Source organism: Zalophus californianus, chromosome 11 (genome assembly GCF_009762305.2).
Source record: "Zalophus californianus isolate mZalCal1 chromosome 11, mZalCal1.pri.v2, whole genome shotgun sequence".
In the NCBI taxonomy this organism is placed as follows: Eukaryota; Metazoa; Chordata; class Mammalia; order Carnivora; family Otariidae; genus Zalophus; species Zalophus californianus.
In genome coordinates this window covers 105751603-105995075 of record NC_045605.1, presented here as the reverse complement: position 1 = coordinate 105995075, position 243473 = coordinate 105751603, and the positions used below count along the sequence as shown (strand labels likewise).

The 243473-nt window shown below is 56.3% G+C and overlaps 7 protein-coding genes, 2 long non-coding RNA genes and 1 other non-coding gene across 36 annotated transcripts in view; 7 read left to right on the top strand and 3 right to left on the bottom strand.

Moving 5' to 3' along the window:
* MAP4K2 (mitogen-activated protein kinase kinase kinase kinase 2) overlaps positions 1-13300 on the top strand; it is a 16575-nt gene extending 3275 nt beyond the window's left edge. The window contains exons 13-33 of one of the 3 annotated variants that reach the window (XR_004819432.1): positions 363-441; positions 1199-1257; positions 1716-1759; positions 2865-2903; positions 2997-3030; positions 3153-3258; positions 3338-3426; positions 3508-3549; positions 3650-3734; positions 3840-3919; positions 4008-4068; positions 4151-4268; positions 7738-7796; positions 7867-7970; positions 8069-8246; positions 8924-8992; positions 9127-9213; positions 9453-9523; positions 9605-9678; positions 9785-11111; positions 11713-13300. Coding sequence is in view for 2 of the 3 variants with exons in the window: in XM_035723035.1 (XP_035578928.1) it covers positions 363-441; positions 1199-1257; positions 1716-1759; positions 2865-2903; positions 2997-3030; positions 3153-3258; positions 3338-3426; positions 3508-3549; positions 3650-3734; positions 3840-3919; positions 4008-4068; positions 4151-4268; positions 7738-7796; positions 7867-7970; positions 8069-8246; positions 8924-8992; positions 9127-9213; positions 9453-9523; positions 9605-9678; positions 9785-9872 (1566 nt within the window). In the remaining variant the exon portion in view is untranslated. Of the gene's footprint in view, positions 1-362; positions 442-1198; positions 1258-1715; positions 1760-2864; positions 2904-2996; positions 3031-3152; positions 3259-3337; positions 3427-3507; positions 3550-3649; positions 3735-3839; positions 3920-4007; positions 4069-4150; positions 4269-7737; positions 7797-7866; positions 7971-8068; positions 8247-8923; positions 8993-9126; positions 9214-9452; positions 9524-9604; positions 9679-9784 lie in introns of all 3 variants that reach the window. The other 2 variants (XM_035723036.1, XM_035723035.1) reach the window with 2 other exon arrangements.
* An 8168-nt stretch (positions 13301-21468) lies between these two features.
* On the top strand, positions 21469-35616 carry SF1 (splicing factor 1). Of its 11 annotated transcripts, none has more exons than XM_027578452.2 (14): positions 21469-21865; positions 23532-23660; positions 26378-26453; positions 29478-29630; positions 29831-29920; positions 30265-30448; positions 30537-30652; positions 30767-30874; positions 31593-31773; positions 32040-32313; positions 32950-33009; positions 33126-33305; positions 34048-34252; positions 34689-35616. In XM_027578452.2, the coding sequence occupies exons 1-14, from the start codon at positions 21835-21837 to the stop codon at positions 34816-34818; spliced, it is 1917 nt and encodes a 638-aa protein (XP_027434253.1). In that variant the 5' UTR covers positions 21469-21834; the 3' UTR covers positions 34819-35616. The 11 variants fall into 11 exon arrangements, with proteins under 11 accessions (XP_027434253.1, XP_027434247.1, XP_027434251.1 ...); XM_035722709.1 differs by having other exon boundaries at positions 21483-22231; XM_027578446.2 differs by having other exon boundaries at positions 32061-32313; positions 34048-35616.
* Positions 35617-37578: 1962 nt separating this feature from the next.
* On the top strand, positions 37579-37651 carry TRNAE-CUC. The gene has a single exon. It is a non-coding gene; the product is annotated as a tRNA-Glu (tRNA).
* A 2394-nt stretch (positions 37652-40045) lies between these two features.
* Positions 40046-51586, top strand: PYGM (glycogen phosphorylase, muscle associated). Its single transcript, XM_027578950.1, has 20 exons — positions 40046-40300; positions 41329-41430; positions 41538-41616; positions 41704-41807; positions 42196-42327; positions 43625-43736; positions 43824-43906; positions 44466-44609; positions 44934-45026; positions 45263-45409; positions 45587-45750; positions 46162-46276; positions 46693-46794; positions 47128-47275; positions 47578-47636; positions 47765-47906; positions 48312-48519; positions 50631-50765; positions 50984-51050; positions 51164-51586. Exons 1-20 carry the CDS (start codon positions 40058-40060, stop codon positions 51311-51313), a joined length of 2529 nt encoding a protein of 842 aa, XP_027434751.1. The 5' UTR covers positions 40046-40057; the 3' UTR covers positions 51314-51586.
* A 671-nt stretch (positions 51587-52257) lies between these two features.
* RASGRP2 (RAS guanyl releasing protein 2) lies at positions 52258-67787 on the top strand. 7 transcript variants are annotated; one of them, XM_035722776.1, is made up of 17 exons: positions 52258-52516; positions 55114-55254; positions 55912-56014; positions 56576-56638; positions 56967-57101; positions 57887-58037; positions 58241-58414; positions 58581-58697; positions 59823-60104; positions 61233-61310; positions 61540-61662; positions 61989-62104; positions 65303-65444; positions 65754-65790; positions 66163-66339; positions 67337-67401; positions 67577-67787. In XM_035722776.1, exons 2-16 carry the CDS (start codon positions 55182-55184, stop codon positions 67393-67395), a joined length of 1830 nt encoding a protein of 609 aa, XP_035578669.1. In that variant the 5' UTR covers positions 52258-52516; positions 55114-55181; the 3' UTR covers positions 67396-67401; positions 67577-67787. The 7 variants fall into 7 exon arrangements, with proteins under 7 accessions (XP_035578669.1, XP_035578670.1, XP_035578667.1 ...); XM_035722777.1 differs by lacking the exon at positions 52258-52516 and adding an exon at positions 53118-53234 and having other exon boundaries at positions 56970-57101; XM_035722774.1 differs by lacking the exon at positions 52258-52516 and adding an exon at positions 53118-53234.
* Positions 67788-80947: 13160 nt separating this feature from the next.
* On the top strand, positions 80948-179610 carry NRXN2 (neurexin 2). 6 transcript variants are annotated; one of them, XM_027580348.2, is made up of 21 exons: positions 82343-82359; positions 92436-92453; positions 97249-97278; positions 104646-104947; positions 111323-111367; positions 119237-119398; positions 120175-120613; positions 124467-124853; positions 125032-125235; positions 131311-131337; positions 132876-133004; positions 133345-133726; positions 134358-134548; positions 136132-136305; positions 136651-136770; positions 149952-150133; positions 155806-155977; positions 160179-160268; positions 163506-163831; positions 166125-166203; positions 177614-179610. In XM_027580348.2, the coding sequence occupies exons 1-21, from the start codon at positions 82353-82355 to the stop codon at positions 178498-178500; spliced, it is 4353 nt and encodes a 1450-aa protein (XP_027436149.1). In that variant the 5' UTR covers positions 82343-82352; the 3' UTR covers positions 178501-179610. The 6 variants fall into 6 exon arrangements, with proteins under 6 accessions (XP_027436139.1, XP_027436149.1, XP_035578846.1 ...); XM_027580338.2 differs by lacking the exons at positions 82343-82359; positions 131311-131337; positions 160179-160268 and adding an exon at positions 80948-81683 and having other exon boundaries at positions 111323-111346; positions 132885-133004; XM_035722953.1 differs by lacking the exons at positions 82343-82359; positions 92436-92453; positions 97249-97278; ... (10 more) ...; positions 136132-136305; positions 136651-136770 and adding an exon at positions 141340-142377.
* On the bottom strand, positions 161714-170923 carry LOC113914797. 2 transcript variants are annotated; one of them, XR_003517529.1, is made up of 3 exons: positions 170798-170923; positions 162949-163173; positions 161714-161913 (listed from the first exon to the last, which is right to left on the bottom strand). It is a non-coding gene; the product is annotated as an uncharacterized LOC113914797 (long non-coding RNA). The 2 variants fall into 2 exon arrangements; XR_003517530.1 differs by lacking the exon at positions 161714-161913 and adding an exon at positions 162085-162269.
* Positions 179611-184052: 4442 nt separating the features above from the next.
* On the bottom strand, positions 184053-191414 carry SLC22A12 (solute carrier family 22 member 12). Of its 3 annotated transcripts, none has more exons than XM_027580592.2 (10): positions 191013-191414; positions 190234-190337; positions 189609-189763; positions 189366-189534; positions 186954-187077; positions 186700-186815; positions 185745-185959; positions 185139-185247; positions 184716-184919; positions 184053-184154 (listed from the first exon to the last, which is right to left on the bottom strand). In XM_027580592.2, exons 1-10 carry the CDS (start codon positions 191412-191414, stop codon positions 184091-184093), a joined length of 1662 nt encoding a protein of 553 aa, XP_027436393.2. In that variant the 3' UTR covers positions 184053-184090. The 3 variants fall into 3 exon arrangements, with proteins under 3 accessions (XP_027436393.2, XP_027436394.2, XP_027436395.2); XM_027580593.2 differs by having other exon boundaries at positions 189711-189763; XM_027580594.2 differs by lacking the exons at positions 189366-189534; positions 189609-189763.
* Positions 191415-206545: 15131 nt separating this feature from the next.
* On the bottom strand, positions 206546-221890 carry SLC22A11 (solute carrier family 22 member 11). Its single transcript, XM_027580073.1, has 10 exons — positions 221351-221890; positions 219939-220042; positions 216852-217006; positions 216579-216747; positions 214977-215100; positions 214119-214240; positions 211545-211759; positions 210336-210444; positions 209721-209927; positions 206546-208077 (listed from the first exon to the last, which is right to left on the bottom strand). The coding sequence occupies exons 1-10, from the start codon at positions 221750-221752 to the stop codon at positions 208014-208016; spliced, it is 1671 nt and encodes a 556-aa protein (XP_027435874.1). The 5' UTR covers positions 221753-221890; the 3' UTR covers positions 206546-208013.
* Positions 221891-232537: 10647 nt separating this feature from the next.
* On the top strand, positions 232538-235151 carry LOC113913873. Its single transcript, XR_003517288.1, has 3 exons — positions 232538-232608; positions 234609-234821; positions 235093-235151. It is a non-coding gene; the product is annotated as an uncharacterized LOC113913873 (long non-coding RNA).
* The last annotated feature ends 8322 nt before the right edge of the window (positions 235152-243473 follow it).

Here is a 243473-nt window from a genome sequence, read left to right as displayed (position 1 = left end):
GGTGATATGGATCAGGTTCCTTTAACTTGCGTATTTCCAGCACTGGGAGCTTCCCTCCAGGCGAGCCCACCCATTAGAGATCTTTCCTGGGCCCATCTTGCCCCGCCCCCACCGTACCCCTCACTTGGTAAATTCCTGTGCTTGGCTTAAGCTGACCTGACGCTAGCTTAGCTTTCTTCTGGTTTCTGTGTGATCTTTGGCCAGTTATTTGCTTCTCTGTGCTGGTTTTCTCATCTTTAATCTTAAAATAATCTCAGAGAGTTGTTGTAAAAACAAAATGTGGGTAAAGCACTTCCAGTGATACCTGGCGGAAGGCGAGTGCCGGGTGTGTGTCAACCGTTCGTGTTTGTGTTCTTTCCTAGACTTATGACATGTTTCCAGACACCATTCACTCCCGGGGACAGCACGGCCCGGCCGAGAGGACCCCCTCGGAGATCCAGTGTGAGTCTGCTCGGGAGGTTGTGTGTGTGTGTGGGGGGGGGGGGGCTGTGTGAGTATCTGGTGGGGGCAGTGCACGTGGATCTGGTGGCGGGCTGTGTATATGGACTTGGCTGGGGGTGCTGTGTGTGTGGATCCGGTGGGGGTGCTGTGTGTGTGGATCCGGTGGGGGGGGCTGTGTGTGTGGATTTGGTAGGGGGGGCTGTGTGTGTGGATCCGGTGGGGGCCTATGTGTGTGTATATGCATGTGTGTGTGTGTGTGTGTGTGTGTGTGTGTGTGTGTGTGTGTGGATTCGGTGGGTGGGGGCTGTGTGTGTGGATGTGGTTGGCGGGGTGCTGTGTGTGTGGATTTGATGGGCTGTGTGCGTGGATTTGGATTTGGTGGGGACTTGTGTGTTTGGTTATGGTTGGGGGCTGTGTAGATGAATTTGGTGGGGGGTGTGTGGACTTGATGGGGGTGCTGAGTGTGGATTTGGGGAGAGGCTGTATGTAGAGTGGGGGGCTGGTATTTGGATTTGGTGGGGGGTTGTGTGTGGATTTGGTAGCGTAGCTGTGTGGACTTGGGGGGCTATGTGTCGATTCGGGGGGCTGTGTATGTGGATTTGGTGGGGGGTGCTGTCGGGGGGGATCTGGTGGGAGGCTATGGCAGAGGCTGTGTGTGTCTGAATCTGGTGGAGGGGGCTAGGTGTGGGGATCTGGTGTGAGTATGGGGGTCAGTCGGAAGACCGCCTTGCTAACTCGTGTACCCTGGGCCCCCCAGTTCACCAGGTGAAATTTGGCGCCCCACGCAGGAAGGAAACAGACCCACTAAATGAGCTGGTGAGGGGGCTGGTGGTGCAGGAAGGGCGGTGTGCAAGGGCGGCCTAGGGAGCTGGACTAGAGATGGAGCGCCTCAGATCCCTGAGGCCCGTGACACTGAAAGGGGGGAGCTCCTTCCTGGGCATGGTGACCTCACCTTTCTAAAAAACGGGCCTATCATGGACTTGAGCCCCCATCCCACGCGCTCAGCACGGTTCTCTCTGCTGGCTCTGTGTCTTCGCCCAGTTGTCTGACCCACCAGCTCTGGCTCTTGCTGCCCGTCTGTCCCCTCTTGCCGTTTGTCTGTCCTCCTCTTTCATAGTTTCTTTGCCTCTTCTTGTCCCTCTCACAATTCTCTCGCTTGTTACCCTGTCATTTTTCATCTGTCTGTTCTCTCCCGCAGTCTCTCGATCACCCTCTTATGTGGCTTCTCTTCTCTCTGCTTCTCTTTTGGTCTTTCTGATTTGGTTTTTCTGCAGTGGGAGGAGGAGTGGACACTGCTGGGAAAGGAGGAGCTGAGTGGGTGAGTGAGGCAGAGGGAAGCTACAGGGGAGGGGTGAGGGAGGCTACAGGGTAGGGTGAGGGAGGGAGAGGGAGGCTACAGGGGAGGGTGAGGGAGGCAGAGGGAAGCTACAGGGGAGGGTGGGGGAGGGAGAGGGAAGCTACAGGGGAGGGTGAGGGAGGCAGAGGGAAGCTACAGGGGAGGGGTGAGGGAGGCAGAGGGAAGCTACAGGGGAGGGGTGAGGGAGGCAGAGGGAAGCTACAGGGGAGGGGTGAGGGAGGCAGAGGGAAGCTACAGGGGAGGGGTGAGGGAGGGAGAGGGAGGCTACAGGGGAGGGTGGGGGAGGGAGAGGGAGGCTACAGGGGAGGGTGGGGGAGGGAGAGGGAAGCTACAGGGGAGGGTGGGGGAGGGAGAGGGAGGCTACAGGGGAGGGTGGGGGAGGGAGAGGGAGGCTACAGGGGAGGGTGAGGGAGGCAGAGGGAGGCTACAGGGGAGGGTGAGGGAGGCAGAGGGAAGCTACAGGGGAGGGGTGAGGGAGGCAGAGGGAAGCTACAGGGGAGGGGTGAGGGAGGGAGAGGGAGGCTACAGGGGAGGGTGGGGGAGGGAGAGGGAAGCTACAGGGGAGGGTGGGGGAGGGAGAGGGAAGCTACAGGGGAGGGGTGAGGGAGGGAGAGGGAGGCTACAGGGGAGGGGTGAGGGAGGCAGAGGGAAGCTACAGGGGAGGGTGAGGGAGGCAGAGGGAGGCTACAGGGGAGGGTGGGGGAGGGAGAGGGAGGCTACAGGGGAGGGTGAGGGAGGGAGAGGGAGGCTACAGGGGAGGGTGAGGGAGGCAGAGGGAGGCTACAGGGGAGGGTGAGGGAGGCAGAGGGAAGCTACAGGGGAGGGTGGGGGAGGGAGAGGGAGGCTACAGGGGAGGGTGGGGGAGGCAGAGGGAAGCTACAGGGGAGGGTGGGGGAGGGAGAGGGAGGCTACAGGGGAGGGTGGGGGAGGGAGAGGGAGGCTACAGGGGAGGGTGGGGGAGGGAGAGGGAGGCTACAGGGGAGGGTGGGGGAGGGAGAGGGAGGCTACAGGGGAGGGTGGGAGCGGCAGAAGAGGCTGACCTCTGACCTCACCCCCTCCTGCCCAGGAGCCTGCTGCAGTCCGTTGAGGAGGCCCTGGAGGAAAGGTGACAGGCTGGGGCTGCAGGCGGTGGGCGGGCAGCCGGGCCTGGGGCCCGGTCACATCTCACACCTCGTGTTCCTCTGGTTTGTCCCCGCAGGAGCCTGACCATGCGGCCAGCCTCCGACCTCCAGGTGTGGAGTGCAGGGAAGTTGGAGCAGGGAGTGGGAGAGGGCTGCAGAGGCTGCGGTTGGGGTAGGGCCAGGCTCTGGGGTCCTGCTGACAGCCAGGCTCAGTCCCCTGACTCTCCTGCCAGGAGCTGGACTCTCCAGACGATACTATAGGAACCATCAAGCGGGCCCCATTCTTGGGGCTGTGCCCCCCTGAGCCTCCAGCTGAAGACCCTCTGTCCAGCCCCCTGGGTGAGTCCAGGCTTGGGGGACCAGGAGGCAGGAGCGGGTGGGGCTAGAGCTGGAATTCACAGCCTGTCTGTGCCCGCAGGAACCCCACCTCCACCTCCCCCAGGCCCTAACAGCCCCCCACTGCTCCCCACTGCCTGGGCCACCATGAAGCACAGGGAGGATCCTGAGGTGAGGGGTTGCTCCAGAGGGGCTGGGAAGTTGGGAGGCTGGGGGTGCCACCTCAGCCCTGACTCTTTCCCACCCTTCCAGAGATCGTCCTGTCACGGGCTTCCCCCAACCCCCAAAGTGCATGTAAGTGTTTGTCCCACAGCCCTGCCCTCCTGTTGCCCACCCCAGCCTACTGCCTTCCCCCGCCTCTGTCTTCCTCGCTGGCCTCTTGCCTTCTCCCCAGATGGGTGCCTGCTTCTCCAAGGTCTTCAATGGCTGCCCCCTGCGGATCCATGCTGCTGTCACCTGGATTCACCCTGTCACCCGGGGTAGGCGGGGCAGGGAGGAAGCAGGAGCCCGGAATCCCCAGCTTGGGCCAGGGGGTGTGACTGACCTCTGACCCCGTAAACCCCCCCACCCTCCCACCCCCGCAGACCAGTTCCTGGTGGTGGGGGCCGAGGAAGGCATCTACACCCTCAACCTGCATGAACTGCATGAAGATACACTGGAGAAGGTGAGGCCCGGCTGGCTTTGGAGTGGGGAGGGTCCTGGGGGGCTTGGTGTGCTGACTCCCTGTCCATCAACCACTCTGTGGCCTCCAGCTGATTTCACACCGCTGCACCTGGCTCTACTGCGTGAATAATGTGCTGCTGTCACTCTCAGGTACAGGTTGGGGCAGGCGGGGGGCCAGGGCCTGCATCCCACCGGCCCACACTCTCTGAGCCCCTCTCTCCCTCCCTGGCAGGGAAATCCACGCACATCTGGGCCCATGACCTCCCAGGCCTGTTTGAGCAGCGAAGACTCCAGCAACAGGTTCCCCTCTCCCTCCCCACCAACCGCCTCACGCAGCGCATCATCCCCAGGTCAGGGACCCTGGGGGAGCCTGGACGTGCAGCAGGGTGGGAAGGGGGGAGGCAGAGGGGCCAAGCCGGGGTTGGAATATGGCCTTGCCTGTGACTGGGCTTGTGATCTCAGACGTGGCTTTGACTCTCTGAACCTACTTTCCTCATCTGTCGGAGCTTTGGTAGCCCCCGCCCTGGGCCACGAGGCCCATAGGTAAGCGAGGAGACCGTAGTGAGGCAGTTTTGGTCGTGAGGGTACTGAGCGCTAGCTGTAGGCCTGGTCCTAAGCTGGGCTTGGAGACAGCAGATCAAATGCATCCTTGACAATCAGAACCTGGCCCTGAAGTGAGCCTGGGGGAGAGCAGGGGGTTCGGGGTGGGGGGGTGGGGCGCAGAGGCCTCTGAGAGGCTGGCCACCTGAGGGCGTGGAGTTGGCAAGTGCACAGTGGGCTTCCGGGCAGATGAATTTGGGGTTGGCATTCCAGCAAGGGGAAGAGCACCAGCAAATTCTTGTGGGTGATCTGGGGAGATGTAAGGCATTTGGCCTGGGGGAAGAGGGCGGAGCAGCCTGAGGGGAAGACGCATGAGTGGCAGAGCCCTTCCTTTGATGCCAGGCCCAGGATCTGGGTTTTGTTCAACTGGCAGCAGTGCTGGGTTATTTGACAGAGACGCATGGAGAGAGGGAACACAAGCAGGGGGAGTGGGAGAGGGAGAAGCAGGCTTCCCGCGGAGCAGGGAGCCCGATGCGGGGCTCGATCCCAGGACCCTGGGATCATGACCTGAGTCGAAGGCCGACACTTAACGACCGAGCCACCCAGGTGCCCCAGTGCTGGGAGCATTTTAGAAGGATCCCTCAGTATGTCAATCGGGACTCTTCCTATTGCAGGCGATGCAAGTGATTGACTAGCAGAAAAGGGAATTTAGTGGTTCGTGTAACTGCAAGTTCAGGAGTAGGGTTAGCTTTAGGCCCAGCTGGATCCAGGCTTAAATGGCTTCATCAGGAATCTCTTGGCTTTGCTTTCCCCTATCACCTTCGTTCTCAGGTAGGCTTTCCTGTCCAGGGAGGGAGGGCAGTGGTTCCAGGCCAGCGTTCCATTAGCTAACAGGCTTGTGGTACTAGAACCTCTGCTTCCAAGTAATTCCCACAAACCCCGGGGGCCATTTCTCACGGTCTAGCTTAAGTCCCTGCCCACTCTGAGCCTGTCACTGTGGTCACGGCATGAGGAGCTTGGTGGGGGCGGGGGCAGGCCTGGGTCACGTGCCCTCTCCTAGAGCTGGGGCGTCAAGAGAGACAGATGAAGACTAGAGGCATCTGCTGGCTGGCTGTGCTGAGAGTGGTCACAAAGACTTGGAGGGGGAGGCTGGTGAGCGGGCACCTGGGAAGGAGGCCAGTGTAGTGACCTGAAGCGGTGGGCGTTAAGCTACACGGTGGTGAGAGATGAACGGACTTGAGCCATATTCAGGAAGTGGGGTTGAGAGGATCTGGGGCCTGACCAGAGTGAGCAGGAGGGAGAAGGGAGGGACTGGGAGACCTTGGGGGAGCGGATCCCGTCGTGTGTTTTAGGAGGCGTCAGCGGGGAGGGGGGGAGTTGTCCAGATAGAGGCCCTTGTTCAGTCATTCAGAGAGTATCTCCTCAGTACCTAGTACGTGCCTGGGGGCCTCTGTGAACTAAAGAGTCCCTCGTAGTCTCCAGACTTTCTTGTCACGAGAGACAGACAACAACCAACATAAAAAGGGTATTCTGTGGTGAGGTGCCGAGGGGACCGTGGTACGTAAATTAAAGCGTGGGGAGAAGGACCAGGAGGGGTGGGGCCTGGATGGTGGTTTTAAACAAGGTGGTCAGGAAGGACCTTTCTGAGACGGTGCTGTTTGAGTAAAGACTTAGAGCAAGCCTTGTCGATATCCGGGGGGAAAGTGACATGGACTGAGGTTTTGAGGGGATCATCCCTGTCGCCTCTGTGTTGAGAACAGACTGAAAGGGTGAGGGGAAAGCAGGGAAACCTGTCAGGAGGTTCTTGTAACCATCAGGTGGGAGGTGATGGCGGCGTGGGCCAGGGTAGTAGTGAAGGAGATGAAAAGCAGCTGAATTCTGGTTTTCTTTTGCAAGTTGAACCAGTAGGATTTCCTGACAGTTGGTAGATGGGAGCGAAGGAGGAGTCGATGACTCCAGGGTTTTTGGCCTGGGCAGCAGGAAGGATAGATCTGTCATCAGGTATGGGTGGAGCAGAATTCAGTGTTGTCACATTGAGTCTGAGATGTGCAAGTGGGACCTCCATCGACCGTAGGCTAGGTGTGGCTGAATTCGAGGAGGGGTCTGGGCAGTAGGCTTAGATGTTGCCCTGCCCAGGGCGGTGGTGGGGGCTGGTAGGGGCGGTGGGAGGGGTCAGGCCAGTGGCTACCCCAGCTGGAGAGCTGTGGGCCCAGGCCCTTCCTGCGGCGGGCTCCTCATGTACCGCATCTGGAGCCCTGCAGCCCTGGGGCTTCCTGAGCTCGGTGCCCGAGCAAACCTCTGCTTTGTCCCAGGACCTGCAGGAAACAGGCCTGTCAGAGCCCCAGCTCGGGTGTGTGTTCGGAAAGTCACGGAGTCACGCTGTCCACCTTGCACATAAAAAGCAGAGAGCCAGAATTGTTTGGAGAAAAAAACAGATACAAAAATACCTGCTTCTGCCCCATCCAGAGGCCAATTGGGGGGGCGAGTGGACAAAACAAAGGGAGAGAGGAGATAGGGGCAGACGGCCCGGGTTGCGGGGAGGGGGTGGCAGGCCTCCGGACATGTAACCCTGCTCCCTAGAGGAGGAAACAGGCTCAGGAGGTCCCTTGAGGGCTTGGGGGACAGCCAGTAACCAAAGCAAGGACATTACCCACTTTCCCCCTGCCACCGAAGCCAGCCACCGGCCGGCTCCCTGTGGTGTCACTTCAGCGAGGGCAGGCCGTTTGTTCGTGGCTTTTTTGCAAGTCTTAATCTTCCTGGGCCCCGCCTGCCCTTCTGTGACGTGTGCCATGTGGCAGGCGGAGGGGGGGCTGCCGTGAGTGCTCGCGGGGCTGAAGCCGCTCCTGCCCCCTCCGTGCCCTTGTTTCTTCATTCACGTCTGCTTTTAGACTTTGCCTTTGCCTCAGAAGGATTTTCAGTGACGGACAGTAGGCGGGCAGCAATCATTCGGAATGGGAGAAGCTAGCCCTGCGTGAGTGCACGCAGCGTGCCGGGCTCTGCCGGAAGCCCTTCTCCTCACTACGGGGTCGGTGCCACGGTTGCCCCCATTCTCCAGATGAGGCAATTGAGGCAGGGGCAGGTTAAGTGAGCTGCCCAAAGTGGCACAGGTAAAGGTACTTCTGTGCCCACACCCCTGGGCCGCAGGCTGTGGAGGTGGGTGCTGGAGCCTCAGGCTCTCCCCCATCAGGCAGGGAAGGGGATAGTGCCCATCTCAGGGCTCTGTGGGGCCTTGACCATGGATGGCACCCATGACACGCGCCCCGGTCGTCACCCCTGCAGGCGCTTTGCCCTGTCCGCCAAGATTCCAGACACCAAAGGCTGCCTGCAGTGTCGTGTGGGTAAGAGCCGGGCGTGGGGGTGCTGGGGTCACGGGCGCGGCCAGGTCCCCACCGCCTGCCTCTCTTGCAGTGCGGAACCCCTACACGGGCAGCACCTTCCTGCTGGCTGCCCTGCCTGCCAGCCTGCTCCTGCTGCAGTGGTACGAGCCACTACAGAAGTTCCTGCTGCTGAAGGTGCGGGGTGGCCAGGGGCGGAGCCGGGGGGGGGCCCTGGATGGTGGCAGTGGGCCTGGGGGGAGAAATGGAGGCCTGAGCACCCCTGCTGCCCCCAGAACTTCTCCAGCCCCTTGCCCAGCCCCGCGGGGATGCTGGAGCCCCTGGTGCTGGACGGGAAGGAGCTGCCGCAGGTGTGCGTGGGGGCGGAGGGCCCCGAGGGGCCGGGCTGCCGAGTCCTATTCCACGTCCTGCCCCTGGAGGCTGGTCTTACGCCTGACGTCCTCATACCACCTGGTGAGCCAGAGGGCTGTGTGTGTGTGTGTGTGTGTGTGTGTGTGTGTGTCACAGAGAGGGGGAGGGCAGGGGACTGTGTTCACCACAGCTGTTGGCTCCCAGTCCCCCTTCAGCGGGGCTTCTCTAAAAGATTTTGTTAGGGTGCTGCAAACTGGACAGGGCGGGCCCGGGGGCCTTCATTCTGAGCAGGGAAGCAGGACACTGGGTCGGGACAGCTCGGGAGCAGAGCAAGTGGCCGTGGGTCAAGAAGGACGGGTGCGCTGGACTAAGGCCCAGCTGTGCCCCAGGCCCTGAGCCAGGGGCCTCCCACACAGGCCTTCATTCTTACTCCTCACGACAGCCGCGCAAGGTCGGCATCGTCCTGCCTGGGTTACACGTGAGGGAACTGAGGCTCAGAGCCTTGTGGTCACACAGTGGTGGAGTCGCACGTGGTGCTTCTCCCGGCTCCAGAAACCCTGCCCTCCCACGGCTCCCTGGGACTCACCTCTGCCTCTCTGTGCGCCTGCAGGCGGCTCACTCAGCCGCTCTGAGCCTCAGTCGCCCCAGCTGCGCTGTGCGGGAATCAGTCGGGCCGCTGTGGGGCTGAAAGGCGCTTGTGGGGACGGCTGGCTGTAGCCGTGCCCACAGGTCTTCCTCTCGGGGCTCAGCCAGGCCGTGTCTCCCTTGTCTGCCTGCAGAGGGGCTCCCGGGCACCGCCCAGCAGGTGATCCAGGTGGACAGGGACACAGTCCTAGTCTGCTTTGACCGTGAGTGCCCCTGAGGTCAGGGCTCAGGGCAGTGGAGGGGCTAAGGGGAGGCTGAGGGAAGCCATGTGCATGTGGGTCTGCCTCCCCAGAAGGGAACCACCCCATTTGCACCCACCAGCCCTCTCCCTGTACAGGCTGCGTGAGGATGGTCAACCTGCTGGGTGAGCCCACGGCCACACTGGCGCCCGTGCTGACCTTTGACTTTCCCATTGAGACTGTGGGTGAGTGAGCTGGATGGGGGGGGGGCGGGAAGGTCCCCAGCCCAGAGCATGTGATGTGGCCCGGGGCGGGGTGGGCAGTGGGACAAGGAGGCAGGTGCCCAGCCCCTCTCAAGAGGTGACACACCTGTCACCTGCGGTCTGTGAGGACCTCGTTGGCCCAGACCTGGGCCCAGGGTGTGGCTGCGGGCGCCAGCATCCTCAGGGCAGGTGCAGGGCTGAGGCAGCCTGATGCCTCCTAGTGTGTCTGCAAGACAGTGTGCTGGCCTTCTGGAGCCATGGGATGCAAGGCCGTAGCTTGGACACCAACGAGGTGAGTGGAACTCTGGACCCTCGCTGCCCCTGGCCTGGTGGGCGCCACCTCCTGGGAGAGGAGCCACTGGGGTGGCCTCAGTGCCCCTTTTCTTCCCAGGTGACCCAGGAGATCACAGACGAGACAAGGATCTTCCGAGTGCTTGGGGCCCACAGGTAGGACGCGGTGCCCCGACCGCCCCTTCAGAAGCCCCTGAGGCCATATGGATGTGCCCACAGGTCTTCCCTGCCCGCCTCACCTCCGGTTCTCTCTCCCCTCCAGGGATATCATCCTCGAGAGCATTCCCACTGACAACCCAGGGGCTCACAGCAACCTCTACATCCTCACAGGCCACCAGAGCAGTTACTGAGAGGGCCGGGCGTGGCCAGGGGCATCCCCCTCTACACTGCCCCCAGGCCTTAGCTGCATTCCCTTTTAGGCAAAAGGGGCCCCTCCCAGGTCAGAGGAGCCCAGGCTCTGCTGGTCTGAAGGGCAGAAATAATCCTGAGAAGAGTTTTGCAGGCTGGTGGTGGGGGGAAGCCCACCCCAGGCCCCCCACAAAACTGGACCAGAGGAAGCTGCTGTCACCTCCCCCTCCCCTGTGGGCAGCTCAGGCCCTGCGGCAAGGGTCCCCGGGCAGGGTGGGGGCAGGCCCAGGTGACCCATTCCATTTTGTTCCACATTTCCTTTCCATTCTTCCTGCCAAGAGCCTGCCCCTGCACCCTGTCCTGGGGAACGTGGTATTTAAAAGAGAGACTATATTGGTATTAAAAGCTGGTTTGATTTTACTCCACTGATCCCTCTTTGTCCGGGGGAGCTGAGCCCACTGTCTCATCTCCCTCCTTCCCTCCAGCACATCTCTCTGTGGCACCAGGGAAGGGGGGGGGCCCAGTGTTCAGGTGATGGGGGAGCCTGGCAGAGCTGATGGAGAGGCCCAAAGACATCTCAGGGGCACTGTCTTCCCGGGCTCTCCTGCTCAGGATGGGCCCTCAGCTTTGAAGTGTGAGGCTCTTTTGTGGCCAAGGAACCATGCAGATGGGGGGGGAGGCCAAGCTGAACAAAGGGACTCTCATCCAGGGCACCCCTGCCCTGTTCAGGGTCTCACCAGGCAGCCAGGGCCTAGGAGGGGCCAGCCACTGGCTGCGCCACCCACTGCCAGTGGGGCTTTGGTCTGTGGACACAGCCTGCTATGACCTGTGTCCCCTGCCCAAGCCTGGGGCTGCCTCCCTGCCTCCCAGCTGCTGCCTAGGTATCAGTGTGCTCCATCAGGCCAAGACGGCAGAGTATGGGCTCCGTCATCAGGCTAGACTCTGGGAAGATTAGCCTGTGTCCATTTAACAAGTATTCCCAGACAGCCTCCTCAGTGCCAGACCCTGGGCTCACAGAGGGGTCAGTACCAAGATGTGGACCAGCCCCCAGTGAAGGCAGCGATCCTTGCTGGAGCCTGCATCTCGAGGGTACATCTGTCTGCCCGCGGCTGACCTTTTGCTTTGCATTGTCATTCTTGCACTTTTCCCTCTTAGAGGGCTCCATATCCTCAGGCCAGGAAGCACCCCCTCCATTGCCCCAGGCACTGACCAGGCTGCTCTGGACCAGAGCCTTTGGGCAGGTGAGGCCAAAGAGGTAGGATGACTGCTAGCCTTGAAGGAGAGGTCAGGTGCACACACAGGTCGGGTGCACACACATGGCTGCATAGGGTGGGAAGGCCCTGGGTCTGGGGGAAGAGCTTGAGCAAAGGCCCAGGGGTCAGGTCTCGAATGTGGCCCAGTTACCTTTCTTCTGATATTCAAGGCAACTGTTTGAATTAAGAATTTCTCTCCACCTGGTGGGTTGTTGGTATTTGATAAATGGATGCAAATGGGTGGGTGGGTGGTGGACAGATGGCAGCTTAGGTGAAGAGCCTGCAGCGGCCCAGTCCCTACTGCCCCTGCCAGGGGCCCCGGCCATCCCCGGTTCTTCTGTTGTCCCCTTGTCTGCCGCCCCGCAGAGCCCTGACTGCTCTGACTCCTAAGGTTTTTTGGCTGAAATAGATTGTCAGACGGGGAGGGAGAGAGAGCTGTACATTGGCACTCACACCTGTCCTCTCCCTGAGACCCAAAAGAGGGTGACAGGCACCTCCCAAGTTCTCGAAGTCTGCACCTGCCTGGAGGACGTTTGATGGGCCAAATGGTGGAGTGACATGATATGATTCCTAACTTCCCATTTTCCAGATTTCCTGGTGGAGGTGTAGGACTAAGCTGAGGAGTGCCGGGGGCGGGGAGGTGAGCTCCCACTCAGAAGAGGCCCCTGACCCTCGCCCCAGGTGCCAGGGAGAGGACGACCTTCCCTCCTACAAAGCAGCGGCCCGCAAAGAGCGCCACCTTGTGGCAGGCTGCCCCCCTGCCCGTGGCTGCCACCCGGGTCGGCAAAGGGGCTTTGGGGGAGTTGAGAGTGTAACATGCCAAAAAGTGGGAGGTCGCGGGGCGGGGGGGGAAGCAAGGGCTTCTGATAAAATATTCACTGGCAGCACAGGCTGGCTACAAGCCAAAGAAAGACCAGGAAGCTGGGAATTTGCACTGAAAAGACTGAAAGTTATTTTATGTATTTTTAAATAGGTAGCCCTTGTCCAAGGTCTGCTATTTTTTAAAAGAATACAAAATGGATACAATGAAAAGTGTCCCACCTAGGTCTCAGTTACTTCTGAACCCTTCTGGAAGTATTTAAGCAGTTCCGTATGATTTATTCTTCTCCCCTTTTTAAATGTGCGGTAACACATTCCACTGTTCTGCTCTTACCCTTTTAAAATCTGTCCTGGAGAGCTTTCCATCATCAGTGCTCCCCTCCCCTTGTTTTCATAGCTAGTGGTGTTCCATTGTATAACTTTCCCACAACTCCTGTTCACTCACTGCGATTAGATCCCTACTGATGTAACTGTGTTTCTACGACTTTGATATTACGAGGGACACTGCAATAAATATCCTTGTGCAATAAATACCATGCCCATGCCACTCTGGCCATTCAAGTGTCCTGTAGGGTGACTTTCTGGAAGCGACATTGCTGCGTCAGAGTGGCCGTGTTTGTTCTTGTGAGAGCTACTGTCAAATGCTGAGCTGTGTTTTCCCCGTATAGCAAATCCTAAATCGGCCTGCAGGGCCATGGGGAGGATTGAAAATCCTGTAATATACAAAATGCAACAACACGGAGGAGCCTCAGAGATTGAATACTGAACTCAAAACAGCAAATCACATGAAACTACACACAGTACGGTCGCATTTTCAAAAGCTCAAAAAAACCAGCAAAAGGAAACCATTTATTGTCTGGTGAGACAGGCACATGTGATAAAACCCTATTCGATCAGGGGAAGAAAAAGAACAAAATTCAAGACGATGGTCTCGGAGAGGAGAGTGGAGGAGCGATGAGGAAGGACCCCAGGAGTTTGCAAGGGTTTTGGTCAAATCTTGGTTCTCAGGTTGGGTGGTGGGTTCGTGGGCATTCGAGGTATGACAGTCCCTAACTCAGACAAGGTGCCACACATCCTTTTGTATGTATCAAATACTATGTAATAAAATGTAAGTTTAAATATAATCACTCAAAAAATAAAACCTTGTAATGGGTTAAAAAAAAAGCCAGGATAATCCTTTCCTAGGTTATGAAATCAGCATTGTGAGTAGAACTACGGGCAGATCTCTCTCTCTAGTTTCTTCTGTTGTTTTTTAAGACCGCTTTATTGAGGGGGACTGGCTGGCTCAGTCAGAAGAGTATGCAACTCTTGATTTCAGGGTTGTGAGTTTGAGCCCCACATTGGGTGTAGAGATTACTTAAAAATAAAAACTGAGGTGCGCCTGGGTGGCTTAGTCAGTTAAGCATCTGCCTTCGGCTCAGGTCATGATCCCGGGGTCCTTGCTCAGGGGGGAGCCTGCTTCTCCCTCTGCCTGCCGCTCCCCCTGCTTGTGTGCTCTCTCTCTGGCAAATAAATCTTAAAAAAAAAAAAAAAGGACATTAGAAAAAAATTAAATCTTAAAAAGGGCACAACTATGGGTGGCATAGTTGGTTAAGCGTCGACTCCTGGTTTGGGCTCAGGTTGTGATCTCAGGGTCGTGAGACTGAGCCCTGGGTTGGGTCAGGCTCTGCTCAGCACGGAATCCGCTCGAGTTTCTCTCTCTTCCTCTCTGCCCCTCCCCTCTGCACGCATGAGCACACATTCTTTCTCTCTCACGGAAATAAATCTTTAATAAAAATGAAATCTTAAACAGCTTTATTGAAGGAAAATTGGCATCCAATACACTGCATGTGTTGAAAATGTACTGATGATGACACGTTACACATGGGAAACCACCCCCACCCCATTTCCCCTGCCCCTTTGTAATCATGCCCTCCTGCTCCTCATTAGTACCCACTGAACTGCTTTCCATCACTATAGATGAATTTGCATTTTTCAGAACTTATATAGAATCGTACAGTATGCACTTTTTCTCTGCCTCTCTGAGCAGATTATCTGAGATTCACCCATGTTGTTGCATGTATTCATAGCCGTTCTTTTTCATTTCCAAGTACTATTCCATTTCATAGATGTACCACAGTTTGTTTGGCTAGTCACCTGTTGGACATTTGGGCTATTTCCAGTTTTGGACTATTACAAATAAAACTGCTATGAACATTCATGTATGTGTGTCTTGTGTGTGGACATATACTTTCATTTCTCTTGGATAAATACTTCGGAGTACAAGGCCTGGATCGTGTGGTGAGTGTTGATGAACTTTTTAAGAACCTGTGAAACTGGGTGCCTGGGTGGCTCAGTCATTAGGTGGCTGCCTTCAGCTCAGGTCATGATCCCGGGGTCCTGGGATTGAGCCCCGCATCGGGCTCCCTGCTCCGCGGGAAGCCTGTCTCTCCCTCTCCCATTCCCCCTGCTTGTATTCCCTCTCTCCGTGTCTCGTCTCTGTGAAATAAGTAAAATCTTTTAAAAGAGAAAAAGAAACTGCAAAACTGTTCCAGAGTGGTTGTACCATTTTCATTTTGCATTCCCAGCAGCAAGATAGGGAGAGTTCTAACCTCTCCACTTCCTCGGCAACACTCAGTATGGTCGGTCTTGGTTCGTTTTAGCCCCTCAAACAGATGTGTAGTAGAATCTCATGGTGGGTTTTTTTTTTTTTTAAGATTTTATTTATTTATTTGACAGAGAGAGACACGGCGAGAGAGAGAGCACAAGCAAGGGGAGTAGGAGAGGGAGAAGCAGGCTTCCCACGGAGCAGGGAGCCCGATGCAGGACTCAATCCCAGGACCCTGGGCTCATGACCTGAGCTGAAGGCGGACGCTTAACGACTGAGCCACCCAGGCGCCCCTCATGGTGGTTTTCATTTGCATTTCATTCATGACTGATGTTGAGCATCTTTTCCTGTCCTTATTTACCATCTATAGGACTTCTTTGGAAGAGAGTCTGTTCAGGGGCGCCTGGCTGGCTCAGTTGGCAGAGCATGTGACTCTTGATCTCAGGGGTGTGAGTCTGAGCCCCACATTGGGTGTAGAGAGTACTTAAAAATAAAGTCTTTTTAAAAAAAGAAAGAAGAAAAAGAGAAGAGTGTTCAAATCTTTGGCTCCTTTTAAAGAAGTAAGGTTGTCTTCTTGTTGAGTTTTTGAGAGTCTGGATACAAGTCCTTTATCAGATAAGTGATCTGCACGTACCTATTATGCTGTTATTTCTAGTCTGTGCCTAAGGCACAAATTCCACTACCTATCTCCCCCCGGTTCAAATTACCTTTAATAATAGGAAGTGGTAAAGAAACCTCATTTTCCAGGAAAGACAAAATTATGAAAAGTTCTTAGTGCACAGTGAATCCCTCACTCCATGGTAGATATTATTCCTAATTCAGGTAATGGAATTGCAGGTGGGGCTCTCCAAAGGGTGGACACAGAGGCAAACAGCCATGGACTTGCTCCTTCTATAGTGTCAGCTAGCTACAAGATACTACCAATCAATCTCACCAAGGGCTGGGGTTTCTGAACTATAAGATACAGAGTTAAAAGACCGAAAACACCAAAGATTAGTACGAAGGGCTGGAACTTTTTACCTTTTACATTCCAGCGACAATTCTCTGACACCAACTGGACGTCCTACAATTCGATTCAATTCTGACACTAATTACCCCGAGTTGGTGAAGACACCACAGGTTAAGGAGTTCAGCCTTAAGTCCTGGGTCTCCATGTTACCCACACCTCTGTCCAACCTGGTTGCAAATTCAGGGTTCCCACAATGCCCCTTCAGGTTCAAATATTTGCCAGGAGGACACACACAACTCAGGAAAGCACTACATTTATGACTACTGTTTTATTGCAGAGAACACAAATGACTAGCTAGATGAAGAAATGCAATAAGGTGTGGAAGGGTCCTGAGCCCAAGAGCTTATTATGACCCTGCGGAGTCAGGGTATGTACCACCTCCTGTTACATCAGTATGTTGAAGAGAAGCTCTTCAAACCTCATTGCTCAGAGTTTTTATTTTTTTTTAAATATTTTATTTTTTTATTTGAGAGAGAGCACGAATGGGGGTAAGAGGCAGAGGGAAGTGGAGAAGCAGACTCTCCTGCTGAGTAGGGAGCCCAATGTGGGGTTTGATCCCAGGACCTTGAGATCATGACCTGAGCTAAAGGCAGATGCTTAACTGAGCCACCCCGGAGGTCCTGTTCAGAGTTTTTTTATTTTATTTTTTAAAATTTTATTTATTTGACAGAGAGAGACAGAGAGAGCAGGAACACAAGCAGTGCAGTGAGAGGGAGAAGCGGGCTTCCCGCCAAGCAGGGGAGTCCAATGTGGGGCTCGATCCCAGGTCCCCGGGATCATGACCTGAGCTGAAGGCAGACGCCTAACGACTGAGCCACCCAGGCGCCCCCCTGTTCAGAGTTTTAAATTGAGGTTTTATTATACAGTCATGGTTGATGAAATCACTGGCCATGTGACTGAATGCAATCTCCAGCCCCCTTCCCCTCCCCAGAAGTGGGGCTGAAAGTTGGCTGGTTTTTCTGATCAGCCAGCACCCTCAAGCTATCCCAGGGCTCTCGGAGATGGCAATGTGTCACCTGTTAGCTTAAAGTCCGGTATGGTCCAAAGGGGCCTGTTATGAATAAGGAAGGACAGTCTTTTTTTTTTTTAAGATTTTATTTGACAGAGAGAGCACAAGTAGGCAGAGCGGCAGACAGAGGCAGAGTGAGAAGCAGACTCCCTGGCTGAGCGGGGAGCCTGATGCAGGACTCGATCCCAGGACCCTGAGATCATGACCTGAGCCGAAGGCAGACACTTAACCGACTGAGCCACCCAGGCGCCCAAGGAAGGAGTGTCTTATCACTCAGGAAATCCTAAAGGTATTTGAAGCTCTGTGCCAGGATCTTGGGACAAAGCAATATATATTATTTTTTTATTGTACTGCAGCCTTGTAGAAAATCTGGAGGCATCTGTGTCTGAAATCTGTGTGTAGTTCTTGCCCCTGCAACTCAAGAGGTATCCTATTCAAACCAACAGTGCTCTCTGATCTCAGTGAAGGAGCACAGTACCCTGTAGGGGTAGTGTCAATGTCTGCACTCTGCAGACAAAGAAACTAAGGCATGGAGAGATTAAATTACTTCCCTAGTTGCCAGCTGGTGGATGGCTGGCCTGGGTCTGTAAGGCTCCAACTTGCCTCAAAACTGGGAAGAGTTAGCCTGATGGTCCTCGGCCAGAAAGTGGCGTGGACGGTATTCCAATCCCGTTCTGACCAAACAGGAGTCTTGGACTGGTAGACTATACTGGTAGACTGTGCGACCTTGGGCTGGTTGACTTAACCTCTCGGTGCCTGTTTTCTCATCTATAAATTAGAGATAATAACCATCTCCGAAGGTGGTTGTGAAGATGAAATAAACTACTACTCTATGTAGAAAACCCAAAACAGTGCCTGGAGTAGCCAACATCTAAACTCTTAGCTCTTAAATTTGCCCTTGGAACACATAAAAATTGATCACAGGGCACCTGGGTGGCTCAGGTGTTAAGCGTCTGCCTTTGGCTCAAGTAATGATCCCAGGGTCCTGGGATCAAGCCCCACATCAGGCTCCCTGCTCAGTGGGAGAGTCTGTTTCTCCCTCTCTCTCTTCCCCTCCCCCCTCCTTGTGCTCTCTCGCTCTCTTAAATAATTAAAATCTTAAAAAAAATAAAAGAGGAAATGCAACTGAAATGACTAGAGGGCAGTGAGAAGGACTGGCCCAGCAGACGTCAGACGGAGTTGTAGCCTTTACCAAGATCAGTATGGTAGCATCATTATTATTATTATTATTTTTTAAGATTTTATTTGACAGAGAGAGACACAGCAAGAGAGGGAACACAAGCAGGGGGGAGTGGAAGAGGGAGAAGCAGGCTTCCTGCGGAGCAGGGAGCTTGATGTGGGGCTTGATCCCAGGACCCTGGGTTCATGACCTGAGCCCAAGGCAGACGCTGAACAACTGAGCCACCCAGGCGCCCCAGGAGCATCATTATAATGCTGGCTTAGCCAGTAGAGCATGCGACTCTTGACCTTGGGGTTGTAGGTTTGAGCCCCATGAGGGTTGTAGAGATTACTTAAAAAAATAATCTTAAAAAAAATAGTACATTTTCGGGGCACCTGGGTGGTTCAGTTGGTTAAGCGACTGCCTTTGGCTCAGGTCATGATCCCGGTTCCACATTGGGCTCCCCCTTCTCTGTGGGGAGCCTGCTTCTCCCTCTGCCTCTGCCTGCCACTCCCCCTACTTGTGCTCACTCTCTCTCTCTCTGCGTCAAATAAATAAAATCTTAAAAAAAAAAAAGTACATTTTCATTTGTGCATTTGTCTTTCTCCTTTATTAGACTGATTTTCTGGAAGGCAGGAACTGTGTTTCATTTACTCTGGTATCCAACCTGTCTTGCACTCAACAGCTGCTCACACATGGAATGACTCTTTTCTCTCTTCCTCCAGAGAATTTGTATTTACTGAAGAAATTAACTTTCTTTCATTTTCAAACAGATGATTTAAACAGCTTATATTTTTTTTCTTGTCCATATTAGCTTCATTTTTATTAATACTTTCTCACTATAAGAAAATTAAAGTAGAATATAGAACATATAGAAATAGGAGAAAAAAAGTAGAAAATTAGCTGAGATCCCACCACCATTAGAAATTTGGTGATTTTTCTGGGGCACCAGGGTGGTGTAGTTGGTTAAGCATCCGACTCTTGATTTCCACTCAGGTCATGATCCCAGGGTCCTGGGATCGACCCCCATGTCGGGCTCCATACTATGTGGAGAGTCTGCTTCAGGATTCTCTCTCCCCCTCTGCTCCTCCCCCTGCTCACTCTTTCTCAAATAAATAAATCTTAAAAAAAAAAAATAAGAAATTTGGTGTTTTCCTATCAATGCATTTATGTTCATAGTTATATGTTTAAAAAATGGGATTGTCATAAATTTTTAAAAAGAATGAAGCAGTTTATTTTTATTGCAATGTTTTTTTCCAATTTTTAACTTAAATTCTAGTTAACATATAGTGTAATATTAGTTAAGATTTTTATTTATTTGTTTATTGAGAGTGAAAAACTTGTAAAGCAGGGGGAGGAGCAGAGGGAGAGAGAAGCCTCAAGCAGACTCCCTGCTGAGAGCAGAGCCCAGTGGGGGAGGGGCGGGGGGGTTTGATCGCATGGCCCTGAGATCATGACCTGAGCAGAAATCAAGAGTTGGACACGTAACCCACTGAGACACCCAGGTGCACCAAGATTTTATTAAAGTCTTTTTTTTTTTTTTTAAGATTTTATTTATTTGACAGTGAGAGAGGGAACACAAGCAGGGGGAGTGGGAGAGGGAAAAGCAGGCTTCCCGCGGAGCAGGGAGCCCGATGTGGGGCTCGATCCCAGGACCCTGGGACTATGACCTGAGCCAAAGGCAGACGCTTAATGACTGAGCCACCCAGGTGTCCCAAGAAGCATATATTTTTTTTAAAGAGAGACACGGTGAGAGAGGGAACACAAGCCGGGGGAGTGGGAGAGGGAGAAGCAGGTTTCCCGCTGAGCAGGGAGCCCAACGCGGGGCTCCATCCCAGGACCCTGGGATCATGACCTGAGCCGAAGGCAGACGCTTAACCAACTGAGCCACCCAGGTGCCCCCCATGAGGCATATTTTAAAAATACGTTGAGTTCTTGAAACGTATGGAACAATTTCCAGGTAACCTGTTTTCCTCTCCAATGTCTTCACTAGTAACATGCTGCGTATACCCTTCTATAGCTTTCTCTGTCCTCGCATAATCAAACGCGGACAGGCACATGCACACATGTACAGGGTTTTACAAAAACAAGATCATGTAATATCTCTCTGCTTTTCTTATTTAGTAACAGCACAGACGTCCTTCTAAATCAGTTGGTATGAATTAACTGATTTTCAAGTCTGCCTGTTAAAATAGGTTAGGGATTCCAGTTTATTGAACCCTTCACTTATTAAAAGAAACTCACTTTGTTTCCAGGTTTTCACTATTACAGACAGTGCTGCAGTAAATGCAGTAGAAGACCATGAACACATTACATTATATAATCACACGCCTTGCTTTGGGGCAGATTCCCAGGAGTGGGACTGATACATTAAAAAGGCTTATTTTTAATTTTTCTTGAAAGGGGTACAATTTTAAGAGATAACGAATGCTTTCCAAAAAATAAATTCTCAGTAGTGTTAGCACATTGGTTGTTTGCTATTTTGATGGTTATATAAAGAGATTCCTCCTTATCACCTTAATTTGCATTTTCCTGCAGAGGGTGGGTACTGGTGCCTTTTCCTTTTTTTTTTTTTTTTTTTGCTATTTGGATTTGCTCTTCTGAGACTTGCCTATTACAATCTTTGCTCATTTTCTATTGTTTTTGTCTTATTTTGTAATTAGTTTTTGAGACTTCTTTGCTTATTAGCTCTTTATCATGTCTGGCAAGTATATCTTCCTAATGTGTAACTGTCTGTTGACTTTCATCAGTTTTAATTTCTTTGGTGATCAACTGTATCTTTTATTGGTCTGAGTTTTTGTTTCCCTAAAAGTCTCTACCTTTAGATGACCGTGGTAGTCGCCTGTATTGTATTCTAGGTCTGTTTTATTGTTTAATTTAGGACCCTACACAATCTGTTAGCTAAATTTTTTCTTTACTGAGTCTACTTACATATGGGGAATCAATCTATTTCCAGTCTCTATTCTGTAGCACTAATCTGTCTTTCCTACAACAAAATCACTGTTTCATTACCCTGTCTTGTGTGCTGTTCCTATTGTCTGAAAAGCAAGTTCCTCTTCAACCTCGTTTTCAAGTTTCCCCACTATTTTCAAAATTATATTTTAAGATGATGTAATCGACCCCCAACCCAGTTGAGATTCTAATGGAAATGCAATGTGCTTGTAAATTAATCTTGGAATTGACTTTATATTGTTTTCCGCCTAAGATTACGTGTCCTTCCATACGCCCAGATACTGCTTTGATCCTTCAAAAAGACTATTTTATACGTTTTCTTTTTTTTTTTTTTTAAAGAAAACAGGAAGTCCCTTTTTACCTGAGGCGCGTCAACGGATCCGGTTTACGGGCGCGCGCCGGCCCCTTCCCCGTCCCTCGGTTCCGGGTTACCATGGGAATCGAGAATTGACGTCACTTAGGGCTTCCGCGCCGGACCCCGGGGTCGACCCTGAAGCGTAGGGCGGAGAGGTAGCTTTGCCCCGTCTACGCATGCGCGCTCCTGCTCCACTCCTCCCCGGCGGCAAATCTCGTTCAGCCGGGGTACAGCCGCGACCTCTCGCTTAATCCCAGCGAAGCTGCTCCCCGTGGGAGGGGAGTAGAAAAAGAATCGAACAAGCGACAGCCAATCCCACGACACTACGACGCAACTGAGAATGATTGACTCAACCAACTTCAACCAATGAGAAAGCCCTTTGCCCCTACGTCACAGAGTTTACCCCACCCTATCCCCTCCTTTCTGGACTCCGAGCTCAGCTCGCGCAGTAACAAATGAAGTGCGCGCTGCGACACCTCCCAGCTCGCCAGGCTCGGCCGCCATTTCTTCGCCTGGCCTAACGGTCCGGCCAATCCCAGCGTGCATCGAGGAGGGCTAAGGCTCCACCAATTGGAGGCCGCCGATTTCGACCCCCTTGCCTCGGCTCGGCCCAATCCAGGCCTCGGACCCGTCGCCCCCGGCCCGCCCCCGCGGCGCCCTCTCTCCTCCCTCTTTGTGCGTCTCGCGCCGCCGCCGCCCGCCGCGTGAGAGGACGCGCTCCGCGGCAGCGCAGTCGGGTCCCCTCCCCCCGGAAGGTTCGTGAAAAGGAAGCCGCCACCGCCGCCTAAAAGGAGCCGCCGGTGCCGGTCCCCGGGGGCGCCATGGCGACCGGAGCGAACGCCACGCCGCTGGGTAAGCTGGGCCCCCCCGGCCTTCCCCCCCTTTCCGGGCCCAAAGGGGGCTTCGAGCCGGGGCCGCCGCCTGCTCCCGGGCCTGGGGCGGGGCTCCTGGTGCCCGGGCCGCCGCCGCCCCCGCCCGTGGGCTCGGTGGGGGCCCTGACCGCGGCCTTCCCCTTCGCGGCGCTGCCGCCGCCGCCACCGCCGCCGCCCCCGCCTCCCCAGCAGCCGCCGCCGCCGCCGCCCTCCCCGGGCTCCTCGTACCCGCCGCCGCAGCCTCCCCCTCCGCCGCCGCTCTACCAGCGCGTGTCGCCGCCGCAGCCGCCGCCACCCCAACCGCCCCGTCAGGACCAGCAGCCGGGCCCGGCCGGCGGCGGAGGAGGTGAGTCGGGCCGAGAGAGCGCGAGAGGCGTCGCGCGGACGGGCCCGGCCGCCTGAGGGGCGCGCGGCGGCGGCGACGGAGGCTGCACGCGGCAGGGGCGCGCGCGCGCACGGGGAGGCCCCGGGCGGAGGCGCCACGGGGCGCGCGGCCCGGTTCTCGGGCCCCGAGTGCGCACGCGCGCTGGAAGGGTGGGGGGAGAGCGGAGGGTTGTTGTGCGCAGGCGCAGTGTGGCGGCCGGGCTTTGTGGCCCGACTATAATCTGGTCGGTGGGGGGGGGGGGGGTCTCTGTCGTATTCTAGACCCTGGTATAGGAGAGCGGTGTCGAGTAGGTTGATTTGGTGGACGGGGTATTGGGTGTGCATGTCAGGAGGGCATGAAAGGGTCAGCTGATAATGTGGAGCTCCTCCTTCCTGGTTCTAGAGAAGTTCAAAAGGCAGAAAAGTAGCAAGAGTAGTTTTTCTTTCCATAGTAGGGCGAGGTTTTCACTACAGTGAAAGAAGAGGTCAAAAATCCTTAGACTGTGGTTGGGTCTGGGAGGAAGGAATTTTTTCCTAATTTCCATTTATCTTAGAGAAGTCTGGTATGCCTCCTCTTAGTTATTGGGGCTTTCCCCTGGGAAGTAGAACTGACTTACGTGTACCAATGTGTATGGAGTTTATACCTTTGTATCAGAGGAGGAGGATTTGGCTGCTGTTGTATAGCTTTTTTTTTTTTTTGTCAGACTTTGATACACCCTCTAGGAGTTCAGATGTTAAGTGTCTAGTTGGCCAGGAAAATTGAATCCTTATCTTGGCTAAATTTCTGAAGAAAAAAGTGATCTTGTTGAAGAACTGGGCTTTTTCATTTAGTAAATTCTAGGTTTGGTTGTGTTCGGCCCATTTAGAAAGGTGACTGGTGGGGAGTGGAGGTGAGAAGAATCAGCAGTTTCCCCAATCTTGCCTTACCAAGGTATGATTATTCAGTATACCTTGTCTCCCCTGGGGCTTTTAAAACACTCATGGTTGATGTCGCATATCTGAAAGATGTGTTTGCTTGTTTACATACTTCACGGTTTTTTTGGATACGTATTATAAATGTGAAATGTTACCTTTTCGTATCCAGAGCCAGGTACCCTTGTGGTGGCCGTGTGTCTCTGAATTCTCGGGTTTGTGTTCATTTTTTTGCCATATACATTTTAGGTCGAGTTCTCAGTTTCCCAGTCTGCCGAGGTCGTGTCTAGTATCATAAGTATCCTGAACTGCCTGTTGGTAATTAGTTTGCTGGTTTATATTTGCATTTGATGGACTTTATCTGCCTTCAGACTTCCCAAGTAAGAAGCGGAAGAGGAGCCGCTGGAACCAGGATACAATGGAACAGAAGACGGTGATTCCGGGAATGCCTACGGTCATCCCCCCCGGACTGACGAGGGAGCAAGAGAGAGCGTATATAGGTAAATACACGTTCTGCATCCAAATACGTTGTTAGATTGATACGATTTATTCTGAGCAACATTTTACATGTTATAAGTTGAGACCTTAAAGTCTTGTTCGAGATGAGGTACGGTCAGGTGTACTTTCGTGACTTTGACGTAACCCATCAGTTTTTACTCTGTAAGTCTTGCATTTGAAGCTCCTTGTTTTGGTCTGTTTGTAACAGCAGTGTTCTCCATGAGTGCCAGGAAGGTAGAGGGACCCACTTAGGAGTGAGGGTAGTCCCAGTCCAGCACCCCACCCCACCCTTTTCAGCTGCTGTCATTGCCATTTGGTGAGGTGAGTGTCTTCTGCCTCTCTGGACACGGCCTCAGTGGAGAACACTGCAGGTATTATAAACTAAGTACCTTTTTCACAGCATGGCCTTTCACCATTTTCATATTTCTCCCTCCCCTTCAAATGTGGTCTTTTACTTTTTATAGGTACTTTCTGTAAAGAAAAACTCAGTTTAATCAAAGAGTGGTCCTGAAAGTGTTGAACAGTGCACCCCTTTTTACCATTTTGTTGAATTTAACCTTTCCTTCAGCATCTTTTCTGGTTTGGTCTTTGGAGAGCTGTCTTAAAACGAGGGCTCTTTTATTATTTACTATCAAAGAACTCTGCTGGGAAAGGGGTACTACTTGGATATGGAACGAGGTGGTAGGATAAAAGATCTTATCTGTGGGGAAATTTCAGGAATTAACAATAATTGTCCACAGTGTAAATGAAGTTAATCTCAAAATTACTTTTTTTTTAAATATAAGGTTTTTAATGCGAGTTTCACCTTTATTCATGTATCTGCAGCTGTCTCCAAAAAGTTCACTCGATGAACATTTCCTACTAACCAAATAAACATCCCCTTGGGAGTAAATTAGGGCAAAGGCCGCCTAGGCCTATGAGGCTGTACACAGAGCAAAAGCTTCAAGGCTGGCATGTGTTATTCTTGAGGATCGTTATATCTTACCTTTTTTAACTGCTGAGAGTTTTGAGGTGTTGGAATTGTACCTTGTTTTCACAGTACTAATATTTCTTCTTTCCCCACTGTTCAATTTACTTCCACCCACCCGCTTGTCTCATTAGATCGGCCTGGGTCTTTACAACGTTGTGGAAATGTCCTTAGTGGAATGACATTCCAAGGACACAAGCAGACTTAGAAAGAGGGGGAAACAGACTTACTCTCTACATCTCCAGTTCTCTTCCTGTGCAGGGAGTTAAGGCACTGAGCCCTGAGGGTATTTATAGCTCTAATGAAAATGGATAGAGCCAAAGCAGAGGCCAGTGTAGATCTCAGCTCCAAGAAAGATCACAAACTTCTGATGTAAGTTCCAGTTTTCCTCAGGTCAGACCCCACACCCCTACAGTTCAATTAGGAGGGCTGCCTGCCTCCATGAAGCTGACTTTCACCTTGAGTTCTTGAGCTAAATACTTGACTGTCAAGTCAGAAGTTTTCTGGCATAGAAGAGCTTAGGGAATCTATGTATCTTAATTCATCTTCTGTCTCTCAGGGTACACATTGCTTTGTACAATGCCCCCAATATCTTCTCTTGATGTGAATGTGGGTTTTCAGGTTGGAGTTGGAATGGGTATGTGGTATAGCCCTGTGGGGTGTATTTAAAATTAGAAGGTTATCTTGGGTTAAGACATGCATTAATCCTGTTTTGGAGCCAGCTCAACTTTAACCCAACCCACTAAGACTTGTCCTTATTAGAGATGCCTGCTCGCAACTCTCAGATGCCGCAAAGGTAAGAAACAGGTGGTTCTTCAGCACACTGAAGACCGTGATCTGGCTCTACAGTTGGCCCTTATCTTGAGAAGTCACCCGGGTAACATTTCCCTGGAATCATTGAACTTTTGTGAAACCTTCCTCTCCTTTTTATGTACAGCCTCATTTTGTCAAGATCTGAGGGCCACGCACATTCTCCTTGACCCACACTTTATATTTTCTACATCCCCTACTTTTACTCCCCTCATGAGGAGCAAGTCTGAGAACAGACTTCTTAACGTCTTATGGTTACTGGTTGATTAAGGTATATGGATTGTTACCTAAGACTTGAATAAAAGCAACAGGTTTTGGGAGATCCTTATTAGTACGGATCTGGTTGAGTATGTATAATGGGCTTTTTATGAGGTGTTGAATTGGTTATTAAATGTCTTACATGTTGAAGGAATTTTGAACCTGGTATCAATGAAAATGATCTTTGCTCAACTGGTATTTTTCCTTGTCCCATGTTAATTGGATTTCATTTTGGGCTATGCTTAATATTTAATGAAGAAAAATAAACTCTCAAGAGTCTTGCCCTCGAAGTAATTTGGTTGGGAACAGGGTATTGGTGATAACATAACATGGTTTGTTCTGGGTGCCAATTGTATAGCAAGCCTTGGAGGGGAGGGAGAGGTGAAACACCTAATAATTGCTTTGATGTTAGCCTTAGTGAACAGTCTATACTGCTAACCCCTCTTCCAACAAACTGTTTGCTTCCTTAAGTGATAACCATTTTGAAGTGAAAAATACCTATAGATGTAAATGGACTCCTGCCGATAGGTGGTTGGGGGTTTTTGCCTCAATGTGTTCACTGATCAATCGTCCCTTTCAAAGTCTCCGAGTTCTTCATGCTTGTTGTTGAGATTTGAGATGTTTTTTGGTAACATTGTCTTTTTTCCATCCTTTTTTTTTCTTTCCTAACCTGGTTTCTTCCAGTGCAACTGCAGATAGAAGACCTGACTCGTAAACTGCGCACAGGAGACCTGGGCATCCCCCCTAACCCTGAGGACAGGTTGGGAAACAGTTTTAACCAGCTGACAGTAACGCTTTTACCTTTTTCTCAATACGTTTTACTGGTGGCAACATATTGTGTCAGTTCAATGAAATCCTAGTAAGACGACTGTGATAATACTCTGACCATTTTGGGGCCTAGGGTTTAATTAGCAATCCGTATGGTCAGTCGTCGTCAGTTAGAAAATTGGAATGAAAATTACTAGCAGAATAAAAAGTTACGGGAAAATGGACATCTGGTTTCCAGTTGGTAAGCACGTAGATTTTAACCTGATTTACCCACCCGTAGGGACAGTGAGGTGGCCCGTTAACCAGCCTTTCAGTAACTGCTTTGGTTGAAAGCCGAGGGTGTAGAGCTTTTCTCACAGGTACACGGTGCAGGGATTAAGAATATTTTTGAGCATCACTGAATTTGAGCAGACCAGAAGCTCAGTCTGGTTAGCTCATTGCTGCAGTCTTCCTGCTCATGGTTTTGAGATGGTTTTAAAATAGATGAGATTTCTAACCAGCTTCCTTCACTGCCAGTGAATTTTCCGCCTTGGCCATTGCCTGGGGTTATTGGGAGGGGCCAGAATATTCTCGCCTGTTTTGGGAAGGCTAGCAACCAACCCTAAGTCACCTTTATTTTTTAAGAGTGTGGTCTTCAAACACCTGTGGTCATGTCCTTTCAGTTTACAATTTCTCTCACCTTTGAAAAGTAAAAAGTCTGAGGGAAATGAACTTTTTAACCAGGAATTTTATTGGCTGGTTGAACTTTGAACAGCTAAATCTGGTCCATTTAATAGAAGGGCAGTATGCCTCCCTCTCCGTGAAATTGCTCTTAGTGCATGCGGCATAGTTGAAAACACTTCACTTTAAAAAGTAGTGTTTTTAGCTTTTATTACCCAATTAATGGCTTGTTAAATCAGGAAGATGATGTAATGATTTTAGAAGCCACTCACTTACGCATCTTTCTGCTGCCCTTTGCCAGGGAACAAATTAACTTAATCTCTCCACATGGGCTCTTTAATTTTACTTAATGAAATTTATTATTTTTTTACCTGCAGATTTTGGTTGGAGGGTTGTGTTGTGTTTTATATATATACATATATATATATATATATATTTTTTTTTTTTTAAAGATTTGCATTGTAGGTTGTAGACCACAACTGTTGAGTGCTTTTTTGGCCTTTTTCCCTTTATAATACGTCTAACAGGTTACCAGGCAATTCCTCAAAAGGTTGAATTTTTAACAAACCTTTGCTTCCTGGAGAAATGGGATTAGAGTTTAGTTGATTTATACGATGCCTCTTTGAAGTGAAGAAGTTGGGCCAGTCTAATCTCTAGAATATTAGCTTTTGCCTTTTCACATCCACAATTTGGGAAGAGATTAAACTGTTGTGAGGCTTTTAAATGACCAATTTGGTACTGGTAAACCTTGTTTTGTTGATTAGCCAGAAACGCTTAATTCTAGACAGCTACGGGGTGGGAATTAGAAACGTCAAGCACGTTAGAAATAAAACCAGAGCAGTTTTTTCCTCCCTTGTATTCAGTTTGAAAGAGGGCCTAATGCCTGACTGGTTTTGCTTTTGAGCCCAGGTTGGAGGGAACTGCATGAGTTTCTTACCTTACTGAGGTTATTTCCTAAGAAGGTGTATTCTCAATATTAAGCCACTATGCTATTTTGATGTTGCTTAAGTTGCACACTTAAAAATGTTTTAAAAATCTCTTGTAGACTTAAATGTATAAGATGATAGTCTAATGAGCTGGGGTATGTTTGCTTTTGTTCATTATTACTGGATTGTGTTAACAGTTTATATAAACGCTAGAAACGGAGGTGTCATTTAGCCGTCATTAGCCATGAACAAACCTGACCTTTTATTCCATCGTGTGTGTAACGTGGTATGACATGGTTCCCTTTAGGCTGAAGACAGTGGGAGCAGCCGAGTTCAGTCCTTGCTCTCCAACTAGGCAAGGTTCTCTCAACTAAACCAAGGGTATAGGAGTCTTGACTACTTTCAGGATGTTTTTTTAATAACCTGATCCACATGGTCTCTTCCCTTCTTGCAGCTGCTACTAAATTTTCATTCAGAATATCAAGCTATGGTCCTTTTTGTAATCTCAACTCAGAATTCTAGGAGTGTAACTTCTCTTTTTTTATTACCGCAAAATCCAGCTGTGGTAAACTGACCATTTTATCATTACTATTTTTTACTTGTAGCAACAGCATTTTACTCCTTAAAAAAATGAGAGAGAGAAAATCTGCTTTCTGGACTTGTAAACTCTGGTGGAGAATCCTAGGTTTTCCCCTTGCCGTTTGCAGGTCCAGACCCTAGACAAGTACTTGACCAAATCTGCATTTGCAGCCTCTAGCAGAAGCTGCTTTAGCACGTTAACGTTTTTCTCTACCCAGACTCCCCAACCTCGAACAGCCAGAAAACAGGTTGACTCCTGGGCCTTGGACACAGCCAGCCAGGCCATTGAAGGAAAAGCAGAGACGAAGCCTTGAACCATCTCTCTCCATTGTGGGGCCAAGTAGCTGCAGCAGCCTTGAGTCCCAGTTGCATTGGGTTAAAGAGCTCATACTATGTGGCAGGGGTGCAGACACTCTTCCTGATAGGGCACGAGCTCTGCAAGAGTTCACATTTTACCTAAACTTTTGGGTTTCCGTGGTTCATAAAGTTGTAATAATGTACAGTTTTTTAAAATGAAAAATCCATATTTGGCAAGAAGACTCCAGAGGATGATACTGTCCTTGCCATTTACAGTCCAAAGATTTTCCCCCAGAAGGACAGACTTTTTTCTTCTCAACACTTAGAAGCAAGACCTTTTTTTTCTTTCTCACACACACCCCAGTCCCCCTAATGCTAAGCCAGCTTTCATCTCCCCATTCCACACGATCTTGAGTAGCACACGTTACGGTCGGTTCCTCCGAAGAGTGTTGTGTTAGGGTCTGAGAGGCAGAGGGGCTGGGGAAGACTAATTTTAGCCCATGTGGGATGAGAAGAGTGAAGGCAGAGCAGTAACGGTGATCTGTTTCCCACAGGTCCCCTTCCCCTGAGCCCATCTACAATAGCGAGGGGAAGCGGCTTAACACCCGCGAGTTCCGCACACGCAAAAAGCTTGAAGAGGAGCGGCATAACCTCATCACGGAGATGGTTGCCCTCAACCCTGATTTCAAGCCACCTGCAGATTACAAGTAAGCAGAGGGGCTAGGTTGTCCAGGCCAAGGACACGTACAGATCATGTGTGATCTGGTGGAACTATTTTGGTACTAACGTCATACCTCTTGTCCTGAAATCGTGTATAGTTAATACATGGTAGCAGGGTTAGTTCTAAAAGCTGTGGGTTGTGTCCTGTTCAGAAACATGCAGAGTCTATGAGTCTTTTCTTTTTTAGACCTCCAGCAACGCGCGTGAGCGATAAAGTAATGATTCCACAAGACGAGTATCCAGAAATCAACTTCGTGGGTCTGCTGATTGGGCCCAGGTGAGTAACTGCTACCCTGTGGGCTACAGGAGTGTTCCGAAACCGTGAGCCGTGTGGGTCTGAGGCCCAGCTGGGTGCCATTGATGGCTTCCCTTCCTGTTTTTGGTGGGAGTTCACACTTTTCTGTGAGAAAATCTCTTCAACCCCATTTTACTGCAGAGAACTCAAATCTTGTGGATTTGGTGTGGCTGCCCTTAACTCAAAAGAGATCATGGAGCTCTTGGTGGGAAAATCCAACTCTTGCACTCATGGTTTCCTGCCGGTGTGATCTGCCCACTCTGTCCCCTCTGGCACGGGAACTTGCCTATCAAATCTAATAATTCAACTTTTTCTGCCCCTGATAGAGGGAACACCTTGAAGAACATAGAGAAGGAATGTAATGCCAAGATTATGATCCGGGGGAAAGGGTCTGTTAAAGAAGGGAAAGTTGGCCGCAAAGATGGCCAGATGCTCCCTGGAGAGGATGAGCCACTTCATGCCCTAGTTACCGCCAACACCATGGAGAATGTGAAGAAAGCTGTGGAACAGGTGAGGCAGCCAGAAAGGAAGCTTCTTGCTAGAAATCTAGTGGTGGCCCCAGCGCTTTATGTAACTGTGCCCCTTGCATCTCCACTAGATAAGAAACATCCTGAAGCAGGGTATTGAGACCCCTGAGGACCAGAATGATCTACGGAAGATGCAGCTTCGGGAGTTGGCTCGCTTGAATGGGACCCTTCGGGAAGATGATAACAGGTCTGTGATCAGTTTAGAGTGGAAAGTGTGCAAAGCTGAAGAACCTGTGGAAGTAGGAAGCTTGGCCGTAGCCCTTAACGTGACTTTTTTTTTCCCCCCCTTGTTCCTCGACAGGATCTTAAGACCCTGGCAGAGCTCAGAGACACGCAGCATTACCAATACCACAGTGTGTACCAAATGTGGTGGGGCTGGACACATTGCTTCCGATTGCAAATTCCAAAGGTGAGGGCCTGGGATTATGGCTTCTTTGTAGCCGCGGTGTTCAAGACATTTCTTGAGTGTGTTGGTTGGTTGCTGTTAACCTTTGGACTCTAGAGAAGCTTCCTTTCTGTGAATGTGGTCTGTATTGGTGTGCTGTTAAAGCCTGGGATGATGAGAAGCAGCTTGTGCGAACGCCAGTATTTTGTGCCTCATCTTCAATTCAGGAAAACTAGAAATTTCCATCCTGAGTGTAAATGTTTCCACTGTGGCTCAGTATTAACTACTTTTTGCTGCTTAGGATCGGTTTCAGAAGCCATCTGGATTTTTGACCAGTTTTGAACCAGCACTTGATAGCAACATTTTTCTACTTTGTTCTCCTTTGGAAAACCTGGCAGGTGCTCTAGTCTTGCATAGGCCTTCCTTCCCTCAAACTGGGAATGTAGGATTTGATGAAGGTTTGCTCTTTGGAAGAGCCTGTGCTTTCCTGGCTCGTGTGGCTGGCTGGGTGCTCTCGATCTTTTCTGTTGTGGCAGAAATCCATGTGGTCTCCCAGATGCAGAGCTGGGCACAGAACTGAGGACTTGATGAGACTATTTTGAGGAACGGTTAGAAAGGATGATTGGTTTCCTCAAAAAACTCTTAAGTCAGTTCTTCTACAGGATAGAACTTTATTTCTTAATGAATTTTTTTCTCTCTTCTCTCTCTCTTTCTTTCTCTGTGTTCCTTATCCTGTCTTCAGGCCTGGTGACCCCCAGTCAGCTCAGGATAAAGCACGGATGGATAAAGAATATTTGTCTCTTATGGCTGAACTGGGCGAAGCACCGGTGCCGGCATCTGTGGGCTCCACCTCTGGGCCCGCCACCACGCCCCTGGCCAGTGCACCTCGACCTGCTGCTCCCGCCAACAACCCACCTCCACCGGTGAGTTTCAGGGGCTGGTTCTTGTGGTCTGGCCGCCCCCATTCTCTTCCTCAGAGACTGAGGGCTGTGACCAGGTGCTTTGGGTAGAGCACGTTGACAGACATGGCTGGCAACATTGTTCTTCCGGGTGTCAGGATGTTTGGGGATCTTTCACTTGAGGAAGGTCCTGTCCTCCTGTGTTTTTGGTCCTCTTGGCACAGCCGAAAGAACAGTGTTGCCACCAGGGGGAGCAGGCGGGGACGTTGGCGGGAAATGCTCTCACATAGTCTCTCATGTCTACCACCCAGAGCCGCCCACCTTGGATGAATTCTGGCCCTTCAGAGAGTCGGCCCTACCATGGCATGCATGGAGGTGGTCCTGGTGGGCCTGGAGGTGGCCCCCACAGCTTCCCACACCCATTACCCAGCCTGACAGGTGGGCATGGTGGACATCCCATGCAGCACAACCCTAACGGACCCCCACCCCCTTGGATGCAGCCGCCACCACCACCGATGAACCAGGGCCCCCACCCACCTGGGCATCATGGCCCTCCTCCAATGGGTAAGTAAGTGTCAGACCAGAAACCTTGGGGCTTTGGGATAAGCAAGGGTGACGTCAGGTTGCTGCGAACCAGAAGCAGCTCTCAAAAGTGGCTGGGTATTACATTGGGTCTCCTGCCAAGGCTGGGGCTCCAGAAGGAGCAAGACTTCATCCTGGTTTAGGAAGTGGTTTGTGTGTGGGGTAGACATAGACCTACGTCTTAAAGGCAAGGTTCCAGATTGCAGAACGGTTCTTTTTTTTTTTTTTCTTAAAATTTTTTATTGTTATGTTAATCACCATACATTAAATCATGAGCTTTTGACAGAACGTTTTTTTTTTTTAAGATTTTTATTTATTTATTTGAGAGAGAGAGAATGAGAGATAGCACTAGAGGGAAGAGGGTCAGAGGGAGAAGCAGACTCCCTGCTGAGCAAGGGAACCCGATGTGGGACTTGATCCCGGGACTCCGGGATCCCGGGATCATGACCTGAGCCGAAGGCAGTCACCCAACCAACTGAGCCACCCAGGCGCCCGACAGAATGGTTCTTACAAGGGTAGTGGTTGCGAGCTGTGTGAACCAAATAAGCTGTCGGTGGGGGCATCTTCCCTGGCCAGTTCAAATGTCCTGCTAAGTCCCTGCTCTTTCCTTCCATCAAGATCAGTACCTGGGAAGTACGCCTGTGGGCTCTGGGGTCTATCGCCTGCATCAAGGAAAAGGTAATACGGCCCGTCATCTGCTTACTCTGGGGTATGCCCTGGGCCTGGGAGTAGGGTCTCCGTCCCGAGTCCCTCTCCTCCCCTGAGGCCTCATCCTCGCGTCCGCCTTCCTGCAGGTATGATGCCGCCGCCGCCTATGGGCATGATGCCGCCGCCGCCGCCGCCGCCCAGTGGGCAGCCCCCGCCCCCTCCCTCTGGCCCTCTTCCCCCATGGCAGCAGCAGCAGCAGCAGCCTCCGCCACCCCCTCCGCCCAGCAGCAGTATGGCTTCCAGTACCCCCTTGCCATGGCAGCAAAGTGAGTGGACTATTTGGGGCTTGTGGGGGTGGGTGGGATGGGGAGGTGGGGCTCACAGAGGCAGGCAGACAGCCAGGGAGGAGACGCCGTTCTCTGCTGGGGGTGTAAGCAGAAAGGGCCTCGTGGCCCCTGGGGGTCTTGGGGAAGAGAGCTGATGTTTGGTGTGGTTGTGTCTGGGGAGCGGTTTTGGGGGACTTGGAGGGAACCTGCCATCGTAGGTAGGGTGCCAGAAATCCAGGCTGTCACGGGCTGGGCTGGGCTGCGAGAGCTGCCGGCTGCTGGCTGGCCCGAGCCTGTGTGTAAGGCTGGGGTGGGGAGGGTGCTTGCATGCTGCGCACAGGGACGTGATTGGGGCCTGAGAGACGGCAGGGCTGGGACCGGGCTGTGGGGAGAGTAGCTGTGGCCTTGAGGTTGAATGTGCCGTTCGGTGGTGGCGGCGGATGGGCGGAGGGATGTCAGAGCCGGTTCTTGTGTCTGGTACCTTCCCCTCAGCCCTTCTAGGGGCACTGGTGACAAAGGGCTTGCTCTGCTAAGCCCAGAGACCTCGAGGCTGACCCCAGGGTAGTCCTGCCCACCCCTCCACTCCCCATCGCCAGGACAGCCCCGCCCGCCCGCCCCCCACCACCGTACCGCATGCCAAGCAAGGAGCAGGCGCCCCTCGCCCCCCCATCCCAAGGCAGCAGCCGCAGAGAGCCGCGGTGTGCCCCCGCGCGTGTGACCTTGGGCTTCTTTACCACCCCAGATACGACGACTACCACCACGAGCGCTGGCACAGGGTCCATCCCGCCATGGCAACAGCAGCAGGCGGCTGCCGCAGCTTCTCCAGGAGCCCCTCAGATGCAAGGCAACCCCACTATGGTGCCCCTGCCCCCCGGGGTCCAGCCGCCTCTGCCGCCCGGGGCCCCTCCCCCTCCGCCGCCTCCGCCGCCTGGTTCCGCCGGCATGATGTATGCCCCGCCCCCTCCTCCTCCGCCTCCCATGGACCCTTCTAACTTTGTCACCATGATGGGCATGGGGGTGGCGGGCATGCCGCCCTTCGGGATGCCTCCAGCTCCCCCACCGCCTCCACCACAGAACTAGACTCGGTTTTTTTTAAGAAAATATATATTATAGAGAGAGAGAATTGGTCTCGTTTAAACACACGCCGAACCTCACCATATGGAGCCAGACATTGGGATGCACGCATGTGATTTGTGTGCACGCATGTGTGTGTGTGCACGCACCGGGCTGGGCCAAGCGACTGAGGACTCGCTTGGGAACGGGCAGGCGATAGTAGGGGCGCCAGCTTGGGCTCTCCTGGCGCCCCGTAGCATCGAGTGTCTTCTTTGTCTTCTTTCTCTCCTCACCCAACTCCCTTTGCCTCTCCCCAAACCGGGCCGCCAGGATCCCTCCCCGCGGCGGCGATGGCCCGAGCCATGAGAGTGAGGACTTTCCGCGCCCATTGGTGACCCTTCCAGGCAGACAGCCTCAGCAGCGCCCCTGGTGGACAGGATGGTTCGGCAAAGCAGCCTGAGTTATTTTTGTGGACGGAATCGGAACACGCTGGCTCCATATCGTGAAATTTTTATTAATTTTTTCTTTTTCCTTTGTTATTTCCGTATCTCTTCCTTTCTTCAGACTCCGTCCAAGGAGATGCTCTTCCCCGATCTTCTGCTGCAATTAGATTCCTTTCCTTTTTCTCCATTCCTTGTTCTTCTCTTCCCAAGGAGAGGAGGGAGCAAATGGTTTTAGGCGCAAACTTTGGCCATTGATGTCAGGCTATTTGGAAGGGGGGGTTACTTTTGGTTCTAAGATTTTCAAGGTTGCCATGACCACCCCAGTTTTGTTGTTTGTTTTTTTGTAGTGTGACATTTTGTTTTTGCCACCTTGGTAGAGTAGTAGTGGGTTAATTTCCAGATTCCGGGCCGACACCCATCCTGGCACCCCTGCCAGTGGTAGGTGGGGCCACCCAAGCTACCTTGGTCTTGTCTGCCACCCTGGAGAGTCCTTTCCTTGCTCCCTGAGCACCTGAGCTGCCTCAGATTCCATTTGTTCCTCTCCTTCCTGGAAGGTTTCCTTTCAAATTTTATTTTAATCCCAAACGTCTGAATGTTTTGCAGTGTCTAGGGGTTTAAGCCCCTTGTTTTTCATTCTACTTTTTTCTCCCCTTCCCCCTTCATGGAGTGATTATGTTGACAATAATGTATAATGCGCGTTCTCTTCACTGGTTTATCTGCAGAAATTTCTCTGGGCTTTTTTTTCGGTGTATGATTCAACACTGCGTTAAAAGGGGGATGTTCCATTGAATAAAAGAGCAGTGTGGTTTTCTGGGTCTGTTTCTTCATTTTTCTTTTCTCATCAAACCCCCTGTACCCTTAGCAGCAGCTCCAAAGTTACCTCACCTGCCCACGTTCAGCACTTGGCCCCAGCCATCCCATTCTCTCTGGGGAACCCCTGGGACCTTCATTAGGGAGCCTCTTGCCTGCATCCCTGTGTGGCTTTGCTGGTGGAAGCTGAGTATGTGGGTGGTCCCACCATCTCCCCCTTGTTTACTGGTTCACAGCTGAGAACCAGGTTCTTCACCACCACCCACCCCCATCACCCCTCAATCCCCTGGTCCCTGTTGTTTTGAAGGCCTTTCCCTGGGGCTTGGACCCCGATATTTGCTGAGCTCTGGTTGCGATCTCTGCCTGGAAGCTACCACCTGACGGAAGGCCCTGGGCCTAGGGAGGCATCAGCACTAAAGGTCAAGCTAACTAATCCTGCCTGTGAGGCACAGAGCAGCTAAAATTAAAACCGTCAAGTGGCTTTTTCTTTCTCTGCTGGTGACTTGCAGCCTGCCGGCACTGCAGGCTTTGGGGATGGCTGGGGGCAAAAAAAAAAATGCCGTCTTGTGCTTTGTAAGCACTTCGCAGCGGGGGTCTCAGGTTGTCTTGTTCTTTCACATCTGGGGCAGTGGGCAGTGCTGGTTGTGGCACCCGAAGAATCCACGTCAGGGCTCCACAAGGTATGAGGTCCTTACCCAGCTGTTGCCGTGCTGAGCCTGCCCTTCCCTGATTGCCTTTCCTTCCTTCGGGGAGGTTAAGGGACAGCACTCTTCTGCTGCCCCCAGCACCTGGCAGTGGGGACACCTCTGGCCTGGGCTGCTTTCTACCTTCAAGTTGGATCTGACCACAGCTCTTTGGAGCAGAAGCGGGTTGTGTGGGCCCCCTGTCCGGGATGTCTGGACTACTTGGCTATAGGCCAGTAGAGTTAACAAAGCCTCGGAAGCAAGGCAAGTTTAGTGGGTTTCCCTAACCAAGACTGAAACTTCACTTGACTAAAAGGAGAGAATGATCTTTTTTCTGTCCTTAACTGACAGAATGGGGGCAGGGCTTGGGGCCTAGCAACCCTCTTTGACCTTGGCTTCACCTCATTGCTTCCCCCACAAGGTTGGTTTCCCTGGTGGGCTCATTGGGCGGTTAATTAGCTCTTTGAAGCTCTGGAAGAGGCAAAGTGGCGCTATGTGGGTTTTAGAAATAAAATCAATAAATGACTTAACCGCAGCCTAGCTATCTCCTCCGTCTCCCCCCCCCCTCCCCCGGGGCCAGCTCCATTCCTGTGCTAGCTCCCTCCCGGCTCCCTGCTGTCAGCTTTTGTTAAGGTTTTGGAGAGGAACAAAGTGGCTAACTAAGGCATCGGGCTCAGGCCTTTCTCCAAGGAGCTCCAGACCTTGAGATGGAAGACAGCAGGAAGGCTTGGCCCTCAGAAGTGCAGGGAGCACCTGCCTTTGTGGCAGAGTGGGCAGAGAGGAGAAATGCTTTCCCACCCACCTTCAGACCACCTCGGGTGGAGGAAAAAACCTTAGCTCCACCAGGTCTGTTCCCGTCTGCACCGCCCCCCCTCCCCCCAGCTGGGTTGGTGAAAGGAATACCAGTTGGGAAAGGTCAGCGTTAGGGCTCTGGAGAAACCCAAGATTGGTCTGAAAAGGAGGCAGGATTTCTGGTTAGAAACCTAGTAAGACATAAACAACCTTGGGTTATTCAAGTTGATTAAGTGCTTCCAGGGTTCCAGCTTGATCTGCACCCGCAGCACGGGGGAGTGAGGAATTGCAGAGGACATTAGGACACGAAGTGGGTCAGTTTGAGCCTTCAAGGTCTCATGCTGGGCTGGGGCTTGCAAAATAAACGGAGGGGCCCCAGGGTGGGGTCACCCCTGGAAAAAGCCTGGAAACAGTTTGGGGGGGGCACAGACAGCAAAGATGGAAGGGACCCACAAGGAAGGAAGGTGGAGAAATCAAAAGTAATTTCTGGGTGCCTGGCTGGCTCAGTCGGTAGAGCGTGGGACTCTCGATCTCAGGGTTGTGAGTTCAAGTCCCACGTTGGGCACGGAGCCTACTTTAAAAAAGGAATTTGTTTCCTAGTAGAAACAGGCCAAGTCCCAGTTGAGCAAGTGCCTTGAGCCCCGAAGAAGGGCGAGCACAGCGCTGATGCAGAGCGGGGCATCAGAACCAGTCGGCTGGAAGAGCACTGGATTCAACTGGGGAGTAGGAGAATTTGGGAATGGTTTGGGAGCATGTCCTTAGTGGCAGGAAAAGAAACTGGTAGGCAACTAGGGGTCAGTAAAAGAGCTGTGTGGCCAGGACGCTGCCACAACAGGGGTGTGAGGTGACAGCACAGATAACGGGTGGCTTTCTCCAGGGAGCACTAAGCACCAAGGAGCCTTCTGAGCTTGACTCAGAGCAGCCTCTTGAGAGCAACCCCGGGCCCAGCAGCCCCAGATGCGAGCCAAGGCTGGAGACCAGGTTCTTGGAGGGTGGGTGACCCCTGCAGAGGCACAGCCCTGGCGGGGAGCCTTGGGGATGGGGGCTCAGAAGAGACCACGGAGCCACCAAGCACCCTATTGAACTAGAGCATACAAAAGACCAAAAGGAGAAACTGGAAAATACCGTGAAATGTAAGGAAGTTTTCTATATTCCCACTACATCTGTAGGCACATTTGGGTGTTTCCTGATCTTTTTTCTCACTTTGAAGCATGGCAGCTATGGGAGATCAACACCTTAATGCTGTTTGGGGGCAGGGGAGAGCAGGGCTCGGGAATTGGAAGACTCGGAGTTTAGACCCCACGCTAAGCTTGTACCTCCAGGCCTGGGTCTGCCGTGGCTCAGAATGTCCTCGAAGACAGCTCAGCCTTCCCCCAAACCAGGCTCTCAGTAGCACCCTGCAGCTGGTCCAGGCCTCTGACCTGCTTCCTTGGCCCTCAGACCAGAACACCCAGCCCCTCTCTACCAGCCCACTGCCCTGGGAGGCCCAGGCATCCTTTGAAATAGCACAAAGCCCTGGGCTCCTTTTGCTCAAAGAACAAAGCAGGATCCAAAGTTGCCTCCACAAGAGTAGGAGGCAGCAGCTGGAGGAGGCAGGAATTTATATTCTCATTTGAGAGTATAAACTGGATGAAGGAATTCAACGGCTCAGAAAAGTAAAGCAACCAGCTAAAGGTCGCACAGCAATCAGTGCTGGGGCCAGGGCATGAGCAGTGGATTGGGGACAGTCCCGTAGCTGCCCAGCCGTGAAGACGAGTGAGTGGTGTCCAGCTCTGGGTGCAGAGGCTCCCAGTTTACGGGTAAGGTCACAGCTGTGATCCCTGGGCCCACTGAATTCCGGTCCCGTATGTGGCCCGGGTGGGAGGAACAAAGGGGAGGAGGGCTCCAGTCACCTGGCAGCTGTGTCACAGGGAGACCTAATACCACTGGCCAGTACTATGAGTCAGTGGGGGATGCTTGTCTATTCCACCACTGTGGGCCCAGGACTACAGTTCCCAGAGGCCCCTGCTCTAGGCTGGCAGTCCCTAGCCAAAGCTGGCCTGTAATCTGACCACCATCCCTCTCAAAAGGTCACTTCAGAGCTCCTTGAAGGACAGCAACAGGGGGAACTCAGGGTGGCTCAGCTTTGGGGGGGGCAGTAGCCCTGCCTCAGGCGACCTCCTTCCTCCATACCACCCCCTGGAACCCAGAGTCCTGGTCCCCCTTTTCTCGGGCACCCAGTGTCCTTTGTTGGCTACACCTCTTCTGTTCAGCTGACCCTCGGCTCCTGGCCCTTAAGCCTGCATGGGGGTGTCCTGGCCCCTGTTGCCACAGCATATGACCTCCCCACCTAGGCCCAGTCCCCTGCCCCGTCCCCGGGGAGGGCCACCATGGAAGCTTGACCAGAGGTCTTCCAGCTGGTGGTTGGTGGTCTTTGGGCAAATGTCTAAAACAGAAGCCCAGCTGCTCTGATGAAGGCTGAGCCTCCTGACACCTGCCCCCTGACAGCCCTCCTTGGCTTCTCCAGGAGCCCTGAATGAGGCCAAAATCTGGCCCCACCCTTCATCCACAACCCCCAGGGAAAGGGCCCGGATCAGGGCAACCTCTTCGCCAAAGGCACAGCCCCTGAGCTCCAGTGAAGCCTCAGGCCTCTCAGGCAGCACTCGACGTGCCGGCATCTTGTCTCTGAGGCAGGCACAGAAGACCCCAGTGCGCGAGGCCTGGAGGAAGTGGGTCAGCCCCAGGCTGTGAATGAGCCAGGCTGGGCCTGCTCTCCCTGCCCCTCTCCCCTCTCCCCCTCCTCCTTTGCCCCCAAAATAGCTCCCTGAGCTGCCAGGCCAAGACCCTCCCATTGCAGGGGGAGGCGGGGCAAGCCGCCCGGAGCCAGGCTTTAAAACCCCAGGCAGCCAGGGGGGGAATCTCCACTCCCTGGCTAGAGGCACTGCTCGAGGCTGCTTGTCCACCCATCAGTCAGGCCTGCCCTCCCGCAGCCATGTCCCGGCCCCTGTCAGACCAGGAGAAGAGAAAGCAAATCAGCGTGCGTGGCCTGGCTGGCGTGGAGAATGTGACCGACCTCAAGAAGAACTTCAACCGGCACCTCCATTTCACACTCGTGAAGGACCGCAATGTGGCCACCCCGAGGGACTACTACTTTGCGCTGGCCCACACCGTGCGCGACCACCTCGTGGGTCGCTGGATCCGCACGCAGCAGCACTACTACGAGAAGGACCCCAAGGTGCTGCTTGGGGCGCCCCGGGTGGGAAATGGGCTGGGGCCCCCACCCGGGAGATCCTGACGAAGTGGCGGCCCTTCGTGGGGGGTCCTTCGAATAAAGGGTCCTTCCAGGTTGCTGAGGTTGGAGGAGCAGGAGTGCCAAGTGCAGCTGGGGCAGGGACAACCCCGGGCAGAGAAACCCGGGGGCAGGGTGGCGGGCAGGTTGCAGGGCTCAGATCAGGCAGGCTGGTTGCAAAGGCAAGTGCCCATTCAGAGAGCAGAGGGGCTTCTGGTGGTCGGGAAGACCCCTGCGGCCTGGGTTGGACCTGAAGTGGAAGGCCGGGTCATTCAATATGAGCGTGGTGTCTCCGTGGAGTGGGTGGTGCTGGTGTGCGGCCGGGACAGCTGGGGTAGTGGGATCAAGTGTCTGCTGGGGTCATGGTAAATGTCAGCAACCTGACACTCGTGGGCAGGGGAGGGGGAGGGGCAGGCGAGTGGGCCAGGGAGGGGAACCTAGGAAACCAGGAGGCCAGGTACCGTCAGCATCCTCTGTCCTCTTCTTGGGGCTGAGGCTTGAGGACCAAGGGGGACTGGGCACCACAAGGACAGGAGGTGGCCAACTCTAGCCGTGAGTCATGGTGACCTTGAGCAAATGACTGGTTTCTCCACTACCTTGGCCTTCCCCTCTGGGGGAGTACTTGGAGGGGCTTCTCCACGTCCTGACTCCCCGGTGGGCCGTCGGGAGGCTCGTGTGAGATGGCAGGGGTTCTCACCTCTCCTAAGCACCTCAATCCCCGAGGTAGATAGGGCAGCCCCATTTCCCAGATGTGGAGACTGAGGCCCAGAGAAGAAAAGCCATGTGTCCAAAGTCAGAGGAAATGCTGGGCCGGAACCTTCCCGATGGGTCCGGAAGCCTGAGATGGGGAGAAAATAAATGGAGACAGGGCTGGCACGTGCCGGGCCCGAGGAGTGGGACAGGAGGTGTGAGAGGCCTGGCCAAATGCTGCTGGGCAGCCCTGACCCCTCCCCTGCACTTGTCTCTCCGGCCAGAGGATCTACTACCTGTCTCTGGAGTTCTACATGGGACGGACACTACAAAACACCATGGTGAACCTGGCCTTGGAGAATGCTTGTGATGAGGCTACCTACCAGGTGTGGAGGGGGCTGGGAGCGGGGCAGGGAGTGGGGCAAGCTGAGGAATTGGGGGATTCACCTGCTGGCCCTTGGCCTTGACCACTGCCACACCCTCCCCCCTCCAGCTGGGCCTGGACATGGAGGAGCTGGAGGAGATCGAGGAGGATGCGGGGCTGGGCAACGGGGGCCTGGGTCGGCTGGCCGGTAAGTGGGCAGGGTGGCAGGGGTGGGGTGGGCAGTAGGGTTCCTTTCTGCCAGGTCCCTGACACCCACCTCCCTGCAAACCCCTAGCCTGCTTTCTGGACTCCATGGCAACACTGGGCCTGGCTGCCTATGGCTATGGGATCCGCTATGAATTTGGGATTTTTAACCAGAAGATCTGCGGGGGCTGGCAGGTGAGCAACCTTGGGCCCTGGCCTTGTGGGGACCCAGGCATGATGGAGAGGACCCCCATTGGGTCATCCACCTCTGGATAGATCCAGAACCAGCCTCAGCTTTGACAGAAAGCATCCTTGTCCCTTCCCCCGGCCCCAAAACCTGCTGGTCACTCTTGGAACAGGTGGTCCACGCCTATGGAACCTCTCAGACTCCCATACACATGCCATGTCCCATTGGATACCCCACCAGACCAGGGACCCACCCTAGGGCCCTTAAATTACACTCTAGAGAGGGCATACCAAGGCTCTGGCTCCTGCCCTACCCACTGCCCCCTGTGGTGTACGTCTGGGTCTGAGCCTGGGTCTGACGCTGCCTTCCTTTCTCCCCGCCCTGCCCTGGGCTCAGATGGAGGAGGCTGATGACTGGCTTCGCTATGGAAACCCCTGGGAGAAGGGCCGCCCCGAGTTCACGCTGCCGGTGCACTTCTATGGCCGAGTGGAACACACCAACCAGGGGGCCAAGTGGGTAGACACACAGGTGAGGGAGCTGGGGGAGCTGCCAGGGAGAGGGAAGTGGGGAGGCTCTGGAAGAAAACAAGGAGATACAGGGCAAGAGCCTGGAGGCTACTGGACCCAGGGCTACTTATAATGGAGGACACGGAGGCTCAAAGAGGTTAAGTGACTTACTCAAGGTCACACAGTTGGAGCCAGGAGAGGCTGGAGACAGGATCACAGAGGAGCCAGGCCAAAGCACAGAGCCCAGGAGGAGGAGAGAGGCCACCCTGCTCCACCAGTGCCCTTTCCCTGACCTGGTTCCTTTCCACCCCATTAGACTCAGCCAAGAATAATCACGGTGACTTGACTCCCCAGCACATCGAAACTGGCAGCTTGATGGGGAGCAAAGCAACAGCCCAGAAAGGGGGACAGGGAGAAAGTGAAAACCTTGAGAGAGGAACTGACTTGTTCAAGGTCACACGACAAGTTAGAGGGAGCCGAAAGCCAAACCAGGTGTCTGAATCCCAGCCCCGTCAGTTCTCTTGCTGTGGCTGCAGGTCATGGGCCTCCAGAGGGCTGCACAGAAACCTCTTGGCTTCCAGACTCAGGCATTGGTTCCGCTGCCATCGTGATAACGATTCCGCAGGGGCTCTGGCTGCCCACCAAGCTCTATGCTCCTGGGCCAGTCCCTTCCCTCTCTGAGATGCAGCTTCCACTCTGTTCCAGTCCGCGGCTCAGTGACTTAGTGTTGGGGAGAAAGGGTGCTGCCCCCTGGTGGGCGTGGATGTGCCCCCAGGTCCGTGGTAGCAGGAACCATTGGCGGCGATTTTTGACGTCTGCTCATTGCGGGAGGTGGGGCCTGCATTAGATACTGCCGATTAGCCCTGTGGTCAAGCGGGCATAAGCCCTTGGGATGGCCTTGACATCTGTGTCCCCTTCAGCAGGGCCCCAGGCTCCCCCCAGCCCTCTCATGCGCCCAGAGAATCCTCTAGGTTGCGCTCAGACCAGGTGGGCCAGCTCATCCCCATCCCTGCAGGGTGGCCACCAACAGAGAGCCCAGCTCCGGGCTCCGGGCTCATCACTGCCCCCTGTAATCCTCACAAGCATCCAGGCAAGGTGGGGTGGGGGGTGTGGGGAGGTCCTGGGGGGGGGGTCCTCTCTTTATGGACGAGGTCCAGAGAGGCTGAGAGGCTTGCTCATGGTCACCCAGAGTCGGCGCAGGAACCCAGGGCTGGGAACTGGCAAAGCACAGGGACAAAGGCTGGAATGCCAGCTCTCAGGGCCCCACGACTCATGTGGCAGATACCTAGCTCCTGACACCAAGCCCGACACCCCTGCAGGTGGTGCTGGCCATGCCCTACGACACGCCGGTACCCGGCTATCGCAACAACATCGTCAACACCATGCGCCTGTGGTCGGCCAAGGCCCCCAATGACTTCAACCTCAAGGACTGTGAGTCCAGCCCTGGCCACCAGCAGCCCCGCCCACCCCGCCCACACTCAGCCCCGGCCTGACGCTGTCCCCACTTTCACCCCTCAGTCAACGTCGGTGGCTACATCCAAGCTGTGCTGGATCGAAACCTCGCTGAGAACATCTCGCGTGTCCTGTACCCCAATGACAACGTATGTCACCTCCTGGGCTGGGGACAGGAAGCCTGAGGGCCTGGGAGAGGGCAAAGACTGGGAGGGACTGTCCCTGGGTGCCCTAGTCACACCCAGGACATAGTTTTTGTTTTTTAAGTTTATTTATTTTTTGGTAATCTCTACACCCAATGCAGGGCTTGAACTCACGACCCGGAGATTAAGAGTCACGTGCTTTTCTGACTGAGCCAGCCACGTGCCCTGCACCCAGGGACATACTGTTGGCTCCTGTGTGTCTTTGTTTTCCCCCCAAGTTCTTTAAAAGGACACCTAAGTCCTGGGGACAGCAAGCTAGGGCAGGGCACTTTGGATCTGCTGTTCCCTGGTGATGCTGACAATACCGGTCCTTGTGTGCCTCCCTCCTAACACCATCCCCCGCCACTACTTCTCGGTGGGCGAAAGACCCCTGGGCCCTGGAGGTGGGGCTTGTTCAGGGCTCAAGGGCCTCGGCGTGGGCAGGAGTCTCCTGGCCCCACCCGCAGCAGTGTTAGCCAACCCCCCCAACCTTGACTTGCTTAACCTTGCCTTGGACTGTTCCCAGTTCTTTGAGGGGAAGGAGCTGCGTCTGAAGCAGGAGTACTTTGTAGTGGCCGCCACCCTCCAGGACATCATCCGCCGCTTCAAGTCCTCCAAGTTCGGTTGCTGCGACCCTGTGCGCACGAGCTTCGATGCCTTTCCGGATAAGGTACCAGGGCCCAGGGAGGGCCCCTCTCCACACCTCCCATGACGTGTGTGCCGCCACCTCTCCCCTCCAGCCTCCGCCTGCCCCACTCATTTTATAGAGGAGGAAGTAGAGGCTGAGGGTACCCTGCTCAGGACCCTCAATCGATGGGCACATCACCTGGGGACTGCCCCCCTCCTCCTGCCCACAGCTGCCCCTCTGAGGACTTCTACCCCCAGCTCTGCCCTGGGGCCATGTGGGCCCTTGGAGGGGGCTCGAAGGGGCAAAGGACAGTGATCACAGCCGTGGTTTGGATCCCAGACTGACTCCCAGCCCCCCTCTCCACAGGTGGCCATCCAGCTAAATGATACCCACCCCTCCTTGGCCATCCCTGAGCTGATGAGGATCCTGGTGGACCTGGAGCGGCTTGACTGGGACAAGGTGAGCTTCAGGAGTGACTGACCCTCTTTCCGTCCCAGGGTTCCCTTCCCAGTGTGAGAAGCGGAAATATGGGAGTGCCGCCCCCGTGGAACAGACCGCAGTGTGAGGCCCAGAGGGCGAGTGTCCTCAAACCTGCTCCTCGGTGGCAGGGCCCAGGCTCCTGGCTGCATACTGTGCATGTAGAGAGCCCTGGCGGTTAGGCCCCAGGGTTCCTGACTCCCCATCCTGCCCATCAGGCCTGGGACTTGACAGTCAGGACCTGCGCCTACACCAACCACACTGTGCTGCCCGAGGCTCTGGAGCGCTGGCCCGTGCATCTTATTGAGACGCTGCTGCCCCGCCACCTCCAGATCATCTATGAGATCAACCAGCGCTTCCTGAATGTGAGCGGAGGAGCCCTGGGCTGGGGGCGTGGGCTGGGGAAGGCTGCTCGCAGTAGGCATCCTGACACTAGCGGGGGTGAGGGGGGGGGGGGGGCGCTATGCGCGGAGCTCTGGGGGTATGGGGCTGGGGACCTGGGTTACAGGTCCGTGCCTGAGCTCTGGGCTGTCGCCGCATAGCGGGTGGCAGCTGCGTTCCCAGGGGATGTAGACCGGTTGCGGCGCATGTCGCTGGTGGAGGAGGGCACAGTGAAGCGCATCAACATGGCCCACCTGTGCATCGCCGGGTCGCACGCGGTCAACGGCGTGGCTCGCATCCACTCAGAGATCCTCAAGAAGACCATGTGAGACACCTCCCTTTCCTCCCGCTGGCTCCGCCCCCTGCTGGTCCTGCCCCTCCCTCTGGCCCCTCCGTGAGACCCCTCCCACTGGCCCCGCCCCTCTCGCTGGCCCCGCCCCTGGCCCACCTCCTTGACATACAGGCCGGGGGCCGGGGGCCGGGGGCGGGGGGGGGGGCGGGGGGGGCGGGGGAGGGGCACTACCTGACCCCTGCTGGCCCTTTCCACAGGTAGCACGGCTTTTATAAGCATCGTGGCCCTGATGTCCAGAACACTTCTGTCCCCAGATGACCCCCTCTCACACACAACCACCCCCTCACCTCCAGGCCCCTCTCAGCAAGAAAGCAGGGTAAGGCCTCAGGGAGGAGGCCTTCATCCCACAGGGACGAGTACTGACCCTCCAACCCCATCCTGCAGCTTCAAGGACTTCTACGAGCTGGAGCCTCATAAGTTCCAGAATAAGACCAACGGCATCACCCCTCGTCGCTGGCTAGTTATGTGTAACCCTGGGCTGGCAGAGGTCATTGCTGAGGTGAGAGGTCACTGTATGGCCACTAGGAGTCAACACGGGTCACTACAGGGATCAGCTGTGTATGGATGTGGAGGTGGGTCACTGTAGGGGGCCCCCGGGTTCACAGTCTAATGGAGAGGGTCATCAGCAGGTCACATCAGAAGTGAGACCGGCAGGGGGCAGAGACTGTGAGCAGGGCTTCGGGGTCATTGCCTGTCTGAGGAAAAGGCCAGGAGGAAGGCCTGCTGGGGTCAGGTGGGGTCAGCCATCAGAGCTCAAGGTCCAGAGGGAAGATGGCTGTGCACACCCCACGCCTCTGCTGGAGGCTGGAGAAGGAGGGGCTGTCTGCTGGGGACAGGGCTTGGCTGACCTGGAAAGGGACCCCTCTGTGAGGGAGGACAGAAGAGGGACATAGGCCTGACCGCCATCTCCCGCAGCGCATTGGGGAGGACTACATCTCAGACCTGGACCAGCTGCGCAAACTGCTCTCCTTTGTGGATGATGAAGCCTTTATCCGGGATGTGGCTCAAGTGAAGCAGGTAGGCAGTGCGACAACTCGGGACCCTCGTGCCAAGCGTGGGAGGGAGCGTGCTGGAGGCGCCGGTTGCCTGCGTCCGGGAATGGCCAGGGGAGCCCGTCTCTCCTGCAACCTCAGGCCCCTGGTAGAAGTTGCCTGGAGTCCATGGCGAGAAGGCATCAGCTGATGGCCCTGGAAAAGTGCTGACATTGATTAGCAATGTCTGCTCTGGGGCAGGCGTGGAGGGGGCGGCAAGCGAGACTCCCATCCTCCACCTTTCTGGGAAAGAAATTACACTGTAGGATTTCTTGAGGCTGAGGCCTGTTGGTGAGCTCTTCTCCCTCCCTCCCTTCAGGAAAACAAGTTAAAGTTCGCTGCATACCTAGAGAAGGAATACAAAGTCCATATCAACCCCAACTCGCTCTTCGACATCCAGGTGAAGCGAATTCACGAATATAAACGCCAGCTCCTCAACTGCCTCCACATCATCACCCTGTACAACCGTGAGTGGCAGGGTTTCACTTGGTCTCTTGGGGCTCTCCTCTGTGTACTCCATACTTCCTAATCAATGTCTCTCCTTTGGCCTTGGGACAACTCTTGGGACATGGGATTATCCCCATTTCATAGACGGCAAACTGAGGCTCAGAGAGGGGGGGAAAATGGCAGATCTGAGGTCACATAGCAAGTGGTTGCCCAAATCAGGTCCACTGTCTCCTGGCCAAGGCCCTGGCTGGATGGGTGCTGTCAGGAGGGGTTACCCAGAGGGAAGACCTGGTCCACTGATCTCTGCTCTGTTTCTCTACAGGCATCAAGCAGGAACCCAATAGGTTTGTTGTGCCCCGAACTGTGATGATTGGAGGGAAGGTGAGAAGCCAGGACACAGACTGTGGCTCTGGTCCTTCGACACCCAGGTTGAGGTTGACCTGGCTGGGTTGCAGGATAGGGGGTAGGGGGCCGGGCTGTGGGGCTGACCCCAGACTCTGCCCCCACAGGCTGCCCCTGGATACCACATGGCCAAGATGATCATCAAACTCATCACGGCCATTGGGGATGTGGTTAACCATGACCCGGTGGTAGGAGACCGCCTCCGTGTGATCTTCCTGGAGAACTACCGAGTCTCGCTGGCAGAGAAAGGTGGGGTGCCACCAGAGAGAGGCTCTGATGAGTTCAGTGCCAGGAAGAGCTATTGGTTACCTGTTCCTAGCATGCTGGCACTTGGAAGCAGAATCTGGAGAGGACAATGCTCAAATCACGAGGATGTCCCCCTTTCATGGTGGAATTTCAGGCAGAAATGATAGGGAAGATTTGCCCTTCAAATCACACACACAGTGGGGCAGGGTTGGGGAGAGAGTCCAGGGTAGATCTCGGGTGTTCAAGGATCACCAAGCAGTGACAGGGGGCTGGTGATGAGAGGGAGACTCAGTGGGTGACTTCTGTAGGGTTGGGTGGAGGGCGTCTGAATCCGGTTAACTCCGCAGGTCCCCGGCTGGGGTGGGACTATTCCTGGAGCTGAGCTTGTCCCCTGCTGCTTCCCCACAGTGATCCCCGCCGCTGACCTCTCTGAGCAGATCTCCACAGCAGGCACTGAGGCCTCAGGCACGGGCAACATGAAGTTCATGCTCAATGGGGCTCTGACCATCGGCACCATGGACGGGGCCAATGTGGAGATGGCGGAAGAGGCGGGAGAAGAGAACTTCTTCATCTTCGGCATGCGGGTGGAGGATGTGGAAAAGCTTGACCAGAGAGGGTATGGGGGGCAAGGGCTCCAAAGTTCACAGTCCGTGGGCAGGAGGCACCGAGGTGTGGCTCCTGGAGGGTAGGGCTTGGGGGGCCAGAGGGCATGCCTGGAAAGGCTGGTCCAGCCTGTGTACGGTCTTAGTTTTGGCCCTCAGGATTCTGGAGAACTTTTGAGGTAACTTATAACACATGAGGTTAATGGCATAGGAAAAGAAAGAAGCCACACAGAACTCAAGGCAAAGGAAAAGAAAATTATATCAATCCTAGGACATGATATTATTTCTGGAATTCTGGAGTAAAATTAAATCCTGACCCCCTGGCAGCTGTGGCAAAAAGGGAAATATAAGTAGAGTATGTACAGCTGTGTTTGTGGTCGGAAATGCCATTTTTCAAGGTAGATATTTTCCTGGCTTTATGTTTCTTAAAATTTATTTTATTTTATTTTTTTTAAACTTTTTATTTATTTATTTATTCATGAGAGAGAGAGAGAGAGAGAGAGAGAGATAGGCAGAGGGAGAAGCAGGCTCCCAAGGAGCAGGGAGCCCGATGTGGGACTCGATCCCAGGACCCTGGGATCATGACCTGAACCGAAGGCAGACGCCCAACCATCTGAGCCATCCAGGCGCCCTTAAAATTTATTTTAAAATATATTTTTTTCCTTATCATAAAAGCAATACATGCTCCTGAATTGGAAACATACAAAACCACAAAGAATAAAATAACTGTCATTCATAATCTCATCAGCCATTTTTAAAGTCACAGCTCTTTTTCTACATACTTACCTATGTGTGTGTATCTGTAAAAGTTGGGACCAACACCTGTACAATTTTGATGCCTTCACACAATTTTGACTCCTGATATCATTAAACAGTTTTTAAATATTTATTTTATTTTTTTAAGATTTTTATTTATTCATTTGAGACACAGAGATACAGAGAGAGAGAGAATGAGCTGGGGGAGAGGCAGAGGGAGAGGGAGAAGCAGGTTCCCCGCTGAGCCAGGAGCCCGATGTGGGGCTCGATCCCAGGACCCCGGGATCATGACCTGAACTGAAGGCAGGTGCTTAACCATCTGGGCCACCCAGGCGCCCCAATCTTTAAAATATTTTAAATGTCTGCACGGGGTTCCATCAAAATGGAGGTGTCATAACTTATTGAACTAGTTCCATAGTGTTGGACATTAGGTTGATTTCTGCTGTTCGGCAGTGTAAATATCCCTGTGATGATCATCCTTTTACACCCATGTCTCCATCTTTATTTCCTTAAGATAATTAGTAGAGGGGATATATCTGAGTCAAATAAGGTATGAGTTCTTTTTTTCTTTTCTTTCTGTTTTTTTTTTTTAAAGTATGAGTTCTTAAGGCTCCTGATGCATGTTGCCAAATGGCCTTCCAGAAAGTTGGTACCAGTTTACGCTCCCCCCAACTGCTTCTGAGAGCTGGCATTAAATACTGAAAGGAAATTCTCCTGTTGGGCTTGACTAGGAAGTTCAGACTGTGTCCTTTGGACAGGAGGGAGATAGGACATGTTTTGAGCAAGATCCAACATGTTCAGAAGCAGGCTCCAGAAGGACGGTTTTGGCTGCGAGGTGGAGACTGGACTGCAGGGGAGGAGGAGGCAAAGTGCAGGTGGGGGCCCCAGTGTGTGGGCTGACACCGGAGTGCGAGGAGAGTGGCCTCCAGCGTCAGTGCTGGGGATCGGGGTGAGGGATGTCCTCTGGCTCCCTGCCCCCTCGTATTTGTGGATCCTGACCCACTGCACCCACTCCTTGGCCTGAGTGGCTGGATGGAGGTGGGGAGGGAAGGAAAGAGATGAGACTGGCCTTGGGGAGGGTTTTGAGCCCAGGCATTCCGGAAGGAAACATACTGGTTAGCAGAGGTAGCGGTGTGTGTGCAGAAGAGCACTTGGTTTGGGGCCTCAAGCACAGAAGGGGGTTGAAAAGCTGGGCAGAGAAGGGAGGGGGCCGCCAGGGAAGGACCGCCAGAGGTGGTGCAGCTGCTCCGGAGAGGGCAGCAGCAGGCTGGGCCTGGGTTTTGACCCTGGCGCTTAGGACTTCTCGGGTTTTCTTGGGAGGAGGAACCAGGAACTCCTTTCCATGGCGCTGACCGCTCTTTCCCCACAGGTACAACGCCCAGGAGTACTATGACCGAATTCCCGAGCTTCGGCAGATCATTGAGCAGCTGAGCAGTGGCTTCTTCTCCCCCAAACAGCCGGACCTGTTCAAGAACATCGTCAACATGCTCATGCACCACGACCGGTGAGCTGACTGGCCAGGGAACCGTGCAGGTGGGGCTGCTGGGCTGAACGGCTCAGGTGCGGTGTGGGGAGGCTGGGCAGCGGTCCTGGGCAGTTGGGGCCAGGCTCCTTTGCTCCTTTGGAAGCAGCTTTACTCTCCTGGCCCCCGGAAGACCACCAGGAGAGGACGGGCTTGGCCCTTGACTTCATGGAACTCCCTGCCTCTCTATTCCTTTCCAGGTTTAAAGTCTTTGCAGATTACGAAGACTACATTAGATGCCAGGAGAAAGTCAGTGCCTTGTACAAGGTGAGGCGTCCTGGGCCAGGGGTCAGCAAGGCTTTGGTGGCCCTGGCTGGGCTGTGGTGGATGTTGGGGATCCCACGGGCAGAATGAACCCAGAGCTGTCTTTTGGCCTGTAGAACCCAAGAGAGTGGACGCGGATGGTGATCCGCAACATAGCCGCATCAGGCAAGTTCTCTAGTGACAGAACCATTGCCCAGTACGCCCAGGATATCTGGGGCATAGAGCCTTCACGCACGCGCCTGCCAGCCCCTGACAAGACCATCTGAGCCTCCAGACCGGACCCCAAACTGGCCCCTGAGTTTGTTTGCAATCCCTTGGGTGGGCCAACCCCAGCTCTTCGTCCGGAGGGGGGTACTACAGTTAGATCTCTCAACCTTTTCCTGGAACCCCCCATTTTCCCCCGGCGTCAAGATCCTCGTGTCCAGCATGACTGAGGACGCTGCTCCCATCCTGTTCTCCGGCTCCCTGCCCCTCCTAGTATGGGTCTCACCGACTGCACCCACTCCCCAATAAATTGATTCTCCTTGGGAGCCTCCTTATTCCTCTGTCTGTTGGGAAATATTTTTAGCTCTGGGCAGGCCTAACAGCCGCCGCGCAGTCACCGTGCCCCACCCCTCCACCCGCAGGTGCGTCCCCTCGGAAGGAGGGGGCAGCCCATGGGGGCGGGGCCGAGACTCTCCAGCCTCCTTCAGGCGTCACCCTCCACGCCTCTCTTCCCAGAGCTGTGTCCATACTAGGTCAGCGGCCTGCCAGGCTGGCCGAGGGCGGGGCGTCTCCTGGGTGGAGCCCACCGGGGCCGGGAGCTGGGACTTGGGCAGAGGCCTCCGGGACTACCGAGGATCCACGCTGTCCCGGCCAGGACTTGGGAGGGGGAGGAGCCTGTGGGTGGTTGACGCCTTTTGGACTCCGCCCTTAGCCCCGCCCCACTGCGGCGTTTAAGGGTCTCTAAGCAGGTGGCTACGCTTGGTCTGAAGTCGGGGAGTTAGGGCGGGGGACACTCACAGACCGTCTAGGCTAGGCCAGTGTTGCCCCCTCCCACTTTGGGGAAACTGAGGACCAGAAACGGCCTGTTCCTGGGCCTCATATTATCAAGACTGAGGTGTAGGGGAGGTTCTGCCTCCCCAGCCCTGAGGCAGGAAAGGGCAAGCCTCCAAAGACAGGTTTGGGGCCCGTGGTTTCACAGTGAGTGTGTTTGAACCCAAACCGCCGGAAATGGTTACCGGCTCCCCTGGGCCTGTCTTGTGGGGACCCCAACTGCCTGTGGCTGCCCCTCCCAAGTTCCTCCCTGCCGGGGGTGGGGGGACCCGCACGCCGGTTTCCAGTCTCCAAGCTGCGCAGAACCCACCCGCGGCTTGCAGCTGCCCCTTCCCATCTGGCCCCGTGGGGAGCCAGGCTTCCGGATCCCGTCCCCACTGTATGAACTGGAGCCCCCCCGCCCCCATCCCCAGACACCGAGGCCACGTTTTCAGGTAGCCGCGTTTTCATTCCTCCCTCCCACAGGCCCCTGTCCCCAAATGTTCCTAGCCCCTGCTCCAGGCTATCACAAGGACCCGCTGTCCCCACGCCCCCCGATCTCTACCAGGTCTGTGCCCCCCTCTGCCCGCAGGAAGACGCCCGGCCCCGGGTCCGGTTAGCCCCGTGGGAACGGTTTGTCTTCGAAAACAGGAACCCGGGCCGGGGGCTGGGCGGGGCGCCCCTTCCCCACCGCAGTCCGCTTCCTGCCCCTCCCGGCTTCCTCTGCCCAACACCAGGCAGGGCGGGGGGCATAGGGGCGTCTGGGTGGGGAGAGAGAGCTCTCGGTTTAGTTCCCCCCCCTCCACGCCCCGCGAGGCCTGACCTCCGCTCGCCCACCCTCCGCGCGGCGGGTGGCGCAGCCCCAGCCCGCGGCCCTGGCCTCCCGGGCGGCGCGGCAGGGGAGGGGTTAAGTTGCCGCAGGGCCCGCCGCGTGCGGGGCGAGAGGGAGCCCCCGGTGGGGGGAGGCGCAGCCAGCGGTTCGGAGCCCCGCGCAGGGGCGGGAGGGGCGGGGAGGGGAGGGGGCGGCCGCGGCGCGGGGGCGGGGCGGCGGGAAGCGGGGCCGCGGCGCGGAGAGCGGGCGGGAGCCGCAGCCGCAGCGAGGCCGGCGGGCGGGAGCGCACGGAGGTGGCGCCGGCCCGGCCGGGTGCGGGCTCAGTGCCGCGGGTCCCGAGAGTGAGTGAGCGAGAGCGGGCGGGGCGCTGGGCAGAAGAGGGCCGGGCCCCTAGGGCTCCCCCTCCCCCCACCCCGGGCGACGCAGGCGGGCTGGGGGCAGCGGGTGGATTGGTGGGTGCAGAGTCTGCGGCCGGGTCCGGGGTGGGAGGGAGAGAGCTGAAGCGCCCTGGACAACCGCGGGAGGGGGCGGCATCCGCGGCACATCCGGCTCTTCCCAGCCACGTCTCAGCGGGACCTTCTCCCGCGGACCCCCCCATTTGACAGATAAGAAAATTGAGGCTCCGAGAGGCCAAGTGACTCTCAAGGTCACGCAGCGAGGCAGCAGCGGGGCTAGACGGGGTTGGCTATGGGTGGCTCCTAGGAAAAGTCGGCCAGAGAACTCAGGAGAGTAGCCCCCCTCCAGCCCGGGGGAGTTTGTGTAGGGGCGGGGTACCTTTTCGTGGGGCCAGGCCCTGCCAAAGTCCGGGAATGAGGGGTGGCAGGGCGTTGCGGCCGCAGAGCTTGTCCTGGACTGCGGATGAAGGGGGGGGGGGGCGGCGGAATGGGCGTGTGTGCGCACCCATGGGGGCGTGTGCGTGTGTGGGAGTGTGCATGCGTGTAGGTGCCCTGTCTTGTGTGTGTGCACACGTGTGCGATTCCAGCGCCTCTGTGGCTGCGGAACTCCAGGTTGGCCTGGCTCGAGTGAGCTGCAAGTCCGGGAACTGGCCCCATCAACGGGTTTGCGTTCTGGGCTGGAAGGCTGGGTATGTGTGCCGGAGGGTTCCTTCTTGCAGGTGTGTGCGGGGTGTGAGTGCCATTGTGTGTCTGAGACGGAGGATGGGAGGCAAGTGCCTGAGGCTCGGGTGTGTGTGTAGGGGGGCGGGTGTCTTACACCCCAATATGAGCCCCTGGCCTCGGGTATAGAATGAGTGTGTGTCCCTGCATGGGTGCGTCCGACCCTGCCAGTGACTGGAGTTGCTGGTGGATTCAGCCAGGCATTCTCCACCCCTCACGGCGCTAGCGCCCCCTTCTGGGCACCCTTCTCTGTGTGCTCGAACGTGGCCGGCCTCTGTGTGCGCTCCCAGTTCGACTGTGCAGTGTGGGGGCCTGGGTCAGGAACTCCGGCTGGGGAGGAAGACGGTCTGCTGAAGGGCTGAGGCCGGACCCCTGGGGCCTTCACTGAGGAGGTGGCTTGGGAGCGCGCGGTTCCCAGGCTCAGGCTTCCCGTTGACGCCTCCCGGCCGCCGCGGGCTCCCCCCCACCCCCACCCCGCCCGAGGAATGTTCTTCTCCACTCCAGCTCGCCTCCCCAGGGGCAGGCCCCTGGGGGCTGCCACAGCCCCGCCTCCCCTCCTAGGGAGCCCAGGAGGGGGCGATGCGGGCAGGACGCCTGGGTTCCTCCCTCCCTCCCATCCCAGGGAGAAATTCCTCCGAGGTCCCCTCAGGCTCCGGGTTCCCAAAATAACCCTGCGGGGGAAGGGAGGCTGTGGCAGGAGGGAAGCGGGAGGGGCGCGGAGCCGAGCCGCGGGGTGCTGCAGGTGCCTCTGGGGAGAGGACGCGAGGGGAAGAGGGCCCAACAGGGGCTGGGGCACAAACCAGTCCCCGGAGTCCTGGCTCGTCCCCATCCCCGGGGAGTCCCCCTCGGCCTTCCCGTGACTCCGAGGGTGAGCCGGAAGCCTCTCGGCCAGTCGGTTTCCCAACTGGTGGGTTGCACCATCCGCGGGCCAGACCGTTTAACCCCGGGAGTGGCCGCAGGGGACGACTCCGCCCCTGCCCAGCAGGGGGCGTGCCCGCCCCGCCCCGCCCCGCCCCGCCCCGCCTGGCGACTCGAACCCCCCCCCCCCCCCGCCCCGCCGCCCGCCGCGCCTCCGCAGACTCCCTCTCTGCTTCTCCCGGGACAGGGGTCCGGTCCGAGCCCCGTGGGAGGCTCCGGGGTGCAGCTTGGTCCAGCCTACCCGCTCCGGCAGCCATGGCGGGCACCCTAGACCTGGACAAGGGCTGCACAGTGGAGGAACTGCTCCGCGGCTGCATCGAAGCCTTCGGTGAGTGGCACGGGAGGGCACACCCAGCCTGAGCCCAGCCCCGAGCCTGAAGCGGGGTCCCTGCCTCCAAGGACAGACCCCCAGCCTAGACCCACCCAGTTCCGTATCCTGCAACCTTTTTAACGAAAGCCTGCTCTTCGTCACAGGGTAGAGAGATCCCTACGCTTCAGAAAGATTGTTTCCCTTCCCTAGTATGCCGGCTTTGAAGGGAGAGGGATGGGATCCCCAGACTCTGGCCCATGAGGAGCATTATCTGTCTCCCCGGAGGATCCGGAGGAACTCTCTATCTCCGGCCTGGGAGCTGTTTCCGGCTGATGGGGGGCAGCTTATCTGGTGAAGGGGTGCCCCTTCCCCCAAGCACTCAGGAAATGACCTCTGGGATTCCTGACCCTGGGGAACCCAGGCTTCTTCCGCCCCAGCTGGTTCCCCTCGGGACGATGGGCCGGGTCAGATGCTCCCCTCCTCCAGTTCTTCGGATCCTGCCTTATCCCTCTCCCACCCTACCTTTTCTCTCTCATCTGCCTGCTGGTTTCAGAGTCTGGGAAAGCAGGTGGTGGGCGGGGGGCCAGATATCCGGCGGGGCTGTGAGGTAGGCTTGAGGGACCGCAGCTACGGGACCAAGGGTCAACCCGCTTCTCTCTGACCCCTCGGAGTTAGATGACTCCGGGAAGGTGCGGGACCCTCAGCTGGTGCGCATGTTCCTCATGATGCACCCTTGGTACATCCCTTCCTCTCAGCTGGCGGCAAAACTGCTCCACATATATCCTTCGCAGGCCTCGCCATGGGCCCCGCAGTCCCAGTCCATGAGGGAGCCCGGCTGCCCAGCCCAGGCCAAGATTGGGCTTCGCGAGCCCCTCCTAGGACCTAGAATTCAGGCTTGGCCCAGCCTTTCTCCACGGCCTAGGCTCCACCCCTTTCCTCCTCTCGACTCAGGCCCCGCCCCCTCCCGCCCCCCCTCCCGCCCCCTCCCCCCCTCCCGCCCCCTCCCCAATCTGGGCTTTACTCTCCTGCTCCCTACAGTCTAGGACCTGTCCCTACTCCCAGTCCAGGTCCGTCCTCTGGCCTATCTACCAGGACCCAGGCCATGCTTTCAGCCACCCCCAGAACCTAGCCCCCTTCTCAGCCGTGCACCCTCCCAAAGCTCACCCCTCACCCCCCCAGCCTTCAGCCCCTTTCCGACAGGCCCCACCCCAGATCCCGCCCCCAGCATTTCTCCTAGGACCAGGCCGGGCCTTCAGCCTCCCGCCGGAACTCGGAACCCTTCCCCTGCCTCCCTTTCTAGAATTAGTCTCCATTCTCGATTTCCTTAACTCTCCTTCACCTACCAACAATCCCGGAAGGACAACTCCAATTCGCTGCAGGTGAAAACATGCCACCTGGTCAGGTAAGTCTTCCTTTTGGGGCTCTGTCCCCTCCTCTTGCTTCCTTCTCTCAGGCTTCAGACTGGCCTGAGGAGTGGAAAGGGCACGTTCTGGGAGTTGGTCGTGTGGGTTTGAGTCCTGGCTCTGTCCATGGTGGGTGTGCTGCTGCAGGCTTGCCCCTTGCTCGCATGGGCCTGGGTTTTTGGATCTGCACAGCGGGGGTGGGGAAAGAATGAGCCCCGAGGTGTGTGGGGGGGAATCACAGTTTGGGGCTCTTTCCCCCTCTCTGGGGAGCTCCGGTCTCCGGGGACGATGGGGGAAGGACTGCCTTGGGTGACTGGAAGCTTCTAGCAGGTACTGGATCTCAGCATTCCCAGCAGAGTTTGACTTGAACCCTGAGCTCGCTGAGCAGATCAAGGAGCTGAAGGCTCTGCTCGACCAAGAAGGGAACCGGCGGCACAGCAGCCTCATTGACATCGAGAGTGTGTGCGTGGGGCAAGCTAGAGGGCTGGGGAGGGCACTCAGCATCCCACGCCATCCGTGCTTAATAAATGTTTGTTGACTTGAATGAGTGAGGGTCATGTCACTCTCTTGCTTGAAAACCTATGGCTCCTTGTCACTTTCACAATGTCTCGGCCGGGGATTAAGGCCTTTGGTAGTCTCCGGCCAGCTTGGCATTCCTGCCTCATCTTCCACAGCCCACTCCCATCCCACGCCCTCCATACTGCAGCTGCGCGGTCTGCTCGCCATTCTCCAGCCTTACCTCCCTTCCCACCATGGTGCTCTGCTCATCTGAGTCCCCTTGCCTGCCTCTCTGTGTTGTGAAGACTCCGCTCAAGTGTGGAGTGTCTCTGGGCTCGGAGGGCTCGGAGGCCTCCCAGGGCAGAATTTGTCATTCCCTCCTGTGTTCCCCCACAGCACTGTGTGCAGACACCCCGCCCACCCCTGCCGGCCCGTGCAAAGACCTGTATATGTGCCATGCTGTTTTGTGACTGTTTTTGTGTCCGTCTCCCTCAGTAGACTGTGAGCTCCTCAAGGGCAGGAACTGTGTCTTGCTCATCTCTGTCGCCCCAGCGCCTAGCACAGTACTTGAGTGCATGACGAGGGGGAGATTGCAGGAGTTGCTGGGACGGGGGACCTCAGTGTCCGGTACAGTGCCTCAGATGGTATAGGTCCTCTGTCAGCTTGAGTGGTGTGTCTGCATGAGTGTGGGGCCGCACGAGATGGGGCGTCTCCAGCAAAGGGCTCACTGCCCCTGCCCCACCTCCCAGCCCCACCTACAAGTGGAAGAGGCAGGTGACCCAGCGGAACCCCGTAGGACAGAAAAAGCGAAAGATGTCCCTATTGTTCGACCACCTGGAGCCCATGGAGCTGGCAGAGCATCTCACCTACTTGGAGTATCGCTCCTTCTGCAAGATCCTGGTGCGGCGCAAGGGCCTCAGTCAGGGGGTGGAGTGTGGGCTGGGGAGAGGGTCCCAGGAGGAACGGGGTCGGTCCCTGGGGTAGGCAGGGTCCCGGGGTGCGTCGGGGGTTTCAGTGTAACCGATGACGGGCAGCTGGAGGGGGAGGAGTGGCCATCTGTGAGGGGAGGGGCCCGGCGGGGCTGAGGCCACTCCTGCCCCCAGTTTCAGGACTATCACAGTTTCGTGACCCACGGCTGCACCGTGGACAACCCGGTCCTGGAGCGATTCATCTCCCTCTTCAACAGTGTCTCACAGTGGGTGCAGCTCATGATCCTCAGCAAGCCCACGGCCCCTCAGCGAGCCCTGGTCATCACGCACTTCGTCCACGTGGCAGAGGTGCTTGCCTCTCCCCCTCTCCTAAGCTCCCAGGGGGCCAGGAGGGTGACTCCCTCCTTTCCACTCACCCACTGCCTCCTTTCCAGAAAAGCCGGGCCAAATCCTGGGCCTTGTTCAGTGACTCACTGCCTTGCCCCTCCTCGTTCTCCCCCCCCACCCCCCCCAGAAGCTGCTGCAGTTGCAGAATTTCAACACGCTGATGGCGGTGGTTGGAGGCCTGAGCCATAGCTCCATCTCCCGCCTCAAGGAGACCCACAGTCATGTTAGCCCTGAGACCATCAAGGTGCCTGGGACCCCGGGGGGGGGGGTGTCAGGGGAAGAGCCTCATCAAGCCTGTGGGGCCAGCCTTCCCGGGTCTGGCCTCACTGAGAACTCCCAGTAGTGTTGGGGGCTGGCCACTCCCGTCCCCATTTGACAGATACAGAAACTGAGGCTCGGAGGGATTCAATGCTCTTACTAGGTTACACAGTGAGAGTGGCAGAGTGAGGGCTCACAGGTCTGCCTGACCCCAAAGTTTGCGCTTTTCTCCTCTCCGTATATTTATCTTTTCACATATTGGGTGACGTCCGTATAGAGACGTACTGAAAGCATATGTGCGATTAAAGAAACATTATAAAGAAAACGCCTGTGTAACTACCACCCAGGTCAAGAAATAGAACATTGCCAGCCCCCCGAAGCTCCCAGCACCTTAAAGCATAGCCCCCTCCCCATCAGAGGGAACAGATGTCATGACTTTCGTAATGATGATGGGCTTGCTTTTCTTTATAACCCTACCACTTACGCACGAATCTCCAAACAATGCGGGGTTTTTGTCGCCTGTTTTTGGATTTTCTATGAATGGAATCCTGTTGTATGTTATTTTATGTCTTGCTTCTTTCATTCTTACATTCTGTTACTTGGAGCAGTTGTTCATTCGGTTCTGTTGCCATATGATATTTTCTTGTAAGTCTACCACAATGTATAGATCTACTCTCCTGTTGAACATCTGGGGGTCTTTCCAGTGTGGGCTGTCACAAACAACACAGCTAGGAACATTCTTCTGGATCTTTCTCCTGTGTGGTTTTCCTCCCTGAGCCTCAGTTTCTTCTCTTGTGAAGTGTTGTTGATAGTCCATGCCCAGGCCTGGTGCACAGGTGTGGTATTGGGCTGTGGGTGTTCCCTTGAGCTCATGACCTATGAACTCTGACACTCTGGGGCTAAAGGAGACACTGTCAGGGGACAGTGAGGGAGGATTTTTAACCTTTCACCCACCCCTGACTCTGACCCCTCACCCCTCCCATGTTTCCCGGGCTGGGGGGTGGGAGGGTAGTTGAGCCAATGGTTGTGTGTGTGTGTGTGTGTGTGTGTGTATGTGTGTGTGTGTGTGTGTGTGTGTGACCCTCTGTCTTCTGCCCACCCCCACCCCCAGCTCTGGGAAGGTCTGACAGAACTAGTGACGGCCACGGGCAACTATGGCAACTATCGGCGCCGGCTGGCGGCCTGTGTGGGCTTCCGCTTTCCCATCCTGGGCGTACACCTCAAGGACTTGGTGGCCCTGCAGCTAGCACTGCCTGACTGGCTGGACCCTGCCCGGACCCGACTTAATGGCGTCAAGATGAAGCAGCTCTTCAGCATCCTGGAGGAGCTGGCCATGGTGACCAGCCTTCGACCACCGGTGCAGGCCAACCCCGACCTGCTGAGCCTACTCACGGTGAGGTGTTGGGAGCAGGGATGCTGGGGGCCTGGGCACCAGGATTGACAACCACACCCGGTCTTGGGCTTGTGCAAGGTTGTGGACTTTACCTTGAGTTCGAGGTTCTGAGAGAGGGACTGAGATCCAGCCTGGGCTCTAGGGTTTGGAGTGGACTCTGAGATGAGTTCCAGGCTCTGAACGGGGCTATGGACGGAGGTCTGAGCTCAAGGCTGCCATGTGGGCTTTTTGTGCTGGGCCTTGAAGCAGGTCCTGGGTCCTGGGTTGAGTTCCTTGGAATGGGTTGTGTTCAAAGCTTGGGGCCCAGCTCTGGGTTCTGGGTGCAGGGGTGGTTTCTAAACATGGCCTTGAGCTCAAGCCCAGACTTGGACTTGGTTTTGGGGTCTAGGATGAGAGTGAGGTTTGAGTCTAGATCTGGATTAGGTTCTAGACATGGAGCTGGGGCTTGGGTTTTGGGTTTAGAGTGAATTCTTAGCTGTTTCTAGGCTCTGGACTGGGATCAGGATTGAAATCTGAGCTGGATTCTGGACGTTGGGTTGGGTTCTAGGTTGGGGCTTTATCTCAGAGCTCTTGGCTGTGTTCTGACCTGGATTCTTGGCTAGATTCTTGGCAGTGCATTGTGCTCCAGGTTTGGGCCAAGATGTGGGTTCTGGTCTGTGTGCTAGGCTGGCATGTGGTTGCTGGCTCAGTCTCATGACACTGAGATCACGACCTAAGGCGAAATCAAGCCTGAGCCACCCAGGCGCCCTGTTGCGGTGTGTTCTAAGCTGGCTTTTGTCCTGAGTCTAGCTTCTTTTTTTTTTTTTTTTAAGATTTTTTATTTATTTAACAGAGAGAGACACAGCAAGAGAGGGAACACAAGCAGGGGGAGTGGGAGAGGGAGAAGCAGGCTTCCCGCGGAGCAGGGAGCCCGATGCGGGGCTCGATCCCAGGACCCTGGGATCATGACCTGAGCCGAAGGCAGACGCTGAACGACTGAGCCACTCAGGTGCCCCATGAGTCTAGCTTCTGGACTGGGTTCCAGGCCGAGCTATGGCCTCTAGGTGGCCCTATGACCCTGGGCTCTGGACAGTGGGCTCCTGAGGGCAGCAGGGGCAGTGGGTATGATCAGACCTGTGTGTGTCCCAGGTATCTCTGGATCAGTATCAGACGGAGGATGAACTCTACCAGCTGTCCCTGCAGCGGGAGCCACGCTCCAAGTCCTCGGTGAGATAGGGAATCCCTGCTTCCCCACTCCGCCCGCCCTCTTTGTCTCCTACCTCTGCCCTTTCTGAAAATCCCAGGACATGAGGGCAAGCAGAGCTCTTAGAGGTTACCTCACCTCTCCAGCTTGTTGGGTGGGCTCCCTTCTCCCCAAGGCTTCCCCCCCGCTCTGCTCTCCTGGGCCCTGGGCTCCCTCGCTCTGGCCCTCACTCAGTCCTGACCATTCCCATAGCCAACCAGCCCCACAAGCTGCACCCCACCTCCCCGACCCCCAGTGCTGGATGAGTGGACCTCAGCTGCCAAACCCAAGCTGGATCAGGCACTCCTGGTGGAGCACATCGAGAAGATGGTGGAGGTGAGACTCTGTGGCCCCCTGCCCTGGCACCTGTGGGGCCGGGGGACAGGTCCGTAGGACAGGCCAATCAAGAGCGATTTTGCCAGGCCATTCCCCTTGGAGCCACACCAGTGCCATGTTCAAGGGCCAGTGCTCAGTCTCCAGAAGGCAAGTGGCATAGCCAGTGGGTGGGGTTGGGGTGGGGGTATGGAAGAGGGAGATAAAAGGGGAGAAGGAGAGTCACCCACATCTGAGACATCCTTCCTAATGTGGCCTGGGAATAGGGGCAGGATGGGGCTGATGCTTGTTTTATCTCCTGCCCTTGTGTGTCCCTCTGCGTGCTCCAGTCTGTGTTCCGGAACTTTGACGTCGATGGGGATGGCCACATCTCCCAGGAAGAGTTCCAGATCATCCGTGGGAACTTTCCTTACCTCAGCGCCTTTGGGGACCTCGACCAGAACCAGTGAGGAGGGCTGGGGGCTGGGAGAGAGGGAAGGCAGGCTCACTTCCCCTCCGGTTTCAGCTTCCTCCTGTGCAAGAGGAGGCCATTGAACCAGATGATCTCGGCAGAGGAAGCTACCAATGTGGGGAGGGGCTCTTATTGGTGTGTGTGTGGGGGGAGGCTGGCAGCTATGGCACTCATTCAGACAGATGGGGGGCTCCACCTGAATCTTGCAAAGACTGTGGCCTGGGGACATAGATGCCGCTTTATTTGTGGAGCTCACAGCTGGCAAAAAGTGTGGGCAAGTTCAACTCCTGGGTAGCCTGTTTTAATGAATAGAAAAGAAAGGCCTGTAATTAGCAGCACCCACTTGCTTATCAACAATTCACATCCTGACAATTTGGACAAACAGCTGGTTCTCTGAAGTAGGTTAAACATGCCCCCCTGCAACCATGTTCATATCCCTGTTTTGCTGAGCGGACAAAACTCCAGTCAAAATTTACAGTCCATCTCGGGCGGGGCGAGTTATATTTTAATGTTATTCATGTTTCAAAAAATCTGGTGGTTTTTTTTTTTTTTTTCATACTGCAACACTCCGTGGTGAAAAAGAAATCCAGGTAGTAAAATAGACTTAGAGTGAACAAAACCTATGAAGTAAGAAGTGAAAATTCCCTTCCTCTTTCCCCCTCTCTTTCCCATGGGAAGAGGTTATATTATCCTTAGTAACTTGTTAGCAATGTTACTGGTTTGGCAACAGAGTATCCTTCCAGTCTTTTTTCCCCATGTATGTGCAAATTGATACAGATTCTGTTTGTCTGGGTCCCTTCCATGGACAAACAGGGTTCTGGTACAAATCTGGCTCTGCCCATGGTGCTGGTTGTAGTTGCTTTGTTTCTGCTACCAGAACTGAGACCGAGTTCTAGGTTAGGTCCCTGGGTTGGTGGGTGGATTTTTTTCCAGGGCACACTTTCAGTGAGGGTGCAGTCCTTGGAGACCTTGGATATAGCTTCACACAGGGGTCTCAGCCTTCACTCCCCACCTTCTGCACGCCCCAAGCCTTATGCCCAGCACAGCTGGGTATCAAAACCCAGCACCTGGCTCACTGGGGCCACCCCCTCCTGGGGCAGCCTCAACATCTGGTCCCCACTTCCTGCGTCAGCTTGAAGCTCGCTCTTTGTTTCTGCAACTTGGGGATTTCCATTTCTTTCTCGAAAACTCACCTATGCCCTTAAAGCAAATGTGGATGTATTTTAACTAGGCTCTATGTATTTGTAGTAGTAGGATTTTCAGGTTTTTGTGTTGTTGTTGTTGTTGTTGTTGTTGTTTAATCGCTGTCTTGATGGAACTGCACATCTTGGTTTTTTGCTTTTGCTTTTGTTAGCCACCTAACCCTTTATCATGGACAGCTTTCCACGCTGCTTTATGCAGAACGACCTCATTCTTTAGAATAGCCGCAGCATAGCCCCACTGTGTAGCTGGGCCGTCATTGGCCTCACCACTCTCCTACTGACGGACATGTAGACTGTTCCCAGGTTTTTGCTATTAATATATGCCATGCTTCTGTGAACATCTTTGTACCCTTGCACTCAGGTCACTATTTCGGTAGGAGAAATTCCTAGAAGTGGGATAATTGCATCAAAAGATATGCACATTCTAAATTGGAAGAGAGACTGCCAAAGTGACCTCCGGCAAGGTTGTGTCAGCTTGCACCCCCATCAGCAGTGAGCAAGTGCCCATTTCCCAACTTCCCTGCCAACAGTGGACGCTATAATAAGCTTTACAATTTTGTCAGTCTAATTGGCAAATGGTGTCTTGGTTAAATTTGAATCTCTCCAATACCAGTGGGGGTAGGATATCTTTTCATATGTTTATTGGCCTCTTATATTTATTCTGTGGATTGCCTGTTCATATTCTTTCTCCATTATTCCACTGGGTTCGTTGGTCTTTTTCTCATCAATTTTCAGAATCTGTGTTAATGAATATTAACCCTTTGCTGTTGAATGTGTTCGCAAATATTTTCTCCCAGTCTGTCATTTATGTTGTCTTTTGCCATATAAAATTTTAAAAAAATGTCGTGTGCTCAATATGTCAGTCTTTTCCTTTATGGCTTCTCGGATTTGTGTTATGTGTAGAAAGGCCCTCATCTCCTGGAGATTACAAAGTTATTCTCTTACACCTTTTCAGATACTTTAATAATTTTTATGTTTTTACATTAGTGTTCTCAGTTTGATGAAGATTTAATGTTCATGCACAGTGTGGAGGTAGGAATCCAGGGTGATATTGTTTTCTAGATGGCCAGTGGCCCCCATGCCCCATTGAACTGAGGGGTCAGTCGCCTGGGTCAGGTCCCGGAGCCCCAGATATAATGGGCAGGAGCTTCCAACAAGGACCAACCCTGCCGGAAATAGCTCCTAGTGGCCCAGGACCTGCTAACTACACAGACACTGTTGTAAATGCTTCCTATGCACCTGCCTCACTGAATCCTCACACAAACCCTCTGAGGTGCAGGGATTATCACAGTCCCCATTTGTAGAAGCGGAAACTGAGGCACAGGGAGATTAACTAGCCCAAAGGTCACACAGCCAGGAAGTAGCCGACCGAAATTTGAACTGAGGTCTGTCTCCCAAGCACATGCTCACTCTTGTCCTACTTTACGTTGATGGGTGAGAAAAGCGTTCTGTGGGCAGCCCTGGATTATGTGGGGGAACCCTGACTGCAGGTGTCCTTCTGACACTCACATGAGAGTGAGGCACACGCGGCTTTTCCCCGATCTTACCCGGTCCCGCATCTCCTCACAAATCTCTTTTAACTCTCAGGGCTCCCCACTGGTGTTCCAAAGAGCTCACTTTGGAAAACAAAAGCTGATGATCTCGTGGGCAAGTGCACAGCCCTTTTAGTTAGTGTCTACCCCAAGTCTGTGAAGTGGCCGGGGCAGGAATTATGATCCCCATTTTTCGGCGGGAGGAAATCTGGGTGGGGGGGTGACTGGTAGTGGGGCAAGTGACTTGCCCAAGACCACACAAGTAGTTAGTAGCCGCCCGCGCATCTGCCTGACTCCAAGGCTAGCGTTGTCTTTCCTGCACCAGGAATCCAAATCCAAAATCAGGAGTTGGGTGAGGATCTTTACCTGGTAGGGAGCTTCCCAGTGGGATGGGTTAGGCCTGTTGGTGGGTGGTCCAGGGGAGGGCCCGACCTGAGGCGCTCCCCCTCCCCCGACAGGGATGGCTGCATCAGCAGGGAGGAGATGGTCTCCTACTTCCTGCGCTCCAGCTCCGTGCTGGGCGGCCGCATGGGCTTCGTGCACAACTTCCACGAGAACAGCTCCTTGCGCCCGGTTGCCTGCCGCCACTGCAAGGCCCTGGTGAGCCCCCGCCTAAGCCCCGCCTAAGCCCCGCCCAAGCCCCGCCTAAGCCCCGCCTAAGCCCCGCCTCTCCGGCCCTGGCCCCCTCCGCCCGCCTCGCGCGCCCCCTGGCCCCGCCCCTGCTGGAGGCTTCTCTGCCGGGGCAAACCGTATTAATCCCGACTGTCTCTCCTCTCGCTGTTCTGCGCCTAACTAGCCCTGAGAGGGGCCCAGAGAGGGTCAGTCCCAGTCCCTGCCCTTGAGAAGGAAGACGTAGAGTCATTAGCTCTAAAGACCTCTTCCCCAGCACGGCCCCCTCCTCTATTTCAGATCCTGGGCATCTACAAGCAGGGCCTCAAATGCCGAGGTGAGCAGGGCTGGTGGGCTGAATTTGGGGGGCGGGGGAAGAGTTACTCTCTGGGTAGGGATTCTTATTTTGGTGGGGCAATTGCCGAGCAGTGAAGAACCTTGCAGCCAGAGAGGCACGATGGTCATATTGAAGGGGTGGGGGGTAGCCTTCAAGTGGGTTTTGATTTTGGTGAGACAGCTGCCCAGGAACAGAATTTTGGAGAAGGCATGCACTGGCAAGTAGGATGAAGAAGGCACTTTGGAAGATTCTTATTTTGGTGGGGCAGCTGCTCAGGAGCAAAAGAAACTGGGGAGAGGTGGAGGCCTGGAGAACGGGATGAGGGTGTTCTGACAAATGGCCCTGGCTGGGCTCCCCATCTGCCTCCCCCAGCCTGTGGTGTGAACTGCCACAAGCAGTGTAAAGACCGTCTGTCAGTTGAGTGCCGGCGCCGGGCCCAGAGTGTGAGTCTGGAGGGGTCTGCACCCTCACCCTCACCCACACACACCCATCATCGGGCCTTCAGCTTCTCCCTGCCCCGCCCCGGTAGGCGAGGCTCCCGGCCTCCAGGTAAGAGGGGATCTCATTCTGTTTTGGTCTCTAAAGGGAGGAAGGCAGGGCCATTCTGGCAAAGTATTAACTTATCCAGGATGGAAACCGTTCCAGAGTTGGTAATTCTATTATTTTGGTGGGGCGATAAAGAAGGGTTGAACAGGTAAGGGGGCCAGGAGGGGGCTTGGGAACCCTTGATCTTCTGAAGCTAAGAGAGGCTAATACATAAAGAAGAGTAAAAGTGAGAGAGGTTTCAAGATTTCGGTCACAGGAGCACCTGGCTGGCTTAGTTGTAGAGCATGTGACTCTTGATCTCCGGGTAGCGAGTTCAAACCCTATGTTGGGCATAAAGTTTACTTAAAAAAAAAAAAATTCCAGTCACACTCTTATTTTGTTAGGGGGATTGACAATGGATTGTAGAGGGAGTTGTGTGAGCCATTTGCCTGTATTTCCCTTTTTGGCTGCTCTGGACACCATTCTGAGAAAAGTCCCTTGCCCTGAACATCTTTGGCGGCTCTCTTGGGGTCTCTGGTGGTACCTTTAGGGTCAGTTTGCTGAATGACAATTCCCCCAATGATTGTTTTGCTGAGAACAGTCTGAGCAACCATGTTAAAGGGGGGTCTAAGGCAGTTGACCGCAACCGTTTGGATTGGCATTAAGTCCTCAAAAATAGAGGCAGGCACCAGGCATAAGTCCTCAAAAATAGAAAAGATGAAACCATTTGCATTGAGCCTTCCAGAAGTGCTGGGGGTCTAAAATGTGAAACACACACAAAATTGACATTTTAAGCAAACTGCACTGACAAATCTGTGGCTGTGAAAAAGCTGCGGCGGAATGAAAACTTAGAGAAAGAGCCTCAAAAATGAGGCCAATTGGTCATTTGGTGAATTGATTTTTGTTGGATGGACCTGCTTCCGGGATGGGGTGGGGTGCCTCCTGTGAGTGGGGGAAGGGCTGCCAAAGGCATGAGGACCCAGGTGTTGTTCCTGTGACCCCCCCCCCCACTTCCCTGCAGAGATCCGAGAAGAGGAGGTGCAGAGAGTGGAGGATGGCGTATTCGACATCCACTTGTAATGGATGGTGAGTCGTCCCTTCACAGCCTGTGCCACTGACGGCTGGGGCATGGGGGCGGGGGGGGTGGGATCGGGATACAGGTGCTCTGTCCAAATGGCCCAGGCCAGGTGGACTCCTACTTTTTTGGGGAAGGTCTTCCTTACAACCTCTATTTTGTTGTTGTTGTTTTTTTCCTTCCCAGCTGTGACTGGATCAAGCACTCATATCTGCCTTGGAAAAAAGACTTGGACCAGAGCAGAAAGCCTGGGGTGCTGGGGCAGCAGGCTGGGGCTGGGGGGTGGGGTGTGAGGGTAGCATGCAACTGAGGGTTGGGCCAGGGCTGGCGTCCCTAAGGTTGTACAGACTCTTGTGAATATTTGTATTTTCCAGATGGAATAAAAAGGCCCGTGTAATTAACCTAGACCATCAGAGTCTAGAATCTTCACGGGGGCGGGGATGGGGTCGGGGGGCCGAGAACTGTAATCATAGGGACTAGAGTCTTGGAGTCTAGAACTCTGTAGTCAGAGAATCTTGGGAGGTCTGGAGTCTCATGTGTTGGGAATTGTAGGGGGACTAGAATTGGGAGCTAGAACTGTAGAACCAAAAAACCTTGGACTATAACAATTTGGGGAAGGGTCTACAATCTCCAGGAGTCCAGAATCTTGGGCGTCTAAAACTTGAAGCTTGTGCTTCTTTGCTCCCAGAATTGCTGGGGCCAATGGTCATGTATAACCATAGCCTTCAGCCCATAGCCAAAATTCCCTCGCTTGACAGGTGGCCTTTCAGCCCCAGCTTGAATCCTTCCAGCAATGGGGACCTCACGGCAGAGAATCATGGGGGAGAGAGGGCAGCCCAGAGTGCTGGCTGAGGGGGAGGGGAAGGGGTGGGGCCCTGGGCAGCCTAGGCCCCAGTAGCCCCTGCTGGGCTTGCATGCTTCAGGGTGGGGGGGTGTACTGCTTGAGCTTGCAGCCTCCTGGCCCCGTGCTGCTGCCAGCCCAGCCGGAAGGACGGCAACTTCCAGGGGAAATGCATATTGATCCTGCTCTCAGCCTCCTGTGGCCTCTCCCAGCCCAGCTCTTCCCTCCTGAGTTTGCAGCACGGAGGTTTTGGGGGTCACCGCTACCTGAGGAAGGCTAGCTAAGACCACTTCTAAGGCTGGTCTGGGTGAAGAGGGTGGACTGGGGGTCTTCTTAAAGATTCTGAAGCTGGGCCAGGCTCCAAGCAGCCCGCGGGAGAGTGGGGGAGTTACCTCCTCAGCCCCCAACCTGGGGTGTATCCTCCAGCAGCTGTGGATTGTCCTGGGGGTGGAGGCTTGAGCACCCCAATCCCTACCTGCAAAGCAATGGCCTCAGCACCTCCCTCAGGGTCCCCTGACCCCATGCCCACCTCTCCCCTTGAGACCCCACTCCTGGCCCACTCCTCATTGAGGTCACCTCCTCCCCCCATCCTGTTACATCTCAGCTGCAGCACCGCCCTCTGTCAGGCCCCCAGTCCTGTCCCCCATCGGGTCCCTCGCACTAGCGTCCTCAGCCCCCTCCTGCCCTTCCCCCTCTGAAGGCTGTAATATCCGTTTCACGATTTGGGGGCTGAGTTGCTATAACAACAGACGGCGATTGTGTTGTGAAGAGCAGCTCGCTCCCTGTGCCGCCCGCCTCCCGCGCTGCCTCCATCCCTGCAGCCTGGTCGGCTCTCCTCCCTGCAGACCTCAGCCCCAGCCGGGCCTCTTCCCAGTGTGTGTGTGTGTGAATGCAGATGTGGGCTCAGGTCTGCCCTGCCCCGGGAGTGTAATGTGGGACTGTCATTTCATGGTTGCCTGTGTGAATGTGGTGTACGAGCTTTCACATTGTGTGTGTGTGTGTGTGTGTGTTTGTGTGCACAGACACACATGCTCTATTTGCTGCCTTTTCCCCCTACCGTGTGTCCCCGCTGGACTGTGCCTGGGAGAAGGGCCACATTGAGTGGGTGCCTTTGGGGGTGGTTGTCTGGAGGTGGTGGGTCCCAACTACTATGGGTAGTCTGAACCTTGGACCTTGGGGGGAGACATTCCTGTAGCTGGGGGGAGGGGCAGGAGGTGCAGGAGCTGCCAGGTGACCTTTCCTGCCCTTGATGGGCAAAGGTGGCCGAGGGAGCTGCGGGTAGGGACAGGAGACAGATGCTCACTCTTACATCTCTCCCTGCCCCTGTCCTCCTGCTCTCCCTTTTTACACCCATCTGAAAGGGTCTGAGAGAATCTGTGAGTTACTGCACCTGTCTGCCTGTCTCTCCGTGCCCTGGTGTCTGGCTGGGCAAGTCTGTGTGTGTGTGTGTGTGTGTGTGTGTGTGTGTGTGTGTGTGAGCGGTGGGGGATGGGTGGGGCAGTGGCCTGTGGGGTCAGAGAGCCTATTTCACATCTACAGTCCCTGACTCAGCAGTTCCCATTCTCTGGCTCCTCTAGTGGCCTTGGTGGGGCCAGGCTGAGGGTCTTTCCAAGGTCAGAGTGGGCCTCGAGTCTGGGACCTGGCTTAGGGATCGCTCTTCCAGACCCCTAGGAAACGCCCCTTGCAGTCTGGGTCCCCTCCTCCCCCACACAGTCTGGAGAGGAAGACCACTTTGTGGGTGGGTATCCCCGCCCATCTACTCGGTAATTGGCCACTCCTGTGCAAAGTGCTTCACGGGGGCAGAATGACCCTGTGAGCAAGTCCTCTGTGTGCACCTATTCTCCTGGGCGTGCATTTACCTCTGAGTGTGCAGGCACTTGTATGCTCAAGTTTGTATGTGTAGGTGTATGTTCTTGGGCAAGCATGTGCTTCCTGTGGGTATCTTGCCCCAGTGGGGCATTTCTGCAACTGTCCCTGGGTGTCTCTTTGGGAATGCCTGTGTGCACATGGATAGGTGGGCATGGCTGTGAGGGTGTGCCCCTGGGTGCCCGTGCCTGCATTAGTAGTGGAACGTGAGTGTTCTTGCATGTTGCCTCTGGCTAAAGAAGCACCACCTGCTACGGGCTATGCAAATCGCGGACCCTGCGACAGAGATCAGGGTTCTGGGTGAGGTGGCAGAACGGTCTGGTACACACACACACACACACACACACAGCCTCATTCAGAAGCCCAGTGTCCAACTTTGTGGTACACACACTAGGTGCCAGGTCCATCTTTGATTGGCTGAGTGAGGGAAGCGGTGTCCCCTTCCTCCCACACTCATGCACGCGCACAGTTAGGGTGTCCTCACCGGGAAGGCCTCCACCCAGCGCCACGCTCACTCTGAAACTCCTGGTTGGGGAGGAGAACAGAGGACCGGATTCCTTAAGAGATCCAGGCAAAGTGCAACCTCACCTCTTCCCCCAGTCCTGCCCGGAACTCTGGACGGGGGGTAGGAGCAGGACTGCGAACCAGGCTTCAAACTCGGATTCCCATCAGGCAGGGCTGGGAAACCCCAAGCCCTTAGGTCTACCCCGCCGTCATCGCTGCCTTTCCCTCCCGCACTGCCTCCTTCCTTATCCCAGCTGAGACCCTCACGCCTCAGTTCTAGGGGAAGCCAGGGCGCCCTCGGGCGGTGGGAAGCGGAGGCCAGGCTAGGGGCTGGAAAAAGCCCCCCCGCGGCCTCGGGCAGGTCCTCCTTCCCTAGGCTCCCGGCAGCCCGGGCCCGTCCCTGGGAGTAACCAGTAGAGGGCGCTGCGGCCCGAGGCCCCTCACTTGGTCCTGCTCCCTCGGTGCCCCAAGTCGGGGCCCAGAGCCTCTCCTTGGGCACGTCCCAGTCCTGGGCGCTGCCACACGGGGCCGTTGGCCAAGGGATGCGGGACCCGAGAACCCGACCCAATACGGGAGAGGTTAGGGCGTCTGGGTTGCCGGAAAAGACATTGGGGGTGAGTTGGGGGTCTGCCTGGTTGGGAGCCTGGGCGCCAGGGCTAAGGACCGCGACAGGCGGGGCAGGGCTCGGATGCCCTGGGGCCGGGACGCCTGGGTCCCCGGCAGGGGAGGGAGGTGGGCCCGTGGAGCAGCGGGACTGGCGGCTTCTGCGCCTTCGCATTGGCTGCGCCGCTCGTCCGTTAGCGCAGCGTGGCCCAATGATCGTGTCTGGGGGGCGGGCACTGGTGCTGATGCTGCCGTCAGTCGGTGTTGCAGGGATGCGGCGGCGGGAGCAGCCGCCCTGACTCGCAGAGCATCCTCCTCCGAGCGGCACCGCGGCGGGGCGGGCGGGCGGACGAGCCGGCGGGCGGGGACGCGGCGGGGAGCGAGAGAGGCGCGAGGCGGCCGACTCCGCTGGCCCCGGCTCTGCCACCCGCTGGAGACGGGGCGGCCCTGGGGCTCTGATCCCCACCCTCCAGCTCCTGGCGCCCTCAGAACCAGGTACGGGGGGGGGGTGGCTGCGGCGGAGACGGGCGGGGGGCGGGAGCGGATCGGGGGAGGGGAGCGATCGGAGGGGCGGGGGAGGCAGGAAGGATGGATTGGGGGGCGGGGGCGCTGCCGCGCTGAGAGGGCTGGCTAGGTGACAGCGAGGAGGCTAAGTGGCTGGGGAGGGGGTTGGGGGTCGGAGGCTCCCTGTGGAAGGGGCACAGGTCCTGAGTAGGGGTGAATGGAGAAGGGTGGGAGGGAGGGTCGTTGGGGGAAGGGATGGACGGAGAAGGAGGGGCATCCGGAGGGCTGGGAGGGAGGCTCTGAAGGGGGGGTCCCCAGTCTGTGCTAGCCCCAAGGGCTGGAAGCAGTGTTCATCCAGAGGGGCTGGGAAGCTGTTGTGCTCTGAAGGGTCTGCAGGGGAGAAACCAGCGAGGAACTGGGCTTGGTGGGAGAAGGAGAGGGCGCTGGAGAGGGGAAAGAGAGAAGTGGAGAGGCAAGAAGGGAGGAGGGGCCAGGCCAAGGGCTTCATACTGGGGGCCACCACGGAGGACCAGGCTTTACTGGGGGATGGGAGCCAAGGGGAGAGGAGGTTATCGGGAGGGAGCAGAGGGGAAGGTGCCAAGGAGCTTGAGGCAGAGATGGGTTTGTGCTGGTGGAGAGCCGGGAAAGATAGGGGGCCTGAGGGAGAGGAGCGGAAGCTTGCGGGGGAAGGTTGGGGGCGATGGAGAGGGAGACTGGGAAATCAGTAGGAGGGGGCTGTGCTGGGGTGGGAATGCGCTGGGGGCAGCGACAGGGTTATGGTCAGAGAGTGCTGCAGGGAGAGGCAGCTGCAGGGCCCTGGGCTTGCTCCCCCACCCCCAAAGAGGAGGGGACCATTTCTCATGTCCCGGCCTTCCCCCCAGCTGAAGGAGCCATCTGCCCTGGGTTCTTTGGGCTAGGTGTGAGCCCTTGAACCCTCGATGGGCCCTTGGAGGCAAAATTGGCTTTTCGGGGGGTGGTTGTCTTCTTTACTCTCAACCTCTACCTGAGTCCTGGGTGAAGGCATTTGGTGCCTCACTGAATGAGCAAGGGCTGGGAAGGGATTGTTTCTTGGTGCCTGGAGGTGAAGGGGGTAGTCGTCCAGACCTGGAGGGATGGAATAAACCTTAGGGGGTGGGTCTTGGGCATCCAGTCCTCTCCACTGCCTTGGGGGTTTCCATACACCTCTGGTTTTGTGTGTGTTGGGGTTGGGGTTGGGGTGGGGTGGGGGAGGACCTTCCACTCGCTCCCGCCCCTCCTTCTGTCCACCTGCCTTGTGTCTGGGTATTCCTTCTGGGGGACTTTAGGGCTTTGCATTCTCTATCTTCTGCCAGAGAAGTAGAAAGAGAAAGGAGACAGAGGGAAGAAAGAGTGGAGGGAGGTCGGCTGGTCTGTTAATCGTGAGGCCTTCTGTTTTGTGGGTGCTTCATCCACTCCAGTCCCTAAGTCCTCCTGTCTCCAGGGATGCCTCTGGGGATGCTGGCATCTGAGGCTGGGTTGGATCTTCCTGAGGGCAGGGGAGAAGGGTCTAGCTGGGGGTTCCTTCATTCCTGCTGGAGGAAGTGTTCTCAGACCCATCCTGTCCTCAGATCCATGGGTGGGTGGGACTGACCGATTGGCAGGGGCCGGTGGTCACTGGGTGGCTGGGAAGCTCTCTCCAGGAGTCGGGGTTCTGTCCTGGCTTCTTGGCCTGGGCTGAATCCACACTAAGGGCTCCTGAGAGGCTGGGGCTGGGCTCTGGAGGGGCTGGCTGTTAGGGACCTCTCTGGGAAGCTCGCAGTCTCTGCCCGGGTCCAGCGGCTCCCTCCTGCCCGCCCTTGACAGTGACACAGACAACCTGACACTGATACATACACTCGGTGGCACCCACCCAGACACACACCTACACAGGCACACACACCTGCATACACAATACACCTCCCGGCAGCACACGCCTACACTCCCTGCCCGGAGACTGCCACCTCGCTGCCTGCCTCAGAGACCTCCCCCAGGTGCCCTGTGCTCATGTACGCGACACATGCATGGCCCCTACCTGCCCCCGGAGCCCCAGCCCCAGCTCTGCACTGTCAGCCCTCACCCTCACACACACACACACACACACACACACACACACACACACACACACACACACACACACACACAGCTCCCCACCCACCCATTCACTTCCCCAGGAACCAGGGTCAAGTCAGCACTCTTGCGCTCCTCCATACACACCCTCGCCTCCGGAACACACCCTCCCGGACACCCCCAGCCCCAGTCGGCATCACGATGTGTCATGGTACCACGCTGCCTCAGGCCTTTGTGTGTGTGTGCACCCTGGCACACGCTCGTGCTTGCTAACACCCTTTATGCCCTGGCTTACCCCCTAAGCTTCTCCCCCACTTTCATTCGCTCTCGTTCACTCTCATATCTTTGTGCCCTGCGAGAGCCCCCTCAAGCCCCAGGCCCTCCTACCCCTCCTGACCACAACCACAATCCCTCCCTGTCACTAGCTACACCTGGCCTTCCCCAGAAACTCCCATTTCTAGGCCCCCACCCTCGGCACTAATCCTTGGGGGCCCTACCCCTGCCTGACGCTGGAGCCACGCTGTCCATTCATCCCAGCTCCGAGCTCAGCCCCCAGGGGGACGCCAACCATGTGTCTCACACGCCACCTACCCTGCTGCTCCATCTGTCGGGGCGGCTCCCCGCCCGGCTCCATCCACACTGGCAGGCCCGTGGGGCTCAGAGACTCACTCAACAGATAATCCAGCATCTGCATGGCACCTGATCATTTACAAAGCCTTCTTGCCACCACCATGGGGGCGCCATGTGGGCTCAGCTCTGCCCCTCAGTGAGCCTCAGTTCCTCATCTGTAAAATGGGGGTCCTCGTACCTACCTCATGGGGTTCCTGCAAGGACTAGATGAGGTGTCAGTAATAATAACAATTGTATGCATCACGTTCCTATTGTGGGCCCGGCTCTGGGCTAAATGCTCTGAACTTTACCCTGTGTATTTGTCAGGAATGGAGCGAGCCTCCGGCAAGTGGCAACTCTTTTCATCGTGATCACATAACCTTCCACACACACGTGTGCACACACCTGTCATGGGTACCTTTAGGAACAGTCCCAGGTACCTCATGCTTACTCACAGGTCTGCCCCTGGAAACCATCTGTCCCCCTGCATCACTGGGGTGTGCCCACCCAGGTCGGCGTCCCCCAGCTGTGCACAGCTCAGAGATGGGCATAGGGGTGAGCTCACCACTTCCACTGTCTGCCCCCAAGCTCCTAGGCACCTGTGCTCCAGCCCCCACTTCGCCGAGTCATTCAACTGCACCTCCGTCCCCAGCCCACCCAACTCCTCAGCCCCACACCTGACAACAGCCTCGTCATGCACGCCTCGAGGCGCTGCCTCTTGTGCCCAGCCCCCTGCATGCTTCTCTCCATGTACACAGAGACCTGCTCAGGGGGCCGCCATGTACACACTCAGGTTGTCCTCACTTCTACCGGTGCTGCTATGGGACTCCCTCTGGTCTTTAGACCTTCTCCCACCTTCCTAGGCAGGAGGAGGTGCCCAGCAGAATCGGGGAGGGCCCGGGGGGCAAAATTTGAGTCCCAGCTCTGCAACCTCCAAGCTCTGTGACCTTGGGGGGGCCCCTTTTCCTCTCTGACTGTGTTTCCCCATCTGCAAAAGGGGGCAGTGATAAGACCTGCCTTGATTGCTTCTCCCACCGGGCCCTGGTGGAATCAAAGGAAACATGGGACATGTGGAATTTTGCAAATTGCAAGATGCTGAGATGAGGAGTTTTAAATGTAATCATTAACACAACACATACTTTAGGCTATGCCAGACACTGTTATAAAGTGCTTTACATATATTAACTCTTAATTTTGACGACGCCAGTATTACCTCTATTTTACACGTAAGGGAACTGAGGCCCAGAGGGGCTAAGTGACTTGCCCAAAGTCACACAGCCAGAAAGGGGTAGCTCTGGTATTTGAACCCAGGCTCTGGAGTTAGTGCCTCCGATCACTGCTTTGTTTTTGCCCACTGCTGAGGGGTGGCCAGATGCGGACATGCTCTAGGTCTCCCCAAAAAAGTCATCAGGGCTGGAAGGAGGGAGCAGAGGAGGGAGGTCAGAACTGTTTGTGGCCCACCAAGCCTGCCTGTGGTTTCACGGAGGAGAGGGGACCCTCCAAAAAAACACATTGGGACTGAAAGGGGCCTTAGGGCGCAAGTAGTGTGATGTCCCCTCCCATGGGATTCAAGAGGCCCCCTCCTGAGCTACTCTGAGCAGTAGTCATCCTGCTTCAGCTCACACACCTCCACAGAAGGGGAACTCACCCCCCTCCCCCGCCCGGAGGCAGCCTACTCCACTGTTGGAGGCTTTAAATTGCCAGCAAGCCTCTCTTTAGCTCAAGCCAAAATCTCCCTCCCCCTAACACGCACTTCTCCCACCTGTCCATGGGCTGCCTTCTGGGGCCACCAGAATGTGTGTAAACCCAGCTCTTCCTCGCCGGCGCCTGGGGGAGGCCCCTGCTGTCACACTCCCAGCTGGCTTGAGGCGAAGAGAGCCAGAGGGAGGCTGGCGCTCCCATGGCTGGAGGTGTGTGTGTGTGCACGCGCGCGTGCGGTATCAAGGTGGCCCGAGATGGGGGTGGGTGGATGTGGGGAGAAGGCCCCTGGCCAGGGGCTCTGCCAGAGTGGGCATGGACTAGCTCTCCTTCCGGAATTTGCATCTGTTCGCTCAGGTTGCCCCGAGGGTGTGGGGGCGCTGAGCCTTTTGGTCAGGCAGAGGGCCCAGGTCTGGAACGGTGGGTACAGGGGGAAGCATCTAGAATGGAAGGCCAGTGACCTTTGTTTGAGTCTTGCTCTGCCGTGTGGCCCTGGGTCAGTCACTGTCCCTCTCTGGGACTCAGTTTCCACCTCAGAAAAAGCAAGAGGGTTGAACTCCATGAGCTCTGAGTTCTGTGGTTTTCAGTTCCAGGGGCCGACTAAGTCTGGGTTGTCTGTAGAGGGCAGTGACCCCCTGTGATGGCCAGATCAGAGAAAGGTGGGCTCTGAGCTTGACACCTCCCTGTGGCCCGTGGCCCGGGCAAGGTGGCAGGAAGGCCATAGGTGTTGGAGCCAGCAGACCCCTTACCTGCACTCGTGCTTGGGCAAATGGGTTTATCATGCTAAGCTCAGGTTGCTTGTCTGTAAGCCTGGGGTGATGAGTGGGCTCATCAAACTCCTGAAACTGAGACAGTGCGTGTGGTGGTCCAGCCAGGCGCTGGGTGCGCACTGGGGAGCCCAGAAGTTTCAGTCCATGTGCCGCCGTGGCACTGTCCTGGCCTGGCCGCGGGAGACGAGAAGGCGGCTGTCAGCCTAGGAAGACCTAGAAAGAGTCTGTGGGAGAGGGCTCAGTGGGCGAGAGAGTAGGCCAGATCCTCAGAGTAGACGAGTCACCCCACACCCCCTCCCCATGCGGCTCCCCTCCCCATTGGCTCAAAGTTACAGAGGCCATCTGTGGGTAGGAGGCGCTAGGAGGCTGACTGGGTGCAGAGTCCTGGGGAACATGGGAGAGGTCAGGTCCCCCAGGAACAGTGGTCGGGGGACCAGCAGTGGCTGGCTGTGGGCAGTACACTGACGTCAGTCAGCAGACAGGATATCCCGAGGCTGCTCTGGCCAGTGTCCCTGCACTGACAGTGGGCACTGGAGAAGAAGAGTGGGTCTTGGGAAGCAGTGCCTGGACGGTGGGGGTAGGGGGCTTCCAGTGTACAACTCCAGGGGAACCATTTACTTGATGTAGTTGTGCAAGGCAATGGGCCTGGCCCATGGCAAGGAGATTGAGCCCGGAGAGCTGTGTGCCAGGAGTAGAGGAAGGTTAGTGGGTCCTAGGTTTGCAGGAACCCCCTGCGTCCTGGGAGGAAGGGTGGGCTGGAGGCTGGGTCAGCAGAAGCTTAGTCCTGGGGAGGGGAAGAGCAGCAGGTTTCCCCGGGAACTGTGGGGTGGGGTGGGGTGGGGTGGAAGGGACCCAGGTGTCCACTTAGCACACAGTCTTCTTGAGGCCATCTCTGTCTCACAAGCCTGCAGCTGCCCCAAGGGTCTCTGGGTCCCTGGAGAGAGGACTGGGGGAGGGTTGGGGCTTCCTCCTGGCCAGGCCGGCAGCCCCTGTGCTCGGCACCGAGCCAGGCTGGCCTGGGCTGCGGAGCTGTGGGCTGTGGGGAGAATGAGTAATGAGCCTTGAGGGGCCCTGGTTCCCAGACCCTGCCCTCGCCCCTCCCCGGAGACACCGCACAAGCCCAGTCTCTGCCCCCACAGCTGCCTCCCAGCACAGTACCCGTTCCCTTCCCACACTCTCCCTCCACAGCTTGGCACACACCGCCCTGTGGAGTCATCCGCTCCTGGACTCTCACGCACTTTGCCTCCCCCACCCCCACTGGCCTCCAGGTAAATGCCTTCTGGCTCCTAGGACCCAGGCATCTACCTCCCAGCCTCTGGAGGCCTCCTCACCAACCTTCACTTGATCTGTGCTCTGCCAGCCTCCCAAACAAGGGAGACCCAGCCCCGAGGCTTTTTCAGTAAGAAGCCCTCTGCCGGCTCCCTCCAGGGTGGGGGATGTGAGTATGACAGAGGGATTGGGTTCGGGGTGGGGCAGGAGAACTAATCCCCTCCCTCTCCTGAGCTGAGGGGTGAGTGGACAGCAGCACAAAATCCTATTCCCTCTGCTAGTGGAAATCGATAGCTAATTAATTCCCTCCCCAAAATGTGTCCAGAGGTGGGGGTGGGGTTTGGGAGAGAGGCAAAGAGAGGCTGGGCCAGTCGGAGACTGAGACCCCAGTCGGGGAGGGAGGAAGGACGTCACTTTTCTGGTCTTCCGGCCTGTGCCTCCACTGGGGGTCTCCCTGCCCCTTCTGGAGAAGAGGGGGCTTGGCCTTTCCCTCCCCCAAGCCTGAGGGTCCCCCTCCCCTGCCCTGGGCTGGGGTGGGGGTGCATGTGTGTGGGGGTAAGGGCGTCAATCAGCCTGGGAGCAGGTGCTGCATTTAATTTGATTGGCTAATTAGCCCGCGCATGTTAATTATCTCCATTACCCAATGAGGAGAGGCAGTGGTAAAGCTATATATAACCCGGACAGTGTTTGGAGGGAGAGGGGGCTGTCTGCCTGCTCTGTCCCCTGTTCAGGAAGGGGCAGCCCTTGGAGGGGCAGTGAGGCAGGACACTTGAGTCCCCATTGATGCCTGTGGGCCTGGGAGAGGGGGTTGGTGGGGGGGGGGGCAACAGTCAGAAGAAGCCAGATGGAAGGACCTGAGAACTGGGCTTTGAGGGTCTCTTGGAGATGGCTCCCCAAACTCTCCCGCTGTTCTCCTGGGACCTTCTCTGGCCCTTCTTCCTTCGACACACATGTCACCCTAACCATCCCTGCCTTCCTTCAACTCTTCTCCCTCCCCTGCTGTGTTTTTTTTAGGGGGCCCCTAGCTTTCTCTCTCTCCCTTCATACCCCAGCTTTCTCCCACGTAGAAAGGAACTGTACCCCTCCGACCTCTCTCGCCTCTTCTCTCCTTTTGGTTCCCACTGCCCTGAGCTACACCTGTGTCTGCCCTACCCTTTGTATCCTTTGTGGAGAGACTGGAGTCTGACACCTGTGGATCTAAGTCCCAGTTCCCTGCTGATGGGCTGTGTGACCTTGGGCAAGTCCCTAGACTTTCTATGAGGGCTTCCCCAGTGCTTAATGGGAACAGCAGGACTTCTCAGAGTGATTAAGTAAAATGCCATTTGTAAAAATGCCCAGCATCCAGGGCTTTGACAAATGCTGTTTGGATTAATTTTCTCTATCGTCTCTTTCCTCTTCTCCCCGCCAGGCCACCTTTCTCCTCCATTACTCTTCTGTCTCTGTCACTTTTCCTGTGCTCCACCTCCCCCCCCAACAACTTCAATCTTTCCCTGTCTCTTCCTAAACTTTGGCCCCTCCCTGCTTCTCTCCAGGGTTCTCCCCACCTCCTTCCCTTCCTCCCTCCCCAAAATAAAATCAATGCAATATTCAGGAGGGTTGTTGGATATAAATAATTACGACTCGGAGTTTAACGAGATGCAAATTCCCCTCCCCGGTGTGGGGTATAAATTGCTCTCTGACAGCCCGTTACAAGGGTAATCATTTCAGAAAGGCAATTTTATGTAAATAAGCCTGCCTGCCTCCTGGTGGCTCCCCCAGCCCTGGATGGGGAGGGGGTGGAACTGAAGGGTGAAGAGAACCCAGGTATTGGGCCAGGACTGAGGGTGAGGACTGGGAATTGGAGGTTGAGGGTAACAGACATTTAAGTTTAGGAAGGATCTGGCCTTCCAGTGAGCAGTGGGGTTGGGGCCCATGGAGGGGTGAGTGTTGTTTAGGGGGACTTGGAGATGAGTGTCCTTGCATGGATGGAGAGGGTTTGGGGCCTGGATGCCTGGGTCCTAGCTGGCTTCTCTCCCTTGCCCCCTTCTCAGCCAGGTTACCCAGTGATCCCATTGACGAATTGGCATTTAATTAATCCCAATGAATTATTTAGCAACTTCATTATCCAGCATCAGGAGCTGATGAGAGAGCGGCGACTAGCTGGCTGGTGGTGGGAGCATCACACAGAGGTTGCGTGGCTCAGAGAGGAAGGGGCTGGGTCACCAGCTGGTGGAGAGTCTCCAGGCCTCACCCACAGGAGCTGGCCCTGGTCCTGACGGGGGCGGGGGGAGGCACGAGGGTGAGGGCGCCCGGGTTGGGCTCCTACCGAACTTTAAGATGCTACTCCCACCCGCCCACATCTCAAATTAATAACTACCCTAATGAGTGCTATCTCTCTGCAAGTGCTGGGCCCCCAGTCCTACCATCCGTGGTGGTGTCTCTTGCTCTGGGACCCTCTCCGGGTCAGGGCCGGCTCCTCAAGTCCTAAAGGGGAACAACTGGGTGCCTCCTGGTGTGACGGGGGAGTCAGCACCGATGATCCCCTCCTTAACCCTCTCCCCTCCTCCGAATCCCTCATTAACCCTTTCCTCTCTGTTTCCCCGCAGGCATCCCTCCCCCATCTTTCGTCGGAGCCCGCAGCGGGGGAGGGGCGCCTCCGCCGCCGCCGCCCGGGGAAGCCGGTACCTGGGCCTCTGCGCCTCGCCCCACGGCCGGGCCCATGGCACTGTGAGCCGGCGAGGGAGCCCCGCTCGGCGCGGGGGGCGCCCGGCCCCCTCCCCGCCCCATGCGCCCGCGGCTCTGAAGCCTGAGCGGGGCCGGGGGCCGGGCGGGGCCGGGGCCGCCGGAGGCATGGCGGCCGGGAGCCCGTGGCGGCCGCCGTCGCCGTCGCCGCGGTTGCTGCTGCTGCTGCTGCTGGCGCTGGCGGCGGGCGCGGGCAGCCTGGAGTTCGGCGGCGGCCCCGGGCAGTGGGCTCGCTACGCGCGCTGGGCGGGCGCGGCGAGCAGCGGCGAGCTCAGCTTCAGCCTGCGCACCAACGCCACGCGCGCGCTGCTGCTCTACCTGGACGACGGTGGCGACTGCGACTTCCTGGAGCTGCTGCTGGTGGACGGGCGCCTGCGGCTGCGCTTCACGCTCTCGTGCGCCGAGCCGGCCACGCTGCAGCTGGACACGCCGGTGGCCGACGACCGCTGGCACATGGTGCTGCTGACCCGCGATGCGCGCCGCACGGCGCTGGCGGTGGACGGCGAGGCCCGCGCGGCCGAGGTGCGCTCGAAGCGGCGTGAGATGCAAGTGGCCAGCGACCTGTTCGTGGGCGGCATCCCGCCCGACGTGCGACTCTCGGCGCTCACACTCAGCACCGTCAAGTACGAGCCGCCCTTCCGCGGCCTTCTGGCCAACCTGAAGCTGGGCGAGCGGCCCCCGGCGCTCCTGGGCAGCCAGGGCCTGCGCGGCGCCGCTGCCGACCCACTGTGCGCGCCCGCGCGCAACCCCTGTGCCAACGGCGGCCTCTGCACCGTGCTGGCCCCGGGCGAGGTGGGCTGCGACTGCAGCCACACGGGCTTCGGCGGCAAGTTCTGCAGCGAAGGTGAGCCCGGGGTGGCGGGGGGGTGGGTGGGGGTGGGGAGCCGCCGCTGGGCGCCTGGGCTTGGGAGTGAGGGGCTGCCTGCGCCGGGTCCCGGGGTCGCGGCCTGAGGGGGAGCCGGTGGCCCGCGGGCTCGGGCGCGAGGCCGTGTGAGAGCGTGCACCAGCACGCGAGGGTCGTGAGGCGTGTCCTTGCGAGGGGCGGGTGAGGACGCCTGTCCCGAGGAGAGGGGGCGCGTGGCTAGCCAGTGACCTGTGTGGACTTGGCCTGTGCGGGGCCACCTGAGGGTAGTACTGTATCGTCTGGTCCGGCGAGGGGCTGGCGGGAGGACGAGGGTCCCGGCGCTTGAGGGCCTGTGGGTCGGGCGTGTGAGGGGGTGTGTGAGGGAGTGTGCGGACTCGATCTGTGCGGGGGTCGGCTCATGTGGGCGGGGACTATGCGGGCGCCAAGTCTGGGGCCTGGGAGGAGTCCTGACGGTGTGTGCGGCCTGGAAGGCCGGGCGGTGTGCAGGGCCGGGAGTGGGAGGGGTCTGCCCGGGGGGCGGGGGCTGCGGGTGGGGCCGGGGTGGGCGGGGCCTGCGAGGCGGGCGCGCAGCGGGCGGAGGCGGGCGGAGCAGGTGCTCCCAGCTGCGGGAGGCGATCTGAGAGTTTGTGAGAGGGAAGCGCGGGAAGTATGGCTGGTGAGACCGGGGCACGACGGGAGGAAGGGGCCCTGGGCGTGAGGAGAAGGGCACGCAGCGAGGGCAGGTGAAGGAGAGTGGGGATGGCAAGGTTGTGCCTGGAAAGGGAGGTTTCAGGGAGGGAGAGCTTCCACCAGCTCCCCAGCTTCCAGAGGCGGAGCTGAGTGAAACGAGGGGAAAGGTCGCGCGGGTGGCGCCAGACCCCGGTCCCTGCGGGCTGTGGTTCAGGGGGACGGGAAAGGAGGGGCTTGAAGGCGCCTGTTGTACCTTGGTCTGGCGGGGGGCGGGGAGACGTTCCCCGTCAGTTTGGGGGCGAGGGTGGGCATCTCCTTCGACCCTGGTCTGTGGCGGCAGGCATGCTTTCCTCTGCCCCAGACCCCTAGAAGCTGTGGGCCACCCCGCTGCTGTGTGTGTGCCTGCCCCCTCCCCCGAGAGGTAGAGTCTCTTGGGGAGTGTGTGCGTGTGCATGTGTGTGCCCTCAGACTAGTGCGGCCCTAGGACCGCTTTGGGGATGGGTGTCCTCCCGGCTGTCAGCATGTGGACAGCCATGGGAGGAGCCGAGTCTGCAGTTGTGGCCCTGGGTTTGGGATGCACGGTATATTGACTGTGTATCTGCAGTTGTGGTAGAGGAATCCTTAAGGAACGTGTTTGGATTGCTTTTGTGGGGTTATTTGTACAAGGTTGTGGGATATATCTTCAGGAACTGGGTGTATTAAGTTAACCTGACACCTTCTCACCTTTTCTCCAAGGAGTTCAGGTGCTCCCTAAACTGTGAAAGTGTGTGTCTGTGTGTGTTTGCCTGCACGCAGAGGCTGTGAGTCTGGCACTGTGTGCATTATGTGTGAATGGTCTGCTTGAATAGAGTCGTGTTTACAGATGGGAGTGCAGTGCTTAAGGGAGTGAATAGTATACAAGTGTAAGGGCGTGTGCTCATATGTAGGTACCCGCGTGCATGTGTCTTAATGTGAGACCTCAGTAAGACACTGGAACTCCATAAGGAATTTTTCTTCCCATGACTTTGAACTTGATTCTCTGATCTCTATGACCTTTCCCCTCCAAGCCTTTCTAAGAAAATAGGATGAACCACCCTTCTAACTTGATGGAAAGGGAATCTGAGCTTCGGGGAGGTTATAGTAGCTGGTCCATGGGCTTACTGGCAGAATTGGGCCTGAGTGTATGAAAAATGCAGCCAGCAGCACATTGGTCAACCAGACCCTTGTGTCCATTCCCTGAAAGGATTTATTGGCCAGAGGCTCCCAGTGAGCCACATAAGGTGTATGCTTCTGAATACGGGTTGTGTGGTTGTGTGTCTGAGATGTGTTGGAGTACCTGTGTGTGGGAGGGACAGTTTGTGTATCATATGCGTGTGTTGGATGTGTGAGGTGAAAGTTTGTGTTAGCTGTGTTGGAGCTAGGAGGGACGGTTCCTTATCTGACCCATTGTGCGTGCGTGCGTGCGTGTGTGTGTGTGTGTGTGTGTGTGTGATTCATGAAGAAGAGGGAAAGGGGCTATTAGGTGGGTGTCAGACAGTTGTTGGGGCAGGATTGCCTCTGTGTGTATGTGTGTGTTTGTGTTGGTAGCTGTTGAGGGAGAGGTGGTGCTTTGTCTGATAAAAGGGCAGAGATAGGGGCACCTGGGTGGCTCAGTTGTTAAGCGTCTGCCTTCGGCTCAGGTCATGATCCCAGGGTCCTGGGATCGAGCCCCGCATCGGGCTTCCTGCTCGGCGGGAAGCTTGCTTCTCCCTCTCCCACTCCCCCTGCTTGTGTTCCCTCTCTCGTGGTGTCTCTCTGTCAAATAAATAAACAAAATCTTTAAAAAAAAAAAAGGGCAGAGATATTCCTCTCTGTATTCCTTGTACCTAATATAGTACCAGGCACTTAGTGGGTGTTTGATAAAAATTTGTAGAATGAATTAAGAGATGTTAATACGTATTTGGGAGAATACAGGCTTGGGTAAGGCTGTGTGTGTATATGAAAATATGTGTATATTTTCAGATATGTGCTGTGGGTGGGCACGGGGTTGTAAACACTGATCGTATCTGGAGGTGACAGGCACAGTGACAGCCCTACTCATTTGTCTCCCTCTCCCCACCCCATGACCTCATTCCCTCTCCTTATATTTGTTCCTATTTCCTGGGCAGCTTTGGTAGTATCCTATGCTCATTACACTTCTTATACATTCTCTCCAGCCGAGGAGGAGAGGAATGCAGCCCCACCCTTGGGTGTGTGGGTTGAGGAGGAAAACTTTAAGGGGAATAGGCCTGGCTCCTCATCCCTGAGACAGATCTGAGGGCCAGAGTCCGCAGGTTTCCCCCCGAAGTTACTGTCATTTCATTATTATCTGCTTTGAGTGAGGCTCAACTTTTTTTGAGATTGTGGGCATTTAAAAAAGTCAGTAATTCATAGTACCCTTTCCAAATAGGAGTTATTTTTATATCTGTCCGTTGTGAAAAGGGACAACACAAAGCTACTATGAATTCAGGAAAGCTTTTAGATGACTTCGATGTTACCTTTGCCATTGTGGTTAGTCAAATATACATTAGAAAAAAGTTTTTTAGCCTTATAGGCAAGACATATCAATGTGCCTTCAGTATCTGGTGTGCATATGGATTTGTGGGTGCTTTGGAATCCCCCCCAGGCCTTCCTGGGTCTGGGCCTACCCATTGACTGAGAACCTCCCTGTTAGGAAATATGCTTCTTTTTCCTCTGGGACGGCGGGGGGGGGGGGTGGTGTGTGGAGAGTCTGGCCACAGGTAACTGAAGAGAGAGCTAAGTATGAGTAACTGAGTGGGTGTACCCAGTGCTGATTATCTGCCCAAGCGGGGACGGAGTCCACGGGGATGGTGCAGTGACTTGCATGGGAACTCATCCTGTCCCTCACGTGTGAAGATAAAGGGCTGAAAAGTGATCAGGGGAGAGGGTGTGCAAGTGTGTGTAGGAGACCTTGAGTGGAATGGGGGCACAGATGTATAGGATGGAGTGGTAGGGGTACACCTAGCTTGGGAGAGGAGTATGAAGCTAGTAGGCAGGGAGTTAGATGCATGTTATTCATACGTATGCTTCTTAGGTTCGTTGGTGATTGAATTCAGTAAGTAGTTTTCAAGGCCTCCTTTTTGCGAGGCCTCGTGTTGAGGGCTGAAGAGGGGTCAGAAATGATTAAGATGCTGCTCTGGGCATTGACTGTTTAATCGGGGAAGCAGATAAAAAAGCAGTCCAGTCCATGGTAAAGAGCACAGATTCTGCAGACGGGCTGCCTGGGCAGTGACCTTGGACTTCAGCTCTCTCCATCCTGGTTTCCTTTTCTGGAAAATGGGGGCAATAATAGTACCTACCTTACGGAGTTGTTATGGGAGCTAAATCAGCTAATTTGTGTCAAATGCTTAGAATAGCGTCTGGCACATAGACAATGCTCAATAAACACCAGCAAAAGAACAAGACACAAAATAGTATGGTACAGGGACACCTGGGTGGCTCAGTCGGTTAAGCATCTGCCTTCAGACCAGTTCATGATCTCAGGGTCCTGGGATTGAACCCCACATTGGGCTCCCTGCTCAGCGGGGAGCCTGCTTCTCCCTCTCCCTCTGCTGCTCCCCCAGCTTGTGCGTGCTCTCTCTCTCTCTCTCTCGGACAAATAAATAAATAAAATCTTTTAAAAAATGGTGTGGTATATACCCAGAGATGTAGCAAGGCAGTGCAGCTTAGTGATCAGACCCCAGACTCCAGAGTCTCAGGTCTGTGTTTCAATCTGACTTCTGCACTCACTAGGCCCGTGCCATCAGGTGGGTGCCTAAAGCTTCAGACGAATTTTTCCTTACCTGTAAATGGGGATAAGCATGCCTGTCTCACAGGTCTGTTGTGGGAATTAAATGAATGTCTGGTACATAATAAGTGGTGAGTAGATGGTAGTTACTATTACCAGCAGAGTGCTATTGGTGTTTTGAGGAAGGGATAGTTTTACAAGTTGAGGGGGGATTGATAATAAAAGGCATGCTATTGAAGATTGACCTTGCCCATGGATGAATAAGCATGGTCTGAGGAGGCCGCTGCACAGGCACTGGTAAGAGCAAAGGCATGGGAGGGAGGGACATGTATGTCCCGTCCATAGGGGACGCCAAGAATATAAGGAAACTAGTGGAATCTAATGCAGGAGAAGTAGGTTGAAGCCAGCTCTTGGAGTTTTGACTTAAATCATTCAACCAACATTTATTGGATGCTGTGTCCTGAGTATTGGCAAATGTAGCCACAGAGGAATTTTGAGCAGATATATGAATAATAAGAGCTATGTATCAGAAGCCAGGTGTCTGGTGTAGAAGGATTATGGGCAGCAGAGTTATGCAGTGGAGAAACCACTTAGGAGATAGTTCACGAGAGAGATTTTGGGGCCCTGAATCTTGCTGGTCTTTGGGAGTGGCGAGGAAGGGTGGTGGCCTTTGTCACAGCAGGAGAAGCAGCTACTCGGGAGCTGATGCTGGAATGGAAGCCCTAGGACTCTGCCTGTTGCGTGGGGGGGAGGTGGGCAGCGAGGAGGCAGAGGTGATGAGGTTTCAGGTTGGTGTGGAAGGACGGTGGTGGCGGGCCATGGCAGCAGAGGGGTGAAGGGAAATGGAGGGCGGTGGGAGGGGAGCAGTGTTGGGCCACAGATCATGCATGTGTTGAAATGTGGTGTCCCTTGGTGTTCTTAGACAGAGGCGCCCGGGCTGTTGGAAATGCAAGACCAGAGCTTTGCATTGAAGGCGAGGCTGGGGATGGAGACCTGGGTGCTCCAGGGGGCGTGTGTGGAGAGAGAATATTTGAAGCTCTGGAATTGGATGAAGTGGCCAAGGAGAAGGTGAAGAGACTTCAGAGGAGCCCACAGTTGGAGAGGAGTGGCCTCAGACATAGCGAAGGAGCAGTGAGAACAAAAAGAGACCAGATCACACAGTCAAGGGCGGAGAGCCTGGGGCCTCCCAGCTAGTGAGCGTTTGCTGTGCCTTGGACGTTTTCTCTCATTTCATTCTCATGCCACCACCTGAGGTGGAAGAGCTGGGATCTGAACCCCGAGCTGACTCCGGGGCTGGTTGTCCCCCACCTTTGTCCATGCTGCCTCCCAAAGCTCAGGCAGTCGGTCAGCTGTGTCCGTGCATTACTTGCATGTGGTTTATTGGGGTGTTTAGGAACAGCGTTTCATCAGAAGCCAGTAGCCACCCCCAATTCTTTGGGTCACAACTTCTCCCTTCAGCCAGTGTGCCATGAGGGTGTTCCTTTGTCTGCCAGCCAGCTGTCCCAGCACCGGGAGAGGGCAGTGGAAATTGATCAGTAAAATCTCAGTCTTCCAGAGCCCTTGGGGAGAAACTCACCCTGGAAAGTGGAGCATTATCCCATTAAAATACACAACTCACCAACACTGAAAGCATTTCAGATGGAAATCTTTCTGAGATATGTTGCACACCTCTCTGCCTCCCTAAGCATAATATTTTGAAAGTGATTTAACCTTTTCTGGATGACTCAGGATGTCGTGATTCCCCTTAGGTATTGGACTGCTGTCACACAGTGGTTCCTTCACTGAGATTTGTCCCTGCCTGAAATGATGCCTGACTGCTGCATTTGGAGTTCTTCTATTAGCTTTTCATGAGTTTTCCCACCTCTGTCCTTAGGACGAGTTGTCGGGTGGCAGCCCACATCTCTCCCCCCGGCCTCCCCTCTCTGTTGGCGAACTTGGAAATCAGCATTCCCAAGCATGTTGTGTTGTGGGTCGCCACCAGTATGTGGGTTCTGGGTAAGGTCTGAGAGGTTCTCCTATGAGGAGATAACAGTTTTTATTGTTTTTTTAAGATTTTATTTATTTATTTGACAGAGAGAGACACAGCGAGAGAGGGAACACAAGCAGGGGGAGTGGGAGAGGGAGAAGCAGGCTTCCCGCGGAGCAGGGAGCCCGATGTGGGGCCCCGCTGGTGGGGCAGATAAGACCTCTGTGTGTGAAAGTTGAGTAAATGAGGTCATGTATGTGGCACCACTCTGTCAGCTGTAACATCCGATACCTGTGGTCCTGACAAAAATTCTGCTGCGAGAGAGGTGGCTCTGGGCTCAAGAGAGCAGTTCAGGGAGTGGCTGGTGTGAGAACCCAGAGATGAGACAGATACTCACAAGGAAAGCCTCAAACGGCAGCGTGGTTAAGAGCAAGGGCTGCCCGGGGTCCAATCTGAGTTTGTGACTTGCTGTGTGTCAACTTGGGCAATTTACTTAATCATTTTGTTCTTCAATGTCCTACTCTGCAACATGGAGTTTAAAATGTTGTTGCAAGGACTCAATGAGTTATGTGGAAATCCTTTACAATGGGCCAGGCACTATTCTAAATGATCAATAAAGGCGACTATGATCATTAACCCTGGTGGTCAGAGAAGGCTGCAAGGAGGACGTGGGACTTGGCTAGATCTTGAATGAGGGCTAAGTGAGATTTGTGGAAGGAACAGGCGGGGCTTTCCCTCCAGGAAAACAGCCTAAACTCGCTGTCTAGGAGATGTGAGTCGGGTGTGTGTGTGTTGGGGTGGGGGGACGGGTGAGGAGACCAACATGGTTGTGCTTTGGGGGAGATAAGATCAGAACTATAGAGTCAGGTCAGCTTCTAAAATTCTTGACTTCTGGCCAAGAGTGCAGGCCATGGGACGTTTTAAAGCCAGACAGATTTGGGTTCAGATTTTGACTCTGTCCCTCACCGGCAGTGTGACACAGGACAAGTTTCTCCCACTTTATGAGGCTTAGTTTCCCCATCTCTACAAGAGAGTGATGGCAGCATCCATTGACAAGGTAGTAGTTGCAAGGGATGGAAACAATGCATGGAAAGAGCCAGGCACCCTCGAAGTACTCAGTATGTGAGAAGTGTTTTTGATTATTCATTCAACAAACATAGGCATGCCTTTTTCTGAGCCAGGAACTGTGCAGGCAGCTGGAGGTAGAGATGAATGAGACATTGTCCTTGCTCTTGGATATCACACAGTCCAGCCAGGAAGCAGACATGGAAATGCAATTCGCGTTGGAGATACAATAAAGCGAAATGATGATACAATGTGCATATTGAGAGCGGGCACAGAGGAGGGGCGGCTAGCCCTGCCTGGGAGGCCAGTTGGGAACACAAACAGAGGTATACTGACCTGATCTTAAAACAAGAGCTGGCTTTCTTAGGGAGCTGAGGGTGGGAGGAGTGGAAATAGGGAAAGGTGTTTCAAGCCAAGGGAACGGTATTTGCAGAAATGTGGGTCATTAGGGAAATGGACAGCAGTTGGGTGTGGCTGGAGCCTGGATTGTTGCAGGAAAGGAGGTTGGAGGGAGGCATGGCCAAATTTGTGTGAGTGCGTGTGTGTTGATCACAGTAGTATTTTGTCACGTATATCTGGCACCTGTGCCAAGAGAGCTTGGTTGGGGATGGGCAGGGAGAACAACCAGGAGGAGGCTCTTGCAGAAAAACCAGAGGTGAAGGGTGGGGGCGTGGTCAAAGTCTAGTGGTGATTTTGTGCTGCTGGGCAAGTTTCCTTCCCTGCCCACAGGAAGTAGGTAATACCACCAAGCTCATGATGTTGCTGGGAGGGTCATGCGTGAGACGCCTATTGAGGGTCGGTAGGGTGCTGGCCACTTGGCTAACCAAAGGCATCTCGAGCCTGGCAGAGTGGGGGGTACCTCGTGGGTGCTCAAGAAGTGTGGGTTGAAAGCAGTGCCCTTGCCCAATGCAGGGCAATGGGCCCTTGGTTGCAGGGGTTGAGATTAGCATGGCTTTAGTGGTGGAGTTTGGATGTCAGGGAAGCTGTCCGAGTAATTGCTGAGCAGCCAGATGGGGATACACAACTGGTACCCGGGGAAGGGAAGAGGTTCAGTCTACAAACACAGGTCGGGGAGTCCTTTTTTATTTTTTTAAGATTTTATTTATTTATTTGACACAGAGAGACACAGCGAGAGAGGGAACACAAGCAGGGGGAGTGGGAGAGGGAGAAGCAGGCTTCTTGCTGAGCAGGGAGCCCGATGCGGGGCTCGATCCCAGGACCCTGGGATCATGACCTGAGCCCAAGGCAGACGCTCAATGACTGAGCCACCCAGGTGCCCCATGGTCGGGCAGTCCTTAAGCCACGGAAGTGAGCTATCGTCAAAGGAGGGCACGGAGAAGGAAGGAGTGTGGAGGGCATAGGACCGAGCCTGGAGGGGTCCGTGATGGCAGGTTTGGGACACAGGTGAATCAGCAGAAAGCAAAGAGCAGCAGAGAAGGAGAGGTCAATGAGTCTCTAGGAGCTGTGTCTCGGAAGCCAGGAGAGGGAAGGCTCATGCAGCCAGCAAATCAAGCTTGCTTGTTGCACCTTCCTGAGTATAGTGTGGCCCGCGTTTGTGGCAGGTGGGCATACTTTTTGAAATACCAGCCATGTTGGATTATTTAGAAATCACCATGCCTGTTTGTTTGTACAGGTGCTGGAGAGATGATTGTGCAGACCGCCTTTGCACACTGGGGCCAAAGAGGTCCTGACGTGAGGCTCCTCGAGAGAGCCCAGGGGTTTTCCTGAGGGCCCCTTTCTAGTCCGCATAGCAACCCCTGCCCTAAATGCAATGCGATTCAGTTTATTTAAGAACATCCTTGTAGACACAGCTTTGGGGGATGCAGCTGATAGGTAAAGGCTTGCGTGAAATGCAGATAGATGGTCGACAGACAGAAAGAAAGGGGGCTATGTTCATCACAGGGCAGGAGTCTTCAGCCAGTCGAGGGAGAGTGGGGTGTGGTGGTGGTGTATGCATCTAATATTAGGTATTAGATCACTGTGTGGGTATTGATTCTGCATTCAGCCTGTGTGTGTGTATTAAGGAGGTGGGATAAGGTCTGATAAATGACAGTGTGTGTGTTTCTGGAGTAGAGCTAACCCCCTAAGAGCCCCTGAGTCAATAACACAAAATGATGCTGGAGGTAGAGACAGTGCGTGCATGCGGGCGTGAGTGTGTGCCGAACGGCTGTTTGTGTGTGTATGTGTGTATCCTGGGGCCTGCAGGCCCATGTGCGTGTGCATGCGTGTGCGTGTTTCCCCATTGGGTCTGTGCGTTTGTAGGTTGCACTGTTTCTCTGCCCCCCTTGTTTGCTTCCTCTAAAGTCTCCCAGTAGGTGGGCGTGTGAGAAATGTTCGGGGAAGGGGGTGACCCGGTCCTCTGCCAGGGCAGACCAGAGCTTGGGTTGTTGTAGCTTCTTTGAAGGAACTGTCTCCATCCTCTCTTGACCCACTGGGGTCAAGACCCATTGAGGTCAAGACCGAGGCCCAGGCCGAGCCCCGCCTAGGGGAGGGCTGGCTACCGAAAGGCTGTGGCGGGACTTAGGGGTGGCCCCAGTGTGGCCACCTGCAGCTGGGGGGGCGGTGCTCCACCTCCCCCAACTGCTTGTCCTAGAATCACAGAACCAGAGCCAGAGGGGCCTGGGAAACATTCGAGTCTGCCTGTCTCATTTTTACAGAGGAGGGACTGGTGGCTCAGAGAGGTCAAGTGACTGGGATGGGATGCGAGTCACATGGCACTTTGAGGCAGAACTGTGCTTTCTGACCTGACCGCATTTGGACGGCTTTTCTCCCCTGGGGCCGGGAGGGGGCGGTGGTTGCGTCTGTGTGTGCAAAAGCTTCGAGTGTGGGTTGCGTGAGAGATGACATGTGTCTCCGGATCGCTGAGTGCCTATGTGTGTCAGTGTGTCACCGAGTGTGAGTGTGTCTCGGGTAAGCCCTGTGTGAGCGTGTCCCCATCTGTCTCCGAGGCACCGTGGAATGCAGGGGAGGAGCGTGCCTGGGAGAGGCAACCCTGCCTGCCTGCCACTCCGGGCTTTGCCTCCCATTCTCCATGTGACCTTGAGGGTCACTTCCCTGCCCTGGGCCTCAGTTTCCTGAAATGTAACATGAGACGGGGAGGGGGGGGCTCCTGGACTGTGTGACCCTGTGTGTGTGGCCTTGACTCAGGTGGCCGCCCGGCCTGGGTGGGCTCAGGGACCTTGAACTCCTCACCCCCCTGGGAACCTGTCCTTGGTACGTGCACTAACCAGCCCTCCTTTCTTCTCTCTCTCTGCCTTGCCCTTTCCTGAACCTTGCTGGCCTGCAGAGGAGCACCCCATGGAAGGTGAGTGATGCTTTTTTGTCATTGGGGTGGTAGATCAATCACCACAGGGTCCTGTGTGAGGGGGTGTCATTGGCCACCTAAGGGCTCCCTCTCCTGCCCATGCCTGGGGGCCCCCTAGGGGAAGGATATCTGGGGGTCCTCTTGGCTCTCTCGGCCTCACCTCTCGCCTGTTCCCTCCTTATTGGTTTGCTGGAGAGAACTGGCGGGCAGAGGGCAGGCCTTTCCACGGGCCAGTCTGCCGCCCAGCATGTCTTCTTCTTTAGGGAGGAGACCGGAGTGAGGGCGAAGGGATGGGGTTGGAGGATCTGAAGTGCCCAGAAGTGAGTGAGGAGACACCCTTTGGCCCAGCCCAGTGGAGGGAGCTTAAGAGGGCCATGCAGCCGGGGGCTGGGGGCTGCTTGGGTGAATCTGCTCTGGGTCTGAAGGATGCAGGCAGAGGGTGGGGGGGCCGTGTCACCGGGTCCTTGGGTGTAGGTGGGTGGCAACTTCTCTGCTCTGACTGACACGTGCGCTGGGAGGTAGGGGCCGTCTGCTTCTTCTTTGGGCCCTGGCCGAGGGCCAGCACTAGGGCAGGAACCTGCCTCTCTTTGGAGTCCCTCTGTCCATTCCTTCCCTGTCTTCTGTTTCGTCTGCCTTTTCTCTCTCTCTCTGGTTTCTGTCTTTACCTTTCTTTTTCTCCAGGGCTCTGTCTCTGGACCTTTTTCTGTCTCTGTCTTTCCCCAGGCTCTCTCTGGGCTCCTGTCATTCTCCGAACCTTCCCCTCTTGCTTTGGTGTGCCCTGCTCCTTTTCCTTCTCTGGGGCTGGACGAGATGGGGGAGATGGGAAAGCTGGGAAGACTCGGTGGGCTGGTCCAGGCATGGAGGCTGGGCTGCAGGGGAGCTCGTGCGGCCACCGGGCAGAAGGCAGGGAGCAAGGTGGGTGGGAGGTAGGATACCATCCCCGAACCTGTCCCGTGTTCTTTTCCTGGAGAAGCAAGAAGAGGGTAGGAGTGGGAGGGATGCAGCAAGCCTAGGCTGGGTGCTCCCCAGGCCCGGGCCTGAGAGGGGCAGGGGACAGCACCCAGGGTGGGGGAGTCCTGGATGAGAAAGGAGGGGAGGGCTTTTGGCTGGAATCCGATTTTCCTTGTGGTGTCCATGGTTTGGCTTGTCTCTTACTGATGTCTCTTCTCCTTGGGTGGCTTCAGTGTGTGTGTGAGAGAGAGAGAGAGAGTGTGTATCTGTGTGCACACGTGTTCCTCAGGCTCTGCTGCTCGGTTGTGTCCGTGTGCCTTTGTGCACGTCCGTACCTCCAAGCTTGTGGGCTTGTGCCTGAGCGCGTGTGGAGGGGTGTGCACGTCTGTCCTCATGTCTTCCGTGGCGTGGCCCACATCTCTGTGTGCCTCTGTAGGAGCGCCTACATCTGTGTCTGCATCTCTGTATGTCAGTGTTTACCTCTGTGTGCGTGAGAGGGTCTGTGTGTCTGCATGGACGCAGCCTTCTGAGGGCTGGAGATAAGATTTAGTGCTGATGTGACTTTTACTTGCTCTTGATGTCATGTCTCCTCTGGAACAAAGGGAGAGATGGAGGGAGGGAGAGGGGAGGGGAATGGGCCTGAAGGGAGAGAGGCTTGTGGCGAGGCGGAAGGGGGCAGAGAGACAGGAGGAAGGAGGGGGGTAAGTAGAGGCAGGAAGAAGAAGTGGAGGGAAGGACAGAAGGGAGAGAACTCAGGGAGGGGAAAGAGCCAGGCCGCAGAAGAAAGCAGGAGGGCTGTCGGGGAGAGGTGGCTGAGCCAGGAGGGGAGGGGAGAGGGTCCATCAGTGCCTTCCCAAGCAAGCAGGGTAGCCGGGGACAGGAAGGGAAGCCGGGCTTGGGGACACGTGGGGAATGAGCCCCTCTGGACGCCGCTGAGCCATTTCTTGGGGGTGGCGCGGTAGCCTGCTGGTTTGGAGGGGCAGTGCCTGTGCCTGTATGTCGGCGCGTGTGTGTAACACACCCAGGGGTGTGACACATCTGTGCGTCTCTCTGTGACGTGTCTGCTCGTGTGCCTGTCAATCTTGTCTCCTGTCACCAACTTCCTTCTTTCGGTGCTGGTCCTTTTGGGCTTCTGGTAGAAGGGCAGGGACTGAGACTGGGGGTGGTTTCGGGGCGGGTGGGACTGGGGCCTCCTCTGTGGCACGACGCTCTGGACTCTGCAGTTGAGATCTTGGAGTCCTCTGTGCCGCCTTCACCCTCTTTGCCCAACCCTCAGCGCTGTGCCTCAGGCCTAGCTTTCTCCCAGGAACCCGGCCATCCTGCTCCCTAGCCCCTGACAACATCTCCTTTTGGGGATTCTGGTTGCACCTCCTCCTTTCTCCCTAGCCTCTTGTAGCAGGGAGAGAAGACCCAGAAGCAGCCAGATAAAGTGCCCGAGGAAAGGACCCTTGGTAATGCCATCCGTCACTGCCAACCTCTTCTCCAGGGGGTGGGAAGGAGGGGCCGATGCCACAGGTGGACGTGCGGAGGGCTTCCCCAGGCTGGTTGGGCACAAGGAAGGAGCAGAGATTTCAGGCCCGGGGGATGGGGGTGGGGCGTGGGGGGGCGTAGGCTTTAGGGGGTACACCGCAGGCCAGGCTGGCCTGAGCCATGGGTAGACAGGGCAGGGAACCGACCTCCCTGTCACCAAGATGGCTGGTGCTGTCACGCCTGAGGGCGCTGAGCAGCTGGTTGCCGTGGTGACAGAGGGAGAGTGCCGCATGCTAATGAGGCTGCCTGGGAGCTGGGCAGTGGAAGGGTCTGCGAGGGGAGAGATTTGGCTCCGTCCCTACCCCACGCAGCTGCACAGGCCTGTGGGGGACAGAGCGCCAGTCCTAGGGCCGCCAGCTCCTGGGCCTGGATTTCCAAGGCTGGAGACTACAGGCGAGGCTATTTCTGCCTGGAAGAGTTAGGTGAAGGTTTAGGGCTCTAGGTCTGCCTCCTGGATTTAGGGGGTTTGGAAGAAGATGCTGGTAGACCTTGGGGGAAAGTTTGTGGGGGGCATTCAGAGCCAAGAGTAAGATTCAGTCCAAATGCTTGGTCCTCCCCTGTTTTGTGGATAAAACCTTTGTCTTCCCAAGAGCTGTTCGATCCTGATGCAGCTGCCGTCCCCTCCCCCAACTGGCCTGAGACACAGAGGTGGCGGGAGACGCATGCCTTTCCCCCAGGAGAGGAGTAGGGGGCGAGGTGAACCGCTGCCCCACATCTTGCACAGGGTCCAGGCCTTTGGCCCCTGGCCACTCGCTTCCTGACCTCCCGGAGCACAGGCATCCTGGCCTCTGCTTTGTCTCAGAGGCACCTGGAGTCCTTTACCTTGATAATCCCACTCTGGCCTGGTCTTTTGTCCCTAGGGCCACCCTCTCATTGCCACGGCACTGGGATGGTTTCCAGGGGCTGTTCCTTGCCCACCCTTTTGGCTAGAGACCTGGGATGCAGGGTGGGGGGAGAGGGAGGGCCTGGCTGGTCATGTCAGGGAGCCCTGGGGGCCTCAGCTTTGCTGGGGACCTGGTGCTGCCAGCCTCTCTGGGGGAAGGCTTTCTGTGGCTGGTGTTCTCTGGGAACTAGGGTGCTGGTCCATTGGGCCAGAGTCTTTCCCCCTAAGGTTTAGGAAGGCCCGGCTCAGGGCTGACGAGGCTTTTTCAAGGGGCCGAGGTAACCCTGGAAAAAAAATCTCAGCCCATCATGCCCTGAGTCTTGGAGATAGGACTTCTGTTCTCCATTTTCAAAATTCAGCTTTTGGCTCATCTCAGAGAGGGCCAGACCAGAGAAAGGGGGTCCGTAGAGAACCTCTGACCTCTCAGAGAGCCAGACCTCTTGCCCACGGGCCTTGGCCGTCCTCTTTGGTTCTTGCTCTCCCAGAGTGTGGGCCCTAGTCTCCTAGTCCTCCCTGTGGAAGGATCCAAGCTCGGGATCTCTGCTCCAGCATTTCCCGGCCTCCTTTCTGCTTCTGCTCTAACTTTGTCCTCCCGAGAGCCCCGCTTTCCTCATAGAGTCCAGGAGCTCGGCAATCCGAATGGAGGTTGTTGGGGAGGTGGGCAGCTGGAAGGACTGGGGCTGGACAGATGCCTTTCCAAAGCCCACTTTGGTGGGAGATTCCTTCTAGGCCCAGGCCCCGCACACCCCCCTCCACCTTCTCTGCCAGCCTCACAGGGGTGAGGGCGAGGGGTGGGGAGTGGGGTCGGACGTCCCCCCTGCCACTTAATCCTGCGCTAACAGGACACTCTCTCTCTCTCCAGGTGGCTTTGATTTTTGTGTCGTGTTTTATTTTTCTCCTCCATCCGAACCGTTTTTTCTCGTTGACTGTTTTTTTTTTCTCTCCGCCTCCCGGAAGAAAAAAAAAAAAGAAAAAAAGAAAAAGGAAAAAGCAGCCCTCCCAGCCTCATGCTTCTCCTCCTTTTCCTTTTTTTTTTCCGGCAAGAAGAAAAAAAAGAAACCAAAATCTCCTCTCCCCCCTTGCAGTGGCTCCCCGCCCCAGCCCTTCCTCGGTTCTGCCTGTACCCCTCACCCCCTCTGGCCCCCCCTTACTCTCTCTCTCTCTCTCTCTCTCTCTGTCCCCCCCTTGTGCCCTCCTCCCTGTTTCTGGCATCGGGGCCCCTCTCCTCAGCTTCCGGGGCTGGGGGCTTTCCCCTCGATGCCTGTCACAAGTTAAAAAGGGTTTTTAAATTGTGGCAGCAAAAGCTTTTTTCTCCCCTCTCTCTGGCTGATTTTGATGACTCGTGTTTTCTTTGTTTCTTTCCCCTTTTCTTTCTCTTTTCTCCTTTTTTTTTTTTTCCCTTTCTTTCTTTCTCCCCTTCCCCTTTCCAAGGTCCGGCTCACCTGACGTTAAACAGCGAAGGTATGGTTTGAAGTTCTGGTTTGGACTGGATTGGATTGGATTGCCCCCAACCTGCGACTGGATTTTCTGTTCCTCTCCCTGCCCCCTCTCCCTGCCTCCACCTGTCCCACTGCCTTCCTGCCCTTCCTGCCCTTCCTGCCCTTCCTGCCCGCTGCCTCTGTCGTCTCTCCGTGTTCCGGGACTGGGGTGCTGGGGCGGGGGCGGGGCCGGCCCCCCCATCTGTGCTCTCCCCTCCCCCGCCCTCCCTGCCGCGCTCCATCCGCGCTCATGTCACCTTGGTTTCTGACATCAAGAGATGTTGCAACTCCTGCCGCTGTCTCCAAGTCACCCTTTTGCGTTTTCCTGGTAGTGTATCTTCTTTTCCCCTTCTCATGGTGGTGTTTTATTTCCTTCCACTCATTCTGATCATTCTTTCTTTTCTATGGACCCAAGTACAAAGAGAAAAGCATGGGCTGGAGGAAGAGGCTTCTAGGCAGCCTCGCCACCCTCCCCCTGCTGCTGCGGGGTGTCCCCTCTGTCCACAGCGGCAGCGAAGCAGGGAGAGGCAGGGGATTGGGGTGCAGGATGCCCCCTTTGCACAGCTGTCCCACCGTCCGCCCTCACCAACATCTCTTGACCCTGTTTGACAGATGAGGACATTCAGGTCCAGAGAGATGAGGTGACTCGTTAGTGATTATATGGCCTTTAGTCGGTGGTACCATTGGGGCTGCTTCTCTATTTTTAGCCTCCCTTCAACCAAGTCCCTACCATCTTTAAAAGCCCGGTGTTGAGCAGACCTGACAGCCCAGGGATCCTGACTGTGATCCCACCCCAGCGCTGAGCTCTCCCTGGCCTCCCCATCCCTGATTCTTGAGCTCAGCTATTCTGGACCCTTAGGCACTGCTCCCCAAGCCCAGGGCAGTCCTCTGTCAGGGCTCATTGTCTGTAGAGGGGGGGGGGTCTTTAGCCTGTAGGCAGGAGAGGCCTAGGGGACGAAGACTGGGCTGTGGGGAGAGACTCAGATCTGGAATTTGGGATGGATTTAGGTCTGGGAAGGTGGGGCCCTGGGCTTCTTCCAGGGATGTGAAATCATGGCAGAAACTGGGGGGAAAGGAGGCGTTCTGAGGGGGTGCAGGACAGGGTTGGTTCACTCACCTCCTTCTTGCCTCTCAATGCCTGGTTCTGGGGGTGTTGGTGGTGGCACACCTTTGTCATAGATGAAGACCCAAAGGATCCAGAGCCCCGCTTCCCCCTCCCCTGAAAGGTCCACAGCTCAGGTGTGATTCTAGCTTTACTGGTGGGGATTTGGGATTGAGGTGGAATAAGGGCCCAGACATGGACGTTTAAACTCCATTCTCAAGCCATCCTGTGGGGTCTAGCAATAGGTGTGGGGGCCCGGGAGCCAGGCGCTGGGTGCACGAGTCACTGTCGGGGGTGGGGGGTGTGGAGAGCTCAAGCCAGCCTGGAAGCCAGTGCGATAACATGTGTCTGTGGGGGCTTTGGAGAGGAGGCCGGAGGGTTGATGAGCTGTGTGTTGGGGGGGGTGGGGGGAGGTGGGAAGTGGGAAGTCAGCCCTGAGAAAGGCCTTCCCCACATACATGACGAGCTCCAGTCAGGCAGAACCTCTCTCTTGGTATGCATAGCCCTGCTGAAGGCGCAAAGAACAGACACAAACCATGGCCCTGGCCCTGGGAAGCCCCATGATCTGATCTAACTGGCAAAGCAGGGAACAGAGGTGACAGTAAGAACACTCACTACTGAGTGAACCAGGTGTAGATGGAGAATCAGGTTTGCCTTGAGGACAGGCCAAGAACACAAGAGGCCTTTGGTGTGTGAATCAGGAAGGTCTGGGAGGAGGGGTGCCTGTGTCAGGCTTTTGGAGAAGTTGAAAAGCATGAACTCCCGCCCTGCAGAGAAGGTGCGAGAAGATGCAGAGTGAGGAGGAGAGTGAGCTGAGAATCTGGAAGTAGAAGCTTAGGGGCCTGCAGGTCCCCAGGGCTGGCCTATTTGCATGTTCTTGGGAAGAAGGAGCTCCTGAACCAGCAGGGAGCCCCCTGCAGTCTCCCCACCCCTGGGCTGAGGGCAGAAGTTGGTGGCTTGAGTCTCACGGGGTCTGTAGGCCTGTTGGGTTTGTCATCTGGCTCCTTCCCCAGAGGCCCCGAAGCAAGTGAGCCCCCAGAAGAGCACCCCTGTGCCCCACCTGTACCTCCAAGCAGGACTTCTACCCTGGAGAGGGCCTTCCATCACCTCAAGGCTGGGGTGGGACTGGCTGGGTAGCCCCCTGTGCCTGACTCCCCAATTCTGCTTCTCCAGTAGGGTCCTTACTGTTCTCCGAGGGGGGGGGCCGGGAGAGGAGGAGCCGGCGATGTGCACCAGCCAACGAAAGGTCAGTGACCCCACAGTCCCCAGAGAGCCCAGCCCTCACCCCTTGCAGGCTAAATGCACTTCCTTGGGGGGGGCAGCTGAGTCAACAGAGGTGTGCCCCTTTGTCCCCCCTCCGAGGTCCATGGAGACTGCCGGGCCTGCATCCCTGGGACCTACCCTGGTGTGAAGGGCCACAAACCTCCATTTCTTTCCCAAATCCCAGTTGTCCTAATGACCTTTTTCTAGAACACAGACGACTTTTGGGGGCAGATGTTCAGGCCTGTCCTTAGAAAGTATCTGGGAAGCAGGGTACCTTCCCCATTTAACCATCAAATTCTGGAAGCCTGCTATGCCAGGTACCAGCAGCCCCGGGGGATTCTGGTTAGGAGATGAGGCCTGTATGATAGGTATGCCTCCCCTAAATGAGCCTTCACCACCCTTTGTGGAAGGCCTCGTTGCCCTGGGTTTACAGATGGGGAAACTGACACTTGCCTGAGCCCCCGCAGCTGGCTTTCGGTCTGTCTCAGGCCCCTGTAGGTTCTCAGCGACTTTTTCTGCACTCAGGCTGCTTCTCTTAAGAGAATCTCTTTCCGGGGCGCCTGGGTGGCTCAGTCGGTTAAGCGTCTGCCTTCGACTCAGGTCATGATCCCGGGGTCCTGGGATCGAGCCCCACATCGGGCTCCCTGCTCCGCGGGAAGCCTGCTTCTCCCTCTCCCACTCCCCCTGCTTGTGTTCCCTCTTTTGATGTCTCCCTCTCTGTCGAATAAATAAATAAAATCTTAAAAAAAAATAAAAAAACAAAAAACAAAACAAAAAGAGAATCTCTTTCCTAAGGAGTTCAGGGGGGCAGTTTGGCAACCCTCAAGGAGCTCAGTGGGTGCCAAGCCCTGGGGCTACTGCGTCCCGAGTCCCGTCTTTGCTCCCTAGTACGTGCTGGGCTGTTGGCTTGGCCTTCCGCCATCCCTGCCTTCTTCCCAACCATTCGGTGTCTCTCTCAGCCCACTCTTGAGAAAGCGGCCAGGCCCTCTACCCTGGAAGTCTCCCCTGAACTCTGCAAGCAAACCCATACGCTGCTCACTGTCGCCTTTGTCTACGCGTCGATTTTATCCCTCACCGCCGTTATCCTGCATCGTTACTGTCACTCCCCTGTTTGCCTCCTCCTCCCCCCAGACCGAGCTCCCTGAGGGCAGGGGTGGGGTGTTGTCATTTGTCCACCCCCAGTGCTTTACACAGCTCCTGGCACCAATGTGGGCATGTGCTTGACAACTTTATTTTAAAGATTTTATTTATTTATTTGACAGAGAGAGACACAGCGAGAGAGGGAACACAAGCAGGGGGAGTGGGAGAGGGAGAAGGAGGCTTCCCGCCGAGCAGGGAGCCCGACGCGGGGCTCGATCCCAGGACCCTGGGACCATGACCCGAGCCGAAGGCAGATGCCCAACGACTGAGCCACGCAGGCGCCCTCGGCAAACTTTATTTATTTATTTATTTATTTATTTATTTATTAAAGATTTTATTTATTTTTCAACAGAGAGAGAGAGAGACAGCGAGAGAGGGAACACAAGCAGGGGGAGTGGGAGAGGGAGAAGCAGGCTTCCCGTGGAGCAGGGAGCCCGATGTGGGACTCGATCCTAGGACCCTGGGATCATGACCTGAGCCGAAGGCAGACACTTAATGACTGAGCCACCCAGGCGCCCTTGGCAACTTTATTTTATATGGGTGAATGGTCTCTGTTCTCAAGGGGCTCACTGACATTCTAACAAATAACTACAAGAAAGCGTGGTCCGTGCAAAGTGTATGAAAAGTGCAGACTTGGTCCAAGAGGAGTTAACTTATTCATTCATTTAGAGAGAGAGGCCACACGTACACACACACACACACACACACACACACACACACACAGTTACACACCAGTGCGAGAGTCATTTATTAGTGGCATGGTTTACAGTTTACAAAGCTCCATCCCATCTGTTCTACTTCCAGATGGCACAGCAACCTGTGAGGTAGGTCAACGGTCAGCCCCTTTGTCCAGCGGAGAAAGCTGGGGCTTAGAGATTTGCCTCTTGGTCAAGGTCAGGTCTTCTTTCTCACACCACACTTCCTCTCCAGGGAGCAGTACAAGATGTTACTAGGCAGTAAGTGCCAAATGAGCAGAACAGACAGCTGGAGTGCTTGAGAGTAGGGAGGGGCGACGGAGGGCTGGAGACCTTCCCAGAGGAGGGCTTTGAGCTGGGCCCAGAAAGGAGGCCACTGCTCTGTCCCTCACGGCTCTGTGACAACTGGTCTCTAGCCACATTCAGCTTGACTGGGGACACTTGTGGGGCTCCCCACTCCCTGACCGTGGGAGGTGAACAAGAATCAGCCCTGACCCCCTTTCCTGTGCGGGGGTGGGGTGGGGGGTGGGCACCAGGAGCTGAGATTGTTGCTCAAGCACTGCGGGGAGTTGTAGTCCCGGGGGGTCTGTGCGCAATGGTGGCTGACAGCGCCCCTTGGTGCTTTGAGTCTGGCTCCTCCCAGGTCTGGTTTGCGGCCCCCTGAACACCCTGGGTGGGCATCCTTATGACCACAGAGGCCCCCATCAATCCCTTGAGGTCCTGCTGCCCTCGTCCCCATTCGGGGTCTGTCTCTGTCCTTCCCACCATCTTTGGGTTGTCTTGTTCACATTTGCTCACCTCCATTCTGTCCCTCTCTTCCAATTCTTTCCCACCCTGTCTCGCTGCTCCAAGCCCCTGTCCATCTCTGGGCCTATCCGGGTCGCTGGTGCAATTGGAGAACGTGTAGACTCCTCCGACTCCATGGCTGGCTTTGCCTCCTCTCCTAGGAGATCCGAGGCAGGGCCTAGAGGAATCGAGGAATGGCCGTGTTTCTTCATTTCACCTTGGCAGCTGTGGTCCAGCCCCTGGCCCTCCTCTCTGGTCTCTTTTGTTCTGGCCCCATCGCTTCTTCACGTGATTGCTTTATTCTTTCTTTCTGTTTGACTGTGCCTTTAATGATAGTTCCTTTGACTGCAGTGAAGGTGAGGGAACGGGAGGGGAGGCCTGGCTTCTGGGAAGGACTAGTACGTGTGGCAAACCCAAGGTCAAACGCGTCCCCTTCCCTGGTCCTTGAGCCCCCTTGGCTCTGCCAGGACTTGGGCAGCAGGCCTAGTTGCTATGGAAACGGCCAGGCCCCGAGAAAGCCTTGGCTTCCATTCCCTAGAGGCCCCTGTCCCCCTTTCCTTGCTGGCCCCGTTCCGTCCCCCCTTTCCTGTCCCCCCTCGGCTCGCTGCTTGCCTTTAACCAGACTGCTTCGCTCTGTCACCTCTTGCTCCATCCGTGCTCTGAGCCGGCTCCATGTCCCTTCTGCCTCTGATGGCCATCTTTCCCCCTCTCTGTGGCCCCCCTCTGCGTGGCCCTTCTTCCTCACGTCCCCTTCCCATCTCAGCCTCTCTCCCCTATGTTTTCTGGCCCTTCTCGCTGGAGCCCGAGGGTAGGCAGAGTGGGGTTCCGACTGTCCCCTTGTTGCTCCCGCCCCCACCAGCCTCACGGCCCCGTGGCCTCAGGAAACCGGGCCTTGCCAGCTGCAGTGGGTGCGGTGCCAGGCTCTGGGGCAGCAGCTGGTGCCTTGGCACCCGGAGGCAGTGAGGATGGAGTCTATGGGCAGCGTGCCCGGAGGGAGAGAAGCAGGGCTGTTGTGTGCCGGGGAGGGGCCTCTGCGGGAAGCGCACCTGGGTCGCGGCCGCTCCCACACATGGCGCTTGCTACTGTGGCTGGGCTCACAGGGGCACAGGTGTCTTCAGAGGGCTGTGCGTGTGCCCCGGCATTGCGCCCTGCTCCTTCCTGGGCCTGGTGGCCTAGACTGAGAACCCCTGCGCTCCATGAGGGCCTGAGGCCGGCCATCCCTGCCCTCATCCACCCTGTGAGGTGGGCGGGATGAGCCATTGCAGCGCTGTGTGCTGGGTTGAAGTGAGTCCCTGTCACCGCCACGTCCTCTGCTGTGCCCTGACTCTGTGTCCCGTTCTCTTCCTCCTGTGTGTGCTCTAGCTTGCGGAGGTGTGGGGCTGGGACCCCAACGTGCCTCCGCACAGCTGTTGTCCTGTCACTTGTCACCCACTTACAGACGCTGCAAATCCCTAGGGTCTCCCAGTCTTTTTTTGCTTCTGCTTGAAAAGTGCCCTTGGAGGGAGCCCTGTGCCAGGTGCTTACACACACACACGCACGCACGTGCGCACAAGACCCACAGCCGTCTGCTGGCACTCAGAGGTCCTACCCCTGCCCTCTGGGGCCCTTGAGAGGCTCTCCGCCTAGGGCCCGTCTGCACTCGCCTCTCAGGTTGGAGTAGAAGATGGGGCTGGGGATGGTAGCTGGCCTGCGGTCATCTGTATAAGCCTCACCCGGTGGCCCACAGCTCCCCAGTGCATATCGCTGTCACCTGCATTGTCCTCCCGTGTGTCTTCCCGATGCCTTACCCCACCCCACCGCTCCCCATCCTCCTCTACTGCTCCCTGCCGCCTAACAGGCCTGCTCCCATCCCCCCACAAGAGGCCTGAAACGGCCCCGGGCACTGAGAATGACCATCGCCAGAGAAGGGGCAGGGGTGGAAGGCGGGCTGCGCTCAGGAGACCCTCGGTGCCCCCAGCCTTAGGGGAGGCACTCCAGGGAGAAGGCAGGTGGAGGCTCTTCCGCATCCCTTTGTTCAGGGGAGTGGCCGATGGAGGGTTGGCCGGGGAGGAGAGAGTGCAAACGTCCTCTTTTCCTGGTCCCGTGGCAGCTAAATTGTCAGTTGTCAGTGTGAGAGCCACTTAACAGCCTCCTGCTTTGGAAATGGACACGGGCGGAGTGGACTTCTGACAGTCAAGACGTCCGGGTCCAGAGAGGAGGGTGGACGGGCGGGGGAATGGAAGAAGGCCTGAAGCTTGCAGAGGGGGCTGTGGGGCTCCCGCCGGTGCCCAGGACCCACGCCCCGGGCCGTTGGAGGGGCCGCGGGAAGTCTGGCGTGCCCAGCCCCACTCAGCCTCTCCTGTTTCCCCACACCGCGGCATCCAGGCAAGGAGGAGTTTGTGGCGACCTTCAAAGGCAACGAGTTCTTCTGCTACGACCTGTCGCACAACCCGATCCAGAGCAGCACGGACGAGATCACGCTGGCTTTCCGCACGCTGCAGCGCAATGGGCTGATGCTGCACACGGGCAAGTCGGCCGACTATGTCAACCTGTCCCTCAAGTCTGGGGCTGTCTGGCTGGTCATCAACCTGGGCTCAGGAGCCTTCGAGGCCCTCGTGGAACCCGTCAACGGCAAGTTCAACGACAACGCCTGGCACGACGTCCGGGTCACCCGAAACCTGCGCCAGGTAGGGGGAGCAAGAAAGAGGTGGGGGGTGGGGTGGGGGTGGGCAGCTGTACTGGGGCGGATGGGAGCGCTGCGAGGGGGCAGCCTGCGCTGTGGGTGTGAGGACTCAGGGCCTGGCCCATGAGGTGTGGTTCTGGAGAAGTTCCAGGCTTGGGGTGTGAGGGCCCAGGAGCGCGGGGCCGCGGGCAGGCTGCAAGCAACAGGAAGCCCAGTGGAGAGGAGACTGTAGAGCGGCCCGGGGCGGGGGCCTGAGGGAAGGGAAAGGGCCTGGCTCGCACTGGTGGCCGCTGCTAGGCTTTCAAGGGCCCCAGGCTAAGAAGTCAGGTGACCTGGCAGGAGGGCAATTTGGGAGACGGGAGGAGGGCAGTAGAGCCTGGGTGGGTGGGCCCTGGGAGCCTGTGGAAAGGCTCTGGCCTGGCATAGTAGCTGTGGGTACCCTGATTCTAGGGCGGAAGGGCGCAGATGTACACGTGGGGACAGAGTGCGGCCTGCCCTCAGGTGGGGCCTTTCCAGAGCAGAAGCAGGGATGGGGTCCGGGCAGGGTCGAGGTCCTGCAGGTGTGAGGGAGAGCAGGACTGCAGGGTGTGCTCGGCCCCGCCTCTCCTCAGGGCGGCACACTTCCTTCTCCTTGCTCTTCCCAGAGGGCCCAGCAGCCCATGGCAATCTTTCCGTGGCCCTCGGGCCCCTTGCAGGAGCCCAGAGGAGGCCCTTGGGCCAGCCCCTGCAGGAAGGACGAGATTCTCTGCAGTGGCTCCTCAGCTCTGGCTCCCAGATGGACCACCTGGAGAGGGTATCAGCTCTACCATCTTCGTGGTGGCCTCCGTGCCACTTATAAGGACCAGGGTGGCTACGGTGGGTGAGGCCATCTCTCTGGCCAGGCTTCTGCTTGACACCACCCCCCCCCAACCCCCCGGTTCCGATCCTGCAAGCTCCTGCCTCAAGCAGAGTCCCAGCCAGACCCTTCTTCAAACCAGCGCGGCCACTGTGCATCCAGTGATGCTTGTCTCCACCTCCTGACTCCTTTTTCTGTTCCCTCAGGCAGGAGCCAGGGGCCTGGGCTTCTGCTGGTCCTTTTCTCTTGGATGCACTGCTCTCTCTTGCAGCGAGTGGCCGGGAAGCTCATCCAGCTCCATTTCCAGCGGGCTGAGTGCCGCCAGGAACGCGGACCGTCTCTGTCCCAGGAGGCACTTAACCGCTGCTGGGTTAGGCCTCCTCTTGCTAGTTCCCTTCCCTGTACTTCCGAGTTCTAGCTGTGCGACAGCTAGCCTTCCGCTGCCTCTCCTCCTCATGGTCCTCACCGTGCTCCTTCTCCGGCCCCCGTCCTCCCTGACGGGCTCCTCCGTGGGAGTGGGGATCCCGGCTGACCTCACACTCTTCCTCCCTGTTCTTCACCACCCCTGGGGGATGGTCGAATGGGGAATCCACCTCCTTTGGCGCCTTCCCCCTTGCTGGGAGGCCTCCGTGACGAATCCTGCTGCTCTTTCCTGAGCCTGCTACTTGCCGTGGTTGTGGGGCTCCTACCTCTGGGCCTGTTCTCTGTGCTCCCCGTCCTCCACGGGGTACCAAGCCCGGTGCCCTGCCTTGCTTCCCGTCACATCATTCTCTGACCAGAGGTCGGTCCTGTGTTGTCTCTATTGTCTGAGCACACCTGAGTGTGTCCCGTACATTCGTTCCACTTGTAGGTGCCATGCACACGGTGCCCGCTGGGGGCCGGAGGGCTTGTTTTGGTACTTCTTGCTGGTTTTCCCTCCGCAGGACCGGTGCTGTCACCCGGTACCGACCTCTGGCAACACGCTGCAAGCCCAGGGTCCCCATCCACGTGTTGTTGGTCAACAAACGTATTGTGCATCCACACTGGGTACAGAGGGAAAAAAGGCAGTCCACGCCCTCCCAGCCCTTTGGCTCCCGAGGAGACAGGAGGAGTCTGTTAAAAGTGAGCAGAGCAAAACTACACAAGTGCCAAGGGAGCAGCAGGGACCCTAAAAGTCCTAGGAGCTTGAGAGTCACCAAGAGGAGACTAGGGGGGGCGGATGAGGTCTGGCCTCAGCAGTACTGAGTGTAGACAGTGACCCACGGTGGCCTCTTCCTCAGCTCCCAGAGTCGGGGGTTCAGGCTGGTAACTGCTGAAAATCACTTCCCCCTGGCCTTTTTTCTTTTTCTTTTTTTTTTTTTTTAGATTTATTTATTTATTTGAGAGAGCGAGCGCACGCCTGAGTGGGAGGAGGAGCAGAGGGAGAGGGGGAGAAATCTCAAGCAGACTCCCAGCTGAGCACAGATCCCAACGTGGGGCTCGATCTCAGGATCATGACCTGAGCTGAAATCAAGAGTCGGACGCTTAACCGACTGAGCCACCCAGGCGCCCCCTCCCCCCGCCCCGGTCTCTTACGACGGGTCAGAGCAGAGTCCGGTCATGGTGACCCCAACACAGGCCTCCAGGGCCAAAGAGGGTGTCTGCCCAAAGACTTTGATTGCAAGTGCGGTTTGGGAAGGGTTTCTGGAGGGATCCACATCCATACATGCGAGGTGCAGTCCTGGTTTCGTCACTGTGACGATCCCCGAGAAGGTCAGCCCCGGGCTTGCGCTCTGGACTCACTGTCCCCACTCAAGGCCCAGCCTGTGGCTGAGTCCATCCTTACCAGGCCCTTCGAGTCCCTGGCTTTTTTGGGGGGTGCTCCTGTCATCCCTAGAGCTGTGGTTCTCAACCAAGGACAACGTGTCCCCTCAGACCCCCTGCGGAGACACTGCCGATGAGACAATGCGTTCCAGCCCTGTCATCACATTCCTTCTGCGTGGTCGATATTCGTGTTCATTTCTTCTCTCTACCAGGTGGTCCCACGCTTGAGGGCTTAGAACCAGCAGCTAGTGCGCATTTGTAGCTGTTTTTCAAGTGTTTTTTCTGGTTCGTTTAGGTGCTTTCTTGAAGCTGGTTGGTGAGATTTTGGACATGAAGACCCAGCCGATCTATTTCACCCCAATATCACACTGTCTCTGATGCCCTGGGAACAACTCCTCTTCCCTTACAAACCAGAGGAAAGCAAGCCTCTCCCTCCACCCCTCTGAAGTGTCTCAGGACTGTGTTCTTTCTTTTTACAGCGTTTCTCGGAAGACACTGACAATCTCTTTTCTTTTTGTATCTCACCTAATTTTCATGAACCATCCTGTGCAGTGGGACATACTCCCATTTTATCAATGAGCAAATTGAGACTTCACAGGTTAGAGAGCTTGCCCCCCCCAACGCCCCCCCCTTATCCGCTTAGGAAAGGGTAGGACTGGAAGTCAGAAGTCGGTCTGACTTCGAAGCTACGCCCATTTTCCTGCCTCCCAGGGAGAGCCTGGTTGTTGTCGCTGGTGCAAAGTGCAAAGGCTGCTCGAATTCGTAATTTGTCTTGTGGATCTGCCATTCTTGGATGTTCCCGAATCTCGAAACCATCTGAGCGTTCTGAATACCTCTCTGAAAAATGGGTCCCTGTGATCCCTGAGTAGAGTGAGCACCTCTTCTCTGTCCTGAGCTGCTCTTCCTCAAGCTCTGCGAAGGTTGCCTTCATCCAGAGTTCTGTGATTTATGATTTGTGTGTAGAGTCCCCGTCTTGACTTTCTTGAGGGGTTAGAGCTACAGCCAGAGTTCAAGGTAGGGAGGGGGCTAAGTTGCCCCTGGATATAATGGCTGAGCCCCACCCCCACCCCCATGACTTGATGCCTTCTTCCTTCCTCCTTCGCTATCATTCTTGTGCTCTTGGACTCCAGGAGTCCTCTGTTCCTAGAGTGCGGAAGAGCCTTTACCACTCATGTGCTAGTGGGAAGCCTTAGTCTTCCGCATCCTGACATTCGGGAAGGCACGGGCTGCTCCGTGGACCCCTTCCTTGTGCTGTGTCACAAGCCACCAGGAATGGCTTCCAGTACCCTCTCCACTCTAGTTAATTTGGCCACAGTCGCCTTGGGTTTTGGGTTCTGGACCTGCCACTGCCTCACCTACTCCAACCTTGCTATTTTTCAGAGGAGGCCGGGATGTCCTGACATTAGTGGCAGGCCCAGGCTTTGAACTCACATCTCTTTCCTCTCAATCCTGCTTCTGAATTTGCTGTTCTACTTGTTAAAAATTAAAGTTGTCCAAGAAAGTTGAAAACGTTTTTTTTTTTTAATTTTAGTCTCTGCAACCAGTTCTAGTTCAAAAAGAATAATAGTAGTTGGATTTTTACCTCTGATCCCCAACCACCCCCCCCCCGCCCCCCGCCACGCCTTTTTTTTCTGCATTGCTAAACTAGTCAGGGATATCAGACAACTCTTCCTTTTGGGGTGCAATTGGTTTAGCTGCCCTGGAACTAATTGTCCCTTGTCCTGACTGGTTGGCCTCTTCACTTCGCAACAGCCCCACCGGCAGTATAATTCTCGAATCCTGGGTTAGCGCCTCGCACTGGTCACTGCATCTGACATTCGACTCTTGCCTTCCCGTTATGTAAACTGCTTCTGCATCACTAATAATTGATATTGGTTATCTGGCACTTCTTCTAGCTGCTATATGTAGAATTCTGTTATTTTTCATTATACGAGGCCCTTATTAATTGTCTTTCTGAATTAGTCCTGTGCCCACCGGTGATAATAATGCTGTAACTAATGGATCTGTCCCTAGAATCCTTCTTGAAATTGCGCTCTCGGGTGTGCAGTTTAGTGTTTAATGGCTATCGAGCAATGGTATCCCACCATTTCTGATACCCTCTGTGAAGCTGCCTCAGTCCCTTTGATTTCTCCTCCACAAGGACAGGGTTATTGGGAAGGTGATTGTTGCCTCTGCCTTTGGCCTTGAGAAGAGAAAATAAACAGGGCCACATGGGGGTGCGGACTCTAGAGACTGGGAAAGAAGAAGCTGGCTTATGGCTTAGGGAGGAGTGAGGGGTTTTAGAGGTGGGTGGGCCTCTGCGTTCCTTTTTATGGTGTGGTGTGTGGGGGATATGGATTTCTGGTGCTGGCTGGGGGGAGTGGAGGCTCAGGGGTCTGTGGGTGTGCATGGAAGGAGGCTGGGCTGCTGGGAAAGCCTTACCAATTCCAGGGACTTGCAGGGGTGGTGGTGGGGGCACTTTATTCCAGGATGGGTGGCTGCCCAGAGGAGCATAAGGGACCGAGGGTGGGGTGTTTGAAGAACCTGGGGAACTTTGGGGGGGGGGAATGGGCTCTGGAAAGTCAAATTAGGCAGGAAGGAGGGATCAGTGATGAGTAGGAGAGAGGAAGGAGAGGAATGAGATATGCCGTGAACATGAACCCTCTGCCAGCCCACGGAGGGCAAAGTTTCCTTTTCCCTGTTCTGGTGGCGACTCTCTCTCTCTTCTTTTCTCAAGGAAGAGAAACAATAAAAGAGAAGGTGCCCCCTTCCCTCCAATACTCCCTGGATCGATTTGCCTATCCTCCATGCCCAGGAAAAGCAGACCCCTATATCCCTTCCTATGCTCCTTGGGAACCTCTTCCCTTTGCCTCCAAATGAAATTGCCTCTCATTCTAGCCAGTCCTGTGATTCTCTAGGGGCGTTGGGCACCCTTCTCCCGGCCTGACAGCCAGCTGGCCCATCACCAACCAGTTAACCCATTAACTCAATATGGTCACTGGTCAGCCAGTTGGCCAGTTCTCTAGAAGGCCATCTGGTTGACCAGTTAGCCAACAACCCATTGTCCATTACCCGAGTCAATAGCCCATCCCTTCTCACATCCCTTGTTCCCCCCCTTCCTTCCCCTCAACTCCCTAACATTTCAGCTGAAAGGACTTACTAATACTGCATAACTGGGTCTGCTTCTTAACCCCCTGCCTTCCCTCTCTCACCCTCTGTTGGAAAACCCCGTTGCCGACTCTGTGTGTGTTACTAACACGCTTATAACCCAGGGGACCAAGGGATGGCAGGGACAGGTGGGGTGAGGTATGAGTGAAAAACCGAACTAACCTTTCTGTCTCATTGCGGAATGTCGGCCATCTTTAAGTCTTTGCTTTCCTGGTCCAGTTCTTTTGTTGTTTTCTTCTCTACTAACCAAGGTCTTTAACTGTTCCCCTTCTCTGCAGCCGGCTCTTCCGGGAGGGGTTGCGGGGGTAGAGGAATCCAGAGGAGGGGTTGGGAGGGGGGATTGGGAGAAGAAGGGATTTAATTTTTTTGTGTGTTTTATTTCTCCCTCCCATTATAATTTAATTTTCTTTAAACAGAATGCTTTAGCTGAGCCTAAGGTGGGAGGGTCTGAACCACCAACCAAATATATATGGAAATATATTTTTCCTCCTTCCTTGAGTTTCACAGTTGGTCATTTTATTTTTCTTTTCTTTTCGTTCTGTTCTTTCGTTGTTGTCTTTGTTGTTGTTGTTTTTTTTTGACCCCCCCCACCCCTCCCCCATATCTCCGGTGAAGCACGCAGGGATTGGACACGCTATGGTAAACAAACTGCATTATCTGGTAGATATCACTCTAATTGTCTTACCGTTTGGTTTGCCGTGGGTTTTTTTAACTGTTCGATTCTCCCTCTTTTGTTGGTTCCTTTCCCCGTTTGGTTTTGGTTGTTTTGCTCTTCCGATTGTTTTTGGCGTCCTGGACAATCTTTAGATTTTGCTTCTCTCTTTTAGTTTTCCTCTTTCCCTTTTCTTTCTTTTTTGGCCCAAACTCAAATCCAAAAGACAAATGGAAATCGAGGAATTTGGCCTGTCCTTGCTCTAACCCTGAGTCCTGAATTCAGATTCCTGGCCAGAGAGACTTGGGGGCAGGCCCCATGTTCATTGGCTCTGGTTAGACCAGCCCCAATGCCAGGCTGCTGATTTCTATTGCTTTATTTTGTTCCTTTTCCCCCACACCCCCCACTCCCTCGTTTTTTCTCTTTGATTTAGTTTCTTTCTTGGTCTCCTGAAAATCCATGGAAAACACCATCCCATGACATGCTACGCTCTGGTCACTGTCAGCTCCTGGACAGGCCCCTCCAGTTGGGAGTGGGGGGCTGGGGCTGAGCCTCCAGTGGCAGCCAGCTGGGCAGGTTCTGTAGGGGGGGCGGGGATGGCCCTGGGAGATGTGGAGCGGCCCGGGACCAGTTCACACCAGTTTGGGTGCTGTTCTATGCTGGCTGCCAGGGAAGAGGTGACATCCCCTCCCTCCCTCCTCAACCTTGAGGGTTCGTGGTTCCGTCTCCCCCAACATTTGCATGGCATGAATGGTCTTTTCCCCCCAGGAGGGATAGCGGCCAGTTCCCCCCACCGCTCTGCTGTTCGGACTAACACTGTGTTTCACACTGTCTTCCTTCCCCCCCGCCCCCCGCCCCATCTCCCCTGACCTCCGTCCCCCTGCCTGTCCCGCATGGCCTCTGACGGGGTGGTTACCTTCCCTCGTGAGGGGACGAGAGGAGGAGGTGCAGGAGGGGTGAAGTGGGGCCCCCTGTTGCCAAACTCCTCTGTTTGGGTTGGGCTCGGTCCCGGTGAGTGTTGGTGTGGGTGTCTGTGTAAACGCAGCTGGTGTGTGTTGGTGTGTGGGTGCGACTGTGGGTAAATGTTGGTGTGACATTTAGGGGGTGTTAGTGGGAGACTGTGCTGTGTGTCTGTGGGCTTCTGCTGGTGACTCCACACGTGTGAACGCTGGTGTGAGCTGCGGGCTGTGGGATGGTGCGGAGGTTTGACCCTGGGCAGGGCTCTGCGGGGAGGCGAGCAGTGGGGGCCGGCCCTCAAGTCTTGGGCTGTGATGGGCAGGAGCAGGGCAGGAGCAGGGCAGGAGCTGGGGCTGGCCCTTTGCTCCTCGCCTCGCCTCAGCGCGTGTGCCTGCTGGCTGTGCTGGTGCCATCCCCTGGGATTCCCTCGTGCCTGCCCGTCCCGGCTCTGCAGCGCCAGGCAGTTAGTCATCGCCTATTAATAATGCAGAGTGATTGAGCACCAGGCTGGGGACCCCGCAGATGGACGTGTCTGCTCCCGTGGGGCCCATGCTGCTTGGGGCAGCTGCCTGGCCTTCCCAGCCTCCCTGATCTGTGAGGCTGCCTGGCTGGCCACGAAGGAAGCTTGCTGGCTGGAGCTCCCAGGCAGAGCAGCTCCTCGGCCTCCCCAGGGGCTCGACCTGTGAGGCTATGTCTGGCCTGTCCTGATGTTTTCACAGGCTGTGTTTCCCTTTTACCCACAGACCCGTGGTGGCCCTGTCCTCTGCCCGGTCCCCGAGGCAGTGCCCACAGCCGCAGTCATCATCCCAGCCCTTCCCCATCCGAGACCTCTTCTGGTCACTCCAGGCATCCTGGCGTTCCAGTAGAGCCAGTTGGTGGTCCCGGCGCCATGCCACCCACAGGCTCTGCTCTCCAGCGGCTGCTTCTAGAAGTTAGCTTCGGTCCACCCCTCCAGCCAGGCCAGGAGCTGGGCATTTGGAACTCTTTCTTTGCAGAGCCCCCCTGGACAGCCAAGCTGTGACTTTGGGGACAGAAAGGAGGCAAGATAAACCCATGTGGCACACCCCAAACACCAGGGCAAAACCATCTGAGCATAAGGACTCCGTAGACCTTCCTTCTGGTCTTGGCTCAGTTAAAAATTGACCACATGGGCTTGGGCCAAAGCTCAGTTTCCTCATCTACTGCACAGCTGATGATATACATTGGCTGTTTCATGGGGTCAGTGTGAAGATCAAGCAGGGTAATGGAAGGGAAAGCATCTGTACTCTGTAAAGGAAATTATAATTTTATTCATCCTTATAACATATTAACTGATTATCCATCTCAGTGTTTCCAGGGTGAGGGTGTGTTGTAAAGAAGTGATTCCCTTCCCATAGCAGACCCTGGAGAATACAGCATCTCGGGCCCCACAGGAGATCCTATTACCATCCCTTCTTAGGAATCAGTCTCAAAATAACTGCATGAAACCCCAGAATGCCTCAGGAATTGGCCTGGGGAGGAGGAGGAAAGATGGAGGAATGTGGTTAAGTTGGTTAAGAGGCAAACAGCCTTGTGCGGTTTCAGCCCTGGCAAGGAACGTTCCTGCTAAATTCTACGTTTTTAAAGTCTACGGTGTGAGCATCACTGCTTGATGATCAGGGCTGATTGCCTCCTGGTGGCCTGAGGAGCCTCATAAACCCTCGAAAACCTGTCCCTGGGATCAGCCTTTTCAGGGCAAGACTAGACTCAGAGCATGGGGCCCCAAAAGAGATGGGGTTCACCCTGTTGTTACTCCCGGGCATTCCTCAGCCCCAGTTCCAGTTGGCTTTGAATTTATTTTTACTAACTCATTTTTATAAGGTCTCTTTTCTTGTTATTGGAGGGCTTCTCGTTGGGGGAGGGGGTGGATACAGACCAAAAAGGCCAGTACGTTGAGAGGTTTGGGTCAGGTGTGGTCAGGATGATGGACGTTTTCTTGTAAAAATAGTAATAGTTTTCTTGTAATAATAATCAAAGACACACACTGGGGTCTCTGATTCTTTTAAATAGCTCTCACATCCTGCATATAATTTAAACTTGACAAATGCCTAGGTTGAGGCATCAGGCAGAGACTGTTGTCAGTTAACCGAAGGGGAAACTGAGGCCCAGAGACAGCTGGGGGGGGACACATAGCAGTTATGGAGGGTCCGGTGCCTTCACTTCTGTTATCTCAGTCGATCCACATCATCAGCCTGGAGTACGAGTGATGGAGGTAGTTACACCCCTTTTACAGATGAGAGGCAGAGATTGTTCTGGAAAATGGGAAAGGCGAGAGGAACTCAAGGTTTCTGACCTGAAGTCTTTCCCCTCTAGCCCCAAACTTTATCAAATCCAGATGTCAGGAGTTGCTGTAGGGCTATAACTGCTGGCCAAATCATTTTCCTGGGAGTCTTTTCAACCTGATTCTCCTTTTAGCTTCTCCCTGCCCCAAACAGATCGCTGAACTTGAGCAGGTAGCAGGCCTGCACGACCTCCCTCAGCCATCCTGTCTTCATGCCCTACTCCACCCACTTAATCTTTTTTTTTTTTTAAGATTTTATTTATATATTTGACAGAGGAGACACAGCGAGAGAGGGAACACAAGCAGGGGGAGTGGGAGAGGGAGAAGCAGGCTTCCCGCTGAGCCAGGAGCCCAATGCAGGGCCCGATCCCAGGACCCTGGGATCATGACCTGAGCCGAAGGCAAACGCTTAACGACTGAGCCACCCAGGCGCCCCCACCCCACTTAATCTTATGGGGAGGCCCGGGCCTTCTTCCTAAACTAGTTGTTCTTAACCACCTTTGGCTTCTGGAACCCTTTGAGAATTTGATGACAGTAATGGACAAATGAGACAATTTTGCATACAATGTCGATGGCCTTCAAAATCCCAGAAACCCTTCTAGCCCATCCACAAGTCAAAAACATCAGCCCTCCATCTTATTCTCCCCTGAATAGTCCCCCTCCCAAGGAGGTCAGTGACCCTGTGATCCTAGTAGGCAGCTGGGAAAGGCGCTGGATGGTGCCAGAGGGGCTTTCCCTCTTCCTCAGCCTTTCTTCCTGGGTCAGGACAGGCATGGAGTGTGCCTGTGGGGACAGGCATGGCCAGGACCCGGTTTCACATCCCACCAGCCTGCCTACGAGCAGACAGGCAGAGCAGAGCGGAAGAGAGGGGGGCCCAGCAGGGAGGGTTGAGACCCCGCCCAGGTCAGAGGCTGCCTCTTGCAGCCACCTCCAGCCACACTCCATGCTCCTGGGACGTGGAGGGAGGCTGGGCTCCCGTGTCTTCGGTGCGTCACCCCTTCTTCCCCGGCTGCGCATGGCTGTTCCAGGGCAGAGCTATGGCTCATTCCCGTTGGCGTCCTCAGTCCTCACTCAGGGCCCTGGCGCGGTCCGGGTTGATGTGTTGGTGTGGGTTGGGTGCTGAGTGTCTGCTGTGTCTCGGGTGCTAGCCGTGGTCCTGGTGACCGAAAGGAGGATGCTTGGAAATGAGCCGGTCAGGACTTCCTCCCACTGCCTCCAGCAGGATGTGGTGTGTGAGCAGGTGTGTCTGGGTCAGTGATCAGTAGTGAATGGGTGGTGGGAATGAGCGTCTGAGTCACCCTCTGGTGAGGAAGATCTGAGCCTCGTGTCCCTTCCGTTTCTTTCTCAACCCATAAATGTCTCTGTCCTAGCGGTGGCTCCTCTCTCCTCCTCCGTTGGAAGGAAGCTTCTCCTTCCTGCACCCACAGCTTCCTCGCCTCCATCTCTGCTCTTCCCCATCTCCCCTGACCCTGCATGCCCTCTCACCTGCGGCTGCCTCTCTCTCCTCTCCTGCTGGGCCTGGCTCCCAACCCTGGCCCTCTAACCTGCATGTGTCCCAGCTGCAAAGGCTGTTCAGTCGCACGGCCCCCCTGCCCTCCTCCCCCGCCGGCCCCACCCCTTCCAGAAGCTGCGCGGGGAGAGGGGGTTGGGGGGCAGGGGCATCACGAACCCCTGGGGTGGAGGGGGACGGGGGAATTATGCCCCTGTTTCCTGCTTTTACTAACGAACCTGCCATTTTTGTGTCTGGACTTTGATTTGTCTGAGGGAACAGTCGGGTTTTACTAATCTCTGTCATCTCCCTCCTTGCCTTCCCCAGAGACTGTCCTCCATTCCCCCTACTCTTGGCTTCCTTTCCACCCAGTGCCCGTCTCCCCCTTTCTCCCTCTACTTCCTCCACCCCCAGGCTGACCCCCCCCTTCCTCCGTGCACCTCCGTATGTCACCCTGTCTCCTGCGACCCTCTCCCTCAGCCCCTGGGCCAGGGCTGCTCTAAAAAATAGTTGTGAATTTGGGGGACAGATAAGAAGGTGATTAAGGCAGCCCTTTTCCAAAAGGGGCACCACATGGCAGGGATTTGCATAAAGCCGTTGAGGGCAAGGTCAGATTCACGCCCAGTCTGAAGGGGAATCGAGGAGGGTGCTGCCCACAGGTCAGGTCCTTCTAACTGTAGAATGGCAAAGGCAGGTGAGCTCACTGCATGGACTGGGCCAAAGAGAACCCATAGGGTGAGGAACGTGTCTATAGCTGGTGCCCTGGCTGCTGGGGCCGAGGGGGGAGGACACAGCTGAGTGGCTCAGGGGGGCTGGAAGCCTGAGGAGGCCAGGGAAGCCTCTTCCTGAGGAACTTGGGGGCCAGCGGGGCCCTCCGGCTGCACCGAAGCAAGGGCACCTGATTAGAGCAGTCTCAGAGGATGGAGGCTCTGTCCGCTCAAGGCTCCTGAGGTGCTGGGCTTATAGATGGGACATAGGCAGTGAGAGCCCAGTGTCTCTCCGGGTCGCGAGGTGACTTGATGTTCGCCTTTAATGACCATGATGTGTCCCTGGATTGTGCTGGGATTAATGTGGTTGCAGGGACATGTCAGGCCAGATACCTGCCCTTCAGGAGCTGACCGTCTAGGTGGCGTGGCCAGTCACAGGCTCAGGAACTAATTAGTGGCCCATCTCCAGGTCTTGGTGTGGGATCAAGAGCGGAGCTGCAGGGTGGGACGGGACGGAATTTGCCCTAGGGAGACCCCTTCACCTACCGCCCCTCCCTGTCTTATCCCACCCCTTCACCCCAGTCCCCTTCTTCCCGTTCCCCAGCCTCTTTCTGCCCACATCCTAATCTCGTATGCATGTTTTTGTGACTAATACTTTGACCCTTCCCTTTTCCACCCTGATCCCTACTTCCCAACCTCAGGTGGGTTGAGGGAAGAAGAAATAAACAATAATGACCAGCCCTCTCCTCAAAATAAGACTCAAAAGCCTTCAAACTGCCCCCTCCCACACAGACCTTCTGTCCTTGAACCTGATCCCCCCAGCACAAGGTTTGATGGTTCCCAGGAGGGGACCCCTTCAGCCCTCACTCTGCTCAGCTGTACCCCCACTCACTGTGAGTGAGGAGGACTCGAGGGCCCTGTGGGGGAAGCTCCCTTTGCCTCGTTGTGCCCACGTTCTTTCGGAGTTCCTAACATCCTCCTCCTGCCCCATGACAATGGAGCCCTGGAGACCAGGCTCAGGAAGATGGCTGGTGGCATGTGCGTATGGGCTGGTGTGGGTGGGGACATCACAGGATGTGACTGGAAGGCCCAAATCTCCAGACGGTGCCTGAAAAGAGGGTCCTGAAGCATCTTTGGGGACTGGGAAGTGGGGGTGAGCTGTGGTCTGCGGAAGCACAGTGTTGGGTTCACTGCGAGCCAGCTTCCTGATGGCTCCCGTAGGAGCCTGCCTGCTCTTCCCAGGTGACCATCCTAAGCCACAGCTTCCCTACAGTGGGGCGCTCATGGTCCCGAAGCCCTTGGTTCTTCCCCCACAGTCTTGTTGGGTCTCTGGAGCCCTTGCGGGCTGCTCCTATGGCTAAACTTTTCAGGGGCCAAGTGGGCATTTGTCTGGGGAGGGCGTAGACAGAGAGTTCCTTGCATCTGTCACTCCTCCCCAAGGTCACTTCTGCCTTCCCCAGGTCACGGCTGAGCCCCTGTCCTCTCCTTGGAACATCGGGTACTCCCCCGCTCCTTACCCACGTTGCTTTCTTAGCTGACTTTTCAGCCCAGGGTTAAGGTGTTGTGAAATTAGCCCACACCCCCTGTTCCCTAACCTGAGTAATGATGGCGGTGTTAGTAGGGAAGACAACGAAGAAAAGAAGGCAGGCTGATAAATAAAGGGCTACCCTCTCCTTGGGAGACAGGAGAACCACCGGCATACAGGGGGACCTGGGGAACAAAGAGACAGACTCAGGAAGAAGGCAAGGACCAGTGGGAACCCTTGATGTTAGGGTGGTGGTGGTGGGAGTCAGCCCCGAGGGCGTTCTGTGTCCCCCAGGAAGTTCCAATGCTCCCCAGTAGTGTCTGAGTTCCTGTTCCGCATGCCCTCGCTATCTCCCATTTCCCTGTTGGTCTAAGACTGAGAGGACTCCCCAGTGCCCTGAGGGGACAGCCTCAGGTGAGGCAAAGCCACCAAGATCCAAGGAGAACTGGTATTCTCTACCTCCTTTATGAAAGATGCTCTGAAATCACATGAGGGTCCAGAAAGCACCTCAAGAGGAGGGAAGTGAGGATGCCATTTCCATCCCCCCATAATGGGGCCTTGTCCTGAGGTCGCTACTCCTGTTTGGAGCCATTTCCAGGAACTGCTTCTTGCTGTTCTTCATGGTGGGCCCTCCAAGTACCCTTCGGGCCTCTGCCTGCTGAGTTGGGGGCTGTGGGGCAGGCCTTAGCCCACCCTGAAACCATCAAATCTTGTGCTACCTCCTTTCCTGCCTTCCCTCTCTGCCCCCCACTGTTCCTCTTCCAAGACAAGCAGACATAAAAATGGGGGTCCCCCTCCCCCTGGCCCCCTGGCCCCTCCCTTGCCCAGCCCGTGGCTTTTCCCAGGGAGTTGATGCCGGTTGTCTCCTTGTCTCTCTCCCTCCCTCCCTGGGCTGGGCAGGTGACCATCTCAGTGGACGGGATCCTGACCACCACAGGCTACACGCAGGAGGATTACACCATGCTGGGCTCGGATGACTTCTTCTACATTGGGGGCAGTCCCAACACGGCTGACCTGCCGGGCTCACCCGTCAGCAACAACTTTATGGGCTGCCTCAAGGACGTGAGTAAGGCTAGGAAGGGTCTGGGGTCAGCCAGGAAACCCTTTGGTCCCTGTCTTCAGTGTGATTTAGTCGGAGCTGGCCAACGGCCTGGTTCCTCTGTTCCTTCCAAGGTGCAGGGAGACTTCCCCTCTTCAAAACCTAAGCCCCATTGATTTCATCAAGAAGCTTCTCCTCTCTCATTTCCTTGAGCCCCCAAAGTCCCCCATCCTCTCTAGGACCCTTGAGGACCCTTGAGGGTGGCAGTGGTGCAGAGGAAAGAATGTTGGATGTGAAGACTAAAGACCTGTGTTTGGTCCTGGCTCTTTCACCCACTAGCTCTGTGACCCTAAGGTCAAGTCCGTCGGCCTGTCTAATTCTTAGTTTCCTCAGCTGGAAAATGAGTAGTCAGTACCTACTTCTCAAGGTGGGTGTGAGGGGCAGATGAGAGGGTAAATAAAAATACTTTGTCAGTTGGAAGATGTCCACTAGATGTGAGCAGTGATTCTCTTGTCATTATTATCAACCCCGATTCAGCAGGTACTGAGGGCCGCCCGGCTAGGCTGGGCCAGAGGACAGAGCACAGACCCTAAGTGGGGCAAGGGAGGTGTTCGTTCACAGCCTCTGTGCATGAAGTTCTAGAACAGAGGTCCAAGCCAGTGATCCAGTGGCACTGAGCAGGCTCCCCCCCCACCCCCCTTGGCAGGGTCCCATGGTGGCTTCTGCTGCTGCTGAGCAGGAGTGGCCAGGCCCTGAGCTGCTTTTGCTTCTTCATCCCTGACCCCACCCCTTCCTGCAGGTGGTCTATAAGAATAATGACTTCAAGCTGGAACTATCCCGCCTGGCAAAGGAAGGGGACCCCAAGATGAAGCTGCAGGGGGACCTATCATTCCGCTGCGAGGATGTGGCTGCCCTCGACCCCGTGACCTTTGAGAGTCCTGAGGCTTTCGTGGCACTGCCCCGCTGGAGTGCCAAACGCACTGGCTCCATCTCCCTGGACTTCCGCACCACTGAGCCCAACGGGCTCCTGCTCTTCAGCCAGGGCCGGCGGGCTGGGGCCGGGGTCGGCAGCCATAGCTCTGCCCAGCGGGCTGACTACTTTGCCATGGAGCTGTTGGACGGCTACCTCTACCTCCTGCTGGACATGGGCTCTGGGGGCATCAAGCTGCGGGCGTCTAGCCGCAAGGTCAATGACGGAGAGTGGTGCCATGTGGACTTCCAAAGGGACGGGCGCAAAGGTCAGGAGGCCTGGGGGTTGGGGGTCTCCTTCCACCCTCCCCCTGCCTGACTTCCTTTCCAGGCCCCTCCCACTCTCCTCCTGGCCTCTCCCCCATCTGTTCTAGGCCCCTCCCACTCTCCTCCTGGCCTCTCCCCCATCTGTTCTAGGCCCCTCCCACTCTCCTCCTGGCCCCTCCCCCATCTGTTCTAGGCCCCTCCCACTCTCCTCCTGGCCCCTCCCCATCCTTTCCAGGCCCCTCCCATTGCTGTCCTTCCCTTCCTCCCATCCGGTCAGCCCCTTCGTTGCCCCTCCTGTCATGGTACATTGACAAGAGGAGTGTAGTGTTTCGAGTCAGCAGAGCTGGCTTCACACCTCAGCTCTCCCACTTACCATGTGTGTGACTTTAGGCCCTTACTCAGCCCCCTGAAGCCCAGTTTCATTATCTATAAAAGGAACCATTGCACTGGGGTCCTTGAGAGGAGAAAATAAGAGAATATCTGTAAAAGCATAGCACAGTGCCCAACACAGAGTAGATATCCCATTCTCCTTTAAACAAACAAACAAAAATCTTCCCAACCCTGCCTTCCTTCTAGCTAGGTCCACGCAACTTTCTTTTATTAACTCACTTAACAAGTACTTACGGAGTACCTACCGTGTGCCAGGTGCTGTCCAAGGTGCTGGGTTAGGGTTGGTGGTGGACGAAACAGTCTTCGCTGTATGGAGCTCGTGCTCTGGTTGGGGGGGGTGGGGGACACAGGAGCACCCGACACTCTCACCGGGTGAGGTTTCTAGCACAATAAAACAGCAGGGCAGAGAGTGCTCGGGCCAGGCAGGTGCTATTTCTTGAAACTTCTGTTGCTTCCAACCACCCTTTCCTCTACTCTTCCTTTTTGGTCTTCTTTTCTGCCCAATTCTCTCTTTGCTCTTCTCCATTTGTTGACCACGAGAGAATGGATTGATGTAAAGGAGAACTGACACAATGTCCAACATAAGCACTTACCAACATCAGCTAAATTGTTGTGCCCCCCCCCCCCGCAGTTGTCCCTGCACCAGGCCTTTGAGACTGGGTGAAGGGGCTGTTTCCCCCCCACACACAGGGAGCAAGGAGGCACTGTGGCTCCCGGAAACATCCACCTCTCGTGGCTGGCTGTTTCTTCCCTTCTCTTCCCCAGAGAAGTGTCGCCTTCCCCAGGCTTTATAGTACATGGGTTCATCCCTTGGTTTTGTCTCATGATGGCACCTGGGGGTCTTCACAGAGCACTCGCTGCCTCCCAGGGTTTCCCCGTAGGTGACTAGTGACTCTCTAGGTTGGAAGTCTGCTCAGGCCTTGCAGAGAACCCCAGGGCCTTCTCTTCTTTCCCTTCATGCAGTGGTCTCATTAGCCTCCCACAGATCTCCAGAGCTCACACACCAGGTCTGGCTGGTCCTTGGGTCACTGTTTGACCAGCTCTGGCCATTTCTGATGTCCCAAGTTCATTTGTGCACTTAATCCCACGCTTGGGGCAGTCATCCCAACAAAGCTCTCCTTGACCTTTTCCGTGGTTTTTTTTTTTTTTTAGTTGTGTTAAATTACACATAACATTACCATTTTAACCATTTTTAAAGTGCACAGTTCGGTGGCATTAAGGATCTTCACACTGTTGTACAACTGTTACCACCATCCACCTCCAGAACTTTTCTTCTTCCCAAGCTGAAACTCTGTCCCCATGAAACACTAACTCCCTGTTCCCCTCCCTCAGCCTCTGGCAGCCACCATCATACTTTCTGTTTCTAGGGATTGACTACCCTAGGGACCGCCTGTAAATGGAATCATATAGTAATTGTCCTTTTGTGTCTGGCTGACTTCACTGAATGTGTTTTCAGGTTCATCCCCATGTTGTAGCGGGTGTCAGCCTTTCCTTCCTTTTCATGGCCGAATATTATTCCATTGTATGTAAATACCACCACCTTTTGTTTGTCCATTTATCTGTCAATGGACACTTGGTTTGTTCCATTTCCATGTTTTGGGGCAAGGATCTGGAGCAAGGCCTGTACTCACTTTAATTTCCTTTTGTTGACTCTCCATTATACATTCTTTCCCCACCTCTTCCTTCTCCCCCGTTTGGTTCATTTACTGAGAGTCCAGCTGGGCAGCGTCCATGTCCAGGAGGCCCCACAGCAGGTGGGTAGAGCAGGCATCTGGGGACTCTGCTACCAACAGGGATATGGGTGATCAGAGGGCCATATATGGGGGCCTGGTCGGGGAGTGGGTTTTAGCAGCGAGACCCTGGAGCATCTGACACCTTGTCAGGAGAGACAAGCTAGGGCCATGTTATTAAAATGGGACACAGGGGAGTGACTTCTCTGGCTTAGGAGAGGCTTTGAGCAGAGGAGAACGTGCTCCAGATTAGGAGTCCCATCCATAGAAGAGGCCCTAATTCTGCTTCTTGAATTTGACACCCTGTACTCAGGCTTTGATCTCCTACTGCACCCCCTCCCCTATCCAAGATCTTTGCCCAGTCAGGCCTAATGTAGACCAGACCCTCCTTACCTCTCTTTAACCCCGTGGAGATAGGCAGACTTTTTAAAAAAAAATTTATTTATTGGGGCGCCTGGGTGGCTCAGTCGTTAAGCGTCTGCCTTCGGCTCAGGTCATCATCCCAGGGTCCTGGGATTGAGCCCCGCATTGGGCTCCCTGCTCAGCGGGAAGCCTGCTTCTTCCTCTACCACTGCCCCCTGCCTGTGTTCCCTCTCTTGCTGTCTCTGTCTCTGTCAAAAAATAAATAAAATCTTTAAAAAAATTTATTTATTTATGAGAGAGAGAGAGAGAAAGCAAGTGCACTAGTGGATGGGTTGGGGGGGTGGGAGGGAGGGGCAGAGGCAGAGGGAGAAGCAGACTCCTCGCTGAGCGGGGAGCCTGATGCGGGGCTTGATCCCAGGACGCTGGGGTCATGACCTGAGCTGAAGGCAGACACTTAACTGACTGAGCCACGCAGGTGCCCAAAGACTTTTTTTTTTTCCTTAAGAATTCTTGAGAAAGGACAGAAGAAGGAAAAAGTATAGAAAAAACTGTAAACAGAATAGTTTCTAATGTATAGGCTTCTGCTTCTTAAAGATCTCAGTAAAGGTTTTGAAGCTCCCACTTGATCCCAAATCTTTTTTCTAAGGTAACCAGCCTTTCTTTCCAAAGAAGTCTTACGACTCAGGAGCTCTGTGCCTGGCCACCCCTCTCCTGACTGTCATCCTGTGTCGGGCTCTGGGAGCGGATCTGCCTGCCCATTTTGTCCACCAGGCAGAGGGTTGGACCAGCAGGCTCTGGATGGCACTCTGCCTCTGCTCCTTACCCTCTGGGGTGCTTTGGGCAGGTTCCCCAATCTCCCTAAGCTTCACCTGCTGCTTCGAATGGGATCATAAAGGGCTATTTTCATAGGGTTACCTTGAGACTCTGACATAAGAGAAGTGCCGAGTGCCTGACATAAAAGTTCAGTAAATGTTAGTAGGAAGAAAACACTTTGGATTCAAACTTTTCAGCCTCCTTAGGGTTCTCTGCCTCTGGTTTCTGGTCTAAGGCACTGGCCGGGGGGATGACCCATGAGTGATCCAGCCCTTTGGGGCATGTCCAACTGCTGTGCATGCCCTGAGGACTCACTCGGGTGCAGAGGGAGGAGTGTGGACAGAGGCCCACCGCACACCACAGCTGGGCTGGGGCTGGCTCACCTGAGCTCCTGAACTTGAAATCTTTGTCAAGTAGTATCTGCAGCTGCAAATAAGACTGAGTTTCCGGCCCAGGGCTGCTGTAGGGTGCGGGGTGGGAGGTCAGGGGTCCCTTTCTGGCCCGTGTTGACTCTCAGTCCTGCCTTCGTCCCTGAGGCCCACTCTCCCTTGATTCTTAGGCTCCATCTCAGTGAACAGCCGCAGCACACCGTTCTTGGCCACCGGGGAGAGTGAGATTCTGGACCTGGAGAGTGAGCTGTACCTGGGTGGTCTCCCTGAGGGAGGACGGGTGGACCTGCCTCTGCCCCCGGAGGTGTGGACGGCGGCGCTCCGGGCTGGCTACGTGGGCTGTGTGCGAGACCTCTTCATCGATGGGCGCAGCCGAGACCTTCGGGGCCTGGCCGAGGCTCAGGGGGCGGTGGGCATCGCCCCCTTCTGCTCCCGGGAGACACTGAAGCAGTGTACCTCTGCCCCCTGTCGCAACGGGGGCATCTGTCGAGAGGGCTGGAACCGCTTCGTCTGTGACTGCATCGGGACCGGATTTCTGGGGCGGGTCTGTGAGAGAGGTGAGGCTGGTTTTCATTCCCGGTGTCCCCGCTGCCCATCCCTGGGCCCCTGCCTCCTCAGGGTGCCCCTCCCAGGCCAGCCCTGGGCCTGTCATCCTTGTAACGATCCTCTTGGTCTCTCTCCCTCCACTGGCCTTCACCTGTACCTCGATTCCCTCTCCCCCCACTTCTGGGGCAGAGGCCACGGTCCTGAGCTATGATGGCTCCATGTACATGAAGATCATGCTGCCGAATGCCATGCACACGGAGGCGGAGGATGTGTCTCTGCGCTTCATGTCCCAGCGGGCCTACGGGCTAATGATGGCTACCACCTCCAGGGAGTCCGCCGACACCCTGCGCCTCGAGCTGGATGGGGGCCAGATGAAGCTCACGGTCAACCTCGGTAACCACCCCACCCTGTGTTCTGGTCCCTTCCCTGTCCTTGCCTCTGACCACACCCCCTCTGTCTGGAGAAGCTGGTGGTGGCGCCACCGAGAGTGGGAAATGGGGAGGTGCCAACCCTGGGTCAGCGCCTCTGAGAGCTCCGTCTCTAGCAAGGATGCACAGGGTAGGGGATGCTCCATGTTTGGCAGCACCGGGTATGGGGTACCCCCAGCATGGCCGTGCCATCCATCCAAGTGTGTCTCGGTGTGACAGCTGCTCTCCCGGGACACTCATTTGGGTTTGGTGGCTTCTGTCCTGTATCCACACGTAACAACATAGCTCCTTCTTGGTTGTCGGCTCATCCACTTACTCTTTCACTGGTTCATTCATTTCGGAAGGACTCACGGATGCCTATAGTGGTGCTAAGCCTGAGCTCAGCGCAGCTCATCTGGAGATGAGGAGGACCTGGCCATGTACATAGCCACACTCACCTGCTCTGAGTTTAAAAAGCCATGTCTGTCTGTGTCATAGGTGCGCAGGTGACGCTGGACAACTCGGGACATGTCTTCCCTTGTCTACTTTCACGTTTGAGTCCCTTGGCTGCCCTGTGAAGCCACAAGATCACCTGCTGGGCTTTGCTTTGCCTGCTTTATAGATTGTGAAATTCACATACTGACTCATCCAACATCACAAAGCCAGCAGTGGTTGGGGAAGGAGCCCAGACTCAAACCCAGGTCATTTGCCCTAAAGTACAGTGTTTTCCCATTGCCTCTAACAGACTGGGGAGTGGAGGGCATCAGGGACCCTCACCATCAGATGGCTTGCCATCTCGGCTCCTGCCCAGAACATACCTCACCGGGCCATCCCCAGGGTGTCTGTTTGGATGGGACCATCAGTCCTGTTGGGGCAGGAAGAAAGCAGCAGGTGCACTCATTTAGCTTATATTTATGGGACACTTTGTAAGCGCCAGTGTCTTCTGCCCCTGGCCTACAACAGTAGGGAAGACGCGGATCCCGCCTTGGTGGGGCTTTCAGTCAGGGGAACACTGGAAGTTGGAGGTCCTCAGCCATCCAGGCTGGGCTCATGACTGTCCATTTCATACTAGACTTGCTAAGCACATAGAAGTATAGCACCCAAGGGCCTGCCATATAGGAAGATTCAGGCCACGAGGCTCACTTGTTGTGTCCTGGGCAGGAAGAGAGGTAGGATTCTTCTGAGCAGATTAGGAGTCTCAACTGGAAAGAACACAGAGCTTTGAGCTTTTAAATCTTGATCTGGAGTTTCACCCTAACTTTGGTCTCTAGGCCACTTGTGGGACAGACTGTGGCCTTTTGGGGATCCACTGCCTCATTAATAAATTTATACGATGTCTTTCCCTTTCCCCTTTTGGCCACTTGGTCTTTGTCCTCCTAGGACAAGGATTTGCCGAGCAGGGCAGGGGCTGGAGGCAGGGAGATGTGTAGGCGGCTGGGGCCACAGAGTTGGGGAACATGAGGGCTCTGTGAAGCTCTGCTTTGGGCCATCATCACAGCCCACAGAGTGGGTGCTGGGTGTCAGTGCTGCAGGGGGGAAAGTGGGAAGGGAGGCTGCCTTTGGCCAATGTCTCATGGTCTGTACAACATCCCTGGCCCCTCTGAAATGGTCACGGGAGGAAGGCACCAGCCCAGGACCCCATGGGTGGCCCCGTGCTTCCTCAGACATTCCTGGTCTGTGTACCCAGACCCAGTGTGACAAACGCCTTCGCCCTGGGAGGCGTGTGTTCTCTGCACAGTAGCACATGGTTCTGTGTGCTGGGGAGTGAGACGGTAGGGAACATCTCTGGCCTTCTGTTTGCAGGGAAGGCAGATGCTGTTTCCTCACCTGGGCTGTCTTAGGTGCCTGGGGAAAAAGCTTGGGTTCCTTTTAGATTAGACAGGAGGCAGTGTCCTCAGCCAGGAAAATGCTCTCTGGTGGGTCCTCAGGACCTTTCACCCTTAGGATCGACCCTCTCCTTCCCGTCGGTATGCTTTTCTGTCTGTGCCTCATAAGTACTTAGAAGGCAGAGAAGAAGGTGGCCCTCAGGATGCCAGCCAGCAAGACAGTCCTCCTACCTCTCACCTGTCCCTGCCTCTCACCCCTGCCTGTGCCGGGCCCCATGTCCCTGCCTCTCACCCCTGCCTGTGCCGGGCCCCATGCAGAGGTGCCATCTCTGATATGGCTCAGGACAAGCCGTGACCAAATGCTTGGTGCAGATGCATCTGTCCACAATACCAAGGGACATGTGTACAGGGAGGCGTGTGGTTGCTGTGTGATCTGCACCCAGCCATGCAGCCTCAGGCTCTGATGGGAAGAGCACTTCCCATCATAGGGCCAGGAGATCTGGGTTTCAGACCCGGTCTCTTTGACTGCTGGGCAGGTCATTCCCCTCTGCTGGGCCTCTGTTTTATCTGTAAAATGAAGTTAAGGATCCTCGCTCTGTTTACCTTCTATGGTGGTTTTGAGGCTCAGATGGAATAACGGGAATGAAGGCATTACACAGATGCAGGACACATATGTAGGGACTCACCCAGCCTTCTCGAAGGAAAATCTTACTGGGGTGGGGACGTAAGCTTCGAGCCAGGCCTGGAGGCTTGCTTCCACACTACATGACCCAGTCTGACTCCTGCTTCCCCAATCTGCTTGCTACCCAGGGCCTGTGGGGCCTCACAGGCGGGGAACACCACCAAGGCTGGTCCTGGGCTGGACTTACTGCTGGGGACCAGAGAGAAGCCTGAGAAGCCTTGCTCTCTGGCCTCGAGGTCTCATCTTGTAGGGAAGGAAGGCAGCTCTGCAACCTGTCAGATGCTCGGTGGAAGGACGCAGACTTGGTGCTGGGTCCTAAAGAGGAAAGTGAGGCTGCCGGTGGCCACTTGGTGGGGCAGCTGGGAGGAGGTCCTCAGTGCCAGCTTCAGGAGGCGGGGCGTTTGCTGGGCCACGAAGGGCCAACCAGGAGTCGCTACGTCCTTCCTGGCAGAGGACGCTAGAGACACTGGACTGTGCCTCCTGGCTGTCCCTTGGCCTGCAGACACTGAGCAAGTACCCAAAGCTCTGCTGTCTGCAGCCTCTGAGCAGGTGATTGATTTCTGTCCCCAGAGAACATTAGAGTCCCCTGGATTCTTCACCCTGTTCCACTGTGACCTGTGTTCCTGGGTCCTTTTGCCCTTGGTATGACCTCTTGGGCCATTGCCCAGCCTGGCCTGTCGCTGTTGCCCACCACCAGGCGTGCCCCTGAAGATCCAGCTGTCCGTGAGGCTGACGTGAAGGGCATATTGTAATAGGAGAATCTCCAAGCTGGAGCTACCCTTAGAAGTTATCTCCTCCAGCCAGCGTGCCCCGTCCCCTCCCCGGCCCATGTGTGAATTACCATTAGCTCCTCCATCTCTGCTCAGATGCCCATGTCAGGAGCTCCCCGCCTCTGATGGCCACTCTAATCATTGGGTCATTTTTCCTTCATGTCAACCGCCCCTTCTGAAGTTCCCACTTGTGGACCTAGTTCTGCCCTCTCAGGCCATACAGAGTAAGCCTAACTCGTTCTTGTCGTAAATGAGGCTGAATACACATTACGTTCCAAAGCCTGTTAATCCCCGAGGCCATGGAAGGGTGCTTCGTTCCCATGGTGGGGCGGGGGCTGTCAGTGGTTCTCAAACTCCTCCCATAGCCTGGGCTGCCGGGGAGATTGCTCTGAACAAGAACTGCAGGCTGCTGCTCTTTGATGTCACTTCTGAGATGAGCTTCTGGCCAGTGGGCTCCTGAGGCTCCTTGCCTGGGAGCCTTGGGCCCACCATCTACAATCTGTGGGATCTGTGTGGTCTGGGTGGGGCAGGGGATCAGGTGGCGTGTGGATGGAAAGCCTAGGTTCTTTACCCTGGGTTCCTTAACATGCAGGTGACCTTTCTCACCTGTTTCCTCACACGCTCATCCCCTCATCCTGGTCTCTGTGTCCAGCCAGGACCTTGGTGGGTCTGCACAGACCTGTCACTTCCATTCCTTCCCAGAACCTGAGGCACAGGTCACTAGCTAACAAGTCGCTCGCTGGTGCTGCCTGAGCTGGGCTCCGGGCGGGTGGGCGCACAGAAGGCTGGTGCCCTCTCTCACCCCCACTTTCTGCCCGCCTCTGGGATGGTGCTGGCTCCTTCCCGCAGTACCCATCTTCACAGGGTGTTTGCTGTCCTCAAAGCCCACTGGAGCGGGGCTTCTGAGGGTGGGGTCCTTGCAGGGGGTGGACCTGGAGCCAACACCTCTTCTCTGGACAGATGGACCCCCATTCCTGGCACTCCCCTGCTGGGGAGGGGAAGAACTGAGCTTTTCCCAACAGGGGATCGGCCTGCCCTTCCAGCCCCTTTTTTCTTTTTTGGACCCTTCATTGGTGAAGGCTCTGCTGGCCCAAAGAGAGCCCCCGTGACCCGACTCCAGGCCTGGCACCCTCCCACCCTCACCCCGACATTCTTCCCCTCCCTCCATCTAGCTTCTCCTTCCCTCAGCTCCCCCTTCCTTCCTCTTTTCTCTCTGCACCCTCTCGACCTTCTTCTCACTGGGCCTCTGACTTTCCCCTGAATCTGCTCCTTGGCCTTCCTCTGCTTCCTCTTCCCTCCCTTGGTGCCAGGCAGTGGCTCAGGGTCCCGGCTGCTCCCCCCACTCTTCTGTTGCGGTTGACAACGCGTGTGGAGCTCAGCCGTACTGCCCGAGGGGCCCATGCCCCCAGAGCCACAGGGGAATCTGTTCACCTCCACTGCAGGAACCTTCAGGGGTCCAAGGGATGCCAGATGCCCCCGCCTTTGTTTCCTGGGTGTAGGGCTGTGGGCAGAGCCTGCTCTGGGAGGAGCCATAGGATGCCAGGATATTGCTGGAAACTGCCCCTTTTCTGAAAGACAAGGTCCCGCTCCGCTGAACCCCTCTTTCTTGTTCTCAGCTCACAGGGAGGAAAGCTGAGGCTCAGAGAAAGGAGATTTGCCCACAGCCACATAATGAGATTAGGACCCAGCTCCTCTGCCTCAGGGTGTAGGACTTCTGCAGTCCTAGGCTGTCTGGGTCCGATGGTGTGGTGCAGGTGTCCAAAGGGCCCTAATTCCCGACTTCGTAAGATCCTAGTGTTCCATTCCCTCTGTAAGGCTGGCTGACTAACGGTGTGGATAATGTGTCCCATCGAGGGGGGGTGGGGGTTGGCCCAAGGCCCTGGGGCCCTGGGCTGCAATTCTGTGTAGATAGCGTGCTTTCTGGCCACACGGGGCCCGCTGACCCTAGAGTCATAGGATAGCAATGCTGGGGCTGGAGCAGGGGCAGGAGACTTAGCCTATGGTGCCTGCCTGTCCCTGACTCGCTGGGTGTCCTCTGGAATCATACTGTGGGGGCCTTGGTATCCCCACCTGTGAGGCCCTGGCCCCTCCTTTGGAGAACAGATTGATGCTAGTTGCTCTTCAGGGTGCGAGATCACTCCAGTCCCCAGTGGCAGCCTGGCATCCTCCGTGTTAGGAAGGGTAGAAGGAAGGTTCCTGGAGGGGTGGTGCTGGCCCCCTGAGACTTTGGGAGGTGGATGGCCTCGGGAAGGGAGCCCTGGGGCAGACCCCTCCATTTAGCTCAGAGCCCAGGGGGCATGGGGAGTGACGTGTCACAACTTGGGCTCTGAGCCAGGGAGTCGTCCCAGAGCAGGGGATGCAGGGATTCTGGCCTTCCCCATCCATCTCCCGGAGATGTGGAGCTATGGGGTTGGTCAAGCCTGCAGCCCCACTATGATCCCCTGTACGACTGGGATCCCCAAGGTGCCCATCTCCCTCAGACATGAGAGGCCTGGGCCCCTCTAAGGGAGACGCAAGCCCTCTTCCCATCACCTGACTGCCCTGCCTCCCAGCTCTGGGGAGGGTTGGAGCCCTCTTGGGGGCAGGAGGGACAGGGGTCCAACTGAGGAAGGGGAGAGGGCACCTGGGCACGCGTGGTCCCCGGAAAGTGGTCCTGGGGGGAACCCCCGCCCGCAGACACCCCTGCCTGTGAAGGATGTAAAAAAAAAAAAAACAAAAAAACAAAAAACTTGTTCTGCCTTTTTGTCTTCCCTCCCCCTCTGCCCGCCCCATGGCCCCCCCAGACTGCCTGCGCGTCGGCTGCGCACCCAGTAAGTGGCTTCCCTCTTCTTCTGCAGAGCCCCCAGGGGCCTGGGATGCTGGACGCTGGGATCTGGGGAGGGGTAGCGGGGAGCTAGCTTGTGTGGGGGTTGGGTAGTGGGTGTGGGGAGGGGAGCAGGCATGAGGGTGGGTGGGGATGGAGTGGCTGTGGAGGGCAGAACGGGCCCAGTGACGCTGAACCAGGAAGAGTTGGTGGAGGACCGTGGGTCAGCATGCTCCCTAGGTCTGAGCAAAGGAAGGCCAGGAAGCCTCGTCATCTCAAGTCCTCAGGAGGGTGGGGCAAAGCCTTGGTGGCACCTCCCGCAGGAAGGCCCACAGCCCGCAGGACGTTCCCACCGCCCTACCCTACGGCCAGAAGAAGCCCTCGAGGAGCGGGGACATTCCACTGCAGCTCCAGAGGTGGCCACAAGGGGGAGGGCGAGGCACACAAGAAATAAGATGAGGCTAGGGGAACAGGGTCAGGGCTTCAAAGTTCAGCCCTCCACAGCTCCTGTGGCGGGTGGGGGCTGAGCTCCTGCCAAGCTTGGGGTGCATTCAGAGGGGACGGGGAAGCTCTCGGCTGGGGTGAGATGGAGAGCAGGTGTGGACATTCTGAGCATTCCAGTGTGCTGGGCTCAATGTTCCATCTCCGAGAGAGTGTTTCTGCATGGTGTGCCCTGATGTCACGCAAGAGAGCCCAGGGGCACGGCAGATGCAGGCAGAGGGGCTGTGTGTGCTCAGCGTGTCTCTGTGGGTGTTTGGTCCCTGTGTGCGCATGCCTGGTGAGCCCGGTCCCCGCTGGCCTGAGCCCTGGGGGGCCTGGTGGTGATCTGGGTGTGTAGCGCGGTGTAGCATCATTCTACAGAAACATATATTTCATCCTAGACTTGGGACCGGATAATCCTGGTCTTGAAGAAATGGTCATGATTCCTAAGAAAGGTTCCCCTCTCTGGCCATGTTGGCTGCGCTGTGTGTGTGGTCGCATGTCCAGGTGTGTGGAGTTAACCAGTTGTATACAGAAGGGTCCCACGGGGTCCCTCCGGAGATGGGGGGGCTGCGTGTCTGTACGAAGGTTTCACTGCCAGCAACGGAGCTGTGGGTGCAGACTCACACGTGGGGGCATGGTAATGCTCTGTATTTTTGAAAATTATAGGTCTATGCCTATATGCTGGGAATCTCACTGCTGGCTACACACACTGACATTGAAGTTCCTTAGAAGACTTGGAAGGAAAATATTGGTTGTAGGTATGAGTGTCTGTGTGCAGGGCCTCAGGGCACCAGTCTAGAGGCACCTTTCCCATCAGACTCTATTCCAATGACACCCTTGGAAGTCGCACAAAGTGGCAGTACTGCTATCTGGATTTATGACGGGGTGTGGAACCACCGTGCGAGCGTGTGTCCTTGTGTGTGTGGGTGCGTGGCACGGCTGAAGAGGTGCCGCAAGCTCTGTGTGTGCACCTGTGTGCACGGGGGCGAGACTGTGCGTGCTCGGGGCGGCACAGGAAGCCATATGCGGGCGTGTGGGAGTGCCGTGCTCACTCCCCCCTTGGTGCCGCAGGTAAAGGCCCTGAGACGCTTTTTGCGGGCCACAAGCTCAACGACAACGAGTGGCACACGGTGAGGGTGGTGCGGCGTGGCAAGAGCTTGCAGCTGTCTGTGGACAATGTCACTGTCGAGGGTAAGTGCTCTGAGACCAGGGAGTGGCTACATCTCCAGTGGCCTGTGGATGGCTCTCTTCTTGGTGAAAACTGCCTGGGCCTCCCTCCCTGGGGCAGCATTCTACGGCTGCCATTTCTCCCCGAGGAGTGGTATATTAGGGGGGGCTCCTTGCAGGCAGCACGGCCCCGGATGCCCGTGAGTGCTGGATCAGAGGGTCGGCCGGCTTCTCCAAGGCCCAGCTGCCGGCACCCCTGCCCCCGAGGCCCTTGTGTGGAGGGGAGGCTCCTGGGGGACCCGAGGCCCAGCCCCGGAAATGCTCCCCATCTGCCCACCTCATCTCTGTGTCTGGCCCCGAGCAGGACAGATGGCAGGAGCCCATACGCGGCTAGAGTTCCACAACATCGAGACGGGCATCATGACGGAGCGACGCTTCATCTCCGTGGTGCCCTCCAACTTCATCGGGCACCTGAGCGGGCTGGTGTTCAACGGCCAACCCTACATGGACCAGTGTAAGGATGGTGACATCACCTACTGCGAGCTCAACGCTCGCTTCGGCCTACGGGCCATTGTGGCCGATCCGGTCACCTTCAAGAGTCGCAGCAGCTACCTGGCGCTCGCCACGCTCCAAGCCTACGCTTCCATGCACCTCTTCTTCCAGTTCAAGACCACAGCCCCTGACGGGCTTCTCCTGTTCAACTCGGGCAACGGCAATGACTTCATTGTCATCGAGCTGGTCAAGGGGTGAGGTGCTGGGCCCGGCACCGCTGGCGAGGAAGGGATCCCCTTCCCCTACTGACCACGATCTGGCCCCCAGCCGCTGGCTGAGATATCCAGTCCCCTTGAACCACAGCTCAAGGTGCAGGTCCCCAGCCGCCAGCCAAGGTGGAAAAGCAGCACCCCCTTCTTCCACCCTGGTGACTCCCCAGTTACAGGCTCGCCAGGATTCTCCCAGTTACAGCTGTCCTACGTTCACTGTCTGGGCTCAGGCAGGCCCTTTCTACAGGCAGAAGGCAGGGCCCGGCCCCTGTGGCCTCTCTTGCCTGAGAGGACCCCATCCTAGAGCAGCTCTGTCCTGCCCCCGCCCCCAGAGGGCCCTGCTGTCCCCACAGACCTCTCCCCAGACCAGCTCCTCTTCTGAGCCTGTCTCAGGAGCCGGCTCCTCTGTGGCCCTCCAACCCCACGTTCCCTCCGTGATGGGACTTCACACCAGAGTCCTCTTGCCATTGGGCTGGTCCCTCCACTCTGGGGTCTCCCTCTCCATCCCTTTGTCCTGTGGTACCTGGGACCCCTTGTGAGCCATTGCTCCTCTTTACCCTGCCCTCCCAACTTCGCCCCCGCCTTGACCCAGTGTCTCCTCCCTACTGTGGGGCAGGTACATCCACTACGTGTTTGACCTGGGGAATGGCCCGTCCTTGATGAAGGGGAACTCAGACAAACCAGTCAATGACAACCAGTGGCACAACGTGGTGGTGTCCAGGGACCCGGGCAATGTGCACACGCTCAAGATCGACTCCCGCACGGTCACGCAGCACTCCAATGGCGCCCGAAACCTCGATCTCAAAGGTGGGGCCTGGGGCCTGTGGAGAAGGCCTGGCCTAACCCAGACACCGCCCCCCCCCTCCGCCCCCGGCCGCAGCACGCTCTCCCCTGGCCCTGGGGTCCTCTCTCTCCACCGCCACCACATTCCGATTCTCTGCTGCGTCCAGCCTGATGTTTTCTCTTCAGCTCTCCTGTGAGGCTGCCCTCAACAGGGGAAGCCTGGCCACAAGATGTGCCTTGCGGGGAGCTTGGCGGCCTCGCTCCGGAGCTAGGAGTAGGCAGCCCAGGGCTGCTGAAGGCCTCTTGGGCCTCCAAGCCGGAGAAGCCTGCCTTGGCTGAGGGCTTGAAAGAGAATGGGGAGCTCAGCGTCCTGGCAGGTGCCTCCCCCGGGTGGGGTGGGAGGGGGCAGTTGATAAGGGGAGGAGGGAGTAGCAGTCGTGGACTCCCTGTCTGCTGCCCTAGTTTGGGCATTGGCTAGGCTGACTTGGGGGGTTCTTTTGGACCCGGGCTCCCCTGTAGGCTCTGTGTCACACCAGGGTCACGCATTCCCCAGGGCCTCTGGGGAAGCTCTCAAAGTCACCAACGCCTGCCCTCAGAATGGGTGCTTGAGAGAGCAGGGAAGGAGCCTAGAGCCCGGGCGTTGGACCAGGAGTGAAGACGAGCCCTGCAGCTTCTCCGGAGCCCACCGGGGCAGCATGAGCAGCCTCCACTCGCCCCAGGCAGGCCTCAGGCCCATGGGGACCCCTGCGTGTCAGTGTGACTCAGACTGTGTGGACTTGGGGAGGGTCCTCAGAGACCCTCTTGAATTCACCCCCGTCTTGGAGAGGAGAAAATGGGAGCTTCAGAGGCCAGTGAGCTGGAGGCAGAGTTGGAGCTAGAAGCTGGGTCTGGTGCCGTCAGAGTGCTGCCAGTCCCCCCAGCTCCCAGAAGGGGGCAGTGTGTCACAGAGAATCCGGGGCGGCAAACCCGAGGCGGGGGTCTGGGCTCCTCTGTGTTTTGAGGAGCCAGTGGCCGAGACTGTGTCTTGCCGAAGCTCTGCGATGGGCTGGCCAAGATTTCCAGGGAGTTGGGTGTGATGTGGCCAGGCAGCGGGGCGTGGGGTCAAGTGTCCCTGAGGAGAACTGCTTTCTGGAGTCGCTCACAGTCCCCAGGTCCAGCCCCAGCTGTTGGGGAAAGGGAGCTGGGTTAGAGCACCCGGGAGGGAAGTGAGAACTGGCTGGGAGAGGCCTGAAGAAGCCCTGGGAACAGGGAGAAGGAGGGAGTGGGAGGGGCCCAGGGAGGGCATCACGTCTCTGAAAGGCCCTGATTACAGGCCGGAACTGGAATCAGATGTGTGGGAGAGCTCACGGAACCCGTTCTTCCAGCTGCTCCCCCCGCCCCCAAGCAAGCCTGCCCTGGGCATCTGGGCTTCTCTGGGAGGGGAGCAGACAGATGGCAAAGTGGAGAAAGAAGGAGGAAGAGGTGGGGTGGGTCGTGGGATCTCTGTATGGAAACTGGCGCCTGGGAGGGGATGCTGCAGGCTGGGAGGACTTGTCAACCAGGGGCTGGTGTCCTGGGAAGGGACCGGGGGCCAGGATGCTGAGGTTTTGACCCTCCCCCCTTTACAGGGGAGCTGTACATTGGTGGTCTGAGCAAGAACATGTTCAGCAACCTGCCCAAGCTGGTGGCCTCCCGGGATGGCTTTCAGGGCTGCCTGGCCTCAGTGGACCTCAACGGACGCCTCCCAGACCTCATCGCTGACGCCCTGCACCGCATCGGGCAGGTGGAGAGGGGCTGCGACGGTGAGTGGAGGGTGGAGGAGTTAGGGGTGATTCTGCAGGCTGCAGGAGGGCCAAGCTGCAAGGGGTGCATCGGGGCGGCTCTGGGGCAGGGGTGCAGGGGGTGAAGGGTTGTTTGCCCTTCCTGTTGCCTCTCACCCTGGCCCCTTATCATAGTTCAAGGCCCAGCCTAGCAGTCCCTGAGCACCCGTCCGCTCCCTGCCCCCCATGCCCCTGTCAGGATTTGGCCCTTCCAATCTGGCAGGGTTGAGAGCAGGACCTCCCGCCTGGCTCTGAAGCTTCCACACCTCCTGGGGAGGGAAGGGGCTTGGCTGAGCGGGGGGTGTTCCTTCCTCCTGCCTCTTCCAGGCCCCAGCACCACCTGCACCGAAGAGTCCTGTGCCAACCAGGGCGTTTGCCTGCAGCAGTGGGACGGCTTCACCTGTGACTGCACCATGACTTCCTATGGAGGCCCTGTCTGCAACGACCGTGAGTGCCCGGGGAGGGGGGGGGTCCTGGCCTATGCCCAGCTATGGGGACTTTCTGGGAGCGGGGGGGAGTCTCTGAGAGCCACGCCACTTGCTTCCTTCTTATCCCTTCCTGCCACGAGAGCCAGGGGTGCTGCTGGCTACGGTCCACTCTGGAGTCTTTTCTTTTGGGCCTGTGCAGGATTGCTGCTGCTGAGTCCCTGGGGCGATCTGTTGACAGATGGCCTCCTCTCCTCGGTCGGAGCTGGTTGGACACTGCTCCCTTCACCTATAACCAAAGGCATCAGCCTCTGTTGCTATTCCTGTGAGATTTGGTTGATAGTCTTCCGTGTCTTATTTGTAGCTCCACATACACGCTATGGTGCAGGATAGGGGGCAGGCATTGACCTGCACCCCCTTTCCTCTGGTGCCCTCCAAAGTGTGCAGTGGAAGTCTCTTATTTCTTGCCCAGAGTGGGCCCACTCCCAAGGGGGCAGGCTCAGGCTCAGTTACCGGGAGGCCAGGCCCAGCTGGCTTCCCTAGACCCCGGCTGTGCAGGTCCCTTGTCCCCCCTGCCCCCTGGAAAATCTCTGCAGGTTGTCCCTTGGGGCCACAAGGACACTCCTCCGTGTTCTTGTCTGGTTCTTCTCCTCCCCGTCTGGGCATCTGTCTGCCAACTTGCATGTTGTTTAAGGCCCCTCCCTGGAGAGGGCAGGGTGAGCAGCAGTCTCCACTCCCTCGTGGTTGGTGGCCAGCAGCTGGGGAGAGCTTGGGGCAGGCAGTGGAGAGAGGTGACCTCCTGTCGGAGGGGGGCTGTGGCGTTTCTCTTGGTTGATTGGGCTGGGACAGCAGCTGGGGAGAGGGCAGCCTTCTCAGGCATCACCTGAATGGTCTTCCTTGGGGTAGCCCTGCTGAGAGACCAGGGATGTGACAAGTCAGAGGCCTGCAGAAAGATACACACACACACACACACGCACACACACACACACACACACACACACACACACACACCACAATGCAGCACTGGGCTTCTTCATTTTACAAAGATGGAAACCGAAGCCCGGAGGGGTGGGTGGATTTCTGGGGGGTAGTTAATAGTAGATCTGGGCTAAGAACTGGGGTTGCTGCCTTGCCTCCGTGACAGACCTTGGAGCCTTCGTCGTCTGGGCTCGAGTCCTGAGTCCAGGATCAACCTGCCTGTTTGGGGGCTTGGGCTCTTGGGCAGGCCTTGGTTTTATCCTTCTCCTCTGGAAGTATGTCCCGCCTGTCCCCCTCAGCGTTGTCCCGGTGCTCTCAGGCATGGCCCAGCCTTGAGAACCTCCACATCCCCCTCTTATCTCCAGGATTTTCTCGTCTGACCTGCTACCCTCTGTTCCTTCCAAAGCCCCCAGACGAGGGCCACCTCAGGGACACTCGAGCCCTGGCTGCTGGGGAATAAAGACAGGGCTGGGCCTCTTTCTACCCAGCTTGGTTGCTATACACAGGAGATCTGGAGATGGTGGTAACTTTGCTGCTTAATAGTAGCAATGTCCGCTGATTGTTTAGTGTTTGGCAGCTTACAGGGCCCTTTGAATTTGTTCCTCAATGAAGTCAGGGGATGGAGACCAACCGTCCTGTTTAACTGATGAAGACCACGAGGCCACATGCCCTAAGTCCTAGGGTGCTGGGGGCAGAGTGCGGCTAGGCCCTAGGAGCTGCTGCCTCTGTTACCTCCTGCTGCTCATTTAGGCCCGGGTGCTGGGGTTGCTAATAGTGGGCATTTCTTGCCTGCGGTGCAAGGGATCACAGTCAAGAAATGCCACTGCCCATTGTCACTACTACAGCCCCCACACACTGGAGCCTTCTGGAAGCCAGCATAGTGATTGGTGGGGGTTTAGGGAGTCGCGCCATCTTTTAGCAAGGGTGGGAAGAGAGGCTGGAACAGCTTTTCCAGGTTCCAGGCAGGTGGGAGGCAGGGGTAATCGGGGCTGGGGAGCAGGGCACGTCTCGGGAAGAATCACCATCCCCTAGCATTGGTCTGTGTGTCTGGTGGAGAGCCTGAGCAAAACCATGCAGGTAAAGACAAGGTGGGTGCAGCCTGGCAGCCGGCGGGATTCTGCCTGCTGTTTCTCCAAATGCCAGCCCGGGGGGACCTTCTGAGAAGGGCAGGGTGGGAATCTGGGGCTGGGGGCTCTGCCGTTGCTCCCCAAACCATACTTCCCTCTTCTCTGGGGGTTGTGTCTCCTAAGTCTCCACACTCGGCTATTTCTTGTTCATGCTGTCTCTCTATGGCTGGTCTTGTCGGGGCCCGATTGAGGCACAAGGCCAAGCAGGAACCTGGCCGAGAGGCCTGTTCAGTTCACTCTACCCATGGGCACCAAGGAGCTCTGTGCCTGAAGATAGGGAGGAGGGTGGGCCTGGCCAGGGTGTCTTCAGAGGGTTGGGGTTGTCTCGTGGGGGAGAGACCGGGATGAGGAGAGGTCTGACCTTCATTCAGGACAGCCTTTCCCAACTTGTGGCCTCAGTTTCTCCATCTGTGACATGGGGTGTGAAGGACCTCTGTGTCCCTTTAAGGCTCATTAGTCTGCTCTGAGAAGGCAGGAGATTTAACAGGAGGGAGCCCATCTCTGCCCTGAGAGAGAGGAAAGTGGAGAGAGAATGAAAAAGAGAATATGAAGCGAGAGAGGAAGGGAAGAGAGAAGGAGGGACACTCCCTGCCATGGGGCTGGGGTTCAGGACCCAGGCACTCTGGTTCGGGACGCAGGCACTCCCATCAGTTCTGCTCCGGGGTTCTGTCTTCCAGAGCCCGCCCCTCGCAGGCAGGCAGGTCTGCCCCTGTCTCTGTTTCCCAGCTCATCCTCTTGCTCTGTCCCTCTCTGCAGCCTCTATTGATCTCTTGCACACCTCTCTTCTTTTGTACCCTCTGTCTCTCCCCTCGCTCCCCAGCGTCACCCCCTCCAACTCTCTCCACTTCCCACTCACTGATATTGATTGGCCTCTAGGCGGTTTCCCTTCCTCTCCTCTCACTGCCACAGGCCCCTCCCTCCCTCCCTCGGGGACCATACATTTTCTGCCTGCTCAGAGCTTTGTCAGTCTCTATTCCGGAGCCAGGGGCGTAAGAATGGGATGGAGAGGGCCGGAGGACAAGGCTTTGGGGGACCCCAGCCCTGCTTCGCAGGCTGCCGTCTCTCCTCCCTCCTGAAGCCCTGTAGCACCTTGTAGCCTTCTCTTCTGAGGAACCCCTTCTTCACTTCTGGAGGGCCTGAGGCCAAATGGGAGCCCCTGTCAGCTCAAGAGGTTGGGGAGGTGGCAGTGGCAACAGAGGAGCTGTCCCGGGTGCTGACTGCATTCGGGAGCCGCTTGAAGCACGTGCGCGGCTCTTGGTGACAGTTTTTGCTCCAAGATGGAATTCAGAATGGATAAGCAGGAGCCAGCCCTCTCCTCCCTGGGTGCCCCCATTCTCTCTCCCCTTTCTCACATCACCTCCCCCTTCCTTTTGCCCTTTCTTCACCACCTCTCCTCCCCACTCTACCCCACTATTTCTTTGGCTCCTTCCAGGTCCGTGTCCACCTCCCTCCCTTTTCCTTTCTCTACCCTCTGGCTCCCCCCCACATACCTCCCCCTTCCCTGGTCCTAACCCAACCCAGATTGATGTGGGTGCAGAGGTCACATCCAGATGAGGGGAAGGGAGACTCTCTGCACTTACCTCTTGGGCTATGGTAAGTGGGGAGGGAGCAGATCCCAGTGGAGGGGCACCTAGATTAAGTGGCTTCCTCAGCTGAACATAAGTGACCCAGGAAGGGTTTTGTCTTATGTGGGACACTCAGGGGACAGGTGTCCTCAAAACTCCGTGGAGGGAGAGGTTGAGGCTGGTGGAGGGGCAGGGGGAGTTGAGAGGAAGGACTGGAGGAGTCCAGCAGGGGTGTCCAGGGGGTAGGGGAGCATCCTTTGGGGGAAGTGGTGAGAAGACTGTATGCGTGTGTGACATGTCTTACTCTTGAGTACCTTTGAGGCTCTGGGTCATTGTTTTTGGAGGGTAAGCTGGGAGGAGGTGTCTCTGTGTATGTTGGCCGTTCATCACTTGTGGCCAAACATGTATGTGTGCGCGGATGTGTGCCTCTGTCCATGTGTATACCCCGTGCCCCTCCCCCGCGCTGAGTGTGAGTCTGTGTGCCAGTGTCTATGGGCACATGTATGCATGTATGTGTCTGAGCCTGTGTGTGTCTGCGCGCTCACTCGTGCCTGTATGGGCACGTGGGTGTCTCCACACCCGTCCACATCCTAGCGTGCACGTGTGTTCCGAGGGGTGCGTGCAGAGGTGGCCGTGGCCACATCTCTGCGTGCTGGACCAGAGAGCCCTACTGGGGTTCGTCCAGGTGCGGGGGAAGGGAAGGAGGAGGAAGAGAGCTGCTTCTCTTGCTAGCCTCAGTCCTGTTCAATTATTCAGCAGGGCCTCTTCTCTGGAGCCGGCGGGAGGGGTGCGCGCGCCCGGAGCGGGGGAGGGGCGGGGCGCGCGCAGAGGAGAGGCGAGCGCCTAGCGGGCTAGCCAGGTGCCGTGCGGCGGCGCTGCCCAGCGCCGCCCGCAGATCGGGAGCCGCTCGGGTCCCTCTGCCCTGCCCCCTCCTCCTCCCGCGCTCCCTCTCCCCTCCCCTCTCCACTCCTCTCCTTTCCTCCCTCCCTGTCTCCCTCCCTCCCTCTCTCTTCCAGCCCTCAGCCTCTGCAGCAACACTCCGCTGCCTCCATCTCTCCGCCGGAATCTCGCAGGCTCGCGCCTTTCCTCTGCTCAGCCCCGCTCCCCTCCTCTCCTCTCCCCTCCTCTCCTGCCTTCATTCCCCCCTCACCCGGATTTGCTTCCCTCCTCCCTTCTCCCGCCCCCCCCCCCCACCTCGGCCGCTCCCTCCTTTCCCCGGGCTTCCGTCGGGCGGCAGCGGCAGCAGCGGCGCGGCCGGCCCTAGTCTCCGTCGATCTCCCTCTTCTCCCCTCCAGTTCCCCTCCCCCCTAGCTCGGTTTTTCCGCAGGATTTCCCCCGCTCTCCCATCCCTGCTTGGCCCCCGCGCCTCCCCTGCCTCTCCACCCAGCACCATGCCCCCTCCCCCGGGCGCTCCCCCGGGTTTCTGACGGCCCCCCTGCGCCGCTCCGACCCCGCCGGGATGCGGGCAGCCCCTTAGCTCCTCGGGATGGACCCAGGCGTCTTGGACCTTGGCGTTGCCGCTCGGCGGACCTCGGATTCCCCGGCGGGATCCAGTTGATTTCGTTGGCTCCGGACCGAGGCTTGGGCTCTGGTTTTCCTTCTCTTCACCCCCTTACCCCCCCTCCCGGGGCTCGGAGCCGGAGGGGGGCTTCGCGGGGCTGCGCAGCCCCGCGTCCCCGCCCCCGGCCATGGGGCTGTGAGGCGGCCGCCCCCGGGCCGAAATGCCCCCCGGGGGGAGCGGGCCGGGGGGGTGCCCGCGCCGCCCCCCCGCCCTGGCCGGGCCCCTGACGCCGCCGCCGCCGCTGCTGCTGCTGCTGCTGCTGTTGCTGGGGGCGGCCGAGGGGGCCCGGGTCTCCTCCAGCCTCAGCACCACCCACCACGTCCACCACTTCCACAGCAAGCACGGCACCGTGCCCATCGCCATCAACCGCATGCCCTTCCTCACCCGCGGCGGGCACGGTAAGTGGCGCTGCCGTGGCCGGCCCCCCCCCCCCCACGCCCCCTCCCCGGGCCTCCCGTGCGCGCGGCCCTGGCCCCGCGGGCCGCACCCCGGCTTGTGCGCGCCGGGCTCGGCGCCCTCCGCTTCGAGGGCCCGCGCTCCCTCACCGGCCAGCTCCGGCTCCCATCTTCTCAGCCCCGCCCTCGCCTCTCCAACAGCCCCTTCCTTCCTCGCCCTCAGCTCTGCCTCCATCACTCATCTCTTGCCTCACCTTCACCTCCTTCTCCCCGTCTGGGGTTTGTCATCACCTTCCTGTTTCCGCTCCGTCCCCTCCCGGTCTCTGTCCTTTCATCCTCTGTCCGGCTCGCCCCTACCCGATCTCTCTCCCTCATCGTCTCCTCCATCTCTGCCCCTTACCATCTCCCCAGCCGCCTTACCTCCACCTCTGTCTCTCCCCACCTTCCCATGGCTGCTCTAGCATCTCTGTGCCTGGGTTCTTATCTGTGTCCCCCCATCTGTGCTCCCCTCTGTCCCATCTGTCATCTCTGCCTCTGACATGTGCCATCTTTTCCTCTTTCACCTCTCCATGTCCGTCTGTTTCACCTCTGTCCCTCCAGCAACCTTCCTTTCTGTCCCCCCTACTGTCCTTCTATCACCTCCCAAACAGGCGGCTCCCTCCACTGTCCCAGCCCTCTCCCAGCTTCCGTTCTCCTTTGCATGCCCCTTCTGCTCTGCCCTACCTCCACCTCTGACCCCCAGCATCTCTCACCTCTGCAGCCCAGTTGCTTAGAGATTACATTCCCCCATCCTGGGATCTCCATCACCTTCCAACCCAGGCTCCCTGTAATCTCCCAGCCCATCTCCCCATCACCCCTCCTCCCAGTCTCTCCCTCATCCCCATTCCAGCCTCCCTATCACCCCGTCACCCCCACTGCAGGCTCCCCATCACCTCCCCACCCAGTCTCCCCATCGCCTCTTGTGGCAGGCCTTTCTTACTTCCCACTGTCACCTCTTATCTCAGCCCCTCATAACCTTCCACCTCAAAACCTACTTCATCTTCCCTCTCAGACCTCATCACCTTCCAGTTCCAACCTCTATCACTTGTTTCTGGCCTGTGTCACCTCCCGTCTCAGGTCCCTCATCATTTCATAGCTTCAACCCCAAGGTTCTCTGGATGCCATTTCTGACTCTGTACCTGTCACCTTCCATCTCTGTCCTTTCTGGTCTTGTGGACTCTCACTTCCCATCACCGCACCCCACACCTTCTGTCTGTGCACTATCCATCACCTCCGTGTCCGGCCATCTTCCCATTTCACCTCGTTTCCATGCCAGACCCCATCACTTCCCACCTCAGTCCCTCCATATTCCACCTCAGACCCCCTGTCACCTCCCATCCCAGAGGCTCCATCACCTCCCATTTTAGTCCACTCATCACTTCCCTTCCCTGTATACTGCCATCAGTTTCCATAGGGGGCCTCCCAACTCTGTACCTCTCTTACTTCCTGCTTCTGCACTTACATCACCTCCCATCTCTGTACCTCCTTCGCCTCCTAGACCCGTCCCCCATCACCTCCCATCTCTGGACCTCCTTCACCTCCTAGACCTGTCCCCTATCACCTCCCATCTCTGGACCTCCTTCACCTCCTAGACCTTTGCCCCATCACCTCCCATCTCTGTACCTCCTTCACCTCCTAAACCTGTGCCCGCCCCCATCACCTCCCATCTTGACTCCCATGGTGTCCTGACATCTCCAAGCTCCCATCACCTTTTATCTTGACTCTCCTGGGCTCTCATCACTGTACTGTCACCAGGTCTCACTCTGTACCTTTGTTGCCTCCCATTTCTGTGCTTCCATCACTTCCCATTTCTGCCCATCCATCACCTCTCTCTCTCTCTCTCTTTTTTTTTTACTCCACTTTTGTTCCCCCCTCATCTTCCACGCTTATGTCTTCCTCCCTTCCCGGCCATGCCTCTCAGGCCTACCGGGTCTGCGCTCACCTCTGCCTCCCTAGTCCCGCTCCGCATCTGTCCATCCTTGCTTCCCAACCTTTGCCCCATGTCCCTTCCAATCTTTTCACCCCGTTTCTACTCTCCTCTGCTCTCTTACTTCGTCTTTAGCTCATTTTTCATGCCTCTATGCTGTCTTTGTCCACTTCCCAAGAGTGGCCCCTTCCCAGCCCCCTCGCCATTGCTTTCTTCTCTCTTACCCAGCTCAGCGTCCCTCTGCTCATGTCTGTCCCTGCCCCAGCTAGGGTCCTCTCCATGCAGCACTCTCTCTCGGCTCCCTCTTCCTCCACTTTCCCAGCCTGCACCTTCTCCGACTCTTGACTCTCTTCTTCTCCCCACGAGCTCTCTGGCCCTCTGTGCCTTCCTCCCTCCTCTTCATCGCTCCTCTGGCTCCCCAGAGGCCCAGTGTTGCTCCCAAAGGGGCCCAGATAGGACACAGTCTTTCTGCGCACTGAGGCGAGACATGGAGGGGTGAGACACAGAAGGGGAGGCAGGGATGTTGGGGGAGAGTGTGTGCAGGGAGGGCCAGGGGACCAGAGGTGAAAGAGGAAGGGATCGAGAAAGGAGTTGGCTCAGGGGAGGTGAGCAGATTGGAAGGAGGGGCCTTCCTTGGAGTTGAGTGGCACAGGGAGGCTCAGTGAAGGAGCTGGAGTCAGGATGCAAAGAGCTGGGAAACCAGGAGAGAAAATGGAGGAGAGAGCATGGGTGGGAGTGTGTGTGTGTGTGTGTGTGTGTGTGTGTGTATGGAATGTTGGTGTTGGGGTTGCCTGAGAGATGGCCACCCCCTTGCTGTGCAGAGGAGAAGAACAGCCCCAAGAGGGCTAATGGCTGCCCAGTGCCACATGCAGCAGAGGGGAGCAGGAGGGTGCTGCAGGACAGGGATGGAAGGTGGTAGGAGCCTGAAGGGAGGAGCCAGAAAAGGTCAGGCAGGTGAGAGCAGGGAAGCGGGTCAAAGGGCAGCTAGAAGAGTAGGGAGGAGGCCACCTGTTATGGCTGACCCCCACCTCTGCTGACCTTAGTCATGAGAAGAGGTGAAGGGAAGGCTTCTCTTGGGACCCCATGCTTGGCTAGAGGAAGAGGCCAGCTTGGGAGAGCTTTCTAGGAGTGGGGGGAGATCCTTCCTCTCTGCCCCAACATCTCCCTGGCATCCCCCAGTGTGAGGGAGCCTCTCCTTCTGCACTCGCTTTTCCATGTCCCTTCTCTTGGCTTCTCCCTATATTTCTCTTTGCCTTCCTTCCCTCCTCTTCACTCTTTCCTCCATTTACCTTCCATCCCTCAACCCCTCCTGTTACATAATATCCCTACCGACCTGCCAGACACCCATTGACACCCCTGCACCAGATGTCAGTCTGGGCATGGAGGGACCAGTACACCTGGCTCCTAAAAATGCCCCGAGGGGGTGACACTCTCCTGGTTCTTGACCCCGATTTTGGTTTCAGAGCCTTTCAGCCCCTCCGATCTTCATTTCTGCTACTCCCTGAAGCGGGGGTGGTGGGGGTAGGGGGGGGTGGAGGGGTCAGTTCCAGCCTCAGTTCTGAGTCAGTAGCTTCCAGGGTTCTGGATTCATCACTCTAGCTTGCTTCTAAAGGGGGCTGACATTGATCTTGATTCTGAAAAGGGGTGTGTTAACTTGGGTTTCTGACTGGGTGGTTATGGCCAAGAAAGGGCACAAGAATTGAAGGAATATTGTTCTGGGATTCTAGATCAAGAGAGCTGAGCCCAGGGATGTGGACCTGTGGAGGTCCCCCTGTGTTGTGGAGGTCCATATACAAAGAGCTGGTACGGGCTATGGGCACCCAGGACCGTGGCTTTTCGGGATTGTACAGGCGTTTTAGCTTCTCAGATTCTAGGTCTACCAGAAGGTTTTTGTCATGGCTTCTGATGCTGCACGGAGGCAGGCAGATGGAGGGTCTGCACGTGTAGTTTTAACCACAGGGGCATCGCTTTGTGGGTGTTTTTTTTTTTTTTTACAAGAAATGAGTTTATTGTTTGGGTCTGCATTAGCTAACCATTATTAATGGCTGGTTGTTGTGTTTTTCTAGAATGCAGGTGTGTGGGAACTCTAGGGAAGATTCTTGATCATTTAGTGTTTTACTGGGGTCAGTGAATTTTGGGGTCCAGGAGGCCCAGATGATGTTGGGTGTAGACAGAAGGTGCCAGCCCTGGGCCGTTGGTGGTGGGTACCTGGGCCCGTGGCACCTTGTGTGTGGCCAGAGGCTCTCTTGCCTTGGGCTTCAGGGTTGTGTGCCCCCCTCCCCCCTGCTAGGCACTATGTAGCTCACTAGCTAGATGGGGAGGTCAAAGACAGTGGGTCTGGGCCATCCTAGAGTAACATTCTGGGCCTTGGCTTAGGCCCCTCCCCCGGAGCTCTTTCTGGAAACTTTCAGAGGTTCTGGATGCTGTGTGGTGTCCTGGCCTCCTTGTCTGCGCGCCCCCGGGGAGTCTGGTGGCCAGGGGCGTGGAGGACAGCTTGCAGGGGGTGGGGTGGGGGGAGAGACGGGAGTTACCTTCAGGGCCCTGCCCTCCTGCCTGCCATCCACCCCCCCTGCTGGAGGGAGAAATGTCTCCCCAGGGTAATTACTGCTGCCCCAGTCCAACAAGCCATTCAGCCTTGTCGGTGCAAGAGGCACGTCTCTCCACCCGGTTCCCCCACAGTGTAATAAACGCCCTTAGGCTTTAACAGGCCTGCCCCGTGTAATAAACTGGCTGCAGGGTTAGAACAGCTGGGTAGTAAACCCTGGGGGAAGCCGGGCTAGCAGGGCCTGGGCTGGGGACTGGGAACCGGGGTGGGGGGGTGGGGCGGGGCGGTGGGGGCTGGAGGGCTGGGGCGGGGCAGCCTTTGGCCTCGGGGGCGGGGACATGTGGCCGTCTTGTCCCGCGTCCAGCCGGCCCCTGCCCTCGCTGCCTGCCAAGGCCCGTCTTTGTGCGCTCCCCGCCATGCTGCCTCGTGCCTCCTCCCGGAGCCTGCCTCCCCACACTGGGTCTTTGTGTGCAGCTGGGTGTGTCCTCGCCTGTGTGTGGGTGTGGGGTCTGTGGGTGCCTCCCTGGGGACGGGTCTGCTGTGGGGCCTGGGGCTTGAGTGCCGGCAGGAGGCCTCAGTGCCCTGTGGGGCGTGGGGCCTGCCTGCTCCTCAGACCCTCTCTGGGCTCAGGCAGGGTTCTCTCCAAGGCGATGTGCTGTCTGGGTTCCTGGGGTGTGGAAGTGAGGAGGAAGGGCTTCCTTTCCCTTAGACCTGGGAGGTTTGGAAGCAGGTCCCACGGACATAGGGTTTGGCGGGTCTGAGGTACCAAGGAACCCAATGAGCCCCTCCTGCGTCTGACTTGGGGGACCCTGAAGCCCATGAGGTGAAGAGGCAGCGGTCTCTGGTCAGGGAGGCTGGGAGAGGAGCTGTGTGGAGGAAGGTCAGCAATCTCAGTTCCCCTGGCCCTCCCCACGCCCCAAATTGGGACTTACAGCTTGTGAGTGGCGGGGGGAAGGGAGGACCCTGGGTATTATGGTTGCCATGGAAACAGCCGGTTTTCCAGAGTGCTGCAGTGTTGGGAGTGGAGAGGCTGCTCCCGGCTGAGGCCTACCCTGCTCCCAGCTTGCAGGCCCAGCCCCTTCCGGGCAAGTGACCCGCCTGGGGTGGGGGTGTGGCTCACTGTGTACCCTACCACCAGCCAGCTCTCCTCCCTAATCCTGGGTCCCCCATCCTGAGGGTTCTGCCCTCACCATGGGGCCTCCAGGGCCCCCAGGTATAAAGGATACCTGGTCTGGGGGGCAGGGGGCAGAGCCAAGCTCCCTCTGTCTGCCAGTTATTAGGCATCAGGGTGGTTCTTTCCTGCCTGCCCTGCCCTGCTCTGGGGCCGGGGTCATCTCTCCTCTCTGGCCACATCTGGGGAGATAGAAGGCATTGATGACAAGTGCTCTGGAGAACAGCTCCTGCCACCGCCCCCCCCCTCCCCCCCCCCCCGCCAAGCCCTGCTGGCCTCACTGCCTCTCTGGGACCCAGGCAGCAGCCTTCCCTTCTCAGCTCTGTCCTGGGCCTGCAGGTGGTGCAGATGGCGCCTCCCTCCTTCAGGGGCCTGGGAGCTTCCTGGGGTAGAGCCCCCTCATCCCTGCTGGTCCAAACTGCACTGGGGCTCCTAGTCCCTGAGGTGAGAGATGCCCCAAGGTGCTTGAGGGGCCTTAGTGTTACCAGCTGGGCTGCCCTCTTGATGGAGCAAACATGGAGCGGGTTTGCGCGCCTCCGAAGTGTCTCATGCCTCAGGCCCTCCTCTGACCTCGCCTTACCGGCTCCTAGCTCCCTGACCCCAGGGCTTTCCTTCCTACCTGGAGGCCCCACTTTCCTCCCAGGCTACTTCAGGCTTTTGCCCTCAGGCCCCACCTGCCTTTCTCTCTCTGGGTAAGTCCTCCCCTGAACCCCTCTCCCCCAAGAAGTGCTTTGAGAGGAGTTGTTAGTGGCTAATTATTTAATTAAGCGTTTTATGAATCTCATCTGCTCCATTTATGTTCTAAAGAATGCAAGATTGTTCTCTTCCTTCTCTGAAGGCCCCGGAGTACTAGTCCTCTAAGGCTTCCCAGACAAGGCTCCCTTCCCGGAAACTGGGTGACCAGCCCCCAGCTCCCACCCCAGCCGTCCGTCTGCCCCCCACCCCCCACCCCCGGGAGCCCAGTCAGCCACAGGAGGGAACATGGCGACTAATGGGGTTTATTTTGGGGCTGAGATCGTTAGGGACCTCACACCCGCCCCCGCAGGCAGCCGGATGGAGGAGACTAGGAGGGGGAGGGAGGGTGGGGTGGGGGAGGGCAGGGAGAGGGAGCCTTCATCTCTGGCTCCCATTCTCCCACTTTCCCTCACCTACACCCCTCTCTGTCCCTCTCTGTCCATCTGTCTCTCTGCCTCCTTCCTCCTCTGTCAGTCTCTATTCCATACCACCACACCCCCAGCCCCAATACCTGTTTCTTCTTTGCCGGGTAAGGCTCCAGGCACCCCCTCTTTTGGGACCCAGGCAGCCCCCTAATTGGGAGTGGAAGCAAGGAGTCCTAGGCAAACTGGGACCAGGATTTCCAGGGGTTTGGGAGGGGGTGGGGGCAGGTGGTGGAAGGATGCCAGGCTGTGGGCTATGAGTCAGAGCTGAACACAGCCCCTGCGCCTCTCGCCATCGCCTGGGGCTCCTTTCGCCTTGGTGCCTGCTCAGCTTGGCCCCACGGAAGCCCACACCTCTAATCTGTCACCTCCGCCAGCGCTGAGAGAAGTTGAGCTGGTGGGGCCCAGGCCCCCCGGGGCCCACCTGCCCTCCGTACACTTCTCGATCCCCTTGCAGCCTCTCTCTGGGTTCTCTCTCTGTGTCACTCTCTCTGTTGCCTCTCTGTGTTGCTGTAATTACAGCTAGAATTCTTGATGAGGTAGCTACATCTGTCTGTGCGCGTGCACAGGCTCTCACCGGGCACCCGCCCGCCAACTGTTCCCGAGGACTGCGGGGCTGGCGGCTGCTGTGGGCATCACAGCCCAAGCCCGGTGGCCCTGTGCTCTGGTTGCAGCCCCTAGGGCCTGCCAATTTCGCTCGCCTGAAGTCATATCTCCCTTTCTCCCTTCTCTTTGCAGCCGGGACCACATACATCTTTGGGAAGGGGGGAGCGCTCATCACCTACACGTGGCCCCCCAATGACCGGCCCAGCACGAGGATGGACCGCCTGGCCGTGGGCTTCAGCACGCACCAGCGGAGTGCTGTACTGGTGCGGGTGGACAGTGCCTCCGGCCTCGGGGACTACTTACAGCTGCACATCGTAAGGATCTAGGGCCCTGGCCCCTGCCCCCAGCCCCCCACCACCCCCGGTCTTCCTACCCCAAATCTACTCAGTCCTCTCATTGCCATGGGATCAGCACCTCGAATCTTCCCTCATGTGTTCCCCAATTCCTGGAGGTCCCTTTGCGTGGCTCTGCCTCTGAGGCCCACTCCCTTCCTGTCATGCATTCCCAGAGCCACCCTAGCTGATTGGAAGCTCTCCACTCCCCACTCCCTGACTCCATCTGTGTCTTCTGACCTTCCTGAACACAGGGCCTCCTTGAGCCTTCTGGGCCTTCTTGCAGCCCATGAAGTGTCCCCACATGGTGACTGGCCTGGGCCACCGCCTGCTCACTGCTAGACCACCCAGGGCAGCCGGCTGTGTCCTGCCCAGATTCTCGCTCTGCTTCTTTTATTTTTAAAGATTTTATTTATTTATTCAACAGAGAGAGACAGCGAGAGAGGGAACACAAGCAGGGGGAGTGGGAGAGGGAGAAGCAGGCTCTTCACTGAGCAGGGAGCCTGATGCAGGGCTCGATCCCAGGACCCTGGGACCATGACCAGAGCCGAAGGCAGACGCTTAACGACTGAGCCGCCCAGGCGCCCCTATCTCGCTCTGCTTCTTCACATCTCCTGGCCCCAGAGCAGTCCGTGCCTGCTCCTCACCTTGATTGTAGATCTGCGGCTGCCTCTGCTCTGCCCTTAACCTCCGCTCCCATGACCTTTGCCCTCCCAGTGGCCCCTTTACCCTGCCTCCCCTGTACCCTCTCTGTCAAGCTCCCTCCTCTCTAACTTCTTGGTCCAGCACCACATCCCCACCTGGACCTCCTGGCCCACTTGGCTCTGCCCTTTTTTGCCCATCCTCCCGCCTCAACCTCTGCCGCTTTCCAGTGCCTCCCTCTGGGCCTCCTGCCAGACCTACCCCTATCTGCCCTCCCCACCGCACCCCTGCCCCCTTACACTCCATACCCCCCCTTCCACGCTACCTGCCATATCCACCGTTATTGCATATCCCCCTGCCCACCATACCCTCCACCCGCCATACCCTCCACCCGCCATACCCCCTACCCCCCATACCCCCTACCTCCATACCCCCAGCCCCCATACCCCCTACCTCCATACCCCCTACCTGCCATACCCTCCACCCGCCATACCCCCTACCTCCATACCCCCTACCTCCATACCCCCTACCCACCATACCCCCACCCTCCATACCCCCTACCTCCATACCCCCTACCCACCATACCCCCACCCTCCATACCCCCACCCTCCATACCCCCTACCCTCCATACCCCCACCCTCCATACCCCCTACCCTCCATACCCCCTACCCACCATACCCCCTACCCTCCATACCCCCACCCTCCATACCCCCTACCCTCCATATCCCCCTTCACCCACCATACCCACTACCCGACATACACCCTACCTGGCATACCCCCTACCCTCTATACCCCCTACCCGACATACCCTCTACCTGTGATACCCCCCTACTCGCCATATGCCCTCCTCACCCTACCTGCCATACCCACCATTCTTGCCATACCCCCTGCCCACCAGACCCCTCTACCCACCATATGCCCTACCCATCATACCCCCTGACCACCATATGTCCTACCTGCCATACCCCCCTGTCATACCATGCCCCAACCCCCTCACCACCATATTCACAGCTCCTCTCAGTTTTCCTCTTAACTCTGGTCTTCAGGTAGCCCCTTTCCTTCCTTGACCCTTTCTCCATCTCTAGTCCTACCCCATACCCTTCCCAGTGGCCTCTGGCCTTGCTCTGTTTCATTTCTGCACTTAGCCTCTTCCCCGTCCCCTTCTCATGGTTTTAACCCCTGGGCCTCTGACCTCAATCTCCACTTCCACCTGTAAGTCCCCTGCTGCCCACATCCCAGGTGCTGACCGTGACCAGGACCCCCTGAGCCGGGGGATCGAGCAAGGTGGCCAGGCTCTCTGTGCTGGAAAGATCTGGGTGAGGGGGTCCTGGGCTTTAGGGGGACCAAGGAAGTATGTTTGAGCTCTGGCCCCTCCCCATCTGACTGGACTGTGGCAACTGGCCCCTCCGTGCACATCAACTTTTCAGGGTCCCCTGGCTGCACACACCTCCCCCAACACCAGGGAGCAAAGGCAGGAGGTGTGAGATGTCCCGTGGGCGGAGTGGAGCTGGAGTGGGAGCCGCAGCTGCTGGGTGCTGGACGGGGGAGGCCAGGCAGAGAAGTGTGTTGGAAAGGGGTGCGGAGGGGCGAGTCGCCGGGGGAGAAGGCCTGGAAGGTTCGTGCCTGTGTGAGTGGGACAGTGTCTCCGGCTGGAGGTGAGAGACCGTGGCTGTGGACGGCACACATGAGTGTGTGTGGCGCGTGGGGCTGGGAGCATACTCTGTTGGTGTCAGGACTGACAGTGGGGCCTCGAGGGACTGTGGTGGAGAGGCTCGCGGCCCCTGATCACGTGTGCCGCTCCCCACGTGCCTTCCCCAGCAGAGTGGTATGTGCTGTTACTCCAGTCTCCTGGCCTTGTGGCAGGTGTGGCTGTGTCCCCGTGGCCCCGTCTGGGAATGAGGGCTGTGCTCTGTCTCCACACACTCGCGAGAGGCCAGCCATGGCTTCGGAGCTGACGGCCTGGGTTTGAGTCTCGGCTCTGTCACTTCCTTGCTCTGGCCTCGTGCATTCACCCCATGAGCCTCAGCGTCCTCATCTGTGGAGTGGCCCGATAACAGGACGGTAAAAGGACAAAGGGAGTCTGTGAGGGTCCAGTGAGACTGTGTGTGTCAAGCCCTCAGAACACGGCCCAGCCTGCAGGAAGCGCTCGGTATCAGCCCCCACCCCGAGCGTCTGGGATTCCAGATCTGCCTGTGCTCTGCGTCTGCCTCGTTGACCACTCCTGCGGGTCTTTGTGTCTGTGGGGTTAGGAGACAGGGCTCCCCAGCGCTGAAGAGATAGCGTAGGGGCTCGGGGTGCAGGGAGAAGGGACCCCCTCTTCTCTCCCAGCATTCCCCCAGGCCTCACCTGGCTCAGGGTTATGGAGGGATGAGGCCTGGTGCCTGGTGCTGCAGAGGGCAGGGGTGGGGCGCCAGCTGAGGGCTGGGGCCCCGGAGGAAGGGTGCGAGCCCTGGGAGAGGCAAGCTCTGAGGGGAGCACCGGGTGGGCCAGCCGGGCTGAAGCCCCTGGGGGACAGCCCCCAAGCCACTCCTCTCCTGGGAACACACCAGCTCCTGCTGCCGTGCGTCACTAGCAGCTCTCAGAGAGTGGGGAGGCGGCAGCAAAATAAGAGAAAAGCAATTTGACGTTTCTAATAAAGCGTCGCTCCACTTTGCCAAATTAATTTTGACTCCCATAATTATTTGCTGTAGGAGCGGCCGCGTTCTCCCCACTGCCGCCTAATGAGGTAATTGGGGAATTAGGAATTAATGACTTTAACAGAAGTGACAACTGACTTCACGTCGGGAGCAGCTCTGGGAGCTGCCTCTCCCCCGGAGTGTATGGCTCTGAGCTCGGCTGCCTCCTAGGAAACCCGGGTGTCCTGCCTTCCAGTCACCCCCGCAGGCCTCCCTGGCACCCCAGCTCCCAGGCGGCCTCTACTCCTTGACCACCATCACCGTCTGGCCTGAGCCTCACAGGGAGAAAGCCCCTGAGGCGTCCAAGGGGCTGATGCTATTCTGGGCGATGTTATCGCTAATAATAGTACTGAGGAGCATCGGCTGTTTCCCTCATGTGTGTGGGGAGCATGTGATCATCCAGTCTCCCTGGGATGTTGTCAGTCTGTGGGTGGTGGGTGCGTGGGGCTTGTGAATACTCTTTGTTAGGCGAGCCCGGCCTCAGTTTCCCTGCTTTACTGCACCTGAGGAGAGATGCTGCATGCGTGTATGACTGTGTGTGCATGTGTGCGTGTGTGTGCGTGTGCGCGCGTGCGTGTGCATGCGTGTGTGTGCGTGTGCGTGTGTGTGTGTGTGTGTGTGGCGGGGGCTTTCCCAGGTTCTAGAAGGGGGAGAACTGGGCCCACAAGGTGGGAAGGGATCAGGCCTGGATCTCCCAAGTGAGCCACAGCTGCCCACCCTGTGCCCGGCTCTCTGCAAAACCCCAGTCTCCGCCCCATCTGTGAGCCCCACATCCCATCCTCAGTGCCACCAAGCTGCTTGGCTCTGTTGGATGAGGAGCTGGCAGGTGAATGGGCCCTCATGCCCAGGCTGGACTGGGGTAGTCTTTCAGGAAGACCTGTGTGAGTGTGTATATTCTCTGATGATCTGGGTCCTATGACTGTGTGTGATTCAGGGGGCCTAAGTGAGCCTGTGTGGGTGTCTGTCCTGTGCAGGAGGAGGGCTGTGGGGGACTCAGGAGGCTGAGCTCAAGTGCTGCTGGCAAGTGCATGGGAATGGAATGGGAGCTCAGGTTTAGGGCCTCCTGGGCCTTCCGCTGGCTTCTTTAGGTAGGTGTCTTTGGTCTCTCAGGGGGATTGGCCTTAGTAGCTGCTCAGATCATCCCCCTGCAGTTTGAGTCAGTGTCTCCCTAGACCAGTGGGAGGGAGAGCGCACTGGCTTTGGAGTCAGGCCCACTGGGGTTCAAATCTGGGGTTCTTTTCCTGTGATGTGGATTCGGGGGTGTTACTCAACCTCCCTGAGCCTCAGTTTTCTCCTTGGTGAGTTGGGAATGCCATCAGCTTCCTGAGAGGGTTGCTGTGGGGATGAAGAGAACAGAGGGCCCGGCACATTTTAGGGGTTTGGTGAAGTGCTCCCTCTCACACCAGTGCCATCAACAGAACTCTTCTGGGGCTGGATCCTGGGTGGCCTCTGCAGGGGTCCCCAGGCCCTGCCGTGTCCAGAGCCTGGGACCCTAGGTCCCAGAGGTTGCTGAGACTGACTCTTTGCTTCCCTTCTCCAGGCCTGGGTCTCTCACTTTCTTCTTGTGTCCTTCCTCAGCTCCCAGCCCCATTGTCTACCCCTTATACCCACACACTCATCTTTCCTTAATAAGTCTACTTTGGTTTGTCTCCCTGATCTCTTTCCATACTCATCACCCCCCAAAATACAGAGTTCAGACCCCCACCTCCACTCCTATGATTTCACACTCAGGCCTGACCAACATGGGGCCTGATGAGATGCCAGGAGAGGCATGTTGATGCCCTAGTGCAGGGGCCCTGGGGGACCTGCTCAGTGCTGAGCATGCAGAGAAGGGGAGGCTCGAGGCTGGGGGTGGTAGGGAGCAGGGAGGCCAGTCTTTCCTCTGGCACGGAGGAAAGTGTTGGTCATGCCCTAGGGAATCCTCCACCCTCTGAGCTTCCATTGGCCCCCAGCTTGGTCCTGGCCACCATGTCTGGGGCCTGGACTCAGTGGCCCTTGCACAGAATGGGTGCCCTGTAAACATTTGTGAATATTCTGAACGAACCAAAAGGCAAGAGGCAGGTGTGGATAGTGGAAGTGCTCCCGGGCCAGGTTCTGCACCCCACCGTGGTCTCTACCTCTCTGAATCTCAGGTCACTCCCATGCCTGCGAGTGAGAGAGAGGCAAGCCTGCCCACCTCTTTGGGCGGGTGAGAAGGTCAGCAAAGGCATGATGAGGAGATGTGCATTTTAAAGCTGTGAAGTGCCACAGATTTGGGCCAGTGGTCACAGGTGGAGTTCTAGAAAGAGTGAACTCTTATTCCCTCCCGGTTGCTGACCTCTACCTCCTTGTCCCCAGGACCAGGGCACCGTGGGGGTGATCTTTAACGTGGGCACGGACGACATTACCATCGATGAGCCCAACGCCATCGTGAGCGACGGCAAATACCACGTGGTGCGCTTCACTCGAAGTGGCGGCAACGCCACCCTGCAGGTGGACAGCTGGCCGGTCAATGAGCGGTACCCGGCAGGTAGGCGGTGCCGGCGCGCGGAGGAGGTGCTGCGGGCGGGGCGGGGCGGGCAAGGCGAGCTCTGATAGGATCGCTGCCTGCACCGGGGGCGGGGCTAAGTGGGGAGGTTGCCGGCCGTGCTGGGGCTGGGGTGAGGCCGCGCGAAAGGCAGGGCTAGTGGGGACGTGGCTAAAGAGAAACGTCGGCATTCGCAAGGCGGAGCTAGACCTCGGTGGTGGGAGTCTGTGGGCTAGGGAGGGGGCGGAGCTGAGCTGGGAAGGCTGCAAGGCCAGGGTCCAGGTGGCGGTGGGGGAGAAGAGAAGAGGAAGAGGGGTAGAAGTAGGGAGAGTCTGACGCGACCGAGCAAAGGATGGGTTTAGAATTGAGGGACAGGCCGAAATGAGGAGGCAGATGCAGAAACCAAAGAGAGATCCATCAGTAACCCAAAATATATCTCTGCGAGGAGGCAGGCCTGATCCCAAGGACGGAACCAAGGAATGAACCAAAGTCTTTACAAAGAGCAAATCAGATCCATATCAGGAGATCTAGATAAAGGAAGAGAAGTGACCACAGAGGCTCAGAGAAAAGGAACCCCAATGTCTCAGGGAATAAGGGACATGGTGAAAGGGAGAGAATGCCAAGTGACAGGGGTGCAAGCGCATTCCACAGACCTTTACAGGGAGCCTCCCAGGTGTCAGGCTCGGGCGACACGGGGGAACAGGACACAGCCTCTGCTTGCAGGGAGCTCGCAGTCTAGGGGGGAGCACGGGGCACGTTCGATAGCGTCACACAGTGTGATGGCTGTGGTGGCCCAGGACAAACCAAGGTCTGAGGAGCAAGGGGAGGGAGGGGGTGAGGACATAGGAGAGATGAGGAGGCAGAGAAAGAGCCTCAGAGTGCGGGGGAGCCAGGGGAGGGGCGTTGGAGAGATATAGGAACAGTCACTGGGACAGTAGCAGAGACGGAGGCAGCCCCGGAATGATGCAGAGAGATATATGGAGATGCTGTGGCACGGACCCAGCCAGTGGGAGAAGAGGTGGACAGAGCCTTGGGAAGGAGAGGAGGAGAGCCCAGCGCGGGAGACCAAGGGGGAGGGGAAGGGAGCCACTGCAGGGGAGAACTGCAGAAATGCAGACTTGCGGAGGTATGATCTGGCTGAGCGACCCCGCACAGTCACACATGGGGGCGACTGAGGAGAAGGGAGAGCATCTGCAGCCTCAGTCCCTCTCTGAGGCAGAAGTTATAGCCAAGGCGGGGGCAGAGAGGCTGCCCCACGCTGGCTGAGAAGGGTGTGGGCAGAAGGACAGGGAAAGGTGCAGGTGTGCAAACCCTCATGGGCCCACTTACACTGGCAGAAAGATGCCAGTGTAGGTTCCCAGCTCCCCATCGTGCAGGCTTGTGCCCAACCCTCTCTGGAGCTAAAGAGAACCACATCCCCCCCCACCCCCCCACCACCCCGCCAAGAAATACAGAGGCTAACAGACATACAGGCCAACCACAGACACATGGATGACAGCAAAGACTTGTGAGGTCAGACTGACATAGGAGAAACACGAGCCCTGCCGAGGGACGCCAGCCTACACCCAGGTTCTGGGCCTGTGTGGGGTCGCTGAAGCACACAAATACTCCTGTGTGAAGTGTTGCAGGTGCACAGGCTAGGCTGCGCGGGTGTGATTACCCTATGGCCATCAGTCTTCTCTCTCTCTCAGCCACACACATGTGAGGGCAACAGTGTGGTAAGAGTGAGGACTCCAGCCTGGGCTGAACAGGGTTGTACTGGGAGGACATGAAGGCTTCACCACATCAAGCCATGACTTGGGTCCAGAGCTTCTTCCCTTGGGGCCCCTCAGGCCAGGGGCCAGGTTGGAGGGTTCATGCCTGCTCTCTTCTGCTCAGGGACCCCTGGCGGGGGGTGGGGAAGACTGGTGGGTGCCCCCTCTCTCACAAACCAGGGTAACCTGGTGCCTGCCTGTGTGCAGTGTGAGGGCAGATGGTCGACGAAAGCCAAGTGTCATCCTGAGCCCCACTGGCGGGCTGGGTTGGCAGGCTGCACTGGCCCAGACCCTGGGCCTCCAGACTTTTCAGGAGCACAGAGACTCAGCTCTTAGGCTCCGAGTCCTTTTAATCCTGGACCTCCTACTGACAAGTCATGCGGCCTTGGGTGAGTCATCTGGCCTCTGTGAATCTGTCTCCACCTCTGAAAGATAGGGATAATCGGCACCTCGTAGTAATAACCCAAGAAAGCACTAGAAAGGCATGGCATAGAGGAAGTGCTCAACAAACAGAACTTTAGTTAGAACTGTTATGTGCTCCAATGAGGCAGATGTGCATTCTTCCCTTCCTCTTGGGACACACACAGGGACAGCTACACAGACACACACGGGAGGTGTCTGAGAGCCTACTGCCCTCCTGAGTCTCTGGCTCTGCATATGTGCTCCCCCCTCCTTGCTGTGCCTGACTCCCTTCTGGCCCCTTCACCTCTCCTCCAGGGTCTTCTTGGTCCCTCTCACTCCCATCCCCAGGCTGGGATGCCCTGTGCCACCTCTAGCAGAACAAAGAACACTACTGGCCACTTGCCAGTCTCCCCTGCTTGGCTGGGGCACTCTGCGTGTAAGGGCCAAGCCTTCGTCTTTGCATCTCCAATACCCAGCACGAGGAATAGAGCAGGCACTTAAGAAATGTTTGCTGAGTGACTAAACGAGTGAACAATCCATTTTTACTGAAACACTAGTGACCTAAATCCATAGGGAAGGCAAGGTCTTGTTGTGTCAGAAGCACCTAGGGAGGCAGCAGCCATGCACACACACGGACACATTGTGTGCTCGTTCACAGGAGTTGTCCACGGCAGGCCCGGGCCCAGGCCTCATTGGGGGCACACACAGCCATGCAGTGTGAGAGGAGCAGGAAAGCCCCCCCGCCGGCCCCCGCCAACACGTTATTGAACACTGTACATGGTTTCAATGGGAAGAGTGGCCAGATTCCCCCAAAGGAAATCATTTCCATTTCCACTGCTACAGACTAGGGTAATCCACAGCCTGTGGGTGTGGGGAGGAGCACACCGAACTCCTAGGCACACTGACAAACCCCTTTCCAAAGTCTGTTTCTCTCATATAGGTGCGCGCGTGCGCGCGCACACACACACATATACACACACAATCTTTGCTCCCCATCTCCAGGGCCTGGACAATGGTGAGTGGAGAGAGGGACAGGCAGGGTGGAGAAGGGATGGGGTTAGGGATCAGGGGGAGGAGCCTGAAGGAGAAAGGCTAGTGAGTGATGGGGGTCAGGAGCTGGGCTGGGTCCCCAGGGCAGAGACAAAAGGGGACCAGAGCAGAGCTGAGTCTGAGGGTCTTGGAATGGGGCTGAGATGGGGGGAGAGAGCCGCCAGACAGAGGGGCTTGGGAGGGCCTGTGGGGAGGGAACCAGGGCAGGCTTAGAGGCATGGAAGAGATGGCTGCAGGAGAGGTGGAGAAGGCCAGAGGGGTGGGTGGGGTGGCGGGGTGGCAGGGTGACCTGTAGGGATGGTGGGCAGGGTGGCAAGGCTGCAGCAGTGGGCCCTTTGGGGAGGGCGGGATGGGGGTGGAAGCCGGTGGGGTAGGGGTGCGGGGTGAGCTGGCAAAGAAGGCGCCTCGGGGAGCTGAGCACGGAAGGGAAAGGGAGCTGAGTGCCTGCAGAAGTGGTTTAAATGTCACTGTTAAGTGTGAGTGCCGGGCCACCCCCTAAATGCCGCATAAACCCCACTTAACCCATCCCTCCCAGTTCTAAACCACCCTCTAAACTCAGTAACCAGCTGGGCCACTGAGGCCCCCCACCCCTAACTTAAACCCGCTAAATGCCCCTCCCTGCCCTCACTGCCCCGCTCTGGGATGGGGAAGGAAGGTGGGCACAGCAGCTTTGAGCCAGATAAACCTGTTTAACCTCTGACCTTTGACCTTCCAGCTGCCTTTTCTTTTCCATCCCCTTTCCTTTTCTTCTATGTCCCTGTCTTTTTCTTTGGGTCACTCGTGCCCCTCGGGTGGGGCTGGCTCTGGACGGGAGCCTAGGGAGGGGACGGGAGGACGAGGGATCCAGTGCTTCTTCTCCCGCCTTGGGTGGACCTTCCCCCCTTTCCGGTGGATGTTGCTGCTTTACTCTGAATCTCCTGAGAAACGCGTAATTACTTTGCTAACTCCTTTGGACTTCGCCGCCTGAGAAACCTACTGTCTTTCTAAACTTTTCCAAGGAAACTTTGATAACGAGCGCCTGGCGATTGCTAGACAGAGAATCCCCTACCGGCTTGGTCGAGTAGTAGATGAGTGGCTGCTCGACAAAGGTAATTAACCAGAATTAATTAATTAATTAATTAATTAACTTTAAAAACACTATCTTAAAGGTGCAGAGCTCTCTCTTTCCCCACCGTGCCTTCCCCGTCGCCCGCCCCTTAGCGGAGGCCTGATGATCCCCCCCCCGGGATGCCCCCCCCCCTTTCCTCTCTGGAGTCAATCATCTGTGTCTTTAGAAGTAGAGTGGTGGTTCTGGACAGGGCTGGGTTTTGCTCAGAAGAGGGAGAGTCCTTGGGCTCTTTCCAAAGCTGGGATGGGCTAGGATAATCCCCGAGCTGAGCCTCCCGAACCTGGTACAGCAGGCTGGAGTGTAGATCGGGAGCAGGGTTTGGTGAAGGGCCGGCCAGAGGGCCACAGGGCGCTGAAAAGCAGGAAGTGCTGATCCTAGGATCCAAAAGGAGGGTGGGAAGGCTTCACCGGGGTCATCCTAGGAGGAAAGGGAAGCGGCCGGTGGGGGGGGGGGGCTCACATCCTACAGGAAAGACCCCCACCCACCCACCCAAGGGAGTGGCTGTGGGACACTGTCTCCGGAATGGGCCCACGTTGGTCTGGAAGGCCTCTCGGAAGTAAACAGAGGTGGGGGTAGGGAGAAACTAGGAGGTAGGGGCAGGGGCAGCCGTCCCACAGGGCTTTCTGTGCTGGCTGAGCGGATGAGGAAGACAACAGGCTAGCTGAGTGGCGAGGCACTGTTGGGTGTGAGGGAGAAGGCCACTTGTCACCAAGGGAAGTTGGGGCCAAGGGCAAAGCCATCCCATTCCCTTCGGAGAGGGGGCGAGCTCTGTACCTCTAAGGCTAAACTCTAGGGGGGAAGTAGCACTGTTAAATCCCCACCTAACCAGCTGATAACTGTGCTTTTAAATGTCCACTGGGGCCTGCCCCAGCTAAAACCCCCAAATGTCACCTCCAGCCCCCCACACAGCCAGCGGGGACTAAACATGTTGATAACCAGATGTGATAAATCCATAACAGGACAAAAAGTTAAAGGGACTGTAACAGACATCGCTAAAACCTACAGCCCCCAGCCGCACTGGGCTGCTCTCTCCAGCGGGGCGAACTTTAACCCTTTGAGGAGTTCATTGCGGGCGGGGCTGCAGGGGCCAAGTTCGCTAACCTGTGTAGCTTCCTCTCCATTACCCAACTCCCTCTCCCAGAATTAGAGAGGCCAAGGGAGCAGCTTGGGCTGAGGCTGGGACAACTTGTGACCCCAGGTAAGCAGAGCTGGACAGGCCCTTGGTGGGGGAGGGGTGGTGGGGCAGAATGCTCTGGTATTTCCCAGAGTGTGGAAGGAGGAGCTCACTTCCCCTTTCTCATGAGGGGTCAGCCCCCTCAGCCTATCTCCTGGGGGCTGCTGGGAGACTGAGATGAAGTAAAGAGCAGGAAAGTATTTAAGAACGAGATCTGGGCCCTCTTGGAGGGATTATTTTACTGTCAGCATCTGGCATGTGGTAGGTGCTCAATAAATATTTATCGAATGAGTCCATTTCCCGTTCCAAAACATGTCCGGTGAAGCGCAAGTCCCATGAGAGGCTTCCCAAGAAACAGACTGTGGTGAAAGGAGCTTGGGAAATGCCAAATCCCATTTCTTCCTCTTGGAGATGCACGTGGACGTTGGTTTAATAAAGACACTGAGAAGTCCTGTGAGAAAGAAACCTGTCGTTTAATTGTGAAGCATTTGCTTCCCCAATGTGTTCAACGACTGTATGAGCCTTCTCCTCTTGACCGTCTCCTAATTCTTATGCCTGGGAGTAATCTCTGGACGTGGTAGTCCTCAGGCACCTCTCTGGGTCTGGCATTCCGGTTGCTACTAACTAGTGCTCAGCTTTTGTGGGCTCCGGTTCCCCCATTTGGAAGAGGGTGCCACTGCTCCAGGGCAGAGTAAGGAGTTGGGCAGTGGGGGGGCACCGGCGGCGGAGGGGGGAGAGGCCGAGCAGAGGGCTGAGCAGATTCCTCGCCATGGACGGTCGGGCAGATGGTTGGGTGGCCCAGGGAACCTGTGTTTCCAAAGAGGGTGTGGGTTTCACAAGTTGGACTATCCTCAGCCCAGGTTTTGGGGGCAGGGAGTACAGACACCTAACTCTAAACCAGATCTTTAACGAGGCACTAACCAGAGGCTAACGAGGGCTAAGCCAGGTCTTAAACCCCCTAGCGCCCGCAGGGAAGGTCCAGGGGAGCGGGGGACAATGGAGTAGCTCCCCTGCCGCTCCTCCTCCCCAAATAAGCAACACCAAAAACCAAAGTTAAATCTAAACTTAAACATAATAAATATCTTTTCTAAAAACCAAACCAAAGCAACAAACTCAGAGGGTTAAACCGACCCCCAGATCCACTAACACCAAAAAGAACAGCCGAACCCCACCCAGGTGGGAATGCTCAGGTGTCACTGCTGAGTGGGGAGCGAGATTGGAGCTGGAGCGGGGTTTTTTTTGGCTGTCAGCGAGCGAAGCAAGGTCCCTTTAACGTTTTCCATCTCTGTGCTTGCACATCCTGGCGGGGAGGAAGGCCTCTGCTCTCCAGGGTCAGGTCCCCCCCCTGGGCCTTGGAGGGGGGAGGCGAGAGGGGAGCCTGGCCAGAGGTCAGAGGGCTTGGTGGTGGCTGGCACGGCAGAGTGGGGTCTGCGTGGCTGCTCCCACCCTCACGCACGCCAGCCCTCCTCCCGCGCACCGTCCTTACCTCCGGCACGTCGGTGTCGCCTCCCTCTCTGCTTTGACATGCACTGACCACTCAGCCTGCCAGTCCCTTTCTCTGTCTCCGCCTCTTTGTCTCCTCTGTCTGCTGCTTCTGAGGGCTCCATGGCTCGGGGCGGGGGGCACGACACCGGGCGTGGGACGTTTGGGGAAGCAGAGGGAGAAGATGGGGATCAAATTGAGGGAAGGGAAAGAAGGGGGAGCGATGCCCCTGGAGCAGGAGAGGGGGATGGGAAGGTCAGAGGCACGAGCATGGCGGGGAGAGGGGGGAGCTGGGCTCCCTTTCCCAGCCCATGTGTGCCTCAGGGCCCCTCCCCCTCTGGGGTCCCCACCTGGCTGGGCTGGGGGCTGTGGCTGACGAGGACTTTCCCTTTGGTGTCCGCCCCTCCCTCGTTTCTCCAACCCCCCGCCCCCTTGCTGGTTTCCCTCTCCATCCTCTTTCCTTCCCTCGGCTTCCCTCTGTTCTCCCCATCCCTCTCTGATCTCTCCCCACTGCCTGCCCCTCCTCTGTCTGCCGCCCCCACCAACTCCCCTCCCCACCAGGCCGCCAGCTGACCATCTTCAACAGCCAGGCTGCCATCAAGATCGGGGGCCGGGATCAGGGCCGCCCCTTCCAGGGCCAGGTGTCCGGCCTCTACTACAATGGGCTCAAGGTGCTGGCGCTGGCCGCCGAGAGCGACCCCAATGTGCGGACTGAGGGCCACCTGCGCCTGGTGGGGGAGGGGCCGTCCGTGCTGCTCAGTGCGGAGACCACGGCCACCACCCTGCTGGCCGACATGGCCACCACCATCATGGAGACCACCACCACCATGGCTACTACGACCACACGCCGGGGCCGCTCCCCCACGCTGAGGGACAGCACCACCCAGGTGAGGACCCTTGGGGCTGATGGACGAGGAGCGAGGCCTCGGGTGGGGGAAAGGGCTGATGTCTACGTAGCAACTGTGGCACCCAGGGGAGGGTCTGAGGGGACTGGAGGGGTCCTGGAGGCTCCTTTGCATCCTTGTCATGGCGATGGTTCAGGTGAGGTGGGAAAGGCCTCGTTCACGAAGTGGCCTTTGCCCTGGTGACCAGGGATGTTGTACGTGGGAAGGTGGTCACTGTTTCTATGGGTCAGGCCCAGTGGTAAGGGGGAGTTTGGTACTCCAGCTAGACCAGGGAAGACCGCCCAAGAGGGAGGAAGTCTGGACCGGAGTGAAGGTGGAATGACCCGTCTGCCCGCCACATGCCGGAGGCCAGGCCCCGTGGGGTGTGGGCAGCGAGTGGGAGATGGGTACCACCAGGATGGCGTTGCTCCGGCTGGGCACCGAGGAGACAGCCCTGGAGGGGCCGGAGGCTCAGCTGGGGGTGGCCGCCGCTCTCTGGAGGCTGGCTGAGGCCCGGAACAGTGTCTCCTGGATTGCCGGTGTCCTCAGAGTGGGACTCCAAGCCCACTGCCTTCTCGCATCCTCTCTTTGTGACCTTGAGCAGATGTCCCCCCCCCCCCAGCGGGCCTCAGGGTTCCCTATGCCTGTGGGCCGGAGGGGTGTTGGTGCCGACGGTTCCCTGGTGCTTTACCCTCCCCGCACTGCCTGCCCACCTGCTCAGGTGCTCTCTCTGGGTCAGGTCAAGCCCAAGTGATTTGAGTTGATCTTCTCTTGTACCCGGAGGGGGGTCGAACCTGGGGAATGAGGCTCTCCGGGTGCCAAAAGCCAATTGGGCGTGTGACTTACGGAGGCAACTCGGGAGCCCGGCTGAGTTTTCTGGTTGTTGCCGTCAATGATTGTGGCCCAGGGAGGGCTCACTCCTGGCATGGTAGACCTTACTCAGTCACCCCAGCCCCCTGCCCGAGCTACTGCTGTCCCTCATCACCCATGGTCGTTGAGCCTCTATGTCTGGAGAGAAATCTGTGCTGCTGGGGGGGGGGGGAGAAGTCTGGGGGCAGCCTGGGGGGTGTGCCTCAACTCCGCCGGCCTTCACTGTAAGTGAGGGCACGACTCCCTGAGCCTGAAGTCCCCTCAGCCCTGCCAGTCTGTGCCGTAGGGGGCCTGGCGCTGGCTGACAGCCTCATGCAGGCGGGAGAGAGGAGTCTGAACCCCCTTCCCCTCTGCCTTCATGGGCAAGAAAAGCTAGGGCCCCCAAAGGCCAGGCCTTGCCCCAGGGAGCAGGGAGCCCCAAGGTTGGGCACCGACTATGCCCAGTGCCCAGAGGCAAGAAGGGCCCCCCAGTCTCAGTGAGAGGGCGATGGACTGACCATCCAGGTGGAAGAGGCAGGTGGGGGCCTTCGGGGTCACAGCTGTGCTGGAGAAGCCCCCACAGGATGGGGGTTGCTGGAGGGGCAAGGATGCCCAAGGAAAACCAGTCTTTGAAGATAGGGGGTGGGATGGGGGTGCGGGAGTGAAGAAGAGGCACCATGTGACCCTTTCACCCCTCCCCACCCCAGACTCCTCCCACCTCTGGCCTTCAGGAGCCCTCTCCCCACACCCTGCAGTCTCTTGGGCACCATTCCTGCCCGGACTCTGGGTTTCCCTCCTTGGGTCTCTTCCCTAACACACTCTGAGCACGCTCCCCTTCCCGCCCCCTTACATTCACTCATCTTGGGGATTCTCTTTCTTTGCAATCAGGAGGAAAGAAAATGCTGACAAAGTCGACTCCCATTGCCATGGCAACCACAGCCCTAATTATTGTGTGCAGCCTGGTTCCGGGCTCTGGGAAGGGGGTTGGGAGACAGATGAGGGTGGTGGGGTAGTGGGGTTGGAGCCAAGAGCCACCCCCCAACCCCAGGTCCTGCTTCCCTTCTCTGCCTGTGCTGGTCTCCAGAGGCCCCCATGCCGCATCTCCCCGATGCCCTGGGCCCCTTGCTCCAGGCCCTGCACCCCCAGGGCTAGTGTCCAGTCTCCCCGGCTTCCTGGAAATAAAAGACACAGCATGAGCCGTCTCACTGATCCCCGGGAGCTGTGGGAGCTCCCGCAGGGTGGGCGCTGGCCAGTCTGTCTTTGCGCAGCGGGGAACAGGAGGCTCTCGGTCACCCAGCCAGCAATGGGAGAACTGGGGCACAGACCAGGGTGTGTGTCTTGGCCCAGGACCCATCTCCTGTGTGGTGCCACACCTCAAGAGGTGGCTTTGGGGCCTACTGACCCACCGCTGGACCCTCTTCCCCACCCCCCCTCCTCTCGCCCACAGAACACGGATGACCTCTTGGTGGCCTCTGCCGAGTGTCCAAGTGATGACGAGGACCTGGAAGAGTGTGAGCCCAGTACTGGTGAGTGCCTTTCCCCCCTCCCCTGCCCCGGGCCCGGGTGACGCTGATGGGAGGGGGGCGACTGTCCCTGCCACCTGGCCCGAGCCCAAGGGGCCTGCTGCCAGGTCTTACCTTTCCCCGATAGTTTCCTCTGCCTTCCTGCCATCCCCCTCCAGGTCCCTCAAATTGTCCCTCTGGCAAGGCAGTTTCTGGCCCTTTGGTGCCCCAGCCCTCCGAGGTAGTGAGGTCCTTAGCTTGGGATCCTGGGGTTCAGGGCCAAGGAATGCTGGGAAGGAAAGAGGGAGACTTTTCCCTAGCGAGATGAGTAACTGCAGCTCCCATGAGTCTTTACTGGGTCTGGGGTGGGGAGGGGGTGGTTAGGTGGGAGATCGCAAGCTTAGGAACTACAAATCCCATCAGCTCTTGGGTCCAGAACTGCAACTTCCATCAGTCCCTGAGGCCTGATTTTTGCTGGGTCAGCAGTAGAGATCTCTGCTCATTCCCGGTCTCAGGGAAGTGGCCACTCTGCCAGGGCTGCCAGGCCAAGCTGGGGCAGTTCTACCACACGGCAGCTCTGTGCCAGGCAGTGCGTGGCTGGGAGGTGTGGTCCCTTGGGGAGATTGGGACCTGAGGTCTGGTCTAGATTTCTAGTGGAGCACCTGCCATTGAAGGAGAGCAGGGCTGGGAGGGAAGGCTTCCTGGGGGTGGCATTCCAGGCCTCTGCTGGATCCTTTCAGCTGGAGAAAAGGGTGCGGCCCCAGAGAGAGACCTGACTGGCAAAGGAAGGGTGGGCCTTGAGTGCCAACTGAGAAGTGTGGGGTGTGGAATGGCGCAGTGGGTGCAAGGGCTGCTCACCTGAGCAGGTTGGGGGTGGCTGAGAGGAGCTGGGGGGAGGGAGGGCCTGAGGAGCTGAGGTCCTGGTGCTTACAACTGGCAGCGGGAAGGGAGGAAGGACTGAATATGGCCAGATTTCTCAGTGAGGGATCATGGGACTTCCTGGATGAGCCTGTGGGAGCCTCATCCCTGGCTTGGGTTTCCAGAGACTTCTCCTGGTTACCTTGCAATGTGTGGCACCTGGGCTCTTGCTACTGGAAGGCTGGAGGTTGGGGCGGATGCCTGCAGGTTTGGGGGAGGTGATCAGTCAGGTGAGGAGGGCAGTGTGACTGGGGCATATCTTGTGAATCTGGCCTGGGGTAGGGGGGGAGGGGGGGTCTGCCAGTCCCAGAGGAGATGCTCAAGCTGAGCCTAGGCTGCAACCATGGAAGGAGTGTGGGGAGGAGCAAGAAAAACCATGGAGCCTTGGGGCAGAGGCTCAGGTTCCAGAGACCAAAGGCAGAGGCAGTTCTGGGGCCCAGGCCACCCCGAAACTGTAGGCCAGAGCTGAGGAGGGTTGTTTGGTGGTCCTGGGCCCTGAGGCACTTGGAGGAGCTGTAGGCTGTTGGGTTGGAAAGGCCTCCCCATCCATAGCCAAGAGCTGGTGCTTTCTGGAACAGACGCCCTCCACTGTGGGGAGGCTCCTCTGCCGGGGGGCCATCTGGCTCCATCTCACTAGGCCCTCTCAGCTCAGGGATGCACCCTCATGCTCTGCCATGGCTCTGGGAGGTTCTGGGCATCTGGCAGCTTCAATATGGCATTCCCCCCCTCGACCCTGCTTCACCCCTCTGACTCGTCAGGACTGGGCTTTCCTGGAGGTGGAAGCAGTGCCTTGAGCCTGGGCCTGCCGAAAGTGGCTGTGATGAATGGCCCCATGAGAGCCCTGGGGTTGGACTCTGGGGACATAGGGCTGGCGGGTCCTGAGAGAAGGGCACTTGGCCCCATCCCATGTGTTTGCACACATGTGCTTACTCTGGGGGGGGCTGCTGTGGGGTGAGAGGAGGGGTCTGCTCTCCTTGGACCCCACGGAAAGGAGTGTTGGGCCAGACGGCCACTGTGCAGGGACCTGCAGCACATCCCGGGCCATACGAGGGCCACACGTTATCTACCAAGGTTCTAGCTTCCCAGCTGTGGCACCGAGCGTGTGCGCCGGGGGCCGAGCTCCCTTAGGCTGTGTGGGGACAAGGGAGCAAGGAGAAGCTGAAGTAGGCAGGTCAGCTGCCCTCCCCCAGTCAAAGGGCCAGGCCTATGAGGGGAGGATGGAGGGTGGAGGAGGAATGGAAGCTGGGGGATAGGGAGAGGCCGGCGGGCAGCCCAGCACCCGGCTTCAGATTAAGGGCAGAGTGTGTGCTTAAGCCTCCAGAGGAAGCCGTCGGAAGCCCCCGGCTCTCATCGAGATGTGCATGGCACTCGCCTGCATTTCCATACTCGCGCCACTCTGAAATGCTTGAAGGTGGATTTTTATCTTGATGGGAGGCAAGGCGAAGATCAAGATGACTCCAGAGCCCCTCAGGCTGATCTAGACCATGCCACCCCCCTACTTAGAGGGAAAGGGGACTCCAGCCAGAGGCCCTCTTGTGCCCCCGGTACAGGGAGGCTTTTTCCTCTAGCCGAGGGCCAGGCCTCCTTGGGCTCCAAGGTCAGTGTTAGAGGTGAAGGCAGCCTGCCTGGAGACTGTGGCTACCCAGGGGCTAACCCCAGGGACCCCAGGGCATTTGCATCCTTCTCACCTGCCAGATCCTCCTCCCTGCGTCCAGATGCCAAGCCTGGGATCATCCCTACTTGCTTTCCATCCTTTCCCTTGACTTGGGCCCCTTCATAGACCCCAGGCCCCACTCCTTCTCCTCCCATCTTGGGGAGATCATCCTCTAACATGGGTATTTCACTTGAGGTTGGCAATCTAGTCAAAGAAGGGTATCGTTTGCCGGACACAGTGTTTAGATTCTTTTGAATGGGAGTGCCTTTAGTGGGGACGCGCTCTGCATCGTGGGTAATGTCTCACCGTCTTAGCCAGCCTGACCCAAGCATTACGTTGGGGGCCTGGCCCCTGCAGGGATTAGAGTGTGCACCCCTTGAGGCACAAAGGAAGTGCACACCCAGACTCAGATCCACAGAGGCACACATCTATAAGCACACACAGAGGCACACACACATATATCCATGCACATACATTTATGGATCTCCCAGCAAGCTCACACCTGCCCACTTGCTCACAGGCACCCACCTGCTCAGATCCACAGTGTTTCACACTTACATGTCCTCGTCACACCAAGGTATGCACATGGGGTGTCTTCAGCACACGGAGGCACGCTCACACACACTCATACCTGTTGAGGCACAGACCAAATGTTTAGGATCACATGCACATGGTCAGAGGCACCCACATATTTCAGACACTCGCGATGGGTGTGTGTGTTCAGCGTGAGCTTGTTCACACACGTCCTCGGACTGCCAGAGTTCCACACCTCGGACTGCCACAGATCCACCTGCATAGCTCCGACCACGTCCTCCGTGCATGCTCAGGCTTACAGATGCTCACAGATGGTTCAGAGGGACCGTGTATGCATGTTCAGAACAGTGTGCTCAGACCTCCGAGGTGTGGGCGCACATATTTGCATGAGTTCAGGGAAGCATGCATCTGTGCCCGGGCTCAGAGGTGTGTGCGGCACAGCTCCACCCAAGTTTGCACTCACGCTCAGACCTACAGTGTCCCACGAATAAGTTCACAGGCACTGGGATGCACAAACATCCTCAAAGGGATGTCATGTCCCAAGCACATGTGGCTCATTCCCACAGAGGTGCGCCCACGTGCACCCTGAAGGCACCTGTGTGCCGAGATCCCCAGGGTACGTGTGCACAGGTCCTCAGAGATGGGCTATGTGTCGCCAGAGCCCAGGGGCCATGCTCGTTCAGACATTTGTTTAGACCCATGCCTGTTCCCCTCCCGTGGCCCCATGAGAGGGGATACTCTGAGGCTCCCCGTAGCTCAGACCTGCAGAGGCCCATTCTTACGTTCACGCCCATGTGTTCAGAGACACGCACATGCTCAGACACACACACACACACACACACACACACACTCAGAGGCACATACTTTCAGACTCACACACATGCTGGGAGCCACACCAGTGCTCAGCCCTCTCAAGGCACACAGACTCGTACTAGGGTCCTACAGCAGTGCACATGCACACACACACACGCACACACACTGGTGTCTACACTGGCCCACATGGGCTCTCACAGGTACTGACACACTTACTCCTGTGCTCAGATGCACACCTGAGCTGCGCGGGGAAGGCCTCCTATTCTCAGGCCCTCAGGCCATACAGACATGTTCAGACCCAGTAAAGTGCCCGCCTCCGAGTGAGCACACTCAGCTGTTCAGACCTGCACACAGCTGTTCAGGTGCCCGCGGACACGTGTACTCAGATCCCCAGATGCCCACATGTGCTCAGACCACGGAAGCAGCTCATGCACGTACCCTATAGGCACGCATCCCTCCTGAGGCTTGGCCCCCATGCACACATACACGAGACCCTCTGAGGCGTTCACAGGCTCAAGTCCACAGACACACAGACACACTCACTCAGACCTACACCTTTAGCTGAGAATCACAGAGGTGCAGATGTGCTCACATTCTAGTGTTTCTTAAGGTAACAGCAGTTGCAGTAATGGATAACCTCCACAACACCTGTGGTTTGTTACATAGAAATGGATTTGTCCCTCACTTAAGGTTACAAACCAGTGTTCCTGGTGGGTGGGCAGCTCCTCGGGCTACTCCAGGGCCTCGTCCGCTTCCCCAGGTGACTTCCTCAGTTGTGGTGGAAGGTGACCAACAGGCGGGGTCACGAAGGGGTGGGTTCCGTGGGTCAGGCCCGGGAGGAGACGCACATTACACCTGCTGCTTCTGCTCAGTCACGTGGCCACAGCTCCGTGTCCAGGAAGGCGGGGAGGTGTGGTCTTGCTGTGCCCCTAGGAGGAAGCAGAAACAGATTTGGGGACCAGCTAGCAATTTATCTGCTCAGTGTGGCTTTGGGTCACCAACAATCCCTTTCACTCTTCCTGACATCCTGAAGCCCTACCCACTCAGGGCCGTCACGGCAAAGGGGAGGGTGTCTGGCAGGTGGCGGCCCACTTGTTGGGTCCAGACTTGCTCCTGAGGACCCTTATGTGGTCCGGATCCCTGTGTACTAAAAGGATAATTGATCTCACTGTCTACAGAGCTCAGCACACACCCCAAATCCAGTGGTGGGCCAGATGCAGCCACCACAGTAAAAACTAATTGAAAAAAGAGAAGGATGAAAATAAACAAACAAACAAACAAACAAACACAAATAAAAAGAGAGAGAAAGATGGAAGGAGACACACAGAGGCCCCAAGTTCTAAGCTTTAGGAAATCCAGCCAGCACGCAGTATGTCAGACTCCACCCCTGCAGTGAGACTCCACCCCTGCAGCGGGGAAGTTTCTTCCTTAAACCCTCCATCTCTGGTCTTTGAGAAACGCCCTCTCCTTTGTGGCCCTGGCGCTGCCCTGTGTGAGGTTCTAACCAGTTCTTATCCTCCGTGGCCATCTCTGAAGTGGGTGTTGGGGGAAATGTCCATCTTGGGGGCCCTATGGTGTTGACAGCCCACTTCCTGCTCCTGCATATTTGGGGGCCCAAAGGCTCAAGCAGTCAACGTAACTACACTCAGCGTTCTTTCCTGGACATACTTGTCAAGAGCTTTATTTCCTTGTTTCTCTGAATCCTTTCCTGTCTCTTAATTTAGTCATGACTATTTTGAGGGCATTTGAAACAGTAGGTGGGAAGGCCACATCCTTAGGTTGATCTGTGGGGCACGGCTGAGCCTTCCTTATTCAGGTGGAGGTGTCACTTTGTCCCTAAAGCCATTCCTGACCTCTCTTGTGACTTGCAGGTTGGAAGCAGGGGCTTTTTTGACACTTGGCAAGCCCCACATTTTTGGGCTCTCTCTGTTCCCTTCTCTGCTTGCAAACCCACCCACTCTTGCCTAACTTTGTCTTCTTGTAATATGTGACTGAAAGCAGACAGTAAAAGCCAGCCTTGTCATCCCGACTTTCTGGCACGTTCCTTTTGTGCCTCAGCCTCAACAGGCACATGGCCTTCCCTGTAGGTCATCACAAGCAGGGTTGGAACCGGATGTCCTGCCACTGCATTTTATGGTTCTGCATCTTTCTAGCCGTTTCCTTGGATTGTTGCAGGAAGGCCACCGGTTTTTGTGACGTACATTTCTGGTTCAGTGTCTGTATTAGTTCAGGTAACATTTGTTTCTGGAACAGATGACCCCCAAATCTCAGGGGGAATTCGAGGGAGGTTTCTCGCTCAGGTGAAGCCCCGCCAGGATGCTCCTGCTCAGCAGCAGTTCTGCCCCAAGGGGTGCTTTTGGGAATCCAGACTCCTTTCATCCTATGGCTCCTCCTCGATATTCAGCACGTGGTTTGCAAGGTCACCGGAAGGAGGAGAAAGAGCACGGAGGATCGCACACAGGAGACTTCTGTGGGCCAGTACTAGTAGTGCCCACTGCTCAGTCATGTGGCCACACCTAATTGCAAGGGATGCTGGGAAATGTAGTCTCGGTGCCCAGGAGAGGGAGAAAATGAGTTTGGGAAAAGGGTCACTCCCAGACGCCTACCTCACGCCACAGGTGGCATGCTCACAGGTTCTCAGCGGTACAGGCATGAATTCACACACAAACACACGGGTTCTGACCCGGGCTCAGAGGCGGGTGAGAGGCTCACTCACATGCAGATTCCCTGGCACCTGCGTCCATGCGCTCAGATCCATCGAGGTTCGTGTACATACGCACACAGAGGCTTAGAGACGTGTGCCCAGGTGCACAGAAACAAACTCTGGGCGCACGCGCACACACACACACACGCGCGCGCGCACACATGCACGCACGCCTGACCTCGCGTCCACCTTGATGTTTGCCGTTGCTGTGCTGGGGTGTCCGAGTGGGGTGGGACTCCATCCTTCGGGCCACCGCACCCAGTTGCACAGGTGGTCCCCTGCTGGAACAGGTGAGTAAGGGCTGAAATCTAGCCGGTATTCTCTCCTCACCAAGCTGCGTGTCCTGGTCCTGGGAGCAGGGCTGGGTCCACCAGGAAGACAGAATACCTTTTTCTGATTGTGTACAGAGAGACCGTTTGCCAAGTCATGCACCTGAAGGGCCGTGGCCACAGAGGGGCTGCCTTTTTTCTACCCCACACAACATGCCCTGTGGGCTAATGGCTTTGCCAGGGCAGGTACCCAAGCGCTGGTGGGTGGGGCCTCAGCCAGCTGACTGCTGAGCCTCTGACACTCAGCCTCAGTTCTCCGTGCTCCTTTGGGGGGGGGCATACCCTGCTTGGGTGGGAATGGGGTTCTTGGGTAGACTTCCAGTCAGGAGCCTCTGTGCCCTAAAGGCAGAAAGAGCTCAGCTTGCTGGTACAGCAGTCCCTAGAGGTAGGGGAGCTGGGGGAGGAGGGGTGCTCAGGAATGGCCACTGGTCTCCTTGGCCAGATGGAATTCTCTCTAGCAAGTGGGACTGACGTGCCCTGACATTCAACTTAAAAAGAGTGGAGGGGGGTGGTGTCTGTGATAAATGCCCCTGTGAGGACTTCCAAGCGCTGTAGCTGCCTGACATGGGGGAGGGGAGGGAAGCGGCCTTGGCTCTTTATCAGACTCCCAGGGGCACCCCATCCCTGGGTGCACCCTTGTAGAGCTGAACCCGCGGTTCCGGGCACCACAAGTCTTTGCGAGTCTGCTCCCTCCAAGGCCCAGTGAGAAGGGCAGCCCAGGGAGCCACTGGTTGGACTTTCACAGTGCGGAGTCTCTGAGGGGTCCTCCCTTCCTCCAGACCCTCACCAGGACAAGCTTGCCTGACCCCTCCCGGGCCAGTGTATGACCCCAGGAAAACCCAGTACCCTATGTTGCATATGACTTGCTGGCCACAGAGCCCAGATCGGCTTGAGTGAGTGTGGGGGAAGGAAGACAGTGTGGGGTCTTGGTAGCATGCTATCTTTTGGAGAGAGCGGGAGCTGTGGGGGCGGGCAGAGATGGAGGCTCATGTGGAGGATGTGGGTGAGTGCAGGACACCCTCAGGAGATGCTGTCAAAGCCGTGGACAGAGCAGGGCCCAGGAAAAGCTCCTAGAGAAGCTGGGGGCATGGGGACAGGGCTGAGACCCAGATATGGAGGCCAGGACACAGTTGGGGTTGAAGGGCAGGGGCAAGAGTCAATGTAACCAGGCCCGGGAGGGCTCTGGAGCCTGGAGGAGACTGCACAGGGGGAACTTGGTGGGGGGGGCCCTGTGTGCCCCAAGGACCTAAAGAACCAGTGAGTTGGGATAAATGGTTGCAGAGGGCTCAGGCTAGGCAGGATTTGCCTGTGGCCCAAGGCCTGAAGCCCCCCCCACCCCTTTCCCCAGTGTATCTGGGGGTGAGAAAGAGAGTAGCGAGACAAGGTCTGTGCCCTGACTGTGACCTGATCAGCCCATTTAGGGCGTGACATGCCCCCCAGCAAGGGACTCCTCCCTGGGCCCTAGCTATGGGCAGCTGGTTGAGGGCCACAAGCCTGCCCAGGACAAGCCTGATCCTGAAGTTTCCGGGAGCAGCTGGTGACCCCATGTAAGATTGAAGGTAGAGATGGCTGTGGGTGAGCGCTGGGCCATGGAGCAAGGCGCCTGTCAGGCTGAACTCAGCAGTGCCTGAGAACCCAGTTGCTCTGGCCCATGAGAGGGGCTCCCACCCCATCCCAGATGCCAGGCCCAGTGCTGGGTGCTAGGGAGACAGACAGATGGGCCTCAAGCCGTCCTGGAAGAGGAGGTATTTGGCTGGACTTGAAGGATGAGTGAAATATCCTCAGGGGCAAGGTGCTCTAAACAGAAGGCAAAGGTCAGGGAGAGGGCAGGGGTGTATGGTCCAGCAGGGAGGGGAACCCTGCCATGATTGGACACAGGCACCAGCCTCTCCCCAAGAGCTGAGAGCTGAGTGTGGCCCTTACCCAGGGACCAGGGTGCTGGGCCGTCCCTAGTGGGTCCAGGGCTCAGGAGGTGGTAGAGGGACAAATTATTCATCCATAGGCTGGAGGTCCGTGGGAGCCAGGCCTTGGCCTTACCCTGGGCCTGGAGCCCAATACCTCAATTTTATAGATGAGGAAGCTGAGGTCCAGAGAGTGAGAGAAGATTGTCTGCAGTCACACAGGGTGGCCTCCCAGGTTAACAATCAAGCTAAGAGTCAAGCAGATTACCACAGGCATGGGGAGGATGAATCAGGCCTTTCCAGGCTCCTTGTGAGATTTGGCCCTAGTGAGCTTGGGAAGCCTGCCCACCCCAGGCCTCAGCATCCTCCTCCATAAAAGGCCAACGTTGGAGGGTCCCAGCTCCACAGAACATGCTTGTCTGCTTTTGGCTCAGTCTCTCAGTGTGGCTGAGCCCCAGGAGGGCCAGGTGCCCTGGGGCTTCACAGTCTGGGGTGCAGGTGAGCCCTGGCCCAGCGGGAGAGTGGAGCCTGGTGGGAGGAACAGCCCGAGAAGCTCGGCAAGGCTACAAGTTCAATGGCAAGGTCTTGGCTGTGGCTGGCTAGTGTGACCAAGGACAGCTCTGCCAGGTTGCTGGAGCTTGGGATGTGAAGATCAGCAGTGTTTGAACAGTAAGCACAGAGACTGGAGGGCTTAGGGAGCAGGGAGCTGGAGAAGGGACACAAAGATGTGGCAGCGGCACATGGTTGGCTTGGCTGCAGTGGGGCCCTGGGATGCTTCCAATGGAGGGGGTAGGGGGTTGTGGAGTCATGAAAACCAGACCCTGCAGAGACCAGGGAGAGGCACTCAGATGGGGGCAGGGCTTGGGTGGAGGGAGAGCTAGAGAGGAAATCTCCAGCCCCAGTCAGACCCAGAGGTGCCCATCTAAGAGGAGGAAACCCTCCCAGCAGCCCCCTAGGGCCAGACTCCAGCTATCTCTACCCCACACCGGTGGGTAGCAGTATTTGGGGACGGGGCAGTGGGCTGATGGAGTTGTAGTTGTCCTGGGCGGCTGATGGGAATTGTAGTCCACACCCCTCCAAGGGCTAATGGGAGTTGTAGTTCCCACCCTTTGGGGCTGATGGGAATTGCAGTTTATGCCCAGGGTACCTCAGTTATCAGACCTAGGGAGAGAGACCTAATCACCCCCCACCAAACCTTCCCCACTAGCTTCCCCCCCCCCCCCGCCCGGGGCCCTGTATTAGCAAGTGCTTCCTTCCCAGATGGCTGTGTATGTATTTTCTTTTCTTTTTTTGCTTTCTTCTTCTTTCCGTTGTTTTATTATTGTTTTAACAATAATAAGAGGGCCAGAGGCTGTCAAGCCCTGGTCAGGTCCTGGCGGCCCATGGGGGTTCTGGGGAGGGGGAGGGGGGAAGCCAGTGGGGGTCAGAGGTGGAGGGTGAAGAAAGAGAAAGTTGGGGAATTAGGGTTAGCTCAGGACTCATGTCCCTGTCCACTTCCCTCCCTCACTCCCATCCCTTCCCCACCTCCTTGCCTCTACATGGCTTGTCACCAACTCACCCAAAGTCCTATGGGACAGGACCCTTCTCCAATGTCTCTGTCTCCTCCTTGCCCACTCTTTCTCATGGACCTTGTCACCTCCCACCTTCAACTTCTTGTCTTCCCATGGCCAGCCTGCAATTAGCCTTCAAAGCTCCTTCCCATGATCATCCTCTCTCAAGTCCTCTCACCCATGTAGCAATTCCTACACAGCTGCCGGTCATGTACCTCTTCCCTCAGCCCTCCTCCCACTGCTCCCCACTTCCCCCCCGCACACTGACACCAAGTGGTGGTAACAGTTTCTCAATGCCAGCCTGCACTGTGCAGATTTTAGCTTTGTGTTTAATGAGGGGGAGAGGGCACAAGTGAGGGAGGAGAGAGAGTATTGAGGAGGAAGCAAGATGTCCAGGGAGAGAAGAGTGAGGGAGGGAGATACCAAACAGATAGAAAACGTTGTACGGAAAAGTTGTTTTTTCTTATTTTTTCCGGGAGAACCCGCTTACACAGCTCTGTTTGTAATTTTTTTCTTCATGCTAAAATCACACGGCCTATTTGTTGATGTAAGTTGCCTGAATTCCGTGGTATGCTATCTTCTTTTTTAAAAACAAAAGAAAAAAAAAACAAAAGCAAAAAAAGAGAAAAATCTAGAAAAAAAAAAACCCTAAAAGATACTGTTGTTAGGTTTGTTTAAATGCTGCTCTTGTATCTGTTTTTAAGCCTTAAACCAGTAGAGTTTTTTTTTTTCCGTTTCTTTTCGATTTCGTTTCCTTTCTGTTCCTTTTGGTTTCTTAAGACAAACAAAAGACCAAAACCCAGTGAGCCACAGAGCCCGTGCGTGGGGTGCCCAGGGCATCTGAGCCGCTGCCCGCTTAAAGCGCAGTGCTCCGGCAGGCTGGCGGGCGGGCCCGGCCCGCTCTAGTCTCCGCCAAAGCCAATTGGAACCGATTTGGGTGTGTGAGGCTGTTGTTTCTCTCTCTGTGCCGGCCACCTGCACCCTGGGCCCTCGCTGACACCCTGTCTTTTCTCTTCTCTCTCTTGTTCTAGGAGGAGAGTTAATATTGCCCATTATCACGGAGGACTCCTTAGACCCCCCTCCCGTGGCCACCCGATCCCCCTTCGTGCCCCCACCCCCCACCTTCTATCCCTTCCTCACGGGCGTGGGCGCCACCCAAGACACCCTGCCCCCACCCGCGGCCCGCCGCCCGCCCGCCGGGGGCCCGTGCCAGGCCGAGCAGGACGACAGCGACTGCGAGGAGCCCATCGAGGCCTCCGGCTTTGCGTCCGGGGAGGTCTTTGACTCCAGCCTCCCCCCCACGGACGACGAGGACTTTTACACCACCTTCCCCCTGGTCACGGACCGCACCACCCTCCTGTCACCCCGCAAACCCGCTCCCCGGCCCAACCTCAGGACAGATGGGGCCACGGGTGCCCCCGGGGTGCTGCTAGCCCCCTCCGCCCCGGCCCCCAACCTGCCTGCGGGCAAAATGAACCACCGAGACCCGCTGCAGCCCTTGCTGGAGAACCCCCCCCTGGGGCCCGGGGCCCCCACGTCTTTCGAGCCGCGGAGGCCCCCTCCCCTGCGCCCCGGCGTGACCTCCGCCCCCGGCTTCCCCCGTCTGCCCACAGCCAACCCCACGGGGCCCGGGGAGCGGGGCCCGCCGGGCGCCGTGGAGGTGATCCGGGAGTCCAGCAGCACCACCGGCATGGTGGTGGGCATCGTGGCGGCCGCAGCGCTCTGCATCCTGATCCTTCTCTACGCCATGTACAAGTACCGCAACCGTGACGAGGGCTCCTACCAGGTGGACCAGAGCCGGAACTACATCAGTAACTCGGCCCAGAGCAACGGGGCGGTGGTGAAAGAGAAGGCCCCGGCTGCTCCCAAGACGCCCAGCAAGGCCAAGAAGAACAAAGACAAGGAGTACTACGTCTGAGCCCCGGCTCGGCGCCCCACTGCCAACTGCCCCTCCCCGGACGGCCCGGGAGCGGGGTGCGGCCCTCTCCCTGCCGGGGCCATGGGGACCTGCTCCCTGGCTGCCTCAGACTTCTCTCACGAAGAGGAAACGCAAAAAAAAAAAAAGAAAAAAGAAAAAAAAGAAAAGAAAAGGGAAAAAAGAACGAAGGAAAGAAAAAAAATGAAAAGAAAGAAAGAAAAAAAATAGCAAAGGAAACCCCGCGCTCGTCCCCTTCCTCCTGCCGTCCAGTGGGGCGGCGCCATCCGGGGCTCTCCGTCCCTCTCAGCTCTGCGCCCGCCCTGGGCAGGGCACGTGCTCACAGCCCTGGGTTGATTTATTTTTTTAAGGGGGGGTAGTTTTATTTTGGTGGGGTTGGGCGGGAAGGAAGGCTGGGGGTTTTGTAAAGTGTCCACTACTCGTCCTATTCATTTCCTCCATTTTTCTTCTTCCCTCTGTCCCTCCTGCCTTCCTTCTCTTCCCAAGCCCTCCGGCCCCCATCCCAGGCTTGCTGTGTCTCTCTGTCCCCACCCTCCCTCTCCATTTCTTTTTTGTGTCTCCCTTTCCTACCTTTGGGTTTGCAGAGTCGGTGGGAGAACGGCGGGCGGGTGGGCCGAGCGGCCCAGCGTGGGGTGGGGGGCGGGGGCGGGGCAGGGCAGTGGGGTGCCCACCCCAAGCGCCCCGACTCTGCCCACCAGGAGGAGGCGCTGGCCTGGAGCCGCCCAGGGAAGGGGCTGGGGCCGGGGAAAGTCCTGTTCTATTGTGTGCCGCCGGGCGACGTGCATTGATGGGGAAGCTGCTGGAGGAGCAGGGGTGGGGGGGCGGGTGGGAGGGGAAAGGCAAATGCAGATATATATTAAAGACAAATTATCTAGATACCCGAGCAGCAGCCTGTGGCACCCGTTGGGCGCGGGCACCAGGGAAGAGAGAGCCGGGCGTTGCCCGCTGACTGCTGGGGTCACTTCTCTGCCCACGGGCTCCCTGCTCCCCCAGTTTTTTTTCTCTCTTTGTTAACAAATGTGTCTGAGTCTTGGAAAACACCCCAACCCCGGAAATGTGTGGGAAAAGAAAACAAAAACTTTCCAAATCCAACGGTCCTGTGCAGTTTTTTTGGGGTGGGTACTGTTGGGACATCGGTCCTGGCTCTGGGCTCGGGTTTGGGCTCAAATTGCGGCCTGTGAGAGCTGGTAAGTAGCATCCAGAGTTTTGGGCTGAGCATGGTTTTGGGTTCCTGGGGGCGGCCTGTCTTTGTCTCACCCCCATGTACCTCCTGGCCGGAGGATGGGGCTGGAGAACCGCTAGGTGGCCTGGTGGAGCCCACCCCACCCCCCCGTGTCAGGACAAATCCCCAGAGGCAAGAGCGTCATGGTGCCCCCTAGTGGCTAAGGTGGGTCTATGCCTCTGGGGGCTGCTTGTGCGCGGGTCTTGCAAGGGCACTGGCCTTGCTACAGCCCCGGGGGAAGGTGGTGTTACTCCCGGGCGACAAGCGCTTCAGAGGCTGAGTCCACGTTTGCCCCCAGTTCTGCCTAACTCGAGTCTCTGCTTTTTCTGCATCTCTAAGGATTTGGACTCTATGGTCTGCAGCCCCCACCCCCCACCCCCCAGTCCATGCGGGCTGACCGTGGGTAGCTCCTGGGCCTGCAGAACCTCATCCCCTGGTGTTTGCTCCTTCCTGGAGACACCGAACAGGCCCACGGTCCCAAACACGCTGAGAAGCCGGTCTGTATTTGCTAAGCTTCTCGGTGGCAAGGAGTAGAAACTCTTGAGGCGAAGGTTGTAGTGAGGACCCGAATGTGCGGACATTCTCAGGGGAGCAGAGTGTGGATGGTCTTCATCTCCCAGCTGGCCGTGGTAGATCGCCACGCCACTGGACACATGAGCCGTGACTCGGCCACGCTTCTGCCACTCAGGTCTCCTCCACTTTGTGCTGGATGGATCTCGCCTCCCTCTGCTGGCTCTGCTTTCTCGTGCCGTTGGCTCGCCATCACCCTTCACAGCTCGGATCTCTTCGCGAGCTTCCATCCACATGGGGCTGTGTTTGCCGGCCAGCTCAATCTTGCGGCCTTTTCCAGCTTACAAGCCTGGTCCATGTTTAGGCCTGGACACCTCTCAGGGTCCCTGGGCTGCATGTCCACAGGAGACCCTCCCCCTCCTTCCTTCCATCCTGGAATGAAGCTTTTGTTTGAAGATCCTCCTTACCCTGGGGTGTTTCCCCAGGGACCTTTGAGAGCTCTTCCCCAGACTCTTGTCACTGGTGGGAGAGTGGGTTCTCTTGCAGCCACCCCCAGGTGTGGATTTCCATAGACTTGGCCTCACCTTGCCCTCCTGAACCAGCCACTTGGGGGAGGCATGGGCTCTGCTCGTCCCCCACTGCTCACAGTGTTGGAACCTGAGGTCAGCTCTAACTCCCTGTGGAAGCCTAGGGCGGGGTGGGGGGGGGAGGCCCTGACTCGGGGCAGTCTTGCCAGGACATCCTGTCCGCGTACCAGTGACAGGCCCGCGTACCTGGGCCTTCTGCGGCTGCTCTCTCTGTCCAAGGGATGGAATCATCTCAGGTTCCCCTGCCCCATCACCACTAGCCAAAGAAAACAAATAGAGGCAGGCAGGAGTTCTGTGGTGCCAAGAAGGGAACATTCTTTTCTAGAAATTTCTAGAATGGGCCTGAGCAGTCTGTCAGAGTAGGGGACCGGAAATAGGGACAGTGCAGGAGTTGGAAGGAGAGGCCCCAGTCCTGCTCACTGCCATGTGGCTGTAGGACTGGGGGCTTTCCTCTCTGTGTCGGGAGGCTAAGAGCTCCTATCACTCGAGGGCTTGGTTGTAAGAGGAAAGATTTCTGGACTCTACCATTGACTCAGTTTACCCATCTGTGAGATTGGTCACCTCAGTCTCAGCTCCTTCGTCTGGGTATCTGATGTTGAACTTAACACGGCCTGAGCTGAGCTTCTTGAGGTCTGGCTGGCCTGGCAGTGACCCCCAGGAGGGTGCAAATGGCATCTGGGTGTGACTGAAATTCCAGGAACCTCGCTCTTTGACACTCGGTACTTGCAGGGATATGTCAGGAGATTCCACCCCGGGAGGATCAAGGACAGAGTTGGGGCGGAAGCTCAAAGTGGAGTCTGGCTGATACCTTGGCCTTGAAGACCACACAGCCACCCCAGGGGAGAGAACACAAGCTCAGCCAGGGCTGGGATTACTCTGGGAGGACATCCCTTTCCTGGAGGTGGATATGGAGCTGAACATACCCCTCTGGGAGAGCTGCACGTCTGGCTGGAGCTAGAGAGGGTCCTGAGCCACCTTCCTGTCCCCACTGCCCCTCTCCCGCCATGGGAGGGAATGAGACTGTAGGGTAATTGATGGCTTCTTCCTCCCCACACCCAGTTCCCTTGGCTCTTCCATTTGCAGGGTGCCCCTGCTGCCTCTGGGATGAGGAGCTCCCTGTGGTGTCCCGAGTGAAGGCCTACCATTTGGGTGGTGGCGCCCAGCTGGAAAGTGGGCTTTTGACTGCTGCCAAGAGAGCCCCCTCTCCCTTTGCAGGGCACCCACTCAGCCATGGTGATGACACCGCCTCGCTGCCCGAGAGGAGTAGGGCCCTGGACCCTCCCAGCTTCCAGGTCCCGTTGAGTTCAGTGAGTTCATGTTGGAAGCAGGTAGTTCCTGGGTTCTAGAAGACGGGGACCCCCTGGAAGGGCCAGGAGCCAGGCTGCTCTGAATGTGGGCAAAGGGATAGCTCTGACCACATGGCGAACTGGTGAGCACTCTAGGGGAGAGGAGGAGCCATCTCTCACGGGCCCTGGGTTCTCTCTTCTGGAAGCTTGTGGACACCAGAAGGGGGCCCTGAGAATGCTGAGCAAGGGTAAGAAAGTAGCTGGGGCTCAGCTGGGCAGCAGGCAGACAGGACCAAAAGTTCAGGGCAGGCTGAGACAAACTTGCCTTTGGGCAGCTTTACAAACGTGATCCCCACCCCCACCCCCCTCTTCCTGGGGTCTTCACTGAGAGGTGGCCACAGGCAGGTGCCTGGAAGATATGATCCCACCCGCCCCCCAAGAGGCCCAGGGGCTGTGGTGGGTAAAACCAGGCCAGTGAGTGATCCTGTCTCCCAGGGGCAAGGAGCAGCCTTCTGTTTTCCCGTTCATCTTCTCCTGTGTGTATCCACCACTGATGTGTGTGTGTGTGTGTGTGTGTGTGTGCGTGCGCGCGGGCACACACGTGTGTAGGGGCACAGCCCTTTGCAGAGGTTCCCGGAAGCAGTGACACAGACAGAAGCAGAGACCACCTGAGCACAGCTTTGGGGCGACTCAGCAGATCAGCAGCTGGTGGGGAACCTGATGGCCTGCAAATGGCTTCTGCCTGCACCCGCATTTGTATTAGGGGAGCTCGGGCTTCTGCCCCTTTCCATCTGAGCCCTTGTCCGGGGTTTTCCTGTAAAGGGTGCTGGTGGACTCCGCAGGGTCCCGGCTGGTTCTGAGAGTGAGACGCCTGACTCGAGAGGCATCACTGGCTGCCCAGTTGTGCGGCCGGAGGCTGGGGGGGCGGGCAGGGGGTGTCATAGCCAGGGCTGGGCTCTGGAGACCGGGGCTGGGCTCTGGATCCTGCCCCTCTGAGCTGCAGGTCATGGGCAGTTGGTTTCTCCAAGCCTTACTTTCGCATCTGTAAAATGGGCTGTCTTCCTTGAAGGGTTTGGGAGAAGATAAGATGATGACTTGAGGCGTCCAGGGTGGTGCCTGGCCCACAACAGAGGCAGGAGAGGGCAGACACTCTGGCCCCGGCCTTCAGGGAAGGAAACCCAGCCTGGGAAAGGGCCAGCCCCTTGAGGGGCTCCCCAGAGCTCTCCGTGTCCCCACTCCCACCCATGGCTCATCCCTGGAGTCAGCGAGGGGCCGTCATGTGTTCCTTTATTCACTCTTTTGTCTCCCCCGCACTAGTGCCCCTCCTGCCAGGCTCTGTGTGGGAGCTGGGGTCAAGGGGTAAGCGGCCACTCCAACCCTCTGGGAACTCCGAGGCTGGAGTATGGGTGTCAGGTGCCAGGCCGCGGCTGTGGGTAAGGGTTTTACTATGGCCCCGGGCTGGACCCTGGGCCCTGGGTCTGGGAGGCACCTTGTCAGGTAGAGAAGGGGTGTGGAGGATTGGTCCTGTGGCTGGAATGTGGACAGAAGGGGGCCTGGGGGCCTTTTGGGAACAGCTGAGGAGCTGAGACTTGTGTGGGGCCCTCGGGGCAGTGCGAGGAGCTGGGGAAGATTTGACCGTGGGTGACGGTAGCCTCCAAGCTCGGGTGGGGGGGGGTAGTGGGCAGCTGGGGGCCGTGAGCAGGGGGGAGGGGAGCAGGGGGTGGACAGGTTCCTGCAGGTCCCTGCTCCTTCTCGCAGTCATGAGGGAGGGTCCCATGAGGGTGCTCGGGGCAGCCCCCAGCCCGTGAAGCCGTTCTCTTGGCCCTTTCTTTGTTGAAGGCGGCTCCTCAGGCAGAGAGGGGCAGCCCCTGGGCCCTCTTCTAGAGATGGGGGCCTTTGCCGTCCTGCCTTCTCCAAAGGAGAGAAGGGGCTCCTCCCAGCTTCGCCTCGCAGAATTCCTGGGGGGCTTAGAAGTGTGTGGATTCTAGGACAGTGGGCCCCGGGGTGTTGTGTGTCGCCTTCTTTACCGCCCTGTTCAGACACAAAGATAAGAGGGTTGTGTCTCGTGGGTGCAGCGTGACCTCTGACCCCTGCACTGTGTCTCTCCTGAGGATTCAGGAGATACTGCCCAGGAGCCCAGGAATGCGCTCCCTGAGCACGTGCTGGGGAGGGGGTGGGCGGTGACAGCCCTGCGGTCATCCAGGGGCTTCATCGGGAGAGTCTGGGGCCTGTGAGCACCCCAACAATGCCCATCACAACCTTGGCCCTCCCCCTTCCGAAGGTCTACGCACTTCCTGCCTCTTGACTTCTCTTAAGGTGGAATGGAGCTGGGGTCAAGGGGTAAGCGGCCAGCTCTCTGGGCCTCAAATGGTGGCATGAAGGGCAGGAGACCAAGTCCACACGGTCAGCCAGGAGACCCAGCTTTTGGTCTCCCCTCTCCCACAGATGTACGGTGTGACTCCGAGCCAGGCCTGTCCCTCTTTGCACCCCTGTTCTCCCTCTGCCCAGCGGCAGCGCGGGGGACCAGGCCCGCCCTACTCCAGGCTTCCCTGGAGGGACAGAGAGGGGGGTCCCGGGGCGGAGTTCACTCACTGGTTCTGCACATCTTGAATGGTGTCAGGCAGCGGCAGGCTCTGAGTCTCTGGGAGCAGGAGGGCAGCCAGGCCACTAAGGACTGGCACCCCCCCGTATACCAGCAGGGGCAGCCAGCGGCCGTGGACAGCCAGCAGCCGGACCAGAGGCCCCAGGATCGCTCCCACTCGGGCTGCCATCTGGCCCAGGCCCACCGTGGTCATCCTGTCGTCGCAGACACACCAGTGAGGGGCCCCTCTGCCTGCCCACCGTGGCTTTGACCTCCCAGCCCCCACTCTGTCCAGGGTGGCCCAGGGGTTCAGGCTGAGCCGTGACGCTCCTGGGCGGCCCTGAGACCACAGGGAAGGGAGAGGGCGGTGGGGACATCGGAGGCTGGGAAAGGCCGCCCCCGCCCTGCCCTCCCAGCTCTGGGCGACCCCTCACCTGAGCACGGTGGGGAAGAGCTCACCCGTGTAGATGCTGAAGCAGGTGAAGGCGGCCCCCAGGCCCCCGAGCCCCAGCACGGCGAGGGCTGAACGCAGGGCCCCCATCTCTGTGGACAGAGATGGGGTTATCGAAGTTGGTGGCAGGGGCCCCGAGGTCAGATGGGGGCTCTCTCCAGCCTAGACCTCTCCCTGACCTCCCAGTGTCTGTGACTCAGCTCCACTTGGGTGTCCTCAGAGCACATCCCGAGTGACTTCATGGCTACATTCACTGCCCCCAAACTGCTGCCCAGCCTGACACCTGGAGCCAGACCCTGGGAGACCTCCTTGACCCCCTGCTCCCCACCTTCCCCCTGCGCTCCGGCTCTGAGCCTTATTTTATCTCCACAGTTTGTCACGAAGCCACCCCTCCACACCATCCCTGCTCACTGCCTTCTGCAGGCCACCACCATCTCTCCCGGAGGCTCCACAGCCTCCTTCCTAACTGGGCCCCTGCTCTGGTCCAGCGCCCTCTGAGGAGGGGGCAAGGGCCTCTGTTCCTGGCTCAGCACCCCCAGGTAGGGAAGCCTCAGGCCACAGCTGTGCGCACCCAGGCCTGCGCACTCACCGTAAGGCACCAGCGTGTTGGCCAGGATGCAGAGCCCCGACAGCACCAGGGACCCCACCTGGGTGGGCCGGCGGCCCAGACGGCTCAGCAGCAGCAGGGAGCCTATCTTGGCCGGAATGTCCACGACCCCAATGAGGACCTGGAGCAGGAAGATGTTGCTGTCTAGGGCCTGCAGGTCCAGGGCCAGGCCGTAGAAGGTGAAGCCAAAGGCGAACCTGCGGGGCCAGGGGAGTCAGGCCGGGGGATGGGCTGCTCATTGGCTCCTTTGTTCTCACACCCATTTCCACCCTCCTCTTGCAAGCTCTGTGTAGTGGAGGGGTGGTCTCTGCAGACCACCTTTCCCTGGGCTCCCTGCCAATGCTGCCCGTCAAGAGGTTTGGCCAATGGGAGGCACTGGTGAGAGGCGCAGGTGCACCAGCGGGGTGTGTGTGGGGGGGGAAGGCCGGGATGTTCCCTCCTCCCTCCCTCTGGGTGCCGCCTCCCCTCCATGGCTACGGCTTCTACTGAGCGTGTCCTTCCTCCGTGGCCTGAGTGGTTCCAGTCCTTGCTGGGAGGCACTGGTGCCTGGGCTCTGATAACCCCCCTCCCTCCTCCCTGGCCCCTCTGGACGGGGTGGCAGGCGCTCTCCTCCTCAGCGGGCTGGGCACTTCAACTCTCCCAGAGCCTTTGCTGTGACTCCTCCCGTCTCTCCTGCTCCCCGCACCCCCCCTCCCCCACCCAGCCTGGGCTCCTTCCTCTGGGAGCCTGACTGCTACTAGAGGGGAGGTGACCATGCTGCACACCCTGTCCTGGAGGTGCTGTCAGGACCGTGGGTTTGACAGGGGAGTCATTAGAGGCCCCTTGACTGGATGCCAGCCAGAACCCTGATTCCAGGGTCCCTGGGGGCCCGGGCGACAGCCCAAGGCAGGCCAGAGGCAGAGGCTGGGGCCCCGGGCAGGGTTCAAGGGGTGTCTACCAGCACAAAGTGGAGATGCCAGTCCGGAGGGGCAGCCCAGGCGTGCAGAACAGGGCACCCAGGCTGGCAGGGGCCTGGCCCACACTCAGCTCCTCCTGCATGGCTGAGAGCAAGACCTGCGGGGGCGCGGGGGGGGGGGGGGGGGGGAGGGCCTGTCAGCACTGGGAGCACTAGACCCGCCCTCCTCCCTCTGACCCTCCTCCTCCCAGAGGCCCAGTGCGGGGGCAGGGAGAGGGTCTGAGGGTTGGCCTCACCTCGGTGGTCAGCGTGCCCTCCACCACCCTCTTCCTGTTGATGGCAGCCACCCTCCGCAGCTCCTGCAGGCCCCGCTCCAGCCTGCCTGTGATGAGGAGCCATCGGGCCGACTCTGCCAGCCACCTGCCGGGGTTCAGGGGGAGAAATGGAAGGGGGCACTGCCTGTGGCCCCCAGGGCCTGGCCTGCACGAGCCTCACTGCCCTTCTGTCTCCTGCCCCGGGCGGTGGCCTCACTGGTACCCACAGGCCCCCGGCTCAGGGAGGCCATGCTGTTTGACACACTCCTTCCCCAACAGGCCACCCTTTCTGCCTTTTTCCTTCTCCCTCTCGGGTTGTGCTTGGGAAGCCCAGTCCTTCCCTTCCTGCCTCCCTCCCGACCTGGTGGCCTTTCCCTTGCCTCACTTGGAAGCCAGGCCCAGGTGACATCGTGTGCAGTAAGGACCCCCCAGTGGTTACGGGATGGCAGGCCTGTGAGCCCAGCACGGGCTGCAAGCCCCCCAGGGCCCCCTCCTGTCTGGTGCCTCCCTGCTGTCCCACTGTCTTCCTGCTCACCCTCAAGGCTGCACCTTCCTGCTTGAGCTGGCTCCTCCCCCAGGGCCCCTCCTCGCAAACAGCTTCACACCCAGCAGGGTCTTTGGTCCTGACATCACCAGCCCCCTCCACCTGCACCCAGTCAACCACCAATTCCTGTCACCTCCAGTATCCCTTGCATCTGACCCGCCCCACTGCCCTGGCCTCACTTTTGGCCCTGTTGCCCATGCCGGGATGCTCGTTGGCCCAGTGCATCTCAGTTCCCCCTTCTCATTGCCGGGAGCCAGCCTGTAACACTAACCTGGCCCCGCCGCCCTCCACATCAGCCCAGACCCCTTGCACCGGCCCAGCGCACTAAGTCCCCTGCCGTGCCCACTACCCTACACAGGCTCCTGCCTCCAGCCAGGCACCCCCCCCAGCCAGGCCCCCTCTCTCCTGCGAGCAGCAGCTAGGGGTGGGGCTGCCTGCTCCTCGTGGGCGGGGCCCTGAGGTCCTTCAAGGTTAGCAGAACCAGGGAGAGAAGGGAGACTCAAGGCACACGTTAGAGGTAGAGTTGACAAGACCCAGTGACCTGCTGGACTTGGGGTGGGGGCACGGGGAGGGATGGGGAGGAGGTGTCATGGCAACTCTGACTCTGCGACCTAGTGGGTGGGGGCTGCTATCCATGCTGGGGAAGGCTTGGGAAAGAGCAAGTGCAGGAGATGTTACATTTGGGATGCCAAGACCCCAGTCATGGAGATGTCACACAGCGGATGGGAAATGGGAGAATGGAGGCCGGGCAGAGGCAGGACCCAGGAGGAGACTCAGGGTCTGTAGCACGTGGGGGGAGTCAGAGCCGGGGGACAGGTTAGGTGGCCTGGGAGAGAGCACTGGCAGTGACCGGCAGGCCAGCATCGGCCTCAGACAGCCAGGAGGGGTGCCCTGGACTCCACATCGTTGACCTTTGCCCTCCACCCTCCCGCCTCCACTCTGTTGGTACGGGGGTCGGTCGGCAGAAGACCACCTGTCGGGCAGGACTGTCTCCTCTCTGAGCCAGTGCACCAGGTGTCACTGTCTCCTGCTCTGGAGAGTGACTGCAAGTTGGTTGCTCAAGGCTCCATTTTAAGAGCTTTCGGCTCTAACCTGTTGGGCTCGGAGAGGTCTGTGAGTCAGCCCTCCTCCCAGTGCAGGAGTCCCGTCCTCCCCTGGGCTTCTGCTGGGCTTCCCTCTGCAGTGACCACAATGGCCAAGCAACTCCTAAGTTGCTGGGTCTGTAGGTGAACGAGCCAGGTTCAGCTCTGTCCTGAAGTGCATCCATCCATCCATCCATCCATCCATCCATCCATCCATCCATTCATCCAGGTAGCCATCCAACAAATATTTACTCTGCACCTACTATGTCCCAGGAGTTTGGCAAGAGCCAGGCCTGAGGGCTGTGTATTTGAGGGCAGTGCAAATGCTCCCTAACCTCCCACATATGTCAGCCCTGTGGGGAGGCCAGGAGTCCCCTCTGACCACTGGGTCTTGGTCCCTGTTCTTTAGTAATGACGTCGATATGGAAGGCTAGCCGGGGCTGTGTGTGTGTGCGTGTGCGCGCTGTATCTTTGCATCTCACCCCACACGCTCCGAAGCAAGCAGGGCCTCGAGAAGGAAAAGGGCCAAGAGGAGATGGGAAGGAAGGGGTGGGAGAAGGGTGAGCAGAGGAGGAGGCCCCTCGGAGGAGCAGGGAGGGGAGTGGCCCCGCGGGCACTTGGGGGAGCCTTGTGGGCCTGTGGCGGCCAGCTGTGCCAGGGCCCTGGGCCTCCCCTCCGGCTGTGCTCCCCGCCTCCTGCACCCCTCACGCCCTGCTCCCAGGGTGGAGGGTAGGCAGGTCTTCTCCAAGGCGGGGGCATGGCACCCACCAGGAGTACACAAAGCAGAGGAAGAAGGGGGCAGAGACCACCAGCTGCAACAGGGCCCAGTCCCGCACACCGTAGGCCACGGCAGCCATCAGGACCTGGCCGAAGCTAAAGCCCAGGGAGTTCAAGGTCATCGCCAAGGCTCGGGCGCGCGCCGACGTCCACTCCATCACTGCAAGGAGACCGCAAGGGTCAGCCGGGAGCCTGCGCCAGCCTCCCTCGCAGGGCCCGAGTCAGGTGACCTACGGAGCGTGCTGGTGTTCATCATGACGCCCGCCACGCCGAAGGCCGCCAGGAAGCGGAACAGGCAGTACACGGAGTAGGTGGGGGCGAAGGCGGCAGCCGTGCCCGACATGGCCATCTGAAGGTAGTTCCAGGTCAGCACCAGCCTGCGCCCAAACCTGCGGGCACACGGACACACAGACGGGGTGGCTGGGAGCGTGGCGTGCCATGGCCCCAGCCACAGGGCTCTGGACCTCCTTGGCCTTGCCCGTTGAGCAGAGGCGAGAGTGACACCTGCGTCCAGCCCTGAGTTATCCACCAACGGAAGGCTTGGACACCCAGGCAGTGTCCCCAAGGTCCAGGCCGCTGGAAGGCACGCTGGGCAGAGGAGTGCCCTGTCAGTGGGAGCCCTCGAGCAGCATCTGAAGGCAGGCCTGGGGCTGAGCAGATTTTAGCAGTGAACGCTGGATGGGAAGGATGACCCTCTCCAAACCCAGAGGAGGCTTGAGGGAAGCCAAAGCCCAGAGTGGGTCTGAGGCTTGCTCAGCGGCAGAGTTGGACGGTGTCAGGAGCGAGGGCGGCAAGAAGCCAGGGCTGTAGGAGGACGGGGTGCAAGGGAAAGGGAGCTGCCAGAGCCGGGGGCACTCACCTGTCGGAGATGTGGCCGCACACTGCAGCTCCCACCAGGATCCCAGACAGGTAGATGGACTGGGCCATGGGCTTTAGGGCGTGGGAGTCACACACCAGGTCCCACTGGTGGGAGAGGAGTGGGAGCTGAACCCAGAGGTGAGGGGGCAGAGGCGCTGGATGGGAAGGCCCGTGGAAGCTAGGCGAGGGTGGATGGCCTGGTGACCTCTAGGGTGGTAGGGCCGGGCTGTCATCCTGTTGCCCTCTGGTCCTCAAGCCCTCTCTAGACTCATTCGATCTCCCCTGCCTCACCCACTCTGCAGCGCCACCCTGAGCTGGTGCTTGGTCACCACTCCCCCAGGCCTCTCTGGTTCTACAAAGAGGCCCCTTCCCCTTGCTGGGATGGGCTGCCCCTCCCTATTGCCCAGATTTGCCTGATTGGCCCCCAGGGGTGGCCTGCCCCCTGAGACAGGCGGTGGAACTGGGCTCTGCGCTTGGGCGGGGGGAAGGGGAGCTGCCTGAGTCAAAGGGGCAGCTGGGCCGACTGGGCTGTCCGGGGCCCCAGCTCTCCGTACCACCCACCCTTCCACAAGCCCGAGTCCGCTGCCGACTCCCCACCCCCACCCTTCCCCGGGGCGATGTGCTGGAGGAGGGGCAGGCAGCCCACCTGCGCTGAGTGAGGGGGCCTGTTGAGGCCGGTCCCTCCCAGGACTGGGCCATTCTGAGTCCAGTCTAATGTGAGTTCTGACCTTGGCCTCTAATGCGACAGGACTTGGGGAAGGTGTCAGGAGAGGCTTTTACCTTGGCCACAATGGTGGAGGTGAAGGTGCTGCGGTCGTAGACCCAGCCGTCCATGCACGGCTCTGTGGCAGCCTCGCTCCAGTTGGTGGCCGTGGCGTTGGGGTCCAGGAGCTGCCACTGTGGTTGGCGGAAGCGGCGACACTGGTGGGGCTCATGGTTGGGGCCCGGGGGGATGGAGACGGTCAGGAGGTCCTTGGGGCCCAGGGCCCCGGGGACACTGGCCTGGCCAGTGCTGTTGTCCAGGAGGGGCACCCAGCATCGGTGGCTGGGCACGGCGGCCGAGAAGTTCTCCAGCATGCCCTGAGTGGTGAGCCACACGATGGGGACCACCAGAGCCACCATCTGGAGAACCTGGAACCTGCCCAGGCCACCCACTTGGTCCAGGAGTTCAGAAAATGCCATGGAGCCTGCCCGGGGGGAGGGGCCCAGTGGAGGTGCCCACTTCACAGAAGCTGGCCCCGGGCAAAGGGGCCAACGCGGGGGACTTGCTTCCCCCACAGCAGCACCTGCTTCCCCAGCTGAGAAGCCTGGAGCATGGCAGAGGCTGCCCCCCTCGCCGACACTGGGCTCTCCAGGTGTCTGTCCAGAAAGGTCACTAAGGGTGGCTCCAACCGGGACCAGGAGCTGTGAGGCGTGACCCTGAAGCCACCAACATTCTTCCAGAGACGCAGCTGGCCCTGGACCTCCAGGAGAATCTGGTTACTGGAGCTGGGGGAAGTGGAGACTGAAGACACCCAGACTGGAATTAAACTGTGACCAGGTGACCTTTACGGAACAGGGGTTAGGAATCAGTCAAAGTTTAACCCAGCTCTGAGGGAGGCCCAGAGGCCAGAGCACAGCTGTTCCTGCCCAGCGGGGAGGCCTGGCCAGGGGCACCTGGTCTCTGATGGGTGTTGGGGGGCTTTGGCAGGGCTGCCACCCCCCTCGACACCCCTGCCCACCTCACAGGGGGGACTCTCCAGTGCTCATGCAGGAGACTGCTGGCCAGGGTCCTTACTGATTCTGGGACTGGTGTGAGCCAGGAGTGACATCTGTAGGCTGCGAGGGCCTCCGTGTGTGCATGCATGTGCGTGTGTATGTGTGTGTGTGTGTGTGTGGTCTGGGCCTGAGTCCTTGGCGGCAGCCATCTGCACCCCCACCTCCCCGCCGGTGTGGCCCTGCCCCCCAGCCCCCCGCCCTCTGTTGTCTGCTGCCACTGATCCCCAGCAGGCACAAGTGCCGCCTCCTGCAGGGGTCTCTGCTGGCTTATTCTTGCCTCCCTGCTGGGCTCTAAGTCAGGAGTGGAGCCCCATCTTCGCACTGGCCTGCACCCTTCTATTATTGTCTGGCTGGTCTCATTCCCAGCCAGGTCCTGGAGGGCAGGGACCCTTCCCTAGAGCATCTTTGGGACCAGCACGGATGTGGACAGCAGGTGCAGGTGCTGTAAAAATTTGCTCCAGCTGGTTTTTAACAGCAGCTTCTATTTTTTTTTTCCGGAGTATAAAATTAACGTTCACACTTTCCAGAAATTTCAGAAAATATGGAAAGGTACAGAGAAAACAAAGATCAGTCCTAAACTCACCAACCAGTGACTGCCACTGTTGACACTTGGGTGTAAATACTTCTAGGGTCTGCTCTGGTCATTGGCACGTTCAGCTTCCTCATTCTGGGTTGCAAACCAAGCTTAACATCTCCTTTTGTAAAACCCAAACAAAAAGGCTCTGACTTTAGCTAGCGATTCTAGCCTGTTCACATTTATTGGAATTACTGTCATGCGTGGACTTCCGGTATGTTTTCTTCTTTGCTGTATTTTCCCTTTACATCTTTGTTTCCTTGTTCCTATTTTCTACGGAACCCACTGCATTTTCTTGCTCTGTTTTTCTTCTGTCCTGGTTTGGCAATGGCGCATTGCGTTTCTGTTAGCCTTCTAAGGGAGCATACCCTTCCAGAGCTACTATATGTCCCCTCCTCCTTCATCCTCTCTCAAAAGATGTCCTTTCTCCTCATTTCACTAAGGAAATAGAAGTCATCAGAAGCCAACAGTCTCGTTCTCTGACTTGCCTCAGGCCCCCCCCCCATTCTGCCTTCGCTCCTGCCACCTCCATGGCCCACAGGCTCCTCCTCATCATGGCCTCCTCACCGTGTGCCCTGCAGCCCACCTCTCCACCTCAAGCCTCTTTGGCATCTGTCTTTCCCTCCCTACTGGATAGTTCCCACCAATGTACACATATGCCAGTTTCCGGGGTGCCTGGCTGGCTCAGCTGGAAGAGCATTTGACTCTTGATTTCGGGGTCGTGAGTTCGAGCCCCACGTTGGGGATAGCGGTTACTTAAAAAAATAAATAAATTAAATTAAATAAAAAAAAACCCCAAATATGCCATTTCCATCCCAATCCTCAGAAAAGTCCCCTCCCTTTTAATGCCTCTCTTCAGCACCCACCTCTTTTCCTGCTACTATTTCTAGTACAATCCCACAAAAGCGTTACCGGCATTCGCCTCCAATTTCTCTCTTCCCATTCTTTTTTGGATTGATTCCCATGAGGTTTTTGTCCCTGTCGCACCCCTGTCCCCAGTGACCTCACTGCCACTGCATTCAGTGACTTTTTCAGGGCTCCCCTTACTTGAGCCAGCACAGCCTCTGGCCCTCCTCCTTCTGGAAGTCACTTACTTCCCTGGGCCCGTGCCCTCCGCACCTGCTTCTGTCTTCTTCACTGGTTCCTTCTCTTCCCTGCACACTCCCGGTCCTTGGTCCTTTTCTCTGTTGTTGGCACAATTCACATCTTCAAGGATCTCTCCTTGCGAAGCTCAGCTTTAATCCAACTGCCTAAGCTTGGGGGTCTTTTGGAATAACTTTCTAGGCCCCAGGTGGAGCCCCGCTCCTGCCCCGGGGACACTGTGTCAGCAGACTGCAGGTGGGGCCCTGGGAAACCTGGCAGAAGCTGGCAAAGGGTGAGAATTCTTTTTTTTTCCTCTCTTTTTAAGCTTAAATTCAATTAACTAACAGATAATGTGTTACTGGTTCCAGAGGTAGAGGTCAGTGATTCATCAGTTGCACGTAACACCCAGGGCTCCTTACATCACGTGCCCTCCCTAATGCCCATCACCCAGTGACCCCATCCCCCCACCACCTCCCCTCCAGCAACCCTCAGTTTGTCTCCTATGATTAAGAGTCTCTTACGGTTTGTCTCCCTCTCTGATTTTGTCCTGTTTTATTTCTTCCTCTCTTCCCCTATGATCCTCTGTTTAGTTTCTTAAATTCCACATTATGAGTGAGATCATAGGATAATTGTCTTTCTCTGATTGACTTGTTTCACTTAGCATAACACCCTCTAGTTCTATCCACGTCGTTGCATCTGTTGACGGACATCTAGGCTCTTTCCATAGTTTGGCTACTATGGACATTGCTGCTTTAAACATCGGGGTGCAGGTGCCCAGGGTGGGAATTCTTACCAGAGCCAGCTCTCCTGGATCTCTGTAGAGCCCTGTCGAAAAGGAAGGTCAAATTTCACATTGTCCCTTCCTTTCCAAATCCAGACTCTCGTGAATTCAGGTTCCCAGTGGTTGTCAATCTTTTCTCTCCCGGGCACAGCTATAGCCTCCTTGTCTGTCTGATTTCATGTCCCGAGGACTTGCCTGACTTCCTGTCTACAAGGGGCCTGCAGGTTATCAGTTCTTACATATGCAGGCAGCTCAACATTGGGTTGGGGGCCCCAAAATATGACCGGACAGAAGTGTGGGTTGCACCCCATTTGCAGCTAGGGTCGTCCGGCCTGTTGCCAGCTCTCAGGGGATCTGCCTCAGTCTTCTTTCTTTCGGCCACCTTTGGGAGTGGCTCTGGATCTTGGGAGGGTGTTATCTTTTGCACCCTCTCTGGGGACACCTCTTGCATCCCTGGAGCCCGTCCATACTGCCAGGAATCTTCACCCTTTGCTCCCACTGCAACTTAACAAGGTATTTGAAAGGATTAAAATGTAGCTCTACGGTCAGAAGTTGGTCACACTGGAAGCTGATATTCAGAGCCGGATGGGAACTTTTTGAAAGGCCTTCTCCCCTAAGCTAAAATCAAACTATGTACCCAGAGAGAAAGAAGCCTCTCCAAAGACAAACAGCTCTAAATTTAGAACATAGGAATCTTTTGATTTCCATCTCGGCTGAGGACCTTCCCCCTGATGAAAAGAGGCAAATTGAAGATAATGTAGCTGGATGGGTGGGTCATCCCCTTGATATCCTTTGGACTGAAAGGCATTTCAAGTCCTGGACTGGTGAGCTCACCTAGGGAGCAAAGAGATGAGGTCTGAAATGAAGCCCTTGGTCTCCAATTTTTAGAGGTCAGAAAGAGGAGGACCCAGCAAAAGCGAGTGGTTTAGATGATGACGGGGGGGTGAAGGGAGGGACGAGGAGCAGAGGGTGAGGCAGATGGGCAGAAGGCAGAGGGGAGATGGAGTCGTGGAAAGGCTTCGCGTCCCCCGCCCAGAACCAGCCTTGGAGAGTATCAGGTGTTCTCAGGAGATTGCACACCCCCTCGGAAATGGGCATAGGTGCGGTGTTCGTCAACGTGAGTTTTTCTTGGACCTGGGGATGCACTGTGGACATCTTTCTGGCTGGATCGTGCAGCAGGTTTTTTGCGATTCCTCCCAACCCCCGATGTCCTGCGGTGACAGCAGCTGCCTTTGGTCCCAGGCCTGGCAGGCAAAAGGGCAAGCAGGAGTGCTCACTGTCTGTGACTCAGCAAATTCCCCGGGCGGCTAGCTGGGCTGGCAGAATCCAGGCGGGTGGCTGGAGGAGGCGGCAGTCAGAGCCAGCTGGGTTTGCTCCTGCCTCCAGGGTCCCCAGAACTCAGGCCACAGTAGGAACGCGGCATCTGAGCCTCGGCTCTCCTTCCCCCTTCCCTCATCTCCATGGGCTGGATTCTTTAAGACAGGATGGCTATCCTGGGAGAGCGCTCTGGGTTGGTCCCTTTGAGGGTGTCAGCCAGCCTCCAGCTTGTCACCTTTGCGCAAAGCCTTCGATGACACCCCGGTGCTTCAGAGGCAAGACCAAGCCGCCTGGAGCTTTCTGCTCCCCAGTCCACCCTCAGAGCTTTCGCTGTGCTGCATCTTTCACATGGCCTGGGCCCAGCCCCCACAGAACACGGTTCGTTCCTGAAATGCCCTGCCTGCTGTCTCCTCTTGTTTGCTCTTTCTTCTGTCCGAGGGCCACTGCCACCAGCCCAGCAGCCCAAGCCCACCCCGCTCTCCCGGCTTCTCCCCTGCTGCCCCTGCACGCCTCCCTGACAGCTCAGTCCCTGCTGTGGCCTTGAGCTCTTCTCTCTGTCAGATAAGGGCAGCATGTGTCCTAAGGGCCGGGTCGGAGTCTCCGTGCCCCGGACAGTGCCCAGGGCAGGACCCGGCGTGCAGACCAGGCCCCGGGCAGGGCAGGGCAGGGCAGGGCAGGGCTTGACGGACCTCCAATTCCTCATCTGTGGGAAGAGTATCATAGACCCCAGTTCACAGGGTGGTTTCCAGGACAAGAAGTCACGGTTCTCAGAGGGTCTTCACCTTCTCCAGACGCCCCCAACACACACGGGGTGGTGCCTGGAGTTCCGACGTCTCCAGAACCTCTGAAGATCTGGTCTCCTGAGTGTTCCTGGTTTCAAACTGCTCTTCTGGGTAGTTCTGAAAGTCTGGAACTTTCCTTTCTGGAAGAACACAATGGCCCCACTCCTCCTCATCACTAGCAAATGTGCCCACATGGGACTACGGGCTCAACTCAGAATTAGCCACCGAGGAGCTGAGAGATGCCTCAATGTCTCATGACGATGGTGGTGAGGGGGCTGGTACCTAACGGTCATTGAGTCTTTATTATGTGTGGGACACGATTCTAAGTTCTCTCCCTGTACTAACTCATTTAATCCTTCCAACAACCCTTCCAATTAGATATTCCATTTTTACACCCATTTTTACTGATGTGGAAACTGAGGCTCAGAGGGGTGAATCCAGGGCACACAGCTACTTTGTGGCAGAATTGGGACTCCAGCCCAGGTCTGTTGAGCTCCAGTAACTATGTTTTTAACGTCTGAGGTTGGCTGAAGCCTGGTGGGTAGCAAAGGAAGGATGCTGGGAAGCCACCGAAAGCCTCATGGCAAGCGTCCCTGCCTCAGCACCCCAGTCCCTCTCACCGGGGTACCGCTCCCCTCCGATCGGCAGCCCCTTCCCTCAGGTCTTCTTTCCCTTGAGCCCCAGTGCCCCCATCTCCTAGCTCAGCACCTCCTGGGAGAGATCCCCAAGTCAGTCCCTGTCAGAGCCCCTTGGTGCCCAGGCCAGAGACCCCTTTGCTTCTCCATGCTGCCTGCTCAGCCTCCGCTCCCACTGGACCGGATTTTAGCTCTACTTTTGTGTGGCCGAGAGACTCAGGAAGAGATTTCCCTTGGACAGAAACGTGGCTTTCCCCGAGCCGACTTCCAGAGTCCCCCCCAGAACAGCCTGTTTCCCCCATTGCTGCACTGCGCGGGCCCTGCCTTGTACCCACCCCGGCGGGCCGGGGTGCACAGAAGCCCAACCCCCTGACCCTGGCATGGTTCCAGAGGAGTCACAGGCATTGGCCGCCGTGGAATGCGCTCTCCTCTGGCCTCGAGGCTGCTGACCCCGGGGAGCAGGCGGGCAGCCACCTGCAGTAGCCATCGCCCACATGGGGGCCACTGGGTGGGGGCGCAGCTGCAAGCGGCCACCAGCTCGGCGCCATCGCGGGCAGGTGCCCGGGGCTCGGCGGTGACTGCACCGTGGCTTTAATTGGCCCCCTCATGCGAGCTACCACGGCCTTGACCACAGCCCCCCTGTGATTGCGGCCCAGGCCCAGGTGCATCCGGCCCATTGAACAAATGCACTCGAAATAGGTCAGGGAGAGCCCTGGGCAGCTTCCCTTTCATGTGCCTGGCGGCGTGGGCATGTCTGGCCTTCCTTCACCAAAGGGACTTCGCTCTTCTTGCTGCGTCAAAAGATATTTCATGTTAAAATTCAACGGAGAGATGTTAACCAGCCGTCGGAATAGGACTTGTCAGAGCACGGGCCGCTCACACAGGCTGAACTTTGCCTCACTCTGCGGAGGGTCCGGCCCACCCCTGGCAGCAACTGACTGGCACATTTTAACAAGGCTGGGTGCAAACACCTCCCCCCTCCCCTCTTCCCCCACCAGGCCCTGTGGGAGGGGCTGGGGGGCGCCAGGGTCCTTAGCCTTCAGGGCAGGGTTCCAGCATCCTTACTGAAAAAGTCAGCTGCCGCATAGCTGCATTTTAGGAACTCCTGGTCCTGTAGCAGGGCCCTGTCTCTTCTTGATTTTTTGAGTTGAAGCCTGTTGTCAAGAGCAGTGATTTTAGGCGGGTGCGAGGACAAGTTCGAGGCGGAGACGGGGGTGGGACAGGGATTTTGGCAAAATCCCCCTCATTTTACCCGGAAAACACAATGGCGGGGTTTGGCCGGCAATGTGCAAACACACAGTGCTATTGGGAGTTAAAATTCTGCTTCTGGGGATGAGAAGCGCACAGAGGAGATCAAAGTGACCAGTGCCCGCCAGGCTGTTAACAAACCCGTGAATTCTCCCGAAAGGAGAGGCGGTGTTGCCCGAAGGTTATGCACGCAGACTCTGGAGTAGGCCGCCTGGATTTAAATTCCTGTTCTGCCCAAGATGTGTGGCCTTGGGAAAGGAGTTTAACCTCTCTGTGCCTCAGTTTCCTCCTCTGTAAAATGGGGGTGATGATAGTTCTGATCTCATAAAGCTCCCGTGAGGACAGAGCGAGTTGGCGCAGATCACCTCTAACAGGCCCCGGTGAGCAGCGAACGCCCATTATTAATGTTATTACCAACATCTTTTATTTTTCTGACAATGAGGATGGGGAGACAACTGGTCGCCCTGGGAAGCTAACTTGAGAAGGTTCATGGGAATCTGGGGTTGGCCCGGAGTCAGATCAAGCAGGGATAGGTGTTGTTTGAAGGACAGGCATCAACAGCACACCACGGAGTCAGGCTGTTGTAAATCTGGGTCAAAATGTGATTCATCTTTTCACATATGGCTGATATTTGCTTGGCCGTTTTAATGAGGAACTCTTACTTTTGGAGAAAGAGCACCTGTGTGAATGTGAGGGGGACTGGACCTTGGGGCTCACTCCCTGTCCATGCTGTTTGAACAAAATGCAGGAGGGTTTGGAGGGGCAGTGAGGGTGGGGCTTCCTGGCTCCTGGTTACTTCCTGTCCCCCCTGGAGTCTCCGTCTGCCACGGGGCTTGCGGCTCTCCCTACATGTCTATACTCCATGGCCCTGTATCCTCAAAACCAAAGGCCAGCTTCCAGCCTTTATAAGCACACACGCACACATGCACACATACACTCACACGTGCCCATGCACGGACACACTCACACACGCACGCACCGCCAGCCTCAGTTGGCGAGGTTTGAGGGGGCAGAGGGCGCGTTTGCCCCGCAGCCATGAGAACATCCAGGTCTGGATGGAACTGGACTGTCTTGCCTCCTCCCCCTCCCCTTCCACCCCCTCCCACCCCAGAGGTCCCCTCCTTCTATCGCAGGACCATTCTGTCCTGTTTTTTTTTTGTTTTTTTTTTTTGCTGTAGTTTCTCCTGCAAAAAGATGAGTGTTCTCAGGGTCTTGCCTGGTGTTCTCAGGATCTCGCCTTCCCCCATGCGGCCCAGGGTGGGGGTGGGGGGTTCCTCATGGAGACAGTTGTATCCCTGAAGGGTCAGTTCTCAGCTCCTGTGGATGCCCCGCCTCCAGTGGGTACCAGGCCCGGGGGACCCAGCACAGCATCACCAGCACTTTGGGGTGGGGCTGACATCACATGAGCTGGGGGGTGTAACCACACTCTACTGGGTCTTAACCGTGAAGCAAGTTAATATTCCGTGCCTGCTGACTTAAGGCCCTTGATCTGCAGCAGAACCAATTTGCTTTCTTTTGAGATTCACACAACACTGGCCTTGGGGAATAAGGGACCAGAACGTTCCCAGGCCCCAGAGGCCAGCAAGTCTGCTCGAAGCTGCCTTGGCTCTCTGGTTAGTCCAGCAATCTTTCAGTGAAATGTTTTTCCTTTTTAAGGGCACATGAAGGACTTCGCTGACCTCCCTTTGCACATGTGTAGACTTGTCCCCTTTGCAGAGAGAACAGAATAGTCTTGCACAACCACCCACGGGGCACCAAGGAACCAGACCTTCTTGCACCACCTTGGAGCACCGAGAGAACTCTGGAGGTGGCATCACCGAGTCTGCACATAAGCAAGAAAAGCCACAGAGCCCTGGACTCCCTTAGCTGATGAAACCCCTTTAAAAATCTCTGGGCCAGGCAGAAACCTCGCGTTGGCCTTTGGACAAGAATCCACCTTCTCCTCATGTGGCTGGCCTCCTGGATAAAGCTCATCTTTCCCAGTCAAAACCTGTCTCTCCGGTATTGGTCTCTGAGCCACAAATGATGGAAGATGGGCAGCCAGACTTGGGTTTTGGTAACAGGAGGAGGGGGTGCACTGGCGGTGTGGGGCCCTGGGCTGTGCACTTCCTCTGTCCCTTGCTTCTGCTTCTCTCTTGGCTTCAGTCTCCCCCCACCTTTTTAAAAGATTTTATTTATTTATTTACTTACTTACTTATTTATTTGAGAGAGCAAATGCACGCAAGTAGGGGGGAGGAGCAGAGGGAGAGGGACAAGCCGACTCCATGCTGAGTGTAGAGCCCGACGCGGGGCCCGATCCCACGGCCCTGAGATCATGACCTGAGCCGAGATCAAGAGTCAGACGCTCACCTGACTGACCCCCCAGGCACCCCCGTCTTGGCTTTGGTCCTGCTACAGATCTGTTTCCTCCACAGGAAACAGAGGAGAGGAGAGCATGGCAGCCAACGCCCTAAAATGTCGGTCCTTGCTGCTCCACTCCCAGAAAAGGGCTGATTTTCTTTCTTCCTGTGGTTAGAAACACCTTAGGAGGGGGCTCTGCTGGGCCAGTGAGGGCACGTGCTGCCTCCTGGACCCAAAGAACACGGTGCCTCCCACTGATGCCACAGGGAGGAGGAGAGGCACGGGCAAGGGGCCTGATCTGACATTGGTGCGTGGAGATGGGGTGGAAAAGAGCGTATCTGTGGATGGGTGGGGGTCCCTGGAGCCTCTCGGCCACACACTGAGCTTGGGGAGGCAGGGCTCTAGGCTTTCAGCAGGTGGAGGCCAAGGGAATGGAGATGGAACTCAACAGTGGAATGTTCTCTTTGGCCTCTTCATGCTCTCTTCTCTCCCATTCATTCATTCACTCATTCATTCGTTCATCCAACCAACAACTATTTAAAAAATACCTTGAGTCGGGGCGCCTGGGTGGCTCAGTCGTTAAGCGTCTGCCTTCAGCTCAGGTCATGATCCTAGGGTCCTGGGATCGAGCCCCACATCGGGCTCCCTGCTCGGCGGGAAGCCTGCTTCTCCCTCTCCCACTCCCCCTGCTTGTGTTCCCTCTCTCGCTGTGTCTCTCTCTGTCAAATAAATAAATAAAATCTTAAAAAAAAAATACCTTGAGTCAGGCTCTGGAACAGAGTTCTGGGGATATGGTGAGAACAGGACAGATGCATTCCTGCCTTCGAGGTGGAGGGAGGGCCAATGTCAGCAAGCCCACCAACCACTGACTCTGCGAAGACAGAGTCTGTAAGGTAATGAAAGACATCGAACGGGCTCGGGAGCATCAGGGAGGGGTGGGAAGGGTCCCTCAGCCAGCAGTGGGGATGGCATCGCCGAGGAGAGACAAGCGCTCACACCTAGACTGGGAAGCGGCCGAGAGTCAAGGGCAGAGCTGAGCAGCAGGGGAACAGCGTGTGTGAGGTCCCTGCGGGGGGCAAGGACCTGCCAAGTTCATGGTGCCGTGAGCCAAGTGAGAGGGGGGTAAGCTGGCAGGGGATGAGGCCAGGTCACGCAGGGTCCTGGGGGTCTCATGAGAACCCACAGAGGGTGGGGAGCCACTGGACAGTGATGGGAGCCCTGGAGATCACGCGGTGGTTGGTTGCTGTGTGTGGAGGGCTGGGGGCAACAGTGGGAGCTCTTGCGGTGTCCAGGGGAGAGGGGACTGTGGCTTGGGTGATGGCCATGGTGAGGACAGACACAGATGGACGGCAGGTATGTTTCAGCGAGGGAGACAGTGAGACTTGGTGGCGTGGGGTGAGAGAGGGAGGGTTCAAGGACAACTCCTAGGTCTCTGGCTCCCTCCCACATTGACCGGAGGTAAGGCATCTCGGGTCTGGGGGAAGCTCAAGCCTTCACTGTGGGCCGTGTTGAGGTCCTGACGTCAGGAGGGCCGTGCAGGGGGGGTGTTGGGTCGCAGCGGGCTGTGAGAAGCGGCCTGCTACTACACAGATGACCCCAGTCTCGGGGAGTCTGGCCGGAGGGCCTGGGAAAGTGAGTGGCGGGAGCCCGGGGGCTGCTCTGGCCAGAGTGTCCTCATGTGGCTCCTGGCACAGCTGGAACACGAGAGAGGCTTGGCTCCAACAGACTCACGTGGTGTGGCCCAAATGCTGTGTTTTAAACAAGTGAGCCAACATTGAATATTCTGGAGATTTCACATCAAAAATGTGGCCTCTGACTTAAAAACACTCGGGAGGCTTGGCAACCCTGGGCTCAAGCTTCAGGGTGACGCTGTCTGAGCCGGAGTGGCCTCGGGCCCTTGAGGCTGAGCCCTGTACTGCCCCCCCACCCCCGCAGCCCGCTGGGCTCTCCCCAGATGTTTGAGTTTGCGAGCCTCACTCTCCCCTTCGGGAAAAGTCACCCATCTGGGGAAATCCCCACCAGGTGGCTTCCTATCTTTCAAGTTCCACTCTTGACCTTTCAGCCAATCCAAGGGACTCCATCCCAATTCACGCCCTCCCTCTGACCACTTCCCCTGGCACCCACTTCTGCTGGTCGAAGTGGGTCATTTCTTGCCCGGACCCAACAGCCGCCTGACGGGGCTCCCTGCCCCCGGCCAGGGCCACCTTTCAGAATCCGGTCAGATCATGTCAGCCCTCACTCAAGACCTCACAGGCCCCTTCTCACCCAGAATCCAGGCAACACTTACCACCACAGCCACCAGCCCTGCCACTTGTGTGACCACAGCACGAGCCTGCCCCCGACACGCAGGGCCCAGCGCGTGTGGCCTCAGGGCCTGGGCTGGGAGCAGTCTTCCCATAGATGCTCCACTCCAGGCTCGCATTCAAGTTTAATAAACGTGTAAGGGAGCAAAGTACTACAGCCACCAACGATAAGGATGTGTCACCTCATATTGAGTTGAAAGAAGCGAGCAGCAGAAGACCATAGAATTCCACGCTGGTGTTGCTACGGCATATCGCTGAGGGCTGTGTCAAGAGCAGGCAGGTGGACGGAAGCAGGGGGCGCAGGGAGCCGTGAAGTGGGTGGGGGCCACATGGGGGCTTCTGAGGATGAGTGAGGCCCCATTTCTTGGGCACAGGCGTTTGATAATAATTTTTTAAAAGATTTTATTTATTTGAGAGAGAGAGAGCGAGCGTGCACGAGTCGGGGAGAGAGGCACAGGGAGAAGCAGGCTCCCGCTGAGCAGGGAGCCCAACGAGGGGCTCGATCCCAAGATCCCGGGATCATGACCTGAGCCAAAGGCAGACGCTTAACCAACTGAGCCACGCAGGACCTTAACTGGCTGGGACACCCAGGCGCCTCTATGTGGTGGCATGTTGTTGTAGTTCTCATCTGATAATGTGGTTCATCTTTTCACGCACTGACTTGCCATTCACATCTTCTCTCTGGTGAAGCATCTGTTCAAACATTTTGCCTGTTTTAAAAATTGGATTATCCTTTTTGTTGTTAAGTGATAAGTGCTCCTTATACTTTTTAGATAGAAGTCCTTTGTCAGATACAGATTTTTCAAATATTTCCTCCAAGTTTGTAGCTTGCCTTTTGTTTTTGTAACAGTGTCTTTTGGAAAACAAATGTTTTTTGGTTTTATGAAGTTTGATATATCATTTTTTCCTTTGTAATAAGCTCATATTTTTGTGTCTTATTTAAGAAATTTTTGCCAAACCCAGGTTGTTTTCTTCTAAAGTTTTTATAATTTTAGCTCTTATTTGTCTACTGTACATTTAAAGTTAATTTTTGTATATGGTGTGAGTTAGGGTTGAACTTCTCCCCCCCCACCTTCCTTCCCTCTTTCCTTCCTTCCTTCCTTCCTTCCTTCCCTCCCCCTTTCTTTCTTTTTCTTTCTTCTTTCTCTCTTTCTCCTTCCTTCTTTTATATGACTATCTAATTATTCCAGCATCATTTCCTTAAAGATTGTCTTTTCTTTATTTAACTGATTTGGCACATTGGTTGAAAATCAAGCAACCATAGGGACACCTGGGTGGCTCAGTCGGTTAAGCATCTGCCTTTGGCTCAGGTCATGATCCCAGGGTTCTGGAATCGAGTCCCACATCGGGCTTCTTGCTCAGCAGGGAGCCTCCTTCTCCCTCTGTCTGCTGCTCCCCTGCTTGTACCCTCGCTCTCTCTCTCTCTCCTGCTCTCTCTCTCTGGCAAATTAATAAATAAAATCTTTAAAAAAAAGAAAGAAAGAAAATCAAGCAACCATATTAGCATGACTTTATTTCTGAACTCTTGATTCTATCATATCAAACAAAAGTTACCCAACTTTGCTTTTCTTTTTCAAAATCAACTTGGCTGATCTAGGTCTCTTGCATTTTCATATAAACTTTAGGATAAGCTTGTCAATTTATACTGAAAAAATCTGCTGGCATTTGACTGGAATTGCATTGACTCTTTAGATTAATTTGTTGAGAATGGACAACTTGATGATTTTGAGTCTTTCGATCCATGAATATGGTATATCTCTCGATTTATTTAGGTCTTCTTTAATTCCACTCCACAAAGTTTTGTGCTTTTCTGTTTATAGATCTTGTCTTTCTTTAGTTGGGTTTATCCCTAATATCACATTTTCCCATGCTGTTGTTAAATGACATTGTGTTAAACATTTGATTTCTGATTGCTACAAGCATATAGAAATACAAGAGATTTTTGTATCTTGACCTTATCTCCTGTAACCTTGCAAAACTCATTTATTAGTTCTAGTAACATTTTTGTAGATTTCTTAGGATTTTCTACAATTTTGTCATCTGCAAATTAAAGATAGTTTTATGTCTTCCTTTCTTGTCTAGATGACTTTTATTTACTTTTTTCTTTCCTTATTGCACAACCAGAACCAATATTGAATAGAAGTGGTGAGAGTGAGAGTAGAGATCAGATCAGTTCTGATCTTGACAGGAAAGCATTCAGTCTCTCACCATTAAGTATGATGTTACCTATAGGTTTTTCATAGACATCCTTTGTCAGGTTGAGGAAATTCACTAATTTTCCTAATTTGCTGAATGTTGTTTATCAGGAATGGATGTTGAATTTTGTCAAATGCACTTTCTGTATCTATTGAGATGATCACATGGTCTTTCCTCTATAGTTTGTTAATAATTTAGTTTGTTAATCTTGATTTTTTAATGTTAAACAAGCTTTGCCTTCTTGGGATAAACTCCACTCGGTCACGATGCATTGCCCTTCTTAGCATAATGTTGCATTTAATTTTCTAAATGTTTGTTAAGAGTTTTTGTGTCTATGTTTGTAAAAGATATTGGTTTATAGTTGTTATATCTTTTTCTGACTTTGGAATCAGGATGATGCTGGCCTCAAGAAATGAGCCGGAAAGTGTTCTCTCTTTTTCAATCTTCTGGAAGATTTTTGGCATAATTGTTACTTTTTTTTTTTTTTTTTTTGCTTAGTTGTTTGGCAGGATTCACCAGTGAAGCCATGTGGGCCTGGAATTTCCTCTGTGGGAAGGTTTTAAACCAAAACCTCAATTTCTTTCACAGATATAGGGCTAATAATGTTATCTATTTCTTCTTAAGCAAGCTTTGCTAGTTCATATCCTTCAGGAAATTTGTTAATTTCATCTAAGTTGTCAAATTTGTTGGCAAAATGTTGCTCATGATATTTCCTTATTATTTTAATGTCTGTAGGATTGGTAGTGATGCTTCTTCTTTTACTCCTGATATTGGTAATGTGTGTCTTTTCTTTTCTTTTTTTCTCATCAGTACACCTAGAGATTTATAAATTTTATTGACTTCTCAAAGAACCAGCCTCAAGTTTCACTGATTTTCTTGATCATTTTCTATTTTTCTGATTTCTGTTTATTATTTCCTTTCTTTTACTTCCTTTAGTTTAAATTACCTCTTCTTTTTCTAATTACTAAAGGTGAAAGCTGAGATATTGGATTTGAGACTTTCTTCCTTTCTAATGTAATCACTTAATGATATTAATTTTTCCTTGAACCACTTCTCTAGCTTCATCCCACAAATTTTGATGTGCCATTTTTTAAAATTTTCATTCAATTCAAAATATTTCCTAATTTCCTTTGTGATGAATTCTTTGGCCCAGGGTTATTTAGAAGTGTATTGTTTAGTGTGAAGGAGTTTTCTAGATACTGCTCCATTACTGATTTCTAATTTCTCTCCATGAGGATCCAAGAACATACTTTATATGATTTGAATTTTTAAATATTTATTACATGTGAAGCAAGACTAGAGACCCATGGAAGCCTGTTGGTGGGGGAACCGTGGTCTTTATGATGAGCCACCAGAGGGTTTAAGCAGATAGGGGATTTGATTTGAATTGTGTTTGACTGGCCTGGTGTGCATTGGATTTGACAGAGGGAAATGGGGATGCCTGGGATGGGAAACCTACAGCCTGAGGCTTCCGAGTCATCCAAGGAGAGTGGGCAGTTGTCTAGAGAGTCTGGCTCTCCAGGGAAGGGTGTGGAAGTAACTCTGTGACAGGGCTGCAGATGTCAGGCCCAGAGGGCTGGAGGTGAGTGTGAGGGGCCTGGTGTGCTGGAAAAAGCTCTGGACTGGGAGCCTGGCCTCCTGGCCAGGGCTCAGCCATGGGACTCCAAGCATGTCACTCCACCTCTCTGAGTTTTAATTTTCTTGCCTCTAAAGTAGGTGGTCAGCCCCAATGATCCCACAGTTTTAGCAGCATGGGCTGCTACCAGCACAGGGAGGGTCTTTGTGTGAATTAGGCAAAGGTGACCCTTTGAGATAGACAACCAAAGGAAGGGTGCCCCTTTGATGTAAGGCCTCAAACTAAGGCCCAATATGATGTGTTGCCTTGACATGTAGGGAAACCAGGAGGGTCTCGAATGGCCAAACTGCAAATCCTGCCCCACCTGCTCCTGTGGATAGGGTCCCATAGCAAACACTTATTGTCAAGCAACCAGGGGCCATTCCTGTTATTCCTGAAGAGGGGGCCTCAGTTCCCTGGTAACGGGTGGGATTCCTCAGACACATCAATCACATCCTCCCTTGGGAACCAGGGATCACTCTGCCCTCTTGGTGCTACAAAGCCTACCTCCCACAGCCTCTGGTGGTTCCTGCTGTTCCCGTGCGTAGCCCCACATGTCCTGCATCAGCTGCTGCCTCAGGCAGAGCACAACCTGAACACCTGTAGCTGGCAGCTCTGCCAGAAGGTTCTATGTGTTGGACTCTGGTCTGTGCGAAGATCTGTTAACCCTGTCACCCCCGGACCCCCTCCTGGGGAGGTAGATTCCATGATCATTTCCATTTCACAGAGGACTCCACAAATGGTGGGGGAGGGGTTGGGACTCAGGTCTGTCCAGATCCTTCCTTTTTTGTCCTAGGATCCACTCTGGTAGCTGGAGGTGAGAAACCTGCAGGAAACATCTGCAGCTTCCGGTTCAGTGAAGTAAGTCAGGAGTTTTGAGTGAAGGTGTGAAGATGGGAGCCTGGCAGGGAGGGGACAGAACCCATTTTGTCAACAGGGTCAGGCCTCTGCAGGGCTGAGGTGGGGGGAAGAGAAGTGAGCGGGGAAAGCAGCCTTCAGCTTCAATGCTGCCCCTCAGTCCAGCTGCCCCAGCATCAGCCACGGTATAGGCCCTCAGGGTTCTCCAGATTGCTTCTTCCCTCCACTGGAGAGGAGGCAAGTCCCTTCGTGGGAATCTTCAGCCAAAGGGGCTCCTCGCACGCAGAACTGCTAGAACCAGGTACTCTCTGTAATGGCCACCTCTCGATGCTTGCCCTTGGCTGCTGCCGATTTCCTAGAGTAATCAAAAGACAGAGTGGTGGTGTGTGGTGAGGCAGCTGAAGAGGGTGGAACTGGGGGTCGAGTCTCATGAGCACGTAAACTCCATGAGATTAGGTTTTGATTTTCCGCCGTGTCCCCCAAAGCATAAGACAGTGCCCGAAACATAGTATGTGCTCAAAAAAGTGAAAGAGTAATTTAAGACCCACCTTCCCTGCTTCTTAGCTGAGTGTCCTTAGGCAAGTTACATGACCTCTCTGTGTCTTCATTTCTTTGGCAGTGAAATTGAACATAACAGCTCTTTGTGGGGTTGTTTGAATTAAATAAGATGCTCCATTGAAGCAGGGAGGGCCCTCTGAGCACCAGCTGTTAGTATTACTCTCTTTTTAAAGATTTTATTTATTTATTTGGGAGAGAGAGAGGAGCAGAGGGAGAGGGAGAAGCAGACTCTCCTGCTGAGTGGGGAGCCCGATACAGGGCTCAATCCCAGGACCCTGAGACCACGACTGGAGCCGAAGTCAAGAGTGGGATGCTCAACCGACTGAGCCACCCAGGCGCCCCCATCCATGAGATGGATGGTTCCTGATCAGCCTGTTGCCGCCCCATGACTACCCTTACCCAGGACACAGCAACCACACTCCTGGGGCCCATGCTGTGGGCCAGGCACTATCCTCAGTGCTTTAATATAATAACTTCAACTCGAAAACAGCTCTTTGTGGGGCGCCTGGGTGGCTCAGTTGTTAAGCGTCTGCCTTCGGCTCAGGTCATGATCCCAGGGTCCTGGGATCGAGCCCTGCATTAGGCTCTCTGCTCCGCGGGAAGCCTGCTTTTCCCTCTTCCACTCCCCTTGCTTGTGTTCCCTTTCTCGCGTGTCTCTCTCTGTCAAATAAATAAATAAAATCTTTAAGAAAAAGAAAACAGCTCTTTGAGCTCGGCTGGGTTTTGTTTTGTTTTGTTTTAACCCCCATTTTTAAAAATGAGAAAGCAGAAGCATCGTGGTGATTCGGGCCATAAAATAAACTTGAGGAATGTTCCCTCATTTCTGTTCTCTCAAAGGATGGCATGAGGGTAGCATGATGTGTTCCAGAAACTGAGCTGTTGATCTGTCTGGGCCTGGGATTCCTGGGGGAAGACTGAACTAGGGCGGTCAGGGCTGGCTCCATCCTCTTGGGCGAGGTCGGTAAGAGAGGTCAGTGCATGCCCGGGGCGTAGAGATTCAGTCCTAGGCAGTCTGGCTGCAGAGCCGGACTCAGAGCCTCTGCATTTCCCTGCCTAAGGGACGATGGCCTTCTACCTGTGAGACCTTGAATCATCCCTTCATCTCTCTGAGCCTCTGGTAAACAGTGATGGAAATAGTCTCTTCCTGGCTGTGTTGTTGCAATGATTACGTGGTTTCAGAGGCAAAGCCCTGATGCCCACCGGCTTGCTGCCCCGAGGCACCGGGGATGCAGTCAGCTCTCGGCACACTGAAGCTGCTGGTACCATCTCGATGACAAGCCCAACCCAGCTCTGGCCCCTTCGTCTAGCATGTCTCCCCGACCCTTGGGCTCTCCCGTCCCGTCCTGGGGCTGTGGGGAGGTCTGCCCCCACATCTGCAGCCCTGCCCAGCTACTTCCTGGAAGCCCAGCCCTACTCCCAGGGTGACCAAGGATCACTCACTGGCTCTCCAGGTCCTGGATGGTGTCAGGAAGTGGAAGCCCCTTGGTCTCCGGGAGGAAGAGCAGGAGGATGAGGCTGGAAGCGATGGGGATGACACCGTAGGAGACGGGGGCCAGCAGGGGCACGGCCGGCCGAGTCATCCTGATTAGGGGCCCCGTCACAGCCCCCAGACGACCTGCCGACTGCAGGAGGCCATCTGCTGTCATCCTGGGGGTGGAGGGGAGGGCCCAGCCCCTTGTCATCACTGCCACTTTCAAGAAGGGGGCTTTACTGGGCCGGGGGGGCGGGGGGAGGCATTTGGCTGGGTCAGGATGCGCCAGGGGAGGGAAAGCTGGGTGAAGGAGCTGCACTCCTCAAAGTCTTTCCTAACACTACCTCCTCCATGGAGCTCACCTAGATTTTCCCACCCAGAGGGGCCTTCTCCTTCCTGAGAACATCCAATCCAGAGTCCTTCATGGACTCTCTAGGACCCACCCCATTCTCCCTGGTCGGCTGTGTTGTTCCTGGATGCCCAGCCCCTCTTTGCCCTCCCTACTGGCCTTCCCAGGGACGTCCCTTTCTCCTGCGCCCTGGGTCTGGCCGCCCCTCCTGGATGCAGCGTGCAGCTCAGCCTACCGCAGTGCAGTTGGGTAGAGTTCGGGCTTGTAGACAGAGATAGAGGTTAAGCTTATGCCAAAGCATCCCTTTCCCAGCACGGCGAAGACCAAACGCAGGGTCTGCAAATCTGGGCAGAGGAAGAGGGTGACAGTGGGTTCTGCCCGAGGGGTTCCCCAGTCAGCCCGGAGCGCAGGGCTTCCTTGACTGCTCCCAGGTGCCCCACAGTGCTGACTTGGTGCCAGGCCGCCCAGGGCTGTGGGTGCAGCCTGACATCACAGTTGATGGGCTGGGAGGAGGGGGTGGGCAGGGCCAGAACCCAGCCAGGTCTGGGGCGGGCAAGCTGGGGCAGCTGAGGATGGCTCTCGGGGCCTGCTCCCTACAGTGTCACCGTGCCAAAGTTCTTTGGGACCTGGGTGTGCTTCTTCCATGAAGGAGAGGGTCAAGGCAGGTCCTCACTGCCTTAAGTCTGCCTGTGGGAACGCTGGCTTCTGCGGGGAGCCCTAGCTAGGAAGCCACACTCGGCCGCAGCTTTCCCTCCCACACGTTGTAATGAAGAGTCTCAGAAACTGTCACACACTTGTCTTTGCAAGTTTTCCCTGAGCACTGCCTCTTGCAGCTTGTTTGGGAGACCGGCCCTCTGCCTCCCTCCTGGCTTTGCTATCAGCTCAGAACTCAGGGTCCCCGCCCCTCCACCAGCCAAGCCACCCCCCCCCCACGCCACCCCGGCTTGAGAGGGTTTTCCGGGCATTAAAGTCTCATTCAGAAAGAAAAGAGTAAGACAGGAGCCCTGGCCAGCAATCTGCACACCCCAGTGCCCCAGGCTTGGTGTTCCCGCCTCACTTCAAGCAACTAAAGTTGTTCCCCAGCCCCTCCTCCCACCTCAGGACCAGCCTCGGGCTTGAAGTCTGGTCCCAGCCCTGGCTTTGTCACTGGCTAGCTGAGGGACCTGAGGCACCCAACTTCACCTCTCTGAACCTCAGTCACCTCAGGGGAATGCGTCGGAGGGGGGCCGGTAGGGGGATTGGATGCCTGAGCTGATGTGGCAGGTGTGGGCTTGGGCACAGCCTGCACACAGGGCTGCAGGGGTGCTGGGGTGGGGGGGCAGGGAAGGGGAAGGACCCCAGGAGGCGAGTGCAGCAGGCGGGGGGGGGGGCAGGAGGGGGCAGGCAGGGAAGCCAGTGCCCCAGACTGTCAGCCGCTCAGCCCACTCAGTCCACCCCACCTCACCTTGTGGGACCAGTATGTTGGCCAGGATGGAGAGGCCAGCCATGGCCTGGAAGCTGGCCAGGGTCGTACGGTGGCCCAAGAAGCTGAACAAGAAAGTGGTGGTGGCCCGGCCCAGTAAGTCTACAGCTCCAAAGAGGACCTGGAGGAGGAAGATGTCACTCCCCAGGTTTTGCAGGTCGAGGACCAGCCCGTAGTAGGAGATCATTTGGGAGAAGCTGCAGGGCAAAGCCAGAAATCGGATCCCTGCCCCAGAGGAGAGGGCACACACCTGAGCTGTCCCCAGAGGGCCCAGGCCATCCTGAGCAGGTCACTACTGGACCCCGAAAAACCTGTCTGTTGGATGCCGGACACATCTCTCGAGAGTGGGGCTGGCCCAGGAGAGAAAGGGCGGGTTTCATTCATTCCGCCTTAGGCAGCCATCTCTCAGGCTCCCTGGCCACCAGCCAGTGGGGACACTTAACTCTCTGGGCTGACGCGCTGTGTGGGTCAAGCTGAGCTTCAGGTCTGGCCCTAGCACTCTCGCTTTATTTCCAGTCACTGCTAGAACCATGACTCCTACTAGCCCTGAACCTGGGTGAGTCTCTGCCCTTTCCTGGGTGCCAGTTTCTTCATCTTGAAAGATGGGATTCACAGTAGGAGGAGGTGGGCTGTGTTGTCCTTCTTGCAGGAGGGCAAGTCTTATTTTCCCGTCCTCTGGGAGTGCTGCCTCTCAGGTGGGGAGAACATCCCATGACACAGGCCAGAGGGACGGTTCAGAAGGGCCACCCCAGCTCCTCGAGCCCTCTGTGGGCTTGCAGGGGGCCTTGCTGTGACAGTACCACCAGGACCGCTCCCCTGCCCCTTCCGATTGTTCCCCTCCCCTAGCCTCCCCATCCCCGTCCCCAGGCAGGGATCCCAAGAGCCCTCTCCAATGAACTTCCTGCTTACTGACCTCCACCCCAAGTCTGGAGGGTAGGGGGTGGACACGGGACAGACCGCCCTGGCTCCTGAGTAGCCGAAGCTGAACTTAACCGTAGCTGGATTTCCGCAGTTTGGAGATTGAATTTGGATCCAGCAGTGACTGCGGTGTGAAATTACTCCCTACCACTTTTCAAATGGGTCCCCATCCCTGCTTCACGGACACTCCCCTTGGGCCGCACCTGAGCGCTGCACCCAGCAAGGCAGCTGACACCAGCTGACACCAGCTGCAGACTAAAGCTGCAGGCCCCTGTGGTTCCCTAAGTTTGTGGAAGCCCCGTGGGGAAGGGGCTCAGCTCTGGCTCCAAGTAGCTGATGCTGAGGCTCTAGGGCCGGTACCGAAGGGGTTAACGGCGGAAGCCGAGAAACCCACCAGGTTAGCCGCTTCCCAGCCTGTGATTTGAATAACAAAGGATGCAGAGCGGCCCCTGGGAGCCCTGAGGAAGCCTTGAAGGGTTTGAAAGAATGGCCCCGGACATTCCTGGTGCCAGGCACTCCTTCTCATTTGTCAGAAAAAACTTAAGCGGGGGGTGGGGGGGTGCGGCGGGGCAGTAAAAGCATTTGATCCATTCTCTAAGGTGTAGCAAATATTTGCCATTGGAACCCATATGTGGTTAAATATAGCATAAAATAAACGTTTTCCTAATCTTTATTTTATTTCAAGATCGAGTCTCCATCAAACCTGACCCTCACTTCTCAGTGTGCTCTCTGCAAGTCACTTGAACTGAATTTGTTTTATTAAGGGGCCTTCTCCTGGTCCCAGGTGCCCATGGGTGCCAAGACGGGGCCTGCTGGGGAGTCCATGCTCAATGCAGGGCCTGGTGGGCGGCAGCGGGCAAGGAGGTAGCTCAGCCATGGTTCAAATGCCTGTTCAGTCATCTTGGGCAAGTTACCTGCCCCAATGGGCCCTGCTGTCTCCTCTGTAAAGTGGGGGTGTAGATGAGCTTGGCGTAAGTGGGCCAGTGGCCCTCTCCAGCCACATCTGGTCCCCCATCTCTAGGGACATAGGCTCCGCGTCCAGCCTGGGCTTCAGCGTGCCCCTGTTCCTGTCCTCCAGCTGACTTCCCGCATGAACCCCCCAGCCCCTCCCCAGTGGCGGCCGGGACTCCTGCCTCCTGGGGGAACTGCCTGTTCTGCCAGAAACGTGCTTCCTGAGGCCGTGCAGGAGCCGCTCCCCGCTCCCACCCCGGACACAGTAGAGGCCGCTTTTAGGCAACAGGCTTGGGCATTGGAAGCCCCAGTAAGGCAGAAGGGCCCACAGCGACCACCCTGCAAACAGGCCCACCAGGGACCCACCTCAAAACAGCCCTAAGCCCTCACTGACCAATCGGACCAAAAAAGGAACATTCCACACGTTCCCCTACCTCCTCCCCCTCCCCTATAACTACAGCCCCCCCGCCCCGCCCGCCCCCTCCCCCACCCCGCACTGCCTCCCGGCAGACAGTCTCTTCTCTGCTCCCTTGCAGTGAATTCAGTAAACTTCTATGTCTTTGGTTCTGCCTTGGGTGAATTCTCCCATCGCCCTGGGCCCTGGGCCCTGGCCGCCAGCCTCCACTGATCCCATCCCCGCTTCCCTCCTCAGGCCTGGCTCCGGGAGGCATGAGCTGGGGGGCATACCTCACCAGGAACATGCTGCAGCTTCTCCAGCGGAGCGTGGGCAAGAGAAACAGGTCCAGCACTGACCTGCGGGCCTTCATAGAGGCCCCCCCCTCCTCCTCCTCCATGCTGGTCATGAGCACCTGGGGGGAGAGGGGGACACAGTGAGTGCGGGGGCAGCACAGGGAATGGTGTCCAGGTGGGCAGAGTGATGTGAGGAGCCTGGCCTTGGTTTTGGAAACTGGAAAGCCTTGGGGTGGGGGCGGGGATGGAGACAGAAAGAAAGATCTCTCTCTGGCCCCGTGACAGAGCTCTCTTCTGCCGACCTGGCCCCCCTACTCCGAGCCAGGGAGCCAGGCTTGTGTCCCAGCTCTGGCCCTCTGAGCTGCGGGCTGCTCTCGGCAGTTCCTGCACAAACCCGACCACCCCTCCTTGCCCCTCATGGCTGGCCTCAGGGTACGCCTCCTACCCCAGCCACGTGGGCTCCCCACTGCACCGAAGTGCCCATCCAGACTCTTCCTGCCCCTCTGGGCCCCACCTGCCCCGTGCTCAGCTCAGTCTTCGTTGGCTCACCTCCTCCTGGAAGCCTTCCCTGATCCTCCCACCCCCAGGCTGTGTTTTGTTTCTGCTGCACATCCTCCCACACCTACTTCCTTGAGATAATCACCTTCAGAGAAGCACATGCAGTTTCCCCCAAACACACCAAGAAACCCTACGAGGTGAGCATGCAATGCATGTGGGTGGAAGCCGCCGACAAGCAAGCTGGGGGTTGTCACAGCTGTTATCGGGCGGGTAGCGGTGAAGCTGGTGACAAGACATCAGTGGCTGTCCTCTCCCTGCCATGTCCCACAGTCTGGGTCACAAACAGGGGCATCTCACCTCGACGGTCAGTGACTTTGTGGCTTCCTTGTGGCCGTTTATCCTGGCCACCTTTTTGAGCTCCTGGAGCGCTTGTTCTGGTTTGCCCACAATAATCAGCCATCGGGCAGACTCCGGCAGCCACCTGTTAAAGATGCAGACGCTTGCCGGGGCCCCTGCGCTCTTCCCGCGTCCAGGGCCCTCCTCGTCAGGTCAGGAGTGGGACGTGGGCAGCCGCTCCCCCAGCGGCAGTGGGAGAGAGACGGCAACTGCTCTCCCCTCTGCACGGCTGGGGCCAGGATGCGAGACTGGTGGGCTCCCTTGGTACCCAGTAAAGCTGAGTCCCAATGCCTGGCCGCCCTCTTTCCTCCGAGCCACCCCATCTGGCTTCCCGGCTGCCGGGGACTCGCGCACAGCCCATGCACGGCTGCCTGAGCCTACGGTGATGCTGAGACCATTTCTGTGACCGCTCACATCATGCTGAATTTCACACACTCACGCACGACGCACGCACGCATGCACTAAACACATCCCCAGCCAGAACTGAGTGGTTTTATAAAAGTAGCCTGCTTCTTCCCAGCCTTGGGGCAGATAGCAGGGAGAGGTATCTCCTGGGTGAGAGGACTGGCATTTTCCCAGCCCGGAGGGGCTCAGCTCTGTTTGGATCCGTCCGGAGGCCGCCTGCCCTAGTGGTTCAAAGAGCCAGCCTGCCTGGGTTCAAATCCTGCCTCTGGCACTTACTGGCTGTGTGGCCTACAGTGAGTCACTGAACCTCTCTGGGCCTCAGTCCCTCCTCTGAAAATGGTGGTCATCTTATCATCTTCCTCATTAGAAGAAGTGAATACACATCTGGGGTGACTAACAGCACCTGGGACGCACCCAACCAGGGTGACTAGAGCAGCCTAATAAGTGTGATTATGGGATGTCTTCCTCCTCACTTACTGATCCTGTTGTTATGGATAAAACTCCACGTGGTCAGTGGCTTTTGATCTGTTTTCTTTGCTGATGTGCCCCCCAGGGCCTAAAACCGTGTCTGGCATGGGGCAGTAAGTACTTGAGAAGGAATGAATGAGTCCTTGCTACTCTCTATACCCCACAGTAGACTTAACGGGGCACAGGTCCCCCCAACCCTGGTTCATGGACACGAAAGAACTTGCAGGGTCATGAATTTGGGTTTGGTCCCCTGTCCCTCACCCAACCACGTGTTTCCAGACCTCAGGGAGTGTTGCAGCACCCCAAATAATCGTGATGATGGTATCCTTTCATACCTAACGCCAGTCCTCACTGACTCAGGAGCCCACGGGCCGGGGGTGGGCAAGTGACGTGAAGGAAAGGGGCTAGCAGGTGGGGGGCAGCTAGTGCCGAGGAGGGGAAGGCCCGAGAGCCAGCAGGACGGGTGGGAGCCTGAGACATCTGGCTAAAACGTCCACCCCGGAACTCTGAACCCCTGAGATGTCTCTCCTGAGCAGGGGTTCCACACACATCATTGCCCTATGTGGCTCTCAGCGTCTCGGGATCCACGGCTGGCCAGGGTGGTGGGGGTGAGGGGCACCCTCGCCCCCCAAATCTCCCTCCTAACAAGTGGCGTCCTCCCCAAGAGCAAAGGCCCCACATTGTACCAACCAGGAGATCAGGAAGATGGCAAAGAAGGGCATCGACACGGCCAGCTGGAGAGCCCGCCAGTCCCGCAGGGTGAAGGCCAAGGCCCCCAGGGTCAACTGGCCCAGGCTATAGGAGCATCCCAGCATTGTTATGGTGACGGCCCTCCTGCGGGTTGTGGTCCACTCCGCCACTGAAACATGATGCAGACAGGCAGGTAAGGGCTGAACAGTGGCCTCGGGCCCCATCCCCGCCCCCAACCACCACCAGGGCAGGCGCAGCGAGGGAGAGACTCACTGAGTGTCACCGGGGTCATGATGATGCCGGCCACTCCAAAAGCACTCAGGAACCGGAGGCCACAGTAGATGAGGAAATTGGAAGAAAAGATGGTGCTGGTGTTGGCCAAAGCCACCTGCAGGCAGCACCAGCTCAGCGCTGGCTTCCGCCCGAACCTGTGTTGGGAGACAAGCACCGTGGGGGCCTGGAGAGGGGCCCTGGGGACTTGGGCCTGGAGGCGGGTGCTTCAAGGGAAAGGAGGGTTCGAGAGGGTGGGGCATCTGCTGGGGCACCTTAGTGCAGGCAGCACCATACCCCACCCCCCGGGGATCTCCCAGGAGCATGCTCCCAGTGTGCTTGTTATAAAAAGGGCAGACACCTCGATCTCAGGGCCAGCGTCATCTCAGGGTCAAGAATGGGCTTTGATTGGGGCGCCTGGGTGGCTCAGTCGGTTAAGTGTCTGCCTTCAGCTCAGGTCATGATCCCGGGGTCCTGGGACTGAGCCCCGCATCGGGCTCCCTGCTCAGCGGGGAGCTTGCTTCTCCCTCTCCCTCTGCCTCTCTCCCTGCTCTCTCTCTCATTTGCTCTCTCTCAAATAAATAAATAAAATCTTAAAAAAAAAGAATGGGCTATGGTTGAATCACTGTATTGTACACCTGAAATTCATATTACAATGCATGTTAACTAACTGGAATTTAAGTAAAAACTGAACAAAGATGGGCTTTGGCCTCAGAAGTCTGGGTTTGAGCCCAGCTCTGTCCTGCCTGGGTGACCCTGGGCACAGGACTCAAAGTCTCTGAGCCACCATTCCCCGTCTGTGCAATGGGGGTAGGCATGATGACAGCCTCAGAGTTGTCAAAACCATGATGCCGAGCGAGGGGGCTGCGCAGCCGGGAGGCTGAGCGCACGTGGCCTTGGGCAAACTGGACAGCTCCCCGCCGGTCTGCGCACTGGGACTGGAGCTCCCGGGAGACAACCCGTGTCGGGCCCTCAGCCGTCCACCTGCACACCCACCATGCCACTATGGCCCCAAGGCTGGCGTAGCCCAAACCATGGCCCGCATTTAGCTAAAGTGTGCATTGGTCCAATGGGAGAGATGTGGGCCACGCTTGGCCTGTCTGTCTGAGCAGTGCCCAGGAACAAGGACATTTGGCCCAGACCCAGGGTGAGGTCTGGATGCTGACACCAGTTCCTGATGCCAGGCTCACTGGATAAGCTACAGACCGACGGTGATTTGGCTCCCGGTGTGGACGGCCCCTGGGGAATGAGCCAGAGCCGCACGGCAGCTGTCCTTGGAAAGTGCCACCTGGACCATGTCCTTCCCCACTGTTCGGGCCCCCCACCACACTCAGGATTAAATAAGGCCCACAGATGACGATGGTAGCAGAACTACAGCACGAGGAGCCCTCCCTGTTCCAGGCCCTGGCCCAAGCTCTGTCCGTGGTTAACCCACAACCCCATGGACAGAGCCAGGTCCCCACGTACAGGAAGAAATGGAGGCCCAGAGAAGCAACACACCCGCCTTCTAGGGAACAAGGGAAAGAGAGGTGGAGATGGGAACCCAGGGTCAGATCCCTGAGCCCTCACGGTCAGGAGAAAGTGGGAAAGCCGTTCGTGCATTCACTAAATGATGACTGAGTGTGTGCTGCGTGCTGGAAGCTGGGGACACCGCGCCCCTACCTTCTTGGAGCTACGTCTCTTGGGGATGCACACAGCAGGTGAGCAAGGAGTGAGTGACCGAGTACTGTCAGAGCAGGTGCAGTGAGGAAGGAAAGCAGGCGTGGCCAGGGGGCTGCCTGCGCGCTGGGCACAAAGAGACCACAAGGAGAACCTTCAGAGCGAGGCTCGGCCACTGGCCACCTCGGAGCTCTGCAGCCAGGGTGCCGAGGGTGCTCCGGGAGGGGCCGGCATGGCTGTGGGAGAGAAGCCAAGTGCCAAGCAGGGGTGGAGGGGGACAGGGTGGGGGGCAGGAACTGTCCTCAGTGTGGTGGGCCGGGAGGACTTCAGGCTGGCATCAACCAGATCCACATATAAGTTTTTGAAAGTCACTCGGAATGGAGGCAAGAGACCCTGGAGGGGGCCAGGGCCTGCCCGGGCAAGAGAGGCAGATGGTTTGGGCAAGAGGACAGTGTGGAGGAGAGGGGCGTGGGGCTGGATCTAGGGGTGAGGGTGGGAGAACAGGGCTGGCTCCAGGGTTGGGTGTGTGCCATGGGCCAGGGGGCCGTCTTCCCGGATGGAGTCTGGTGCGGAGGGGCTGGGCTGGCGGTGGAGGGTCAGGAGTCCAGCGTTGGCCGCGGCAAATGTGAGGCAAATGCTCCTCCACATGCAAACTCCAAGCAGGCAGCTGGCTTTACCAGCCGAGTGGGCGTAACGTAAGCGTTACTGGTGCTCCGTGGCAGGGCCTCAAGCAGCGGGGGTGGGCAGCTGGCCAAGAGAAGGGACTGGGCTGGGGGGGGGGGGCACCGCCTCACAAGGAGGAGCAGGAGACAGAAGGGGAGGGGCTACGTGGGGGGGAGGAGGGTTTCAACTTCCCCATGTGCCAAGTACTTGGAGTTAGAAGAAAGAGGGGTGGGGGGCGCCTGGGTGGCCCTGTCGGTCAAGCGGTTAAAGCAGTTAAGCACCTGCCTTCGGGTCAAGTCAGGATCCCAGAGTCCTGGGATCGAGCCCAGAGCCCCACATCGAGCTCCCTGCTCAGTGGGGAGCCTGCTTCTCCCTCTCCCTCTCCCTCTGCCCCACCCCCCCCTGCTCATTCGCATGCTCTCTCTCGCTGAAACAAACAAACAAATAAGTAAATAAAATCTTTTTTAAAAAATGAAGAAGACGATGACAACGAAGAAGAAAGAGGGGTCTGTTTCTCCCCAGAAGACTATGGGCTCCCTGAGGGCAGGGCCTGTACCGCGCCTGGCACACGAGAGGTGCTCTGGACGGTTGGTGTCGCCAAAGGAGAGAGCGCGGTGTTTGAGGGGATCTCGCACAGTGTGGCTTAAGCTTAAGTGGGCCTCTTGGCCACCACTGCTCCCTGGGGACATTCATGGGCCATTTCTGTACTTCTGTCCCCATGGTGCTCATTCTGACGAGGAGGAGTCGAGGAGGAGAAAACATACTCACCGGTCAGAGAGGAGTCCCCAGGAGAGGGACCCCAGCAGGACACCGGCCATGTAGATGGACTGGCCCAGGGGCTTCAGGCCCTGGTAGTCACACACTAGGTCCCACTGGAAGAGAGGGCAGGCATGACGGCTGGGCTCAGGGGATGTGGAGCCTGGTCAGCCTGGGTCCGGGGGGCTCCCTCAGGCCAGGCGACAGAGGTGGAAGGGGTGTGCTGGGCGGTGGAGGGGGGTTCAGCTCTGTCCTCTCAGCTAGCTGCATGGCACACACGGGACTTGGCCACTCCTAGTGGACGGAGGTGGGCGGCGGAGCACAAGGGACTGAACCACAGGCTGGGGTTCTAACTCTGTGGATCGCTCACTGGGTGAGCCCGGGGGGGGTTCCTGTACCTGCTGAGCCTGGTTTCTCACCCAGAAGGGGGGCCCTGCAGCTGCTTCCCTCACAGGGCTGCCGGGATGAGCAGAGAGTGCTAAGCACATGCCACCATAATTTTTGAGTGCCTCCTGCCCGGGTCTGGGCATCCATGACCTGAACACCCCCCACCAAGCAGCCCTCCACCAAGACCTGACAGCTTCGTTCCGTTTCCGCCTCTCTCGCCAGGCCCACAGAAGCAGGAACCCCCTGTCCCCACAAGGCAAAGTGATAACTGGAAAATGCAAAGCAGATCACCTCACTTCCTTGCCCCAAAGCCTCCAGTGACTTTCCTTTGCACTTGAAGAAAGTGCACCTCACCCACTTTCTTTGCATCGTGCCGGCCCCTGACCCCTTGTGCCCAGACACACTGGGCCTCCTTCTGCTCCTTCAACACCCCAGACCTGGACTTCTGTTCCCACTGGGCTCTCTCCACACCTTCACGTGACCTTGTCTCCTAATCCAGGTCTCACCTCCAGAGAGGCCTTCCCCACCTGCCTCTCCTCCTTGCTCACAGAACCTGCTTTTCTCCTTCATAGCGGCAGAACAGGATGTGATGGAGACCCAGCTTCCGGCTCCTGGCGGTCTGGGCTGAGCCGGGCGCTGGAGTGTTGGAGCTGTTGTCCTGGGCAACTTATTTCCCTCACTGTGCTTCTGTTTTGTTCCTAACCAGATGCAGACAACAAGACCCCCCTCGTGAGACTGGAGGGAGACCATGGGGAAAGCCTCTGGAACAGTGCCTGCCACTCTCCTGTTGGGGTGGGGTTAAATGTTGACCCATTCTGAAGCTGCCAGCGGAACAGCAGCTCCTCAAAGCCTCCCTTGCTTATCCTGGGACCCCAGCCTCAGATCAGGGTCTGGACCTTCATAAGCAGTGAGTAAATATGTGTTGAGGGAGTAACATCTCATTCGGTAGCGCTGGCGGGACCAGTGCAATCCTTCCAGGCATGGGCAGGTGGCCAGGTAAGAGAGCCGGGGGGTTGGTGGTGGGGGGAGGCCCTTACCTCTGACACGATGGTGGAGGTGAAGGTGCTGCGGTCGTAGACCCAGCCGTCCATGCACGGCTCTGTGGCAGCCTCGCTCCAGTTGGTGGCCGTGGCGTTGGGGTCCAGGAGCTGCCACTGTGGTTGGCGGAAGCGGCGACACTGGTGGGGCTCATGGTTGGGGCCCGGGGGGATGGAGACGGTCAGGAGGTCCTTGGGGCCCAGGGCCCCGGGGACACTGGCCTGGGCAGTGCTGTTGTCCAGGAGGGGCACCCAGCATCGGTGGCTGGGCACGGCGGCCGAGAAGTTCTCCATCAGCAGTTGGGAGGGCACCAACAGGGAGGGAAGGAGGAGAGTGAAGACCTGCAGGGCCTGGAAGAGACCCACTCCCCCTGCTCGCTCCAGGAGCTCAGCGAAAGCCATGGACAGAGCTGTGGGCAGCCCGGGCGGCCTTCCCAAAGGTCAGGGAGGCCGCGAGTGTCCAGCTGCTGAACCACTAGCAAGTGCCGGAACCCTGGGCCATCGGACCTTCTGCCCTCGCTAGCCTGCAGTTGGGTTGGGAGTGCGGGCTAGCAACTGGTCGAGTCAGTTGTGAGATGCCCCGGATGCTTTGAAGAAACTCCTCCTTTTCTCAGGAAACCCTGTTTCTGGGAATGACGCTTGGGTGCCCCACCCCTCTGGAAAGGGGACATCAGGGACAAAGCTCACTGTGCCCAGGCTGCCTGGGGCATCCGAGGCGCCCTGGTTCTCCAGCACCAAGAGTAAAAGATCAAGCAGGTGTGAAAAACAAGTAAGATGCACTAACCTGTGATATTACTGTGCTCCAGTTGTGGAGGGAAGTGGCACCCGGCCGTGGCCTTGGTTAAAGTTCAATCTCAGCGTGGGCTCCTGGGCAGGAAAGTAGGTCTAGCTACTGAGGGAGGCTTGGGCAGCTCTCTGCAGGGGGCCTGCTCACATTCCTAAACCAAACTTTCAGATCCCTGTACATGTGGCCCTTCAAATCAGGAAACTGTTGACCTGAGCTTCAACCGTGCTGAACGGAGATTCAGGCCATTTTGCTACAGCACAGTGGCGGGGACTGGGTGGGGGACTGGGCAGGGCCCTCCCTAGCTGGCCCTGAGGCTGCAGGGAAGCGGGTGGACTCCCAGCGTGGAGGCAGCAGGCCAGAGGGCCCAGGGCTGTGCTCATTCCCTCCTTACTGTGAGCCTCCCGCCAGGCAGCACAGGAGACCAGCTTGCAGACTCACTATTTTGGGAAGCTTCTATTTCCAGGTTCCAGGTTGCCTTTATTAGACTGGAAGCTCCCCCAGGGTGGAAAGCATGGCTGTGATCCCTTGACATCCATTTGGAGCCCCTCGTGGACCTGGAGCGGAGCCGGTGTGCAGACTGGGAAAGTGAGTGAAGTCATACCTCCCTGACCCAGGGTCTAACTCCAGCCCAGCTTGGTGTGAGGAGGTGCAAAGGCGGCCCCCTCCCCAGCACTCCCCCTCGGCCGAACTTCTTAGTAGCAGCTGTTGCTGACACTGCAGGCTTGCGGTGTGTTGGGCTCTGTGCTGACCATGTGGTCCATACCCTCTCCTTTGCCCCTCATAGCGGCCCTTGCGCAAGAGAGTTGGTGCTAATTCCTCCAGACAAGGAAACCGAGGCTCAGAGAGCCCAGGTCACACAGCAGAGTGAGGATTAGAACCAGACACGGAAGCCCGAGCTCTCTCCAGGGCCCCTGGCCAGCTGCCATGTGGTCTCTGGCCTGTTATGGACCAAATCCCAGCAGAAGGCTGGAGTTCAGAATTGGGGTCAGACTTAGGGCCAGCCAGGGAGCCGGAAGTCATCTCTCCCAGGCTAGGAGAGGAATGGGCTGAGTCCGTTCCGGATAGAAGTCTGATGAGTGCTAGAAGTGTGGATGAGGTGTGGGTAGGCATCTGGACCCTGAACTTCCCAGAGGGCTTGGAGAATCCAGCCACTGTGGCACCCAGCCAGGGGGCCGAGGAGCAGGGGTTCTGGGCCTGGATTTCAAAGCCAGGGCTATTGCCATACTGGGCCTCTCTGGGCAAGAACTCATTATGAATTTTATTTTATTTTTTAAGATTTTATTTATTTATTTATTTATTTATTTATTTATTTATTTATTTATTTATTTATGAGACAGAAGCAGACTCCCTACTGAGCAGGGAGCCCCCAGGGACTCGATCCCAGGACCCGGACATCATGACGCTTAACGCACTGAGCCACCCAGGCGCCCCTCCTTATGAATTTTAAAACAGTGAGTAGAGAGAAGTGGAGAGAGAACCAACCCAAATCAGAGCAGGAGGCCATGAGCGAGGGGCTGATTGGGCAGAGCCCTAGTGCAGAAGCCCAAAGGCTGACTCTCACACGGAAGAACTGGGCTTTATGCCACGTGTGTGCAAATAGCACCTTCACAGGGGAGGTCTGGCCTCCGAGGGCAGTGACTTTGAGGCCTCCCATTTCCGGCCCCTGATTTCTGGCCCATACCAGGCGTGTTGCCATGTTGGTGGCAACCTGGTTCAAACCTGAGCATGGGTCCAAAACCCCAGGAGTGCTGGCAGGTCCTGCCACAAGGGGAGGCCCCAGAATTTGCATTTAAAAATAAGCCCCCAGGTGATTCTGGTGCGCTGGGACCCAGCCTCATTTAGAAAACTGTGGGGCTCAGGGGAGCTGCTGAAATCCATGGCACCTGTGAGTGAATTCTTGTCTCTATTTCCTTTTTCCATATGCATAAAAAATGTTCTCTTCTCCCCTGCCTTTGCTTGTCATGGACGCCCCTAGGCTTTGCTTACAGCAGAAGGTCAAACCTCCCAGATTTGCCAGAAGGCTCCCGGAATCTCCAACTGATTGTCTGCTCCCAGGCCAAGGAATTTTTAATTTGGGTTTTCTGTTTTTCTGGGGTTGCTTGGGGCAGGGCTTGGTGCAGCTGCGCCACTTGCTGGTCATACCCGGGACTGCAGTATTCCCCGCCCCTTACGCATACCCGGCGCCCCCCAGGCCCAAAGTTTCGCAGGTGGAGGGGGCCACGCGTGCAGCCGAGGGATGCAGGCAGCCTCAGATTATAGCTGCCAAGCCTCCAGAATGTTTCACTAAATCAGTTAGTCTGACTTTTGCATTTATTTTCTTGTGAGGTTGAGCAACTTTTAATGTATTTAAGATGTATTTGCATTTCTTTTTCTGTGAACTACTTCACATTCTTTATCAATTTTCTGATTGCAGTTTGTGGTTTCCGTACCAATTTCTTTTTTCTTTTTTCTTTTTTCTTTTTTTTTTCCGTACCAATTTCTATAAGCCCTTAGATAGTAGGAAGGTTGGCTCTTGGCCTGTGGTGAAAGTTGCCGGTATTTTTTCCAGTCTGTCTTTTGACTTTGTTATTGTGCTATCGTTATTGATATTTTTTTTTGTAAATTTTTTTGTCATCAAATTTTTAATCTTTTCTTATTTGACTTTTGGATTTTGCATCATTATTAAAATGGCCTCTCTATTCCGTGGTGATAAGGGAATTCTTCCATGGTTTTCTTTAAAAAAGATTTTATTTATGGGGCACCTGGGTGGTGCAATCAGTTAAGCATGTGACTCTGGGTTTTGGTTCGGGTCATGATCTTAGGGTCATGAGATCGAGCCCCATGTCAGGCTCATGCTCAGCGTGGAGTCTGCTTAAGACTCTGTCTCCTGGGGCGCCTGGGTGGCTCAGTCAGTTAAGCATCTGCCTTGGGCTCAGGTCGTGGTCCCGGGATCCTGGGATTGAGTCCTGAATCGGGCTCCCTGCTCAGCGAGGAGTCTGCTTCTGCCTCTCCCCCTGGCACCTGTTCTCTCTCTCTCTCTGTCAAATAAATAAATAAAATATTTAAAAAAAAAAAAAAAGGACTCTCTCTCCCTCTCCTTCTACCCCTCCCCCCTCAAATAAATAAATATTTTTTAAAAGATTTTATTTTTTTAAAGTAATCTCTGACCCAACGTAAGGCTTGAACTCACAACCCTGAGATCAAGAGTCACACGCTCCCCACTTATGGAGCCAGCCAGGTGCCCCTCAACAACCATTCTTGATTTAAAAAGACAGACCATGAGGCACCTGGCTGGCTCTATCGGTAGAGCGTGCGACTCTTGATCTCAGTGGTTGTGAGTTTGAGTCCCACGTTGGGTGGAGAGATTACTTAAATAAATAAAACTTAAAAAAATAAAATCTTTTAAAGAAAATGGTTGTTGAGCCTATCACATGCCTTTTCAGCACCTATGAAGTTCATGGTATGACTCTTCTTATTAAACCCACGAATATGATATATTACATTCATGAATTTCCTGAATTATATTAATGAATTTTCCAAAATATGCTGAACCACCCTTTCATTCCAGGAGGGGACATGCTGAGACAAGTTGTGTTATTCCTTTAACGCGCTGCTGGATTCTGCTTGTTAATATTTTCTTTAGTTTTTCACGAATGTTCACGTGACGCTGGGCTGTGATTTTTTACCCCACCCCCAGCCTCCCTCTTTCCTTCCTTCCTTCCTTTCAGATTTTGATACTGATGTTATACTCACTTGATTGAAAATAATGTGGCTGTGTTTTCTTGCGCCCTTCCTCAGTTTACATAAGGGAGGGCTTTTGTTCCTTCCTCTGCCCGCTTGAATCGTTGTTCCATAAACCTCTATGGATTTTTTTTGTTTGTTTTTTTAAAAGATTTTATTTATTTATTGGAGAGAGAGAGAGAGCATGGGTTGAGGGTAGGGACAGAGAGAGAGGGAGAAGCAGACTCCCTGCTGAGCAGGGAGCCCAGCTTGGGGCTCAATCCCAGGACCCTGAGATCATGACCTGAGCCGAAGGCAGACACTTAACCGACTGAGCCACCCAGGCGCCCCTAAACCGCTATGGTTTAACAAGGTCTTGGGAGGCTCTGGGACAGGGAGGGGAGATGGTGGAAGAGGGTGTGGGGCTGAGCTTGCGCTTTCTGGGAGGCAGGATTTTGATCAGACGGTCTCATACCTGTGCTTTATTTCCTCAAGTGGGTCCGGGCTGCAGAGTGCTCGAGTGTGAGGGTCTGCCTCGTTCTCCAGTGCACCCCTCCTCCCCATGCACCCGTCCGAGCTCTGACCCAACGCAAGAACTGTAAGGCCTAGAAAGTCTGTTGGAATCCCATTGCAACCCTTGGCCTTGGCCACTGGCCCTTCCCAAAGCGGGCGGCCTGATGTCTACGCCCTAATCTCCAGATCCTGTGAAGGTGATTTTATTTGAACCAAAGGTCTATTGATGAGAACATCCTGGGTTATCCGGGTGGGTCCTAAATCCAATGAATGGCAAGTGTCCTTATAAGAGACACATGGAGGAGATGTCCAAGGAGAAAAAGAGGTCATATAAGGACGAAGGCAGAGATCGAAGTTTTGCTGCCACAGCCAAGGAGCGCCGGGAGGCACCAGAAACTGGAAGATTATCCCCTAGAGTCTTTGGAGGGAGCATGGCTCTGCAGACAGACACCTTGATTTTGGACTTCGGTCTTCAGAACCGTGAACAGAATAAACATCTGCTGTAGTTTGTGGTACTTTGTTCCAGCAGCCTTAGGAGACTCATACACATGTTTCAGCATTCCATTTAGTTCTTGACATTGTTTTCTAGCAATTTCCCTCCACCTACCCAGTCTCAGATCCTCAAGGCAGTGGGAGAATTTGTCATCACTTCAGCTTCCCAAACCCATACTAAATGCCTACCAGGGTTCAGGCCCCAAACTGGGCCCTGGGGACCCAACATGAGTCAGCAAGGAAGCACACCCAGGGGGAGACCAATGTAAAAAAATTGTCACAACACGGTCTGATCACGCCACGTCAGCTGGACCCGACACGCAGCGGGACAAAGCAGAAGACATTAACGGTATGGGAGCCTCACTGCAGAACTGAGAGCGTGCAGGTCTGAGGGCTGGGCAGGGCAGGTGAGATGAGTGTTCTGGAAATGGGCAAAGTTCCTGAGCCTGGGAAGGAGGGGTGGAGAAGAGGAGCTGGCCCCAGGAGGACTTGGAGGACTGCAGCAGGGCTGGGGCCTGGGGGTGCCCCTCGGGCCATGAGCAGCATCTCCAGCAAGTGGGGAACACAGCAAGCTTTTCAGCTTTGAAAGATCTTCTTGGCCACAGTGTGGGGATGGACTCGGACGAGGTGGGCTGGAAGGAAGAAAACCAGTAAGAGGCTCTTGCCAGGCGCAGGACCAGGCCTGAGCTGCGGATGCTGAGGACGGCGTAGATCCAATAAATGTGAGCAGGTGAATTGACATGACCCACCCACAGAATGACACGCCGGGCCTGGTAAAGTCTCTCCAGAATAAGAATCTTAATGTGCAATTCTTCTGAAGATCCTGATGGCACGTACAGTGTGTCGGAATCTTGAAGTGTCTCTTTCCCGTAACGGGGCAGTGTCCTGGCCTCTGGCCCCCTACAGAGCAAGCTTGTCTCCGTCACAGGATGGACCCCTATTAACCAGGGGTCAGCAGACCTCCCCACACACATCTTCTGTCTTGAGAGCCCTCGAAGCTCCGTGGATGGGGAGGTGTTTCCTGGCTTGCTTCTGAGGATGGCTGCACCTGACCGGGTCCTGAGCCTCTGCAACCGTCAGGGGGCCTTTACCTTGACCCAGAAAGAACCAAGCAACAGGGAGCCAAGCAACAGGGCAGTGGCCGTGATGCTGCTGAGTCATTTGCCCTGAGAAAATCAAGGGTTCCGGGCATCCCCCGTGTGTACTCACTCCACACTCAGGTCTCTGTACTCACCAGGACGTTACTGCAAACCCTGAAACCTGATGACCTCCTCTGACTGAGCCCCTCCCCCCACAGCCTGGAACAGAGCCAGCCCCCGCAGTTCTGAAGAAGGGTCTCCCCTACCCCAGCTCCAAAGCTGATGGGCGCTGTCCCACCCAGGCAAACCCAGCCCCCAGTGCTTTCTCTCTGCGGTGGCACGAAAGGCCAGTGACATGCTGGGCGGTAGGGACCTACAGCCTGGCTGGCCCACCAACAAGGTTCAGGTCTGCCGTTGGGCGTCGGGGCGGGCAGCACCTCCATCAGAACCCCAGTGGGGTTCCCACGGGTGCCCACATCACCCTCAGCACAGAAGCAAGGGTGTAGCAGGAAACTGTGGCTTCCCTCTTCCCTCGCTACTCAAAGTGTGGCCCGTGGACCAAGAGCATCAGCGGCATCCAGGAGCTTGTAGAAATGCGGAATCTCAGGTCCCACTCCAGACCTCCTGAGTCAAAATCTGCATTTACTAAGATCCCCCAGGAATTTGTGTGCCCGTTCAAGGTCAAGAGGCACTAGACCATTCTCCTCCATAGTCACTACTCTCCCACCCCTCCCACTTCCTCACAGAGGGTCTCCAAAGAGGGGCTTGGTTGTTATTGACACCACCACCTCCTCACCAAAATATAAGCTCCTTACAGATGGAAACTTGCCTCATCCTTCACCTCCCCAGCACCCAAGCCCTGCTTGCACACAGGAGACACCTGCTCAGTGTTTGCTGAATAAAGGAGGGACAGTGTGTCAGAAGGCACGAACATGGAGTGCCCTGTCATGTTGACTTCTGTCCTCTGCCACATCAGGCAATGGCGCAAGGAGCTGGATGACACGGGAGGGTGATGGCATGCATGTCCCTGCCAGGGCCGAGCTAGAATGTGCTCTTTGCCCAGAGAGCCATAGAAACAGATGCCTGGGGACATGTTCCTCACTGCCCCCCTCTCCCCCACTCCCCAACACGCACCCCTTCCACCTGGCAGCAGGTAGATCCCAAATCAGCTCTTCATCGACATCAACTCAGCTACAGCTGGAACCCACTCAGCCACTTCTTCCCCAGCTAAGGAGCCTGACTTAAGGAACCTGCCCGGTGGCATCACTCGGGGCATGAAGGTGGGCATGAGGTTCCAGATGGCCAGCAGGGCACTCGTTTCTCTCTCCCCCTCCCCAAATCCAAGTGGATTGAGAAGCTAAGAAATGGCAAAGTAGGAAAGGAATATGTATAAGATGTAAAGGGCATGGGACAGATGGGCAGGGAAAGCCATAGACTGAGACCTGGCGGAATGTCTAAACCGCAAGAATGGGAATGAGTTTCTACACCGAGACCCCACCATGACTTTTGCAACACATAGGATACACTGGCGTTCGTTTGTCCGTCCCTCCATCATTTCGAGCACCAATCTTCATTAAGGACCTGGGTCCTATGCCGGTGACTGTGGACGTAAAGGTGAATAGAGCAGATGCTCAGACAAGAAGGAGACGGTCAGGCAGGATGGAGGTCCTGGCACCAAAGTCAAGGGCACGGGGCTCTGGAGCCCGACTGCCCCGGCTTGCTTCTGGCTCTACCTCTTACCAGCTCCGTGACTTCACCTCTCCATGCCTCATTTTCTGTCTCTGTAAAAAGAGAGTTATAATAGTAGTTCCTGTCTCATGGGTCGTTTTGAGGCTCAGTAGAGCATTTAGACCACGACTTGCACATAGTAAAAGTAAGCACCTGCAAGTATTTGATGCAGATGTAAAGGCGGTGGTAAATGCTAAAGATCAGGGATATGGGAGCATCAGGGAGGTGCCTGACCCTGCTTGTTTAGCTGGGGGTTCCTGCAGGCATGTGGGAGACCCCCCGCCACCCCTCCCAGCCCCCGCCCTGGGCTGGGTGCCATCCCACTGGAAGGTTTCAGACCCAGGGTCACTGAAGCAAGGGCCAGGCCTCCTCCCTAGGACCCAGCCGTGCAGTCCACCCAGCACATGAAAGCACATCAGGCTGGCTGTCCAGGGCCCTGGGCCGTCACACACTGTCTGGGTGAGGCTGACAAGGACTACGGTGTCACCAGCGCCTAAGGAAGTGGCCCTGGCAGCCTGGATGTTTCACATTTCATTAAGGATCATTGCTCATCAACAACCTGATTTCCTTTCAGCACATCACACTTCCTCAGCCCCAAGGCCAAGGGCCAAGGCCAGTTTGTGGGCAGGGAGGGCCCTGAGGGAAGAAGGGCATGGGGCGAGGGGCCTGTGTATTCATCTGGAAGGGAGGAGGCAGGTGGCCCATGAGGGGGGCTGCTGCTCAGACTCTGGGTGGAAACGGGAAGAGAGGCAAGACCTCCAGGGTACAGGCAGCCAGGAGAAGGGGCTTTAGGCCAAGGGCCCATGAGTGCAAAAGACAGATGTGCCTCCCCAGGGGCTGGGCATGTGTTCAGGGGACCTGCAGCCCAGGCTTTGAGGCCCTGGGCTAGTACAGGGACGGGGAGGTCCCATAGGATGATCTGAGACCATGCTGTCAGCTCCCCGCACTGGCCTCGGGTCACTGACCACAGCCCTCCAGGGCTCTCTGTGGGTGAGGGGCCTCCTGCTACTTGCACAGACTGGCAGACCCCCAGCTGGAGCTGGGGGGAAGAGCTAGAGCCTGTCAGAGACCGAGGACAGGCTTTCCCAGCCCCCCCGGGACTCCAGCACTTCTGGGTTTTCTCTAAGCTTTCCCTCTGTGTGTGTGTGTGTGTGTGTGTGTATGTGTGTGTGTGTGTTTTAAGATTTTATTCACTTATTTGACAGGGAGAGACACAGCGGGAGAGGGAACACAAGCAGGGGGAGTGGGAGAAGGAGAAGCAGACTTCCCGCGGAGCCGGGAGCCTGATGCGGGGCTCGATTCCAGGACCCTGGGATCATGACCTGAGCCGAAGGCAGACGCTTAACGACTGAGCCACCCAGGCGCCGCCCCCCCCCCCCCGTGGTTTCGTCACCACAACCTCACTCTTATTTCCCTCCAAGGACCCCACTCACTGTCCCCCATGTCCTGGGTGGTGTCTGGCAGCAGAAAACGTTCCAAGAAGGAGAAGAGCACCCCCCCCCCAGCTGGCAAGCCTGGGAAGGACGTGATAGATAACATGAGGGCGGGAGGCCACCCAAGAACTCTGCCCCTCCCCCAGCCCCCAAAACACAGGTGCGCCACTCGATGCCGCAGCCCCCGTGTACCCTAAGAGTCTTGAGGCTTTTCTGCAGAGCACCCTCTGCCCGGAGACGTATGTGAAAAAGCTACATGGGGACAAAATGGCAGTGTGGCTAGGGAGCTGCTGAGCATCCCCGCTGGGAAGCCGGCACCTCGGGGGGAGCTCACGGCACACACTCTGGAACCAGCCAGCCTGGGTCCAAACCCAGGCTTGACCCCTGGGCAGTTAGCTCACCTCACAGTGCTTCAGTTGCCTCCCCTATAAATGAGTCCAACAGCACTGATCTCCTGGTTCGGGAGGCTGAAATGCGGTAATATTAGCAAAGCAGTCAGCCCCCCCCGGAAAGTGCCATGCGCTTGTTTAATACAGAAATCCTTGTTTCTGGCTTCCGAAACCCCCTGGGCCCAGGTCCAAGGCAAGAGAAGCCCAAGAAGACATAACACGAGCAGCTCCTGACCCAGAAGGCGACAATCATCTTGCCTCGGAGCTGCCATTTCCAAACTTCTGTCATTGACACGTCTCTCTGGCTCCTGTCACATTTTCTGTTTACTTGTATTGTTATTTAATTCATGCTTTTTTCTCAGTCAACTGACTTCTAAATAATGTAGCTTCTGCAGAATGTCAACTAGCATAACTGGAGAATCAGCATCACTTGTCACCGTAGAGGAAACTGTAAAAACACATCCTGCGGAAACCGAATATTGTGATGTTCTGGCAGGATCTCCGGCTGCCAAGGGCTCTGAGCCCCACCGGCTCTCTCTTTGCTTTTAAGAAGAAGGTATTAGCAAGAATAGGAAGATTCTCCCACTTCAGCCCTTTGTGGGGGGGGGGGCGCAGGGGCGGCAGTGCTGAAAGAGCATAGACCCGGGAATAAACTTCTTACTCCCCACCGGGACACCACCTGCCGCCTGGCATGGTCCCCGCCCCACCTGGGCCGTTGCTCCCATCTTGGGGGGCTCAGCCTGGCAGCAGAAGAGTGAGGGTTTATTGCTGCTCCTTGCGGCCCTGGGGGGGGCGCTGCTGGGAGCAGGGGATACACGGGGTGTGGACCCAGATGTGGGGCTGGAGGGCTGGGCAGCTGCCGGTCAGGGCTGGGCGTGTCAAACTTGGCGGCAGGCCCGGCCTTCTGCTGCCTCTGGGCAGGGGGTACACCTGTGCTGGGGGTCTCTGTGGAGGACCTGGTGAAACAACCGCCCCCCCACCCCACGGGACACCCCAGGATATGAAGTCACAGAGCAGCTCCTCTCGGCTTGGTCACCTGGGGGCCCAGGCCCCTCTGCCTTTGGAGACTCCTCCCCACTCCCAGGACCTGTCAAGCTGGCTCCACCCCTTGGCACCCCAAGCAGTCCTTCCCCATCAGGTAGGACCAATGGATGTGAACCACTACCCATTAGCCAGCTCGAGGAGGAGGGAGGGACTGAGCCCCAAAAGCAGCAATGGTGCCTCGCCTACCCAGCACGGTCACCTGGGCACCCAAATGATAAAGAGAGCACGCTGGTTCCACGCAGGCGCAGTTCCCGCGGAGGCACGACCCGCGGCCGGTTTACCCACACGTGCACTGCGTGGAACAGCGTGGGGAGCAGAACACGTTGCAGGGCCCGGCGGACGGGCTGGCAGGAGGACTCTGAAGGACAAATCGGGGAGCAGGTGCAGAGGCGGAATCTGGCAGGTGTGGGGACAGCCTCCGGCGCTTCAGCACCGCAGACTGCACAGAAAGGGAGGAGCAGGGCAACAGGGCAAGCCCAGGGCTCTGTGGCTCGTGAGAGCTGAATGGACACGGAGCGAGGCCAGACCACGTGTAAATATGGAACTCTGAGCAAGCAGCTGCAAACCAGCTGGGGAAGCCAAACCACAATCGACCCGAACTGCCAGCTTCCCTAATTTTTGTCCCCACTTCCAACTTGGGAACAAACAAAAGAGCCAAAGTTGCTCTTCTGAGCAATCCCACAGGCTGCCCACCCCCACTTCTAATTAGCCCACCTCCAGCTTCGCCATGCTGACCACCTAAAGGTGGGCACATCTGACGCCTCCCCCTTCTCCAGAGCACCTGTACGGGGAAGCAGGTGATGCGAAACTCAGGGAGCAGCAAGGGCTCGCTGGCCCCAGGTCTGCGCCCTGGATGGTGGCTCTGGGGTCCCCTCCCAGCCCCAAGGTCCTCATCCCTGAGAGCAGGCAGAGCACTTGGGATGAACTCTATATTCATTCATTCGTTCGTTCATTCATTCAGCAAACTTTTCCTCCAAACACGGAGCCTTCTTTCCACCAGAGGAGGAGCGACGACAAACAGTAAACCCTCAAATACAGCATGGAAGACAGGGAATGATAGGGCAGAAGCAGTTGGAGAGGTGGCGGGGTCCACTAACAGGTGGTGAGGGAAAGCCTCTCTGAAGGGCAGCACAGGGTAGCTGTGAAGGGTAGCCCCTCTCCTCCCCTGGAGCTAGCAGTGGTCTCCCCGTCCCCAGCTGGGGAGCGGCTGGTCTCCCCAGCATCACGCCTGCACCCACACTGCCTCAGAGCCCCACCAGCCAGGTACTTGGCTCCCGAGGCACGGGAAGGACAGACAGAGAGCTGGCATCAACCCATGGGGGCAAGGAGGGCACGTGAGGCAGCAGCGCACGCTCCCAGGAACCGGGGGCTTTGGGGGACAACCCAGGTTGGTCCAGGGCTGTGTGAGCGGGGGCTTCGTGGGACACGGTGAGATACCGGCGTGGATGCGTGTTTTCTGACTTCGGTCCACAAGTAGAGGAATATGGCTCAGCTTTGGAAAGAGGCAGTAGGTGGGATCTCGCTCTGTGTGACATGGGGCCAATTATTTAACCCCTTTAAGTCTCACTCCCAGCACCTGGAAACTGAGATGCAAAAAGGAGCCCTCTCTCAGGGCAGCTGCAGGGTTTCCATGAGATAATGTGACGCCTGCAGCACAGAGCCCGGCACCTGGAAAGCCCCCGGTGACTGACTGATGGCGCTACTGGGTCGCTGTCAGGCTGACATCCAGTAAGCCGGGGGGCTAAAGGGCTGGGTGGCATTTGCTCCCAACGAGGAAACTGAGGCTGGAGAGAGCTTAACGTGGCTCTGTGGAGCCTCCGAGCAGGGCTCTGTGGATCCCAACCCAGAGCCTTCTCCAGGTCACCTCTCCACCTGTCCAGGGTCTGTCCTGAGTAGCACCCCCTAAAGGAGGCTGTGGTTCTTCCTCTCTTGCCAGCACCTCGCCTTCCACAGATTTGTCTGTATGGGTGTGTATATTCTTTTCTTCCCCCTTTTTGGGGGGAAGAAATATACCAGGCATATAGAGCTTCCTGATTCTTCTTGAAGCCTGAATAGTACCCCACTGTATAGATGCATGTCATTTATTTCCTGCAGATGAGCGTATTGGTAGGTGAATTCTCGGAGCTGGGTGGCCAACTTGGAGGGCGTGCGTGTTTGAAATTCCGAAGCATTACCACTACAACAGATGATCCCCGCCATCTCACCATCGACATGCGTGTGTTCACACTTGTGGATCTTGACCAACCCAACAGAAGAGAACTGGGCTCTCATCTCAGTGTTCTTTAACACACGGCTCTCCTATGACGAGTGAGCATCTTTCACCTGCTGAACGGCCACTTGTGGTTCATTTCTGTGAATCTCTTCTGCCCATTTCCCAACCAACTAGGCCATTTTCTTATTGATTTGTAAATGCTCTTTACATGCTAGGAAAATTAGCCCTTGCCTGTGATATGGGTTACAGATATTCTTGCAGTTTGTCATTCAGAGCAGCACTTCTAACCTCTCTGCTAAAGGCTATACCCTCTGCTCTCCTTCTCTCCCTCTCTTTTTTTAAAGATTTTATTTATTTATTTGACAGAGAGAGACACAGCGAGAGAGAGAACACAAGCAGGGGGAGCGGGAGAGGGAGAAGCAGGCTTCCCGCGGAACAGGGAGCCCGATGCGGGGCTCCATCCCGGGACCCTGGGATCATGACCTGAGCCGAAGGCAGACGCCTAACAACTGAGCCACCCAGGTGCCCCTCTTCCTCTCTCTTTAAAAATTCCCACAGCATCTCATCCAGTTCTTTGCCAACAGTAGATGATTGATAAATGCTTGTCGATTAGATCAACAGTGCCAAAGCTTTCTTTACTCATCGTCTTCATAAAGTTGATTTAAAAGCACTGCCCTACCATTTGCTTTTATTCAGTTATAAATGCATACTCATATTCTTGTTCTAATATCTTAAATGTAATATAAAAGATGTTTAAGAAATAGAAATTTAAAAGAACGAGCTAAGAATAAATACAGGTTAAGTTCTGACATTTCTTTCCACGCCCCAGCAAATTGTCTTGCAGCCCTGTGCCTATCACCCTCCTTTGGAGACTTCTGGATCAGATGCCGTGATCTGGACACACCCCATCTCCTGAGAACTTCAGCTTAACCTGGACATGAATTGGCGTGGCCTCTGGGGTTTGTTGTGAAATGTTTGGCTTGTCTCCCCTAGTCTAATGCCAGGCATCTCTGGGCTGTCAGTCTCCCCAGACCATATTTGCCAAGAGCACAGGAAGGAGGTGCTGGGGTAGAGAAGGTGAGGTGCGGGAGGTGCCAGCCTGGGGTGCAGCAGCCCCGGGGCCCCCAGCAGTATAAGGCCCACCAGTAGAGACAGGTGATGATGGCCCCTGGCCCAGTTTGCAACCTACCCCACCACTGGAAGGAAGCCTGCAGGGGAGGGCTGCCTTAGCAACAGGTGGGCAAAGAAAAAGGCCAACAGCCCCCATGCCAGGCCCCAGGGTGTGCTGCCTGCAGACTCATAAAGAGGCCCACACAGACAGCCACAGCCACTGACAATGGCGTCATTGTCAAGTTTGGGAACCCTGCACCAATGACAGAAGGCAGATACCGGGGAGTTCTCCACCCAAAGGTGGGCTGTCAGCAGCTGCTAAGGAAGGTGACGCCTGGAATCTCTTCAGGCCTCCCACTAGGTCCAGGAGGTCAGCAAAGGCCCTGGGGCCCTCCAGGCTGGAGCTCTGGCATCAAGGAAAGCCAAGAGCAAGGAAGTCTCTCTGCAGGTGTACCATTTCCTGTTGCTGCTCAGACAATGACCAACACTCATTTGCAACAACACTCATTTCTTCTGTGACACTCTGCAGCCCAGAAGCCCGCAGTCAGTCTCCCTGGGCTGAGGTCAAGGTGATGGCAGGGACTTGCTACCTTCAGGGGCTCTAGGTGGGGAATCTGTTTCCTCACCTTTTCTAGTTTCTAGAACTGCGTTCCTTGGGTTCAGCAGTGTAGCATCCTGCTTCAGTGCTCACATGGATGGTTTCTTTCATCAAATCTCCCTCTGCCTCCCTCTTGTAAGGAATCACATTTAGGGCGCACCCGGATAATACGGGATCATCTCCCTTAATCTCAAGAACCTTAACTTAATCACATCCCCCAAAGTCTCTTTTGACATGTAAGGTAATCTTCGAAGGTTCCAGAGATTAGGGCATGGCTATCTTTAGGGGCCATTATTCTGCTGACCGAAGCACCAAGCGGACAAAAGTCTTCGAAGACTGGGCTGCGGGGTGAGGGTCAGGGAGTGTCCACGCTCGTCCCCTGCAGAGGGAACTTCCATGCCTCCCAGGTCTCTGCAGTGGCCCGATGGCTGCTTTGAGGAGTAGCTCCAAGTTGGGGGCGGGGAAGGGAAGGCAGAAGGCTGGGTTGGGTTGGGGGTTCACATGACCCCCTGACGGGCAGCACCCACCATGCCCATTGCCCCATTTGTCCCGGTGTTGGCGGGTGGGTGGCAGTTCAGTCATCTTCCCTTAAGCCTCCAAAGTCCAACTCCAAGAATTTCTCTGGTGTTCTTGAGGGCACCTTTGGGCAGAGAAAAAATTTCAGAAATACTTCGGTTTTTAAAGTTGTTTTTTTTTTTCTTAATTTAAATTCTAGGTAGTTGACATACAGTTCAATATTGGTTCAGGAGTAGAGTTCCCTCCTTAACACCCAACACCCATCCAGCCCTTCCCCCACCCACCTCTCTCCATCAACCCTGTTTGTTCTCTATCATTAAGAGTCTCTTACGGTTTGTTTCCCTCTCTGTTTTTATCCCCCTCCCGAATGTTCATCCTTTTTGTTTCTTAAATTCCACATATAAATGATATCATATGGTATTTGTCTTTCTCTGAGTGACTTACTTCACTTAGCATAATACACTCTAGCTCCATCCACATTGCAAAGAGCAAGATTTCATTCTTTTTGATAGCTGAGTAATATTCTTGTGTGTGTGTGTGTGTGTGTGTGTGTGTGTGTGTACCCCATCTTCTTTATCCATTCATCAGTCGATGGGCATTTGGGCTCTTTCCATAGTTTGGCTATTATTGATAATGCCCCAATGATAAACATTGGGGTGCATGGACCCCTTCAAATGTGTGTTTTTGTATCCTTTGGGTAAATACCTAGTAGTGCAATTGCTGGATCAATCATAGGGTAACTCTATTTTTAGTGTTTTGAGGAACCGCCATACTGTTCTCCAGAGTGGCTGCACCAGTTTGCATTCCCACCAAGAATGCAAGAGTGGTCCCCTTTCTCTGAATCTTTGCCAACACCTGTTGTCTCCTGTGTTGTTAATTTTAGCCATTCTGACCAGTGTGAGGTGGTATCTCATTGTAGTTTTGACTTGTATTTCCCTGATGACGAGTGATGTTGAGCACCATTTCATGCATCTGTTAGCCATCTGGATGTCTTCTTTAGGAAGATGTCTATTCATGTATTCTGCCCATTTCTTAAGTGGACTCTTTGTTTTTTGGGGGTGTTGAGTTTAATAAGTTCTTTATAGATTTTTGGATACTAAAAATCAGGTATGTCATTTGCAAATATCTTCTCCCGTTCTGTAGGCTAACTTTTAGTTTTGCTGATTGCTTCCTTCACGGTGCAGAAGACTTTTATGTCGATGAGGTCCCAAAATTTCATTTTTGCTTTTGCTTCCCTTGACCCCAGTGACGTGTCTAGTAAGAAATTGCTATAGTGGAGGTCAAAGAGGTTGCTGCCTGTGTTCTCCTTAAAGTTCGTCCGTAAGTCCTAATTCTTTGTTGAGCTTTTAAATGCAACTTAACAAATCCTATTCTATGAATAGATCCAGACAATTTTAACAATCATCTTTAAGGCGAACTTTGATTAATGTTTGTACCATTTACCTACTTAGTTAATTAAACTCCTTTAAACATTTTAAGCTGCAATCAGAGTTTATTATATTCCATTTCTAAGTTTTTTAATTATCTGCCTAACAAATCTTCCCAAGTCCTTAAGTGATTCTTATCAATCAGATACACTAAACTTACAATTATGGGGATTTTTAAATATTCAAAAACTGTTTACCAACTTAGTAAGATTTCAACTTACAATCACAGCTCAAAGTCAATGACTCGAGCACATTTAAAATTAGAATCACAAGTCTGATGTGAACATTCAAATATACTCAATTCTCTTAAGGTTTATAAGTCCTTAAAATGCTAGAGATATAAAGTAGATTTCTGAGCTTAACACAAAAAGATGAATGCAATAGTTTTGATCTACTCCATTATCATTATACTTGATTCTAAATTTCCCTGAGTTAAACCTGTTTCCCAAACAGATTTAGGGTTTCCTTTTCAAGCATATTCCTTCTCAGTTGGATGAAGTTCCTTTGTGTTCTGTTTCAACCCCCCAACTGCTGTACAGTGAGTCAATTCTGACATGAATTTTCTTTCCATTTTGTGAATAGTCCAAACTATTTATCCATGGTCCAGAGGAAGGCATTGGGTTGTTTCCAGTTTGGAGCCTGTCTTGAATAAAAGCGCTCTGGGTGCTCACGTTATGTCTCAGTGGGCATGCACACGCATTTCTGTTGGGCATACATGCAGGGGGACTTACTGAGCCAAAGTGAGCTTCTAGATTGCCTAGACTCAGCCAAACACTTTTCCAAAGTATGCACCACCAATCTTCCCATTCTTGAGAAAGAAATCTCTGAACAGAAAGGACTCAGGTCCCCAGTCTCAGTTTCCCCTCTGTCTGCCTGTGTCGGTGCCCTCCCAAGGCTCACAGATCTCTCAGTTCCTTGGGGTTCAGAGTTTGGAACTGCCCCTCAAATCCCTGCCACATTCCACAATCTCCCAGCTGCTGTGCACCAGGCCCTGTACTGACCCAGAGGGCACACCTGAGCAAGGCAAGGTCTTCATCGGGAGCTGGGGCAGTAAGACAGGCAAGCAAGACAGCCACTAGAGGCTTAACTCAGTCAGTGCCAAGGCTGCCATACATGCCGAGGGCTATGGCCGCCCACAGGGCACCAAGGCCCTGCCGGTGTGTCAGAGGGGGCAGGTGTAGACTTGGGCAGTGTCCCCAAGCATCCACCATCCTTTCCCCTTGTGCTGACAGCAGCTCTCGGGGACCACCCAGCCCCCATTCATGTGGACAGTCAGAATCACTTTCTGTTGCATCCACAGGATCCTGGCTGATCCTGAAGATTTCCCAGGGACAGTGACAGACAAGCCGGGCCCTAAAAGAAGCATAGGAGTTGGCAGATGAGGGGTGGAAGGAAGAGTGTCAGGTAGAAGGAATCACATCTGCAAAGGCAAAGATGCCAGAACCCATCTGGAACCAGGAGGGAGGGTGGGGGTGGCATTCAATTGTCCGCACACTCTGGGAAATGAAGTGAGAATGAGCAGCAGGTCCTGAAGGGCTGCTCTGTGAAGCTGAGGATGTAGGGCTGCCTCCTAAAAGGTAACCCAAAGCCATCCCAGAATGTTAAGCAAAGGAGGAGTGACTTGCTCAGCTTTCTGCCTTGGAAGGCTCATTCAGGCCGCACTGTGGTGGGCCAGATAGAGGTGGGAAACCAGCCAAGAAGCAGTTGGCATAGACTGAGGCCAGGCAGACCAGTGGGGACAGAAGAGAATTGGCACCAGGGCATTGAGGACTTCTGTATTGGGGCTAGTCACATATGAGGAGGGAAGGGAGAAAGACAGTGGGTCTCGGACTGGGGCCCCCGGAACCAGACTGAGGACCCTCCAGACTCAGTTCACTACAGTGTTGAGCTGACAGCCATTCCCTGAACCCAATGAGCCATGGCCTTTCTGAAAGGTTCCTAGCTCTGCCCTGCGCCCAGATCCCTTCCTTTCTCTTGCTCCCTGCCCCATGCCCACAAGTTAAATCAGCTGCCCTTCACCTGGGACAGCACGGAGAAATATTTGGTCCTAATCCCCAGAGACTTTCCAGATTTGACTCAGTTAAGGACCTTGAGGTGGGGTGATTTTCCTGGATTATCCAGTGGGCCCAATATCACCACAAAGGTCCTTATAAGAGAGAAGCTGATGTGAAGACAAAAGCAGAGAGAGATTTGAAGTTGCCACACTTCTGGCTTTGAGGACACAGGGTAGTTGGTGCTGGACGAGGCCAGGAACAAATTCTCCCCTGGAGCCTCCAGAAGGAGCCAGCCCTATCGGCACCTTGCTTTTAGCCCAATGAGACCCACTTCAGATTTCTGACCTCCAGAACTGTAAGCTAAATTTGCATTGCTTTTCGGCCACTAAAGTTGTGGTAAGGGCGCCTGAGTGGCTCAGCCAGTTAGGGCTCTGCCTTCAGCTCTGGTCATGGTCCCAGGGTTCTGGGATCGAGCCCCGCATCAGGCTCCCTGCTCAGCGGGGAGTCTGCTTCTTCCTCTCCCTCTGCGGCTTTCTCTCTCTCTGTCAAATAAATAAATAAATAAAATCTTTAAAAATAAATAAATAAACTTGTGGTAATTTGTTACAGCAGCAGTAAGAAACTAATACACCAGAGTAACAGAAGCTACAGGTCTCCACCAATAGGTGAGGACTCCTTCTCTGCACCCCCCCCCATTCTGTACCCTCCAACTGGGCTTTACAAGGCAGCACAGTGCCCTCTACCGTCTCTCTATGGGGTCAGGTAGGGGTGTGGCCAGCCAGTCCTGCTGAGAAAGTTGGACATGCCCCCCACCCTACCTCCCACAAGCTGAATAATAAGCTCAGTGTAAGAACACAGCTGCATCTGGGAGTTCAAGCTGATGTCTGTGCGGGTTCTCCTTGTGCCGGTGCCCCTGGCAGCATTCTCTCAGGGGACTATAACCGCACAGTAAGTAAATCCAGAGGCTATGTGGGGGACTTGAGCCCACACTTTTATACCCAGCCCAAGGTGAGCCTGATTCTTCTAAGCCACTTGGGACAGTCCAGTTACCCATTTTCCCAGCTCCCTTTGCAGTTTGAGGAAGTAGAACATGACTCAGCGGTGGCCAATGAGATGTAGGCAGAAGTCTACGGGGAGTTTCTGGGGAACCTTGTTTCCAGATGCTGCTGGCACCCCTTTCTCCACTGCATTCTTCCTGTTCTGAAAGCAGAAATGAAGCCTGGCATGATGGCACCCACCTTGGTGGTGAGGAGGTGCAGGAGGTGACAGACATGATTCAGAAAATGGGTGCAAAAGAGAGAAGAACCTGGTGCCTCATGGCGTTGTTAGGTAACCAAACCAAAGCCAGGAACTGTCCATTCTGGACTTACAGATACAAAAGAAACCCCCACTGTCTAAGACATAGCTGGGTGGGTTTTCTACTTGCAGCCAAACACACTCACATTCTGTACAAGGATGAACAGCAGGTCAATGGAACAGAGAAGCCTATCAGAAACAGTTGGTATATCATACGCAGTGGGCAAGGGTGGAAGTCTTTAGAAATAGCACCAGGACAATTGGCCAGCAATATTGGGGAGGAAAGTTGGATCCATACCTCACACTACACATGAAAATAAATTGCACACATATTAAAGACAAGGAAAAAATAAACCACAAACATCTAGAAGGAAACAAAACTAAATCCAAATGGGAAGCAATAAATAAAGATAAATAACAAATCAAGCAGACTATATTTGGTGGTTGGGAGGGCACAGCAAACATGTGCCCTAATCACAGTGGTTTTTTATCTACATACCCAAGCCATTCTCCTGCACCTGCTGTGTATCCCACCATGCATCTCAATTGTATTTTTTTGGGTTTTTTTTCTTTTTTTCTTTTTTTATTATGTTATATTAATCACCATACATTACATCAGTAGTTTTTTCCACTTTTTTTATTATGTTATGTTAATCACCATACAATACATCATTAGTTTTTGATGTAGTGTTCCACGATCAATTGTTTGCGTATAACACCCAGTGCTCCACGCAGAACGTGCCCTCCTTAATACCCATCACCAGGCTAACCCATCCCCCACACCCCTTCCCTCTAGAACCCTCAGTTTGTTTCTCAAAGTCCATAGTCTCTCATGGTTCATCTCCCTCTCCGATTTCCCCCCCTCATTCTTCCCTTCCTGCTATCTTCTTCTTCTATTTTTTTAAACATATAATGTATTAATTTTTTCAGAAGTACAGGTCTGTGATTCAACAGTCCTACACAATTCACATCGCTCACCATAGCACATACCCTCCTCAATGTCTATCACCCAGCCACCCCATCCCTCCCACCCCCTCCACTCCAGCAACCCTCAGTTTGTTTCCTAAGATTAAGAATTCCTCATATCAGTGAGAATATTTTTTGTTTGTTTTTAGAGAAGGGCGGAGGGGCAGAGGGAGAGAGAGAATCCCAAGCAGACTCCTGGTGAGCCTGGAGCCCCAAAACAGGGCTCAATCTCACGACCCTGAGATCATGACCTGAGCCGAAATCAAGAGTCAGACGCTTAACCAACTGAGCCCCCCAGGCGCCCCTCAATTGTGAAGCTGTCTGCGCACAGGGAACATTGGACCCTACAGACTTCCCCCACCTCAGACGCAGCCACACATCTGGGGCATTACCTCCTGGCTTCAGCCTGTTCCCTTGGCAGAGCCCAGAGGGACAGGAAAAGTGGCCACGTGAGGACGCATGACTGGCTTGGGGCCTGAGACCCGGAGCAACGTAGTTATTTATTTATTTATTTATTTATTTATTTATTTATTTATTTATTTAAGAGGAAAAAAAAAAGTGTTCAGAGAGGCCCCAGTGAGTGTGCTGAGCCCTGTTACAGATCAGATAATGGTCAGGGGTCAGGCAGCAAGCCCTGAGAAGGTTTCCTGAAGAAATGGTTCATCAAGAGAAGGAATTTAAAAAAAAAATAGAATACCAGTTTGGGGTCAGGGAGAGAGAGAGTAGCTGAAGATGTCCTGTTGGTTGAACCAGGCCAGCTTAGACACTCCAGCATGACACGGTTTCCCCTAACAGTGATTCCTTCAAGTTTATAGATTTCTCTTGGAAAATGTAAAGAAT

Excerpts from the sequence above, each read along its gene's own strand:
- RASGRP2 (XM_035722776.1), top strand. The coding sequence starts at position 55,182 with ATGGCGGGCACCCTAGACCTGGACAAGGGCTGCACAGTGGAGGAACTG. Across the intron at positions 56,015-56,575 it reads GCGGCAAAACTGCTCCACAT|CTACCAACAATCCCGGAAGG; the intron begins ATATCCTTCGCA and ends ACTCTCCTTCAC. Across the intron at positions 65,791-66,162 it reads GCAGGGCCTCAAATGCCGAG|CCTGTGGTGTGAACTGCCAC; the intron begins GTGAGCAGGGCT and ends TGCCTCCCCCAG.
- PYGM (XM_027578950.1), top strand. The coding sequence starts at position 40,058 with ATGTCCCGGCCCCTGTCAGACCAGGAGAAGAGAAAGCAAATCAGCGTG. Across the intron at positions 43,737-43,823 it reads TGACTTCAACCTCAAGGACT|TCAACGTCGGTGGCTACATC; the intron begins GTGAGTCCAGCC and ends TTCACCCCTCAG. Across the intron at positions 51,051-51,163 it reads AAGTCAGTGCCTTGTACAAG|AACCCAAGAGAGTGGACGCG; the intron begins GTGAGGCGTCCT and ends TTTGGCCTGTAG.
- SLC22A12 (XM_027580592.2), bottom strand. The coding sequence starts at position 191,414 with ATGGCATTTTCTGAACTCCTGGACCAAGTGGGTGGCCTGGGCAGGTTC. Across the intron at positions 189,535-189,608 it reads GATGAACACCAGCACGCTCC|TGATGGAGTGGACGTCGGCG; the intron begins GTAGGTCACCTG and ends GTCTCCTTGCAG. Across the intron at positions 184,155-184,715 it reads ATTCAAGATGTGCAGAACCA|GGCGGTAAAGAAGGCGACAC; the intron begins GTGAGTGAACTC and ends GTGTCTGAACAG.
- SLC22A11 (XM_027580073.1), bottom strand. The coding sequence starts at position 221,752 with ATGGCTTTCGCTGAGCTCCTGGAGCGAGCAGGGGGAGTGGGTCTCTTC. Across the intron at positions 216,748-216,851 it reads CATGACCCCGGTGACACTCA|TGGCGGAGTGGACCACAACC; the intron begins GTGAGTCTCTCC and ends ATCATGTTTCAG. Across the intron at positions 211,760-214,118 it reads TGCAGCATGTTCCTGGTGAG|CTTCTCCCAAATGATCTCCT; the intron begins GTATGCCCCCCA and ends TTTGCCCTGCAG.
- NRXN2 (XM_027580338.2), top strand. The coding sequence starts at position 80,948 with ATGGCGGCCGGGAGCCCGTGGCGGCCGCCGTCGCCGTCGCCGCGGTTG. Across the intron at positions 136,306-136,650 it reads GGTGGAGAGGGGCTGCGACG|GCCCCAGCACCACCTGCACC; the intron begins GTGAGTGGAGGG and ends TGCCTCTTCCAG. Across the intron at positions 163,832-166,124 it reads TGAGGGACAGCACCACCCAG|AACACGGATGACCTCTTGGT; the intron begins GTGAGGACCCTT and ends TCTCGCCCACAG.
- SF1 (XM_035722708.1), top strand. The coding sequence starts at position 21,835 with ATGGCGACCGGAGCGAACGCCACGCCGCTGGGTAAGCTGGGCCCCCCC. Across the intron at positions 23,661-26,377 it reads GCAAGAGAGAGCGTATATAG|TGCAACTGCAGATAGAAGAC; the intron begins GTAAATACACGT and ends GGTTTCTTCCAG. Across the intron at positions 30,449-30,536 it reads TGAAGAAAGCTGTGGAACAG|ATAAGAAACATCCTGAAGCA; the intron begins GTGAGGCAGCCA and ends CATCTCCACTAG.